At 48.7% G+C, this 288358-nt stretch overlaps 1 protein-coding gene and 1 long non-coding RNA gene across 2 annotated transcripts in view; one reads left to right on the top strand and one right to left on the bottom strand.

Annotated features, from left to right (window-relative positions):
* Positions 1–57504: 57504 nt before the first annotated feature.
* Positions 57505–220368, bottom strand: LOC144766805 (uncharacterized). Its single transcript, XR_013597936.1, has 3 exons — positions 220335–220368; positions 219923–220008; positions 57505–58557 (listed from the first exon to the last, which is right to left on the bottom strand). It is a non-coding gene; the product is annotated as an uncharacterized LOC144766805 (long non-coding RNA).
* A 64093-nt stretch (positions 220369–284461) lies between these two features.
* The window catches only part of EIF3C (eukaryotic translation initiation factor 3 subunit C), a 683261-nt gene continuing 679364 nt past the window's right edge, over positions 284462–288358 (top strand). Inside the window, exon 1 of the mRNA XM_078652326.1 lies at positions 284462–284634. The gene's annotated coding sequence lies outside the window, so the exon portion shown is untranslated. The remainder of the gene's footprint in view (positions 284635–288358) is intronic.

Raw genomic sequence — 288358 nt, 5'->3', positions numbered from 1 at the left:
CCCTCTTCAGCCAGGCTTGCTTGAATCCAGTGGTAAAGTGAGTAAGGGACTCACGTCTGAGCATACCCTGCCAACTTATGGTGAACAAAGTGGTACAAGAGGGGGGGTGATGGACGGAGCATCTGAACCAATCAAACACTCACACCCAGTCAACAGATCTGAGTTTAATCCATCATCGTTCTTTAGCCCATTCTGCCACCCCAGTTCAGACATGGCCATATGCAAATCAGTCTGACCCTGTGCTTCATGGAAACAGTCCAGGCCGAACTGCCAAGCCATGCCTTCCCTGGACCAGAATCAAGGTTCCTAGGACCGGTTTCTGGCATTTCAGCCCTCTTCAGCCAGGCTTGCTTGAATCCAGTGGCAAAGTGAGTAAGGGACTCACGTCTGAGCATACCCTGCCAACTTATGGCGAACAAAGCTGTACAAAAGGCGGTGGTGTTGGACGGAGCATCTGAACCAATCAAACACTCACACCTAGTCAACTGATCTGGGATTAATCCATCACCATTCTTTAGCCCACTCTGCAACCCCAGTTCAGACATGGCCATATGAAAATCAGTCAGACCCTGTGCCTCATGGGAACAGTCCAGCCCGAACTGCCAAGCCATGCCTTCCCTGGACCGGAATCAAGCTTCCTAGGACCGGTTTCTGGCATTTCAGCCGTCTTCAGCCAGGCTTGCTTGAAACCAGTGGCAAAGTGAGCAAGGGACTCACGTCTGAGCATACCCTGCCAACTTATGGTAAACAAAGCGGTACAAAAGGGGGTGTTGATGGACGGAGCATCTGAACCAATCAAACACTCAGACCCAGTCAACAGATCTGGGTTTAATCCATCACCGTTCTTTAGCCCACTCTGCCACCCCGGTTCAGACATGGCCTTATGCAAATCAGTCTGACCCTGTGCCTCATGGGAACAGTCAAGCCCGCACTGCCAAGCCATGCCTTCCCTGGACCGGAATCAAGCTTCCTAGGACCGGTTTATGGTACTTCCGCCGTCTTCAGCCAGGCTTGCTTGAATCCAGTGGCAAAGTGAGCAAGGGACTCACGTCTGAGCATACCCTGCCAACTTATGGCAAACAAAGCGGTACAAAAGGGGGTGGTGATGGACGGAGCATCTGAACCAATCAAACACTCACACCCAGTCAACAGATCTGGGTTTTATCCATCACCGTTCTTTAGCCCACTCTGCCACCCCAGTTCAGACATGGCCATATGCAAATCAGTCTGACCCTGTGCCTCATGGGAACAGTCCAGCCCGCACTGCCAAGCCATGCCTTCCCTAGACCGGAATCAAGCTTCCTAGGACCGGTTTCTGGAATTTCAGCCCTCTTCAGCCAGGCTTGCTTGAATCCAGTGGCAAAGTGAGTAAGGGACTCACGTCTGAGCATACCCTGCCAACTTATGGTGAACAAAGTGGTACAAGAGGGGGGGTGATGGACGGAGCATCTGAACCAATCAAACACTCACACCCAGTCAACAGATCTGAGTTTAATCCATCATCGTTCTTTAGCCCATTCTGCCACCCCAGTTCAGACATGGCCATATGCAAATCAGTCTGACCCTGTGCTTCATGGAAACAGTCCAGGCCGAACTGCCAAGCCATGCCTTCCCTGGACCGGAATCAAGGTTCCTAGGACCGGTTTCTGGCATTTCAGCCCTCTTCAGCCAGGCTTGCTTGAATCCAGTGGCAAAGTGAGTAAGGGACTCACGTCTGAGCATACCCTGCCAACTTATGGCGAACAAAGCTGTACAAAAGGCGGTGGTGTTGGACGGAGCATCTGAACCAATCAAACACTCACACCTAGTCAACTGATCTGGGTTTAATCCATCACCGTTCTGTAGCCCACTGTGCCACCCCAGTTCAGACATGGCCATATGCAAATCAGTCTGACCCTGTGTCTCATGGGAACAGTCCAGCCCGAACTGCCAAGCCATGCCTTCCCTGGACCGGAATCAAGCTTCCTAGGACCGGTTTCTGGCATTTCAGCTGTCTTCAGCCAGGCTTGCTTGTATCCAGTGGCCAAGTGAGCAAGGGACTCGCGTCTGAGCATACCCTGCCAACTTATGGCGAACAAAGCGGTACAAAAGGGGGTGGTGATGGACAGAGCATCTGAACCAATCAAACACTCACACCCAGTCAACGGATCTGGGTTTAATCCATCACCGTTCTTTAGCCCACTCTGCCATCCCAGTTCAGACATGGCCATGTGCAAAATAAGACTGACCATGTGCCTCATGGGAACAGTCCAGCCCGAACTGCCAAGCCATGCTTTCCCTGGACCGCAATCAAGCTTCCTAGGACCGGTTTCTGGTATTTCAGCCGTCTTCAGCCAGGCTTGCTTGAATCCAATGGCAAAGTGAGCAAGGGACTCACGTCTGAGCTTACCCTGCCAACTTATGGCGCTCAAAGCGGTACAAAAGCGGGTGGTGATGGACGGAGCATCTGAACCAATGAAACACTCACACCCAGTCAACAGATCTGGGTTTTATCCATCACCGTTATTTAGCCCACTCTGCCACCCCAGTTCAGACATGGCCATATGCAAATCAGTCTGACCATGTGCCTCATGGGAACAGTCCAGCCCGCACTGCCAAGCCATGCCTTCCCTAGACCGGAATCAAGCTTCCTAGGACCGGTTTCTGGAATTTCAGCTGTCTTCAGCCAGGCTTGCTTGAATCCAGTGGCAAAGTGAGTAAGGGACTAACGTCCGAGCATACCCTGCCAACTTATGGCGAACAAAGTGGTACAAAAGGGGGCGGGTGATGGACGAGCATCTGAACCAATCAAACACTCACACCCAGTCAACAGATCTGGGTTTAGTCCATCACCGTTCTTTAGCCCATTCTGCCACCCCAGTTCAGACATGGCCATATGCAAATCAGTCAGACCCTGTGCCTCATGGGAACAGTCCAGCCCGAACTGCCAAGCCCTGCCTTCCCTGGACCAGAATCAAGCTTCCTAGGACCGGTTTCTGGCATTTCAGCCGTCTTCAGCCAGGCTTGCTTGAAACCAGTGGCAAAGTTAGCAAGGGACTCACGTCTGAGCATACCCTGCCAACTTATGTCAACAAAGTGGTACAAAAGGGGGTGTTGATGGACGGAGCATCTGAACCAATCAAACACTCACACCCAGTCAACAGATCTGGGTTTAATCCATCACCGTTCTTTAGCCCACGCTGCCACCCCGGTTCAGACATGGCCATATGCAAATCAGTCTGACCCTGTGCCTCATGGGAACAGTCCAGGCCGAACTGCCAAGCCATGCCTTCCCTGGACCGGAATCAAGCTTCCTAGGACAGGTTTCTGGCATTTCAGCCGTCTTCAGCCAGGCTTGCTTGAATCCAGTGGCAAAGTGAGCAAGGGACTCACGTCTGAGCATACCCTGCCAACTTATGGCGAACAAAGCGGTGCAAAAGGGGGTGGGATGGATGGAGCATCTGAACCAATCAAACACTCACACCCAGTCAACAGATCTGGGTTTAATCCATCACCGTTCTTTAGCCCACTCTGCAACCCCAGTTCAGACATGGCCATATGAAAATCAGTCTGACCCTGTGCCTCATGGGAACAGTCCAGCCCGAACTGCCAAGCCATGCCTTCCCTGGACCGGAATCAAGCTTCCTAGGACCGGTTTCTGGCATTTTAACCGTCTTCAGCCAGGCTTGCTTGAATCCAGTGGCAAAGTGAGCAAGGGACTCACGTCTGAGCATAGCCTGCCAACTAATGGCGAACAAAGCGGTACAAAAGGGGGTGGTGATGGACCGAGCATTTGAACCAATCAAACACTCACACCCAGTCAACAGATCTGGGTTAAACCCATCACCGTTCTTTAGCCCATTCTGCCACCCCAGTTCAGACATGGCAATATGCAAATCAGTCTGACCCTGTGCCTCATGGGAACAGTCCAGCCCGAACTGCCAAGCCATGTGTTCCCTGGACCGGAATCAAGCTTCCTAGGACCGGTTTCTGGCATTTCAGCCGTCTTCAGCCAGGCTTGCTTGAATCCAGTGGCAAAGTGAGCAAGGGACTCATGTCTGAGCATACCCTGCCAGCTTATGGCGAACAAAGCGGTACAAAAGGGGGTGGTGATGGACAGAGCATGTGAACCAATCAAACACTCACACCCAGTTAACAGATCTGGGTTTAATCCATCACCGTTCTTTAGCCCACTCTGCAACCCCAGTTCAGACATGGCCATATGCAAATGAGTCTGACCCTGTGCCTCATGGGAACAGTCCAGCCCGAACTGCCAAGCCATGCCTTCCCTGGACCGGAATCAAGTTTCCTAGGGCTGGTTTCTGGCATTTCAGCCGTCTTCAGCCAGGCTTGCTTGAAACCACTGGCAAAGTGAGCAAGGAACTCACGTCTGAGCATAGCCTGCCAACTTATGGCGAACAAAGCGGTACAAAAGGGGGTAGTGATGGACGGAGCATCTGTACCAATCAAACACTCACACCCAGTCAACAGATCTGGGTTTAATCCATCACCGTTCTTTAGCCCACTCTGCCATCCCAGTTCAGACATGGTCATATGCAAATCAGTGTGACCCTGTGCCTCATGAGAACAGTCCAGCCCGAACTGCCAAGCCATGCCTTCCCTGGAATGGAATCAAGCTTCCTAGGACCAGTTTCTGGCATTTCAGCCGTCTTCAGCCAGGCTTGCTTGAATCCAGTGGCAAAGTGAGCAAGGGACTCATGTCTGAGCATACCCTGCCAGCTTATGGCGAACAAAGCGGGACAAAAGAGGGTGGTGATAGACGGACCATGTGAACCAATCAAACACTCACACCCAGTTAACAGATCTGGGTTTAATCCATCACCGTTCTTTAGCCCACTCTGCAACCCCAGTTCAGACATGGCCATATGCAAATGAGTCTGACCCTGTGCCTCATGGGAACAGTCCAGGCAGAACTGCCAAGCCATGCCTTCCCTGGACCGGAATCAACTTTCCTAGGACTAGTTTTCTGAAATTTCAGCCGTCTTCAGCCAGGCTTGCTTGAATCCAGTCGCAAAGTGAGCAAGGGAATCACGTCTGAGCATACCCTGCCAACTTATGGCGAACAAAGCGGTACAAAAGGGGTGGTGATGGACAGAGCATCTGAACCAATCAAACACTCACACCCAGACAACAGATCTGGGTTTAATCCATCACCGTTCTTTAGCCCACTCTGCCACCCCAGTTCAGACATGGCCATATGCAAAGCAGTCTGACACTGTGCCTCATGGGAACAGTCCAGCCCGAACTGCCAAGCCATGCCTTCCCTGGACCGGAATCAAGCTTCCTAGGACCAGTTTCTGGGATTTCAACCGTCTTCAGCCAGGCTTGCTTGAATCCAGTGGCAAAGTGAGCAAGGGACTCACGTCTGAGCATAGCCTGCCAACTAATGGCGAACAAAGCGGTACAAAAGGGGGTGGTGATGGACGGAGCATCTGAACCAATCAAACACTCACACCCAGTCAACAGATCTGGGTTAAACCCATCACCGTTCTTTAGCCCATTCTGCCACCCCAGTTCAGACATGGCAATATGCAAATCAGTCTGACCCTGTGCCTCATGGGAACAGTCCAGCCCGAACTGCCAAGCCATGTCTTCCCTGGACCGGAATCAAGCTTCCTAGGACCGGTTTCTGGCATTTCAGCCTTATTCAGCCAGGCTTGCTTGAATCCAGTAGCAAAGTGAGCAAGGGACTCATGTCTGAGCATACCCTGACAGCTTATGGCGAAGAAAGCAGTACAAAAGGGGGTGGTGATGGACGGAGCATGTGAACCAATCAAACACTCACACCCAGTTAACAGATCTGGGTTTAATCCATCACCCTTCTTTAGCCCACTCTGCAACCCCAGTTCAGACATGGCCATATGCAAATGAGTCTGACCCTGTGCCTCATGGGAACAGTCCAGCCCGAAATGCCAAGCCATGCCTTCCCTGGACTGGAATCAAGCTTCATAGGACCAGTTTCTGGCATTTCAGCCGTCTTCAGCCAGGCTTGCTTGAATCCAGTGGCAAAGTAAGCAAGGGACTCATGTCTGAGCATACCCTGCCAGCTTATGGCGAACAAAGCGGGACAAAAGAGGGTGGTGATAGACGGACCATGTGAACCAATCAAACACTCACACCCAGTTAACAGATCTGGGTTTAATCCATCACCGTTCTTTAGCCCACTCTGCAACCCCAGTTCAGACATGGCCATATGCAAATGAGTCTGACCCTGTGCCTCATGGGAACAGTCCAGGCAGAACTGCCAAGCCATGCCTGCCCTGGACCAGAATCAAGCTTCCTAGGACCGCTTTCTGGCACTTCAGCCGTCTTCAGCCAGGCTTGCTTGAATCCAGTTGCAAAGTGAGCAAGGGACTCACCTCTAAGCATACCCTGCCAACTTATGGCGAACAAAGCGCTACAAAAGGGTGTGGTGATTGACGGAGCATCTGAACCAATCAAACACTCACACCCAGACAACAGATCTGGGTTTAATCCATCACCGTTCTTTAGCCCACTCTGCCACCCCAGTTCAGACATGGCCATATGCAAATCAGTCTGACCCAGTGCCTCATGGGAACAGTCCAGCCCGAACTGCCAAGCCATGTCTTCCCTGGACCGGAATCAAGCTTCCTAGGACCGGTTTCTGGCATATCAGCCGTCTTCAGCCAGGCTTGCTTGAATCCAGTGGCAAAGTGAGCAAGGGACTCATGTCTGAGCATACCCTGACAGCTTATGGCGAACAAAGCGGTACAAAAGGGGGTGGTGATGGACGGAGCATGTGAACCAATCAAACACTCACACCCAGTTAACAGATCTGGGTTTAATCCATCACCGTTCTTTAGCCCACTCTGCAACCCCAGTTCAGACATAGCCATATGCAAATGAGTCTGACCCTGTGCCTCATGGGAACAGTCCAGCCCGAACTGCCAAGCCATGCCTTCCCTGGACCGGAATCAAGCTTCCTAGGACCGGTTTCTGGCATTTGAGCCGTCTTCGGCCAGGCTTGCTTGAATCCAGTGGCAAAGTGAGCAAGGGACTCACGTCTAAGCATACCCTGCCAACTTATGGTAAACAAAGCGGGACAAAAGGGGGTGGTGATGGACGGAGCATCTGAATCAATCAAACACTCACACCCAGTCAACAGATCTGGGTTTAATCCATCACCGTTCTTTAGCCCACTCTGCCACCCCAGTTCAGACATGGCCATATGCAAATCAGTCTGACCCTGTGCCTCATGGGAACAGTCCAGCCCGAACTGCCAAGCCATGCCTTCCCGGGACCGGAATCAAGCTTCCTAGGACCGGTTTCTGGCATTTCAGCCGTCTTCGGCCAGGCTTGCTTGAATCCAGTGGCAAAGTGAGCAAGGGACTCACGTCTAAGCATACCCTGCCAACTTATGGTAAACAAAGCGGGACAAAAGGGGGTGGTGATGGACGGAGCATGTGAACCAATAAAACACTCACACCCAGTTAACAGATCTGGGTTTAATCCATCACCGTTCTTTAGCCCACTCTGCAACCCCAGTTCAGACATGGCCATATGCAAATGAGTCTGACCTGAACTGCCAAGCCATGCCTTCCCTGGACCGGAATCAAGCTTCCTAGGACCGGTTTCTGGCATTTCAACCGTCTTCAGCCAGGCTTGCTTGAATCCAGTGGCAAAATGAGCAAGGGACTCACGTCTGAGCATAGCCTGCCAACTAATGGCGAACAAAGCGGTACAAAAGGGGGTAGTGATGGACGGAGCATCTGAACCAATCAAACACTCACACCCAGTCAACAGATCTGGGTTTAATCCATCACCGTTCTTTAGCCCACTCTGCCATCCCAGTTCAGACATGGTCATATGCAAATCAGTGTGACCCTGTGCCTCATGGGAACAGTCCAGCTCGAACTGCCAAGCCATGCCTTCCCTGGACCGGAATCAAGCTTCCTAGGACCGGTTTCTGGCATTTCAGCCGTCTTCAGCCAGGCTTGCTTGAAACCAGTGGCAAAGTGAGCAAGGGAATCACGTCTGAGCATACCCTGCCAACTTATGGCGAACAAAGCGGTACAAAAGGGGGGGTGATGGACGGAGCATCTGAACCAATCAAACACTCACACCCAGACAACAGATCTGGGTTTAATCCATCACCGTTCTTTAGCCCACTCTGCCACCCCAGTTCAGACATGGCCATATGCAAATCAGTCTGACACTGTGCCTCATGGGAACAGTCCAGCCCGAACTGCTAAGCCATGCCTTCGCTGGACCGGAATCAAGCTTCCTAGGACCGGTTTCTGGCATTTCAGCCGTCTTCTGCCAGGCTTGCTTGAATCCAGTGGCAAAGTGAGCAAAGGACTCACGTTTGAGCATACCCTGCCAACTTATGGCAAACGAAGCGGTACAAAAGTGGGTGGTGATGGACGGAGCATCTGAATCAATCAAACACTCACACCCAGTCAACAGATCTGGGTTTAATTCATCACCGTTCTTTAGCCCACTCTGCCACCCCAGTTCAGACATGGCCATATGCAAATATGTCTGACCCTGTGCCTCATGGGAACAGTCCAGCCCGAACTGCCAAGCCATGCCTTCCCTGGACCGGAATCAAGCTTCCTAGGACCGGTTTCTGGCATTTCAGCCGTCTTCGGCCAGGCTTGCTTGAATCCAGTGGCAAAGTGAGCAAGGGACTCACGTCTAAGCATACCCTGCCAACTTATGGCGAACAAAGCGGTACAAAAGGGGGTAGTGATGGACGGTGCATCTGAACCAATCAAACACTCACACCCAGTCAACAGATCTGGGTTTAATCCATCACCGTTCTTTAGCCCACTCTGCCATCCCAGTTCAGACATGGTCATATGCAAATCAGTGTGACCCTGTGCCTCATGGGAACAGTCCAGCCCGAACTGCCAAGCCATGCCTTCCCTGGAATGGAATCAAGCTTCCTAGGACCGGTTTCTGGCATTTCAGCCGTCTTCAGCCAGGCTTGCTTGAAACCAGTGGCAAAGTGAGCAAGGGAATCACGTCTGAGCATACCCTGCCAACTTATGGCGAACAAAGCGGTACAAAAGGGGGGGTGATGGACGGAGCATCTGAACCAATCAAACACTCACACCCAGACAACAGATCTGGGTTTAATCCATCGTCGTTCTTTAGCCCACTCTGCCACCCCAGTTCAGACATGGCCATATGCAAATCAGTCTGACACTGTGCCTCATGGGAACAGTCCAGCCCGAACTGCCAAGCCATGCCTTCGCTGGACCGGAATCAAGCTTCCTAGGACCAGTTTCTGGCATTTCAACCGTCTTCAGCCAGGCTTGCTTGAATCCAGTGGCAAAGTGAGCAAGGGACTCACGTCTGAGCATACCCTGCCAACTAATGGCAAACAAAGCGGTACAAAAGGGGGTGGTGATGGACGGAGCATCTGAACCAATCAAACACTCACACCCAGTCAACAGATCTGGGTTTAATCCATCACCGTTCTTTAGCCCACTCTGCCATCCCAGTTCAGACATGGTCATATGCAAATCAGTGTGACCCTGTGCCTCATGGGAACAGTCCAGCCCGAACTGCCAAGCCATGCCTTCCCTGGAATGGAATCAAGCTTCCTAGGACCGGTTTCTGGCATTTAAACCGTCTTCAGCCAGGCTTGCTTGAATCCAGTGGCAAAGTGAGCAAGGGACTCATGTCTGAGCATACCCTGCCAGCTTATGGCAAACAAAGCGGGACAAAAGGGGGTGGTGATGGACAGAGCATGTGAACCAATCAAACACTCACACCCAGTTAACAGATCTGGGTTTAATCCATCACCATTCTTTAGCCCACTCTGCAACCCCAGTTCAGACAAGGCCATATGCAAATGAGTCTGACCCTGTGCCTCATGGGAACAGTCCAGCCCGAACTGCCAAGCCATGCCTTCCCTGGACCAGAATCAAGCTTCCTAGGACCGGTTTCTGGCATTTCAACCGTCTTCAGCCAGGCTTGCTTGAATCCAGTGGCAAAGTGAGCAAGGGACTCACGTCTGAGCATAGCCTGCCAACTAATGGCGAACAAAGCGGTACAAAAGGGGGTGGTGATTGACCGAGCATTTGAACCAATCAAACACTCACAACCAGTCAACAGATCTGGGTTAAACCCATCACCGTTCTTTAGCCCATTCTGCCACCCCAGTTCAGACATGGCAATATGCAAATCAGTCTGACCCTGTGCCTCATGGGAACAGTCCAGCCCGAACTGCCAAGCCATGTCTTCCCTGGACCGGAATCAAGCTTCCTAGGACCGGTTTCTGGCATTTCAGCCGTCTTCAGCCAGGCTTGCTTGAATCCAGTGGCAGAGTGAGCAAGGGACTCATGTCTGAGCATACCCTGCCAGCTTATGGCGAACAAAGCGGTACAAAAGGGGGTGGTGATGGACGGAGCATGTGAACCAATCAAACACTCACACCCAGTTAACAGATCTGGGTTTAATCCATCACCGTTCTTTAGCCCACTCTGCAACCCCAGTTCAGACATGGCCATATGCAAATGAGTCTGACCCTGTGCCTCATGGGAACAGTCCAGCCCGAACTGCCAAGCCATGCCTTCCCTGGACCGTAATCAAGCTTCCTAGGACCGGTTTCTGGCATTTCAGCCGTCTTCAGCCAGGCTTGCTTGAATCCAGAGGCAAAGTGAGCAAGGGACTCATGTCTGAGCATACCCTGCCAGCCTATGGCGAACAAAGCGGGACAAAAGAGGGTGGTGATAGACGGACCATCTGAACCAATCAAACACTCACACCTAGTCAACTGATCTGGGATTAATCCATCACCATTCTTTAGCCCACTCTGCAACCCCAGTTCAGACATGGCCATATGAAAATCAGTCAGACCCTGTGCCTCATGGGAACAGTCCAGCCCGAACTGCCAAGCCATGCCTTCCCTGGACCGGAATCAAGCTTCCTAGGACCGGTTTCTGGCATTTCAGCCGTCTTCAGCCAGGCTTGCTTGAAACCAGTGGCAAAGTGAGCAAGGGACTCACGTCTGAGCATACCCTGCCAACTTATGGTAAACAAAGCGGTACAAAAGGGGGTGTTGATGGACGGAGCATCTGAACCAATCAAACACTCAGACCCAGTCAACAGATCTGGGTTTAATCCATCACCGTTCTTTAGCCCACTCTGCCACCCCGGTTCAGACATGGCCTTATGCAAATCAGTCTGACCCTGTGCCTCATGGGAACAGTCAAGCCCGCACTGCCAAGCCATGCCTTCCCTGGACCGGAATCAAGCTTCCTAGGACCGGTTTATGGTACTTCCGCCGTCTTCAGCCAGGCTTGCTTGAATCCAGTGGCAAAGTGAGCAAGGGACTCACGTCTGAGCATACCCTGCCAACTTATGGCAAACAAAGCGGTACAAAAGGGGGTGGTGATGGACGGAGCATCTGAACCAATCAAACACTCACACCCAGTCAACAGATCTGGGTTTTATCCATCACCGTTCTTTAGCCCACTCTGCCACCCCAGTTCAGACATGGCCATATGCAAATCAGTCTGACCCTGTGCCTCATGGGAACAGTCCAGCCCGCACTGCCAAGCCATGCCTTCCCTAGACCGGAATCAAGCTTCCTAGGACCGGTTTCTGGAATTTCAGCCCTCTTCAGCCAGGCTTGCTTGAATCCAGTGGCAAAGTGAGTAAGGGACTCACGTCTGAGCATACCCTGCCAACTTATGGTGAACAAAGTGGTACAAGAGGGGGGGTGATGGACGGAGCATCTGAACCAATCAAACACTCACACCCAGTCAACAGATCTGAGTTTAATCCATCATCGTTCTTTAGCCCATTCTGCCACCCCAGTTCAGACATGGCCATATGCAAATCAGTCTGACCCTGTGCTTCATGGAAACAGTCCAGGCCGAACTGCCAAGCCATGCCTTCCCTGGACCGGAATCAAGGTTCCTAGGACCGGTTTCTGGCATTTCAGCCCTCTTCAGCCAGGCTTGCTTGAATCCAGTGGCAAAGTGAGTAAGGGACTCACGTCTGAGCATACCCTGCCAACTTATGGCGAACAAAGCTGTACAAAAGGCGGTGGTGTTGGACGGAGCATCTGAACCAATCAAACACTCACACCTAGTCAACTGATCTGGGTTTAATCCATCACCGTTCTGTAGCCCACTGTGCCACCCCAGTTCAGACATGGCCATATGCAAATCAGTCTGACCCTGTGTCTCATGGGAACAGTCCAGCCCGAACTGCCAAGCCATGCCTTCCCTGGACCGGAATCAAGCTTCCTAGGACCGGTTTCTGGCATTTCAGCTGTCTTCAGCCAGGCTTGCTTGTATCCAGTGGCCAAGTGAGCAAGGGACTCGCGTCTGAGCATACCCTGCCAACTTATGGCGAACAAAGCGGTACAAAAGGGGGTGGTGATGGACAGAGCATCTGAACCAATCAAACACTCACACCCAGTCAACGGATCTGGGTTTAATCCATCACCGTTCTTTAGCCCACTCTGCCATCCCAGTTCAGACATGGCCATGTGCAAAATAAGACTGACCATGTGCCTCATGGGAACAGTCCAGCCCGAACTGCCAAGCCATGCTTTCCCTGGACCGCAATCAAGCTTCCTAGGACCGGTTTCTGGTATTTCAGCCGTCTTCAGCCAGGCTTGCTTGAATCCAATGGCAAAGTGAGCAAGGGACTCACGTCTGAGCTTACCCTGCCAACTTATGGCGCTCAAAGCGGTACAAAAGCGGGTGGTGATGGACGGAGCATCTGAACCAATGAAACACTCACACCCAGTCAACAGATCTGGGTTTTATCCATCACCGTTCTTTAGCCCACTCTGCCACCCCAGTTCAGACATGGCCATATGCAAATCAGTCTGACCATGTGCCTCATGGGAACAGTCCAGCCCGCACTGCCAAGCCATGCCTTCCCTAGACCGGAATCAAGCTTCCTAGGACCGGTTTCTGGAATTTCAGCTGTCTTCAGCCAGGCTTGCTTGAATCCAGTGGCAAAGTGAGTAAGGGACTAACGTCCGAGCATACCCTGCCAACTTATGGCGAACAAAGTGGTACAAAAGGGGGCGGGTGATGGACGAGCATCTGAACCAATCAAACACTCACACCCAGTCAACAGATCTGGGTTTAGTCCATCACCGTTCTTTAGCCCATTCTGCCACCCCAGTTCAGACATGGCCATATGCAAATCAGTCAGACCCTGTGCCTCATGGGAACAGTCCAGCCCGAACTGCCAAGCCCTGCCTTCCCTGGACCAGAATCAAGCTTCCTAGGACCGGTTTCTGGCATTTCAGCCGTCTTCAGCCAGGCTTGCTTGAAACCAGTGGCAAAGTTAGCAAGGGACTCACGTCTGAGCATACCCTGCCAACTTATGTCAACAAAGTGGTACAAAAGGGGGTGTTGATGGACGGAGCATCTGAACCAATCAAACACTCACACCCAGTCAACAGATCTGGGTTTAATCCATCACCGTTCTTTAGCCCACGCTGCCACCCCGGTTCAGACATGGCCATATGCAAATCAGTCTGACCCTGTGCCTCATGGGAACAGTCCAGGCCGAACTGCCAAGCCATGCCTTCCCTGGACCGGAATCAAGCTTCCTAGGACAGGTTTCTGGCATTTCAGCCGTCTTCAGCCAGGCTTGCTTGAATCCAGTGGCAAAGTGAGCAAGGGACTCACGTCTGAGCATACCCTGCCAACTTATGGCGAACAAAGCGGTGCAAAAGGGGGTGGGATGGATGGAGCATCTGAACCAATCAAACACTCACACCCAGTCAACAGATCTGGGTTTAATCCATCACCGTTCTTTAGCCCACTCTGCAACCCCAGTTCAGACATGGCCATATGAAAATCAGTCTGACCCTGTGCCTCATGGGAACAGTCCAGCCCGAACTGCCAAGCCATGCCTTCCCTGGACCGGAATCAAGCTTCCTAGGACCGGTTTCTGGCATTTTAACCGTCTTCAGCCAGGCTTGCTTGAATCCAGTGGCAAAGTGAGCAAGGGACTCACGTCTGAGCATAGCCTGCCAACTAATGGCGAACAAAGCGGTACAAAAGGGGGTGGTGATGGACCGAGCATTTGAACCAATCAAACACTCACACCCAGTCAACAGATCTGGGTTAAACCCATCACCGTTCTTTAGCCCATTCTGCCACCCCAGTTCAGACATGGCAATATGCAAATCAGTCTGACCCTGTGCCTCATGGGAACAGTCCAGCCCGAACTGCCAAGCCATGTGTTCACTGGACCGGAATCAAGCTTCCTAGGACCGGTTTCTGGCATTTCAGCCGTCTTCAGCCAGGCTTGCTTGAATCCAGTGGCAAAGTGAGCAAGGGACTCATGTCTGAGCATACCCTGCCAGCTTATGGCGAACAAAGCGGTACAAAAGGGGGTGGTGATGGACAGAGCATGTGAACCAATCAAACACTCACACCCAGTTAACAGATCTGGGTTTAATCCATCGCCGTTCTTTAGCCCACTCTGCAACCCCAGTTCAGACATGGCCATATGCAAATGAGTCTGACCCTGTGCCTCATGGGAACAGTCCAGCCCGAACTGCCAAGCCATGCCTTCCCTGGACCGGAATCAAGTTTCCTAGGGCTGGTTTCTGGCATTTCAGCCGTCTTCAGCCAGGCTTGCTTGAAACCACTGGCAAAGTGAGCAAGGAACTCACGTCTGAGCATAGCCTGCCAACTTATGGCGAACAAAGCGGTACAAAAGGGGGTAGTGATGGACGGAGCATCTGTACCAATCAAACACTCACACCCAGTCAACAGATCTGGGTTTAATCCATCACCGTTCTTTAGCCCACTCTGCCATCCCAGTTCAGACATGGTCATATGCAAATCAGTGTGACCCTGTGCCTCATGAGAACAGTCCAGCCCGAACTGCCAAGCCATGCCTTCCCTGGAATGGAATCAAGCTTCCTAGGACCAGTTTCTGGCATTTCAGCCGTCTTCAGCCAGGCTTGCTTGAATCCAGTGGCAAAGTGAGCAAGGGACTCATGTCTGAGCATACCCTGCCAGCTTATGGCGAACAAAGCGGGACAAAAGAGGGTGGTGATAGACGGACCATGTGAACCAATCAAACACTCACACCCAGTTAACAGATCTGGGTTTAATCCATCACCGTTCTTTAGCCCACTCTGCAACCCCAGTTCAGACATGGCCATATGCAAATGAGTCTGACCCTGTGCCTCATGGGAACAGTCCAGGCAGAACTGCCAAGCCATGCCTTCCCTGGACCGGAATCAACTTTCCTAGGACTAGTTTTCTGAAATTTCAGCCGTCTTCAGCCAGGCTTGCTTGAATCCAGTCGCAAAGTGAGCAAGGGAATCACGTCTGAGCATACCCTGCCAACTTATGGCGAACAAAGCGGTACAAAAGGGGTGGTGATGGACAGAGCATCTGAACCAATCAAACACTCACACCCAGACAACAGATCTGGGTTTAATCCATCACCGTTCTTTAGCCCACTCTGCCACCCCAGTTCAGACATGGCCATATGCAAAGCAGTCTGACACTGTGCCTCATGGGAACAGTCCAGCCCGAACTGCCAAGCCATGCCTTCCCTGGACCGGAATCAAGCTTCCTAGGACCAGTTTCTGGGATTTCAACCGTCTTCAGCCAGGCTTGCTTGAATCCAGTGGCAAAGTGAGCAAGGGACTCACGTCTGAGCATAGCCTGCCAACTAATGGCGAACAAAGCGGTACAAAAGGGGGTGGTGATGGACGGAGCATCTGAACCAATCAAACACTCACACCCAGTCAACAGATCTGGGTTAAACCCATCACCGTTCTTTAGCCCATTCTGCCACCCCAGTTCAGACATGGCAATATGCAAATCAGTCTGACCCTGTGCCTCATGGGAACAGTCCAGCCCGAACTGCCAAGCCATGTCTTCCCTGGACCGGAATCAAGCTTCCTAGGACCGGTTTCTGGCATTTCAGCCTTATTCAGCCAGGCTTGCTTGAATCCAGTAGCAAAGTGAGCAAGGGACTCATGTCTGAGCATACCCTGACAGCTTATGGCGAAGAAAGCAGTACAAAAGGGGGTGGTGATGGACGGAGCATGTGAACCAATCAAACACTCACACCCAGTTAACAGATCTGGGTTTAATCCATCACCCTTCTTTAGCCCACTCTGCAACCCCAGTTCAGACATGGCCATATGCAAATGAGTCTGACCCTGTGCCTCATGGGAACAGTCCAGCCCGAAATGCCAAGCCATGCCTTCCCTGGACTGGAATCAAGCTTCATAGGACCAGTTTCTGGCATTTCAGCCGTCTTCAGCCAGGCTTGCTTGAATTCAGTGGCAAAGTAAGCAAGGGACTCATGTCTGAGCATACCCTGCCAGCTTATGGCGAACAAAGCGGGACAAAAGAGGGTGGTGATAGACGGACCATGTGAACCAATCGAACACTCACACCCAGTTAACAGATCTGGGTTTAATCCATCACCGTTCTTTAGCCCACTCTGCAACCCCAGTTCAGACATGGCCATATGCAAATGAGTCTGACCCTGTGCCTCATGGGAACAGTCCAGGCAGAACTGCCAAGCCATGCCTGCCCTGGACCAGAATCAAGCTTCCTAGGACCGCTTTCTGGCACTTCAGCCGTCTTCAGCCAGGCTTGCTTGAATCCAGTTGCAAAGTGAGCAAGGGACTCACCTCTAAGCATACCCTGCCAACTTATGGCGAACAAAGCGCTACAAAAGGGTGTGGTGATTGACGGAGCATCTGAACCAATCAAACACTCACACCCAGACAACAGATCTGGGTTTAATCCATCACCGTTCTTTAGACCACTCTGCCACCCCAGTTCAGACATGGCCATATGCAAATCAGTCTGACCCAGTGCCTCATGGGAACAGTCCAGCCCGAACTGCCAAGCCATGTCTTCCCTGGACCGGAATCAAGCTTCCTAGGACCGGTTTCTGGCATATCAGCCGTCTTCAGCCAGGCTTGCTTGAATCCAGTGGCAAAGTGAGCAAGGGACTCATGTCTGAGCATACCCTGACAGCTTATGGCGAACAAAGCGGTACAAAAGGGGGTGGTGATGGACGGAGCATGTGAACCAATCAAACACTCACACCCAGTTAACAGATCTGGGTTTAATCCATCACCGTTCTTTAGCCCACTCTGCAACCCCAGTTCAGACATAGCCATATGCAAATGAGTCTGACCCTGTGCCTCATGGGAACAGTCCAGCCCGAACTGCCAAGCCATGCCTTCCCTGGACCGGAATCAAGCTTCCTAGGACCGGTTTCTGGCATTTGAGCCGTCTTCGGCCAGGCTTGCTTGAATCCAGTGGCAAAGTGAGCAAGGGACTCACGTCTAAGCATACCCTGCCAACTTATGGTAAACAAAGCGGGACAAAAGGGGGTGGTGATGGACGGAGCATCTGAATCAATCAAACACTCACACCCAGTCAACAGATCTGGGTTTAATCCATCACCGTTCTTTAGCCCACTCTGCCACCCCAGTTCAGACATGGCCATATGCAAATCAGTCTGACCCTGTGCCTCATGGGAACAGTCCAGCCCGAACTGCCAAGCCATGCCTTCCCGGGACCGGAATCAAGCTTCCTAGGACCGGTTTCTGGCATTTCAGCCGTCTTCGGCCAGGCTTGCTTGAATCCAGTGGCAAAGTGAGCAAGGGACTCACGTCTAAGCATACCCTGCCAACTTATGGTAAACAAAGCGGGACAAAAGGGGGTGGTGATGGACGGAGCATGTGAACCAATAAAACACTCACACCCAGTTAACAGATCTGGGTTTAATCCATCACCGTTCTTTAGCCCACTCTGCAACCCCAGTTCAGACATGGCCATATGCAAATGAGTCTGACCTGAACTGCCAAGCCATGCCTTCCCTGGACCGGAATCAAGCTTCCTAGGACCGGTTTCTGGCATTTCAACCGTCTTCAGCCAGGCTTGCTTGAATCCAGTGGCAAAATGAGCAAGGGACTCACGTCTGAGCATAGCCTGCCAACTAATGGCGAACAAAGCGGTACAAAAGGGGGTAGTGATGGACGGAGCATCTGAACCAATCAAACACTCACACCCAGTCAACAGATCTGGGTTTAATCCATCACCGTTCTTTAGCCCACTCTGCCATCCCAGTTCAGACATGGTCATATGCAAATCAGTGTGACCCTGTGCCTCATGGGAACAGTCCAGCTCGAACTGCCAAGCCATGCCTTCCCTGGACCGGAATCAAGCTTCCTAGGACCGGTTTCTGGCATTTCAGCCGTCTTCAGCCAGGCTTGCTTGAAACCAGTGGCAAAGTGAGCAAGGGAATCACGTCTGAGCATACCCTGCCAACTTATGGCGAACAAAGCGGTACAAAAGGGGGGGTGATGGACGGAGCATCTGAACCAATCAAACACTCACACCCAGACAACAGATCTGGGTTTAATTCATCACCGTTCTTTAGCCCACTCTGCCACCCCAGTTCAGACATGGCCATATGCAAATATTTCTGACCCTGTGCCTCATGGGAACAGTCCAGCCCGAACTGCCAAGCCATGCCTTCCCTGGACCGGAATCAAGCTTCCTAGGACCGGTTTCTGGCATTTCAGCCGTCTTCGGCCAGGCTTGCTTGAATCCAGTGGCAAAGTGAGCAAGGGACTCACGTCTAAGCATACCCTGCCAACTTATGGCGAACAAAGCGGTACAAAAGGGGGTAGTGATGGACGGTGCATCTGAACCAATCAAACACTCACACCCAGTCAACAGATCTGGGTTTAATCCATCACCGTTCTTTAGCCCACTCTGCCATCCCAGTTCAGACATGGTCATATGCAAATCAGTGTGACCCTGTGCCTCATGGGAACAGTCCAGCCCGAACTGCCAAGCCATGCCTTCCCTGGAATGGAATCAAGCTTCCTAGGACCGGTTTCTGGCATTTCAGCCGTCTTCAGCCAGGCTTGCTTGAAACCAGTGGCAAAGTGAGCAAGGGAATCACGTCTGAGCATACCCTGCCAACTTATGGCGAACAAAGCGGTACAAAAGGGGGGGTGATGGACGGAGCATCTGAACCAATCAAACACTCACACCCAGACAACAGATCTGGGTTTAATCCATCGTCGTTCTTTAGCCCACTCTGCCACCCCAGTTCAGACATGGCCATATGCAAATCAGTCTGACACTGTGCCTCATGGGAACAGTCCAGCCCGAACTGCCAAGCCATGCCTTCGCTGGACCGGAATCAAGCTTCCTAGGACCAGTTTCTGGCATTTCAACCGTCTTCAGCCAGGCTTGCTTGAATCCAGTGGCAAAGTGAGCAAGGGACTCACGTCTGAGCATACCCTGCCAACTAATGGCAAACAAAGCGGTACAAAAGGGGGTGGTGATGGACGGAGCATCTGAACCAATCAAACACTCACACCCAGTCAACAGATCTGGGTTTAATCCATCACCGTTCTTTAGCCCACTCTGCCATCCCAGTTCAGACATGGTCATATGCAAATCAGTGTGACCCTGTGCCTCATGGGAACAGTCCAGCCCGAACTGCCAAGCCATGCCTTCCCTGGAATGGAATCAAGCTTCCTAGGACCGGTTTCTGGCATTTAAACCGTCTTCAGCCAGGCTTGCTTGAATCCAGTGGCAAAGTGAGCAAGGGACTCATGTCTGAGCATACCCTGCCAGCTTATGGCAAACAAAGCGGGACAAAAGGGGGTGGTGATGGACAGAGCATGTGAACCAATCAAACACTCACACCCAGTTAACAGATCTGGGTTTAATCCATCACCATTCTTTAGCCCACTCTGCAACCCCAGTTCAGACAAGGCCATATGCAAATGAGTCTGACCCTGTGCCTCATGGGAACAGTCCAGCCCGAACTGCCAAGCCATGCCTTCCCTGGACCAGAATCAAGCTTCCTAGGACCGGTTTCTGGCATTTCAACCGTCTTCAGCCAGGCTTGCTTGAATCCAGTGGCAAAGTGAGCAAGGGACTCACGTCTGAGCATAGCCTGCCAACTAATGGCGAACAAAGCGGTACAAAAGGGGGTGGTGATTGACCGAGCATTTGAACCAATCAAACACTCACAACCAGTCAACAGATCTGGGTTAAACCCATCACCGTTCTTTAGCCCATTCTGCCACCCCAGTTCAGACATGGCAATATGCAAATCAGTCTGACCCTGTGCCTCATGGGAACAGTCCAGCCCGAACTGCCAAGCCATGTCTTCCCTGGACCGGAATCAAGCTTCCTAGGACCGGTTTCTGGCATTTCAGCCGTCTTCAGCCAGGCTTGCTTGAATCCAGTGGCAAAGTGAGCAAGGGACTCATGTCTGAGCATACCCTGCCAGCTTATGGCGAACAAAGCGGTACAAAAGGGGGTGGTGATGGACGGAGCATGTGAACCAATCAAACACTCACACCCAGTTAACAGATCTGGGTTTAATCCATCACCGTTCTTTAGCCCACTCTGCAACCCCAGTTCAGACATGGCCATATGCAAATGAGTCTGACCCTGTGCCTCATGGGAACAGTCCAGCCCGAACTGCCAAGCCATGCCTTCCCTGGACCGTAATCAAGCTTCCTAGGACCGGTTTCTGGCATTTCAGCCGTCTTCAGCCAGGCTTGCTTGAATCCAGAGGCAAAGTGAGCAAGGGACTCATGTCTGAGCATACCCTGCCAGCCTATGGCGAACAAAGCGGGACAAAAGAGGGTGGTGATAGACGGACCATGTGAACCAATCAAACACTCACACCCAGTTAACAGATCTGGGTTTAATCCATCACCGTTCTTTAGCGCACTCTGCAACCCCAGTTCAGACATGGCCATATGCAAATCAGTGTGACCCTGTGCCTCATGGGAACAGTCCAGCCCGAACTGCCAAGCCATGCCTTCCCTGGAATGGAATCAAGCTTCCTAGGACCGGTTTCTGGCATTTCAGCCGTCTTCAGCCAGGCTTGCTTGAAACCAGTGGCAAAGTGAGCAAGGGAATCACGTCTGAGCATACCCTGCCAACTTATGGCGAACAAAGCGGTACAAAAGGGGGGGTGATGGACGGAGCATCTGAACCAATCAAACACTCACACCCAGACAACAGATCTGGGTTTAATCCATCACCGTTCTTTAGCCCACTCTGCCACCCCAGTTCAGACATGGCCATATGCAAATCAGTCTGACACTGTGCCTCATGGGAACAGTCCAGCCCGAACTGCCAAGCCATGCCTTCGCTGGACCGGAATCAAGCTTCCTAGGACCGGTTTCTGGCATTTCAACCGTCTTCAGCCAGGCTTGCTTGAATCCAGTGGCAAAGTGAGCAAGGGACTCACGTCTGAGCATACCCTGCCAACTAATGGCAAACAAAGCGGTACAAAAGGGGGTGGTGATGGACGGAGCATCTGAACCAATCAAACACTCACACCCAGTCAACAGATCTGGGTTTAATCCATCACCGTTCTTTAGCCCACTCTGCCATCCCATTTCAGACATGGTCATATGCAAATCAGTGTGACCCTGTGCCTCATGGGAACAGTCCAGCCCGAACTGCCAAGCCATGCCTTCCCTGGAATGGAATCAAGCTTCCTAGGACCGATTTCTGGCATTTAAACCGTCTTCAGCCAGGCTTGCTTGAATCCAGTGGCAAAGTGAGCAAGGGACTCATGTCTGAGCATACCCTGCCAGCTTATGGCAAACAAAGCGGTACAAAAGGGGGTGGTGATGGACCGAGCATTTGAACCAATCAAACACTCACAACCAGTCAACAGATCTGGGTTAAACCCATCACCGTTCTTTAGCCCATTCGGCCACCCCAGTTCAGACATGGCAATATGCAAATCAGTCTGACCCTGTGCCTCATGGGAACAGTCCAGCCCGAACTGCCAAGCCATGTCTTCCCTGGACCGGAATCAAGCTTCCTAGGACCGGTTTCTGGCATTTCAGCCGTCTTCAGCCAGGCTTGCTTGAATCCAGTGGCAAAGTGAGCAAGGGACTCATGTCTGAGCATACCCTGCCAGCTTATGGCGAACAAAGCGGTACAAAACGGGGTGGTGATGGACGGAGCATGTGAACCAATCAAACACTCACACCCAGTTAACAGATCTGGGTTTAATCCATCACCGTTCTTTAGCCAACTCTGCAACCCCAGTTCAGACATGGCCATATGCAAATGAGTCTGACCCTGTGCCTCATGGGAACAGTCCAGCCCGAACTGCCAAGCCATGCCTTCCCTGGACCGGAATCAAGCTTCCTAGGACCGGTTTCTGGCATTTCAGCCGTCTTCAGCCAGGCTTGCTTGAATCCAGTGGCAAAGTGAGCAAGGGACTCATGTCTGAGCATACCCTGCCAGCCTATGGCGAACAAAGCGGGACAAAAGAGGGTGGTGATAGACGGACCATGTGAACCAATCAAACACTCACACCCAGTTAACAGATCTGGGTTTAATCCATCACCGTTCTTTAGCGCACTCTGCAACCCCAGTTCAGACATGGCCATATGCAAATGAGTCTGACCCTGTGCCTCATGGGAACAGTCCAGGCAGAACTGCCAAGCCATGCCTGCCCTGGACCGGAATCAAGCTTCCTAGGACCGGTTTCTGGCACTTCAGCCGTCTTCAGCCAGGCTTGCTTGAATCCAGTTGCAAAGTGAGCAAGGGACTCACCTCTAAGCATACCCTGCCAACTTATGGCGAACAAAGCAGTACAAAAGGGGGTGGTGATTGACGGAGCATCTGAACCAATCAAACACTCACACCCAGACAACAGATCTGGGTTTAATCCATCACCGTTCTTTAGCCCACTCTGCCACCCCAGTTCAGACATGGCCATATGCAATGCAGTCTGACCCTGTGCCTCATGGGAACAGTCCAGCCCGAACTGCCAAGCCACGCCTTCCCTGGACCGGAATCAAGCTTCCTAGGACCGGTTTCTGGGATTTCAACCATCTTCAGCCAGGCTTGCTTGAATCCAGTGGCAAAGTGAGTAAGGGACTCACGTCTGAGCATAGCCTGCCAACTAATGGCGAACAAAGCGGTACAAAAGGGGGTGGTGATGGACGGAGTATGTGAACCAATCAAATACTCACACCCAGTTAACAGATCTGGGTTTAATCCATCACCGTTCTTTAGCCCACTCTGCAACCCCAGTTCAGACATGGCCATATGCAAATGAGTCTGACCCTGTGCCTCATGGGAACAGTCCAGCCCGAACTGCCAAGCCATGCCTTCCCTGGACTGGAATCAAGCTTCCTAGGACCGGTTCTGGCATTTCAGCTGTCTTCAGCCAGGCTTGCTTGAAACCAGTGGCAAAGTGAGCAAGGGACTCACATCTGAGCATACCCTGCCAACTAATGGCGAACAAAGCGGTACAAAAGGGGAGGTGATGGACGGAGCATCTGAATTAATCAAACACTCACACCCAGTTAACAGATCTGGGTTTAATCCATCACCGTTCTTTAGCTCACTCTGCCACCCCAGTTCAGACATGGCCATATGCAAATCAGTCTGACCCTGTGCCTCATGGGAACAGTCCAGCCCGAACTGCCAAGCCATGCCTTCCCTGGACCGGAATCAAGCTTCCTAGGACCGGTTTCTGGCATTTCAGCTGTCTTCAGCCAGGCTTGCTTGAAACCAGTGGCAAAGTGAGCAAGGAACTCACGTCTGAGCATACCCTGCCAACTTATGGCGAACAAAGCGGTACAAAAGGGGAGGTGATGGACGGAGCAACTGAACCAATCAAACACTCACACCCAGTTAACAGATTTGGGATTAATCCATCACCGTTCTTTAGCCCACTCTGCAACCCCAGTTCAGACATGGCCATATGCAAATCAGTCTGACCCTGTGCCTCATGGGAACAGTCCAGCTCAAACTGCCAAGCCATGCCTTCCCTGGACCGGAATCAAGCTTCCTAGGACCGGTTTCTGGCATTTCAGCCGTCTTCAGCCAGGCTTGCTTGAAACCAGTGGCAAAGTGAGCAAGGGACTCACGTCTGAGCATACCCTGCCAACTAATGGCGAACAAAGCGGTACAAAAGGGGAGGCGATGGACGGAGCATCTGAATTAATCAAACACTCACACCCAGTTAACAGATCTGGGTTTAATCCATCACCGTTCTTTAGCCCACTCTGCCACCCCAGTTCAGACATGGCCATATGCAAATCAGTCTGACCCTGTGCCTCATGGGAACAGTCCAGCCCGAACTGCCAAGCCATGTCTTCCCTGGACCGGAATCAAGCTTCCTAGGACCGGTTTCTGGGATTTCAACCGTCTTCAGCCAGGCTTGCTTGAATCCAGTGGCAAAGTGAGCAAGGGACTCACGTCTGAGCATAGCCTGCCAACTAATGGCGAACAAAGCGGTACAAAAGGGGGTGGTGATGGACGGAGCATCTGAACCAATCAAACACTCACACCCAGTCAACAGATCTGGGTTAAACCCATCACCGTTCTTTAGCCCATTCTGCCACCCCAGTTCAGACATGGCAATATGCAAATCAGTCTGACCCTGTGCCTCATGGGAACAGTCCAGCCCGAACTGCCAAGCCATGTCTTCCCTGGACCGGAATCAAGCTTCCTAGGACCGGTTTCTGGCATTTCAGCCGTCTTCAGCCAGGCTTGCTTGAATCCAGTAGCAAAGTGAGCAAGGGACTCATGTCTGAGCATACCCTGCCAGCTTATGGCGAACAAAGCAGTACAAAAGGGGGTGGTGATTGACGGAGCATGTGAACCAATCAAACACTCACACCCAGTTAACAGATCTGGGTTTAATCCATCACCGTTCTTTAGCCCACTCTGTAACCCCAGTTCAGACATGGCCATATGCAAATGAGTCTGACCCTGTGCCTCATGGGAACAGTCCAGCCCGAACTGCCAAGCCATGCCTTCCCTGGACCGGAATCAAGCTTCCTAGGACCGGTTTCTGGCATTTCAGCTGTCTTCAGCCAGGCTTGCTTGAAACCAGTGGCAAAGTGAGCAAGGAACTCACGTCTGAGCATACCCTGCCAACTTATGGTGAACAAAGCGGTACAAAAGGGGAGGTGATGGACGGAGCAACTGAACCAATCAAACACTCACACCCAGTTAACAGATCTGGGATTAATCCATCACCGTTCTTTAGCCCACTCTGCAACCCCAGTTCAGACATGGCCATATGCAAATCAGTCTGACCCTGTGCCTCATGGGAACAGTCCAGCTCAAACTGCCAAGCCATGCCATCCCTGGACCAGAATCAAGCTTCCTAGGACCGGTTTCTGGCATTTCAGCCGTCTTCAGCCAGGCTTGCTTGAAACCAGTGGCAAAGTGAGCAAGGGACTCACGTCTGAGCATACCCTGCCAACTAATGGCGAACAAAGCGGTACAAAAGGGGAGGTGATGGACGGAGCATCTGAATTAATCAAACACTCACACCCAGTTAACAGATCTGGGTTTAATCCATCACCGTTCTTTAGCCCACTCTGCCACCCCAGTTCAGACATGGCCATATGCAAATCAGTCTGACCCTGTGCCTCATGGGAACAGTCCAGCCCGAACTGCCAAGCCATGCCTTCCCTGGACCAGAATCAAGCTTCCTAAGACCGGTTTCTGGCATTTCAGCCGTCTTCAGCCAGGCTTGCTTGAATCCAGTGGAGGGATCCCACAGGGCTTTTAGTCAGAAACGGTACAAAAGGGGGTGGTGATGGACGGAGCATCTGAATCAATCAAACACTCACACCCAGTCAAAAGATCTGGGTCCATTTCCACCCCCTTTTGTAACGCTTTTAGTCAGAAAAGCAACTAGGTGCACAGCCTAAGTGAGCGCACTGTTTACAAATAAGCTATAAATAGGTGGTGCAGATGGGTGAGTGGAAAGCCTTTTGAACCACTCGGTTTTAAGTAGACTGAGCTACCAAAGTGGAGATTGCGGGTTTACCCAAATGCACTCAGACAACAGTAAAACATATATTATGTAAACATGTATACAAATAGTACAAAGAACAAAGCGACAGAAGTATCTCGGAAGCTCCAGAGGAAGAGTAGTCCGTTTGAGTCCTTTATTATGTCAAACAGCCAGCCGACACGTGTTTCATCGCTATTGCGAATCCTCAGGTCTGAAACAAACAAATAAGTAACAATGGAGCATTCTCTATGTGTAGGTACAGTTACACAAGAGTCATAATGCAAAGTCTCAAGCGTAGTTTACAAAACTTCCACTAGTGTATACCAACACTATTACATCTGGTGACTTTTCAGTGCAACCACAAGACATACGTGTCGAAAGTGCGTTTACTCCGTTATCTTGTGGCCGTGCTGGTGACCATTTGACCCAGTGAATAAACCTGGAGGGTATTCCAATATATCTTAACTGAAAAGACGGTGCATTTTCTAATTCAAAAGCGCGAGTGTTATTTTTAGTGCACGGTTCATTCACACTCCATGCCATGTGATATGTGAGAAAGTCACATGGAATTGTGACTTGTAAACAAGGAGACCACATACCTATAATAGCTGTAGTTCAGGGCAGTGGCAGCGCCTGGAGCTTTGCTTAGTGGCGAGCAGATTGCGAGGGACTCTCCTCTGCTTTTCTAACCCAGTGCTGTGTTGCTACATTTTTAAAAAAACGCTGCGTTTTAATTGTGATTTTACCTGTATCTTGACTGCATTTTTATTCATTTGCTCAGACGCCTCCTGCCCCGTTCCACCGCGGCTCTTCTGTGCCGATTGTTGTGGAGGGCAGGTGTGGTCGCCATCTTCTCCGAAGTCCCGGTACCCCGCCTGACCGTAGGCAGCGGTCTAGCCAGGGGAGGGGCTTGGGCTTCAAATAGATCGGTTGCCTGGGTGGCCGGGCGATAGTTCAGGGCGGTGGCAGCGCCTGGAGCTTTGCTTAGTGGCGAGCAGATTGCGAGGGACTCTCCTCTGCTTTTCTAACCCAGTGCTGTGTTGCTACACTTTTTAAAAAACGCTGCGTTTTAATTGTGATTTTACCTGTATCTTGACTGCATTTTTATTCATTTGCTCAGACGCCTCCTGCCCCGTCCCACCGCGGCTCTTCTGTGCCGATTGTTGTGGAGGGCAGGTGTGGTCGCCATCTTCTCCGAAGTCCCGGTACCCCGCCTGACCGTAGGCAGCGGTCTAGCCGGGGGAGGGGCTTTGGCTTCAAATAGCAATGCTTTTTTGGACGCGCAGCGGGCGCGCCGACTGCGCGCCGGAGGAGCGCCAAAGGAGGGCCCGTCTGTGCCCGTCCATGTCCCGGACGTGCCCTGTGCTAGGTCCCCTGTCTGTCCACCCCGAAAGCAAGGGCCTGCTCGTCTAAGGTACTCACGGGATGAACCTATTGCTTTTAATGTTCTCAGGTGTGGAAAAGAAGCCCCCTGGGGAGTGGCTGACAGTCTATCCCGCCTGTACTCGGCGTGTAACTTTCACTTCTGCCCTACGCTTAGCTGCTCTGAGCAAGCTAGCGCTGACCCTATATTGATTAGAGCAGGGCTAATCAATGCCAGGTCTATGGTGAAGCATGCCGCCGATGCTTTTGAAATCTTGGCAGAGAACCAACTTGATCTGTTTTTTATCACTGAGACCTGACTAAATGACTCGTGCGCCCCGGTGGTGGAGCTAGCCATCCCGCGGGGCTTTAAGATCACGAGGGCGGACCGCCCGCTCGGTAGAGGGGGCAGAGTCGCAGTGATCTACAGGGATAAGTGGGTATCTCCTGTGAACCCCAGGTCAGATTGGGAGATGCGGAGTTGCTCCACTTCTCGCTTGTACTTAACCCACATTTTACTCTTGGTGGCACATTGGTGTACCTGCCCCCCGGGAATGCTGGGCCATTTATTGAGGCCTTAGAGCTGGTTATTGTACCGCGAGCCCTGAGATTCTCAAAGTTTTTGCTCCTAGGAGACTTCAACATTCATGTCGATGTATCGGGCTCTACAGAGTCTAAACTTCTAGGTGAAGTCTTAACTATGTCCCACCTCACTCAATGGGTCAACGCCCCGACTCATGTGGGTAGCCACCTCTTGGATCTGGTTTGTTCCAACTTTGATATTGTGATTGGAAGGCCCTGAGGGGGTGACTTGGACGGACCATAAGCTGATTAGGTTCTCCTGGTTCTTGGATAGAATGGTAGGGACGAGGGGTACTCCCTCACTTGCGCATTCTCAGAGGATCAATTTAGTGTCCCTGGCTGAATCCTTATCCCAAAACCGTCCTACTTTGACCTCGGAGATTGATGAGGCAGTCAGTGTCTTTAACGCATGGGTTGAACAGGGATCGGTTGCCTCTATCAACCAGGGTTGTATTCGTAGGATGCGGTCCTCCCCCTCTAAACCATGGTTTTCCCACACCCTTCAGTAATTGAAGCTTGGCTGTAAGAAACTCGAACGAGTGTGGAGACAAGCCTATTCTCCTGCGGCTAAGCGTGACCTACGTGCCGCACAAAAAGAGTACTATGCGGCGATTAGGGCTGCCAAGAGCAGCTATAACGCAGGAAGAATTGAAAAGGCAAACAACAATAATAAGGAAATCTTCTCCATTGTTCAGAGCTTCTTATCACCATGTGCATCGCAGCCTACGCTGCCCTCATCCAAACATTGGTGCGAAGAGCTCTCTTCCTTCTTCGTAAATAAAATTGTTAAAATCCAAGAGGAATTACGAGTTACCTGTGACAGCTTTAAGCCCTTACCAGCTCTACCACCTCTCCTTATGCTCAAGCCAGTTGAGAAGTTTGATGTCTTCTCTTCCCCTACTGAGTCTGACATCCTGGCGGTACTGAAGGCTTTGAAATCAGGGTCTCCTTCGGACCCCTGTCCTGCTAGGGCCCTTGGCGGGGTGGCTGAGGTTGTGTGCAGTGAGGTTACTCAGATTGTTAACCTCTCTTTCTCTTCAGCCACTGTCCCGTCTTGCTGGAAGCAAGCCAAACTCCTTCCTCTCTTAAAAAAGACTGGGTTGGATCCGGCTGTCCCTTCCAGCTTCCGGCCTATCTCACTATTGCCAACTCTGGCTAAAGTTTGTGAGAAATCTCCTTCCGCCAGCTAGACCATTTTATTGAGTCATCTCGGGCGCTGCATCCGGCCCAGTCAGGGTTCAGGGCCACCTATAGCACCGAAACAGCCCTGGGGAGATGTCTGAGGCGATTTGGGAGTGCCTGGATGGAGGTGGCAGAGCGGTTCTGATTTTACTAGACCTCTCTTCCGCCTTCGATACGGTTGCCCCACAGCCTACTTCTCACCAGATTGGCGGCAGTAGGCATTTCCGGATTTGGCACTTGACTGGGTAACATCATTTTTGGACAATAGGACTCAACAGGTCTGGATGCCTCCTCACGCTTCTATGCCTAGGAACCTCACCACTGGTGTCCCACAGGGGTCCACTCTTAGCCCCATGCTTTTTAATGTTTATCTGACGCCTCTGATTTACCTGGCAGAACAGTTGGGGGCTAAAATAATGTCCTACGCCGATGATACCCAACTTTTGTTCACTTGGCCTAAGGACAATTTGGATACATCGGCAGTTAGACTTTGCCTCTCATCTGTCTTTCGCTGGTTAGCACTTGCCCAGCTCAAGTGCAATGAAGACAAGTCCGAGGTTCTTCTCTTTGGTTCCTTTCCCGAAAATGTTGGTGTTCTCCTATGGCCACCTGACCTGCCTCGCCCCAATTCTATGGGGGGCCCAGCTAAGAACCTGGGGGGTTGGTTTGGGAGCAATCTGAAATTTGAGGACCACATCAGGAAACTCACCGGCACATGCTTTGGCACTCTCAAAACCTTACGTAGGTTTTTCCCACTTCTTCCAAGAAAGGCCAAAGAGACTGTGTCGCGCGCCTTAATCCTCTCCAGGCTTGACTATGCGAATGCCCTGTTTAGTGGTCTACCTGCTTACCTCATCCAACGGTTGCAGGTGATCCAAAATGCGGCTGTTCGCCTCCTGTTCACACTGCCTGGAAGGGTTAGCGCCCGCTCTCATCTTCGTAGCCTCCACTGGCTTCCGGTGGCCCACCGGATTATGTTTAAATCACTGGTCCTCTCCTTCCGAGCTATCCATCAGCTCGGGCAGGTGTACCTGAGGAAACGGTTTACTTTATATGTTCCGAATCGTTGCCTCCGATCAGCCAATTAATCTCAAATGGTGGTGCCCAGATTTAGGTACTCTAGACTGCGTGGCCAGTCCATTTCTGTCAGGGCCGCCAGGGCCTGGAATGCGCTTCCCCTGTGTCTCAGGACTGCTCAGTCCATTACTGTTTTTAAAAAGGAACTGAAAACCCATCTGTTTAATAAGCCCATATAAATGCCCCTATTCCTTTCCCTCTTGATGCCCCACTCTGTTTGCCACTTCTCCTTCCGCGCCAGGATACTAGTTTAGTAACAGAGCGCGTTATAAAATCTTTTATAACATAACATAACATAACATAAACCAGAAGGGGAGGAAAAACTCATCACTCTTAAATTGTATGATTCAATTACGGGGAAAATGAGGAACGAAAATTTGTGGAAGTGGAACAAAACAAAAGTATAGTAGGCTCACCGCGCAGCTGGTGATAATTCCGACCCAGCCGGGCCCGTGACCGTTGGTTTCGAGATGAGGAAGAATCAGGGGACTGGTATCCAAACTAAGGTAGGGCCAAAAAGTGTGAAAAGTGTGAGGTGAGAGCAGCACTAAAACGAGGGAGACAAGTTTGTTCTAAAAAGTACCAGAAAACACTGTCTTTTCTGTCCAGTGGCAAAGTGAGCAAGGGACTCACGTCTGAGCATACCCTGCCAACTTATGACTAACAAAGCAGTACAAACGGGAGGGGTGATGGACGGAGTCCCTTGCTCACTTTGCCACTGGATTCAAGCAAGCCTGGCTGAAGACGGCTGTAATGCCAGAAACCGGTCCTATAAAGCTTGAATCCGGTCCAGGGAAGGCATGGTTCGGCAGTTTGGACTGGACTGTTCACATGAGGCACAGGGTCAGACTGATTTGCATATGGCCATGCATGAACTGGGGTGGCAGAGTGGGCTAAAGAACGGTGATGGATTAAACCCAGATCTGTTGACTGGGTGTGAGTGTTTGATTGGTTCAGATGCTCTGTCCATCACCACCCCCTTTTGTACCGCTTTGTTCGCCATAAGTTGGCAGGGTATGCTCAGACGTGAGTCCCTTGCTCACTTTGCCACTGGATTCAAGCAAGCCTGGCTGAAGACGGCTGTAATGCCATAAACCGGTCCTAGGAAGCTTGAATCCGGTCCAGGGAAGGCATGGCTTGGCAGTTCGGGCTGGACTGTTCCCATGAGGCACAGGGTCAGACTGATTTGCATATGGCCATGTCTGAACTGGGGTGGCAGAGTGGGCTAGAGAACGGTAATGGATTAAACCCAGATCTGTTGACTGGCTGTGAGTGTTTGATTGGTTCAGATGCTCCCCTTTTTGTACCGCTTCGTTCGCCATAAGTTGGAAGGGTATGCTCAGACATGAGTCCCATGCTCACTTTGCCACTGGATTCAAGCAAGCCTGGCTGAAGACGGCTGTAATGCCAGAAACCGGTCCTATAAAGCTTGAATCCAGTCCAGGGAAGGCATGGCTTGGCAGTTCGGGCTGGACTGTTCACATGAGGCACAGGGTCAGACTGATTTGCATATGGCCATGCATGAACTGGGGTGGCAGAGTGGGCTAAAGAACGGTGATGGATTAAACCCAGATCTGTTGACTGGGTGTGAGTGTTTGATTGGTTCAGATGCTCTGTCCATCACCACCCCCTTTTGTACCGCTTTGTTTGCCATAAGTTGGCAGGGTATGCTCAGACGTGAGTCCCTTGCTCACTTTGCCACTGGATTCAAGCAAGCCTGGCTGAAGATGGCTGAAATGCCAGAAACCGGTCCTAGGAAGCTTGATTCCGGTCCAGGGAAGGCATGGCCATGTCTGAACTAGGGTGGCAGTGTGGGCTAAAGAACGGTGATGGTTTAAACCCAGATCTGTTGACTGGGTGTGAGTGTTTTATTGGTTCAGATGCTCCGTACATCACCACCCCCTTTTGTACCAGTCTTTATAATGAACAGGAAAACAAAACACCCACTACCCTTACAAGGTAGTGGGTACTTTGCACGTCTGCAGCCTTTCTTAATTTTTCACCTTCCACTCAATCAACACATCATCTACACATACACACACCTACTTCTTGCTTTTTTTCCCTGGGTTATTAATTATTCTTCAATTTCATAATCTGATTCAAAGTTAAGACCCTTTAATGAGCCTTTTTGTAGAGCTACTACCGAAGGCAGTGGAAAATTTGCACACTTGATGCATTTCTTGGCTCAGATTACCAATTCAGCACTCAATAGAGCTGACAACTAGATACCAACAGTACCAGCACTACAGAAAACGTTCAATACAATCTTCATTTATTTAAAACAGAGACTATTTCACCATCTACTCAGATTTTCTTAAAGTTTGAACAGTAGGAAATTGAGCCTTCATTTCTTTAATTTAGAGATGATTCTACTGTATCTCTTCAGATTTTGTTTAAATAAGTGACAGCAACCATTTGTCTGTCTGTTAACAACTGCCTTCAATCTACACTGACAGGGAACGTACAAGCTCAGCGCCAAAGATACTACTTACTCAGTGGACAATAAATCATCACAAAGAAGAGTGAACAGTTTTATGTCACAGTGAGACATACTGTCCCTTTTACATATAATTGATGCAGAATTCAATCGACTATAGACATTACTTCAATTCCTGTACCCCCCCCCCACAACCACACATCATCACTGGGTACGTTCAAGCTCAGCGCCAAAGATTACTAACTCAGTGCACCAGAAATCTTCACCACGTGACCGTATTGAATGAGATGACTTACTTAGAAAAAAATATATCATACTTTTTGGAGATATACTTCAACTTACTTCTGTGAATGCACAACCAATATTTATTAGAAAACTAGATTATAAAGACTTTGCTACCAATGCGTCCTGCTTCGACCACACATCATCACAAACTCCACAGAACTTTGTTGCTTTAGATACACACTTCCTGCCTTTCTTGGCTGCGATTATCAATTATTCTTCAATTTCATATTCTGATTCAACGTCAAGGCCCTTTATCAAACCTTTTTGTCATAGCTACTACCCCAGCCGAAGGTTAATACTCCAAAAGTAATCTGTAAAATTTGCCAAACAACTCTTTCAAAGGCTGATCCATACAAAAAATACTTCTTTAGCACAGCCAATATAGTGCGACACATGAATTTGCACCCCAACAACTTTGGTTGAGCTACAACACAAAGATTGAAGGGCAACACACTTGCTGCTGCACCAAGCACATCAACTGCTGCAACAGCATCTTCAGCAAGCAGTCCAAACTCACATATTAATCTTGATTTTGGTAAACGTACATTTCAATGCATGTATTGCGATGAACTTTTGTATTACGTGAAACAGTGTATCAACCTCATAAAAAACAGGAAACAGGAGCATCGATTTTGTAAAAGAATGTCACAAATAGCATTCATCTATACCTGTGCTCACTAGAGCCTTCAATCTACACTACGCACAGCTACATTTATAACTTGAATTCAGCTTTCCTTCTACATTAAGGACAGCATTGTATTCAGCCTTGCTTTCCTTAACGCAGAAACAATTATACTATGTCCTCAGATTCTGTTAACTGTAACAAAATAGCATTCATCGATCTTTGTGTCAACAACTGCCTTAAATCTACACTGTGGACACCTCAGTTCACAACTTCAAATCAGCTGTCCTTCTACATTAAGGACAGCATTGTATTCAGCCTTTTTTCCCATTAAGGCAGAGACAATTATACTGTGTCCTCAGGTTCTGTTATCTGTGACTAAATAGCATTCTTCAATCTTTGTGTGAACAACTGCCTTCAATCTACACTACGGACAGCTGGGTTCAGAACTTGAATTCAACTTTCCTTCTACATTAAGGACAGCATTGAATCCAGCCTTGCTTTATTTAAGGCAGAGACAATTGTACTGTGTCCTCAGATTCTGTTTACTGTGACAAAATAGCATTCATCGATCTTTGTGTTAACAACTGCCTTCAATCTACACTGCGGACAGAAGGGTTCACAACTTCAATTCAGCTTTAGAACTAAATTTATCTTCACTATCTGTCTCTCATTGCTGTGTGACACAATGAATATTTGCTTATTGACTTGTATAATGTGTTACCTAAGTCCTCATCCAGAATTTTGTTTAGAAATTGTTAATTGAGTTCGTCTAGACCCACTGTATTTTTAGTGTATAGCTGATTTGTGCTGTTTGGAATTGGGTCAGTGGAATACAAGTAAATGTTTGCCTTTCACCATGAACACACGAGGTGGTGAATACACTGACACTGCGCCTTGGTTATTTAATTTAAGGTCACCGCATTCTATCTCTAATACTGTCTTTTCTCTTTTTGTCATCTTCGATTAATCTTTTGAATTCCGGATGGAATATCCTTTTGCACAATATTATGCGTGATTACCCCTGTTAGGTTACATTATTATCGTTATATGCACTGCATAAACATGGAGACTATGAGTTTGTCTTATCGGTTTTATAATGGATTGAATTACACCGTATTGCACATCAATAGTCTATTTTTAGTTTGGGGTTACGGAGCCACCATAGAGTCTTTCTTCATATTTGACGACTATAGCAATAGGGCATAGGAGTTGGCGCTCCAGTTCTTGCTGCACTACAGCAGTCAGGGAAGTCGTCTCACCGGTTAAATTAATTTCCGGTATGACGCTCACCCGTCTGCTACCTGGAACAGAGTCATCCGCCGTGGGGGCTCCGGGACATTTCAGAATCTAGGTAAGAGTGCTCTTGGCTCTCTCCAACAGACCTCTTAACTATGGAAACAGGTTTGTAAACGGGTTTATAGTGCGGATACACATCACTTTGTTTTTAGATTTGAGAGCTTCTGAACTAGGTCAATAGAAGTACTGGTTACATCTTCGAATTACTGAACTCCCCCACGATGTACAGCCCTTCTGGCCTGATGTCTCAAGGTAGATTTTGGTTATTTGCGGTGACGGTTACTTTTTCGCTTTAAATCCTCTCTTTTTGTGATCACTAAGTCCTTGACTTTATTCCTCAATGTATGTCTTCTTTCAGTTTATTGATTGATCAAACCCGATTGACACTTGCGGGATGCATTTGGTTTTACCGTATTACTGGTAAGCGACTGATACACTATGCACGTTCTTTTTGGCTTACGCTTTAAGTTCTTTAAGAAACTGATTGTGTCTGTTCTTGTCCATAAGCAGGTATTGAGCGTTACAGGCATACCTCTCCTACATTTTTACTAGACAAACTAGGACATCCCGATTGCCCTGACTGGAAAGAGCCCGGCCAGGTTGGAATTATCACCGGCTGAGCGGTGAGCTCTAGATGATTTCTGGGTTCTCAGCTTTTCTTCCTGCTATTCAGGATACTATCTTGTACGCTTTATCCTCTTGTTTCCCCTTTCTTCCTAACTTTTCTCTTCTCATTTTCCGTCTTAACATATCTCTCACTGCTCCTCATTATTCTTTTTTTTCTAAATCTTTTCATTGAATAAAAACCAGCTCCAAAACATAGCACATCAATTAGCAGCGGAAGTCCATTGCCAATAATTGACAAATGTAAATACAGTCACAGTAAGATAATCAACCTACCCACCCGGGCCCACCCTCCCTCCAGACCTAGACCCTACCCCTTAACCACCCCAAGGCACCCCTCAAGGCACATCTGCAAATACCGCACCCCCCGCAACCCCCCCCCCCAGAAGAAGACGTCCTGGTCAGTAGGGCATCCAAGGCCCCGGGAAAAGACTGCGCAGGGATGGAGCCGCCAATCCGCAGAGTTATCAAGGCATATCCCTCAACTAAAAGGCTCCAACCCGTGCTCCTCTCACATCGGCTCCGCAGTCGGCTGCGAGTCCATCCACTCCCCTCTATAGCGCCTCCAGGCTGCCTACACACTTTCCCATTTCTTAGGGCAACCTCGACTTTTGTAAACAACCTTCTCCGCCCGCTGGCACCAATCCAGATCTCTTTCCCATTCTTCCACCGTTGGCGTTAGCTCACTGCCCCACAATCGCGCGATGTTCCATTTTGCTACCATGCTCGCCAGGGCTAACCATATCTTGTCCCCCCTCGGCCAGGTGATATCACTGGTAACTCCCAACACATGCCACCTAGCCTCCAGCAGCACCTCCGCCCCCACCACTTCCGCCATGATGCTCGTTACACTCGACCAGTATGCCTGGATCTTTGCGCAATCCCAAAGGGTATGGAAGAAGGTCCCTTCCTCCCCGCACCCCCTGAGACAGAAACGGGAGTCCACATAGCCTATTCGGTACTGTGTTGTGCGTGGAGTGTACGATCTGTGTAGGATGCGAAGTTGGACCAGCCGGAACCTCGCGCGAATCGCCACCTCCCTGGGGCACTGCAGAGCCTCTCCCCAGTCATCGTCCTCCAGCAGTCCCAGGTCCGACTCCCACCGTTCCCGCAGGGGCCGCAGCATGTCCGGGACGTTGTTACTGAGTTTTTTGTAAGTGAGGGAGATTGCTTTATCGATCATAGGGTCCAATAACAATCTGTCCTCCAGTGGTGCATATTCCGGCAGCTTCTCCCCTGGGGTCAAATATCCGTGCAGAGCGAACCTGAGCTGCTGATAGTGAAGAAATTCTCCGTTCTCCATCTGATATTCTGCTTGCAGATCAGTAAATTTCACCATCTCACCCCGTTTCCAAATGTCCCCCAACACGTCAATACCTATTAGGCCCCATCTGCGCAAGTCTCTCAGCTTCTCCACTGCCGGCAGGAAGGAACCCACCCACAAAGGAGTCTGTTCCGTGAGCCGTGCCTCTCACCCGAGCACTTTCGTCGCCCGTTTCCAGATGGCGACCACCGCTGCCGTTTGTGGGGGAAGAGGACGGCCCGCCTACCCCTCGCATATAGAGCAGCTAAGTAGGTGTCGCTGCCAAAAGCCAGCCTGTCCACCCGGTAGGCCGGCTCCACCAGTGGGGAGAACACCCATCCGTTCACATTAATGAACTGTGTCGCCCAGTAATAGAGGCGTATGTCTGGGTCCGCCAACCCTCCCTCATACGGGCCCCTCTGCAGTTTCTTGAGTGCTATCCGAGGACGTCCGCCACTCCACAGCAAGGAGCGCTGTTCAGATTCAATTGCCCTAAACACCTGGTCCGGGACCAGGAAGGGAGCGCATTGTAATGCATAAAGCAAGCGGGGGAGGGCCATCATTTTAAATAGGACGGCCCGCCCCATCAGCGAGAGCGGGAGGGACCTCCAGTGCTCCACGTCTCCGCGCAGCCGCTCCAGCTGCGCCGAAACATTCAGCCGCAGGAATTCCGAATCAGAGTGCGTGATCCAAATACCCAGGTATTTTTAAAACGTCCATCCAGGCAATTACGCCACAATCCGCCGGCAACTGGGGTTGCTGCCCCGCCAACACATGCCCCAGGGACTTTCTCCAGTTTATACGGTATCCAGAGTACATACCGAACTCTCCTATTATGCACATCAGTCTCTGGATGGAATCCGCCGGCCTCTGCATGTACAGGAGGATGTCGTCCGCGTATAAAGAAATACGCTCCTCCCAGCCCCCTCCCAGATCGATGCCCCACACAAGTGGATCCGTGCGAATCCACTGCGCCAATGTTTCCAGCGCCAGTGTGAACAAGGTGGGCGAGAGGGGGCAGCCCTGACGGTGCCCCGACCAAGGCGGAACTCTCGCGACAGGACTCCATTCGCCCGGACTCTCGCCAGCGGCGCAGTGTACAGCAGCCGCACCCATGCTCGGAAGCGTTCGCCGAACCCAAATTTCTCCAAAACGGTGTAGAGATACTGCGACTCTATGCTATCAAACGCCATATGCGCGTTGAGTGACAGAAAGGCTGCCGGCACCTCTTGTCTCACAGAGATCCCCTGCACCACCCCAAACAGACGCCAGAGATTGAGACGAGTGCTTCTGTGAGGCATAAAGCCCGACTGGTCTGGGTGTATCAAGTGCTGCACAACCGCCCCCAGTCTCGTGGCCAGAATTTTACCGAGGACCTAGGTCTCGAAATTCAGCAAGGAGATGGGCCTGTAGGAGCTACATAGCTCCTGTGGCTTATCGGCCTTATGTATCACTACGATCGTTGCCAACCGCAGGTCTTTTGGAAGTGCTCCCACTTGTTCGGCTTCATTGAACATGCTAAGCATGTGAGGCGCCAGGCGGCTGGATACGCAGCCAAACGCTTCCGCCGGGAACCCATTGGGCCCCGGCACCTTACCCACCTGCAAGTCTCCCATGGCATCCTCCACCTCCCGGACTGTCAAGGGAGAGTCTAGGATATCTCTATCAGCTTGTTCCAAGGCAGGCAGCTGCAAAGGAGCCAGGAAGTCGTGATATTCTTGTTCCTGTCGTACAGCGTGAGACCGGTAAACCTCCTCATAATATTGTGCGAATTCCGCCGCGTTCTCCCGCCCCGTCACTTGCACGGATCGATCCGGCCTTTAAATTCCCGGGATCCAGTTACGATCTTGGTCCCGCGTCTCCAGCCAGGCTATCATCTTGTTCACTTTGTCTCCCAGGTCGTACACCCGTCTCTGAATTGTCTGGGCATGAGATCTCGCCTGGCCAGTGAGGGCTCCCTAATCTCCTTCGTAAGGAGCCGCTGCCTATGCAGCCTGTCTTGCAGCTGCTCCGGGGATTCATCCGACGCAATCTCCAGGGCCTGGATGTCTTGCTCTAACGAGTCAATCTGCGCGATTTCTCCTTGCGACGTTTCCCCACCTCCGCCTGTACAAAGTCCCTAGCCACCGTTTTGTACGCCTCCCACACTACCCCAGGAGAGCTGACAGACCCTACATTTTCTGCAAAGTAGAGGTCTACCCTTTCTCTAAAGGCTTCCTGAAACTCCTGGTCTTTAAATAGAAAGGAGTCCAGGCGGGGGGGGGCCAGTGCGGTCCTTGTCCGGGCCGCGCAGACGGACCTCCACTGGTGAGTGGTCCGATATCCCTCTCGCTCTGTGGCACCCACCCTGAAACAGCTCCATGCTTCCAACCTGTGTGAAATTGTGGTCAATCCTGGACCCAGAGCCGTGAGCAGCCGAAATGTGGGTATATTGTCGAATCGTGGGGTTATGTGCCCGCCAGAGATCGACCAGTCCCATGGCCCGCACAAAGTCCCGGAAGTTGTTAGTCCCACCCCAGGCAGGGAGTGTTCGCGACCTGTCCAGATCTCTCGCCATGACCGCATTCATGTCCCCTCCCAGGACCAAAATCCCGGGAGGCATGTCCAACAGCAATTTCCCAACGTCGGGGAGAGTGGTACCGTGGAGCCCGGGCGGGACATACAAGGAGCAGATATTAAGTGCCCTACCCTCCCATTGAGCAGTGAACGCTGCATACCTCCCTAGGGGGTCTAGCCATTGTTTCCCCAACACCAGCGGTAAGGTGTTCCTGATGAGGATTCCCGCTCCCCTCGAACCAGTGGTGAAGCCAGTATGTGCCCGCATCATGTAGCCAAATCTATTGAGGGCCTTGCAGTAGTTCCCCAGTAGGTGCGTCTCCTGCAGTAAGACTATGTCTGGAGCATGTCTTTGTAAATACTGGAGTACCATGGTGCGCTTAATCTTGTTGTGTAGGCCATTAACGTTCCAGGAGAGTATACTAATGTGACTGGAGTGTGGTGTATGCATTACGGTTAATTACCACTAACAGCCAGGGAGGCAAGCGCCCACCCTCCCCTCCCCCCACTTCCCACTCGCTCGCCAAGTGCGCCAAAGGAGCCAAATCAAAAACAGTAAAAACACAGCAACACATAAGAAACATTTCCTCACCCAACATTCCCCAACCCTCAGAACAATCCCCCCTCCCTGCTACCCTGCCACGCCCGCCAACCTGGTCAGGCATCCCCCAACAAGCAGAGCGCCTGTAGCCCTTGGAAACGAAAACTACGGGGGTGAGAGCTGCTGCCAAAGTCTGCAACTTGAGGACCACCTTCAACCCCGCTTCGTGATCTGTAACTAGCCTCGGCATGCCCAGTTGTGTCCAGAGTATCATAGATGTGGGCGAGTCAGTCCCCGACCTCGCTTTTCCCCCCCAAGCCACCAGCCATACCAAGCAACCCAAAATTAGGCGATCATATAGAAAACCCCTCCTGGTTCACCAGGGCCTCCCTCTCAAACGGGTCCCTCCATTCAGTTATTCAATGTCTATTAAGCAAACCCCTGAGCATTATCTAGGACCTCCTCCAATATCAGGGCATTCCAGAATAATAGGAAATGGCAGTATACATCACGTGTGCACCAGCTGTCCTTCGTAGTGCAACCCAGTCCAGGCCCCTTCACCCCATATCTGGTGAGGCCGACAGGCTCCGGGCCCGATTCCCACCAGAGGGCAATGATGTCTGCCGGCGCCGACTACCACCGCTCGGAGAGCCAGCCGATGATGCTGGCGACCGAGGCGCTGAGCTCCTCCAGTTGCCTCCCTGCCCGGAGTTCGCCTCGCCCACCCGCGCTTCCAGCCAGGAATGAACATCTTCCGGAGAGGTAAAGAACCAGGATTTGCCATCCACCAGGAGTTTGAGTTTTGCCGGGAAGAACATCATGTACTTGATGCCCTTTTCTCGAAGGATTTTTTTGACTCCATCGAACGACCGGTGCTCCTGCTGCACCTTCAGCGTGAAGTCGGGGAAGAACCTAATGTCTGCATTGTCCAGGTGATGATCCCCATGCTGGCGGGCTGCCTGCAAAATGGCGTCACGGTCCCTGTAATTGAGGATCCTTGCGATTATCGTTCGCGGCTGGGCTCCTGGGTGCGGCGGGGGGACCGGAGCCCTATGGGATCGCTCGACGGCGAAAAACTTCGAGAGGTGTCTGGGCTTCAGATGCTTCAGTATGAGGTCCTCCAAAAATAAGTCTACGCTCGGCCCCTCCATCTTCTCCGGCACCCCCACCACGCGTATATTGTTGCGGCGGGCCCTCCCTTCCTGGTCTTCCAGGCGGGCCACCACCACCTTCTGCTCGTGCGAGAGCCGTTGAACCTGTTGCTGCAGTTGTTTCGTGGTGGTTTGGAGTTCCGCAATGTCCGCTGCATTGTGGGTGGCCTTCTCAGATGTTTTATTTAAGTCTGCCCTTAACTGTGTAATTTCTATGGAAACCTTGTCTATCTTTGACTCCAGCGTAGTACCCAGCGACTGTATGGCCTGCAGTATTGATTGTAACGATGGTTCTGGCGTGCCCGTCAGGGAGCCGGCCTGTGCCTCAGTTCCTCTGCCCGTCACAGCCGTGTAGTTGTCAATGGTGTTAGTCTGAGCCGGTGTGGGTTTTTTGGGTTTCATGGCAGCGTGCACCGGTCCCTGAGCTTCCCGCAGACAAAGGGGAGAGGGTGCCCCTAAAGCTGCACCTCCGCCCAGCCGTCCGGATCCGCCCGACGGGGAGGTAGTATAGCCCGCTCCAAATTCTCGCTCTTCAACCCACTGAACGGATGGCACTGCGTCCACACTCCCTATCCGAGGGGCTGCTCCACGCCGATGGTCCCAGCACCTGCGCACTCACTGGCCAGATTCACGCCACTGGCCCAGCGCCCTCCGCTGCCAGCGGACAGCCACCGCACCCAGGGTCCCAGCAAAGTCACCGATCAGTGGGAGGGGGGGACCCCTCCTCGCCCAGTAGGGACTCCTCTGTTACTGCCACCCCGCAGCTCCCACGGTGCCCCTGTAGTTGCAGTCAGGCCCGTGCTCCGTCCACGCACCCGCACACTCACTGACACGTCCAGCGCCCTCTGCAGTGACCGATCAACACCTGCCCGTGGGGTCCCTCCAACTTCCAGGACCAGAGCCCCGGCCAGGCGGGCTCTCAAGGGGGTCCTTTCGTCTTGCAGTCCCAGCGGAGCACAGTTGCGTGTCCAGAATGATGTCCTATGTTGGCCCCCAGGTCTCAGGTCACGCCAGCTCAGCCACCGTCTACCCGCTACAGCCTGTGGGGGGGGGCTCCCCACCACTGGCGTCAACCACGCCGCACTGGGCATCCAATGGTGGTTGCAGGGCCCAACTTCTGACCGACCTCTTGCACCAACTCCGCTCACGTCCGGCCGGTCTCAGGGACACTCGAGGCCGGCGTCTCCCCTCGCGGTGCAGGCCACACCAGGCCCCGAACTGCCAATGCGGGACTCACCAGGGTCTGCTGTGCCGCACCGGGTGCCCAAGGATGTCCGCAGGGCCCGGCACCCGGCAGCCGTCATGCACCAGCACAGCTCCCCCGCGGCCAGTCTCTGGAACACTCGTCCACGATGCGGGCCGCCACAGGCCCCGAACTGCTACCAGCCGTTGTGGTGCATCCGCCCCCCTGCTAGCGCCGATTGCGCCGGACGCCCAAGGATGGTCGCAGGGCCCGTCACAGCGACAGGCGTCTCTCACCAGCGCCCCTCCCGCACTGCCGGCCTCAGGATCACTCGAGGCCGGCGCCTTCCAGCGTCATGCGGGCCGCAAGCAGGCCCCGATCTGCCGCCACTCAATGCGAGGCTTCAGCGCCGAGGAGAGAGCCCGGGAAACCACCTCCCGGCACCGGAGCCCTTGCTGCACCCGAACCGAGAGGCTAAAGGATTATGAGCGGATTTTAGGGGGATTAGGTAGATCCTCGCAGGAGCCGCACTAGAATGCGGCCATCTTAGGTGTCGCTCGGCCACGCCCCCGCTCCTCATTATTCTTATGCCAGTCTACACACAGAACACTGCGTTTCAAAATCTCTCTTCTTATTTTCTTCCTTATATGTGTTTTTCATCTCTTTCCCTCACAGACTATCCAGACCCACTTCGTGTTTGTACAGGTACCATTGGAACCTTACACTTTGTCCTTTAATGTTTTAAGAAAACTAAATTCTTTTTTAGGTTCTGCATGCTCTAAACCTTCACTAACGCATGACCTAGACCCGCTCACTTCTTATGGATGAAGGCTTATCTCTATTGAGCACGCATCCTCTCCCCCCCTTTTGTTTTTGACACTTGCCGTCACCATATGGGTAACCCATGTCCTACACATGCGATTTTTCTTTCTCCATCACGTGGTGGTGTGGGTTTCCATGTGTCCGTAAGTCACCGAACTAACGTTGAATAGGTTCAATTAAGAGCCTTTTCTTACTGTAATACGACTGTGTTTGCATCACCTGTTTTCCTTGTATCTATTCCCAGCCCTGAAGAAGTAACGTTGCAATTCTCCTTAACGCGACAAAACACGTGTTGGCTGGTTTGTTCGCCGTTCATTGTAACTTGCAAGGAATTAAAAGAATGAACTTCATACTAACAGCATTTGAGGACTGTTCTTTCCGTCTGAAGAACACCTTATTGTAGTATTTACACATGTGTTTATATCATACTGATTTGCCTTTTATGTGTGCCTAGGTGCTTGGTCTTTTTTGTTCGGTGTAGGTTTTTGCCCACACTTAAATGAGGGGTTATAGGGCTTATCCCCTTGCCTAGTTGCACCATACAGACTGTTTCGTATAAGTCACATTTTTGCGTATATTAAGCAGAGTGGCTGGCGAAATCCCTTACGAAAAACCCCTCCTTTTAAGTACATTTCCACTAGGAATTGGACTACCTAATAAAAGTCTTTCCTACCTGTGCGGCATTTTTCAACACGAGGTTCCCAAAGTTTTGACATAGAGCCTCATCGAGTGTTCAGGATTGCTAGTAACGGGTAAGCCTATCTGCTACGTACCTAGGGCCACTGCCACTGAGTTCTTTGTGAACTTGTTCTTTTACACGGGTGTGTCTTTTTCTTTCTTTTAAAATATTGAATTAATTATTTTAGCTGAAAATGTTTAAATATGTATGTACATTGTGTATACTGGGATATCTTTTGGTTTCACAATCTTGTACTTACCTTGTTCATATTTGTGTATATATTAAATATATGTTTTTTTTAAAGAAAAGTCTGCCCCGTGTTACCCAATTCATATTTTTGAGACATATGTCCGCCTAAAAAAATTACTTCTCTTCCCTCTTAATGTTTGATTAATCATTAGTTCACCACTAATCAGGGTTGAACAGTAAATAATCTTTCCAGATATAACCACTGAACTAAGTTTTCAAACAAAATCCTTTGCAGCCACCTTTCAGCTAATTTCTTGTCAACAATGCAGCTGATTTTAAATTTGATCTGCTCGTTTATTGTAAACCAGTGTAATCCTTGAAGTAGGGGCAAAGATGCGGTCCTAGTGCGAGAGTTGGAGACAAAGCGTGCCCCTGTGTTTTGAACCGCCTTTACTCTATCTAGGGAGGACTCGTTAGCTGAAATCAGACCACCATTGCAATAGTCTAGGCAGCTAATTAATAATGTTTTGAGGAGTGTTTTACGCACATTCAGAGTTAGAAGAGGGAAAATCCTCAGTAAAAGTCTTAGCATATACAAGCATGCGACTGTGGTGGTACTGTTGTGCTCCTTCATATTAATTTTTTTTGTCCATTATTACGCCTTATTTTTTTACCATAGTTTTATGAGCCATTGCAGCACATATTTCAGTTGTCCACCATGCTGGGGAGCACAGCAGAGGGGCATCTCTGAATAAAATAATCTTACTTTTCCCTGCATTTAACTTCATGAATTTGTTCATCATCCAAGCATCAAAGGCTGTCATGCCTTCTGAAAATGTCACCTGGATGTTGGGAGAGTTTTTGTCAAAACCCATTAAAAGATGTGTGGCATCATGGTATGAGATTGGAATCAAGCCTCGTTCCTTGACTTTATCTGCCAGAGTAGGTACGTACGTAAAAATGTTGGACTAATACAAGATCCCTGTGGTTCTCCTTTGGTCATCTCCGCGGTTTGAGATCTATAGGCGCCCACCTTGATGGTTTGCGTGCTGTGAGTTAGAAAACCTGATAACCACTTAAAGGCTAGACAGTGGATTCCTATCTCCCTCAGTCTTTTGAGCAGAATGGAATGGGATATTGTGTCAAAGTCCACTGAGAATTCCAGCAGCACCAGTAGTGCTGCTTGTTTGTTGTCCAGGGAATGTCTTAAGTTGTCAATAACGGCAAACAGTGCTGTCTCTGTACTAAACCTAGGCCAAAGCCCATACTGGGAAGGGTTGAGGCTATCCGTTACTTCAATGTACTCGCTGAGGTGTTTATTAATGTGTTTTTTCATGATTTTATACAAATGCAGTAACAAAGACATGGTGCGTTAATAAGATAGATCATCCTGCGAGGCATTGGGTTTCTTCGATATAGGGATTATTTGTGCGGCTATCCATTCGGTTGGTAAATGGCCCTTGCTCAATTTGAGATTAAGGATTGAGTAGACAGCCGGGGACAATTGTTTATTCAGTCATGAATCTAGTTTAGCCGCAAGAACGTCCTGATGGTAACTTGACTTTATCTTTTCCTTTAAAGTTTCCACAGTATCAGATGTAAGAGGGGGTGAAGCGTTCCAGAGAATTCACATTTGATGAAAGTGAGGGACGGTGGATAGAAATATCAATCAACAGTTCCCTCCCTTTCATGAATTTGTCATAATTAATCACAATTTTCTGAAAAAAGTAATTGTCTATCTTATTACTGAGTTCTTGTGATGGGGTAACTTCATTGTGACATGCTTTAGGATTTGTGAAGGAGTAGCGGATGCAATTCAGTTCTTTAGAGGAATTCCCCACCTGACTAAGTTGTGACTCAATGTGTGCTCTATGTTCATTTATTAATTCCTTATTATATTTTCCGAGACCTGTCTTGTACCTATTTTTGTTATTTGGGTCATGGTAGAGACGCCAGCGCCTTTCCATCTTCATCCAAAGTTTTTTTTCCTTCCTTTCATTTCGTGACAACCATGCTGCATGCATGTTTCTGGTCAAATAGGAGTCTGCTTTTAAAGGGGCCAATCGATACAAATTTGCTTCTACTATGGTCTTGTAATTATCCAAACCTTCCTCAAACTTTTCGAATGTTTCTTTGACATTGGCCATTAATGCGTCTGCGAAGCGATCTTGCGTGATTTTATGCCATTGTCTTCGAAGGCTGCATGAGGTTTTGGTGGAAGCAGGAGCGGCTTTAGAACCTTTTATTTTGCAAATAAGTAGAAAATGATCAGACCATCTAATAGGGCAGGGGGCCTCTTAAGTGATGTTGAAATGAAATGAAAATGAAATGAAAATGTGACTTGTAGAGCGCTGCAGCTGCCCTGAGGCGTCCAGGCGCTAATGTTAGCTAAGTTGTTCTTAATTAGATCAAAGGGTAAATGGACATAATATCGAATTTGAAATGTCGAATAAAAGTAATATTGAAGTCAAAATATCGATATTACCATAATATCGAAATATAGAATATCAATTTAATAAATATAATTTTTTTTAAATATTTAAAATGTTGAAGTATGAAATATTGATTCAGTAATATCGTTTGTAGTTAATATCGATGTATTAGTGTTGTTAAAAGTAACAAAAAATAATATATAGAATGTGTAAAATATCGATTTTGTAAATATTGAATTAGTAATTTTTGTTTTTTAATTTATTATTACTTTAATTGTATTAATATTTGTATTAATTTAAAAAAAATATTGTAAGATATGTTTTAGGAGCTGGATTTTGGGTTATTATTATAAAATCACACATTAAATTAAAAAAAAACAATTTCAAATTCTTTAAAATGTTTACATTTTATTGTAATTTCGAAATTATATAATTACAAATTTTATTTTAATTTCGATTTTATATTTCTGTTTTAGGAGCTGGATGTTGGGTTATTAGGGGATAAGGGCGGAGAGTGGTTTAAAAATATTAGTATTTAATCACACAATAAATTAACATTTTATAATTTCAAATTGTTTACAATGCCGCTCGTAGCCGTGGTTGTGAGAAACTGCTGCCTGATTACTGTGGAGTGTCCCCTGAGTTGCTGAACCTGGACATCACTTGGCTGGAAACTATTGGGAGACCTGAGCCTGCGTGGGCAGTGGGCGCGGGACTGCGAGTCCCAGCAGGCTGAGCGCTCGTTCATCAGCGCACCTGCGACTCTTCCCGCCCCACCCCTCCCTTGCTACTGAAAACGGCTCGCGGCCCACGCTCCGCGGGAGCCGCTCGTAGCCGTGGTTGGGAGAAACTGCTGCCTGATTACTGTGGAGTGTCCCCTGAGTTGCTGAACCTGGACATCACTTGGCTGGAAACTATTGGGAGACCTGAGCCTGCGTGGGCAGTGGGCGCGGGACTGCGAGTCCCAGCAGGCTGAGCGCTCGTTCATCAGCGCACCTGCGACTCTTCCCGCCCCACCCCCTCCCCTGTATATACGTCATCTTAAAACCGCGCACGCGGGACGCGCGCGGGACGGCGCCGTGCAAAGCCCGGGCCAAGGGCGGGCCCGTTTGTGCCCGTTAGAGACCGTTATAGACTGGGCTGGGCCACCCCCCTAAAAAAGTATGTTTATTTAGTTCTTTCTCAAAAACCTTAGTTATTCTCCCCTTACTGCTTCTCACCAGCCGCAAGACCCTGCCTATATATTTATACGTCCATCTTTAAATCTACAAGTTAGGCATTACCTTAACGTCTATCATGTCTACACGAGGAAGTAGAAGCAAAACTGCAGCTAAGGGTGGGCAAATTACAGGTCCTATTGATAATTTTATCACCAGAGCGAATACTTTTATAGATCAGAGTATCTCCCTGATAGAACGTAGAGTTTCCCAAGATTTAGCAAATGCAAAAAGATCATCTTTGGGACACCTGGCGGATGCAAGAACGCCAGACCAACTTAGGGCCCCTAGACTGAGCGAACCCTGTGGCCAAAGGTACAGCCTACCAATCACGGTTGACCTATCGGTCTCACAGCTCTCCGATTCGCAACTATCCTTGGAATTAGAAAAGACCCCAGATCTACTGATTCAACCTACCCCAGAAGAAATAAGACAGTCAAGAGGGAGGAGGGAGGGTGCAATAAGAAAGAAAAAAGCTACAGCCCCAAACAATCAAAAATCTAAAAAACTACACAAGGTTCCTAATAAGACAGGAGACACCCGAATCCTTACCCCACCGAGAGGAGACCAAGAACTCCATAACGTGATTATTCACCAAGTAACACATGACACCCCAGCTTCTAATACTGGGGAAATCGTAACTGACCTCCCATCAGGCAAGGAGGCAGACGACAACTACGATCCCAATGCCCAACTATTAATTAAAATTGGAAACCTACTTAAGCAACTATTTACACCACTAGAAACGAGATTGGGACTAATAGAAAAAGCACTAGGTGATTTGACAACTTCTGTAAAAACTAAGCCAAATCAGGGGGCACAAAAGACAGGGGGAGGTAAGCAGCCACCTACAATTTCAACTGATCAAAAAAAAAAAAAACGATCCCCCCAGTAGCCAAACCAGCCCAACCTATAGTGTCGAAAAAAAAGACTTTAGGAAACACATTAACTAACACCCCGATTAATAGTAACAACATTAACTCGGAACATAACAACATGGGCCCAAAAACACCAGCTACACAGCCAAACAGAGGGTGGGATAGAGGACCCCCTGATGGAAGATTTCCTGTTAATCTTCCACCGGAGGCCACCCCCTTCATAGTTGTAATGACCGGCGTACCAGAATTGGCAGACCAAACTAATGAAGCAACCTGGTCGCTAAAGAACAAGGTCCAACATTGGCTAAGTGCAAATGCCCACCTCCCCCCTATTGCTCAATAAGATCTTAATGGTAAGAAGAGCCCCTTGGGTAGGGCATGGTAAAAAAACAATACAGGGTGATTGTGTTCTTGTTACTTTCGATGACCCTAGACTGGTTGACCACATTTGTTCTTGGGATCACCCAACCTCTAATGGCGCTATAGGAACAAAGCGCCTTTCCTTCTTCTACCCCCCGAGACATCGTAATGGTTACTATCACGAAGGACCCTGGTACACAGTCGGTCCGTGACATCGGGGTAGAGAAAGGGACGACTGGGGAGGACCATATTATAGGGAACCCCACAGAGAACCACAATCCTGAGAGGGTTGGAGCGGTATCCCAATGACGAATAGATATAGTGGCCTCGAGTTAGTGGATTGACCATCACAGGCTGAAAATCCTCCTAGCCCCAAAAAAGGAGAACCAGAGCGTAAAACTGGACCACAAATAACTCAAATTCCAACTAGGGACCCTCAAACTCTGAGTGTCGTGTCTTGGAACATTGCGGGTCTCCGTCCAAAGATTGAGGACGGCTCCGCCATAAGTTTCCTAGACAGACACCAAATTGTATGTCTCCAGGAGACATGGTCACCAAGGGAACTACACCTTCTGGGTTTCAGGACGTTCTTTTCTCCAGCCCTGGCGGGGACCATGGGCAGAGCTAAGGGGGGATTAACTATTTACGTAGCGAATACTATTCAACAAATAACCATAACCACTCTTGAACTGGATGCAAATTTCAAGCTTCTCTCCCTTTCCCTACCCAAAAACGAGACTGTCCTCCTTATTAACTTCTACAACAACCTGGAAGAAGGAGAATTCTTGAGAGTAATACTAAACCTAAATGAAAAACTCTCTAACTGTAGACAGACGAAAGGAGGGAAAGGTGTTGTCTTCTTTCTGTGGGGAGGGGACTTTAACTTGCATCCTTGTCCACACTCTAGTAAAAATTGCGGTGCAATGGTTAATGAGCTGGATACCCCCTTTACTCATTTTTGTCATACCAAACGGGCATAGCCATGAATGACCTTTTGTCAGACTTGGGCCTCATAATAGGCAACAATTTGAATTCAAAAACAAAAAAGCTATAACCAACATATGTAGGGAGGGGTTACCAGTCTACTGTCGATTACATTCTTATTTCAGATGGGCTGTTAAATAGGACTAAGCATTTTGAGGTTCTACCAAATACACTAAGCGATCATTCCGCTATTAGGATAGAACTCAACTTACTACATCAACAATCCCTTGCGTTAACGATAGCTAAAGCTCTGAACCAGAACAATTTATATCTGGCACAGCTAAATGGTTACACTTTAAAATGGGGGAAGATAAATCCCGGGCAAACTACCGAAGAGGCAATTAAACTTGCCTACCCTTATATCATAAAATGCCTTGATCTAAATACGACAGAGGAGGAAGTCTTAAGTAACTTCTCCAAAATTCTAACTGTCATCAAGGGTCTCCTAACAAAAAAATCAAAGGGAGAAACAGCAAATAAGAGAGGTTGGTTTAATCATAGTTGCACTTCGGCACATTCCAAGCTTAAAGTGGCCCTGAATAACGAACATAGAGATCCACAGCTAATTGCCAGACTCAGAAAAGAATATTTGTCTGCTCGAAACCAGAGAAAGGCCGAATTAAAACAGGCCTTGTGGGAGGAACTACACAAAAGTGCCCTAAATAAAAACAGTGAAGCATTTTGGAGAGTAGTAAAATCCCCCTTTTTAGCTGACGACATCCTCCTAAAAATAGAAGTGGCCATAGAAGAAGGAGCTTGGGTTTCTCACTTCTCAAAATTTTTTAGGAAGCAAACGCCTCTAGGAAGCGAGGAAATAACTGACCCAGCTGTCGTTTACCCAATTCAAATAGAATTCGACATATCCGAAGTCCTCATGGCTCTAAATCTAAGTCAAAAAGGAAAAGCTCCGGGTCCTGTCGGAGTCCCGGTGGACATTTTCAAACATAATACGGACCTCTGGGCCCCCATACTGACCAGGGTGTGTGTGGCATCAGGAAAAAAGGGGCTTTTGGAATCTTGGACCAAGTCTGTTATGGTCCCGATTTTTAAAAAAGGAGACCGCCAGGACCCTACCTGCTACCGCCCCATTTCATTGTTGGACTCATTGGGTAAGGTAGCCGGTAGGGTTATCCTTGAGCGTCTCCAACAGTGGGCAGAGGACAGAGGGGTACTGTCCGACTTACAATTTGGCTTCCGGGAAGGTTTCGGCACAATGGAGCAGGCCTTAAATCTGTCAATAATTGTGGGAAAATATATACATGCAAAAAAAGGACAAGCTCTATATGGTATACGTGGACTTGTCCGCAGCCTTTGACTGCGTGTCCCATTCAAAATTTTGGCTAGTCTTGTCACAAATGGGTGTAGACCCCCCACTTTTAGATTTCCTGAAGGAACTATACTCCAAGGCATCAGCAAGAGTACGTTACGGTGTTAGGGGCGAGTTGACCGCATCCTTTGGAGTAGAGCGTGGAGTCAGGCAGGGTTGTGTCTTGGCCCCCTTCCTATTCTCCCTATATACGAACAGCTTGGGGATGGAGCTTCTGAGGGGGACTCAAGACCTCCCCAAATAAAACAACGCCTGATCCCCGCTCTGCTCTATGCAGATGACGCTGTCATCGTAGCCCGCACTCCACGCGAGCTACAAAAGGCATTGACCAGGTATGCAGACTTCATGGGCACCCTTGACCTCCACATCAACATCAAGAAGACCTTTGTAATGGTGGCAGGCAAAGGGAAAAAAGGCCTTAGAGACATATCCCTCAATAACCATAAGCTCGAACTGACGGCCCAGTATTCCTAACTGGGCATCACAATAGATGAAAAACTAAATTGGAAAGCGGCAGTCTAGTCAAGGAAACATTTGTTTAAGTGGGCAATAGCAGCTCTGATGTCCTTTTCACAAAAATTGGGCAAACGGTCCCCTGTGGAACTACTGAAAATTTATAATGCAAAATGCCAGACAGTAGCTCTGTATGGGGCTGGGGTCTGGGGGCATGTGGACGTTAGTGCTCTACAAGTGGCAGAAAACTCCTTTTTAAGATTTCTTCTGGTGGCACCAAGGCGAATCTCCACTTATGCATCCCACATCGAACTAGGCATACCGCACATTGAGGACCTGGCAAAACTTCAACCTTTGCTATTGTGGTGGCGTATATGGACCTCAGATAAAAACATGCTAACTAAAGGGATTTTGGCAAATTCAATGGCACTAGAACGTTCAGGAAAAATAAAATGGCTCACCTACATCAGAAATTTTCTTACGGACTTAGGCCTGGAGGCATACTATATCACACCAGAAAAGATTTGTGAGATATCCAAGAAGGAGTTGAAAGAAATGGCTTTGACCCACTTGGCTGGACTAAGACTCACAAGTGAAATAGGGAAACCTTCTGTCCATCATGCAATCACGGTCCATCTTGTTCCCACAATTCAGCCCTACCTAACGCTTGAAATTGGCATTTTTGATCGTTTTTTACTAACCAGATTCAGACTAAACCTTTTCCACCTGTTAGTAGCCTTTCCCATCAGAAACTCCTGGGAACAAACGTTAGGACTTTGTCCATGCGATGATACATCTGTACAGACCACCATACATACAGTATTGTTCTGCAAGTTCTATCATGTCCATCGCAAAATTTGGTTGGTACCATTGCTGAAATCGTGGAACTTAAGACAGTGTCGCCCTGCCATGTTGCGCCTTCAATTTTTGGTTTCTGAAGTTACTTGTTACCACATGGTTAACTTCTTAAAATGTATTTTTAAACAGAGAAATAATCTCTGAGAAAACTGCTTATAACTCAATGAAATGTATTCAATGTAAAGAAAACTGAATCATCTTCTAAGCACTTTTTCTCCAAAATTTTAACTGCAAACTTTTATTGTAATACTGTTTTCTCTTTTTATTTTATGACATAATGTGTACAAAATGCTTTTATGGATTTCTATTATGAAATACCGAATAAAGGAATTTATATATAACTTCATTGTGACATGCTTTAGGATTTGTGAAGGAGTAGCGGATGCAATTCAGTTCTTTAGAGGAATTCCCCACCTGACTAAGTTGTGACTCAATGTGTGCTCGATGTTCATTTATTAATTCCTTATTATATTTTCCGAGACTTGTCTTGTACCTATTTTTGTTATTTGGGTCATGGTAGGGACGCCAGCGCCTTTCCATCTTCATCTTCATCTTTTTTTCCTTCCTTTCATTTCGTGACAACCATGCTGCATGCATGTTTCTGGTCAAATTGGAGTCTGCTTTTAAAGGGGCCAATCGATCTAAATTTGCTTCTACTATGGTCTTGTAATTATCCAAACCTTCCTCAAACTTTTCGAATGTTACTTTGACATTGGCCATTAATGCGTCTGCGAAGCGATCTTGCGTGATTTTATGCCATTGTCTTCGAAGGCTGCATGAGGTTTTGGTGGAAGCAGGAGCGTCTTTAGAACCTTTTATTTTGCAAATAAGTAGAAAATGATCAGACCATCTAATAGGGCAGGGGGCCTCTTAAGTGATGTTAGCTAAGTTGTTCTTAATTAGATCAAAGGGTAAATGGACATAATATCGAATTTGAAATGTCGAATAAAAGTAATATTGAAGTCAAAATATCGATATTACCATAATATCGAAATATAGAATATCAATGTAATAAATATAATTTTTTTAAAATATTTAAAATGTTGAAGTATAAAATATTGATTCAGTAATATTGTTTGTAGTTAATATCGATGTATTAGTGTTGTTAAAAATATCAAAAAATAATATATAGAATGTGTAAAATATTGATTTTGTAAATATTGAATTAGTAATTTTTGTTTTTTAATTTATTATTACTTTAATTGTATTAATATTTGTATTAATTAAAAAAAAAAATATTGTAAGATATGTTTTAGGAGCTGGATTTTGGGTTATTAGGGGATAAGGGTGCGGAGTCTTTTAAAAATATTAGTATAAAATCACACATTAAATTTTAAAAAAAAGAACAATTTCAAATTCTTTAAAATTTTTACATTTTATTGTAATTTCGAAATTATATAATTACAAATTTTATTTCAATTTTGATTTTATATTTCTGTTTTAGGAGCTGGATGTTGGGTTATTAGGGGATAAGGGTGGAGAGTGGTTTAAAAATATTAGTATTTAATCACACAATAAATTAAAATTTTATAATTTCAAATTGTTTACAATTTTGAAATTTTATTGTAATTTCGAAATTATATAATTACAAATTTTATTTTAATTTCGAATTTATATTTCTGTTTTTTGGAGCGGGCTGTTGGGTTATTAGGGGATAAGGGTGGTGAGTGTTTTCAAAATATTAGTATTTAATCACACATTAAATTAAATGTTATACTTTTTAAATTATTTAAAATTTAGAAATTTCTTATTTTTGTTTTCGGAGTGGGATGTTGGGTTATTAGGGGATAAGGGTGGGGAGTGTTTTAAAAATATTAGTATTTAATCACACATTAAGGGGCCGATTCCGATTCGGTAAAATCCCTTACAAATAGCCATACGGAGCATATTTCCTGTACAAATCGTACCCGTAAACTTTCCCATACGTACGATGAAGTACGATTCGTATCCAAAGCAGGTCTCCGTACGAATCGTACCAAACACCATACGACAAAAAAATCCATGCAAATTGTATCCGGAACACGCATTACGCTACATCCGTACATAATCAAGCAGCAGTTTCCGGCCCAGCAAGTACGATTCGTCCCTGCGACACTCCATACGACACTTTTCCTACTGGATCCGAAAACGTCCGTAAAAGCAGAGTCCAAGCCGAACCGCATCCCCAGTAAGTGACATAAACACCATGAACCCCATCGTCCGTGTCATCCCAGTCCTGTACGCCTACGACCTGGTGCACAGAAAGCGACAATGGCGCATACGGTGAGAACAACGTACCGCAACAACGGAAGTGTACTTGTACGGTGCGTCTTACACGCTCGCGTATAGCACCATTGCATTAGTAATACGAGGCGCACACACACACCATGAATGTTGGGGTACGAGGCGTTTCACGCGCTTGCGTACAGAACCATCACAATAGTGATACGAGGTGCACACACATGCCATGAATGTTGGTGAACGGTGCGTTCACGTGCTCGAGTATTGCACAATTGCAATAGTGATAAGATGCGCACACATGCCATGAATGTTGGGGTACGGTGCGTTTCACGCACTCTCGTACGGCACCTTTGCAATAGTGATACGATGCGCACACACGCCATGAATGTTGGGGTACTGTGCGTCTCATGTGCTCGCGAACGGCACCATCACAATAGTGATACGAGGCGCACACACACCAGGAATGTTGGGGTACGGTGCGTCTCACACACTCGCTTACGGCACCATCACAATAGTGATACCAGGCACACACACGCCATCAACCCCATGTGGCCAACAGTATGGGGTGGGTGCAGAGGAATCCCAGCAGTGGCCACCAATATGGGGGTGGGTGCAGAGGACTCCCAGCAGAAGCCAACAGTATGGGGGTGGGTGGATATGACTCCTAGCAGAGGCCAGACATATGAGGGGTAGGTGGATATGACTCCCAGCAGTGCCCAGACATAGGAGGGGTGGGTGGATATTACTCCCAGCAGTGCCCAGACATATGAGGGGTGGGTGGATATGACTACCAGCAGTGGCCAACAGTATGGGGGTGGGTGCAGATGACTCCCGGCAGAGGCCAACAGTATGGGGGTGGGTGGATATGACTCCCAGCAGTGGCCAACAGTATGGGGGTGGGTGCACAGGACTCCCGGCAGAGGCCAGACAGATGAGGGATGGGTGGATATGACTCCCAGCATTGCTCAGACATATGAGGGGTGGGTGGATATGACTCCCAGCAGTGCACAGACATATGAGGGGTGGGTGGATATGACTCCCAGCAGTGGCCAAAAGTATGGGGATGGGTGCAGAGGACTTCCAGCAGAGAGAAGACATAGGAGGGGTGGGTGGAATTGACTCACAGCAGTGCCCAGACATATGAGGGGTGGGTGGATATGACTCCCAGCAGTGCCCAGACATATGAGGGGTGGGTGGATATGACTCCCTGCAGTGGCCAACAGTATGGGGGTGGGGTGGGTGCAGAGGACTCCCAGCAAAGGCCAACAGTATGGGGGTGGGTGCAGAGGACTCCCAGCAGAGGCCAGACAGTTGAGGGGTGGGTGGTTATGACTCCCAGTAGTGCCCAGACATAAGAGGGGTGGGTAGATATGACTCCCAGCAGTGCCCAGACATATGAGGGGGGTGGATATGACTTCCAGCAGTGGCCAACAGTATGGGGTGGGTGCAGAAGACTCCCAGCAGAGGCCAGACATATGAGGGGTGGGTGGATATGAATCCCAGCATTGCCCAGACATGTGAGGGGTGAGTGGATATGACTCCCAGCAGTGCACAGACATAGGAGGAGTGGGTGGATATGACTTCCAGCAGTGTTCAGACATATGAGGGGTGAGTGAATATGACTCCCGGAAGTGCCCAGACATATCAGGGGTGGGTGGATATGACTCCCAGCAGTGTCCAGACATATGAGGGGTGGGTGGATATGACCCCCAGCAAGGCCCAGACGTATGAGGGTTGGGTGGATATGACTCCCAGTAGTGGCCAACAGTATGGGGGTGGGTGCAGAGGATTCCCAGCAAAGGCCAGACATATGAGGGGTGGGTGGATATGACTCCCAGCAGTGGCCAGACATATGAGGGGTGGGTGGATATGACTCCCAGCAGTGCCCAGACATATGAGGGGTGAGTGGATATGACTCCCAGCAGTAGCCAACAGTATGGGGGTAGGTGCAGAGGACTCCCAGCAGAGGCTAGACATATAAGGGGTGGGTGCAGAGGACTCCCAGCAGAGGCCAGACATATGAGGGGTGGGTGGATATGATTCCCAGCAGTGCCCAGACATATGAGGGGTGGGTGGATATGACTCCCAGCAGTGCTCAGATATTTGGGGGGTACATCATCATCAGCATACCACAACTACATGGGGTATGTGCACATCCCTAACTTGTGACTATAATGATAGTGCCATAGCAACACATCACTTATAGCAGTGTCCCACTCCCTGGAGGATAGATTACTTTCACACACTGCGTGACACACCACATGTAGGAGTGATGTCAAATTCCACATGCATACCCACCCATGGAGGCTGCAGGCGTAACACACACCCTACCATCATGACACAATAGGGAATAGTGATGTAACAGCCTATCAAACAAAGGGAGCGAAAGGGAACACACACTGTCACGCACATCCCAGGACTGATATGAATGTCCACGTGGTGGACAGACCACCAAGGTGTAGTCTCTCATGGAAGGAATAGGGTTGAAACCCCTTAGATACAATGCACAAAATTGTGAGTCATGTGCCCAAATAACCTGCATAACAATTCCCAACATAGGGTTAGGCTGTGATTACACACATGCATAGTGGTGAAAAGGGTGAATGTGTCCATGAAAGCATTTGTACATACTCAAAACACAAGTACAGTGAGTTGCAAGCATGGCACAGACGAATGTGCGGTAGACATCTGTGAGCAGGCATGGCCATTGTTGAAGGGAACCATCACCAAAAAAGGAAAAGTGCACACATGTCAGCACAACAATTGTGCAACTGTCTGCAGTGAAGATGTCAGGTGCCACAGAGGAAGGAACACTCCTTGGGACAATGTCTTTAGCCAAACTGAACACACACAACCAAAGATTAATTGCAGAGACATTGTGATGGCACACAGATACCATGGTCCACCTCATGACCATCAACAAAAAACATCTTTCAGAACCCCAAAACATTACCATGACACCAACTCCAGGCCCCTCATCACCAACATCAAGTACCTGAAATGCAATAGTGTTGAAAGTAAAATAAAAGGCTTTATTCGGCAGGGAAAAAAAGATGTGCAAAAATGAGTCAGTGCTCAAATAAGGCCAATGGCCAGTCCACACAAATATCCTTGTAGGGGGACGTTGGGTAGGCCGTCTACCCCTAACTTGTCTGCACATGGAGTAGCTAATGGGATGTTGACCCTTGGGGTGCATAATCCCGGGCAGGACCAGGCACCGCAGGGACAGGAGTGGGAAGGGTAGGTGTGGTGGGAGCAGGGGTGGACGTATCCTCCTCAGTGGCTTGTACAGCGCCAAAGGTGGAAAGATACTCTGCGCTGCACACTGCTGCCAGTTCGTCCAGACCAACCCCTGCACCAGAGGACACTATGGGAGTGGAGGGAGAGGGCTGTGAGGGTTGCGGACTGTGACTCTGGCTGCGTGTATGCGGTCTAACCCCAGTCCCTGTGTGTGTGCCTGCAGCCCCCTGAGTGTGCGTGCCAGGAGGTGTGCGCTTCACCTTTTGTGGGGGTGTGCTGCCTGTGTCTGTTGGGGTACGTGATGGTGTCTTCTGGAGTATGCGTAGGACAGGTATGGGAGAGGGGAGTGTGGATGGGTCCGAAGGAAGGAGGGGGACGGACCGCTGCAGGAGGGAAACTGCTGCCGTCAGTGATGAGTCCATGGACGTTGGTCAGACATCGTTGCTGACATGCCCTCCATGAAAGCCAACAACTGTGTCAGGATTTGTGTGTGGGCATGGAGAACATTCAGCATCAATGTCTGACCAACCTGTAACTGGCGGAGTAAGTCCACAGACTCCGCACTGAGGGCAGCAGGGATGACAGGGGCAGGGGCTGCAGTGCCGAGGCTGAAGGAGACATGGGGGGCTGCACTGACAGAAGGGACAGGTGCAACTGGGAGGGTGGAAATGGTGCTGGATGGGGCGGGGACAGACTCGGTGCTGCTGCCCGGTGTTGCTGCAAATTCCCCTTCCTCCTGGGAGTCAGATCGGATCCATCGGCGTGGTAAGATGTGTTGCCTTCGAACATGTCTGCAGACTGACTACCCTCACCCTCCTGCACTGGCTTCCTCTGACTCCTCCACGCTGGTGGCACCGTAGCTGGGTCGCTCCTCCTGGCCCGTGCAGCTGTCTCCTCCAGTTTCGGGTGATGATGCTGTGGGCATGGAGAAGAAACAGAAATGCATCCGTCACCTGTACACATCTGACACATGATCACAAAATCAATAGGTCACACTGCAAATCATGCCATGCATCATGAGTAACAGCCACATAGCTCTGCACATATTTGAGACTTGTACTGCCCAGTTGGCATAGACACAATGCTACTTGGACACAATGATCCAAAGAACACACCAGGCCACAACTTGAATGAGAAATACACAGAGAGGCTAGTGTTTGTTTACAGGAGAGCAGATCAATACAATAAAGTGATGCCACCGCTTGTTCACCAAGAAAGAAACAGTAGTGGTGCCCCTCCAGGCAAACTAAACAACCTCACGCCCCAAGGTGTCACCACACTCAGAGCCCTGTAAGTACATTGGTCAAAAATTAAATTTAAATAAATGTTGGTACCTTGGGACTCACGAATGTGGCAAAAATGTATGAGTTTGAATCAGGTCTGGAACAAAACAGCATAGGCTGCAAAGCTCCAAATAAAATCACTGGCAACCACCACAGGGGCAGTGCATGGTGAATCATTGTTCAGCTAATTCTCACCCATGGGTCAGACCTGGCAAGGCTAAATCAGGCGGGCCCATGTAGACCTCTCACGCACAACACCCCCATACCTCAGTCAATGTGATTGATACAGCTCTAGAAGTGAGACCTCTGAATTGGGGTTACAACAACTGTGCAGCAACAATTCCAAAAGTAACCCAACATCACCTCGTGGGGCTGGCAATACTAATTTGTGACAAAGAACCATCAACAGATTGTTGTGAATAGGCACACAGGCACTGCCCAGTGTGAATACGCACAAGCCAAATGTTGTATCCCTGTCCAGTGGACACATGTAGCAGACACAGGAAAAATACAAAAAATGACAGGGACCAATGCCACAGAGGTTGATGCCAATGCAGGGGTACGGTGCATTTCACACGCTGATGCGAATGCAGGGGTAAGGTGCATTTCACACTCTGTTGCAAATGCAGGGGTACGGTACGTATCACTATTACATGGTGCTTTTTACACGCTTTTGCGAATGCAGGGGTACGGTGCGTATCATGTGGTGCTCTTCACATGCTTTTGCGAATGCAGGGGTACGGTTCGCACAAGGATGTCTATCAAGTACTTGTCAATGCATACTTTCATGTGAATGCCCTAGGTGTGGTAGCCAGTGACATAACACAGGACATCTAATCTTGTTTCACAATCGATGTGTGATGACCTGTGGGCACATGTCATCTGTGATGGGCACTATGTGGCACACATCACCTTGATACTTGTCACATGGGTATCATTAGTCCGATGTTGTCATACACAGCAACACTGGGATGGCACAGTCATCACTACCGGCACCTGTCTCCTGATGCCAGGGACTGCAACTGGCCTCACTGCCACCACCAACGACATTTTGGACCCTGCTCAACAATGGTGAGACCGCCACCCTCACCCCTCCACCTCTCAACGGCATTTTATACCATGTGCTACCACACTGTCAAATTACACATCTCCAACACTGGGATCCAGAGGAGGGCCCCGGATTAAATCGCCAAGTACCTCACCAGCAAGGCCCAGGGAGTCCGCCTCCTCCCTTCAGCACGTAGTACAATGGGGTCATATGGCCCCTGTCCCAGGGCTCATCTCTCAGCGTGACGATCTTTAATGTCTCCATGACCCCCTCTCCACCATCACATGCGCACACGACCTCATCCTCATGTCCTCATTGACACCAGCTGCTCCTCACCCTCAGCAAAGACCCAGCCACTCCCAGATCCAACCTTCAAGAATGCATGAGGTCCGTTGACGAATGGATGAACATCAGCCACCTGAGGCTGGACTTGGACAAGACTGAGGTCATCATCTGAGGATTGTCCCCTCATGGCTGGGACAACTCCTTGTGTCCCACTGGCCTCGGCAGCGCACCAGCACCCAGTGACCACGCACGCAAGCTGGTGTTCATCGTAGACTCCTCACTCACAATTACCATGCAACTCAATACCATCTGTACCTCATGCTGCAACACCCTCCGCATGCTGCAAATGATCCTCTGATAGAGCCACTCCTAGGCAAGACAGACAGTCACCCAGGTCCACGACACCAGCCGGGTCAACGACGGTAGCGCCCTCTATGTAGGAACAACAACCAGACTCCAGGACGACTTGTACACATCCAGGGTGCATCCGCACACCTCATCCTCAACATCCCCTGCCACAGCCACATGACTGTCCCCCTGAGATACCTACAATAGGCTCACTGTCAACTGCAGGATCGCCTTCAGACTCCTCAGCCACACTCAGGAGGCACTCCACAACCCAGACCCAAAAACGACCATGGACGTCTCTCATCCCACAACTCATTGCCCCAACTCCGTCCAGTCAACGTTGCCCTGGCCACCATTCATCACATCCACAGAACAACTGCATGCAGGAGATAGTTCTTCCACCTCACCAAACAGACCTGTGACTCCCTCCCCGGGTACCTCCACATGAACCATGACCTCTATGCCTTCATGATACTTTTCAAAACCTGTCTGTCTGAGCAGTATTGCAAGCCCCCCCCAGCAGCTTGAAACCATCATGGGTGAGTTTTGCGCTCCATGTATGTATTTGATGATACAATGTGACCTATATGTGTCCTCGACCGGACTCAGATCCCAGTGTATGGATGGCTTGAGTTTGTTCAACACTCAGGCATACTTTGACATGTCCCCACACGTATGTTGTTGACTCATGCAAAATGACTGCAACATCAATTTTCCTTGTGATTGTTTTGTTTATTTATCTGTCAGGTGCATGAATCGTGAGTACGTGATAGGTGCTGTACAAAAATGGCGGGAATCCAAAGTTCACAGAGGGAGATGTGATGCCTTGCAGTTGGAGTTACCAGAGTCCAGACGACAGTGCTTGGCATCATTGTTCAGACTGCAACCAGCAAGTCCATGTGGCAGAGTAGAAAGTCCAGGTGCCAGACTAGGTGACCTGGGAGATGCGCATGGCCCGCTGCCTCTCACTGTCTTTTCCGTGGATGACCCACCTTCCTAGGGGGACCCTCATATGCAGGCCTTGACGATGCATGGGATGCTCCATCGGACGATTCCTCCTCCTCCTCCCCCCTGTATCTTAGTGGCGGTCTTCGCCTAGAAGTGTCTTGCCTTGTGACACAGGGAGGGTGTTCCATGTTTTCTGCGATCCGACTAAGTGAATGGCTTATGTCCCTTTGCACCGCCAGGAGCTCAGCCAGTCTTGCCTCCATCTGTCCTTAGTGTTCTTGTTGGCTGGTGTGTTGCTCGGCCTGCAGGTTTTTGATCTCTGTGAGGGTCCCCACTACCTGGCTGATCTTCCTGGTGTCCCGCCGGTATGCCTCCATGATGTTGCGTAGCTGAGACATGCCGGACCCAACAGCTGGCTGGTCAGGTTCTCGCCTCCGCCTGGTGCCACTCCCACCACCCCTGCCCACACGAGCCTGGCCTGCCATGTGGGAACATCGTGTCGACGGGACCACTGAGGGATGGCAGTGGTGGTGTTGTCTGCCACCTCCTGGGTGCCCGGTGAACCTTGTCCCTCATTGTCAGACTAGCTCAGTTGTTGACTGTGGGCAGGGCTTCGAGATGTCTGCTGGGATGTGGCAGGAATGGTTGTGGTGGTTGGCGCAGATATTCCTGATCCAGCCGCTGCACGGGTTTGGGCACCAGAGGTGCCAGGTTGGTCGGTGTCATCCTTGGAGTGGTGAGAGGCATCGCTGTCAGTGGGATCAGGGTCCTGCGTAGCCTGGGACTGTGATTCATCTCCCCCATTGTTGGTGGTAGATTCTGCACATTGCCCTGTGGGTGTGAGAGACAGACAATGTTAATGTCATTTAATGCAACATCCATTTTTAATACACATTGTAGATGGCACTGTTCCACCTGGTAGTTGTCTATGCTTTGGATTGTCCTCAATGTTCACTTGTGGATGGGTATGTTGTGGGGTCAGATTGATCTGTGCTCAGGAGTCATTGACATGTGGGGGCATATTTATAATCACTGGCACAACCCTGCATATCAGCAGGGATTCACCAGTCATTGTGCACCACAGCTATGCCTGCGTGGATGCGACACATTTACAATGCGGAGCACATGGGGGAAAGACGGCACAACTGTGTCACGCATCTGTGCCTTAGAAGTGGCGCATTGCTGGAGTTGCATCACCAGCGCAACGCAGCTACAGCAATGCCCTGTGGGGCCCTATGTGCACAATGCTGCATCAATCCTTACGCCTGCTTCAAGTATGCACAGGGTTTTGACGCAGCATGTGCTTAAAAGTGACTGAGTGAAATCTTGTAGATTTCACTCAGCCACTTTTGGGAGGCATTGCTGTGCCGGAACGCAAGAGCCCCCTTGCCCCCCTTGTGGACGCCCATGCAATTGGGTCAGATTTGGAGTCCCACAATGCATTTTGTGACACCCACCCTCCCAGCATACTGGACGTCCATTTTTGGGTCTGTGCTTCCTGTAGCATGGGACATAGCATGGCCTTGCTTTCTCAATGGGGCATACGCATGTTAGTGGCATTAGCATTGTTTTGGATGTGTTTGTGGGCAGTGGGCGCTTGGGGGTTGGTGTGGGCATTTTTTGTACTTGGGGTGTGATTGCCATTACCTTCATGGTGCATGAGTTGTTTGTGTACTCACCAGGCTCTACGACTCCTTCAATTCCATGTACTCCCACCGGTGGTAGCAGGGCCATCACTTTCTCCTCCCAGGGCTGGTACTGTACTGGTCTGCGGGGACCACCACCTGAGTGTGCTGACTCTGTAGGTACTCTTCATCCATTTTCCACTTGATCATCCTCCGCAGATTGTACCACCTGGCCTGGCACTCCTTCCTTGTGTGTCTGATGGGTGGAACAACATTCACCCTATTGACTATGCTCTCCCACAGGTGTGTTTTATCAGCTATGCTGGTCTGTCTGACCAATGCGCCAAACAGCTGTGGCTCGACTCTGATGACTTCATCTACAAGGATCTCCATCTCCTCCTTTGTGAACTTTGGATCCTTCTGTGCGGACATGGTGTGGGGTGACGGTGTGTATGGATGTGGGTGTGTGGGTCTAACTGTGAATGGGGGGTGTGTGGGTCTGAATGTGATTGGGGTATGTGCGAAGGTGGATGTGTGCAGTTGGTAGTGTGTTGTCAGTGTCTCTTGCAAATTGGGTGTGTTGCAAAGGATCATGGTTCGTGTGTGTGGGCCCTTTTTATTGGTCCATTTGTGGGTGGGGCTTAGTTTGAATTTTTGTTGGGTGTGTTATAAGGGGTGGTTCTGAGTTAGCCCCTCTGTTTGCCTGTTTGGATCTGCCCAGGACATTCATTTCCATGGTTTGTACTGTGGTAAATAAATAAATAATACCCTATTTTTGACTAGACATATATCATAACAGATAGCTCAATAAATAAGAGTCAAGATTCGAGGTAGTAGGAGTTTTGCAGGTTTAATACAGCGTAAGGACAGGAACAGGACAACCTGCATAGGAATAGGATGGCAGGGCCCAGCAGCTGCTGGGGCTGGATCTGGGATGAGCGCGCTGACTTCTAATAACAATACATGAGCATATATACATAACGCAAACACATAGCATTACATTGCAGTAGGCGTAGCAGTGGGTGGAACAGAAGGCGTGACGCGTAGCAGTCGCGAAAGATAAGGGTAAAAAGAGGTGTAACAGGGCGTATACATAGACATGTGATGCAAACGTAACAGAATATGTCATGAATGGGGCGGAAACCATGGAGGGGGCTACCTAAGGAGCCGGGACCTCTAACCTGATGGTGCGCGCAAACTGGCAATGACGTATCACTAGGAGAAGCTGGGGGCTATGAACTCTGTGCTAGGAGCAGAGACTGAAGTCTGGAGAGTCAGGGCGACATGTACCTAAACAGTATCTAGTATCTGATGTTTAGAGAACATGTTGATATAAACTATAAGTCAGGAGAGGAAAGGCTAACTTGATTCTAAGACTGGACCATGCATTATTCTACATGTAGTGCGTGATGAAGAATATTAAATGACCATTGAATGCAGTATTTCTCTAACGTGGAGACGTGAAGGCTAGACAATGACGGAAACTATTGATGCAGTTCAGTAGTTTTAGGAATGCAGAGAAGGAGGACTGAACTGATAACTGGAACTATAACATACTTTTGGCAGACTCAGAGGCTGAGCCAGGCTGGGCCAGGCACTGCAAGGCAGGAAGTAAGTGAAGGGTCGAGGATACAGGTGGGGGCTGTATCGCTCTTCAGCGAGGCTTCAGGAGACAGGAGCTGAATCTGGTGTCCAGGCCCTTTTGAGGCCTAGAAACGGGGACTTTATAATAGAATAACGTGCACACTGAGAAACGTGGCAACGTAGCTTTACATAGGCCTGATATTCGTATTATTCACGAGGACTGGAAACTGGCATACTAGAGGGGGACACAACTGTAATTGCGTCATTAATCAGACATGGGGAGTACATATGCATATTTAATCATGCACACATAACATATGATGGATGACACGTAGGGACACAGAACATGGCAAAAATTACTTTTCCACATTCCCTCCTTGTCACTACGTTTCCATAAGGAAACATCAATATTCATGATACCATCTATCATTTCATACAGTATCATTTGCTCGTCTCGAATTATCCTGGAACGGGATTTAGAACGGGGCTTGGGACTAGGAATACAAGAGGTAGCACAAATGCCGCAAATCGCAGGGCCACATTGTATACAGAGGCAGCAGCTGAATATGATCGCTACTGCTATACCTAGAAAGGACAAGACTTTCCATCCCCAGGCGGAAATTATACCCCAGAACCAACCGGACCATGTCCAGGTGCCTGGATCTTGGTGTATCAGATGGGCAATTTTATGGAGTCTGGTTATAGCTGAATAAACAGACGGCGCGTTATTTGGAATGAAAATGCAGCAACTAGATCCGATGACTCTACAAGCCCCGCCCCTATCGGCCAGTATGACGTCAAGAACGAGACGATTTTGCAAAACGACAAATCTCATAGCAGATTGCTCTTCAGTTAAGTTACCTAGAGCAGAGGCAGTCTCATTTATTACAGCTTCAAGGGTTCTGGTTAACCTACGGATTAGCTTACTGTTCTGGATAGGTCCTATAAAGAAGAAGAAACCTTTATTGAAATCTGTATACTGTTCTAGAGTAGTTTCAGTATAATCGACAATTGGGGACTCCCTTCTATGTCTAATGTGTACTAGATGTGTATTTCTATGATAATCAGGTGGGGCTAGGAAAACTGGTGGCAGTAGGAAGGCAATGTAACAGGTTCCCTCCCAATCGAGGGGCAGACGAACATATGCAGTTTGACCACAAATAAAATATGAATGACGTGAAGCTTTAAAAATAGATTTCCCACTGTCACTATACTTGACAATAGTAGTACAATCACTATGTCCTACATGTACGGAACCATTATTTCGGACACATAATTCGCCTTTGACTGGTAGTACTGAAATAGCAGGTAAGTCTGGAGTAGTATCAGACTGAACATTCAAGACCATGAAATTCGAAGAATAATTACCTAAATTATACACTTCATTTTCTAGATCTAAACCTGTTCGGTGAGGGAGACCTTGCTTGTCTGGGAAACATGTACTGTTAAGAAAAGACATATCTGTTGAGGATGACGTTAACGTGGACCATGCTCCACACGAACCATTATGTGAAAAAGGATAAGGAAAGAGTGGCAGAACTCCCTTCGGTGTCTGGAAAGGGGGGAGTCGACCACACACCCAACAATTAGTGGCATTGCTGGTCTGGTGTGAGTAATGTAACATGCGGATAAAGGAATTATTTCGCATGGCGAGGCGGTAGGAGAGTTCATGAGGAGGCAGATCACTAAACGTGTGCTCTACTGTAGCATTAGCAGACTTATTTACATGTGAAACTGGGAAACATAGGTAAAATGCATAACTGGTGCAGGAAATCATAATGCTGAGAAATAATATGAAACATAGAAAAACGATACATCGGATTGAGTTTTGACTAACTCTCTCACTATGGGGGTCTATTTTATACATGTCAGAAACAGTCTAACCGTTTCACCTAGGGGAGGACTTAGACAATCAAACTGACTGACTTATTTTACTAGACCGTAGTTTCTGTTTATACTCCTGCTGCGGAGTTTTCTCTAACAGGGGAGGGGTTGTAGCAATGTCTTTTGCGGGACAGTCCTTGAGAACAATGCTTTGGCAATCCTTCAAATCCTGGGAAATGTTCTTTAAGACGGGTTTCAGTCCATTAAAAAGTTTGACATGAGAAAGGTGCACCCAGCCTTTGCGTCCTTCCAACTTCACGGCTGTACGGGTGGTGAGGAGGACCTGTCGGGGCTCTTTCCAACGAGGCTCCAGCGGACTTGATCTGTCAAAGTTGCGGACCATCACCATGGATCCTGGAACGATTTCGTGCGGTGCCACCTCGGTATTGTCTGGAAATGCGGCAGCAACCTGTGAACGACATGAGTTGAGGGCAGACATCAAGGAAGCTAGGTAATCTGTCAGCATATTACTTGAAACATCGGTAATACTTCGGGGTCTAGGAGTACCCCACATATTAGGGGGGCGGCCGAAAACGACCTCATACGGGGACAGACCTGATCTGGAATGTGCGACCATGCGCATATAAAATAAAGCGACTGGCAGAGCTACTAGCCAGTCCACACCCTTCTCTTTACACACTTTGGCAATTCGGATTTTCAGGGTCTGGTTATGTCTCTCAACGAGACCGGCTGCTTCAGGATGGCGTACACAATGGAACTTCCACTGGTACCCTAGCAAAAGGGAAACATGCTTCATGAGTTCAGATGAGAATGGCTGGCCGTTATCAGAATATACGACTCTAGGGAGTCCATAACGAGGGAAGAACTCACGAACCAACTGCTTGGCAGTGGTCGCGGCTGTGTAATCTGGGACTGGATATGCTTCTGTCCATCTGGACAAAGCGCATACAACTACAAGGACATACTTGAAACCTCGACATCGCTCCATCTGAATATAATCCATCTGGAGGACTTCAAAAGGGTGGTCAGGGGGCTGGAATCCACCTTGTTCCACCGGGACACTTTTACCTGGATTAAACTGACAACATATCATACAGGTACGGACTTTCTGCTTGGCTGCAGCTCGTAAATGCTTGTTGAACCAAATGTTCTGGATACTGTCTAACATAGCTTTTTCTCCTAAATGTGCTGGACTATGTGCGGTATTAATAATGACTTGAACCATAGAGTCGGGGAGAAACCATGTGGCTCTACCCTTCGTTACCCATCCTTGATCTGTCTGGACCCCTCCTTGTTCGGACCATTTCTTGATTTCTTCGGGAGTAGCATGTAACTGGATATCTATGACATCTTGTGTAGGGTCCTTAACTGTCATACATGTAGTCGGATCTGGAGTATGTGTCTGATTAACTGGAATGTCTGGAGTCTGTGCTGTAAGCTTGGCTGTGCGGTCTGCTAGATCATTACCTTGGGAAATAATGTCAGTAACTTTCGTATGTGCTTTGCACTTCATGATAGCAATAGATGTCGGTAAATGTATGGCATCTAACAGAGCTTGAATAAGGAGACCATGCTGAATCTTGGTTCCATGAGAAGTCATGAAACCTCTCTCCTGCCAGAGCACTCCGAAGTCGTGTACAACTCCAAATGCGTAACGTGAATCTGTGTAAACATTAACTTTCAAGTTCTTGGCGTGTATACAGGCTTGTGTCAGAGCAACTAGCTCTGCTGCTTGAGCGGACAGAGTGTCAATACGGTGTGTCTCAATAACTTTGGTGTCAGTAGTCACTGCATACGCGGCGACTAGTTCTCCTGTACTTGTTCTCATACATGAACCATCCACATAAAGTGTCAGGTCGGGATCTGATAACGGAATATCTGTCAGATCTTGTCTTGGCTTTGTCGTAATGTTAACTACTTCCACACAGTCATGTGTGGCAGAATTCGAATTAACTGATGGTAACAGTGTAGCAGGGTTCAGGATGTTGCAGCGTCTGATTTCTATGTGTGGCTGGAACAGTGTCAATTCATAACCTGTTAAACGTGCAATTGTCAAGTGCTGAGTTTGTGTTCGGTTTAAAAGAACTTCCACAGAATGTGGAACTTGTACTGTCAAGGTATGTCCTAAGACTATGGAATCACTTTGTCTGATAGCTAGGGCTGTGGCTGCAACTGACTTGAGGCACGCAGGCAAAGCCTGGGCTACAGGATCTAATGTGCTCGAAAAATAAGCACATGGCTTGTATTGTCCTGCTTGATCTTGTGTGAGAACAGATAATGCTGTACCTTCACGTTCAGTGACGAAAAGTGTAAAAGGCTTACTGTAGTTCGGTGTCGCTAGAACTGGAGCTTGGCATAAAGCTTTCTTTAACTCGTTGAAACTAAGTGTATGTTCAGATGTCCAAGGGAGGACAGTCGATACGGCTGCCTCCTGTGTCGTTAACTGTATCAGTGGTTTGGCTAGAAATGCATACTGAGGAATCCATTGTCTGCAGTAAGAAGTGAGGCCGATAAAAGCACGTACCTCCTTCTGTGTCTTGGGTTGAGGAAGACTCGCTATTAACTGGATACGGTCTGGTGTCAACTGCCTACCCCTCTTGGACAGCAAGTGTCCTAAGTATACCACTTGCTGGACACAGAATTGAAGCTTAGAAGGGGACACCTTGTGCCCCATCTCGGCTAGGAAATACAAAACTGTAAGGGATGCTCGCTCGCAAGCACGTTCAGAACGGGCTGTGATCAGTAGATCATCGACATACTGGAGCAGGGCAGTGTCAGTCGGCATGTGAATGTTGTCTAGTTGTCTCTTGAGTGCTTGACTGTAAATACTAGGACTTTCTGTGAAACCTTGAGGAGCGCGTGTGAACATATAGCTCCTTCCATTTAAACAAAATCCGAAAAGGAACTGGCTGTCTGGATGAATAGGAACACTGAAAAATGCGTTCTTGAGGTCTATGACAGTGAAGAACGTGGCTTCGGAATCAATGGCTGTCAATAGGGAAGAGATGTCTGGGACAACTGGGTACTGAGGAATAATACATTTATTAAGCTCTCGTAGGTCGATCACTAATCGATATACTGGGGGTGCATTTGGATCAGTACGTTTCATGACTGGAATGATCGGAGAATTGCATACGTTGGAGTCAGTTTCTACAACTACTCCCTGAGCCATGAGCTCGTCAATAATTTTGGATAAGGCTGCTACAGCCTCAGGTGGCAATCTGTACTGTCTGATTCGTGGTAACACTACACCTGGTTTGAGAGTCACACGATAGGGTGTGATTTGCATGTAACCTACATCAGTTGGACCTTGCGCCCATAAATGCTGCGGAACATTAGACAATCTTGGATCAAAATCTCGTAATACATAGTGACCCTTAAAGTCACGTAGGAACAATCGTATTCCCTCTGGGGAACAACATATAACTGCACCTAACTCTTTCAGTGTCTTAATGCCTAATAGGTTTTCTGGACATGATTTAGTAAGTAACAGATCAGTAGTGCGGGACAATGGACCTACTTCTAGAGTAACTGGCTTTGAAATCTCATTTACGATAGGTTTTCCTGAAAATCCAAGGGAAACATTTCTTGAGCCTGAGAGCGGAGCCCCTGGAACTTCGGCATGACTAATTGTGGTCCTACTTGCCCCTGTATCAATCAAAAACTTTCTGTCTTTCCCTAATACTTGACTGCGAACATAGGGACCTTCTTGATCTACAGGTATCTCGATGAGAGGCAAGCCTACCTCCCTCTCTAGGCTGTTTCATGAATACTGCTGGTACTCTGGATACTCAGACTGTGCATACTGGTACATCTGCGATGTAACATGCTGTGTTGCAGCAATAGGCTGCGGTGCTGTAACTGTCTGTTGTGCATTCTGTGGCTGAGGAATCTGTGAAACTTGCTCTTGTCTAGGCGGACGTGGTCTTTCTTTAGTCTTACCAGTAGCTATGTTGTGTTTCAGGACTGCACACTCGTTTATAAAATGACCTGGCTGTTTACAATAGTTGCAGTTCCCTTTAACGGGAGCTGCAGGATGACTGGCTTGATTCGGACCCCTCTTCTGACTGTCTTGAGGAACAGATTGTGCCACTAGTACTTTCATTTTCGTGTCTTTCATACGTTTTCTCTCGTGTTCTTGCTCTTCCCTGATTCTATTCTGGTGGTACTGGAGCATCTGGAGCATTTGGGACGGGGTATTAGCTTGCCAGGTACTTTCGACTTTCAAGACTCGATTTTTAATTTGTGGACTTGAATTCTCGACTAATTTAGTAACAAAAAGGTGAGGGTATGACTCGCTACTTGTCTTGAGACCACTATTGATGCTAAAGCATTTTTCAAACCTAGAATAAAAATCACTGATATCTTCGTCTTGCTTCTGTTTACAGGCTGAGATTGCATCCCAGTCTTCTTTTCTAGTTGTCAATAATCTGGGTAAAACTTGAATTAATAATTCTGGTAATTCTTTACATTTATCTCCAAGACCGGTACCTGGTACTCGTGCCTTGTCTTCAGCTTCTAGAACTGCCCAATCGATCTTTTTCTCTCCCACCTCCCATTCTTTTTCCTTTAGCTTTTCATACACCCCTGCGGGCAACAGGACCTTTAACATTTTAATTATATCTGGGTACGTGTATTCTCCCATACGGAGCATGTCTTTTAATTCTCTATGGAACCCTGCTGGATCTTTGTCATGACAGGGAATTAATTTCTTCATCTCGAGGAGTTCCATCTTTGTAATTGGAGTGTATACAAACACTCGCTGCATTTCGCCACCCGTTCCTTTAACTGGGTGGACTTCTCGTAACGGATTCTGTCTCTCTATGTAAAAGGGTTTACTTTCTGGGGGTGAGACATGAACAAAATGCGGGTTCAGAAACGTTCTATATTTGTGACGCTGTTCTAGAATGACACTAATTAAATCGGTACCTAGACCTCTCCATCTATACTGGAGTAACTCGTTCAGGATATCGTGTAACGGACCTGGATCAGAGTGCTGACCCTCATACAGAGTAATGAGGTGCTGGATCATATACATACCCACCAGTCGTTGCTCGGCTGGGGGCAATTTCAGAAACATCTGTGCCACTATTTCGTCTGGAAAAGTGGTAGAATCAGTAATCCATCGGACTGCTGATCGGGCTAGTTCCTGTTCATGCATGGTACTTAACTCACTGTAACCGATTCGTGATTTTAGAATGTGATCGGTAGCTTGGAACACTTGTTCTAGGGAACCTTGTTCTGGTGCTGAATGATGGAAAATTGACTTGTGTTCTAGGCGTAAATGGCGATCTGGAAATCTAGATTTTCCTACATACGCTATTCTGGCGGGATTCTCGTCCTCTACCTCTTCAGTATCAGAGTTACTTTCTTTCTCGCTTACTTGTGCTGCTTTACGTTGTTCGTGTATCTTTATTATTTCTCTACGGATTTTCTTGTACATACTCTCCATGGCACTAATGGTATTGTGCTTACCCTCGGCTATATTATCACTCCACTTTGTCAGGGTTTTCATTTCGGCCGGATCTTTAGACGGGTAATCTTGTTCTCTTATTAGACAATTAATTAAAAACTTTAATATCATACACTGGATCTCAGCTTTCCTTTGAGACATGGCATCACTAATACTTTCTGGATCCTCCCCTGTACGGATGAAACGATATATTCTGTCTAGATCTTCTTTCATATTGGGTAGGGTGACTAGATACTCGGTCACCCTCCTTACGCGTACTGAATATAAAACCATATTATTCTCGCCTGGGACTGGGTCATAGGCACATTCGCCAAGGGCTTGCCTGATTTCTGCAACAGACTTATTACTCTTGGGAGTACGCTGTGATGCTTGAGCATGTAATTCGAGTGCTGATAAACGCTTGCGTGGCGGCGGGGTTTGAGGAGGACCTCCTCCTGCGGCCCCTAGACTAGAATCGTCGACTGATATTCTTCGTGGCGGAGCGGGACTTTGAAATGCTGGCTGGACCGGGGGTACCGTAGCAGGTACTGCATGGGGTGCCCCGGTGTCTGGAGGAGCAGGATGTGCCTGATTTACAGGGACTGGCGGAGCGCGAACAGGATCTGCATATTCAGGGACTGTGTCGTCCAGATAGGACGAAATAAAAATATCAGCTGCGGTCGGTTTGTGACGTAGCTTGGTCGGAACTAATGGTGGCGGGAAATTACTGGATGCCTCCGGGGTCGCTTTTGGCAAGCCCTCGGCAAGAAGAGGATACATACCCTTAATAAGGGCATGCCTCTGTCTGTCTGACTGTTCGGCTTTGACTTGTTCACCTATCTCGATTAATTCTTTTTCTTGGGCTCGCTCTAAGGATTCTCTACTTAATTCTGACTTTCTGATTTCTTTTTCAGTTCTTTTATGAGCTTCTTTGCGCCATAACTCAATGGCATCTTTCTGTGACTGTCTGGCTTTCTTTTTCCATAATGCTTCTTCTACTCGCATGATGCACTCGGCATCCCATGTACCCGATACGGGCCATCTATACTTTTCTTCTAACTGTTTGGTATACTCTACCCATAAATCTAGATACAATATGGCGCTTATGCCATGCTTCTGATACATAAAGTGACCTGGACTGTCCCTCGGCGGAACAGGAACTGCTTCTTCTAACAAACCCTTTCTAGTTTTTAGCTGACGTAATCTCGAAAAGAGAGACATTGTAAACTTGAATCGGAACACAATACAATACACGAGAAACAATAACAATTTGGAAAACAATTCAGGCATACCACGACATTGGAAATACATTGAACAACATCATAACATAACAGTTCGGACAGAATATTACCTGGAATACTGAGAACAGAAACACAAGAATTTCTCGAGAACGGAACAGACTAGAGTTACTGGATGCACTGCTGAAACAGTACGGAACATACCGGTCCCATAAAGGGACGCATCAAGACCCGTATCCACCTAGATGAACACTTCGTTTGTGAGTCTGTGTACCACCAACCCACGGACCAGAGTCAATTTAGATTGACCCTGTCTAGATACTACCCCAGTAATGGTACTCACCGGGCAGCAAGAACGGAAAGCCTCGGACTGGACTGCTACGACGACGGACGACGAACTTCGGACTTCAGTTACGGGTGGGCCTCCGGATACCTCGGACCTTGGACTCTTGGCTTGGGCTCTGGTCGGGACTCGCCGCGTTCCTCCACCGTCTCGTTTGGATGCTGGACCGCCTCCTCCGTCTCCTCCGTGGGCCTGAGGGATACTTGAAGCAGAAATATCTGCCGGTGCACAGAAGAGTTCCGTCACGACTGCAGAGGGTCAGGGGGTCGGCGTGGCTTCACCGACGCGTGGGGAAAGGGCAAGTCCCTGTTCGGGCGCCATTATGTGGTAAATAAATAAATAATACCCTATTTTTGACTAGACATATATCATAACAGATAGCTCAATAAATAAGAGTCAAGATTCGAGGTAGTAGGAGTTTTGCAGGTTTAATACAGCGTAAGGACAGGAACAGGACAACCTGCATAGGAATAGGATGGCAGGGCCCAGCAGCTGCTGGGGCTGGATCTGGGATGAGCGCGCTGACTTCTAATAACAATACATGAGCATATATACATAACGCAAACACATAGCATTACATTGCAGTAGGCGTAGCAGTGGGTGGAACAGAAGGCGTGACGCGTAGCAGTCGCAAAAGATAAGGGTAAAAAGAGGTGTAACAGGGCGTATACATAGACATGTGATGCAAACGTAACAGAATATGTCATGAATGGGGCGGAAACCATGGAGGGGGCTACCTAAGGAGCCGGGACCTCTAACCTGATGGTGCGCGCAAACTGGCAATGACGTATCACTAGGAGAAGCTGGGGGCTATGAACTCTGTGCTAGGAGCAGAGACTGAAGTCTGGAGAGTCAGGGCGACATGTACCTAAACAGTATCTAGTATCTGATGTTTAGAGAACATGTTGATATAAACTATAAGTCAGGAGAGGAAAGGCTAACTTGATTCTAAGACTGGACCATGCATTATTCTACATGTAGTGCGTGATGAAGAATATTAAATGACCATTGAATGCAGTATTTCTCTAACGTGGAGACGTGAAGGCTAGACAATGACGGAAACTATTGATGCAGTTCAGTAGTTTTAGGAATGCAGAGAAGGAGGACTGAACTGATAACTGGAACTATAACATACTTTTGGCAGACTCAGAGGCTGAGCCAGGCTGGGCCAGGCACTGCAAGGCAGGAAGTAAGTGAAGGGTCGAGGATACAGGTGGGGGCTGTATCGCTCCTCAGCGAGGCTTCAGGAGACAGGAGCTGAATCTGGTGTCCAGGCCCTTTTGAGGCCTAGAAACGGGGACTTTATAATAGAATAACGTGCACACTGAGAAACGTGGCAACGTAGCTTTACATAGGCCTGATATTCGTATTATTCACGAGGACTGGAAACTGGCATACTAGAGGGGGACACAACTGTAATTGCGTCATTAATCAGACATGGGGAGTACATATGCATATTTAATCATGCACACATAACATATGATGGATGACACGTAGGGACACAGAACATGGCAAAAATTACTTTTCCACAGTACACTGGAGACGTGTTGTGTGGTGTTGTGTGAGTCGTTTTCACCCTCCTTGTGCTGTTTTACAGTGTCCGCGTGGTTCAGTACGGCTCGTTTACTTTTATTTGCTTCTGTTAATTTGTATGTCCAACGCGACGTTCTCGCGGTAAAGGTTGTTTTCTACCTCCTTGTGCTGTTTTACGGGGTTCGCGTGCGCTTCGTTCAGTGTGGGTTTGTCTCATATTTGATTTTGTGGCTCGCTCATATGTGACGTTTTTACGGGGTTTGCGTGCGCTTCGTTCAGTGTGGGTTCATCTCGTATTTGATTTTGTGGCTCGCTCATACGCGACGTTTTTACGGGGTTCGCGTGCGCTTTGTTCAGTGTGAGTTCGTCTCGTATTTCATTTTGTGGCTCGCGCATACGTGATGTTTTTACGGGGGGCGCGTGCGCTTCGTTCAGTGTGGGTTCGTCTCGTATTTGATTTTGTGGCTCGCTCATACGCGAAGTTTACCGTATAAATCGCAGCTCATACGCGGCGTTTTCTGTACGAATCGCATTCTGATTCCCCGGTCTGGATCGTACTTGTCGGGTCGTACAGCATGTTTATGATTCGTACGGTTCACTTTCAGGGTCTGTATCATACGGATTTTCCTTTGCTTTTTATACGGTTCGTAAAGATTCGGACGTATTTATTTCCTACGGATCGTACTAAGCGATTCGGGCAGATTTGTACGATTCGTACGGAAAGGAATACGAATTCGAAAAGTCTACAGATTTGTTTCCCGAATCGGAATCGACCCCTAAATTACAATTTTATCATTTCAAATTATTTAAAAATTATTTAAAAAAATGTAAATTCCAAATTATATAAGTATACATTTTATTTTATTTTGAATTTATATTTTTCCTTTAGGAGTGGGATGTTGGGTTATTAGGGGATATGGGTGGGGAGTGTTTTAAAACTAATAGTATAAAATCACACATTATTTTTAAATATTAGTACATTTAAATCATTTAAAATTTAAATGTTTAATTTAATTTTAAATATATATGTTGGTTAGTGTCCAGCACCTTCCCTGACTTTAACCTAACTGGAGTGGGAATAGTAAATTATATATGGTTACTATCCAGCACCTTCACTGACTTTAACCTAAGTGGAGTGGGAATAGTACATTATATATGGTTACCGTCCAGCACCTTTCCTGACTTTAACCTAACTGGAGTGGAAATAGTAAATTATATATGGTTAGTGCCCAGCATCTTCCCTGAATTTAACCTAACTGGAGTGGGAATAGTAAATTATATATGATTACTATCCAGCACCTTCCCTGACTTTAACCTAAGTGGAGTGGGAATAGTAAATTATATATGGTTACAGTCCAGCACCTTTCCTGACTTTAACCTAACTGGAGTGGAAATAGTAAATTATATATGGTTAGTGTCCAGGACCTTCCCTGAATTTAACCTAACTGGAGTGGGAATAGTAAATTATATATGATTACTGTCCAGCACCTTCCCTGACTTTAACCTAACTGGAGTGGGAATAGTAAATTATATAGGGTTAGTGTCCAGCACCTTCCCTGACTTTAACCTAACTGGAGTGGGAATAGTACATTATATATGTTTACTATCCAGCACCTTCCCTGACTTTAACCTAACTGGAGCGGGAATAGTAAATTATATATGGTTACTGTCCAGCACCTTCCTTGACTTTAACCTAACTGTAGTGGAAATAGTAAATTATAAATGGTTAGTGTCCAGCACCTTCCCTGAACTTAACGTAACGGGAGTGGGAATAGTAAATTATATATGGTTAGTGTCCAGCACCTTCCGTGACTTTAACCTCACTGGAGTGGAAATCTTAAATTGTATATGGTTATTGTCCAGCATCTTCCCTGACTTTATTTAAATTGGAGTGGGAATAGAAAATTATATATGGTTAGCGTCCAGCACCTTCCCTGACTTTAACCTCACTGGAGTGGTAATAGTAAATTATATATGGTTACTGTCCGGCACCTTCCCTGACTTTATTTAAATTGGAGTGGGAATAGTAAATTGTATATGGTTAGTGTCCAGCACCATCCCTGACTTTAACCTCACTGGAGTGGGAATATTAAATTATTTATGGTTACTGTCCAGCACCTTCCCTGACTTTATTTAAATTGGAGTGGAATGCTAAATGATATATGGTTACTGTCCAGCACCTTCCCTGACTTTATTTAAATTGGAGTGGGAATAGTAAATTATATATGATTAGTGTCCAGCACCTTTCCTGACTTTAACCTCACTGGAGTAGAAATAGTAAATTATACATTGTTACTGTACAGCACCTTCCCTGACTTTATTTAAATTGGAGTAGGAATAGTAAATTATATATGGTTAGTGTCCAGCACCTTCTCTGACTATTATTTAAGGGTATTGGGAAAACAAAATGATATATGTTTATGTACAACATATTTTACAAGTTATTAGTAACTTTACTAATATTTTAATATTATGTCTTTGTTATTTGTTTTGTATTTAATGCATTCATATTATTAATTGTACAAATAATATAATAGTTGTAAATACAATTTAATGAATATAAGAAATGTATATTATGTGCAGTGATTATGAATTTGTATTGTGTCAATGAAATATATTTTATAATTTACTAATAAAAAAAATGTTTAACCTATTTTAAAAAAATACAATTATCAAAAAAATACATGTAAGTGAAATATTATATACTAATAAATATATATAAAAATAATGAGACATTTATAATTTTTAAACAAGCTTTATTTTTGTAGAAGCAAGTAGAAAGAAAGATTTTTTTTTTTTTATTTCCAGCATGGAGTATGCATTAGTAAAAATACTGAAAATATGAATATATTCATTTATTCATGTTAAATTTTAAAGAAAACAGCGTCTTCAAGGTACGGCGCTGGCGGTGGCGAAACGGGACATCGCAGCTAAGTGGTCTCAGAGGGAGCCACCAAACTTGTTGAAATGGAGGAGAGGGGTGGACTGGTGTGGGACTCAAGAGGAATCAGTTTTTGAGGCGAGGGGTTGCCTGGAACTTTTTAAAAGGATATGGGGCAAATGGTTTGGTGTACTACCGCCGTGAGGTCTCTGATATTATGTTGTGATCGCTGGGAAACAATGACTCGTTCTATCCATATTAATCTGCTTTGTGATGTCATGTGGGGGAATCAGGGGTGTTTTAAGGGAATATGTGACTTGTTGCGAATTAATTTTCTTGTGTTCAAAACTTTAATAAAACTTGATTATCAATTTTTTTTTAAAGAAAGCAATATTTGATGATATAACCACATTTAGGGACCGATTCCGATTATATAAAATCCCCTACGATTCGCTGTACAGATCGTTTTTCCCGTACGATTCGTACACCTTCAACGTCCCTGTACGTACGATCAAGTACAATCCTAACCCAAAGCAGATCTACGTACGATTCGTACCAAACACCGTACGACACAAAAATACATACGATTTGCATCCGGTTCGCGCAGTATGCTATGTCCGTACGTAAACAAGCAGCAGTTTTCGGCCCAGCAGGTACGATTCGTCTCTGCGACACTCCGTACGATCCTTTTTCTATGGGACCCGAAAACAGCCGTAAAAGTAGAGTCCGGCTCGAACCGCACCCTGGTACGTGACATACACGCCTTGAACCCCATCGTTCGTGTCATCCCAGTCCTGTACGCCTACGACCTGGTGCATAGAAACCGACAGCGGCGCAGACAGTGAGTACAACGTACCTCAACAACGAAGTGAACCTGTCCTGTGCATCATACACGCTCGCATATACCACCATTGCAATAGTGATACGACCCGCACACACACGCCATGAATGTTGGGGTACGGTGCGTCACAAACGCTCGCATATACCACCATTGCAATAGTGATACGAGCCGCACACATGCCATGAATGTTGGGGTACGGTGTGTCACATATGAGAGGTGGGTGGATATGACTCCCAGCAGTGCCAATACATAAGAGGGGTGGGTGGATATGACTCCCAGCAGTGCCCAAACATAAGAGGGGTGGGTGGACATGACTCCCAGCAGTGCCCAGACATAAGAGGGGTGGGTGCAGAGGACTCCCAGCAATGCCCAACAGTATGGGGGTGGGTGGATATGACTCCCAGCAGTGCCCAGACATAAGAGGGGTGGGTGGACATGACTCCCAGCAGTGCCCAGACATAAGAGGGGTGGGTGCAGAGAACTCCCAGCAGTGCCCAACAGTATGGGGGTGGGTGGATATGACTCCCATCAGTGCCCAGACATAAGAGGGGTGGGTGGGCATGACTCCCAGCAGTGCCCAGGCATAAGAGGGGTGGGTGCAGAGGACTCCCAGCAGTGCCCAGACATAAGAGGGGTGGGTGCAGAGGACTCTCAGCAGTGCCCAGACATAAGAGGGGTGGGTGGATATGACTCCCAGCAGTGCCCAGACATAAGAGGGGTGGGTGCAGAGGACTCCCAGAGTGCCCAGGCATAAGAGGGGTGGGTGCAGAGGACTCCCAGCAGTGCCCAACAGGATGGGGGTGGGTGGATATGACTCCCAGCAGTGCCCAGACATAAGAGGGGTGGGTGGACATGACTCCCAGCAGTGCCCAGACATAAGCGGGGTGGGTGCAAAGGACTCCCAGCAGTGCCCAACAGTATGGGGGTGGGTGGATATGACTCCCAGCAGTGCCAAACAGTATGGGGGTGGGTGGATATGACTCCCAGCAGTGCCCAGACATAAGAGGGGTGAGTGGACATGACTCCCAGCAGTGCCCAGACAAAAGAGGGGAGGGTGCAGAGGACTCCCAGCAGTGCCCAGACATAAGAGGGGTGGGTGCAGAGGACTCCCAGCAGTGTCCAACAGTATGGGGATGTGTGGATATGACTCCCAGCAGTGCCCAGACATAGGAGGGGTGGATGGACATGACTCCCAGCAGTGCCCAGACATAAGAGGGGTGGGTGCAGAGGACTCCCAGCAGTGCCCAACAGTATGGAGGTGGGTGGATATGACTCCCAGCAGTGCCAAACAGTATGGGGGTGGGTGGATATGACTCCCATCAGTGCCCAGACATAAGAGGGGTGGGTGGACATGACTCCCAGCAGTGCCCAGGCATAAGAGGGGTGGGTGCAGAGGACTCCCAGCAGTGCCCAGACATAAGAGGGGTGGGCGGACATGACTCCCAGCAGTGCCAAACAGTATGGGGGTGGGTGGATATGACTCCCAGCAGTGCCCAGACATAAGAGGGGTGAGTGGACATGACTCCCAGCAGTGCCCAGACAAAAGAGGGGAGGGTGCAGAGGACTCCCAGCAGTGCCCAGACATAAGAGGGGTGGGTGCAGAGGACTCCCAGCAGTGTCCAACAGTATGGGGATGTGTGGATATGACTCCCAGCAGTGCCCAGACATAGGAGGGGTGGATGGACATGACTCCCAGCAGTGTCCAGACATAAGAGGGGTGGGTGGACATGACTCCCAGCAGTGCCCAGACATAAGAGGGGTGGGTGCAGAGGACTCCCAGCAGTGCCCAACAGTATGGAGGTGGGTGGATATGACTCCCAGGAGTGCCCAGACATAAGAGGGGTGAGTGGACATGACTCCCAGCAGTGCCCTGACATAAGAGGGGAGGGTGCAGAGGACTCCCAGCAGTGCCCAGACATAAGAGGGGTGGGTGGATATGACTCCCAGCAGTGCCAATACATAAGAGGGGTGGGTGGATATGACTCCCAGCAGTGCCCAGACATAAGAGGGGTGGGTGGACATGACTCCTAGCAGTGCCCAGACATAAGAGGAGTGGGTGCAGAGGACTGCCAGCAATGCCCAACAGTATGGGGGTGGGTGGATATGACTCCCAGCAGTGCCCAGACATAAGAGGGGTGGGTGGACATGACTCCCAGCAGTGCCCAGACATAAGAGGGGTGGGTGCAGAGGATTCCCAGCAGTGCCCAACAGTATGGGGGTGGGTGGATATGACTCCCATCAGTGCCCAGACATAAGAGGGGTGGGTGGACATGACTCGCAGCAGTGTCCAGGCATAAGAGGGGTGGGTGCAGAGGACTCCCAGCAGTGCCCAGACATAAGAGGGGTGGGTGCAGAGGACTCTCGGCAGTGCCCAGACATAAGAGGGGTGGGTGGATATGACTCCCAGCAGTGCCCAGACATAAGAGGGGTGGGTGCAGAGGACTCCCAGAGTGCCCAGGCATAAGAGGGGTGGGTGCAGAGGACTCCCAGCAGTGCCCAACAGGATGGGGGTGGGTGGATATGACTCCCAGCAGTGCCCAGACATAAGAGGGGTGGGTGGACATGACTCCCAGCAGTGCCCAGAAATAAGCGGGTGGGTGCAAAGGACTCCCAGCAGTGCCCAACAGTATGGTGGTGGGTGGATATGACTCCCAGCAGTGCCCAGACATAAGAGGGGTGGGCGGACATGACTCCCAGCAGTGCCAAACAGTATGGGGGTGGGTGGATATGACTCCCAGCAGTGCCCAGACATAAGAGGGGTGAGTGGACATGACTCCCAGCAGTGCCCAGACATAAGAGGGGAGGGTGCAGAGGACTCCCAGCAGTGCCCAGACATAAGAGGGGTGGGTGCAGAGGACTCCCAGCAGTGTCCAACAGTATGGGGATGTGTGGATATGACTCCCAGCAGTGCCCAGACATAGGAGGGGTGGATGGACATGACTCCCAGCAGTGCCCAGACATAGGAGGGGTGGGTGGATATGACTCCCAGGAGTGCCCAGACATAAGAGGGGTGAGTGGACATGACTCCCAGCAGTGCCCTGACATAAGAGGGGAGGGTGCAGAGGACTCCCAGCAGTGCCAAGACATAAGAGGGGTGGGTGGATATGACTCCCAGCAGTGCCCAGGCATAACGGGAGTGGGTGCAGAGGACTCTCAGCAATGCCCAGACACATGAGGGGTGGGTGCAGAGGGCTCCCAGCAGTGCCCAGACATAAGAGGGGTGGGTGCAGAGGACTCCCAGCAGTGTCCAACAGTATGGGGATGTGTGGATATGACTCCCAGCAGTGCCCAGACATAAGAGGGATGGATGGACATGACTCCCAGCAGTGCCCAGACATAAGAGGGCTGGATGGATATGACTCCCAGCAGTGCCCAGACATAAGAGGGGTGGGTGCAGAGGACTCCCAGTGCCCAGACATAAGAGGAGTGGGTGCAGAGGACTCCCAGCAGTGCCAAACAGTATGGAGGTGGGTGAATATGACTCCTAGCAGTGCCCAGACATAACAGGGGTGGGTGGACATGACTCCCAGCAGTGCCCAGACATTAGAGGGGTGGGTGCAGAGGACTCCCAGCAGTGCCCATCAGTATGGGGGTGGGTGGATATGACTCCCAGCAGTGCCCAGACATAAGAGGGGTGGGTGGACATGACTCCCAGCAGTGCCCAGACATAATAGGAGTGGGTGCAGAGGACTCTCAGCATTGCCCAGACATAAGAGGGGTGGGTGGATATGACTCCCAGCAGTGCCCAGGCATAATAGGAGTGGGTGCAGAGGACTTTCAGCATTGCCCAGACATAAGAGGGGTGGGTGGACATGACTCCCAGCAGTGCGCAGACATAAGAGGGGTGGGTGCAGAGGACTCCCAGCAATGCCCAACAGTATGGGGGTGGGTGGATATGACTCCCAGCAGTGCCCAGACATAAGAGGGGTGGGTGGACATGACTCCCAGCAGTGCCCAGACATAAGAGGGGTGGGTGCAGAGGACTCCCAGCAGTGCCCAACAGTATGGGGGTGGTGGATATGACTCCCATCAGTGCCCAGACATAAGAGGGGTGAGTGGACATGACTCCCAGCAGTGCCCTGACATAAGAGGGGAGGGTGCAGAGGACTCCCAGCAGTGCCAAGACATAAGAGGGGTGGGTGGACATGACTTCCAGCAGTGCCCAGGCATAAGAGGGGTGGGTGCAGAGGACTCCCAGCAGTGCCCAGACATAAGAGGGGTGGGTGCAGAGGACTCTCAGCAGTGCCCAGACATAAGAGGGGTGGGTGGATATGACTCCCAGCAGTGCCCAGACATAAGAGGGGTGGGTGCAGAGAACTCCCAGAGTGCCCAGGCATAAGAGGGGTGGGTGCAGAGGACTCCCAGCAGTGCCCAACAGGATGGGGGTGGGTGGATATGACTCCCAGCAGTGCCCAGACATAAGAGGGGTGGGTGGACATGACTCCCAGCAGTGCCCAGACATAAGCGGGGTGGGTGCAAAGGACTCCCAGCAGTGCCCAACAGTATGGGGGTGGGTGGATATGACTCCCAGCAGTGCCCAGACATAAGAGGGGTGGGCGGACATGACTCCCAGCAGTGCCAAACAGTATGGGGGTGGGTGGATATGACTCCCAGCAGTGCCCAGACATAAGAGGGGTGAGTGGACATGACTCCCAGCAGTGCCCAGACATAAGAGGGGAGGGTGCAGAGGACTCCCAGCAGTGCCCAGACATAAGAGTGATGGGTGGATATGACTCCCAGCAATGCCCAGACATAATAGGAGTGGGTGCATACGACTCTCAGCCGTGCCCAGACATATGAGGGGTGGGTGCAGAGGACTCCCAGCAGTGCCCAGACATAAGAGGGGTGGGTGCAGAGGACTCCCAGCAGTGTCCAACAGTATGGGGATGTGTGGATATGACTCCCAGAAGTGCCCAGACATAAGAGGGGTGGATGGACATGACTCCCAGCAGTGCCCAGACATTAGAGGGGTGGGTGGACATGACTCCCAGCAGTGCCCAGACATAGGAGGGGTGGGTGCAGAGGACTCCCAGCAGTGCCCAACAGTGTGGAGGTGGGTGGATATGACTCCCAGGAGTGCCCAGACATAGGAGGGGTGAGTGGACATGACTCCCAGCAGTGCCCTGACATAAGAGGGGAGGGTGCAGAGGACTCCCAGCAGTGCCCAGACATAAGAGGGGTGGGTGGATATGACTCCCATCAGTGCCCAGGCATAATAGGAGTGGGTGCAGAGGACTCTCAGCATTGCCCAGACACATGAGGGGTGGGTGCAGAGGACTCCCAGCAGTGCCCAGACATAAGAGGGGTGGGTGCAGAGGACTCCCAGCAGTGTCCAACAGTATGGGGATGTGTGGATATGACTCCCAGCAGTGCCCAGACATAAGAGGGGTGGATGGACATGACTCCCAGCAGTGCCCAGACATAAGAGGGCTGGATGGATATGACTCCCAGCAGTGCCCAGACATAAGAGGGGTGGGTGCAGAGGACTCCCAGAGTGCCCAGACATAAGAGGGGTGGGTGCAGAGGACTCCCAGCAGTGCCCAACAGTATGGGGGTGGGTGAATATGACTCCCAGCAGTGCCCAGACATAACAGGGGTGGGTGGACATGACTCCCAGCAGTGCCCAGACATAAGAGGGGTGGGTGCAGAGGACTCCCAGCAGTGCCCAACAGTATGGGGGTGGGTGGATATGACTCCCAGCAGTGCCCAGACATAAGAGGGGTGGGTGGACATGACTCCCAGCAGTGCCCAGACATAAGCGGGTGGGTGCAAAGGACTCCCAGCAGTGCCCAACAGTATGGGGGTCGGTGGATATGACTCCCAGCAGTGCCCAGACATAAGAGGGGTGGGCTGACATGACTCCCAGCAGTGCCCAACAGTATGGGGGTGGGTGGACATGACTCCCAGCAGTGCCCAGACATAAGAGGAGTGGGTGCAGAGGACTGCCAGCAATGCCCAACAGTATGGGGGTGGGTGGATATGACTCCCAGCAGTGCCCAGACATAAGAGGGGTGGGTGGACATGACTCCCAGCAGTGCCCAGACATAAGAGGGGTGGGTGCAGAGGATTCCCAGCAGTGCCCAACAGTATGGGGGTGGGTGGATATGACTCCCATCAATGCCCAGACATAAGAGGGGTGGGTGGACATGACTCACAGCAGTGTCCAGGCATAAGAGGGGTGGGTGCAGAGGACTCCCAGCAGTGCCCAGACATAAGAGGGGTGGGTGCAGAGGACTCTCGGCAGTGCCCAGACATAAGAGGGGTGGGTGGATATGACTCCCAGCAGTGCCCAGACATAAGAGGGGTGGGTGCAGAGGACTCCCAGAGTGCCCAGGCATAAGAGGGGTGGGTGCAGAGGACTCCCAGCAGTGCCCAACAGGATGGGGGTGGGTGGATATGACTCCCAGCAGTGCCCAGACATAAGAGGGGTGGGTGGACATGACTCCCAGCAGTGCCCAGAAATAAGCGGGTGGGTGCAAAGGACTCCCAGCAGTGCCCAACAGTATGGTGGTGGGTGGATATGACTCCCAGCAGTGCCCAGACATAAGAGGGGTGGGCGGACATGACTCCCAGCAGTGCCAAACAGTATGGGGGTGGGTGGATATGACTCCCAGCAGTGCCCAGACATAAGAGGGGTGAGTGGACATGACTCCCAGCAGTGCCCAGACATAAGAGGGGAGGGTGCAGAGGACTCCCAGCAGTGCCCAGACATAAGAGGGGTGGGTGCAGAGGACTCCCAGCAGTGTCCAACAGTATGGGGATGTGTGGATATGACTCCCAGCAGTGCCCAGACATAGATGGGGTGGATGGACATGACTCCCAGCAGTGCCCAGACATAGGAGGGGTGTGTGGACATGACTCCGAGCAGTGCCCAGACATAAGAGGGGTGGGTGCAGAGGACTCCCAGCAGTGCCCAACAGTATGGAGGTGGGTGGATATGACTCCCAGGAGTGCCCAGACATAAGAGGGGTGAGTGGACATGACTCCCAGCAGTGCCCTGACATAAGAGGGGAGGGTGCAGAGGACTCCCAGCAGTGCCAAGACATAAGAGGGGTGGGTGGATATGACTCCCAGTAGTGCCCAGGCATAACAGGAGTGGGTGCAGAGGACTCTCAGCATTGCCCAGACACATGAGGGGTGGGTGCAGAGGGCTCCCAGCAGTGCCCAGACATAAGAGGGGTGGGTGCAGAGGACTCCCAGCAGTGTCCAACAGTATGGGGATGTGTGGATATGACTCCCAGCAGTGCCCAGACATAAGAGGGGTGGATGGACATGACTCCCAGCAGTGCCCAGACATAAGAGGGCTGGATGGATATGACTCCCAGCAGTGCCCAGACATAAGAGGGGTGGGTGCAGAGGACTCCCAGTGCCCAGACATAAGAGGAGTGGGTGCAGAGGACTCCCAGCAGTGCCAAACAGTATGGAGGTGGGTGAATATGACTCCTAGCAGTGCCCAGACATAACAGGGGTGGGTGGACATGACTCCCAGCAGTGCCCAGACATTAGAGGGGTGGGTGCAGAGGACTCCCAGCAGTGCCCATCAGTATGGGGGTGGGTGGATATGACTCCCAGCAGTGCCCAGACATAAGAGGGGTGGGTGGACATGACTCCCAGCAGTGCCCAGACATAATAGGAGTGGGTGCAGAGGACTCTCAGCATTGCCCAGACATAAGAGGGGTGGGTGGATATGACTCCCAGCAGTGCCCAGGCATAATAGGAGTGGGTGCAGAGGACTTTCAGCATTGCCCAGACATAAGAGGGGTGGGTGGACATGACTCCCAGCAGTGCACAGACATAAGAGGGGTGGGTGCAGAGGACTCCCAGCAATGCCCAACAGTATGGGGGTGGGTGGATATGACTCCCAGCAATGCCCAGACATAAGAGGGGTGGGTGGACATGACTCCCAGCAGTGCCCAGACATAAGAGGGGTGGGTGCAGAGGACTCCCAGCAGTGCCCAACAGTATGGGGGTGGGTGGATATGACTCCCATCAGTGCCCAGACATAAGAGGGGTGGGTGGACATGACTTCCAGCAGTGCCCAGGCATAAGAGGGGTGGGTGCAGAGGACTCCCAGCAGTGCCCAGACATAAGAGGGGTGGGTGCAGAGGACTCTCAGCAGTGCCCAGACATAAGAGGGGTGGGTGGATATGACTCCCAGCAGTGCCCAGACATAAGAGGGGTGGGTGCAGAGAACTCCCAGAGTGCCCAGGCATAAGAGGGGTGGGTGCAGAGGACTCCCAGCAGTGCCCAACAGGATGGGGGTGGGTGGATATGACTCCCAGCAGTGCCCAGACATAGGAGGGGTGGGTGGACATGACTCCCAGCAGTGCCCAGACATAAGCGGGGTGGGTGCAAAGGACTCCCAGCAGTGCCCAACAGTATGGGGGTGGGTGGATATGACTCCCAGCAGTGCCCAGACATAAGAGGGGTGAGTGGACATGACTCCCAGCAGTGCCCAGACATAAGAGGGGAGGGTGCAGAGGACTCCCAGCAGTGCCCAGACATAAGAGTGATGGGTGGATATGACTCCCAGCAATGCCCAGACATAATAGGAGTGGGTGCATACGACTCTCAGCCGTGCCCAGACATATGAGGGGTGGGTGCAGAGGACTCCCAGCAGTGCCCAGACATAAGAGGGGTGGGTGCAGAGGACTCCCAGCAGTGTCCAACAGTATGGGGATGTGTGGATATGACTCCCAGAAGTGCCCAGACATAAGAGGGGTGGATGGACATGACTCCCAGCAGTGCCCAGACATTAGAGGGGTGGGTGGACATGACTCCCAGCAGTGCCCAGATGTTAGACGGACCGGGAGGGTCGGCCGAGGATAAGGGGAGAGGTCTCCGGGGAGATCCGTCTCCAGCAATCGTACAGACAAATAACTTCCCCCCCACTGACGTACACCACACAAGGATAAGGTTCAACGTTACTTTATAAGCAATTCTTTAAGTACGGTGAGGTGGTACAAGGAGGTCTGGACTCCGGGGTCCCCTCTATTCTAGTCTCTTGGTTGGGTAAGGGGGGTAGCGGGACAGTCTCGTTACCACTCTGGGGGATGTGGTGGTAGATGAATTAGCTCACAATCCTCGAGCTCGGCGTTCTAGATGATCGGGCCGCGGCGGAGCCAGCAGGTCCCGGGATGGTTGAAGGTAGTGACGGTCCGCGGCGGAGCCAGCAGGTCCCGATGAAGATGGGTGCAGAGAGCCGCGGCAGCGCCAGCAGGCAGATCGGTAGTTCGCAAGGCAGGGCTACGGCAGCGCCAGTAGTCCGTCAAGGATGAGTTCTTCACTGCGTCTCTCGACTCCAGGATACAACTCCCTTCCTGCTCTGGAGCTGCGCCAGTTATAGGTCTGGCGCCCTTTGATGTCCGGACCCTCGCACTGGGAGGTCGGGAGGTCCGGGATGAGGGAGTCCAGACACCCAGCAGGGGGGTGGAGCCAGCGCCTGGGGGAGCTGGGGGCGATCGGCACCTGGCGGGGGAGAGCCATCGACCCCTCTTTCTCCCATTGACCTGCCAAGTAGTCCGCTCACCTCCTGGGTGGATGGTGGTGCCGGGATGTCGGGGCCTGGCCAGGCCCTGGGTTAGGGTTGATCGGAGGCCACGCGGCCTCGTGGTGCCGTGTCCAAGATGGCGCCCAGGCCGGGCGAGAGGGCCGGTAGGGAATCGGGCCCACGATGTGGAGATGTTCAGGGGCAGGGGCCCTATAGGAGACGGGAAACGGGTTGTTGTTGCGTGTAACGCCTGAGGAGCGGGGCTCGGGCCTGGTCGTGCGGGGAGGGAGCAAGCCTTACACGTGGCCTGTCCAACATGCGTCCCCCCCAGCTGAAGGCGGGGAGAGTCACCCATCCTCTTGGGGACTCTCCTCGTCGAGGCGGAAAAAGCGTGACAGGCCATCTGCGTTGGCGTGGTCTTGCCCGGGTCGATGTTCCACAGTGAAGTCCATCCCCTGCAGGGAGATGGACCAACGTAGTAGTTTCGGGTTTTCCCCCCGCATCTGCATTAGCCATTGCAGGGGTCGATGATCGGTCTGGACCCGGAAGTGGGTGCCGAAGAGATAAGGCCGGAGCTTTTTGAGGGCCCACACCACGGCGAAGGCCTCCCTCTCGATGGTGCTCCAGCGTTGTTCTCGGGCCAGGAGCCGTCTGCTGATGAAAGCCACTGGCTGGTCAAGTCCTTCGGGGTTCAGCTGGGAAAGGACTGCCCCAACGCCATGGTCGGAGGCATCTGTTTGGACGATAAATTCCCGACTGTAGTCGGGGGCCTGGAGCACCGGGGCGGAGCACATGGCGGCCTTCAGCTTCTCGAAGGCCGCTTGACAGTCTGGGGTCCAGTTGACCTTCTTGGGTTGGTTTTTGGATGTGAGTTCCGTGAGGGGCCCTACAATGCTGCCATAGTCCCTCACGAACCGCCGGTAGTAGCCTGTGAGTCCCAAGAAGGCGCGGACCTCGGTCTGGGTAATGGGGGGCTGCCACGACTGGATGGCAGCGATCTTGAGTTGCAAAGGGGCCACCAGACCGCTTCCCACCTAGTGCCCGAGATAGGTCACGGACCCCTGGCCAATTTGGCATTTGCTGGCCTTGATCGTGAGGCCAGCTCGTTGGAGGGCCTGTAGCACCTCTCGGAGGTGGTGGAGGTGGTCGGACCAGTGGCGGCTGTACATAGCGATATCGTCCAGGTAGGCGGCGCTGAATTCTTCGAGTCCTGCCAGGACCTGGTTCACTAGCCGCTGAAATGTTGCTGGGGCATTCTTCATGCCGAATGGCATGACCTTGAAGTGATAGTGGCCATCAGGAGTGGAGAATGCAGATCGTTCTTGGGCCCGGGGTGTGAGACCGATCTGCCAGTAGCCCGCTGTCAGGTCGAAGATGCTGAGGTAGCGGGCAGCTCCCATGCGGTCGATTAGTTCATCTGCTCGGGGGATGGGGTGTGCGTCTGTTCTGGTGACCGCATTCAAGCCCCGGTAGTCGACGCAGAACCGAAGCTCCGGCGTGGCGCCGGGGGCGGCCGCTTTGGGGACCAGTACCACTGGGCTGGCCCAGGGGCTGTCTGAGGGCTCGATGACCCCGAGCGTGAGCATCTTGGCCACCTCCTCTTGGATGCAGGCCCGTACCCGATCTGGTACGCGGTAGGCCCGATGGCGGACAGGGGGACTGTCTCCAGTGTCCACGTCGTGTAAGCACCAGGGGGTGACCCCTGGGGTGAGGGAGAACAGGGTGGCGAACTGCAGCAGGAGGTCTCGGCAGCCTTGGCGCTGTTCCAGGGTGAGGGCCTCCGAGAGTCGGACCCCGTCCACGGAGCCGTCCTTCTCCCGAGACCGTAGGAGGTCAGGGAGGGGTTCGGAGTCCTCCTCGGTTCCATTGTCGGTTGCCATCAAGAGGCTGAGCTCTGAGCGTACAAAGTGGGGTTTAAGTCTATTAGCGTGGAGGACCCGGAGAGGGTTTCGTGAAGATTCCATATCGATGAGATAGGTGACAGGGCTCTTGCGCTCGATTACTTTGAAGGGCCCCGTCCATTTGTCTTGCAGGGCGCATGGTTCGGTGGGAGACATTACCCACACTTGTTGGCCGGGTTCAAATTCGATGGAGGATGCATTCTGATCGTACCACCTTTTCATGTCCTCCTGACTGGCCTCCAGGTTTGCTTTTGCCATCTCTCTGAACCGTCTGGTCTGGTTGCGGAGGGTTAGGAGGTACTTGAAAACATCTGGAGGGTTCTTTAGAGGGGGCATTTCCCAGCCCTCTTTGACTAGGCTGAGCGGCCCCCGCACCGGGTGCCCATACAAGAGTTCGAACGGGCTGAAGCCGAGGGACTTCTGGGGGACTTCTCGGTAGGCAAAGAGAAGGCACGGTAGTAGCACATCCCACTGGCGACGGAGGGGCTCTTCCAACCCCCCAATCATCCCTTTGAGCGTGCGGTTGAACCGCTCAACCAGTCCGTTTCCTTGAGGGTGATAGGGGGTCGTGAATCGGTAGGTGACCCCACACTGTTGCCAGAGGGACTTCATGTATTTTGAAATAAAGTTTGTGCCCCGGTCGCTGACGACTTCTCGGGGGAAGCCCACCCGGGAGAAGATCCCCATCAAGGCCCGGCCGACTACCGGGGCTGTCACAGTTCGCAGGGGAACCGCCTCGGGGTAGCGGGTGGCGTGGTCCACCAGTACTAGGATGAACCGATGTCCTTGTGCTGTACGGGGGTCCAGGGGTCCCACAATGTCTATCCCCACCCTCTCGAACGGGGTGGTGACCACTGGAAAAGGTTGCAGAGGTGCTTTAAGCTTGCGGCCGCTCTTCCCGCTGGCCTGGCACGTGGGGCAAGATCGGCAGTGTTGGAGTACGTCGTTCCTCATCTTGGGCCAGAAAAAGTGGGTCACCAGGCGACTGTAGGTTTTATCCTGACCCAGGTGGCCAGCCAGGGGGACATCGTGGGCCAGGTTTAGCAAGAAGTCTCTAAAGCGGAGGGGCACCACTAGTACTCGACTGGCCCCTAACTCTGCGATTCTCTGTTCGCTGTACAACAGGTCATTGTCCCAATAGACCCAATGGGTTCCGGAGGTATCCCCTGCACTCTGGGCGAGGGCTTGTTGGCGGAGTCCCTCGAGGGAGGGACAGGTCTTCTGCTCGTGGCGAAACTGTTCTTGGGTGGGCCCCCCCTCCTGACGCCACTGATCCAGGCCGGGAAGGTCCTGAGGCTGAACGAGCCCCTCGGGAGTTTGTTCTGGGGTGACGGCACGGTCGGTGTCTGGAGCGACCGGGGGAGGAGGTGCCGGCCATTCAGGTTCTTCGGGTCGGGGGATGGCACGGGCAGCCATGGACCGGGTGGTTACGCACGCCCAATCCGGGATGCCCAACATCCCTAGGTGCTCTCTCCTCTCTACGGCGGCCCACGGGGAACTCTCAAGATCATTTCCCAGGAGACAGTCTACGGGGGCATCATCTCGGACCGTCACTTCCAACATGCCGGAGACTCCTCCCCACTCGAAGGGGACGCAAGCCATCCGACATAGACTCTCCGAATTGTCGGCTGAACGGACAGGGCAGAGGACGTTCGGCAGAATCTGTTCTGGGGTCACCAGGTGACATTGGACGGCCGTTACACTGGCCCCGGTGTCACGTAGGGCTTCGGCCCGGCGTCCATTAATGTTCACCCATTGACTGTACTTCCGGGTGTTGGCGGGTAGGGGGACCCGCGGGACCATGTCTCTTCCCCCTAGGCACGCTAGAACCATGGCGGCTGGTTCCCATTCCTGGTGTTCTTGCTCACATTCCTCATGTTCTTCGTAGATTTGTTCTTCCCCCAGGGCGGCGGCAGCCATCTGGCGGGGTCTCGGAGTCTGGCTCTGTGGACAATTCGGGTCGTTGGCGTAGTGGCCGACTCGCTGGCATCGGTGACACGTGACATTGGCTCTGTATCCCGGCCGCGCCGGGGTGTTGCCCCGGTTGGCCGGGGGTGGGGTGCTGGTAGCGGGAGCGGCCGGGGCGTTGTCTCTCCCTCGTCCCTGGCCCCCTCCTCCTCCTCGGGGACGGTGCTGACCGTGGTTGTTCCGGTTCTGTTCATGGGGCCCAGTTCGGCCCACTCGGGTAATTTCCCACCGGTCAGCCTCGGCGGCAAGCTGTCGTGGATCAGTTAATTTACTGTCGAGGAGGTGCTGCCTGAGCTCGACGAAGCAGTTGTTCGATAGATGCTCCCATACCATGAGATTGAAGAGTTGCTCGTAAGTCGTTACGTTGCTTCCCTTGATCCACCCCTCGAAGGCCCGGCTGAAATAGTTCACGTATTCCACCCAAGTTGTGCCCGGGATTCGAGTGCAGTTTCGGAACCTCTGGCGGTACATTTCGGGTGTGAGCCCATAGCGGGTGAGGAGGGTAGCTTTCATGTGGTCATAGGAGGTCATCAGATGGTCTGGGAGCTGTAGCAGGGCATCGCGGCCCTCATTGACGAACCTCCCCCATAGACCGGCTCCCCAGTCGCTTCGATCGATCCGGTGGGAGGTCATAGCGATCTCGTAGGCCTTGAACCATTGCTGTATGTCGTCCTCTCGGAAATATTCTCGAACGACATCCTTGGGGATGTGTACCTTCCTTTCTGTCACCCCCGGGGGGCGCGGTTGCTCGGGCACTCCTAATTCTTTGTTCTGCTTGCGTAAGTCTATCTCAGCTAGTTTGCGTTCGTGTTCGTACGCCAGTCTCTTCTCTTCAAGCTCTCTTTGTCTCTGTTTCTCTTCCCGTTCTTCTCGGAGCCGCAGATGTTCCAGATTTAGTTTTTGTTCGGCTAATTTGAGTTCGCCATCCATTTTGAGCCGGGCCATCTCTAGCTCATGTAGTCGGTTTCTTTCTCGTTCTTGGATCTCATCTTGCGAGAGACCCGTTCTTCGCTCCTCGGGAGCCGTGGTGTCTTTCTCTGCTGTTGCGAGATTTTGGTCCGGGGGTCTGACGGCCCCGGTTTCTGCCCATGACTCAATGGCGTGCTTGAAATCGTCTTTAGTATTCAGACCGGTGGTAGCGATACCTAGTTCAATGCAGAATTGTTTCAACTCACGATGGCTGTATTCTTCCAATTTCTCCATCTGGAATTTTTCGGTGGATCCGCTTTCTTTGGTTGACATTGTGGTTTTGTCGTGGGGTGAGCTACTCTCTGTACGATTACGCGTTGATTCGGATCCCGTCGCTGGCCACCAATGTTAGACGGACCGGGAGGGTCGGCCGAGGATAAGGGGAGAGGTCTCCGGGGAGATCCGTCTCCAGCAATCGTACAGACAAATAACTTCCCCCCCACTGACGTACACCACACAAGGATAAGGTTCAACGTTACTTTATAAGCAATTCTTTAAGTACGGTGAGGTGGTACAAGGAGGTCTGGACTCCGGGGTCCCCTCTATTCTAGTCTCTTGGTTGGGTAAGGGGGGTAGCGGGACAGTCTCGTTACCACTCTGGGGGATGTGGTGGTAGATGAATTAGCTCACAATCCTCGAGCTCGGCGTTCTAGATGATCGGGCCGCGGCGGAGCCAGCAGGTCCCGGGATGGTTGAAGGTAGTGACGGTCCGCGGCGGAGCCAGCAGGTCCCGATGAAGATGGGTGCAGAGAGCCGCGGCAGCGCCAGCAGGCAGATCGGTAGTTCGCAAGGCAGGGCTACGGCAGCGCCAGTAGTCCGTCAAGGATGAGTTCTTCACTGCGTCTCTCGACTCCAGGATACAACTCCCTTCCTGCTCTGGAGCTGCGCCAGTTATAGGTCTGGCGCCCTTTGATGTCCGTACCCTCGCACTGGGAGGTCGGGAGGTCCGGGATGAGGGAGTCCAGACACCCAGCAGGGGGGTGGAGCCAGCGCCTGGGGGAGCTGGGGGCGATCGGCACCTGGCGGGGTAGAGCCATCGACCCCTCTTTCTCCCATTGACCTGCCAAGTAGTCCGCTCACCTCCTGGGTGGATGGTGGTGCCGGGATGTCGGGGCCTGGCCAGGCCCAGGGTTAGGGTTGATCGGAGGCCACGCGGCCTCGTGGTGCCGTGTCCAAGATGGCGCCCAGGCCGGGCGAGAGGGCCGGTAGGGAATCGGGCCCACGATGTGGAGATGTTCAGGGGCAGGGGCCCTATAGGAGACGGGAAACGGGTTGTTGTTGCGTGTAACGCCTGAGGAGCGGGGCTCGGGCCTGGTCGTGCGGGGAGGGAGCAAGCCTTACACGTGGCCTGTCCAACACCAGACATAGGAGGGGTGGGTGCAGAGGACTCCCAGCAGTGCCCAACAGTGTGGAGGTGGGTGGATATGACTCCCAGGAGTGCCCAGACATAGGAGGGGTGAGTGGACATGACTCCCAGCAGTGCCCTGACATAAGAGGGGAGGGTGCAGAGGACTCCCAGCAGTGCCCAGACATAAGAGGGGTGGGTGGATATGACTCCCATCAGTGCCCAGGCATAATAGGAGTGGGTGCAGAGGACTCTCAGCATTGCCCAGATACATGAGGGGTGGGTGCAGAGGACTCCCAGCAGTGCCCAGACATAAGAGGGGTGGGTACAGAGGACTCCCAGCAGTGTCCAACAGTATGGGGATGTGTGGATATGACTCCCAGCAGTGCCCAGACATAAGAGGGGTGGATGGACATGACTCCCAGCAGTGCCCAGACATAAGAGGACTGGATGGATATGACTCCCAGCAGTGCCCAGACATAAGAGGGGTGGGTGCAGAGGACTCCCAGAGTGCCCAGACATAAGAGGGGTGGGTGCAGAGGACTCCCAGCAGTGCCCAACAGTATGGGGGTGGGTGAATATGACTCCCAGCAGTGCCCAGACATAACAGGGGTGGGTGGACATGACTCCCAGCAGTGCCCAGACATAAGAGGGGTGGGTGCAGAGGACTCCCAGCAGTGCCCAACAGTATGGGGGTGGGTGGATATGACTCCCAGCAGTGCCCAGACATAAGAGGGGTGGGTGGACATGATTCCCAGCAGTGCCCAGACATAAGCGGGTGGGTGCAAAGGACTCCCAGCAGTGCCCAACAGTATGGGGGTGGGTGGATATGACTCCCAGCAGTGCCCAGACATAAGAGGGGTGGGCTGACATGACTCCCAGCAGTGCCCAACAGTATGGGGGTGGGTGGATATGACTCCCAGCAGTGCCCAGACATAAGAGGGGTGAGTGGACATGACTCCCAGCAGTGCCCAGACATAAGAGGGGAGGATGCAGAGGACTCCCAGCAGTGCCCAGACATAAGAGGGGTGGATGGACATGACTCCCAGCAGTGCCCAGACATAAGAGGGGTGGGTGGACATGACTCCCAGCAGTGCCCAGACATAAGAGGGGTGGGTGCAGAGGACTCCCAGCAGTGCCCAACAGTATGGGGGTGGGTGGATATGACTCCCATCAGTGCCCAGACATAGGAGGGGTGAGTGGACATGACTCCCAGCAGTGCCCAGACATAAGAGGGGAGGGTGCAGAGGACTCCCAGCAGTGCCCAGACATAAGAGGGGTGGGTGGATATGACTCCCAGCAGTGCCCAGACATAATATGAGTGGGTGCAGAGGACTCTCAGCATTGCCCAGGCATATGAGGGGTGGGTGAGCAGGACTCCCAGCAGTGCCCAGACATAAGAGGGATGGGTGCAGAGGACTCCTAGCAGTGTCCAACGGTATGGGGATGTGTGGATATGGCCCCCAGCAGTGCCCAGACATAAGAGGGGTGGATGGACATGACTCCCAGCAGTGCCCAGACATAAGAGGGCTGGATGGATATGACTCCCAGCAGTGCCCAGACATAAGAGGGGTGGGTGCAGAGGACTCCCAGAGTGCCCAAACATAAGAGGGGTGGGTGCAGAGGACTCCCAGCAGTGCCCAACAGTATGGGGGTGGGTGAATATGACTCTCAGCAGTGCCCAGACATAACAGGGGTGGGTGGACATGACTCCCAGCAGTGCCCAGACATAACAGGGGTGGGTGCAGAGGACTCCCAGCAGTGCCCAACAGTATGGGTGTGGGTGGATATGACTCCCAGCAGTGCCCAGACATAAGAGGGGTGGGTGGACATGACTCCCAGCAGTCCCCAGACATAAGCGGGTGGGTGCAAAGGACTCCCAGCAGTGCCCAACAGTATGGGGGTGGGTGGATATGACTCCCAGCAGTGCCCAGACATAAGAGGAGTGGGTGCAGAGGACTCTCAGCAGTGCCCAGACATATGATGGGTGGGTGCAGAGGACTCCCAGCAGTGCCCAGACATAAGAGGGGTGGGTGCAGAGGACTCCCAGCAGTGTCCAACGGTATGGGGATGTGTGGATATGACTCCCAGCAGTGCCCAGACATAAGAGGGGTGGATGGACATGACTCCCAGCAGTGCCCAGACATAAGAGGGGTGGGTGGACATGACTCCCAGCAGTGCCCAAACATAAGAGGGGTGGGTGTATATGACTCCCAGCAGTGCCCAGACATAATAGGAGTGGGTGCAGAGGACTCTCAGCAGTGCCCAGACATATGAGGGGTGGGTGCAGAGGACTACCAGCAGTGGCCAGACATAAGAGGGGTGGGTGCAGAGGACTTCCAGCAGTGCCCAACAGTATTGGGCTGGGTGGATATGACTCCCAGCAGTACCCAGACATAAGAGGGGTGGGTGGACACGACTCCCAGCAGTGCCCAGATAGAGGGGGTTCACTAGAAGAGGGCAACCCAATAATCCCCAAGAAACTGGGTAACATAAGTTTTATAGAAAAATGCGCCTTGAGGAATTATTTCATATTATTACTCATTTTACATCAAGTCATATATATGTACATTGATTGAAAGGAACATAAGAAACGTGGTATCCTTTGTTAGGCTTTATATCATACCTGGAACAAATATATTTCATCAATTGTTACAAAAATTAATACAAAGACTAGGCAACACAAAAAACACTACCATATTCAATACATTTTCAGTAGTGCATTACACCGTTGGTACAATATGTATTAAACATATATATACATAAAGTGCTTCTGAGACATCAGTCAGCTTAATCCATCAGTTCATTTAACAAATCCTGTTGCTGGTGATTGTAAACTAAACGGTGTATAGGCGTCGACGTTTCGGTCTTTATCGTACAACTCACACCAAGACCATCATCAGGACTAAATGTTGCACAAGATATCTACAAAAATATACAATATATACACAATCAGTATAGGTACAACCTACTCCTTATGTCCAATATAATCGATTGTCTGCTAACATTAAACTAACCGTCACCACACCCAGTGTGACAAACTAAACTCAATCAAGCCCCATCGGGGTGTCCAATACTCACTGAAGAGATATAAATCTCCCAAGTCTTCAAGATCGAATTCAGGCTTCTCAATAAAGACCAATCAAGTTTTAGTCGTGCTCCTATACAGGTACAGAATCACAGTGTAACCAATCAGTATGCCCTTAAACATGCTCATGACTATCCATATGATACCAACATGATATCAGGAGCTTACCTCCACACTGTTGTCAAGGTAGTATGGTTTAAACGGGTATAAGTCCGCTAAATAATTTCATGTGCATACCGTCTTACCTACAAAACAAAAACAAGGGAGTCCACTATCAGCTACCTGTCCAACCGAATCCAGGTTATTCAAAACACCTCTAATGCTAATATATGCCCAATATAGGTACTCACTCGTATGCTCCACTCACGACGGGAAACAATCCTCGTCTTTCTCAGTCCGCGTCTACACTCAACAGCTGCGTGAGGGTGATAGACATACTCGCGCAGAGTTCACACATGCGCATATGATAATTAACCTGGACGAAACTGCAGTGGCCATATTGGAATGGTAAGCGTGATGATCGTAAACCCCACTTGCGAATAGGAGCGGTGAAATTAAGGAATATACATCAGCCAGATTCACTGTACAAAAATCAAAAATCACACAAATGTCACATGAATAAATATATTTTACCTTTCTCTGATGCCTCTTTTAAAGCACCGTTCTGAAGCCAGTATATGTATGGGACACTAATTGGCTAATTGCATAGGGCGTACCCCCTCTAAAGGGGACCAGTCAAAGAATACCTCAATATTTACAATTTAAATTACAGGTTCATCATAGCCAGAATTCTCATCATACATGTTATCGCATGAAACAATCACAGGGTCGCTAAACTATGCCATTCCACGTATTGGTTTAATCCATATTCCACCGTCCCACTGGTCCATATCCATTTGTTTTCTTTTAATGTTACAGACGTTCTACATTGGTCCTCCTTCGAGAACCCTTAACAACCTCTAGTACAAACCATTTCATGTCTTTCGGACCATGTGATTTGTGGATGAAGTGTTCCACTAGAGGTGCTGTCAGTACCTTGCATCTAATTCGTGATTGGTGCTGAGCTATTCTCTTTTTCACTTCCTGTGTGGTCTTTCCAATGTATGTCAAACTACAGGGACATTGTATACAGTAAATGACGTTCTTCGTCAAACAGTTAGAATGATGTTTCAGCACCACTTGTTTCCCATTCAGAGCACAAGATTTTGTCACTGTAGTAGTATCACATGCTGCACATAGACTAGTGAAACGGGCTCTTAAACGTGCATGGTACTACAATCGGACAGCACTTTTAGATGAGAACAAGGTAAAGGACAAGGCTGAAAACACTATTGCCTATGTCACTACCTTTGGAACGGAGTCCAACCAGATCAAAAAGATCATATCGAGGAATTGGCATTTGATGCAGAAAGTCATACCACAGTTAAGTATCCCTCGTTTTGCTTTTAAGAGAGCTAGGAACCTACGCGACCATTTGGTGAAAACCTACAGGGAACCATGCGTTAACACCATACATAATCAATGAGGACTGGCACCGGTCGTGGGTCATTACCCATGTGGACAATGTGCAGCATGTGATACTACTACAGTGACAAAATGGTCCGAAAGACATGAAATGGTTTGTACTAGAGGTTGTTAAGGTTTCTAAAAGGAGGACCAATGTAGATCGTCTGCTAACATTAAAAGAAAACAAATGGTTATGGACCAGTGGGACGGTGGAATATGGATTAAACCAATACATGGAATGCCATAGTTTAGCGACCCTGTGATTGTTTCATGCGATAACATGTATGATGAGAATTCTGGCTATGATGAACCTGTAATTTAAATTGTAAATATTGAGGTATTCTTTGACTGGTCCCCTTTAGAGGGGGTACGCCCTATGCAATTAGCCAATTAGTGTCCCATACATATGCTGGCTTCAGAACCGTGCTTTAAAAGAGGCATCAGAGAAAGGTAAAATATATTTATTCATGTGACATTTGTGTGATTTTTGATTTTTGTACAGTGAATCTGGCTGATGTATATTCCTTAATTTCACCGCTCCTATTCGCAAGTGGGGTTTACAATCATCACGCTTACCATTCCAATATGGCCACTGCAGTTTCGTCCAGGTTAATTATCATATGCGCATGCGTGAACTCTGCGCAAGTATGTATATCACCCTCACGCAGCTGTTGAGTGTAGACGCGGACTGAGAAAGACGAGGATTGTTTCCCGTCGTGAGCGGAGCATACGAGTGAGTACCTATATTGGGCATATATTAGCATTAGAGGTGTTTTGAATAACCTGGATTCGGTTGGACAGGTATCTGATAGTGGACGCCCTTGTTTTTGTTTTGTAGGTAAGACGGTATGCACATGGAATTATTTAGCAGACTTATACCCGTTTAAACCGTACTACCTTGACAACAGTGTGGGGGTAAGCTCCCGATATCATGTTGGTATCATATGGATAGTCATGAGCATGTTTAAGGGCATACTGATTGGTTACACTGTGATTCTGTACCTGTATAGGAGCACGACTAAAACTTGATTGGTCTTTATTGAGAAGCCTGAATTCGATCTTGAAGACTTGGGAGATTTATATCTCTTCAGTGAGTATTGGACACCCCGATGGGGCTTGATTGAGTTTAGTTTGTCACACTGGGTGTGGTGACGGTTAGTTTAATGTTAACAGACAAACGATTATATTGGACATAAGGAGTAGGTTGTACCTATACTGATTGTGTATATATTGTATATTTTTGTAGATATCTTGTGCAACATTTAGTCCTGATGATGGTCTTGGTGTGAGTTGTACGATAAAGACCGAAACTTCGACGCCTATACACCGTTTGGTTTACAATCACCAGCAACAGGATTTGTTAAATGAACTGATGGATTAAGCTGACTGATGTCTCAGAAGCACTTTATGTATATATATGTTTAATACATATTGTACCAACGGTGTAATGCACTACTGAAAATGTATTGAATATGGTAGTGTTTTTTGTGTTGCCTAGTCTTTGTATTAATTTTTGTAACAATTGATGAAATATATTTGTTCCAGGTATGATATAAAGCCTAACAAAGGATACCACGTTTCTTATGTTCCTTTCAATCAATGTACATATATATGACTTGATGTAAAATGAGTAATGATATGAAATAATTCCTCAAGGCGCATTTTTCTATAAAACAGATAGAGGGGGGCATCAGCATCATCATACCACAATTACATGGGGGTATGTGCACATCCCTAATTTGTGACTTTCATGATAGTGCCATAGCAACACATCACTTACAGCAGTGTTCCACTCCACCGAGGATGGATTTCTGTCACACACTGCGTGACACACCACATGTGGGTGTGATGTCAAATCCCACATGCATACCCACCCATGGAGGTTGCTGCCAACATACACACCCTACCATCATGACACAATAGTGTATAGTCATGTAACATCCCTCCAAACAAAGAGAGCGAAAGGGAACACACACTGCCATGTACATCCCTGGGCTGATATGAATGTCCAGGTGGTGGTCAGACCATCAATATGTGGTATCTCATGGAGGGAATAGGGTTGAAACCCCTTAGATACAATGCACAAAATTGTGTGTCAAGTGCCCAAATACCCTGCATAACAATTTCCAACATAGGGGTAGGCTGTGATGACACACCTGCATAGTGGGAAAAAGGTTGAATGTGTCCATGAAGGCATTTGTACATACTCAAAACACAAGTACAGTGAGTAGCATGGATGGCACAGACTCATGAGCAGTTGACATCTGTGAGCAGCCATGGCCATTGCTGAAGGGAACCGTCACAAAAAAAGGAAATGTGGACACATGTCAACATAACAATTGTGCAACTGTCTGTTGTGAAGATCTCAGGTGTCACAGAGGAAGGAACACTCCTTGGGACAATGTCTCTAGCCAAACTGAACACATACAACCAATGATACTTTGCAGAGACATTGTGATGGCACATAGATACCATGGTCCACCTCATTATCATCATAAAAAAACATCTTTCAGAACCCCAAAACATTACCATGACACTAACTCCTGGGCCCTCAGCACCTAAAGCAAGTACCTGAAATGCAATAGTGTAGAATGAAAAATAAAATGCTTTATTCAGCTCCAAATGAAAATAAGTGAAAAAATGAGTCCCAGCTCTAACAAGGCCAATGGCTAGTCCGCATTAAAGTCTCTTAGGGGGACGTTGGTGAGGTTGTCGACCCCAAACTTGCCTGCACATGAATGGCCTAAAGGGTTGTTGACCCGTGGGGGGCATCATCTGGGTCAGGACCAGGCACCCCAGGGACAGTGGTGGGAAGGGTAAGTGTTGTGGATGCAGGGGGGGAGGTATCCTCCTCAGTGGCTTGTGCAGCGCCAAAGGTGGAAGGAAACTCAGCGCTACACACTGCTGCCAGTTCAGCCAGACCACCACCTGCACCCGGGGACACTATGGGAGTCGAGGTAGAGGGCTGTGAGTCTTGCGGACTTTGTCTTTGGCTGCGTGCCTGCTGTCTGACCCCAGTCCCTGTGGGTATGCCTGCATCTCTCTGAAATTGCATGCCAGGAGATGTGCGCTTACACTTCTGTGGTGGTGTGCTAGTTGTGTCCGTTGGTGTGCGTGATCGTGTTGGTCTGCGTGTGCTCTGGACAGGTATGGGAGAGGGGGGTGTGGATGGGTCCGAACAAGAGGGGGGACAGACTGTTGCAGGAGGGAAACTGCTGCCGTCAGTGAGGAGTCCATGGACGATAGAATCTGACATTGGTCAGATATCGTAGCTGACATGCACTCCATGGATGACAACAACTGTGTCAGTATTTGAGTATGGCCATGGAGGACAGTCAGCATTGATGGCTGACCAACCTGAAACTGGCAGAGTAGGTCCACAGACTCCGCACTGAGGGCAGCAGGGGAAACAGGGGCAGGGGCTGCAGTGCCGGGGCCGAAGGAGACATGGGGGGCTGCCCAGACAGAAGGGACCCTAGCTACTGGGAGGGTAGAGATGGGTCTGGAGGAGGCAGGGACAGACACAGTGATGTTAGATGCTGTCACAGCATATTCCCCCTCTTCCTGGGAGTCAGAAGCGGATCCGTCAGCATGGTAGGAAGTGTGACCTTCCAACAGTTCCGCCGCCTGACTCCCCTCACCCTCCGTGCCACTGGCTCCCTCCGACTCCTCAGCTGTGGTGGCACTGTGCCTGGGTCCCTCCTCTTGGTCCATGCTCATGTCTCCTCCTGTCTCTGTGGGTGATGCTGTGAGCAATGAGAAGAAACAAAAATGCATCAGTCACCTGTACACATCTGACACATGAGCACAAAATAAGTAGGTCACACTGCACATCATGGCATGCATCATGAGTAACAGCCACATAGCTCTGCACATATTTGAGACTTGTACTGCCCAGTTGGTATAGACACAATGCTACTTGGACACAAGGATCCAAATAACACACCAGGCCACAACTTGAATGAGAATTACACTGAGAAGCTTCTGTTTGTTTACAGGACAGCAGATCTATATAATGAAGTTATGCCACCTCAAGTTCACAAAGAAATAAACAGTAGTGGTGCCCCTCGGGGCAAACTAACCCTCCTCTCTCCCCAAGGTGACAAAACACTCAGAGCCCTGTAAGTACATTTGGCTTAAAAATAATGTAACAAATTGTTGGCATCTTGGGACTCACCATACTTCACACATTTGACATGTATTGAATGTGTTAATTCTCCATCTTGGTAGGAGAACACGTATGTGTCTGCATGACAGATGTCTCACAATGAAATGCACACAAAAAAGATTTACACATTCATTGAAAAAGCTGGCCCCCTTTAAGATGAAACACTGTTAGAAACAAATGGCGTTGCAGATGTGCCATATACATGGTCCAACTGTGGTTTTGATGGCTTGACAAACATTAGTCTGTACAATTGACAACAAAGGAGTTTCAAGACCACTGTGGGGACATGTATATGGAGATCAAGGCACAACATTAATCACTAACACTGGCCTCCTTCAAAAGCTGCCTGCTTCTTCCAAAACATTGCAAATGTCATTTTGTGTGCACTACCTTGTGAGACAACTATCATGCAGGCACATAAGTGTAACTTACACAATTCGTCATATTAACACATTCAAAACATGAACAACTTTTAACAAGTGTTGGGAGTGCCAAGGTACAATCATCAATGTGAGACAACTTGAAATATGTCAGTCCTCACAGGGGCATCCATTACCTGATCATACAGTTGCTAGCACATAAGACCTACTGGCTGCCATGTGAAGTGGCCCACATGTCCCAAATCAGGACAATCCTTAAGCTAATGGGCCTGCAATTGTGATGAACAAAATCATTGCTGCATTGTGGACATACCCTTATCCCCATGCAAAATGTCAACACAGTAGAATGCACACTAAGACAAAACAGCGTTGCACCAGAACTACATACATGTGGCAATAATGAATGAGGCACAAACATGTCTGGAAACAAATGAGATAGGCTGTCAAGCCCCAAATGAAAGCACTGGCCACCATCACAGGGGAAGTGAATAGTGAAAAATCGAACAGCCAATTCTCCCCTACAGGTCACAACTGCCAAGGCCATATCAGGCAGGCCCATTAGACCTCTCCTGCAAACACCCCCATCCCTCAGTCAATGTGATTGATACAGCTCAAAAAGTGAGAACTCAGAATCTGGGTAACAAAAACTGTGCAGCAACAATTCCAAAAGTAACCCAAGCTCACCTTGTGGGGCTGGCAATACATATTAGTCACAAACAACCAACAACAGATTGTTGTGAATAGGCACACAGGCACTGCCCAGTGTGAGTATGCACAAGCCAAATCTTGTATCCATTGGGCACATGTAGCAGACACAGGATAAATACAAACTATGCCAGGGACCAATGCCACAGAGGCAGACCCATGCTGAACACACATAGAATGGGCACAGTGGTGGATGACACACATGATTAGGAGGCCAGGGTGTCTCAGGGGACTGTAGTGGGCACACTGATCTGTTGGTCTGGAATGAGCTGTCTGTTCCATGATTAACCGTGATGGTACTATGCATATCTCCCAACTGATGTACATCATGTCTGAGAACACAACATGGGTCATGCATGCTGCAAGGGTGTGCAGTTGAAACCTCACACTCCTATGTTGAGACTCGTCATCAGTGCAAACAAATATGAAGCCCAAACACAGTGCACAGGTCATGGCCCAGGCAAGGTCCCAACACATGTCACAGACCACCCTCCCACATGATGCGCTAATCAATGTGCAGTCTAATTAGCTTGCACCCTAGATGAACATGTGCAAATGTGAATACACACAGACCAGGGGACACATGTGAAGGAGGGGAAGGGATGAAAAAGAGCACCAGTTAAATATGGGGAATTGAAACTACACTGCACATATAGCCTGTCTGACCAGACACCCCAACTGTAGGAGTGTTTCCAGGCTTCAGAGCACCTCAAGAAGCAGGTGACACACAACACAACAAACAGCCATGTACCTACCCCCTCCTAGCTGCTGTCTCTCCTGCAACTGCCTATCGAGGTCTAGAAAGACCACTGCCAGGACCCGGATCATGTGGGGGTGAGGTGACGGCTTCCACCATGCCAGCATGGAGGCTCCATCTTCAGCTGGACCCTGGCGATACGCTGGGTCCAGCACCGGATGTCCTGCCACCTTTTCTGAATGTTGCGCAGCCGCCGGCGATGTACCCCCACAGACCTGACAGCCCTGACAATATCCAACCATATCTCCCCCTACTGGTAGGCAGTTACCTGTCAGGAAGACAAAGTTAAGCAACATTACTACACCTGCTCCATGTGCCAGAGACACACACTTGCACTACATTGATAATGTGAAGAGGGCATACGATGCTGACAGGATTTGCATCATTGTCCATGTGAATTAGGCCTGTGGGCAAACCCCAATGCAATACATGGCATTGAAAGGCAACAGATGGCATAATGGGTGCAACACACTCACTGATCATGGCACACACTGGAAAACACATGCAACTGCAGGGTGTGGAACAGCACGTGGCAAGCAGTCACATATCCTACTCCACTTAAGAACCCTCAGCAGACCAGACAGACACACCCTGGAACAGATCACTCGCCTGTTACTGACAACAGTGGATACAACCCTCACTTTGCACATGTGCCACTTGACTAAGAGGTGTCACATGTGTTGTGCTAACTTTGCAAGTCAGGCACACAGCACTGCTTACTTGTCACATCAGATGGCTACAGCTGCTGCATACGCCATGCAGCTGTGGTGCAACACATCACATACACACTCACCCAGATGACAAGGAACATTCGTACACTTCAATGTCCATGAGGTTAAACACATCATTTGTACAATATCACCACAGGTCCCCACAAGTCATAAACATCTGTGAGAACATTCAGCTGTCACTCCGGGGGAACACTGTTACACCTCAGTAAATTTGGGAAATAAAGCCACCAAGGTGTGGCATGGCTGAATGTGTCATTCACTATGCATTGAATGTCACAGTAAGCATAATGCAAGTGAGGAGTGAACACACATGAACTACATCATGCTCTGCATGGGAGACACCACAATGTACACACCCGGGACTCACTCCAAACCACATTGCATGTCTGTCCCACCAATACACAATGCCTGTTGTGACACACACACAACAGGTGCACAGTCAAAGCTAGTGTAGTCAGCACTCACCTGCTCCCCTGGTCTCCCATACAGCTTTCTGTAATTTGGTAGGAGGGCATCCAGCAGGGCCTGGTTTTCCTCCTCAGTGAATGCTGGTGCCCTCCCCATAGCACACACGCACGTAATGTCGGGGTACGGTTCGCTCGCGTATGGCACGATTACAATAGTGAGACGATGCGCACACAGGCACGTAATGTCGGGGTACGGTTCGCTCGCGTATGGCACGATTACAATAGTGAGACAATGCGCACACATACACGTAATGTCGGGGTACGGTTCGCTCTTGTATGGTACGATTACAATAGTGAGACGATGCGCACACACGCACGTAATGTCGGGGTATGGTTCGCTCGCCTAAGGCACGATTACAATAGTGAGACGATGCGCACACACGCACGTAATGTCGGGGTACGGTTCGCTCGCGTATGGCACGATTACAATAGTGAGACGATGTGCATAAATGCACGTAATGTCAGGGTACAGTGCGTTTCACATGCATTTGTGAATGCAGGGGTACGGTGCGTTTCACACGGTGCGTTTCACACGCATTTGTGAATGCAGGGGTACGGTGCATTTCACATGGTGCGTTTCACACACATTTGTGAATGCAGGGGTACGGTGCATTTCACACGGTGTGTTTCACACACAGTTGTGAATGCAGGGGTACGGTGCATTTCACATGCTCACGCATGGCACCATTACAATAGTGATATGAGGCACACACAAGGCAGGGATGTAGGGGTACGGTTCAAACAAGGATGTGTATCAAGTTCTTTTCTTTTCATACTTACATGTGCAGGCCCTAGGTGTGGCAGTCAGTGATATAGCACAGGGCATCTGATCGTGTTGCCCAATTGATGTGTGCTGACCTGTTGACACATGTCATGTGTGCTGGGGCACTATGTGGCACACATCACGTTGACACTTGTCACATGTGTACCATTATGCAGATGTAGTCATGCACATCAACACTGGATGGCACAGTCATCACTACGGGCACCTGTATCATGATGCCAGGGACCGGGCACTTTGTCAATTGACATTTCACGCTCAGCATGACCCTATGTGACTATGTCCGGTGTGTGTCATGTCAAACCTTGAGCTTGTTGTTTGTGTTACATAAACTGCATCTGCTGTTGGTGCATCTAACATGGGTCTGTGTTGAGATGAGGAATGGTTTTACAAGCACGCATACCATGCCACATGTGCATTGCCACAGTTTTTGGGTCTGATGGCATCAGACATCATTTTTCCCAAGGCACACATGTCTGCATCCTAACAAGGGCTTAGTCGTTTTGTTGTCACATGCACACCTTTATCGCAATGTGTTTGATATGTACTTTTGCTATTCCAAGTGATCTGTGCATGTGCCTTGCAGTCAGCTGTCTGGATGGGTTGACAACCATCCACTGCAGGTTTGGTGACGTGTGTCACTCCAGTGATATCTTGGGTTGTTCGTTCCGACCGGACCAGCAGCTTGTTTCAAGGCATGTCATGTTTATTGAGGCAAACAACAGGTGTATCTGGGTTTTTGTATGAGTGCCAGCAAGCTGGCATATGTGTCCTGGATGTATTGCACACGCCAGACTCCATTGTGACATGATGTCTAGTAGCATTTTTGCATGTGCTATGTACCTTGCCATTGATGTTGTCTGACAGTTATTCTCCATTCTTCCCAAATATGTCCTGCAGGGCACCGCCTCTACCAAGGCCATTTCCAGACTTGGCTTCCACGAGGGAACGTGACTGCATCCGACGTTACAGATTCACTCGAAAGTTGATTCAGGACTTGACAAACGGGCTGGAACTACATCTCCAATCGCATCACAGGTATCCTACTGTGCTGACCCCCAAGGTAAAGGTGATGGCAGCCCTCCATTTTTTTACGACAGGTACGTTTCAATTCACCATAGCTGATGTAGGTGGAATGTCCCAAACGATGTTCAGCCGTGTCTTGCGTGATGTGTTAGCAGCCATGTTGGAGCACATTGATGAATTCATCAAATTTCCTACTCCTGAAGAGTTGAGAGATGTCAAGAGTGAATTCTATGCCCTGGGAGGGATGCCAAATGTCATTGGGTCCATTGATGGGACACATGTGGCTTTGGTGCCACCACAGGCTCAGGAACAGGCTTACTGCAGCAGGAAACATTATCACTCAATAAATGCCCTGGTGGTGTGTCTTGCTAACATGCTGATTTCCCATGTTTGTGCACGTTTTCCAGGATCGTGCCATGATGCATTCATCATGAGGCGTAGCAGGTTGCCAAGAATGATGCTGCAGCTGCGCAACGATCGGGCATGTCTTGTTGGTGGGTAAACTCTGTGTGTCCTGTGTGTTTCAGTATCTTTTGCTCTATCTGCATCTCATGAACCACTCATTTACATGGTGTATATTTGCAGGTGACTCGGGATATCCAAACATGCCATGACACTTCGCCGGAACCCAAGAACAGCTGCAGATCAGCGGTACAATAATGCACACGGGCAGACCAGGCGAGTGATAGAGCGGACGTTTGGCCTCCTGAAGAGCCGATTCCGGTGTCTCCATAAGACAGGCAGCTACCTCCCATATGCCCCGGCCAAGGTCTGTAATATCTTCATCGTGTGCTGCATGCTGCACAACATGGCAGTTGAGAAGGCAGTGCCACTCATCCTGGATCCTGAGGAGCAGGAACATCCACCCGTTGAGGATGAAGGGCTTGGTCACGATGCAAGTGATGAGGAGGAGGAGGATGATATCCGGAGTCAGCTCATACGCAACTTCTTCTCATAATGGTGAGTCACTGCGAATGGGTGTGCAAGCTTGTAGCATTGAGTGGCATGTGTTGCAATGTGTGTGTCCAGCTGACTGTATGCAAAGTCACTTTGATGTGGTACTGATGTGTCACGCAAGTGCTGATATCATGCCACACTGAAATGCACAATGACTTTACTTTAAATTTACATGTGTACTACATTGTTAATATTTTGTACCTGCCCATGTCTTTAGCAAAGATTTTTAATGGTGAGCCCTTGTGTGTCTGTCATTCCCAGGTTGCTGTTCCTGTTGTCTGTTTGTGTAATCTCAGTCCTCCTGCTATTCCTCATGATGATTGCTACGTGGGCCGAATCAGCGTTCCATGCACGGACATGTGTAAATATCAGTTCAGGTAAGAGATCCAAACAGGCTTTTTTGGGTTGGTATTGTTTTGGAATGTGTGGGAACTGTTTCTGTGCATGTTGAAGAACCATCCATACGTGTCTCATCACCATGGATCAAATTACATGTTGCACCACTCACATGACAGGAAAGTCACCCTTCTTGACAGTCATCTGTTGTGGAGTATTGACTCTGGTGAAGGCATACATGTGTGTCAACCTTGACCCTGACACATTGCGGATTCCACGTGTTGACATTGTGTGGGACATCATAACCACAGGCTCCATGGTGAATTGCAGCCTCACTGTGTGCAGCAGAATGTGTTTGGCTCATCCACTTAATCTTGTGTGCCAGTACAGTTTGGTTTGTAATCAACCATGTTGTGAAGGTGTGGGCCAGCGTATGTCCCACATGTTCTGTCAAGTGTCCTGTTAGACTGTTCATATGGATGCATTGCTCATTGTGCCAGTATGTCATGTCACTGTCACGTTGGTTCCTCAGGGCCGGTGGAGAACACTGCTTTGCAAGCCTTCTCGGTCAGTTGATGTTAACTTTCTATTCCCATGATGCCAGGAACATTGCGCTGATGACGTCACAACGTTGTGCTGTAGCAAATGTAAATGCTTCTGTTGCACCAATCGGGTAAAGTCAATCCCAGGATTCTCTTGTGGCGTGCTGCATATCCTGGAAATGGTAGAGCTGGTTTTGTGCCATTGCTCCTCATTACTCTCTGGTGATTTCAGGACCAGCAGCTTGTTATGTTAGGCATTTCATTAGGAAGAGGTGTGGCGCCACGGCTAGGGTGACTGACTCAGGAATCTGGGGATCAAGGATCGATCCACGGCACCCGCGGCAGATTAGCCCAGCACCATGTGACTCTGGGCAATAGCTTGCTTAATCTTCCCGACGGCCCCCAGTGCCTGGAGACCCTTACGGGTGATTGTGCGCTTTACAAATGTGGATTTATTATTATTATTTATTATTTCAAAGCCCCGTTGGACGAGACAATGACTTCCTTGTGTTTACATAATTCCCTCCCTTGTCGGATGAGCTTCGTAAGGCTCTTGCGGATGATGTATAATTTCCCTTCTTGACCCTCACTGATTACCAGGGGTAACTACGAATTGTTGCCTTTGTGTGAGTAGCACTGCAGCGCATTAGTATTTTTGAACATTAGAGAATTATTCATACACTGTGAGTACCTTCATTACTGCATGGCTCTAATTGCATTGAAGCAGCCTGCACAGCGTTATACACCCTTCATATTTGCAGAAAAACTCAGCTACCTTTTATGTGTCCGTGTTCAAACATCAGATCTTGTATAATTTTCATTACTGTAATGCCAAGTATGATACAGTGGCTGTTGTTTTCCTTTACGAGTGTAACGGTTGCAGTATAGGTCCTGAGGTATTCTGTGATTCAGTGGCAAGTTGTGTTGAATGCTTATGCTTGTTTACCTTTGTTTCTGATCTCCCTCCCTGCTGTTCCCTTCCTTTCCTTTCCTCGCCTGATCACCCTTTTGAGTCAGTAATTTATACTCAGACCAAGGGGCTATAGGGAGGTGGACCACTATGATCATTGCACCTTTATGAGGATTCAAGGAACCAACAGTCCCAGGCAGTCGAGTCTACATTGTCTCACCAGCATTACAGGTAAACTCCTTGCATGACTGTTATTTTCTTCTGAGCAATGGCACTGGACATGGACATTGGCTAAAGCAGCATGGCCTCCACACAAACTTAATCCATTTGTAAAGCAAATGTGTTCCACACAGTACAATGTGCATCATTACTGTCACCGCAGATCTATTGCCAGTTTGCATGCGTCATCTATGGCACAATTGATAAAGATTGTGCATATGGGAGTATGTGTACTGTGGCAACATGCATGGTGTTCATCATAGCTAATGATCCATATTGTGCATGAAATACATGGCTGTGTATGTATTGTTGTAGCTTGCTACATGATTGTTCTTCCATTTTAGTTCTGTGAACCATGAGTAACCAGACACTCCTTCCTTTCCATACACCGGTTACATTGTGCCTTTCAAACCTCCTTCTCTTTCTGTGCTAGTTTTTGCATGGTGTCTCACCCCTTCCACCATCATGTGTTCACTCATTCCTGCTGCTGCCTCCCTGTTAGAAATGGGATCCCCGGCTGGCCGAGGCTCGCGCCAAAACCAGTCAGAGACCATGTAGGATGGTGGATACCTGACTATGCTTACCCCAGATTATTTTGCCTAGTGTTTATCTGGTTTTTGACTTAGTTGGCCTGGGATCCTGCTAATAAGGGCCCCAGGCTATCTGCTCTCTCTTAAAATGGACTCCATGTACCCTAGGTGCATAACTAAATTGGTACTGGACACCTTATCAGACCCTGTACAGTGCACTATAGGTGCCCAGGGCATAGGTGCATCCAAGGCCTACCAGGGGCTGCAGCATATCTTTTGCCACCCCTGGCTGGTACTTAAATCGACACAACTGGCTGATCACTCAGCTGGGGCAAGGTGGTGTAATCTAAACCTATCTGGGCACATATATACCTATAAGTCACTCCTATGGCAGGCCTTAACAATCCTGGAGGCAGAGTGCTTGGTTTTATGTGAGATGGTGCTCTGGCATGAGATGAGCCTGTCTGCAGCTTTCGGAACCATTTCCTTTAAGCTGTTCCAGTGATACTGCCATACCATGTACTCTTAAGTGCATTATAATCCTCGCGGTTATTGCTAACTTTGGTTTGGCTTTATCAAAACATGTCGTGTTTGGTGTCATACACTTTGGAATACTACCCCCTCGCCAGTCCTGGCGACAGGGGTAGTAGTCCACCCTTCTAGAGGGAGAAGACATGTTACTTTACTTAAAACGCGGTTAATCCTAACCAGAGCCTCAGCATCACAAAATGGATGCTGCTGCCCTGACACAAGTCTGACCTCCTGCTGCTGACCGAAACTTGGCAGGGGAGGCCTGGATAAAGGGTTTCCTGTAACAGGGAGGTGCTACACCACCCCAGACAGGAGATAGTGGATTGGAGCAGGGAGGGTTGAAAGAAACTAGACACTGCCTGGGGCGCACAAGGTGTCCCAGGCAAAATCCAGTCAAACCAGTTCTGGGGCACTCCAGCCCCAGTCCTGGCGCGAAACTCGACAAAGGGAAAGGGGTGTAACCACCCCCACCCATAGGAGGGACCTAGCAGGTAATCCAGCCCCTTGATTTGGAATAAAGGTAGGAGCTGTGCAGATGCACGGCAGATTATCCTGACTGAAACTTATGAAACAAAACTCTGGACCCTTCGACATCCCACTCGACGTGGAAGACTGAAGAATCTCCCTTTTGGTCAAGGAGTGACCACCCTGTGCAAACAGGCACCATCCAGCACCTCACTGTTTGCTTTGTTGCAGTTCCCGCCAGAACTCGAGCAACAGAGATCAACAAGACCCAGTGTTCCTGCCTTCCAACAGCCCGATCCACAGTCTATGCAAAGCTGAGACCCGTTGAGGCGACCTGAATCATGGGGCCGGCCATCTTGGAAAAACTACGAAGCACTAACCGTGCAGCTCCCAAGGCTCCCTTGAAGCTGTGCATTGGAGTTTGAGAAGCTCCAGCCCCGAGCAGCTTTTGCACCAAAGCTCACCCCTCCACACTCATCGAGTGCTGCGTGGGGCCCTTTTGCATTTTCCTGCTTGACGCGTTGGTCCGGTCGCTTGCCCGTTGGCTAGTGGCCCCAGTACCAACGAACCTTTGAATTTGCTCTGCTAGTCTGGTTGTTCCAGACTGGCCCTCGCTCCCCTCAAAAGGAGCACCCGCTCTGACCTTGCTGCTCCGAGTAAGAAGCGATCTTTGAATCCTGCGTGGGTTGCACTTGCCAAGGCTTGTAAACTCCGATCCGGAAGCTGACACTGCCGACAGCGAGAGCCTTCGTGGGACAGCTCGTGATCCACTCCTGGACATCCTTGGTGCCCCAGAGTCCACGTGGCAGCGGAGACAAGCTTCATGACAACCACCTGATTGCGCCCGACATCGCCTGGGTCCTTCCCGGTCACTGGCTAGTGACCCAGACTCTGTCCCCTCTGCTTTCAGGTACTCTACATCTTCGATCCACCCTTGGATCGCACCGGACACTTCTCTTCTGGACGCCTGCAGCATCTTCATCTCCAGGCACCCTAGATCTTCGTGACGAAACCCGACACGCTTTTGCACCTGTGCACCCGCTTCCTGTGGGTGAGGTAACTCTTGAACGCTGGTGCTCCTGTAGTGGTTTACACCTCTAGTGTCTAAGTCTAAAGTGTTGTCCTTCTAGTCCAGTCGGAAGACTCTTAAAACTGTAACACGATAACTTTTACGCACCATTGACTTTGCAATGGTGCATGCGTGCGCTTTAAGCGCTGCACCCAAATCCCGCGGGCTACTCCCGTCCTAACTGCTGTTAGTCCAGTGTAGTCCCAGCGATTCCCAAGGCCCTAGGCCTTACCACTGATCGATTAGTGATACTTATACCACTTTTTTGATATATGGTTTGAGTGGCCACCGGCCTCATCCATAAACATGCAACTTTCATATGTTATATTGTGCTTTTGTTTAAATGCTTGTGCTTCTTTATTCATAAAGAGTATTGGGCATTATTCTGAGAATAAATACATATATTTTTTATAATATATAACTTGTGTGGTGTCCTTTCATTTGATATTACAGGATTGCATATGGTAAAACAGCTGGCTTCAAATGCCCTCTTGAGTTAAGCCTTTAAGGCTGCTTAGTCCATGCTACCCCTAGGATAGCTTGTCTATAAGGTTGACTTACAACAATCACCATAAGGGATTGTTTGGACTGATACAAGGTACCCACAGAATTGTGGACATCATACATCAGGCCAACTTCTCACAGACCACCACTCTAAGTCAGGGCAAGGGAGTTACACACCAAGATAACCCCTGCTCACCCTCTTGGTAACGTGACACGAGCAGTAAGGCTAAACTCGGAGGCAATGTGAGTTAAGTGTTTGCGCGTGCACCCAGCAACAACACCCAAGGCCCACCACAAAGGAAACTCCACACAAGGTTATGTATAAAAATAGACTTTGTATTACACCAAAACACATTAGATAAAAACACACACTTTACAATGTGCCAACAGGCACGGGCAGAATTTACAGGGGATATGTACAAGACAGGGCCACATGGACCACTGTCAGGAATATGCACTTTCAGGTTTGGAAATAGCACTTGTAGAACATAGAATAATCACTTTAGCACCAAATAGAGATTAGAGCACACAACCAGTAACTACTAGTAACAGTTAAGTACCACCTACGCAACCCTAACCACCTTAGGAGAATATTACACAGGGAACCAGGACCTCACTAGCAACACTTGTACTAGGAGAAAACAACCACCTAAGTATCACCATACATTTAGGGGTAAAGACATAGGAACATTATACATGATGCATCACAACATTCAGAGGTGTAGGGAAAAAAAACACATGATGCATAAACATACATTCAGCGGTGTAGGAGAAAGAGCACATGATGCATTAAAACACATTCAGAGGTGCAGCACAGAACAATTCGCAGAAATTATATAAGCCACAACCTGTGACTGTTCCCAGGCCAACTGGCCTCTCTGGGGCTAGGAACGCCCTGTGTCCCAATTGTCAGGGGGCCTAAACGGCGCAGATGCCCACTAAGTGCTGGGCAGCTGAAGGAGGGAGCCTGGCACCACGTGCCCCTGGCTCTTTTCTGGGCACTGACTGAACAATGGGGCCAACAGCGACGTGGGAGCCTGGCAGACTCTAAAACAATGGGGCCCTCACGAGCATCGTGGGCTCTTAACAATAATGTGCCACCGTTGTAGTCCCGCTCAGGGGACTCGAAACATGCGAATGCCCAGGAGCCTCTCAGGGCTCTTCCACCAAAACGCGGGTTGGGAGCCTCGTGGGCTCGAGAAATTAAGGCACCCTTGGAGCCTCGGGGGGTGTTTAGGAAAGGCTGCCCGGTTTGAGCCTTGTGGGCTCTAGAAACTGATTGCCCCCTGAGTCTCTTGTGGCTCGCTCACGTTATAGAGTCCCCCACCTGGGGACTCGAAGAAACAACTGCCCCCTAGAGCCCCGGGTCTCTAAAACAAAGCAATGCCCCTGGGATCGTTGGAGTCCCGCTCGGGGACTCAGAAGAAATGGATAAGGGAGGGGGGAGCCGTTACTCACCGGGCTCTCCTCACGCTCTTCTCGGCGAGGGCGGTGCCCTCCTTTTTACCCGGTCCTGCTCCTGGGGGCCGGGTGTTGACAATGGCGGCGGGCGAGGCTCTCTTCCTCGGGAGAGCCTCACCGGGGGACCAGCACGCCTCCTCTCTCAGCTCTGGGTTCTGCCCTGTTTCTCGGGGAAGCCCTGGAGCCGGGAGCCAATCCCAGTGAGGCCTTCGGGAGATTCAGGGGCGCTTGGGCCAATCCCAGCGCAGCCCTATTGACGAGCCTCCCACAGGGGAACCAATGGCGGCCGGGGCACTCTTCTTTGAGGCAGCCAATGGCAGCGCGGCCCTACTGACGAGCCCCCTGGCTCCGGTCACGCTGCTGAGGCCAATGCAGCGATTTCTTGGCCAAAGCACGGGGTGGGCTCCCGTTAAATAATTAAAATAGAGGAAAAATATGCGGCGTGGGCAGACGCTTGAGAGGTTTTAAATATCCAAAGCGGCCAAACCTGCAGGTTGGGTTCCTGCGAGGGTAACAAGAAAGCGCTACCAAGCGCTTAGTGGAAAAATAACGCTCTCCCAGGCGCCAGTGCAGAATAAAGCGCTCTCAAGCACTAGGGGCCAAATAAAGCACTCCCAGGCGCTAGTGGCCCAAAAGTCCAGCAACAAAGTCCTTCAAGAGGTGGGGGGACAAGGCTGGGCCCAGAGCTAGCGCACAGGGTCCTCCTAGGCAGGGAGGCAATCCCCAGTGGCGGTCCTCCTGGTGCCCAGCAGCAGCCCCCCTCAGCAACAGGATCCAAGAAGAGAACATTTTGTAAGGGGACACAGCCCCTTCTTATACTAGAAAATCCTTTGTCTCAGGGTTCAGGGTGGGGGAAAAACCAGTCGGAGCTGGTTTTGGAGCACTCTTGATGTGCTCAGCCACCCTTCCTATTCACTAGTTAGGCTAGGGTCGCACCACAGGGGGCGGAGCCAGCTTTGTGTGGGGAAAGCCCAGCCCTATTCAGGTCCCAGGTGAACCCCTCCCTCACATCAGCATGCTAATCTCTCCACTCACCACCGGGGCAGACCCATCCAGACTCCTGGAGCCAGGCTCACCAGCCAGCTCCAGCCAATCACACGCCAGCACACTCACTGCACACGCACACCCATGTGTAGAAGTGGCACTTCCCCACTAGACACATTCACGCCGCACACATTATTGCGCAGCCTTCAATCTCACGAGTTCGCACATACCAAACTCGGGCCTGCACACCCCACGCATCAGGAACTACCAGGGACACATACATTCCCCATGCATTCCTATGGGAGGGCAGGCCTATCTCACCACACGCACTCAGAGGGCGCAAGCACTTTTCACTGAGACACAGTGAAAGTGCGCAGAAACCAAAAATCACCATCCCCAGGTCACATATAAAAAGCAAAAAGTTCAGGGGTGAACCTGCCAGAAGGGCCAACTCCAACACTCCCCTGCGGCACCGCCCCACCGAGTGCCCTGATTCTGCAAAACACACACCTCCCAGATGCTCCTCCCTCCCTCCACCCATTGTTAATGCAGGCATCAGCTTGTCAGTGCCACTGTTGCGCCACCTCCATGCCAAAGGCAGGACCGTCTGCACCTGCAATGTGCACAGTGCAAGACCCTCTGGTCCTTCCATAACGCAGGTAACACAACAGACTCATGCTCCAGCCACCCTCCAAACAGTGAACACCAGACATTCATCCACCTGCTATCAGGCAACCCCTAAGCACAACCATTACAGCTTTGCTGGCTATGTGCGCAACTCCTACTGCCAACAACGCGCTGCCCCGCATGACAGACCATGTCCGTACAACCAGGTCATGTGCCTCCTACTGCACACCCGCTACATCCACCAGCACACCGTTGGACTCTGTCACCTCAGCCAACACAACAGCCCCACACATCGCCTTCATTACAGTGACCTGGTTGAACGCATCCTCAGCACACTACATCAACATTGCCATCACAGACGGATACGAGATCACCCACAGGGACCACACCAACACTTCAGGACGATGACTAGCAATTTTATCAGAAGTGCCCCCTCAGAGTCACATACAACACCAAGGACACACTCAGCATTGTCAAACTTCTGCACTTCAGGTTTCACACCAACTCCCAGACCACACTCAGTCTAACTATCATCTCCAGATCTCCAGGCCTATACCCACAATTCTGTTAAGCCAGCCACAATTATTATAATAGTCATGTATTGAGTGCACATCTAAGCCAACGGGGTTGTCCCAGCGCTGTAGTGTGCCGAAAATGAGGCAGCATACGGAAGAGCAACTAATCTAGCAGGCTAAATATCCAGGTCTTAAGGGCTAAGCGAGAATCACATTCATACAGAATCAGACGCAGCGGAAGGGGTAGCTTAGTCCAACATTGGGTGGTTCCTACCTAGGAGGTTTTACCTCCTGATCTAGGTTTAGCTAAGCAAGGACAAATGAGCAAGTGCTTGTCATTGGAACGTAGAGATCGTGATTGACAATAGGGACGCAGTCTCCTCCAAAGGTAGACCGGACCATGGCCTTGTCCTGCCCAGAATTGTAAGTGCCTTGAATTCTATTCATGTAGCCTTGGCAGTCAATGGAGTAGTCTAAGACGCGGGAGATATGTTGTCAAAGTGTGACTCCACATACCAGGCAGGCAGCAGCATTTTTGCCAGTCTGCAGTATACGGAGCAAACCTAATGTGAAACCTAGGTATGAGACTTTCGCGTAGTGTAAATGGGAGGTAATCAGTGCGTGTAGCACCGTTTTCCGGGTTACGATGTGCAGATAGTCTATAATTCTCTTGATGAGTTTAATATTGCCAAAACAAGCGGCACCCGCCTCTTGTACCTGTGTGGCAAGGGATAGCTGATTGTCCCATCTAACTCCCAGATTCCTGACCATGTCCTTGTGTGCCGTAACAATGGCCAATTCCTCTGGCCAACACAGATTGGAAGAGAGGGGAGAAGGTTGGTTAAATAAATAGGAACTCGGTGTTAACTGTATTAAGTTCTCAGAAATTGTGGTACATCCAGGCCACAATAATCTAGAGACTATTTTCTAGTGTGTCAAAATTAGCGGCACACACAGCATTCAAGGTGAATAGCAGCTGAGGCTCATCAGCATATGATATGATTTTGACTTCAGACATGGCAATCGATGCAGCCAGCGTGTTAAGTAAATATTACAAAACAGAGGGCTCAGAGCAGAGACCAGCGGCACGCCCCACTTCAGTGATTTGACTGGGGAGATGGATGGATAGGTCTGGACCTGCTGTGTGCAGTCAGATAGTAAGAATGATATCCAGTTCACCATGAAGCCCCCCACGCCTATGGCCTAAAGGAGGTACAGAAGAATGGGATGGGCGATGGTATCAAATGCTGTAGGTCTAACAGCACCAACACCGCCTTGGAACCTCCGTCAACCGCCCAGCGTATAGAGTTTTCCATTTAAATGAGGGCCGACTCCGTACTATATCCGGGGTTGTAGCTGGATTGAGAGTCGTGAAGGAGGCTATTATCTTCAGCAAAGGCCATCAGTTGCTGCAAGGAATTGTTCACTTACAGCTTGGCCAGAGCTGGTACGTAAGAGTTAGGTCTATAATTGCAAGGAGATACAGGATCTGCGTTGGCTTTCCTTAAGATGGGCAGGAAGAACGCGTGTCTCCACACATCCGGATTAGAGCCCAATTTGAGGGAAATGTTCCAGATGGAGTTTAAATGGTTATTGAGACTCTTAGCAAGGATGCTGTATAGCTTGGCGGGCAAGGGGTCAGTAGGGGAACCGGATTTACACATCTGCAATTATAGCAGAGAGGCTTCATATGAATTTTTTAAAAATATACTGAGACCACAGAGATGGGAAACGGCTTTACAGATTGGTACTCAGACATTGGACACCTACATCAGCACGCAGGCCCTCACCTACACAGACTACATGGGTCAGGGAGACAGCAACTCCTGTCTAGAGAACAACCACAGCACCATCCTGCATTGGTACATCAACATTTGCATCCAGTTGCCCAAAAAATAACACACTGTACCACACTCCGTTACAGATCCACCAAGAACGATTGACCAAAGTCAACACAAACGAGCTGTGTGGCACCCTCACACAGGACACTCCAACCACCGACACCGCCACACCCTGCAACCGCACACACTGGATCAGCGACTGACCCAACATTCTTCCCACATTGGCGGAATTTCCTGTGAAGCACAACAACAGTTAAGCCACCCGGAACAAGGCAGACCTACTGGACTCATACAGGTCTAGCCAGACTTATGTGCAAACCTTGTAAAACAAACAACCATCAGTTACCTTTCAGCCCTGAAATCCACAACACACAGACATCACCATATCATCAGCACAGACAAGAGGGCAACCTTCAGGTATGGCCTACGCACCAACACACACAATATGAATGACCTCATCGGCATTGTGAGAGAACTATCTGACCCCAGCTCTCCATCCAAATGTATCCGATACTAGCATACAAGTCCGCCCTTTGGGGTACTTTTATCCACCTTACAACCCTAATATCTTGGCTAATTTCGATAGGACAGGCTGGAGACAGGCGGAAATAGATTATTCAGTTGCTGTGTCAAACAGATTTGGCCCCCTTAGTTCGCTAGATGGGATTGATTGACATTTAACCACAAGGGATGGCCATATATCCGGGAATTCAGTAAAACTTCATAACGCGGGTGACAAGATCACGCAGGTAGGAGATAAAGAGGCAGCAGTTGAATGCAGCCTAGTTTATAGCAGCGGCTCTCAGTTTTCCAATGAGAACACGGCTAATAATACAGCGCAGCCAAGAGACAACGAGGCTGAAGCAGAAAACAACTTAAGTAATAGTAGTGGAGCCCAGCCTCATAAAGATAACCTGGAAGGTATACTTAGAATCCTGTTCTGGAATGTGGCGTGCCTAAAAAACAAGGCGTGGATCAGGCATGGCTAACCTACATTGATAAATTTGATGTTTTGTGTCTCCAAAAGACCTGGACAATTGAAACCATCCACTTAAATGGGTTTAAGACTTTTCATACACCTGCGATACAATCCCCTAGTGGTAGGCCAAAAGGTGAATTATGTATATATATATTCCGAATCGACTGGTTACATATAAGTGTGCGATGGTTAATTCAGAAATATTTTATCAAACGGTGTCTATCCAGATGGATAACAATAATGCCCTGTTCCTCGTAAATTTTTATAACAATATTGAACTAGTTCATTTAGGATTAGTCTTTGGGAAAACTAAGTGGAGATATGGCTAAGTCTGCTCTAAATGTTAATGTCGAGACTATACCCATTTGGGGGGACGACTTTAACACCAGCTTGTGCCCACTGGTAGGTGGCGGAAAGTGCGGGCTAACCTTGAACGCCGACGATCCTTCATTTCATTTTCAACATACCACTAAGGGCGACCAGTTCAAAGAGGTCATGTTTAAACATTACCTGGGATTCTCTAATTGCCTGTGTACCCCTACCGTAGAGTTCGGAAACACATTTATTGGGAGAGGAACTCAATCACTCATAGATTTTATTATCATCCCAAACCGCTATGCGAGTTATGTGAAGGCTTTTTTTACCCATCAAAATGTCATGAGTGATCACCGGGCTTTCAGTGTGAACATAAACACCCCATGTGGGGATTGCAGTAAGACCGGCAATAAGATAGCATGGGTACGGGATATAACGCTTGGGAAACAAAATGGATATACTATCCGTTGGAGAAGTCGGGATTGCTCAAAATTGGGCAACAAAATAATAGCCAAAGCCGCTGACCCAATTTCAAAATGCCTAAGCGATAGCTCGACCCACAATGACATTTAATAGCTTTTCAAAACTTCACTGAAGTGGTAAAAACTACCCTTTTTAAAGACACCAAGCATTCCCAAAATAGAAACAAAGGATGGTTTGATAAAAATTGCTCCAACAGTTACTGTAGATTGAAAAAGGCATTGCACAGCGAAGCAAGAGACATGGTTGTAATTAGGGAGTGCAGGAAACTATATCAGGCAGCCCGTAAAAACAGTTTAATAGAATTAAAAAAACAAAGCTTGCGAAGATCTTATTGAGGCTGCAGAGTCCAAAGATAGTATGAAATTCACGGCTACGGTAAATGCACCCTTTCTTGCTAACAAAACAGACAAACCTACTATTGAGCTGGCAATTGAAGAACAGGCATGGATCAACTTTTTCTCTACTGTCTACGCAAGACAAAATCCAGACGAGGGTGTACTTGAGAGACCAGGAATGGAGACCATTCAACAGCCCTTTTTACCCATTAAACTTGACTTCTCAATTGAAGATGTCATTATGGCAGGTAATGAAAGTAAGAGCCTCAAGGCCCTGGTCCTGACGGGATCCCTATCGATTTATATAAATCCAATCTCGAGGTATGGGGTCCGATTTTAACAAGAGTTTTAAAAGCTTGTTGGGAAAGAGGTTTTATTCCTACATGGTCGGAATCCATCATTGTACCTATTTTAAAAAGGGTGATCGAGAGAACCCAGCTTCTTATCGCCCGATATCTCTGTTGGACTCTCTAATGCACAGCTTTCCAAACTTTTCATGTTGGTGACACACTTTTTAGACATGCATCATTTTGCGACACAGTAATGCAGTGTAGCGAGTGATCGTAACGAGCGATCGCAACCCAACTAGGGTGGTTCGGGGGTTTTGAAAAAAAAAGTGGGCAAATGGTGCATTTTCAAGAACATTTGAGAAAGCAGGAAGGTTAACAAAGCAATTTTGAATCTGTTCTAACAAGATAGTGACTGGCAAAACTCATTATGGCAGAATATATACTGCCTACTACTGGGAAGTATTTCAGTTGTGCTAAGAAATACAGGCACGCCCCTTTTCCAATGCAAGTGTAGGTCTTTGAGAGTTTTTGTGTATGAGCAGGCACTTTCTGTTCAAGTGCCTGCTCATACAAAGGAGTGTATGAGATAGTGTGGAGCCTGAAAGGCACTATGAGACAGTCTGCCTGTGTGTACATTCAGTGTCCACGGAGCTCTGCCTTAGAACACTGGCTAAGTGTGTAGATATGCGTGTTCCTTTTTAAAAAATGTAAAAAATCGGTAGTAGTTCAAAAGTGTTTATGAAGCTGATAAAGGTCAGAGCATGCCTTAATGCAAACATCAACTATGCACATTCACACACACTGTCCGAACTAGCGATCAGCTTCTGACTAAAAACATTAAGTGCTTATGTATGGTTATTTTTAATTTAAGCATATCTTACTTTATTGATACATATAACAAGTACATTGGGGCAATACAACAGAGCTCAGGTAAATACTTGAAAATCCCGCTGTATGGCACTCCCCATTGAAGGCGAAGGGATGAGACCCAGGGTGGACAAGGCAGAAGGGGCAGAGCCAGCATAGGCAGCAGGGAGGAACAAGGGCCACGCAGGAGAAGCTGGCCCATGTAGGGTGCACACTAACAGGAGAAGTAGAGAAAAGAGTAGTAAGGTGAGTAGTACTCGTCCGTCTTAAAGGCTGTTCGGTGTATAATGACTCTTGATGTCACTCTTTCTAGGTTCACATAGTCCTCGAAGGGCCCTCTTGACTGGTTGACATCTACAGTCAATGGTGTTGGCAGGAATGACTGAGAGCCAACAACCATTCCACACATAGAGAGACCTTTAACTGAAGTACACTGCCATCTTGTGTGTTCATTGCCAAAGACTCCTCGTGTTCACTGCCAGTGTGAGTCCCTTTTGTTTAGAAAAACATGTTATAGTCAGGGCTACTGAAATTAAGTGACAGGGAAGGACCAAATTATGTGGCAAGGGTGACTAAATTAAGCAGCAAGAAAAGGCACATTTTTGTGGCAGTATTACTTCAATATTTTGTGATTTTCACCGATGTTAAGACTCCCTCTGTAGATACACATGGGTGCACCTGTTTATTACCCAAATAAAGCGATAAGTGACTGAAAGATGACCATTCAATGTTTGCGAGAGGTTTTCCAGTGTGTGGTAACATGAATAGTGAGATTTTCCGTAACTTTTGATCTATTTTAGCTAGGAACATATTTTTGGTAAAATCTTGAAATTATGCAGGAGATGATGGACAATGGGGCAAATGTGTCAACTCCATTATTATACGGACAACTTTGCAGAATCAATTAATTCTAGTGTTCCTGATTATAATTGACATCAGAGCAACAAATGTCAACGTTTGACTATCACCAGTGTAACCATATTTGTTCGCCCTACATTCCTTTATTTTCCTTTGTTGCATCCTTCGACCAGAGCAGCCCATACACATCTCAAAACTGCGTGGCTGTAAATGCTTTTTTAAAACAAGATTCTTGCAAAACATCCATTGAAAATAACTTAGAATGCACACTCTGGTGCGACGATATATAGAACTGACAAGGAAGCCACTCAGGTGTGATTGAAATTGGAAGTAGCACAACAGTTCCAAATAGTCGTTCACCACCAGAAACTATAAATGTGGGATTGTAAGCCTCTTTTATTGGATGACATTTTCTATCCTTCTCCACTTCTGCGCTGGAGCACTGCTCAATGATTGTTTTCTTTTACTTTCCTTTTCTATTCTTCATTTATTAAACTAAGAGTGCACACAAAAAACAAGCAAACGCCTTAAAAGAAACGTGACTTCACATAGGTTAAGAAGTGCGACTTGTGACAGGCACACCAGCTCGGTCCTTTCATGAAGGCTAGAAGACACTCACTGTTTCAGTAACTTCTCTCAGCTGGGAAAGCCCCCTGCTTGCCCTGTGTGGGGTTCATGGCGCTATGGAACTACCTGATTGAGAGATGGCTGTCCATTGGTCCATCCACAGTTTTGGTAAATACCGAGTCTAAGCTTCCGCCTTTGCTAGCAGCAGGACTCCTACTGTGTATCTAGCCATGGCACAAAGTACAGATGAAAGATGATGCAGTCTGATGGCCACATTCAGAAACCCCGCCTAAACTTCTCGTTCAGCTCGGTGTATTTTCTTTCTGGTGTATTAAATATTCAAAACCCATACTGGATAAGATAAGACTGGTATAGGTACAGAGCTAAATTATTTATGACCTTTAAAGCATTTCCATATTTGCAGAGCACATGGACTCAAAAGAAAAATGCTTAAATTTTTTTTTTGACTAAGGCTAGCAATTAATATACCGTCGGCATCATGAGAAGTCCTAGGAGTCCTGGGCAGGGTCAGAGAAAGGGGAATTCAACCATGTTTCAAGCTGATGACAGCTGCTGGCAAACTTAAACGGTGATGTGGCGTTGTGGGAACAAATGCAATGAGTAGCGCTCTCACGGTATGATTGGCAAGAACCTTGAAGCGGCGTACTGGAGCGGGCCCCTCAGCAGTCCAGGTATTCACACGTTACTTTCAGGCTCCAGGCGGGGGTGAAGCAGGATCAGCGAATATTGATACAGCACATGAGGCAGAAAGGCGCGGTGTACGGCCCTACCCTACTTGAACACCTATACCTGTGAGAAAGTCTCGAGTGTCCAGGCCTTAATTACAGTGTGAGAATGAAGGGTAAGGCAGGTGGTTCAGGCCAGCTCGAGACTCGATGCTCTTGGTGCGGGGGCTCTGACACACAACGGAGTTCGGATTGTTCTCCGGTCCTGCCATTTCCTCCTCCTCCTGGGCTAACGCTCCACCCGTGAATGGCTCTGTGGACTGAACTGCGCATGTGCACACGCTCGCCAAACGTCCCCCTCCGCTTTCTTCGCGTACGTCTGGTGTACAAACTGCGCAGTACCGGCATCATCCCGCGACACACCCACCATTCACAGGCGACACAGTACAGTGACTCGACACTGACTTTGGAAAGCTCTGCTCTAATGAAAGTATCGGGCAGAATTATTTTAGAAAAATTACAGAGATGGACCTAAGAAAACAATACTTTAAGTGAAGTCCAATATGGTTTTAGAGCTGGCTTAGGTACAAATGAACAGATTTTGAATTTAAGTATTTTAATTGATTAATATGTTAGAGTAAAGGGAGGTAATTTCTATCTGGCCTTTGTAGACCACTCAGCAGCCTTTGATTGTGTAGTCCACGAGAAAGTATGGGGGATTTTAAAAGATATGAAAGTTGACCCCGTTTTAATACAATATTTAAGACAATTATACACAGGAGCCACTGCAAAGGTTCGCTAAGGTATTGAGGGTGAGTGCACCGCTTCATTTAATGTCGAACGTGGTTTAAGGCAGGGCTGTGTACTGGCACCTCTCCTGTTCTCATTATATACCAACGCACTAGAACAGGAGTTGGTGTCAAACACCAGGGACCCGTCCTTAGTAAATTCCCGCCCAATTGCTTCTCTTTTGTATGTGGACGACGCCGACCTCATGTCCCGTACTCAGATAGGACTACAAAGGGCCCTTTGTTTCTATACAAGTTTTATGGCCAGTCTTGGATTAAAATTTAATGCAAAAAAAAGCTTTGTGATGTCATTTGGCTATAGCAGAAAGATGATCAGAAGCTTCCAGGCGGGGGGGGGGGGAAAGGTGGAGATCACCCCCGCATTCAGCTATCTGGGAGTGCTTTTTGATAAATCTGGTTCTTGATTACCAGCCGTTAAGGCCAGGTCCCTACTTTTTATGAAATCCATTGCACCACTTTTCAATTTCTCTAAAAAATTGGGGAGAAGGCCACCAGATATACTACTAAAAATATATCGTGCACGGTGTGTGAGTACTGCACCCCCTTTTGTACTGCAATTTATGGGGCAGGTATCTGGGGTTTTCAAGATTGCAGTATAATCCAACGTATTGAAAACACTTTTCTGAGATCTTTGTTAAGTGTCCCAAATAGCACCCCTGTTTTTAATTGCCACTCAGAAATGGGGGTCACACACATCTCAGATTTGATCAAGGCACAACCAGTATTGTTGTGGCACAGAATTTGGACCACTAAAAACGCAAGACTAAACAGAGAAATAATTAAGGATTCAATGGGATTGGATAAGTCTTGTAAAATACCATGGTTAAAATATGTGGGAAGTTTCATGCAGGATATTCGCCATCCAGAATACTATACCAAGCCTGACTGCATGAATCTTATAAAACGTAAAGATTTTTAAAAAAAGGTCATGTTGCACCTAGAAGACATTAGATTAGCATCTGAGCTGAACAAAACAATGGTGATTAGCCACCAATTGACCCTGACAACTGTTTTTATACAACCTTACTTGTTGTGTGTACAGGGCGGATATGACAGATACCTTTTGACAAGATTTAGGTACGGGATTTTCCACCATTTAACCTCATATCCAACTATAAATGACTGGTCAAGAGTATTATGTAAATGCCCATGTGACAATGCATCCAGACAAAGCACAATGCACGTAGTTTTGTTCTGTAAATTATATAACAAAGAGAGGAGAAGATGGCTAACACTCTTATTAAAGGAGGGCGGATGGAGACAATGTCGCCCTGCCTTTATTTATTTACAGATGCTTGAAAATTATTACTGCATTGGGTCTATGGTGGGATTCCTAAAGAATGTTATGAGGACTAGAAAAGCTGTCAACTATTGAATCATGGGACATATGCTCAGATTCACAAGTCAAATGGAAGAATGAAACTACCTCGATTTTAAGCCTGCCTTTTTAAATGATTCCTGCTTATATCTGTGTATTTTTATTTATAGAATGAAAATGTACTATTGGATTATGTGTATGCTTTTATGATTTAAAATTTTCAAAATCGAATAAAGCTCATTTTGATTTGATTTGATTTGAGTTTGGGACAAATGATAGATGGAAAATACAGTGCAAAGGATACAGCAAGTAAGAACATCAACTTGCTCCTGCAACCTTACAAGTCATCTTATGGTGAGCGAAGAGACCTGTCATCAGTGAACATCACAGCCGTTCCTATACCTGGTGGTATAGCATGGGACACAACTGATTATGACATTTATGGCCCGGTGGAACTGCTGAAAATTCTACACCAGTTCAAGGTTTCTTTAAGTGATTTTCTTTCATCAAGCGCCTTTTCTGATGATTGGGACTTTGAAACTGTTAATAATATGATGTCAGCCTTAGAAATGTCAGCAAAATTTCAAAAACATGAACACCTAGAAGGTTCAACAAGTTATGAAGAACTGTATTGTTATAATCATTTTGGTCACCATTATTTGCACAAATCTGTAAATCCTAGAAATGTTTTTACTTACAATCAATGGGAACATTGTCCAACGCCGCCAAAAGGCAGCTCTAAGACATTTTATGACAAATTTCCATACTTTACAGGTTTTAATGTCACAAACCCAGAAACGTTTTATTTAAAAAATGTGAATAGGACAGGAATGATAAACATGTTGACCAATACTAAACAAATTTATTCTGCAAACATTTATGCTCAGCTGTCTACATTAGGGTGCAACTTTTGGAAAGACAATATTGAGACAAAAACTGTCTGGGGCACAAAAGAATGGCAGGTGCAGGGTTTAGAAGCCTTGTTCAGAGCCTGCATTATACCAGAAAAAATCATATTTTTGAATGACACTGTTCAACAAACATCATGTCTTGGCTTAGCTAAGATAAAAGATTTAAACAAACCGTCCATACCTAAGGCCACACCTGACAGTAATGGCACTGCAGATGAGGAGGTAGATGTGAAACAGATTTTAAAACACAACAGAACCAATCCTGATTGGAAACTATGGTTAATCTGGCCCATAGACACGAATAAATGTCAGGATAGATTCTTGAACAAAACAGAAGGGTTCAAAATGAATAGGCCAGATCCAAGATACTCCCAGAGACAACATCCAGGGATAGTCACCACATACAGTGTAGGAAAACTATTCCTTGATTGGCTACAGAAATCCACACTTCCAGAACTGAAACAACACTTGACTTTACTTAAAGAAGACGTTGACTTATGAGACTTCTTACTTGGGCCTCGTAAACAACGTCAAAAACGTTTCATATACGCGGGTATATATTCTGCGTACAATGAAGCTTGGAAAATAACACAAATGGAAACTGCAGAAAAAATACAAGAAATGGATCGTATTAATTTAGAGAACGCACTCTCTGTAGCGGACAATGGGTTAACGACTCTGTCCTCCAGAATTTATTCTTTGGACGGCATTGTATCATCTGCCATTGACATAATTGAGCAGGACTTGCTAATGCTACAACATGACCAGTCTCAATTACGTTCTATAATGTTGTTAGGCTGGACGTTACAAAATCTGCATTCAGGCTACGTGCCATGGCGGCTAATCAATACCACGTCATTGTTTATTGTCTTTAACCTTACAGATAAACAAATCTCTCTGGCACAAAGAGGAGCAGACTATACGGTGCTGAGCATTGAAAAACTGGAAAGATAACCATTGACAGTTTCCGAGAAACCTGTCGTTGAATGGATGATACATGGCACCATCACAATACCAGTGACGATTTTCCAATTTCAGTATTGTCTACAGGATATACCAGCAGGCCTGTATGAAAGGTTGGGTAAAGGATACATGAAGTCAACTTGGAATTTACCATACACACACAAATGTTGGAGTGGGGAAAAGGAGGTACTTCTTAGTACAAAAAGTTGTAAAAACTCACTAAGGGGTACACTTTTATGTGAAGGTATTAATTTACATGGAGACTGCGAAGGTTCTTTAAATAACCTTTCTTGCCACTTGCACGGTACTCCAGCGGCCGTGATAGACCCGATTTTCAGGCAGCTTTCCAATGGGAGCTACGTTATGCTCAACGATCACAGCTGTTGTGGCATGTTGCCAGGAAAAGCCTATCTGGTTAGTGTGTCGGCCAGGGTCACTTGTTGTATGTAAGTATTGTATCCAAAAAGTAATACAGACAGGGAGACTGCGTTATGGCCTTCACTGAATATCTCTTCTATACGAATTGATACTTTAAGCAGAATGAAAGCCATTCTTTTACAAAAAACTGTGCCACTGACCTTGTCTAGAGAAACGTATGATCTGCAAGTTGCAAGGACTTCTGCAGAGATACATGCCTTATTATCAACAAACTGCCCAGTACATTTCGCAGAAATGTTGGGTCAAATCTTAAACATGTCTGATACCAGTGGCATCGCACATGTATTTAATACGATCTTTTCAGGACTGTTAACACAATTCGAAGCAGTCCTCTGCATTTTTCCAAATTTCGTGCACTCTGTGTTCGGTGGTCTGCCTCTACTTTTGGGACTCGTAGCAGGAATTCTATTTTTGTTTCTCCTGCTCTGATATGGCAAGTCCAGTCACCGACGATACCCAGATCACAATGGAACGGGCTCTCCTGGCCATGCGGTATCGTGACAGAATTACACAGATTCTTGACTTGGCTCGTTTAAGAGATCTGAACACCACTTGGTTCCTTTCATTCAGACCAATCTGGCAAGATTGCATCTTACCTGTTCTACGATGCCTGCTTTGCGGAGAAGAATGCGTGTTAGACATCTGTCTTACACTTCAATCAGCACTGCCAACGGATGTTGATGCCTTGCTAGGTCCGGTAACGACTCATGCATCGTGTTGCCCCCGACGGCTGCCAATCCTGATGACGGCATTCATTGAGATCTCACCAGCGAATCCAGCTATTGGTGAGGTACGTGGAACAACAGGCACACATGTACCATCTACATCGAACATTACTAATGCGACTGACGCTGACGGCGATGCTTCACATCTATGCACATTTGATCTACTTGATGAAGTAGTTCCACTTTCACCAACTGTGGTAGACGGTTTCTTTGCCAGCTTAGATGATTTGATGTTTTCTCCCGACACCGAGAATAACTTTTAAAAGTGCACACAGCGTTCCATGAACTCTGAAATTCGGCCTTCGGCTTTTCAAAAACAAACCCTCTAAACTTGGGAACTGTATGTTTCGGCAATCTACATTTGAATTTTTTTCTTCCTTTTTCAGAATAGAACTTTTCCGTTGGCACAAAGTAATCTGCTTAAAGTAGAACTATTCTTAGAGAACAAGAAATTCATTTGATAATTCCTATAGACATATATTTGGCATTATCTCATGAAAACGATAACAGTTTATATATTATGCTATGGAATGGTCTCGACCTTTTTTCTTTTGTAAATTTAGAGCCATTTCATAACTGTCATTTCATGTTTCATTTAGATAACATTTTTTAATGACAGCTATTGCTTGCAAAACGCGGGCGAGACAAATACTCATGTATGTGTATGTACCACGTTTGATGCATTTCATGTATTTTGGGTGGGATTATGAACACATGCTTTAGTTATGTTTTTTATGCTTATAGATTTAGTAATATTAGACATAATACGTGGAGTGGGTGTTGTATAGTGTTTTAGGACCCTAGTGTAATTTTCCCGATTCATGCCCTTATATAGGTATAAAATATTGTATTCTTTTTTTTTTTGTGTGTCCTCATTTGCCTGACCCTCGTTCCAGGAAACGCCAACCACCTTACATATCCTTAGCCAGAGTGGCGGGAGACGAATACCAGGAACACCTAGAGGGAGGAAAGATAGGGCGGATTGCGGACCCACAAATACTCCATCAAGGCATATTTCAGCCTGTCGGACCACATACGTTGTCGAGCCGAACCACCAGAGGTCCGTGGAGTGTAATAGGCATAATCATCGGACCCGGGGAAAAAAGAAAAAAAAAAAAAAAAGAAATCCTAACGGAAGTCCTAACTCCACTGAACCAAACAAGTTCCAGGAGGATAGATTACGTTTGCTGCAGGCTCTGGCCAAATCCATCTTTGATGTATCATATAGTGACGTTAGCCAGCCTGCATGCGATGGTGCCTTGGTGTCAACCCAGAATTTGCATATCTGCCGTCTCGCAAGAAGAATTGCGTAGAACAGGAAGATCTTTGCTGGACCGGTGACGCTGTTGTCTATCCCAAAAATTATTAACAGCAGCATAAAGGTTAATGATGTGTTAAGAATGGAGTCCAATGAAGCCTTTACTTCTTCCCAAAAAGGACCAATAAGGGGACATTCCATAAACATATGAACGTCAGAGGCTGCGGGGAAGTTACACTTATTACAGCATTTTCCTGGCTGGAATTTGGAAAGCCATAAAGGGGAGAGGTAGGCTCAATGTAACGTGAACAAGTGGTTTTGCCTCTACCAGACTGGTTTGACAGTTTTATACAAGAGAGTGAAAGAACTTATCCATAAGTCCTCGCATTGAAGGCCCATGTCACCTCCCCACTGCTCGTCGGGGAGAGTGAACTCCCCATCCACCTCCTCCAAACTGGTCCAGTACCAAATGGCTACCTCTTTACCCCCCCGCTTGCCTCTCTACCAGCTGTTGTTCTAAAATACTGATCTTCCCCAATTGGACCCTTTTCCTGATCATAGCCCTGGCCCAGCTAACAAGCTGTATATATTTGAATCTGGATAAAGCCGGACTTACCCTGTTATAAAGCTCCTCCCATTCTACCATTGACCCTCCTGCTAACAGCTCACCCCATCTTACAATCCCTACATCCTTCACGGGGGCTGCAAGACTGTCCTTAAGACAAGGAGGGAGCTCAGGGGAGTCCCAAATGGGGGCAAAATTTGAAAAATAGGCCAGGCCTATTCTTGTTTTTATCTGCACCCAGGCTCTTGCCAGTGATTGTAAAATCTTTAACTTCACCTTTTTGAAAACTTCTGGTCCTCAAACTTAAATAGAAATCCATCAATTGGCAGATCCGCCCAAATTAACATGGCCTTAAACATTATCCCATTAGATGAGCTCAATGGAGTTTTCAACAACATCCTGGAATATGACAACTGGAACGCTCATGTGTAGTATTGTAAGTCTGGCAATGCCAACCCTCCCTTTTCCCTCCTTCTTCTCAGTTTCTTCCAGGCCAGCCTGGTTGCCTTATAATTCCAGACAAAAGAGTTGATTTCCCGCTGACATTTTTCAAGTTGTTTAGACTCAAAGGCAAGTGGGATGGTGTTAAAAATGAACGTGAATTTGGGAAGGATGGACATTTTTACTAAGCTTATTCTCCCTAGTATGGTCAGTGGGGGAAAGGTCCAAGACTTTAATAGCTTCCGACATTCTTTAAAGACCCTGTCTAGATTAATCTGTGCAATATTGCAGATTTCCTGGTTGATCCGTATTCCCAAATAGCGCATAGAGGGGGTCACTACAAGCTGTGTATTGACGATGTTCCAAGTCATTATCTCGGTTTTCCCTGCGTTGTTTCCGTACCTCGAAATCCGCCCAAATTCCTCTGCCCTTTTGACAACTATGGGAAAAGATTGAACAGGATCAGTTGTATAAATAAGAATGTCGTCTGCATAAAGAGCTACCCGCTTTACCCACCCTCCAAACTCAAAGGAGGGGATGTTATGCTCCTCTCTCAAGATTTGTGCAAAAGGCTCAATATACAGATTGAATAACAGGGGGGGAAAGCGGGCAGCCCTGCCTAGTACCCCTTGTGATTTTAATGGGCTGTGTCAGGACGCCATTAACCAACAGTCTAGCCCTGGGGGTCGTATACAGGAGATCAATAACTCAACAGTAGTTGGCCCCAAAATTGAACCTTCTCATTACCGCGGCCAGATAGGGCCAATTGACCCTATCAAATGCTTTGGTAGCATCCAAAGTGAGAGTAGCCAGGGGAAGAGAAAAAGTGGAAGCGATGTCTATAGCTCCCACAAGGTCATGGGTAAGATCTGCCAACTGCCGCCCCCTTATAAATCCCTTCTGATCTTGATGGATAATTGAGCCAATCTCGCTCCCCAACCGAGCCGACATAATAGCTGCAAAGATCTTATAATCATTGTTGAGGAGCGAAATTTGCCGGCAGGACCCGCAGTCAGTCGGGTCCTTACTAACCTTGGGGATCAGGACAATGGTTGCATCATTCCACGACTCTGGTGGCGCCTCACCATTCAAGAAAATACAGTTAAGAAGGGCAGTCAATGTTGGAACTATAACTTGACCTAATACACGATACACCTCCCCCGGTAAACCATCAGGACCGGCCGCCTTCCCTCACTTTAAATTTCCAATAGCTTTACTAACTTCAGCTTCTGATATTTCCCTCTCCAGATGGTTATTCTGTGCTGTTGAAAGGGTTGGTAAAAGAACCTTGTTTAACCAAGACTCCCTAGCCGTGGGGTCGTTTATGATCTCCTCCTTATATATGGTCTGGAAGAACTCTTGAAATGCGCACCCGATTTTCGAGTTGGAGGTCCTAGATATAGCTTCCCCTTCCAATTTTATTTCTCGGATATATTTTTTTGCTTGATCTGATTTTATTTTCCAGGCCAGTACCTAGCCTGAGGCTTCCCCATACTCAAAGTGGGAGATCTTACTCGCCTCCCATCTCTTGGCAACCCTTTCCTGTAATATGCTTTCTAGATGTTATTTCAGCTCAGCCCACTTCTCTTGGTCTTCTACAGATCCTGTTGAGAGACCACACTTCTGGTCTAAAAGATGCATTTCCTGCTCTAGATTTTTGATTGCCTCTCTGTATACCTTCCCTCTGTGTAAGGCTCTGTTGGTTATACATCCTCTTAGATAGGCTTTAAAAGCTTCCCACACAGTCCCTATGGTAGCCGAGTTTAGATTGATTTCCAAAAATGAAGTAGACTCAGCTACCAAAAAGCTTATCTCCTCATCTTCTAGCAGAATCGTCCGGTCAAAAGACCAAGAGAAATGTTTAATCTGCTGACCCTGTTTTAAAGTAAAAAGGATGGCTGAGTGGTCGGACAGGTGAGAGGGGAGGTATACCAACTCCTTCAATGCATCTTTAAGGTTATAGCTGAAGAGTGCATAGTCGATTCTTGACTAATGTTTATACTTAAAATCCTGAAAGAAGACACCCAGTTTATTACCCGCCCTCTCCCTCCATAAGTCTGCTAAACCCAAGGTTGTCATTATCGAAATCAGTGTTTGCCTTGATTTAGATGGTGTCAGTGCTCTGGAGTTTGGTGACTTGTCAAGCTTGGGATTTAGAACTATATTGAAGTCTCCAACCCAGATAACGGGTCTTGAGATGTAATCAGATGGTTCTGGATCCTGTTCAAGTATGATGGATCGTCTTGATTCGGGCCATAATAGCCCACTAAAGAATAAATCCAGCCGTCTACCACAATTTTTGTCAAGAGCCATCTTCCACTAAGGTCCTCCTTATGCTCCAGAATCTGACCTTTAGCCTACTTTTTAAAAATAATAAGGATCCCTCTTATGTTGGCGTTATGGTCAATACATAAGAACTTATCCACCCACTTCTGTTTTTTCAGCATGTCATTCACTTAATTTTTGAGTAGGTGCGTCTCCTGGATGACGATGACCTGCGCGGGGGAGTCTCTTAAATATTGTAGAATTCTGACTCCTACCCCTCACACGCAGGCCATTGACATTCCAGGATAAGACCTGCAACAAAGTCATATAGGTATCCTACCCCCTAGCACCCACCCACCCAGAAGGCCAAAGACCCCTGAATGTAACTGCTGACATCTCTTAGCCTGAAAATAATCGCCAGTAGGGCGTTTAGAGAACTTACTGGACATAACAAACTTAACAAGAGCAGACTCGTGAGGACAGTTTATCTTCCCCCCCCCCAGAAAACCCTCCCTCACTCACACTGGCCAGATGGATAGCCAGGTTTGCGTCTTCAGACAGACCTCTCCCTCCTGCGCCGCTTAACCTATATAAGGATGCCAGCTGAACAAAACAGTTAAGGCTGAGTAGCACTTGAAAAAGCATGGGTGTTGTGGCAAATAAAATCCTATCCGGCTAATGTGGAAAATATGATTTCGTGGTGTGTTTGTGTTCCACCCCCCTTTTTTTTTCTAGTTTATTGTTTAATCAAATACCCCCTTTTTTTTTTTTAATCCTTCCAAAATCCTTTTTATTTTATAACTCTTTTCTTTTATTTTCTTATTTACTTTTAAATTGGTTAAACCTTTTTCAATAAACCCTAGGCACCTCCAAAGAGAGTTTAGGGTCCAAACATTGGGAGGTCTAGTTTCCATCGCGCCCCTCCATATCACCATGTCACAGCATCAGACTAGAGGCAAAAAACTGTTAGCTTCCCCCCCGCGAGCGCTCGCTGATGGATTCTATTAAGTCATCGGCCTCAAGAGGGGATCGCAGCTCTAAACTTCTCCATTTTCTGGTCGAGCTCCCACTGTCGATCTAAGGTGGATTTAGATAGATCAGACCGGACTTCAAAAGAAAAGTCTGGGGCCTTTAGCGACTTAGCCTTCAATGCGAGGTTCAGAATTTTTTCCTTCAAGGTGTATGTAAGGAAGTTGACCAAGATCTTTCTCGGTTTCACTCTCCCGGGTTTAAGGCGAAAGGGGTCTCTATGTATCCTCTGGATATCCCTCTCTAGCACTTCCATGGTTTCGTCCAGATTCAAGGCATTCTTTAGTAGTGACACCACAAACGCCTTAATATCTCCCCCCTCCTTCCCCTCTGGGATCTTCAAAAGTCAGAGATTATTCCTTCGTGAGTAGTTTTCCAAAGACTCAACCCTTTCCTTCATGACGTCCCCCTCTCTCCGTAGGGAATAAATCTTAGTCTCAGCTGACTCCAGACTTGCTTTTAGTGCCCCCACGAGCCCTCCAAGGTCTCTGTTCTTTCGTAAAGGCCATCCACCTTCTTCTCAAGGGTTTCACAAGCCGCCCTGATCTCATTCTGGTTAATTTTTGAAAGCATGAACCCGCTGCTTATCTCCTCCCTCATGGCTGTCAAAAGCGCCTCAATTGAGCCATCTCCCCCCTTCTCTCCTACCATTGACCCCCCACTGGCCAAATTGGTTTCCTCAGTAACCTGCCTCCCTGAGACCGACCACTGGCCGCGAGACCTCCATTGTGTCCGCCGAGTTAATGGTCTCCGTTTCCTGGGCAATGTTAGACTCGCTTGAGGGTGGGGGGGAAGACTCAGTCATGTTCCCTTTGGGGGTGCCACTGACAGCCGCTGTAACTGGAAAAATATCCAATACCTGGGGCAATGCTTTAAAATAGAATCGCAGAGAGGGTGTAATACAAACTACACTGCTTAGTGGGCACTTGTTTTTGCCTTTGTCCCCTTTCTGGGAACTGGTGCTAGCTTTAGAGAGCTTAGACCCTCCTCTTATTTTGGGCCCCTGGTTCACCCCACCTCTGTTCCTGACTCTGTCCACCTCAACCGCTCCCTCGTACCCCACCACAGAGTCTGCCTTAGCCTCAGCCCCCATTTCACTTTCTCTCTCTGGGGTGCGGTTCAGGTCCTCTTTCCCACCTTCCTCCCCTTGACTCTCCGTGAAAGTGCAACTTCTGGGGCCCTTCCCCCGCCTTCTACTTGTTGCCCCGCCTCTCAGAGGAACACTTATTGGACTTTTTGGGCTTCACAAACTCAGCACCCTTTGTGCGTCCAACTCGAGCCCCAACCTTACTTCCTCCTTCAGCTGTTTCACTTCCAGGTAGTGCGAGGGATCCACAGTTTACCCCTGCTGCCTCCTTCTCCTTTTTCTTTGCCGCCGCGCCTCCCTCGATGCCTCCCTCAGGCTCCATGGGATGGAAAATAGCAAATATTGGATGGGCCGTCGCCCCCCCCTCCTCCACTCTCTCCGCGTACACTCCCTCTAAGGAGCCCGCGAGCCGCCGCCCTGCGGCCGCGCCTCAGCTCCACGACTGCCTGTTTCCACTGCAGGAGAGAGGTGGGGGGAGGGGTCCCAAGCCCACTCTGATACACATCAGCGCCGGGACAAAGCAGGGTGAATCCGACCCTAAAACACAGCGGCAGAGCGCCGGGGGATTTTAAATCTTCACTTTCCTCTCCTACCGCATCCTGCACGACTCCAATGCTACCAGGAACGCCGGCAACAGAAAAAACCTACGGCGGGGCTGGGAGAGGTCTGCCACAGACGCGCACACCGCCCTAACCAGCGGCCGCCATGTTTTCCACCTGTCAAAATATTGTATTCTTATATAGGCATAGAAATCATAACCATATTAAGACATAGCTCAAGTAGTCCTAATACGGCTTGGCTACTTACACTAGTTCCGAAAATCTACGACGATTTCTTGGAAAAAACCCGCCTTCAGCAGTCAGGGACTTCCCCCTGCATGAATATTAATTTATCCAAGAATCTAATGGAGTTTTCAGAGAATTAAGTCTCTAATGACGTTATTATGTCCAATCTTACGTCAAACTCGGCACCTTCAAGGTATAAATATATCCACACTTGTCCAGACAACACACAGTGGTTTGGAGCAGTTTGACTATCTACTTGCCCGACGCGCCCTGCTGCAGCAAGTTCCGAAGGAAGCCGACCCTCCAGCTGATGCACTGAGAGACGCTGTACTTTCTCCTGCCGAGAAATCCAGCTCCAGTGTTTCCAGGCTACCTTTGCAGGTTGCTGGGAAATCGAGTCCTGAGCGAGAGATAGAAGACCTCCTTCATTCTAAACCAAGGTACGGAGCTGATTAGACCCTAAGAGAATTCTTGGATTAGATTCTTGACAAAGAATACTAAAACTAGGCTACACCTCACTTACATCTTCCCTTGTACTAGACCTAGGTTAGGTACACCGGGGTAGGCGTATTTTAGAAACACCAGTTGAGTACTTTTAGTCATTATTTACCACTGTATGTATTTTATGCATTTTAGGTATTTTATGGCTTAGAAACCATATCATGCTTTTACAATGTTATTTTATAACACTCTTCGTACTGTACACTTTGTACTTTACAGCAAGTATTACGATTGCAGCAGTTCATTTCTTATTCTTGAGAAAAAAGACTGTTCAATAAATATATTTTATTGCAAATGCCCGTCTCTCTATTTCTCTGCACTTCTGGTGAAACGAAGCATGACGATTGACTGAGTAAAATAACTATCTATTGTGTCCGCGACTCTAGAGATACATTTCTTATTCTTGGGAAACAAAGTTGTCATGTTTTAAGCGGTTGTCAGAAACTAATCCCTTCTTGTTCATTTGAGAAAGTTTCTAGTGACCTCTGAGCTAGCTGGCACACACACAATTAAGTTTAGTATATTCGGTAGAGACCTAGTCGACTTCAGTCCTACGTCTAAACTACAGGATACACTATTCTAATGCGCAGAGCCTATTGGGAATATAGGAACTACACTACACTTGGTGTACTCACCAGAGGTATGCCTTCTGGGCTTATTCCCGAGACCCAAACCCAAGAAAATGGGGCATAGGTTTATACATCTGGCTTTCCTCTTGGCTAAGAGAAGAATAGCCCTTAGGTGGAAGACAAAACAGAGTTCCTTGGTAGTAGATTGGGAAAACGATGTTTCCTGTTGGGCCATAGCAGAAGAGAAAGCCTTGCTCAGGGGGGAACAAATCCACCCCCTGTCAAACCCTCTCCCTCCAGTTTGTCAGATAAAGCCTCTCACTTTGAAGTCAGAGAAAGAAAAGTATACACCAAGATCCCTAGGAAAACAGAGCCTGACATTTGACTCATGTCTTTGAATGCACAGCAAATGTGACAAGATAAGATCATAATTTAAAGGCCTGTTTACAGGTAGCGAGCACTGTGGAAGGATACAGTGAACAGGGTATGCTCCATGAGGACTAACTCAAGGTGAATAGCCTAAAACAAATTCATCTAGCATATTAGTAAGCATGCAAATATCAGTTAGAAACCACACTGCCAATTGTAAACAAATGAATTCCTAGGTCAGCTTTCCGAGTGTCTCCAAAATGTCTTAAAAAAACAGATAGCTGCACTGTTTGGTAGGCTTCAAACTAAACAAGCATTTGCAATGCAATCGGACTCGCCTATGGAACCTTATATGTATTTAGCTGTGCAGCACATTAGCCTGGTTGCTGAAATATCTACTGTTATTTAACATGGAGGGAAAGTAAGCACTAAACTGCAGTACACGGTATGGGAACACATGGAGAGAAATATTGCCTTTCAGTGGGAAATGGTATAGTCCAAAGCTTTGTTTTTAATATAAAATCAGGGCCGTCGGTGGTCATATCACTGAAAATTCAAGATTTGAATAAAATGTTATGGTCTACGGGTGCTCGTGGAAAACAACTTCTATGGACTGGAATCTAGAGAATACTAAATTGATTCTGGTATTTTACTCACCTCTGCTGGCCGTTTTCTATCAAGAAAGTTAAATAGAGGCAGTTGCCAGAAATATTTAAAAAAAGAAAGTCCCTCAGCAGAAAGCAATTCTGATATTTTACTAACCTCTACTGGTAGTTTTCTATCAAGACAGTTAAATAGAGGCAGTTGAACAAGCAGAAAGCAATTCTGGTATTTCGCTGACCTCTACCGGTCGTTTTCTATCACGACAGTTAAATAGAGGCAGTTGAACAGAAAAAAAGTCCCTAGGTGGAAGCAGACAAGTCCTAGGGATGATCTCCAGAGCCCACTAAGTACATACACATATAAGTATATACTAAAGTATATACAAGAGGTCTCGAATGCTCAACCTAAAAACAGTATGTGATTATGGCCAGAGCACCCTTCAGAAGGGAAGGGAAGGACCTCTATTTAAAAACTGCATTACACATGCTAGACACATGCCCAGGGAGAATAAGCCTCAATTATCAGGACTGTAACTAGGAAATACTGATCATTTCAATGTTAATGTAAAGGTTAGAAGAAAGCAGACACCAATACTAATGACAATAAGAATTAACATTTTGTGGGCGTTATCTGTAGTCTGTTGAAGACAAGCCGTACACCTTCAAATGCTGATGCATATCTCTCAACTCACTCATGTGTGGGATATCTCCTTCTTTGGAGTCAATCAAAATATTTATGGTTAATTAAAACTATTACATTCAACAAAGCAAATATGAAGATCTGTAATATATACAAATATGAATTCGTAAGCAACATCCAAAATACTAAAATAAAAACATTTTACAACAGAGCAGACTAAGACCGTCAGCATTAAAAATGTGTTAAAAACTGCACGTAATTACTGTGTAGAAAACTGCAAATCTAAAATTTGCAAATCTAAAATCTGGTTCTCCTGTAGATCCCGCACCCCCAACTATATTGAACCTGGTGTCCGATACTGTGACCCCTGTGATCCAGGAGGTGATCAATTCCTCCTTAACAGCAGGCGTAGTGCCCCCTTCCTGGAAACAGGCAAGAGTTAGGGCCTTGTTAAAAAAGCCCAATCTTAATCCGGATGACTGGGCAAATTACCGTCCAACATCCCTTCTGCCAACTGTTAGCAAACTTGCTGAGAAGCATGTAAATTCCGTGCTCTCTTCCTTCTTGGAGGATAGTAACTCCCTGCACCCCACACAGACAGGCTTCAGAAGCAATCTGGGTACAGAAATAGCCTTGATTACAGTGGTGGAGGAAACAAGGAAGATCATGGACAGTGGAAGTTGTGCTGCCATATTACTTTTGGATCTCAGCGCGGCCTTTGACACCGTGAATCATTCCATTCTGATTCAGAGGCTAAGAGAAGCAGGTGTCACGGGCCAGGCGCTTAAGTGGCTGTGCTCCTTCCTGTCCGATAGGTCGTTTGCGGTGGTTGAGGACAATGTATCCTCCCCCCAAATGCGTCTACAGTGTGGTGTTCCCCAGGGTTCCTCCCTCAGCCCTACCTTATTTAATATATATATGAGGCCATTGGCTGAGGTGGTGTTGCCCTGGGGGGTACAGCTGGTGACGTATGCAGACGACACCCAGCTCATCATCTCCTTGACTACCCAAGCCGCCCCGTATGCAAATCTTTCCACCTGCCTTGACAAGATCCATGACTGGATGGATAAATCCTTTTTAAAGTTAAATGGCGCAAAAACGGAGGTGATGATGCTGGGATACAATCCACCCGCCACTGTGGAAAGTTGGTGGCCTACCAGTCTTGGCCAGCCACCTCTACCAAAGGAGAAAATTAAAAGCTTGGGGGTCTGGTTGGACCCTGCTCTGAATTTTGCGGTACAGGCCCGGAAGGTTGCAGGTACATGTTTTGCGTATATCAGGCTACTGAGAAAAATTGTCAGGCTTCTTCCTTTTGAAGCCAGGAAGATCATGGTGCAAGCGCTGATCCTTACACGTTTGGATTATGCTAATGCACTATACCTCGGTACTCCCCTAGGGACAGTTAGAATTCTACAGACAGTACAGAATTGTGCAGCACGAATGCTGTTGAATGTCCCGCGAAGGTCATCCGCTAAGCCTGGACTGCGCCAGCTTCACTGGCTACCAGTGCAACAGAGAGTGGAGTTCAAGGCCCTGACTATGGTACATAAGGCAGTTAATAAAATCGGACCTGTCCTTATTCAAGCCATGCTCTGCCCATATACCCCCAAGCGGACCCTGAGATCCAATAACAAAAATTTGTTAGCGGTCCCCAAGACAAGGAGAGTGCGTACCGGGGGGAGACGCTTTTCCTTACAAGCCACAAATCTTTGGAACAACCTTCCCGAATCAATCAGAATGGAAGCAAATCACCTAAGATTTAGAAAATTGTTAAAGACCTTCTTGTTTGCTTAAATCTTGGAGTGTGAATGAGTTTTGAAGCGCTGGGATGCCCTCGGGTAGTCATGCGCTATACAAATGCGTAATTCATTCATTCATTCATTCATTCACGAATTTATAATTAATCAGAGTGCAGATGTGATGTACAAATACCAATTGAGTTACTAGAATATTTTACTGCAACAACTCACCCTAATAAAATGACCTTGTACATAAAAAGATCCTTTATGTCATAAAAAAAACAAGCAACTACCAAGTTGGTTAAAGGGAATTAGTCAGGTTGCATGAAGACTGTGGAAATAAGCAACAGATTAGTAAATAATACATGGCAAAATTAGTGATGCTCCGTTTGCATAGGATTTCTGATCGGATTGTGAATGTAAAGTAACAAAGAGTCAAGGTGGCCGAGTACCGCCCAGCCCCCATATGCAACATGTAATGTTGTTGCAGATAATCACTGCAGACCAACATTAAAATGGGTGAATTTATAACCTGCACACACACACACACACAAAAAAAGTTCAGCTTAATTGATTTCAGTAGACTAAAAATCACTCTCTCACCCTGCTTGGAGACTTGAAACGTTGTACAGCTGACAGTTAAAACACGAATTCCTGCTTTTATTGATGACCTATGTACACAGAAAGACACTGGCAGGTAAGGAAGGCACCAATGATATCCCTAGCAATTACCAGCACTTCTCTATTAACAAATAGTCTACAAGCATGACGTGCAACGTGTGCTTTCAGAATCAACTGAAAGCGCACGTCATGCTTGTAGACGTGCTGCCTTCCATTTGTTAATAGGGCAAAGCTGCAGGGCAGATGTGTGCCTTTGTTAAAGTAATCATGTTAATTGCAGTGCATGATGGGCGCTGCGATTAACATGATTACTTTAACATAGGCGCACAATCTGACTGTTTTCACACCGCACACATTTTAAAAGTGGCGGAGTGACGGTCCTCAGCTGCCTGTGCGTGCTTTGTAATTTACAATGCTCGCACCAGGAGATATAGGTGCGTGCCCGTGCATGTACGTACCTTAGAGGTAACAGTGGTCAGAACACAGCCCTGGCGCACACCCCTCCTGACTGGAATCTCATCTGTAAGCTCCCCTCCTGTGCCCCAATGTACCTTGGCGAAATTGCCCTCATGTAGCCTCATAATTTGATTTAGGATCTCCTCTGGCACTCCCTGTCCACCTTCTTTAGGATTGCAAGCACCTACAGCAATATTGGTCTCAAATCATAGACGAGATTGACGAGCATCTTGAAACAGAACTCCCCAGATTTCCGATTTACTTTTGTTTGGGTGTCCCGAACACTCTCACATACCCCCTAAAGTCCAGAAAAGGGCGACAGATAGCGATCGCACTGGGCACAGCCACACAAAACATGCAACAACATTGGAAGACGCCTAGGCTCCCCATACATACAGGTTGACTTCAACGTCTGTGGCACATATTAGGGATGGAAAAGATTTCACTCACGCTGGCAGGGAAAGGCTCGAAGTTTAGCAAGCTCTGGCAACCATTCTTGACTCTCCCGGCCCAAGAATTCCGAGAACTAACCTGCCGCAGATATCTCAGTTTGCTAAGCCTTACCTCAACAGGCACGAAGGTCCAGCCGGACCTGCCATTGCTGAGACACCACGCAACGCAACACTGCTCCCAACAAGCAGTGGACGGGGCGGTGGGGGGATCGGGGGGTAGGGTATGTTATTGTTTACCTTATGTTTACATTTTCATAATAAGGCCAGCGCTATATGTCCATTTCTAGGCTCTGTGCAGCCCTCATGATGAACCTGTTTGCATAACATATAGCTTCTTTAGCAGCTGAGTCAATAAAAATATTTAAACCATAACACCATCCCAAGGTGGATCAGGTGATCCTGCCAGGTGGAGCTAAAGACAGAAATATCATCTAGATAAGCTGCACTACAGGATTCCAATCCAGCAAGGACTTGATTCACCAATCTCAGGAAGGTGGCAGGGGCATTCTTTAAACCAGAGGGCATAACAGTAAACTGATAATGCCCATCGGGTGTGGAGAGTACTGTCCTTTCTTTTGCTCTTGGTGCCATGCCAATATGCCAGTACACTGCAGTTAAGTCAAAGGTGCTTAGAAACTTGGCTGCACTTACTTTGTCTATCAACTCATCTGCTCTTGGGATAGGTTGAGCATCTGTCTTGGTGACAGAGTTGAGCACTCTATAGTCCACACAGAACCTCATTTCTCTCTTTCCACCCTGTGGATGAGGTTTGGAGACCAGAACCACTGGGCTGGCCCAGGGACTGTCAGAGGGTTCAATAACCTCCAACTCCAGCATCTTACTGACTTCCGCTCTGATGCTTTCCTTGACTTGATCAGACTGTCAATACATTTTGTGTTTGACAGGTCAACTGTCACCAGTGTCCACATCATGGGTACACCAGTTTGTCTGACCAGGGGTCAAGGAAAAGAGCTTTGCACACTGCTGCAAGAATTGCTTGTAATCAATCTGCTGTTGGGCAGTGAGGGTATTTGAAAAGACAACCCATCTTTGGGGCTGCATGAGAGGAGGTCAGGGAGAGGTTTACTCTGTCTCCTGATCAGCATGGTGATGTCAACCCTATCATGGAAAATCAGTTTTCTTCTCTAAGATGGGGTAAGGGCCACTCCATCTGTCCAGGAGAGCCCTTGGTGCCACTGACTCCAAAATCCACACCTTTTGCCCTAGTCAAAATTCTGCCAGTGTAGCTTTTTGGTCATACCAGTGCTTCAGAAGCTCCTGGCTGGCTTAAATATTCTTGAATGCCTTTTCCATTTACTCAGCCATTCTGGACCGTAGGCCTAGCACATAGTCCACAATATCTTGCTTCTCCCAACCCTCTTTTACATGACAGAGTGGTCCCCTCACAGGATGGCCAACCAGAAGTTTTTTGAGGCACCTTTCTGTAGGCAAAAGGCAAGCATGGTAAGAGGACATTCCATCTTCTTTTGAGCTTTTTAGGGAGCTCCATAATCATGCCTTTCAATGTCTTGTTGAATCTCTCAACAAGACCATTGGTTTGTGAGTGATAGGGTGTAGTAAACTTGTACTCCAATCCACACTCTTTCCACATGTGTTTTAGGTATGCAGACATGAAGTTGGAACCTCTGTCTGAAACCACCTTCTGAGGAAACCCTACCCTGGCGAAAACACCAATGAGGGCCTTGGCTACTGCAGTAGCTGTAGTAGTCCTAAGGAGAATTGCCTCGGGATACCTAGTGGCATGATCCACTACCACTAGAATTAATCTGGTTCCTGATGCTGTGGGAGAGTCAAGTGGGCCCACTATGTCCACACCTACCCTTTCAACACACCAGCTCAGGGATATCCAGCATTGTTGCATGGGTTTTCAATTCTACCTCAGCCCATGCTGAGGTTTCCAGTTCATTGTCAAGCAGACATACAGCTGGAAGCTTTGAAGAGACCACTACCTGTTTCAGGCCAGTAACCCCCCTCCCCCCCAAGTCTATAGTCACTATCGCCATTGAATGGTTAATGGTAACATTGTCAGCATTGGTGACTGGTTAAGTTCTCCCTATCAAGTATTGCTCTGGGTAAACCAGTGTATCTCTCACCATAGTGACACTGGCATCTGTATCCCTCAGGGCTTTTTATCCTAGTCCCATTGATCCAAGGGTATTGTAAGTATTTCTTTAACTTGGGTGGCCACACAGCTAAAGTGGCAAACTCAACTTCCCCTTCTGTGACTAGAACTGCTTCAGTGACCAACCCGATTTGCTCTTGGCACACTGTTGATCCCATCTGGAGACTGGCTACATCAGGAGTAGCTGTAGTAAGACTATGTGGCTTCTTGTTAGGACAGTTAGCATCTCCAGTTAAGTGTCCCTACTTTCTATAGTTATTACACCAGGACTTTGCAGGATTAAAGTTATTTCCCCTGTACTTAGTAGTAGTTTGGGAAGGGTTTTGGGACCTACCCCACTGTGCAGGTTTTTGGGGCCCTTTTGAAGTCTCAGGCTTTTTAACTTGAGTATGCTCACCACCTTTACCCTGGGGAGGTTTTGTAACCCCTTTCTTTTGGTGACCCCCAGTGGTTGTTTTTGTCACCCTTATTGTTCCCAGGGGTTTGTGGTAAACTGTTACAACGTGGCACGGGAGATCGAGATCGAGGACTCATGGAGACTGACGCGTTCGATTGATCAAGTCTGGATATCTGAGAACTCTATGTTCTAAGCCCTTGTTACGGCTGCGAGGAAGAGCCGCAGCAGTGGGGGGGGGGGGGGGGGGGGGGCGAGCGGCGACCATAGAGAAAGACGGAGGCGGTGAGCCCTTGAGATGCGGAGCTCTGGGGGGTCCGTCACTGAGCTGGGAGCCAGGAGTTCCTGAGCAGCCTAGGCATTGTTAGAGCCCCCGAGTGACTGGGAAAAGACCCTCACTCAGTTACAAGGCCTCCACCCCTCACCCCACATTTATACAAGCCATGTCCTGGCGGATCGAGTCGAACCTGCTAAGAGCAACAGAGCAATCGAGGGAAACGGAGGTGAGCTGTCTGCCCCTATTCAGTAGACTGTTGTGGACTGCTGTGTTAGGTGTAAGTTGTGTCAGTTATCCTACCCCTTCTCCACTTTTCTTCTGACTCGCTGTCTGGCACAGGTTACCTTAGCCCTTCTTGTAATTTCCACCGCTGTTGGAGGAGGAAGCAGGAGCGGGACAGGACTGCAAGTCCGAGGCTCTCTTGCAGCTGACATCACCGCCCGCATTACGCGTCTGGATGCCATTTAAATCCCCGCTGGGCTCCCGCAGCGCGGGAAGCCCTTCTTGTCATTTCCACCCCAGTTGGAGGGTAAAGCAGGAGCGGGACAGGACTGCAAGTCCCAGGCTCCCTTGCAGCTGACATCGCTGCTGACGTCTGCATTACGTGCCGGGAGGTGCTTTAAATCCCAGCTGAGCTCCCGCAGCATGGGTCGTGCCCGGGCAAAACCCCAGGCCAAGGGCGGGCCCGTCTGCGCCCATCAGTGGCAGGAAGAGGTGAGCCTTGGCTCTGGGACGCTGGACACTCGTTTACGAACATCGTTGGTTTGTTCCTCTCGCCCAAGTAATTTCATTCTATATGCACCTTAATTCCTATCAGTATGGCGACTATAACAAAAACTCAAGAGGGGGAGGTGGCCACGGCTAAAATCTTGCCTAACTCCACACTTGATTGCTTTCTTCTCCGTGACATGGAGATCCAAGTAGCGGCACAGCGGCTTTCTGTGGGGGGAGCGATCCATCTGTTGCGACCATCTCGCACGCAACTCCAATCCACAAAATTAATGACAGAAGTCAAACCAATCATGTATCTATTGGGACCTTAGAAATCTCTCCAACAGCCCTGCGGAATTGTACAACACCCCAAGATCCACCAGTAGGTGATTTGGCAGGTAAAATGAGAAATAAGACCAAACATTTAGAACCCACAAGAAGTATATGGACCAGATCCAGGAAAAAACCTCTGGCATCAAATCCAACAGCCCATGTTGAACTATTGCAAAGTCCCTCCCCCCGGATGGCTCTAACCCAATGCTGCCGCCCTACCTCGAGGTCAAGTCTCCACAAACCATGGTGGCACTCACATCCCTCATACAGGAAATGCTTGCCAAGAACCTTCTACCTATTATGGACAAATTAGAATCCACAGTGATTCTAAAGCATACTTTGCTCACCGATTTGACTACAGGGGATGGGCTAAAGGGAAAGAGTGGGATAGGGGTGTTATTCATGGGGGTAGAACTAATTCAGAAGAGGGAATTTGTAGTGATGAAGGTCCACACAGGAGGTTGTAATTCAGGATGTTTTATTCAAGTAGTTAACAGGTAGTAAAGTTCAGAACATTAAATAGTTAAGTTGTAAATCAGAGCCCCACCAGGAGCAGCCTGTCAGCTGCTCAGCCCATGTCCAACTGTCACTTTGCCTCTCTGTGTCCCAACATTCCAAGGCTCATCCAGACTCCAACATTCTATTGGGCACAGAGCACAGGCACTGGGCTGAGCAGGAGGAGAATAATACTAAACCTTACAAATGCAGGATACTACATATCCCCTTTCCTTCTAACAGAACCACAAATCCAATGCATGAATAAACTATAGCGAGAGAGAACCAAGGAAGAATCAACTAGTGTGAGAAGTTAGCCTGGCATATGATGTCCACTAGTTCTACTGGGTACCTTGCACCAGTCTAAATTGACCCTTATTGATGGTGGTTGTAAAGTCAACCTTATAGAAAGCTATCCTAGTGGTGGCATGGAGAGCAGCCTTCAGGCTAAAACTTAGAGGCGAGTTAAGCAAGTTGTTTTACCATTTATAATCTCTTGAGTACCAAATGAAAGCACACCACACAAGGTATATATCAAATATATATGTATTTATTCTAAACACATCCCCTCTGGACTCTTTATGAGGTCAGAGGTAAAAGTACAATACAAGTAACTTAATTGGCATAAGAGAAGTTGAACAGTGTACATTTTGCCCTAGGGACCTCACAAACCATATACTAAAATAGTATTATAAAAACCACGTGAGAACTAGAAAGCAGGCCTAGGGCCTGTGGAATCGCTAGGGCTACTCTAAACAACCAAAGGTTAGGATGCAGGAGGCCCACGGGAGACGCGTGCAGTGACTAAACACAGCTGCGGGTTACCATTGACTTTCTATGGAAAATGTACAAGTTACAAAGTTAAAGATTAAGGGCACAAAGGAGTGAACTACGATGGAGCCCTTTTAGACTAGGGCACTAGGAGAGTCAATACCCACAGGAGCACAGGAGTACTCAAGTTATCTCACCCACGGAAGCCGGATGCATAGGTGTCTTTTCATGTCGGGTTTCGTCGTCGATTCCAATGGAGAGCTGCGAAGAAGTGCTGCAGGCGACCAGAGGAAAAGTGTCCGGGTGGATCCAAGAGTGGATCGAAGATCTGAAGAACCTGAAAGCAGAAGGGACAGAGTCTGGGTCACAGGCCAGTGACCAGGAAGGAACCAGGAAGGAACCAGGCGATGTCGGGTGATTTCAGGTGAAGCTTGTCTCTTCAGCCACGAGGACCAGGAGGCGTCAATGATGAACAAGAGCTGGATTCGAGCTGTCCCACGAAGGATCTAGTTGATTGCAGTGTCGGTATCCGGATTGGACCCTACAAGCCCTGGAAAACGCAATCCACGCAAGATGTCGAGATTGGCTTCGGTGCAGACCAGCAAGGTCTGAGGAACTTCTCTTTTGGGGAAGTTGGAGGCCCAGGTCAACAAAACTGTGGCCACCTGCTGGGGTGTTATTAGGACTCTGAAGAAAATCCTTCACTATCTCCCCCCGCAGGCACGCAGGCAGGTTGTAATCACCCTTGTTGGCTCAAGCCTTGATTACTGTAACTCCCTGTATGCCGGAGCCAACAAGGGCCTTCTACAGCGCTTGCAGGTCGTACAGAATGCGGCGGCACGATTTGTTTTGGCCCTGCCCTGGCTGTCCTCAGCGACCATGGCAAGGAAGAGTCTTCATTGGCTCCCTATCATCTCGAGAGTATCTTTTAAACTCCTCTGTCTTACATATCGTGCCCTTATGGCCGGCCCAACTGATGCGCTTGGATCTCGGCTCACTCGATATGTTCCGAGTAGATGCCTATGCTCTTCAGAGCTTAATCAACTGGCAGTTCCTCGCTCCATGAAGGTTAGATGGGGGAGTAAGGCCTTTTCCATCTTGGCACCCCAACTATGGAACTCACTTCCCCTAGAGATTAAATCACAACCCTCACTGGATCTTTTTAGGAAGGCTCTGAAAACCTGGTGCTTTGTTAATACATATCAGTAAGCTCTATCCATCTTCTGCCTCAGCTAGTTTGGTGTTAGGCGCCTTGACGCCCATGGGGCTAAGTCGCGCATGTGTAAATCCCACTTCATTCATTCATTCAAGCCTGGAGCAGTCAGGAAAGCAAGTTAGATTTAAAAGAAAGTCTTCCAGGGGCTCACTAGCCAACAGGCAAGGAACCGGGAAGACGTGTCGAGCTGAAATCCAGGAGCGTGCCCCACGAGACACTCGTGGAGTGTGGGGACCTGGGCTTCAGTGCAAATGTTGCTTGGGGCTGCGGCTTCAAGCACCCCAAAGCACAACTTGCAAATACTTTGGGAAGTAGGTGCAGCTTGCAAAATGCAGGATGTCCAGGAGTTCCGATCCCACATCCCTCATGTCCGCCACGGGTCTCAGCTTTGCTGGGAACATCGAGCAGCGTCAGAGATGTCTGGAAGTCCATGCCCTGTGTCACAGAGTCTTTGAGATCCGGCGGGAGCCTCGATAATGCAGACAGGCAAAGTGCTTCAGGTGCCTATTTGAACAGGGTGGTCACTCCTTGACCACAAGGGAGATGTCTTCCATCTTCCAGTCGAAATGGAATGTCGAAGGTCCAGGATATATGTTTCAAAGTTTCGTCCAGGGTATCTAAAGTCCTAGGGACACAGCTCCGTTACTTATACTAAGTTTAGGGGTTAGACTACCTGTAAGGTCCCTCCTATGGGTGGAACTGGGGAGGGGGTGGTTACACCCCTTCCCCTATGTCCAGTTTTGCGCCAGAGCGGGGCTGAGTGCCCCAGCAACTGGTTTGAACCGGGCTATGCATGGAGCACCTTGTGTGCCACCGGCAGTGTCTGGAAATGCTTTCACTGAATGCTGCCCTCCCTGCCCGAATACACTAAAGCCCCTCTGGGGAGGTACTAGCACCTACTGTCCAAGCCTCCCCTGCCAGAGTTTCGTCCAGCAGCAGGAGGGCAGACTCGTACCTGTGGCAGCAGCATCCATTTTGTGATGCTGAGGATCTGTTTAACTTTAACCGGGTTTACCAGTAACTACATGTCTTCTCCCTCTACAAGGGTGGAATGCTACTCCCGCCGCAAGGACTGGCGGGGGGGGGGTAGTATTCCAAAGTGTTTGACACCTTACACGACATGTTTTGATAAAGCCAAACCAACGTAAGCTTTAACCGCAAGAGTTATAATGCACTTAAGAGTATATGGTATGGCTATATCATGGAACAGCTATAAGGAGATGGTTCTGAAAGCTGCAGAGGGGCTTAGCTAGGGCACCCTCTCACATAAAACCAAGTACTCTGCCTCCAGGATTGTTAAGGTCTGCTATAGGCGTGACTTATAGTTTACTATGTGTCGATATATAAGGTAGATATAGATATACTATATCTAAGTAAGGGGTGATTACACCACCTTATCCAGGCTGTGTGAACAGACCTGTGGTGTCATTTTGGAAGCCCAACCAGGGGTGGCACAATACATGCTGCAGCCCCTGGTAGGCCTTGGGTGCACCTATGCCCTGGGTACATATGGTACACTATACAGGGACTCACAAGGGTGACCCAGTAACCAATCTGGTATGTACCTAAAGTACATGGTATCAATTTAGAGAGAGAACATCTAGGCTGTGGGCCTGATTAGCAGGACCACAGCCATACTAAAGTCGAAAACCAGAAAATCACAGCAAAAAGTGGGGATGACCATAGGAAGCAGACCCTATTCTCCTACACAACCCCCCCCCCCAAACGTAGGGACATTAAACTAACCTTGACCAGTTGAGTCTTCATGTTCAAAGTGGAAATATCTGGAGAGTCCATCTGCATTTGCATGGTCACTCTCAGGTCTATGTTCCACTATAAAGTCCATCCCCTGTAGGGAAATGGACCACCTGACCAGTTTGGGATTTTCACCCTTCATCTGATTTAGCTACAAGAGGGGCTTATGGTCTGTCTGAATCTTGAAGTGAGTACCAAACAAGTATGGCCTCAACTTCTTCAGGGCCCAAACCACAGCAAAGACCTCCCTCTCAATAGCTGACCAACGTTTCTCTCTAGGGGTCAGTCTTCTGCTTATAAAAGCTACTGGCTGGTCTTGACCATCTTTATTCAATTGTGCAAGCACAGCCCCCACTCCCAACTCAGAAGCATCTGTTTGAACAATGAATTCTTTGGAGTAGTCTGGACTTTGCAGAATTGGTGCAGTACACATGGCCTGCTTCAGGTCATCAAATGCCTTTTGACAGCTTACTGTCCACTGAACTTTCTTGGGCATTTTCTTGAAAGTTAAGTCATTAAGGGGTGTCACAATGGAACCGGATGTATGACGTTACAACGCATACTTTTACAATGCATACCTTTACAACGCAACATCCATTACAACGCATTCCATTTCAACGCATGCCATTACAACAAATTTTTTAAAACTACCTTTACAACGCATTCCATTACAACGCATACTACCATTACAACGCATAACATTACATTGCATATATGGTAAGTATTGGATAGTGTAAGGGTAAAAATTACTATTCTAACTCCAGGGGGGCAACAGTAGGGTAAGTGTTGGATAGTGTAGGGGTAAAAATTACTATTCTAACTCCAGGGGGTGCAACAGTAAGGTAAGTGTTGGAAAGTGTAAGGTACTATGCGTTGTAATGTTATGCATTGTAATGGTATGCGTTGTAATGACATGCGCTGTAGTGGTATGCATTGTAGTGTCATGCGTTGTAATGGTTGCGTTGTAATGGCATGTGATGTAATGGATGTTGCGTTGTAAAAGTTTTGTTGCAATGGTAGTGCGTTGTAAAAGGTGCGTTGTAAAGGTTGTTTCCCAATGGAACCATACCCCTTGTCAAATTTCCTGTAGTACCCAGTCAGGCCCAAGAAAGCTCTGACCTGAGTCTGGGTGGTTGGAGCAGTCCAGTCCATTATGGTCTGGATTTTGCTCTGCAATGGTTGAACCTGGCCTCCACCTATAATGTGGCCAAGATATACAACCTGACTCTGCCCGATATGGCACTTAATAGCCTTGATAGTTAGGCCTTCCCTCTGCAGGGCTCCAAAACATTCTACAGGTGGATCAGGTGATCTTCCCAGGTGGAGCTAAAGACAGCAATATAATCTAGATAAGCTGCAAAGTAGTCATCCAGACCAGAGAGGACTTGGTTCACCAACCTTTGGAATGTGGCAGGTGCATTCTTCAGACTAAAGGACATTACCACAAATTGATAGTGCCCACCAGGAGTTGAAAATGCTGTCTTTGGCTTTGCATCATCAGCTAGTCTGATCTACCAGTAGCCAGCTGTCAGGTCAAATGTGCTCAAAAACTTGGCAGATGCGAATCTGTCTATGAGCTCATCTGCCCTGGGTATTGGATGGGCATCTGTCCTAGTGACTGCATTGAGACCTCTGTAATCCAAACACAACCTCATCTCTCTCTTACCATCTTGGATGTGAGGTTTAGGCACCAGGACTGCTGGACTGGCCCATGGGCTCTCTGAGGGTTCAATGACTCCCAATTCCAACATCTTTTGGACCTCTATCCTGATACAGTCCCTGACATGATCAGGTTGACTGTAAATCTTACTTTTAACAGGCAGATTGTCCCCAGTGTCCACTTCATGAGTGCACCAGGTAGTCTGACTTGGAGTCAGTGAAAACATATGTCTGTAGGCCTGCAGAACTTGTCTGCAGTCATTCTGCTGTTTGTCAGTGAGGCTGTCTGCCAAGACTACACCATCAAATGAACCATCATCAGGGTTCTGAGAGAGCAGGTCTGGGAGAGGGTCACTATCTTCCTCCTGTCCTTCATCAGTGGCCATGAGCGAGCACATGTCTGCCCTGTCAACATAAGGTTTCAGTCTGTTGACACAAAGCACCCTGTGGGGGCTCCTGGGAGTTCCAAGGTCAACCAAGTAGGTGGCTTCTCCCTTCTGTTCAACAATAGTGTGGGGTCCACTCCACTTGTCTTGGAGAGCTGCTGAGGCCACTGACTCCAACCCCCACACTTTCTGTCCGGGCTGGTAAACAGTCAGAACAGCCTTTGGTCATGCCAGGCTTTTTGTAATTCCTGGCTGGCCTCAAGGTTTTTGGATGCGTTTTTCATGTACTCAGCCATCCTGGAGCGGTGACCAAGTACATAGTCCACAATTTCTTGTTTGGGAAGTTTGAGAGGTAACTCCCATCCTTCCTTCACCAGACAAAGAGTTCCTCTTACAGGATGCCCAAACAAAAGTTCAAAAGGGCTGTAGCCAACTCCCTTTTGTGGGACCTCTCTATAAGCAAACAAAAGGCAGGGCAGTAGGATATCCCATCTCTGCCTGAGCATTTCAGGGAGCCCTTAATCATGCCCTTTAAGGTCTTGTTAAATCTTTCAACTAAACCATTGCACTGTGGATGATAGGGTGTGGTGAACTTATAGTTCAATCCACACTCCTTCCACATTGCAGTCAGGTAACTAGACATAAAGTTTGCACTTCTGTCTGATACAACCTCCTTAGGGAAGCCCACTCTTGGGAAAACTCCCAGGAGGGCTCTAGCCACACCGGGTGCTGTTGTGGTCCTAAGTGGAATAGCTTCTGGGTATCTGGTGGCATGATCCACTACCACCAGAATAAACCTGTACCCAGATGCTGTTTGGGGATCTATTGGTCTAACAATTTCAATACCTACGCGTTCAAAGGGAACCCCCACCACAGGTAGTGGTATAAGGGGGGCCTTTGTAGTGCCACCTGATTTGCCACTGGCTTGGTAGGTGACACAGGGGCGACAAAACTCCTTGGTGTCTTCTGACATGTGAGGCCAGTGAAAGTGAGGGACAAGTCTGTCCCAAGTCTTGTTCTGGCCAAGATGTCCTGCAAGGGGAATATCATGGGCTAGTGTTAAAAGGAAGCCCCTGAATGCCAAAGGTATGAGCAACCTCCTGGAAGCACCAGGCTTGGTGTCTCTACCCTCTGAATACAGGAACCCTTCATCCCAGTAAACCGTGTGGGTTCCACTAGCATTCCCTGCAGCCTCAGCAGCAGCTTGCTGTCTGAAGGGTTCAAGAGAAGGGCCGTCCAACTGCGTCTGCCTCAGATCTGACCTGGAAGGTCCCCCTGTCCCAGGAAACTCGACCTGATCAGATTCAAGCTCTTCTAGGACAGTTCCTTCTTTAGGCTCACAATCAGCTTCCTCAGAAGGCTTATCCTCCTCCTGAGGCAGGGGGGAAGGCAAAGACTTAACCCTACTACTCCTTGTCCTGGTAGGCATCTGGTCCATTATTCCAGAATCCAGTGCCTGTTCAGTGTTGCAATTTCTGACCTGTGACCTAGTCACAGCAAGCATATGTGCTGAGATGCCTAACATTTCTGCATGTGTCCTATACTCCACTTCAGCCCATGCTGAAGTCTCTAGGTCATTGCCAAGCAAACATTCTACAGCGAGGTCTGAGCTAACAACAACCTTATTTAGGCCAGTTACCCCTCCCCAAGAGAAATTAACAACTGCCATACTGTGTGTGATAGTGACATTGCTAGCATTAGTCACTAGGTAATTCTCAACTAGTATGATCTGTCCAGGGTCCACAAAGCTGAGTGTCACCATTGTGACACTAGCACAAGTGTCCCTGTAGGCCTGAGCCACTTTATCATTATTTAAAGGAGTTTGTCTGTACTTGCCCAAGTTATTGGGACTCACAGTAGAGGACAATGCTATGTCCCCATCACAGATCTAAACAGATTCAGTTGGTATTCGGACTAGGCCAGAATCCTTCTCAGTTTCCAGGGTTAACCCTACTACACCCTTCTGTTGAGAACTACCACTTGGAGCTGAACTAGGGGGAACAGTTGCCTTAGGGGCAATGGTGTCTGGAGCTGTCTCCTTCTTGGTGCACTCACTGGTCCAGTGAGAATTTACTTTACAAACTTTGCACCATGGTTTCTTTGGACCTTCTTTCTTTTTGGATTGTTGGGAACCCCCCCCCCCCCCCCCCATTAGAAGCTTTTTGGGGACCTTGAGAAGACTTCTGGTCTTTTGCTTTCTCTCTACCCTTTTGGTCTTGCTTCTTCTGGTCACCACCTTGGTTCTGTACCTTCTGCTTCACCCTGGCTCTGACCCATTTGTCTGCCCTCTTCCCCAATTCTTGGGGGAAGGTCAAATCAGAGTCAACCAAGTGCTGATGCAATAACTGGATCTGACAATTATTAAGAATCTGTTCTCTCATTATAAGGTTATACAATCCTGTATAGTCACATACTTTACTGCCCAGTAACCAGCCTTCCAGAGCCTTAGTAGCACAATCTACAAAGGCAGTCCAGTCCTGAGTCTGTGTCTTCCGGGTCTCTCTGAACAGCAACCTGTACTGTTCAGTGGTTAAGCCAAACCCATCTATCAGAGCACTCTTCAGGACATAGTAGTTGTCAGCATCCTCTTCTCTAACAGTGAGGAGCTTGTCTCTCCCTTTGTCTGCAAAGGAGAGCCACAAAATTGCTGCCCACTGACTCTGGGGTACCTGCTGTACTTTGCAAGCCCTCTCCAAAGCAGTTATCCACTTGTGGATGTCATCCCCAACCAGGTAGGGAGGGACACTTTTGTTCAGGTTTCTATGGTCATGAGACCTATCCCTACCACTAGGGATATTGCTACCACCAGTGGGCTGTAGCCCACACAATTTCCTCTCTCTTTCAAGAGATAGGGTCTCTTTGGCCAGGGAAACTTCTTGCCTTCTGATCCTAAGCTTGGCTACTGTCATCCTTGCTTCTTGTTCCCTTTTCTCTGTAGAAGTTCTCCTCCTTCTATCAGGGAAGTTTTTCCTTCTCCTATGAGCAGAGCCAGAGGACCCCATTGACGAACTGGAATGGCGAGATTCTCCTGATGAGGATCTCTCCCTTCTAGGTCCACCAGTAGGCCAACTTGAGTGAATGGAGGAAGGCCCATTGTGACCCTCTCCACCACCAGGTAGTCCTGTGTCTCCAAGGTGATGATTATCATCCTGGTCTACGTCCTCATCATCATCCTCCTGGTGAGGCAATCCACTAGGGTCTTCTTCTGATGAAGGATGGCCCCCTTTCCTACTACCTTGATTCCCTGGGTCTGATACTTTTGCCAAGTCATCTGCCACTAAAATCTCTATCAGGTGGTTGGACTCTGTCCTTGCCTTACCTTTCTGGCCACACACAAGCTTCTCAAGTCTTGAAAAGTGAATGTGTCATACTTAGTTGTCTGCAGATTGCTGACATCTGGCATGGAGCCACTAGCTCCTGCCTTTAAGGCCATGACTAGTGAGGTGTGATGTGTGCACCTACCTACACTACTTGTTTTCTTACTAGAACCTTACTAGGAGTTGTAGTCAGGGTGTGCTAAGCCCTTACCACCTACAACTGCTAAGTTCAGTACAACTTATGTATTATAAGTCTTGATTTATATGTACCTACAGGTATCTTAATGTGATTTTTCAAATGGTATTCTCAAGATTATTTGATAAAACAGTGCAAGCTCTAATCCCACACACTGCACACCAATGTGAGAAGTTAGCCTGGCATATGATGTCCACTAGTTCTAGTGGGCACCTTGCACCAGTCTAAATCGACACTTATTGAGGTGGTTGTGAAGTCAACCTTGTAGAAAGCTATCCTAGTGGTAGCATGGAGAGCAGCCTTCAGGCAAGGTATATATCAAATATATAGGTATTTATTCTAAACACAACCCCTCTGGACTCTTTATGAGGTCAGAGGTAAAAGTACAATACAAGGAACTTAATTGGCATACGATAAGTTGCACAGTGTACGTTTTGCCCTAGGGGCCTCACAAACCATATACTAAAATAGTGGTATAAGAACCACATGGGAACTAGAAAGCAGGCCTAGTGCCTGTGGAATCGCTGGGGCTACTCTAAACAACCAAAGGTTAGGATGCAGGAGGCCCACGGGAGATGTGTGCAGTGACTAAACACAGCCGCGGGTTACCATTGACTTTCTATGAGAAATGTACAAGTTACAAAGTTAAAGATTAAGGGCACAAAGGAGAGAACTACGATGGAGCCCTTTTAGACTAGGACACTAGGAGAGTCAATACCCACAGGAGCACCGGAGTACTCGAGTTACCTCACCCACGGAAGCTGGGTGCATAGGTGTCTTTTCGTGTCGGGTTTCGTCGTCGATTCCAATGGAGAGCTGCGAAGAAGTGCTGCAGGCGACCACAGGAAAAGTGTCCGGGTGGATCCAAGGATGGATCGAAGATCTGAAGAACCTGAAAGCCGAAGGAACAGAGTCTGGGTCACAGGCCAGTGACCAGTGACCAGGAAGGAACCAGGAAGGAACCAGGCGATGTCGGGTGATTTCAGGTGAACAGGTGAAGCTTGTCTCTTCAGCCACGAGGACCAGGAGGCGTTGACGATGACCAGAAGCTGAATTCGAGCTGTCCCACAAAGGATCTAGTTGACTGCGGTGTCAGTATCCGGATTGGACCCAACAAGCCTTGGCAAACACAATCCATGCAAGATGTCGAGATTGGCTTTGGTGCAGACCAGCAAGGTCTGAGGAACTTCTCTTTTGGGGAGAAGTTGGAGCAAGCCTGGAGCAACCAGGAAAGCAAGTTAGATTTAAAATAAAGTCTTCCAGGGTCTCACTAGCCAACGGGCAAGGAACCAGGAAGGCGCGTCGAGCTGAAATGCAGGAGCAGGCCCCACGGGACACTCGTGGAGTGTGGAGACCTAGGCTTCAGTGCAAATTTTGCTCGGGCTGGGGCTTCAAGCACCCCAAAGCACAAATTCCAACTACTTCGGGAAGTAGGTGCAGCTTGCAAAATGCAGGATGTCCAGGAGTTCTGGTCCCATGTCTCTCGTGTCCGCCACGGGTCTCAGCTCTGCTGGGAATGTCGAGCAGCATCAGAGATGTCGGGAAGTCTATGTCCTGTGTTGCAGAGTCTTCAGGATCTGGCGGGAGCCTCAACAATGCAGACCAGCAAAGTTGCTTCAGGTGCCTGTTTGAACAGGATGGTCACTCCTTGACCACAAGGTAGATATCTTCCGTCTTCCAGTCGAAATGGAATGTCGAAGGTCCAGGATATATGTTTCAAAGTTTCGTCCAGGGTAATCTAAAGTCCTAGGGACACAGCTCCTATACTTATACTAAGTTTAGGGGTTGGACTACCTGTAAGATCCCTCCTATGGGTGGACTTAGGGAGGGGGTGGTTACACCCCTTCCCCTTTGTCCAGTTTCGTGCCTGAGCGGGGCTGAGTGCCCCAGCAACTGGTTTGAACCGGGCTATGCATGGAGCACCTTGTGTGCCCCAGGCAGTGTCTGGAAATGCATTCACTGAATGCAGCCCTCCCTGCCCCAATACACAAACGCCTGTCTGGGGAGGTGCTAGCACCTCCCTGGGCAGGAAACCTACTGTCCTAGCCTCCCCAGCCAGAGGTTTGTCCAGCAGCAGGAGGGCAGACTCGTGTCTGTGGCAGCAGCATCCATTTTGTGATGCTGAGGCTCTGTTTAACTTTAACCGGGTTTACCAGTAACTACATGTCTTCTCCCTCTAGAACGGTGGAATGCTACCCCTGCTGCCAGGACTGGCAGGGCGGTAGTATTCGAAAGAGTTTGACACCTTACACAACATGTTTTGATAAAGCCAAACTAAAGTTAGCATTAACCGCGAGAGTTATAATGCACTTAAGAGTATATGGTATGGCTATATCATAGAACAGCTATAAGGAGATGGTTCCGAAAGCTGCAGAGGGGCTCAGCTCATGCTAGGGCACTCTCTCACATAAAACCAAGCACTTTGCCTCCAGGATTGTTAAGTCCTGCTATAGGAGTGACTTATAGGTGACTATGTGTCTATATATAAGGTAGATATAGATATACTATATCTAAGTAAGGGGTGATTACACCACCTTACCCAGGCTGTGTGAACAGACCTGTGGTGTCAGTTTGGAAGCCCAACCAGGGGTGACACAATACATGCTGCAGCCACTGGTAGGCCTTGGGTGCACCTATGCCCTGGGTACCTATGGTAGACTATACAGGGACTCACAATGGGTGACCCAGTAACCAATCTGGTATGTACCTAAAGTACATGGTATCAATTTAGAGAGAGAACAGCTAGGCTGTGGGCCTGATTAGCAGGACCACAGCCATACTAAAGTCGAAAAAACAGAAAATCACAGCAAAAAGTGGGGGTGACCATAGGAAGCAGACCCTACTCTCCTACAACTAGGAAGAACAACAGAGGAACAGCAACAACGTCAAGGACAAGAGTAAGCAAAACAGAGCGAAGAGACAGGTGGAAGAAGGCAAGGGGGAAGTAAAGAGCAAGTGTACACAAATGGGAAGGACCCAAACTCTCTAACAACGAATACAAAAAGGAAGCAAAGAAGTGACCAAACAGAAGAGAGCGAGAAGTCAGATGAAAGAAACAAAGAGAGAAAATGCACGAAAGGAAAAGACACATACCCTCCGGGAAGGAGAAATCATGCGAAGTAACACACCAGGAGAACAGCGAGACATAGACGCACCAAGGACTACCCCCGAACACACTCACTGGCCAGGCATGCAAGCAAGGAAGGAAGAAGAAGGCATGACACACACCAGACACCAGCGTACTCAAACACAAAGAAGAGAGAATAAAGGATCGCCTCCAGAATTGGGAAGAAATAGATTGAAAATACGAATGAGGGAAGGCTGGAGACATAGGACAACAACAAGCAATGTAAATCCAGAAGCCAAGGATGAGAATTAAGTATAACATCACGAGGAAAGCTGGACATAAGAGAAAACAGAGAAGAAGCAAAGTAAATACATACAGTATAACTAGTCCTCTCCCCATTTTCAAAAAGACAAAACAAATCAGAGTATGAGTGTAACATTGCATAAAGCAAAACAGCAATGTAACTCAATGTAGCAAGACAATATCAGCCAATTAGACTGAAACCCATGACCGTCCTCTACTCCTATGCAAGAGTGTGAGGAGCACTGTGAATGGGACTGTGACCCATATGACGCCCTATGTAGCGTGACTGTGTAAATGTAAATTGGTATAAGACCATTAAATTGTGCCCAGTGTAAGGGTGAATATATAAAAGTAAATGTGACCCATAAGACGGTCCCCTGTGTAAGGGAGAAAAAGGTTAGTAGCCGGTGTAGGCACGTATGTGAGCATATGGGGCATGGACCCATTGCCATCCCTGTGTAGGGAAGAATGAAGTGTACCGTAGGACATATGTAAAACAAACAATGAACCCATGGAGATGTGTACCCCGAGTCCATAAGCGTCAGGTGTAGCTCATGTAGGCAAGAGTGTAGTGAGCAAATGGGGATAGAACCCCTAGTCATCCCTATGTAGGGAATAATAAAGTGTAAGTAGTACACAAGGTAAATTCAAAAAGAACCTCTGAAGATGTGTACCCAGAGTCCAAAAGCATACAATGATGACCCATGGAGAACCAACATACAATCCCATTGCAGATGAATGTGGATAAACACAATTCCATTGTACAATGTACAGTAAGACAACACAAAGATGCAAATAGTGTAATCATAGCTAAGCATAAAATATGCATAAATAACGAATAGCATTGACATTCAACTTGCTGACTGTTAGAGTTGCTTGTGCGCGTGTCACAATGGTCCTGTGATACATTCTTGAGCTCGTAAGCAGACAGAGTTTGCAGGGATAGCAAATGCTGACAATGACTAGAAACTCCCAATGGGCACAGGCAACACATAAAAGCAGACAAACGTGTATTGTGCCACCCAAAGAGGATATGGAAATCAAAACACAGTAAGTCAGAAGTGGGACCAAGAAAACAGAGTCACTGAAAGTACTCACAAAATTCACTACATGTTCGTTTATATAGCTTTAAATAAGCACTTTGAAACTTCCAGCATTCTGAAACGAAAATGGAGAACACCCCCAGTAGTAGACAATACCCATGGATGTAATCAGATACAGCGCGACCACAGCGCTGCACCGAAAGGCATGGCACAAGAGAAAAACAGGGATCATCATATTGCGTGCAGACGCCAACCACAAGATGGCGGCATGCACTATGCACAGTGCAGAAAGCCTCCCGGCACGCTGCTGCGCCAAATGGTGTCCCTGAGAAAGAGCAAGGATGTCGTCATAGAGGCTTCTTGACGATGAGACGTCCTGCGAAGGTAAAATGTGAGGTGAGCAGCGCACGGAAAGGCTAACGACAAAAAAACGATTTAAACGGTGAGAAAGTCAAGCGATCCATGTCATTTATGAGGGGAAAAGTGCTGTAAGCAAACTCACCACAGGTAGTGTGATGCGCATAAGAAGTCCCATACATCCACTGCTTCCACTATAATTGCAATGCACGTAGAGACAGGGGAGTGGAAACACCAGTAAAGAAAGATTGTCACAAAAGCAGCATAACCACACCACTATGCGCCTCATTTACAGATTACATTTCATCAGGTTGAAGCTTCAATGAACTTTCCTCGCGCTCACCGGTAAACAAAATACCATATAATAAGCAGAGTAGTTTTCAGCCTCAAATTCCCTGAAACATAATCCTAGCGTTGTCAGACGAAACATGTTGTATGAACAGCTAAGATAAGCACTGAGTCGTGTTGAAAGGATGTATAGCCAAATTTCTACGATGTTTTAGGATGTCAGGGTCATAAGAATTAACAAACTGTAGGCTGAAGTCTTGATGCAAGAATCACAGCTTGTAAAAATTCAAAGATCCAAGTGAAGGTGGGGGCGTGGCACACTGCGCAGTGGAATAGCCGCTTTCTGAGCGCGCTCCGCCGGCCGGGATTAAATCCTTCATACATCCTGCACTCCGGGTGGGTGCTGACCTGCCAAAACCTACTGTATGCACAGCTAGACATGCTGCGGCTCTGATGTGAGCGATCCGACGAGCTACCTGGACGCTGATGCCATGTCGGGCGGAGTGAGGTCCAGAGGCCAGGACATCGCGTGATCCTTGTGGAGCTGCTGCAAATCGAGCCCGCGGCTGTCGGCGGGCCTTGGGCCATTGTCGGCTGCTGCGCTGCCGAGGGCGGATTTGCTGTGGACACCCGGCCCAGAGCGGCAGCACCGGCGGACGAGTCTGGGAATGACGGGCGTCGCCCACGCACCCCGGAATAGTGAGTAGAGGATGTATGACGGGCTGTAGCCCTACGAGTGGATCCCTAGCCACCATTTTGAGGTTAACACAAACAACACAGCAGGACACCACCTGGGCTGAAGACCTGCTGTTTGTGTTACCCGGGCTGTTGCAGAAGTGAAGTACAGCGGCTGGGTGCTGGCGATCGTTGGGACTGCGAAGGCCCGCGGGGGGCTATTGATGTGACTGTGACTGTGGATGATCAGCGGTATATTTGGGACGGGGGCTCCCTTATTTGATTCTCACTCACCGAGCTTTCTGGATGCCACTCCACCTGTGCCCCTTGACAGTGCGAACCCCGGTGCGAGCAGCGGCTGGAGGACCGGACTGTGTGGTGGCCCTGAGGGGCTTGGAGGTAGAGGTGGCCCTGCTGCAGATCACGGGTGGCGCCACAAGAACTGGGCTGCGTGCCTGGGTGAAAGTAGTGTAGCTCGCTTGGATAAGAGGCTTACCAACCAGGCCCGGGCGGTGTGGTGGACTTGCACAGTGCAGAGTGGGGTGTAGAGATCACGGATGTTAGCAGTGTGACATTGGGAAAAGTGGCGAGCACTGGCGACACGGGGACAGGACACCGTGATCTCCTGTTATACTGTTGTGTAAAGCTTGTTCTGAGTCCCATTGTCGCATCTACAGTGCCTCTATAACCATGGGCAAACAAGATGGTAAACAACCAAAACTGAACTTCGAAAATAAGCGCTCCACCCGACATGCTGAGTCGGAGCATGACTCACAGGCGGAGGGTCAACAAGACTCACAAGTGGAGGATCAAGGGGAGGATCTGAAATCGCTCATGCTGGAAATGCGTTCAAACCTCCGAAATTTAGACACTAAACTTGACACTTTAACGGCGCAGCTGGACTCAGTGAGGTCGCAGATGTCGACGCACCTTGATGTCTTGGAGAACCGCAACACGGAGTATCATGAGTTCCAGGTGGAGACGAAGGAGCAGCTGCTCCATATGGATAAACTGCTGGGAGTCATCAGAGCTAAGAACGATGATTTAGAAGCAAGAACGAGACGTAACAATCTCCGCATAACTGGAATTCTAGAGACGACGGCCATATCTAAAATGGAGGCCTACGCAGTGGAGTTGCTGCATGATCTATTTGACCCCCACCTATCCCTGGTTTTTGTGGTAAAGAGATCCCATAGATCGCTGGGACAGAAGCCCCCTGTCGGTGCACCGCCCCGGCCTCTCATAGCGAAGCTATTAAATTATCAGGATAGGGACCTTGTTCTCCGAATGGCTAGGGAGAAAGGAAAGGTCACGCATAAGGGGAACACCATCTCGTTTTATCCTGATTTCACCCCGACAGTGCAGGCGGCGCGACGAGAATTTCTCCAGGCCAAACGAATCCTATTACAGGCGCAGATCCCATACTCACTGTTATATCCGGCCAAGCTAAAGGTTTCATTTGATGGTACTTCCAATTTCTTCACAGACGCGAAATCTGGACTAAAATTTGCTAAGCACGTAGGAGGGATGAAGGCTAAGGGAGCTCATGAGGTTGCAGTGCCATCGGGAGACCATCTAAGTGACAATGATTAACCTGGGTATCGTATGGTCTATGTGCTGTCTGCTTGCACTATTAAGATATGAGGCCTGTGCATGGTCAATTGAGTCTTTACCAGATGTTTTGCTGTTCTCACTTAAGTTGCTGGTTATAGATATATTGGATTGTGGTTTTGGGTGGGTAGCATCACCCGCAGAACTCCTGGCCTCCTTGTACAAGCAAGGTAGTAGGCCAGTGTTGCTGCGCCCCCATGGGAAGAATCCCGGTTTTGATGTATACATATGTGTGTTTTCCTTTCCTTAGGGTGGGTATGCTACAACCTGATTGGGGGGTTGGAGTGGGTGTTGGTAGGGGGGTAGGGGCTGTTTCATCGTTTACTGCCAGTATGGAGTGCAATTTGATGGCAAAATTCTGTCATACATGGTTGGAGTACCAGAATCGTGGCTGCACACACAGAAGCTGTGAGTGAACGCCTTACCTATGTCTGCCAATACGCTAACTTGCCTTACTTGGAATGTTCGAGGGCTAAATGATGGTAGGAAATCAAGATTGGTTCATGCTTATTTATCCCGCCATAATGTTGATATATGCATACTGCAGGAGACTCCTCTTAAAATGGAACTTTGAAAAATGCACTTTAGTGCATTTTTCAAAGTTTTCGCAAATTACCATGAAGGTCAACTTCATGGTAATTTGCTCCCCTTATTTGCACATTTTTAAAGTTGGATGCATTGCATTTAAGGAATCTCAATTTGAGATTCCTTAAATGCAATCGCAATTTAAGAAATCGCAATTTTGCGATTTCTTAAATTGCGAAATTACAAAAATGTTAAGGCATCCCAAATATTGGAATTGCATTCGCAAACGGCCGAATTTTGCGATTCGCACCATTTGCGAATGCAATTTCCTTTGATGCATGTGCCCCTTAATTACAATACAGGAGTCGTTGAATGAATTGTTAATATAACCTAAAAAGGGCAATCGGGAAGAAATATGATTTTATGCACCTCTTGAAGACATTTTGAGATTTGGAAGTCCGTATTTATGTAGTAATGAATATTAATGTATATGCGACCCTTTTCCTATTTGGCTATGAATTAAGAGTTTTGGTTATAGAACGGTATCGCTCCAAATCTATATTTTATTAGGATTTTACTGTGCTTTATACCGTTTTTATGGTTTTATTATTTGTATAATTCTCATTTTTAACTGTACGCTGGACTGTGGCCTTTTTTATGGCTATATTTGCCAAATAAAAATATCAATAAACAAAAAAAAAACACTCTTGTCTTGACCCAATGGTCTGTCTTCATTCCCAATTTTTGGGGAGAAATTAGACCTAGGTCTACCAAATGCTGATGGATGTATGTTGTTACCACGTGATGTATTACATCGCGGTACATTACAACGCGTCTTTTACAACGCAAGTCGTCACCACAACTTGCGCTGTAGGGGTGCTGGACTTAGGAATAGTTAAATGTACTATTCCAACACCAGCCTACGTACAGTAGGGAAGGTGTTGGATAGTAAATCTACTATTCCTTATCCTCGAGCGCCCTCCAGCGCAAGTCATGGTTACGACTTGCGTTGTAAAAGACGCGTCGTAACTGCACTGCGGGGTAACATCCGCGTTGTAAAGGATGTTCCCCATGCTGATGTAACTTTTCATTAGTGCAATAACTTAAAATATGTTCATTCATAAACAAGTTGTAAAGTCCATTGAAATCATGCACATTGTGTCCAGTTAACCAACCATCTAGTGTTTTAACTGAGTAGTCAACTAAGTCAATCCAGGATGGTTTTGGGTTTTGTGAGCCCCCCCGAATCTAATTCTGTATTCTTCAGTTGTGAGTCCAAATCCCTCAATCAGAGTTCTCTTCATGAGATCATAAGACCCAGCATCTGCCCCTGAAAGAGTCAGTAGTCTGTCTCTGCAGTTACCAGAGAACAGTTCCCAAAGGAGTGCCCCGGTGTGACTTCTTCACTTTTCTCATTTCACAGGCCTTCTCAAAGGCTGTGAACCAATTTATGATATCGTCACTCTCTTAATATTTAGGGACAATCCCTTTGGGGATTTTAGGATCAAAATATTGTTCTTCATCCTTATTAAGTAAATTGCTGCCACCATTGATGGGTTATAGGCCCATATCTACTCTCTCTCTCTCTAGACCCAGGGGTCTGTGTAGGAGAGTAGGGTCTGCTTCCTATGGTCACCCCCACTTTTTGCTGTGATTCTCTGGTTTTTCGACTTTAGTGTGGCTGTGGGCCTGCTAATCAGACCCACAGCCCAGCTGTTCTCTCTCTAAATTGATACCATGTACTTTAGGTATATACCAGATTGGTTACTGGGTCACTCTTGTGAGCCCCTGTACAGTGTACCAAAGGTACCCAGGGCATAGGTGTACCCTAGGCCGACCAGGGGCTGCAGCATGTATTGTGCCACCCCTGGTTTGCCTTCCAAACTGACACCACAGGTCTGTTCACACAGCCTGGGTAAGGTGGTATAATCACCCCTTACTTAGATATAGTATACCTATTTCTATATTTATATATAGTCACATGTACACCTATAAGCCACTCCTATGGTAGGCCTCGACAATCCTGGAGGCAGAGTGCTTGGTTTTATGTGAGAGGGTGCTCTGGCATGAGCTGAGCCCCTCTGCAGCTTTCGGAACCATCTCCTTATAGCTGCTCTATGATATAGCCATACCATATACTCTTAAGTGCATTATAATCCTCGCGGTTAATGCTAACTTTGGTTTGGCTTTATCAAAACATGTCATGTAAGTTGTCAAACCCTTTGGAATACTACCCCCCCCCGCCAATTCTGGCGGCGGGGGTAGCATTCCACCCTTCTAGAGGGAAAAGACATGTAAGTTACTGCTTTACCCGGTTAAAGTTAAACAGAGCCTCAGGATCACGAAATGGATGCTGCTGCCACAGACATGAGTCGGACCTCCTGTTGCTGGACGAAACTCCGGCAGGGGAGACCTGGACAATAGGTTTCCTGTACAGGGAGATGCTGGCACCTCCCCATACAGGGGTTTTGTGTTTTCGGGCAGGGAGGGCTGCATTCAGTGAATGCATCTAGACACTGCCTGTGGCACACAAGGTGCTCCATGCATAGCCCGGTTCAAACCAGTTGCTGGGGCACTCCATCCTCAGCTCTGTCGTGAAACTGGACAAAGGGAAAGGGGTGTAACCACCCCCTTCTCAGGTCCACCCATAGGAGGGACCTAGTCAGGTAATCCAGCCCCCATCCTTAGTATAAGTATAGGAGCTGTGTCCCTGGGACATTAGATTATCCTGGACGAATCTTTGAAAAACATATCTTGGACCTTTGACATTCCATTCTGACTGGAAGACGGAAGACATCTCCCTTGTGGTCAAGGAGTGACCACCCTGTGCAAACAGGCACCAACAGCAACTTCGCTGGTCTGCAGTTTCAAGGCTCCCGTCGGAACCCGAAGACTCTGTGACTCAAGAACTGGACTACCAGACTTCTCTGACCCGATCCATACCCACAGCAAAGCTGAGACCCGTGGCGGACACGAGAGATGTGGGACCGGACATCTTGGACATCCTGCATTTTGCTACCTGCACTCCTTTCCTGAAGCCTCAGTAAGTTGTGCATTGGGGTATGAGAAGCCCCAGCCCCGAGCGCCATTTGAACTGAAGCTCGGGCCCCCGCAATCTGCGAGTTTCCCGGGGGCCCCGCCTTTACATTTGTGCTTGACGTGTCTTCCCGGTTCCTTGCCTGATGGCTAGTGAGCCCCCTGAAGATGCCATCTTGAATTTACTTTGCTGACCTGGTTGCTCCAGGCTTGCTCCAGCTTCCCTGAAAAGAAGAAGCAACACAGACCTTGCTGGTCTGCAACTGTGCCAATCTCGACATTCTGCTTGGGTTGCGGTTGCCAAGGCATGTTGGGTCCAGTCCGGATACCGACACCGCAGTCATCTAGATCCATCATGCAACAGCTCGAATCTAGCGCCTGGTCATCGTCGATGCCTCCTGGACCTCGTGGCTGAAGAGACAAACTCACCTTCTTCACCATCAAGCACCCGACATCGCCTGGTTCCTTCCTGGTACCTTCCTGGTCACTGGCTAGTGACCCAGACTCTGTCCCCTCTGCTTTCAGGTTCTTCACATCACCGATCCACCCTTGGATCCACCCGGACACTTTTCCTCTGATCGCCTGCAGCACTTCTTCGCAGCTCTCCATCCTTGGTTGTTTAGTGTAGCCCCAGCAATTCTACAGGCCCTAGGCCTGTTTCTAACTCTCGCGTGGTACTTATACCATTTTCTTAGTATATGGTTTGTGAGGCCCCTAGGGCATAACGTATACTGTGCAACTTATCGTATATTAACTGTTTGACTTGTATTGTATTTTTACCTCCGACCACATAAAGAGTGCAGAGGGGTTGTGTTTAGATTAAATACATATATATTTGATATATACCTTGTGTGGTGTCCTTTCATTTGGTATTCAAGGAATTATTTATGGTAAAACAACTTGCTTAACTCGCCTACTGAAGTCTTAGCCTGAAGACTGCTGGTTCATACTACCACTAGGATAGCTTTCTATAAGGTTGACTTTACAACCACCATCAATAAGGGTCGATTAGACTGGTACAAGGTGCCCTCTAGAACTCTTGGACATCATATGCCAGGCTAACTTCTCACAGTCTGGTCTCTAGGTCCAATCTTTTAGTCAACCTTGCTACCAGGTTGTCCTCCTCGTTGAGGCTTTCCTCAATGTCCTTAGTAGTATCTGATCCACCTGTGTGGGATCCAGGTACCTGAGAAATTGATTCTTGGAGTTAGGGCCACTAGGGCCCTTTGTTCCCTATGAAGTGGGGGATCGTCTACCTCCCCATTCCCTCCATCTTCTTACTCATCAGAGAGATGGTCCTTAGCATACCCAGCCAACAGCTCTTGGAGATTTTGTTTGGTGGGATGGGACCCAATGGTTATGTTTTTCATTTTGCATAGGGACCTTACCTCCTTGAAAGACAAGTGAAAGTAAGGGGTGAGGTCAAGCTCCTCAACCTAGTCCTCTGTGTCATTGTGGTTATATTCACTAACTGGGTTCTTGTTAAGAGACTAAGGGCCAGATGTAGGTAATTTTATTTTACCACTTCTTAAATACCGAATCATACAGATTCGGTATTTAAGAAGTGGTAATTTAGAGGGGGGGGGATGTAGGTATTTCAGAATCGGTAAATACTGAATCGTTAAGATTCGGTATTTACCGATTCTGTAAATACCGATTCGGTAATGCCCATTGATTCCTATGGCATTGAAGCCCATAGGAATCAATGGGCATTACCGAATCGGTATTTACAGATTCGGTAAATACCGATTCCAGCAAGGGTGCAGGGGGTGTCACTTTGACACCCTCTAGCACCCCCAATACAGGCATGTGTGCCATGTGGCACACAGACATGCCCTAAGGGCATGTCTGTGTGTCACATGGCACAGGTGTGCATGCACAGATGTGCATGCACACCTGAATTCGGTATTTTACCACCCAATTGGATTGGGTGGTAAAATACCGAATTCTGAAGGCCTGTAGCACTGTAAACAGTGCTACCTACATCTGGGTTTTACCGAATCGGTAAAATTACCGATTCGGTATTTTACAGATTCGGTAAATTTACCGTTTCGGTAAATTTACAGATTCTGTAAAATAATGGCCCCTACATCTTGAAAACCAATTACCGGTCGGTAACGGACGAAATCGGCCGTTACCGACCGGTAATTGGCGACCTACATCTGGCCCATAGTTAGTAAAAAAACTTCAACCCCGCTGTAGTGCTAGAGGCACTCTTATAGTCTTACACCACGTGATGACCTTTCACTACCTTCATTTTAATTGACTTTGGTGTGTTATTTTATCCTAGCCTGAGTGAACGACGTCCTGTATATGTCTTGTTTCTCTTGAAGGTTTCTTTCTTGTAATCTTGCAGTCTTACATTGGGAGCTGTCACAGAGTAGAACAGCCTTGCCAAGAACAGAACGTGTGGGGTGTGCATTTGAAAGCATGAAAGAGAGAGAGGTGTGGAATGTACTTTTTGGTCACAAAGTGCAGTGTTATGAGCAGTGGTGCACAAATGTGAACTGTGTTGTACATTGAGAGATGAAGTATGTGATGCTTTAAGCAGTGGTGCACAAATGTGCAATGTGTTGTATATTGAGAGATGAAGTATGTGATGCAATAGGCAGTGGTGCACAAATGTGCATTGTGTTTTACATTGGGAAGCATTATGAAGTTCTTACTATTGGCTCTGACATGGCCTCATGTCATCCTGAATTCTGACTATGCCTTGCTTGAGCTTTTCTGTGCGCAGACAGGCCCCCAGAAAGTTTGTAAGTTGTTGGGGTTAATCACGTTCAAGGCTGTTTTGTTTTGGAGAAGAGGTTGTTGAATGTACCCTGGAAGGCTTTTGTAAGCTTCGTTAAGATAAAGGCTGAAACGTGAGAATGTAGAGGGAACGTGGGAACTCCTTTTTCCCTGGAATGCTTGCATGGAAACTGTCCAGTTCCAGTACGTTTCCTTGGTGCAGAGGAAAAGACTCTCAAACCTTCTAGTGTGTTTTGAGACTATATTATATTCATTTTATTGCTTGAATATAAATATATATATCTCTATATACATTTGAATGGTATTCATTTGACATTTGGGAAAACCTTTCTTTTACAGAGCATTGCATACATAAAACCCCAAGCCTTATTCTAAGAAGAGAGTCTTTGCATTTTGTAAACTAAAACCCCTTTACTAGGTGTTGTTGTGTTTTATGTTTCCTGCCTCGTCGTGCTTGGGCCACCGTGTGAGAGTGTTTTTTGTGGAACTCTGTATTATCTTGAGGGCGAGGCCAGACACCCCTCTTATCCCTAGCTAAAGGGACTTTTTATTTTTCTAAAACTCTAAAGGGACTTAACCAAGGCCCTAACTCGACTTTTAGTAATTTTGCAAGAAGATTGCCAATTTGAAAAAATCTGAATTCTAAAGACAATTTAGGAGTTCTGCCGTGTAATCAGGTGGTAACCAAATTAGTCCAACAAATGCAAAGTTGTATATCCCATCACTAATCCACCAATGTAGGAAGCTGGCTCTGTATATACTATAACAAAGTGAGGTATAGTGTGCACAGAGTCCAGTGGAACCCCAAAGGTAGGCAGAGGTAAAAGTAGATAGCACCTTACTCTCTATTTGTGGTAGTGTGGTTGAGCAGTAAGGCTGTATAAGAGGGTAGTGTTAAGCATTTGTTGTACACACTCAATCAGAAAATAATATCACATACTCAAAGATTGAACTTCAGACCAATTGTTTTTGTATTAAAATATTCTTTTAGTTATTTTATTTTTTAGAACCAAGCAAGACTGGCACAAGTAAGCAATAAATACTTTACAGTAGTAATGCAGTTTGTAAACAGTTTGAATTGCAATTGTGTATGCACTTTGGTTACAGCAGCTACTAGTAATGCAATTCTTTTGATATACTGTACATATACTTTGTATTCGCTTTTTAGTAGAATGCCAAGTCGATTACTTTACAGATTACTTTTCTTACACAGTGCAGAATACCTGGATACTGCACTTGGACATTTCCTGTAAACAGGTAAGTAAAAGGGTTTTTGTTATTTAGTTACAGTTTTAAAGGGTTTCTTAGATTTTCCAACTCCACACTCAGAAACTTTCACAGAAAAACAGTCAATCTCATCCTATGGCGGAAAATAGGGTTATTGGTTGAAAGGTAAGTATTTGGTTGTGCGAGTTGGTATTTTGGGGTAGACTCAGGGGTCCCCCACGTTCAAGGATGCACTCTGGTTACACCCTCAAAGGCACTAGGGCGGCCGGGTGCAGAGTGCTGAGGCCCAATGTTATCCAATGGGGGCTAGGGGGGTCTCCGGTTGGTGGCTGCTGACTAACAGGCCACTGGGGGTGCACAGTCGAAATATCGATTTTTAATTATCGACCTACCTTAATATCGAGTTTTTAATATCGTAGGGACAGAATATCGAAGTCAAGAATATTGTTGACCAGAATATCGACCTTTACGTAGGTAATATCATTTTTTTTATATCGAAGTAAGTAATATCGTTAGCAAAAATATCGTTGTCAATAATATGTCATTTTTTAGAGTTATGTATTTTAGTATGTATTTTATATGTATATTTAACTTTTTTATGTATTTTCGTACATTTTTAAATAAATGTTTAGAAATTAGTAATTTTGTTAAAGTAAATTTAGCCTTTTAGTATCAGAGCGGGTTGTGGGTTTATAGGGGAATAGGGTGGGAAGTTTTTATTTATTGTTATTGATTATTAATTATTTGATCATTAATTATTAATCGGTAATACATTTGTATTAATTGGTTAATTTATACTTATATTAAATATAATTAATGTATTATTAATTTGTATGGATTCTTATTGTGAATTATTTTTTGTTAATTAATTATTAATTGGTAATTATTTTTATTAAGTGATTGATAATTAAATTAATTATGTGATTTTTTATGTGTAGTGGGTTGTGGGTTTATAGAGGAATAGAGTGGGAAGTAATTACATTAAATTAATGAATATTTATTTATTTATTGTTATTGATTATTAATTTATGGTTAGTTAATTATTAATTGGTAATTAATGTTTATGAATTGGTTAATTTATTATTATATTAATTATAATTAATGTATTGATTGTTATTAATTGATTAATTGATAATTAAATTAATTGTGTTTTTATGTGAAGTGTGTTGTGTGTTAAATGGAGAATAGTGTGGGAAGTAATTTAATGTTATTTAAGTAAATATTAATTTAATGTTATTGGTATTTATTAATATTTTTTGTTAATTAATTATTAATATGTTATTTATTTAAAAAAACATTATTTAATTGATACGTATGTTACTTCAACCCCTACGATATCCTACATTTTCCACACTGTTACACTCACTGGAGTTGGAATAGTATTTTAACCCCTACGCTATCCAACACTTTTCCTACTGTTGCACTCACTGGAGTGGGAATAGTAATTTTTACCCCTACGCTAACCAACGCTTTCCCTACTGTTGCACTCACTGGAGTGGGAATAGTAATTTTTCCCCCTACGCTATCCAAAACTTTCCCTACTGTTGCACTCACTGGAGTGCGATTAGTAGTTTTTTCCCCTACGCTATCCAACACTTTCCCTACTGTTGCACTCGCTAGAGTGGGAATAGTAATTTTTACCCCTACGGTAGCCAACACTTTTCCTACTGTTGCACTCATTGGAGTGGTAATAGTTACTTTAACCACTACACTATCCAACGCTTTCCCTACTGTTGCACTCAATGGAGTGGGAATAGTAATTTTTACCCCTACGCTATCCAGCTTTTTCCCTACTGCTGCACTCACAGAAGTGGAAATAGTAATTGTTACCCCTACGCTATCCAACACTTTTCCTACTGTTGAACACATTGGAGTGGGAATAGTAACTTCAACTGCTACACTATCCAACGCTTTCCCTACTGTTGCACTCGCTGGAGTGGGAATAGTAATTTTTACCCCTACACTATCCAACACTTTCTCTACTGTTGCACTCACTGGAGTTGGAATAGTAATTTTTACCCCTAAGCTATCCAGCGCTTTCCCTACTGTTGCACTCACTGGAGAGGGAATAGTAATTTTTACCCCTATGCTATCCAGCGCTTTCCCTACTGTTTCCCTCTCTGGAGTGGGAATAGTAATTTTTACACTGACGCTATCCAACGCTTTCCCTAATGTTGCAATATGTGGAGTAAGTATATATATATTAATTGATATGTATAAGTTTAATTAATTTTAACATTATATGTATTAGTTAATATTTTTAAATATGTTTTAATATTTTTAACTATATTTCTTTTCATTGTATTTATTATTTACTTAATTTTACATTATTAATAAAACATTAAAAAAAATTAGGGGGCCCATTAGGATAGCGGGCGGAAAACCACCCTGCCCTCCATGGAGGCGGGAAACAACCGCCCGCTGGGACCGCGGATTAAGCGGCGGCCATATTAGGAACAACCGCCCAAAAAGTCCGACCGCGGCGGAAGCGGGATAACAAAAACCGCCCAACGCGGGCGGTGACGTCCAAAAACCGATCGCCACGGTCGGAAACGCAGTGGAAAAGCTACAACCCGCCACAAGCAAAGCAGAGACACCGCAGGGGAAATTAGTATATACCCGATGGTCCCGCGGTACGATCTGCTGTTTCCGACCACCGCGGTCGCACACAGGAGTGAATGTGAGAGATAGCGGAAGAGCTGCAGCACAGCCACCGCAGCGGACGATACATGAAAAACATGGCAGACGATGCAAAAACACCGCAGCGAAGCCAAATTTTGCACAAATCAAAGTAGCCACGCCCCCCAAATACACAGAACACATAGCAATGAAAAAATAAATGGCAAACAAAAACATACAATTCCCAGGACAACTCCCACAACACACCTGACAGCAAAATCCCATTTGGACACACCCACACAGCTGTGTACAAAACCAGCCCCTTCACCGATCACAATCCTTTGCAACACTCCAGAAGAGTGACCGCTCAGCCCTCCACAGGGCTTGGTCGCCCCACTCACTGCTGCCGCTCCTGCCTGCCTTTGCCGCCTCCTGCCTGCAGATTCCTTCGCTCGCTGCCCGCTGCTCCTGGGAATTTCCCGCTGCTCCTGGGAATTTCCCGCTGCCCGCTGCTTCTTGGAATTTCCCGCCGCTGCCTCCCTGCGGCCCCGCCCCCCTGTGATTCCATTTGCCGCCCCGCTCCCGCCACCCAGCTGCTCCTCCCTCCCGGCTCCTTACTTAAGGGGACCGTAGGGGACCACAGAGTGTGACCGCTCAGCCCTCCACAGGGCTTGGTCGCCCCACTCACTGCTGCCGCTCCTTCCTGCCTTTGCCGCCTCCTGCCTGCAGATTCCTTCGCTCGCTGCCCGCTGCTCCTGGGAATTTCCCGCTGCTCCTGGGAATTTCCCGCTGCCCGCTGCTTCTTGGAATTTCCCGCCGCTGCCTCCCTGCGGCCCCGCCCCCCTGTGATTCCATTCGCCGCCCAGCTGCTCCTCCCTCCCGGCTCCTTACTTATGACGCCCCCAGAGCGACCGCGCAGCGGGAGCGCCGATTGAGCGCCGAAGGTGCGCCAAAGGTAAGCCCGTCTGCGCCCGTCCGCGCCTGGCCCGCGCCCAGCGCCAGGACCCCTGGCCCTCCACGCCGAGGCAAGACGACCCGACTGACCTACGACGCCGCCACTCTCAAGGCACTCAATGCCGGCCGGACCCACGCCTGCTGCCGAGCCACCCCGAGACGCACCCACGGACCCTTCACCTGCTGCACCTGCAAGTTCACCTGCCTCCGAACCTGCCCCGCACCCGCCAAGACAAACACCAGCAGCAACCGCCTCAAGTGCATCCTGATCAACACCCGCTCCGTCCACAGACACGCCGTGGAACCCTGGAACCTCCTCGACGCTACATCATCGGACGTCGCCTTCCTCACGGAAACCTGGATGAACGCCTCCTCTGCACCCGACATCGCCATCGCCATCCCGGACGGGTACAAGATCATCAGGAGGGACCGCATCAACCAGACCGGAGGTGGCATCGCCATCGTCCACAGGAACACCATCCGCATCACGACCGACGCCAACGACTCCTTCGCCGCAGCCGAACATCTCCACTTCCAGATTCACACCGACCCTAAGACGACCCTCAGAGGCACCCTCGTCTACAGACCCCCGGGACCACGCACACAATTCAGCGAAGACATCATAGACTTCATCAGCCCGCACGCCCTCCCCTCCACTGACTACATCCTCCTCGGGGACCTCAACTTCCACCTGGAGAACAACAAGGACCGCAACACCACCGCCCTGCTGGAAAACCTCGCCAACCTCGGACTCAAGCAACTGGTCAACACCCCCACCCACTACGCCGGCCACACGCTTGATCCCGTCTTCTCTTCCAGCAAGTACATCACCTTCAGCCACGCCACCGGACTCCACTGGACCGACCACAGCTGCGTCCACTTCAGCTTCAAAAGATCCACGACGCACCACCACCCGCAACAGGTACCTCACAGGAATTGGAGCAAGATCACCGCAGACCAGCTCACCACCTCCCTCAGCCACAGCCCACCCGCCAACACAACGGACCCCAACGAAGCAGCCCGCAACTTCACACAGTGGCTGACCGCCTGCGCCGACGACCTCGTGCCACTAAAGAACCCTCCCAGCAGACCCAAAAGCAAGAAGGCATCCTGGTTCACAGACGACCTCAAGGACTCCAAGAAGACCTGCCGCACCCTCGAGAAAGCCTGGCTCCTCGACCGGACCACCGACAACATGACCGCCCTCAAACACGCTACCCGCAAGCACCACCAGCTCATCCGCACCACCAAGAAGAAATCCCTGAAGGAACGACTGGACAACAACGCCCAGGACAGCAAAGAGCTCTTCACTATCGTCAAGGAGTTCTCCAACCCCAGCACCGGCACCAACGACATCACTCCGTCACAAGACCTCTGCGACTCCCTCGCCTCGTTCTTCCACCGCAAGATCGCCGACATCCACAACAGCTTCGGCGCCCCACCCACGCACCCAACCGTCGAACCAACGCCCCCCACCGCCACCCTTCGCACCTGGACCACGGTGACCACCGAAGACACAGCCCGCACGATGAACACCAGCCACTCCGGATCACCGACCGACCCCTGCCCACACCACGTCTTCAACAAGGCCGACTCCACCATCGCACCCCAACTCCGGAACATCATCAACGCCTCCTTCAACACCGCCACCTTCTCGGAGAGCTGGAAGCACGCCGAGATCAGCGCCCTCCTGAAGAAACCTACAGCGGACCCCACCGATCTCAAAAACTTCCGCCCCATCTCGCTCCTCCCTTTTCCTGCTAAAGTCATCGAGAAGATCGTCAACAGACAGCTGACCGCCTTCCTCGAGACGAACGGATCCCTCGACCCCTCGCAGTCCGGCTTCAGAGCCAACCACAGCACCGAGACCGCCCTCATCGCAGCCACCGACGACATCCGGACCCTGCTCGACAAGGGGGAAACAGTGGCCCTCATCCTCCTGGACCTCTCCGCTGCGTTCGACACGGTCTGCTACCGCACCCTAGTCCAGCGCCTCAGCAACATCGGTATCCAAGAGAAGGCACTGGAGTGGATCATCTCGTTCCTCGCCGGAAGAACACAAAGAGTCCGCCTCCCCCCGTTTCGCTCCGAGGCCACCGAAGTCATCTGCGGCGTCCCGCAAGGATCTTCACTCAGCCCCACCCTCTTCAACATCTACATGAAACCTCTCGCAGCCATCGCACGCCAGTACAACCTCAACATCATCTCTTACGCTGACGACACCCATCTGATCCTCTCCCTCACCAGAGACCCCGACACCGCCAGAACCTGCCTACACGAAGGGATGAAAGACGTCGCCGAGTGGATGAAGGACAGCCGCCTGAAACTGAACTCGGACAAGACGGAAGTCCTCATCCTGGGATCTTCGCCCTCCGCCTGGGATGACTCCTGGTGGCCCCCAGCCCTGGGCACCGCACCCAAGCCAACCGACCACGCACGCAACCTGGGCTTCATCCTGGACCCCTCCCTCTCGACCAGACAAGTCAACGCCGTCTCCTCATCGTGCTTCAACACCCTGCGTATGCTTCGCAAGATCTTCCGCTGGATCCCGACCGAGACCAGGAAGACTGTCACCCAGGCACTCGTCACCAGCCGACTGGACTACGGAAACGCCCTCTACGCCGGAACCACATCCAAGCTACAGAAAAGACTCCAGCGCATCCAGAACGCCTCCGCCCGACTCATCCTGGATGTCCCCCGACGCAGCCACATCCCCAGCCACCTGAGGAACCTGCACTGGCTCCCCGTCGACAAGAGGATCACGTTCCGGCTCCTCACCCACGCACACAAGTCTCTCCACGACCTGGGCCCCAAGTACCTCAACGACCGCCTGACCTTCTACACGCCCACCCACCAGCTACGGTCCACCAGCCTCGCCCTCGCAGCCGTACCACGCATCCGAAGAGCCACCGCCGGAGGAAGATCCTTCTCTTACCTGGCTGCCAAGACTTGGAACTCCCTCCCCATCCACCTTCGGCTGACCCAGGACCATCTCGCCTTCAGGAAACAACTCAAGACCTGGCTGTTCGAGCAGTAGCATACCCCTCCCCCCAAGCGCCTTGAGACCCTTCCGGGTGAGTAGTGCGCTATACAAATGGCATGATTGATTGATTGATTGATTGAAGAGAAGGGCATACACCAGATCTGACAGGAGAGGCAAAAGAACACAGCACACTCAACACCACCACCACCATCACACAAGCACCAACAAACCCCCAGCACACAACACACCTCACACACCAACATCACACCCACCACCCACACCCCTGCACCCACAAACACTTCAAACACCACACTCCATGGCATCACAGAAAATGCCCAAATTCACAGAGGGTGAGTTGACAGTCATGGTCGATGAGATAGTGAGAGTGGAACCACAAATGTTTGGTAACCTGTTCCAACAGACACCATTAGCCACAAGGACACAAATGTGGGAAAGGATTCTACAAAGGGTCAATGCAGTAGGGACCACCCCGCGATCCAAGAAGGAGATCATGAAGCGGTGGCATGATCTTACGAGGGTTGTCAAGGAGAGGAGAAGCAAGAACCAGGAGCTGGCTGACAGGACTGGCGGTGGCCCTCCCATTCCACCAAAAACATTCACACCATGGGAGGAGAAGGTGCTTGCCATACTGCATCCTGAGAGTCTCACAGGAGTATCTGGGGAAGTGGAGGCTGGTAAGTATAAACAAATGTTAACCAACACACTGATAAGTACTTCCTTGCACATCCCGAAAACCATTGTATTGTCCACCCTCACCTGACAGGTAGCCAGCCATCTTGCGTGGGAGGTCCTGTTTGGGGGTGGGAGGACTGTACCACGACTCCCACCATGCCCCCTGTCCCACACCCCAGCAGCATGGAGCACTCCCTCCCACCCAGGAGCACCTGGAAGACATTGCACTGTTCACCAAACAAACTCACAGGTAGGTAGCCATCTTTACAGTGAGGGTGTCTGGGGGAGGGATGCCTGCATTACTACTCCCACCATGCACCCTGTCCCACACCCCAGCAGCATGGATCACTCCCTCCCACCCTGGAGCACCTGGAAGCCACTGCACTGTTCACCAGACACATTTACAGGTAGGTAGCCATCTTGCTTGGGAGGCCTGTTTGGGAGTGGGAAGCCTGTACCACGACTCCCACCATGCCCCCGTCCCACACCCCAGCAGCATGGAACACTCCCTCCCACCCAGCAGCACCTGGAAGCCATTGCACTGTTCACCAGACAAATTTACAGGTAGGTAGCCATCTTGCTTGGGAGGCCTGTTGGGTGTGGGAGGCCTGTACCACTACTCCCACCACGCCCCCTGTCCCACAGCCTACCAAGATAGAGCCCTCCCCCAACACCATCCAGAAGCATTTGTCAGCCATTGCATTGTTCACCCTCACATAACAGGTAGGTGGCCATCTTGCTTGGGAGCCCTGTTTGGGTGTTGGAGGCCTGTACCACGACTCCCACCATGCCCCCTGTCCCACAGCCTACCAAGAAGGAGCCCTCCCCCAACACCACCCAGAAGCATGTGTCAGCCATTGCATTGTTCACCCTCACAAAACAGGTAGGTAGCCATCTTGTTTGGGAGGCCTGTTTGGGGGTGGGAGGCCTGTACCACAACTTTCACCATGCCCCTTGTCCCACACCCCAGCAGCATGGAGCACTCCCTCCCACCCAGGAGCACCTGGAAGCCATTGCACAGTTCACCAAACAAACTTACAGGTAGGTAGCCATCTTGCTTGGGAGGCCTGTTTGGGTGTGGGAGGCCTGTACCATGACTCCCACCATGCCCCCTTTACCACAGCCTACCAAGATGGAGCCCTCCCCCAACACCACCCAGAAGCATGTGTCAGCCATTGCATTGTTCACCCTCACATAACAGGTAGGTAGCCATCTTGCTTGGGAGGCCTTTTTTTGGGTGTGGGAGGCCTGTACCACGACTCCCACCATGCCCCCTGTCCCACAGCCTACCAAGATGGAGCCCTCCCCAAACACCACCCAGAAGCATGTGTCAGCCATTGCATTGTTCACCCTCACATAATAGGTAGGTAGCCATCTTGCTTGGGAGGCCTGTGTGGGGGTGGGAGGCCTGTACCACGACTCCCACCATGCCCCCTGTCCCACACCCTAGCAGCATGGAGCACTCCCTCCCACCCAGGAGCACCTGGAAGCCATTGCACTGTTCACCAAACAAACTCACAGGTAGGTTGCCATCTTCACAGTGAGGTCTGTTAGGGGGAGGGAGGCCTGCACTACTACTCCCACCATGCCCCTGTCCCACAGCTTACCAAGATGGAGCCCTCCCTCCCACCCAGAAGCATGTGCCAGCCATTGCACAGTTTACCAAACAACCTTACAGGTAGGTAGCCATCTTCACAGTGAGGGGGTGTGGGGGAGGGAGGGCTGCATCCCTAGACACAGCAACAATTGCATACATTGCATCGATACCTGACATTTACCAGTAACTGATGAACCTCTGCATCATGTAATGAGGCACAGTATTGCACTTAACAAAAACAGTGGAGATCACTCAATTGTGTAGTGTACAGACAGTGGATGACACGCAGCTGACAAAATAACTGCACAGTGCACAACACTGACCATTGCCCATCTATTGCACAGGTGACGAAGAACTCACTGCTGAGGACAACAACAACCAGCAGAGCCAGTCTCCACCCCCAGTACATGGACTCTCAGATGTAAACGCTCAGGATTCTCTGGACGATGAGCTCCAGGCCAGCCCATCTAGTGTGCCAGGGAGCAACAGGTCCCAGGACCCCATCCTCCCCACCACCATGTCTGCTGCAACAACAACTGCACAGCAGACCCCTGCAGTTATGGCCTGTGCCTCCGCCACCACTGCCACCACTGCCACCACTGCCACCACCACCACCACCAGTGCCACCTGCAGCACCCTCCCTGTCCCAGGGGATGCCCAGCCCTGACCAACAACTGTGGACGGCAGGGAGAGTGTGCGGGGACCCAAAGTGCCGAGACAACAGGTCCGTGGCAGCAGGGCAGATGGGAGGTCCAGTGTCACCCCCAGACCTCAGGAGGTTGGCACACCATCCCTGGACCACTTCACCAGAGTCAACGGGGCCTCCAAGCAGGTCCAGGGACAAAGTGGCCGGTCTGACGAACTATTACGTGAGCTCATTCTGCTGATGAGGTCCATCGACACCCGCATGGGACAAATGGTGGACCTCATGCCCCAGCAAGTGGCGTTACTGAGGGACAGGCCGGCGTCCCAAACAACACCTCCGCCCCCCTCTGTTGTGCTGCAGGATAACAGTGCACCATCCTCCCCTGCCGCCACAGAGAGGGGTAAGTCCTCAGACGCCGCTGGCCATGCAGCAGGATCCCCCCCGCCCAAGTGACCAAAGAAGAGCCTGGGAGTCTCTGGTGGCAAAGAACCAGCCAAACACCAGTCACGGAGCCGGCCCTGCCTCCTGTTTTCCCTTTCAAAACGCGGGAAATTTGATCTGATTCAGCAAACAGCTGAACCCACGTCCACGCCCGGAGGGACTGTTACCACGGCGAGATTTGAATCGGCTCTGATCAGGTATGCCGTTGGTTACCTCTTGGCTCCTGTATATTCCGCTAGGAATCCCTCCCTAGTCTAACAGGTTGCCGTTCACTTTGAAAAAATAGGGAACCGGATACTGTGAAGCTCTGGGGTTTTATTGAACTCTCCGGAGCCTGAGAGATTTCTGTTTCTTATGTATGTTGCTGGGGATGTTTATCGCAACATGCAAATTAGATGTAAAAAAAGCCTTAGTGACAGCCGCGAACTGTCCAAGCGGAGACTAACTTGTTTATATTTAAAAAAATGCTCAGAGCCAACCGTGAATGCCGCTAGCGCGCTGGTCTGTTCAAATACATCTTTTTTTTCGCTGAAAAAGTAATTCTGTCCCCTTTATCTATAGCGCCTGCTTACATCGTAATTTTGGATGGTTTGTCCCTCGAGCCGCCATTTTTCCCGATATTTCGAAAAACTGTGAAAAGCCTTCCCCAGAGCAGAAACCTTGGCCTGCATACGGTTACTTAAGGGTGAGTTATTGTTATAACAACAGCATCTGTTTGAGCTCTGTTGCATGTAGGCAACAACGTAATTTAAACAAACACAGCCTCAGTTTAGGATATGTGTATATATATTTAAATAAACTCTCCTGTCTCTTTAGGCTATCCTGCTGAAAGCACATTATAACACTTTGTATGAAAAAACGTCTAGGAAGCGGTTTCTCCATATCGGCCTTATTTCTAAAGCAAGTTAGATTTTGAGGATCGTTTGACTATCCCTCCAACTGTACCGTTCCCCGTTCCAAATTAGGGACTTTCACTCTATGCCTACAAGTAAGTGTTATTATTTGAATAGGCTTCACCACTCTTTGCAATTGTGTGTGTATGGTTAATATTCATATGGGTACCTTTGCTGTTGTTTCAGCTGAACCTCTTTAAATCCGGGTAGAGGAGTTTCTCTCATTAAGAAGAGATGCGGTTGTCTTTTATCCCGCACTTCTGACCATGCTCGAATCTCCTGTGCGATTTGGGTCTACATATAAGGTAAATGCCTAGAGGAAGTCCCTCGGCGAGTGTCGGATTGTATAATGTGGTCTAGTGGTTGGGGTGGAGTTAAGAGGGAGGAGCAGGAACGGGAGGAGCCAGAGACAGGAACCACGACAGTTAGAGTAGGGACGGGGAAAGAGATAGACGCATGAATAAAGAGCTGAGTATACACAAGCCTGTGTCCGTGTATAATTGTCGTGGGATATGACAACTGGCGACGAGGGTGGGATCGAGCACACAGTGTGACATGTGCTGATCCTGTGACGCTGCCCGACACTGTGACCCTGTCCCCGGCAGCGTGAGTGAAAAGCCGACCCTGAACCTCCATGACCGCGTGGAGCGGTAAATGAGCGTGGGAGCGCCGTCGCGCGTAGGAGGGTCGGAGCTCGCCCGTGTGTGGGGCTGGAGCACAAGAACAGAAGTGCCCACCGGAAGCTTACCCCGGCGGCAACTAGCCTGAAGCTCGCCCTGCGTGTGGGGCTGGAGCGTGGAGCTGAAAGCGCCTACCGAGTGCCCACCTCGGCGGCAGAAGCGCAAGTGGAAGCGCCCACCGAGTGCCCACCTCGGCGGCGAACAGAGCGGAGCTCTCCCCGTGCCTGGAGGCTTGAGCGTGCCCACCGGAGCCCACCCGGCGGCAGTAGCAGCGAAGAGCACCCCACGTGTGAGGAGTGGACAAGAGGCAACCAAAAGCCAACCGGGAGCCCACTCCGGCGGCCAGAGACGAAAGAAAGAAATCTCACCTGCAGCAGTGACTCTGGCGGTGGATCGCGGCTGAAAACGGCGAGTGGTGAGTGGGAAACTGCAGCCCCGAGTGAATGTGTGGCTCCGGTCGAAGGAACGAGCAGAAACGACCAAAATCTCGTTGAAAACGAGATTCCCGGCGGCCATCTTGAAGTCAGGCAGCATTGGCCAATCCCCTGCGAGGGATCATCGGTGGCCATTTTGAAGTCAGGCAGAGAGCCTGAAACCTCAATGAAGCATTGAGAAATACACTGAAAACAGCAAACAACCTTTGGCAAGTGTAAAGGCAAACAAGCACAGGCTGAAGCAAGAGGCAAAACACATAGACAAGCACAAGGACATGCAGGAACTGTCGGCTCTCCCCGGACCCCAACGAGGAGTGTCCAGTCCCTGGGCATCGTGCGAGGAGATTCGCAGTTGCGACACACGAGCCCCAAAAGAGATCAATAAGCACTGGCAAGTGCAAATTAAATGAGAAGAGATCTAAACAACAAGCAGCGGCAAATGGAAAGTGCCCGACTGAGGACACGAACACAAGGAAGACAGGCCAGACTGCCCCAAAGAGACAAACTAACACCGGCAGAGGTAAGAAGCAAGCATAGACGCATGCAAGAGATAGATGGAAGCAACACGTGGACACCAATAAACCCGAGCAAAGACAAGTACCAAAGTAAACCTCAGCACCACGGGAAGACAAATAGTTGCAGAAGTGGGAGAAGTTAAGAAAACAAATGATCCAGAAGCGGGAGCAGACAAGTATAACAGAAGTCGTCTCTCATCAACTGAGTGACTGGATAATCTGCATTAGCTTGGAACGAAACGCAAGAACACTGACAACAAACACAAACAAACACGTTTCGTATATAAACAAGCCCAAGCAACTGCAAGCCTCGACGCTAACAAGCTCAGGATCACGCAAATCTTGAACGAAACTGACACAAGCAAACACGGATCCTGCACGTAAGCAAACACGAGCAAAGGCGAATACCGAAGCATACCTCCGGCGCCATGCAACGATAAATGATCAACCTACCTGAGTCCAAAGAAGATAACCAAACAGAGACTAGAGACCGGGAGGGTCAGCAAAAGAAGACAAGAAGAAGAGGAAGGGAACGGTCCTGCGATATTGTCAAGCCAGCGCAGTCCACCATCATGTCGGTGAGAGAAGAAACTCATACTTCGAGCCCCTGCATTGGAGTGCCACCCCCGGTGACACAGACTAGCAACCAGAACCTGGGGCCAGAATGGAACCGGTGGCTGGAATCACTGGACGATTTTCTTGAGGCAATTGGTGAGCGAAGAGACAGGAAATGTCTGATGCTACTCCTTCAACTGGTCGGTCATGAGGGCCGACGCTTAATCAGAACATTTCCCAAAAGGGACACAGAGAGCTATGAAAGACTCCAAGTGAAGTTACGTGCCCATTTCCATGCACCGGTGGAAGTGGATCATGCTCGCATCGCTTTCAATACAGCACGGCAGGAACCAGGAGAACCATTGCCGAAATTCATCACCCGGTTGCTAAGTCTGGCACCCCACTGCTATTTCAATACATTTAAAAATGAAGAAGCAGTTCGGCTCCGGATAATCGAAGGCTGCTCAAGCGCAGACACAAAGCGCAAGATTCTTCAGGAACAGTGGTCGCTAAAGAGAATCGTCAGAGGGGCCGAGGTTGGAGTGCGGATGAAAGCAAAAGACTTATCGAAAGACATGCACTCGAATGCAAGACACATGGATGTCTGGAGAGAGACATCCCTCATGTCTGGGGGCAAGGCCCAGGAAACAAACAAAACTGAAAAGAAGGCGGGTGAATCAGAGCCAAGACGAAACAAGAGACACAGCGTCATGGAACACCCCAAGTCACCATCACAACAGACCAGGATGAATCAGGATTGCGAAAGCGACACTGATACAACCTCGCAGAGTTATTCAACCTCAAGGAGTCAGTCAACGGATGACTATACTGATACAACCTCACGGAGTTACTCAACCTCAAAGAGTCAGTCAACCGATGATGAAAATGGTTATGGAGCAGATGAAGTGTCAAGCGGGTCAGATCACACCCATGGACAATATGGCAGATTGCTCAACAGGAGGGCAAGCAAGACAAACTACAGTAGACAGGACCAGTCCCGTCAACGCCGGAAATCGGCACACGAACATCCCCGGGCATCCTCCCGCTATGCACCAAAGTCTATAGATGAGTCCGAGGAAGCATCAATCAGCGAGACATATCACCCCAATGGCACGGACGTCAGCACGTCTAACGAACGAGAAGAAGAAACCAACCACATGAGGAGTGGTAAGTCACTCAGACATCGAAAAGGGAGGGGCACGTGCACTCAAGACAGTTGTGTCAATGAGAAAACGGAGAAGGGACAAGTAATGTCCCGTGTAAAGGGTAAAGACCAAATGCGCCGAGATCAAACTAGAGAAGTAAATGTGTGGTTAACAAACAATCTCTCCATCACAACAACACAAAAGACACATAAAGAGACGTACCCAAAGGAATGCTCCATAGCTAGCTCCGACTTCAGGAGCATGTCATCCCAAACCACCGACTCAATAAACTTATCAGTCACGATGCCCTCAAAGGAACGTTCTCAAAAGAAATCCACGAACGACTCCTCCGAGTCAGAAAGTATGTCTGTCCAATCGTTCAGGTCAACAAAATCATGGTCCCGACCACGTCCATGGCATCAGTCACCCGACCGCACAACAGAACCAAAGGACACCATGTCTCATCAGTCATCGCCATTTCAAGACATGAGTAATATGCCGTCACCCCTGATGGGGTCAGCGAGGCTGACTAAAAGAACTGACGGAAGGAAAACAAAGAGATGGGACAGTATCTACCAAGTAGAAAAGGATTATCCTGTCACCCCGGGAGGAGGACCAAAAGTGGTGACAGAGATCGACTGTCACCGAATGAGAGAGAAACAGATACCTGACCGGATGGTCAGGGGTTTCGCCGGTCTCAAACATGAGCGGGAGAGAGAGAGACAAACAGAGGCAGCAAACGAGTCCAGGAATCAAGACAGGACACCCATTTCAGATAGTACATTAATGTCTGGCATGCCCGATGGTGAACAGAAGAACAGTGCTGCTCCCAACCCGACAAGACAAAGAGAAATAACCTTACAGGTGGGAGCTCGGAAGAAGACCGGAACATTGTCCACTCCCGAAGGAGATCAACCGTCAACAGAACAAGAGTCACCAAGGAAAGCAGACTGCCACTGCCGAGCTGAGCCAGCAGCAGTCACACAACATGAAAGAACCATGATAACTGCGGAACCGGATAATAAACAGCCCACACATAATGGGTTGCATTCTCAAAAGTGCACTCCCGTAGTCAAGGATGTCTTGGTTAAGGCACCGAAAAGATTGGTCAATGTCAGGACCACCACGGATTCGACACTACTGATGCTTGAAGAACAAGCCGTCCGCCAACCCGTGTGGTGGATTGAAGAATTGCGAACACTGTGGAAATTAAGTTCAGTTTGTTAAGAAGGGGGGAGATGTCGGATTGTATAATGTGGTCTAGTGGTTGGGGTGGAGTTAAGAGGGAGGAGCAGGAACGGGAGGAGCCAGAGACAGGAACCACGACAGTTAGAGTAGGGACGGGGAAAGAGATAGACGCATGAATAAAGAGCTGAGTATACACAAGCCTGTGTCCGTGTATAATTGTCGTGGGATACGACAGCGAGTAGGGATATCTATCCAGCATAATACCCTCTCCTGGAAACCTAATAACGGTCTACATGACGGTCTAGAAAAGGTAGCTGTGACACGCCTTAGTATTTCCAACCGTTAAAAGATACATGATGAAAGCACCATTCTTATTCTTATTCTTATTTTTCTTTTATTCTACAAATTAAATTGTTTTATTGTTTTATGTGTTTTTGGTCTCTATGAAGCGTCCCTTTGACTTTATGAATTCGATGAATGAATGGATGGGTTCCTGTACTGCGTGGGATTCCCATGCTGTTTGAGCCCACCTGGGCCTGTGCCTTAGATTATTCAAATTAGAAATAAGTCTGTCTACAACTCCTCTGAGCTCACTGGGCAAGAAAAAGTCTTGAAAAAAATAATAATTGTCTAAATCTTGAGACTAAGAACTTGAATTCGACACTATGTTATAAAATGTAATTGAATATTGCCAAAAACTATCGTTGTAAGAAATCATAAGCTATATGTGACACCTAAAACCACTTTCTTTATCTATCACAGAGTGATCATCGGTTTGATGTTACGTTGCCCAGATTTGTTTCCCATCGTATTCTTGCCCTGAAGAAGGTGCGGCCGTATATCAGGCCTTGCACTGAAACGCGCGTTGGCGTGGTTACGCTTTGTCCTGTTAGTGCCATCTTGTCTCCCCAGCAAGCTGCTGAGAGGACACCACAGGACAACTTCAGTGTATCCGTGTACGATGTGTACTGAAGTGTGTTGAAGTGTAAGAAAGGAATTTGAATGTAGGAGTGTGTGACGAGGGAAGAGTAGAGTGTTTGCGATGATGAATGGAAGATGAATGGGAAATTTGGGCGTCTTATTTAAAGTTCATGTGATTGAAGTATTGTTATTTATATTACATGTTTTATTCTTTTTTGTATACCTTGCGAAAAATAACTACCAAAAATAAAATGATATATCTTTTCACTCTGTTGTCTGAGTCACAGTTAGCTTTATGAATTGACAGTGAGCTCTGAGTTGTTGACCTAATAAATGTGTCTGGACTCTTTTTGAGCCTCTAAATTGAATATATAGGGCAGACATAACTCCTTTTGATTTATGGCAAAGCTCTTTCACACTGCATTGACTGTTTGGACTGTCCTTCCCCACACTGCCTTGTGAATGGCACCTGTCTGTTGGACTGGGTCACCACATCCGTGTGGTGTCTACTCTTACATCGCATTTACCATGACTGTCAACTCACTGCTCCATCCCCACCTTCATGTAAATCTGCCCGCACCCCTCACATGTCAACTTTGTAAATAAAATACCTCACACACTTCAATTGGTGCATCTTTGTCTTTAGTGCAATATATACAGTGTTCTAAATGTCCATGATGTATTCCAAAAGATGTACAGTACGTAGGCCTGGAAAATTTTTTTTTTTTTTTTTTTTTTTTTGGGTGTAAGTAGTTTATTCACACTGAGCATATATGAAAATACATTACAAGTGAGTCGCCTACAACCAGTGGTGGCCGGCTACAGTTGTTCTTGCCCAATCGGGCCCTCTCTGTTATGTACACAGCCCATCAGCCGACAACCATAGGCCCGGCGGCGTTTTACATCATCGTCATGTTCACTTTCCAATTCAGTGCTCCAGCTATGTATATTCTTGCCTGTGTTCACACATTTTTTGGTTACTTATTCTTCCAACTATAAACTGGATGGCGTCACTCCTAAATTAACCCGGAGTGTCCATCAACAACGTATACTCTGTGTCACAGCATCCTCCCTCCCTTCCCATACCACAGTATTCTCATACACCCGTTGACCACACTTCACGTAGCATTTCTAATCGTTCGCATTCATCCCCTCTTCATTGCCCCGTTCCAATAAGTAGGTTCTGAGGTATTCCCAATAGTCTTTGGGTCTCGATCTAGCTGGTAGTTCCTCCTCATAGGTGTTCAGAGTGTCGCGACAGTACACCATATCTTCTAACCAACTCTTAACCTCTGGTCCTTTTGTACTGTTCCAGTGTAGTGAAACCCTTCTTTTCGCCAGCAACAACGCCACTGCACAAAACTTTCGCCTCGTCGCCCTTAATGTTGGTTCAATACCCAAGAGACACATCCTGGCATCGCATATTAAAGCAGATTCTAACATGACATTCAGCGTTTGCACCACCCGTACCCAGTAGCCCGCCACCTTGCGACAATGCCATGCCAGGTGCATGAAATCTGCCCCCTCCTGCTTACACCTTTTACACTGCGAATCCTCTTGTAACCCATATCTCTGTAGTCTCTGCGGTGTGTAATACATTTGGTGGAGGTATTTGTAGTGTATGATTCGCAGGTTACCGCTGGGTGTCAGCATTTCTGTTAGCATGCATGCCGACGTCCATTCCTCCTCCGCGATGGGTGTCACTAGTCCCTCGCTCCACCTATCTCTAGCTTTGTCTGTGCTACCCCCTATCGCTCCCTGTAAGCTAGTGTATAATTTAGATACCAGGTGCGATGCCGCAGGCGTCGTGAGAAGGAGTTGTAGGGGTGCCAGCGGGGTCGGCTCCACCGGATGTGTCGGATAGTGCTCCCTAAGCGCTCTCTGGAGTCTATAATAGTTAAAGGTGAATAGTAGGGACGGGTTGCTGATGTATTGCATGTCGTTTAACGTTTGGAAGACCCCATTGAGATACAAGTCTCCCATTTTATCTATGCCCGCCCGCCGTAGCAGATCCATGCCCACCTGTTCTTGTGTCACTGAGATATGTGGGTTGTGTGCCAAAGGCAGAGCTGGAGCATACAGTGGCAGTGCCTTCGCCGCCTTGCCCATCAATCGCCATGCTTCCGTGGTGGTATCCACCGTGTTTATGTCTCTGTCATGCAGCCTGGGGCGTTTATGTAGCAGTATGTTCACCAGTGGTATCGGGTCTGTATCCCCCGCCTCTACCGCCACATGCGTCAGGAAGGGTACTTCGTGATGCCAATAATGTGCGAATTGCGCTTGGGCGCACAGATAATAGAGATAGAGGTCCGGTACCTTGAAACCCCCCTGGGTATATGGAAGTGTCATGGTGCGTAGTTCCAGTCGCGCGTGCTTTCCGGCCCACAGCAGACTAAGAACTAAGGAGTTGATATTGCGAAACACTGCCGCCGGCGGCTTTATTGGAATGTTGTTAAATAAATACAAAAATTTGGGCAGTATCACCATCTTCACGATTGCAGTCCTGTCCGCCAGGGATAACGGGAGTTTATTCCACCTTTTTATTTTATCCCCTAGGTCCGCTATCGCTCGCCCATAATTGGTGCGTATAACAAGTTCTGGGTCCCTGTGGAACCACACACCTAAATATTTCGTGGGTTCCTCCTGCCATTCAAGTGGGTAGTCCAGGGGTATAGGGTGTGTGCTATCCGTCAGGGCTAGTATGAGCGATTTATTCCAATTAATTTGTAAACCGGAGTGGCTCCCAAACCTGATGTACTCCCTCATTAGTGGATTTAGGTTTTGTGCCGGGTTTTTGACATAAAGCACCATGTCATCTGCGTATAACGATATGTGGATGGGGCGTGATGGCATCTGTATGGCTGAGTAGTGATGGTGCTGTCTTATTTTACATGCCAATGGCTCCAGGATCAATGCAAAGAGCATCGGCGAAAGCGGGCAGCCCTGCCTCGTCCCTCTGCATATCGGGATGGGTGCTGAGACATGTTTGTTTATTCGAATGCGTGCCGACAGATTGGTATACAGCATTGAAATCCAGCCCAGGAATATCGGGGGGAAACCCATGCGTACCAGGACCGCCTGTATGAAGGCCCATCCTATTGTGTCAAATGCCTTGGCAGCGTCAAGTAGCACTGCCACCGCTTTCGTGTCTGGGGATAGGTAATGGGCCAACGCAAAGAGTGTGCGGGTGTTATGTGTGGCGGCCCTGTCAGGTATGAACCCAGATTGGTCCGGCCTGATTAGTAGCGGCATGAGCGGTTTCAGTCTGTCCGCCAGTAGACTGGCTATTATTTTTGTGTCCACGTTCAAAAGGGACAATGGGCGGTACGAGTCACATTTGTCCTCCGCCTTACCCGGCTTTAGGAGCGCAATGAGCAAGGCTTCCCTCATGGAGCCTGGTAGGGCTTGGGCTGCGTGCGCCGCCCCGTATAGCCTCACCAAGTGAGGTGCAAGCAGATCTGCATATTCTTTGTAAAATTCAGCCACGTACCCGTCCGGCCCCGGGGCTTTGTTGTTCGGCAGTCGCTTGATTGTGTCCGTAACCTCCTCGATCGTGACAGGGCGCGCTAGGTACGCTCTGTGCCCGTCTGACAGCCAGGCTAACTCCACATCCTCCATGTATGCTAGCAATTCTGCCTGCGTGGGCGTAGGGCGTGCTTGGTAAAGGGCACCATAATGTGACATAAATTCTGTCATAACCCCCTTGATGTCGTTCACCGTTTCACCCGTGTCCTTACAGATGGCTGTTATATTCTGTGGGGCCCTCCCTGAGCATATCTTGTCTGCCAGTGCCCTACCCGGTCTACCTCCTTCCCCGTAGCGTCTGGCCGTCGCCCGTTTAGTGACGTATTTGAGTTCATCCGCGGCAAACTGCTTGTGTTCTGTTAGTAGGGCGTGTATGTCTCCTAGCACCTTAGTGTCCCCAGTTTGCGTGTATTTGTGTTCCAGTTCCTGTATCGCTGTTTCGCGCGTGCGCAGCTGCCGCCTGATGTCCTTCAGTATGCCTGAGGACGTGCTAATGCATGCCCCCCTGATTGTGGCCTTAAACGCTTCCCACAGGAGGCAGGGGTCATTCGTGGACGGGCCGTTTATTGCGAAGTAATCTACTATTGCCTCGTGTATCGTGGTGGCATACAGTGGGTCCTTCAGAGCTGTCGCGTTGAAACGCCAAGTGAAGGGCGGTGGTTCATATTGAGGGACCTCTATCTGTAGCAAAACTGGATTGTGATCTGACAGTGTCCTGGGCAGATGCGAGATGTGTCGAACCCATGTTAGTGTCTCTCGGGTACCAAGCCAATAATCTAGTCGCGCCCAGCTGTTGTTTGCTGCATTAATGTGTGTTGCAGCGGTGATCCCTACGTTACTCTTCCTCCATATGTCTGTCAGTTGGAGGTCCTCTATCGCATCCCGTAACATATGTCTGGCATTGCTATGATGTTCCGTGGTGTGTGCAGCCCGGTCTAACTGATCTTGTAGCGTGACATTGAAATCACCTCCCCATAGTATGTGGTCTATATGTGTATCTGCGAGTGTCTGCCAGATTTTCCTGTAAAACCCCGGGTCATCCACATTAGGGCCATACGTATTCAGTAACAGGAGTCTCTGTCCCCTGACCTTCCCCTCCACCATCACACTTCTGCCCTCTGAGTCCCTGTTCACATTTGTAATGTCAAAGTGCGTTCCCTTACGTATGAGGATGCTAACCCCTCTGGAGTACGTTGAGTAGTTAGAGCTTGTGACTGATTCAGCCCACCGTGCCCCCAGTGTAGATGTGCGTGCGGCATCTTGGTGTGTCTCCTGTAAATACACTATATCCGCATGCAATCTGTCGAAATAAGCAAACATCTGCCTGATCTTTCTCGGGTTCCCCAGTCCCCTTACATTCCACGTGAGCAGGGTTAATGTGTTAACTCTTGACATTGTTATTTATGTTCATCTTGGCGTCTATTTCGATGTGCGGCAGCCGTGTACGGCTCCAAACAGGCAGTAAACAGTGAAGTGCTTGATGCGTGATCCCCGCCGGGTCGGTGAGGCCGCTATTGCATCGTGCACGCTCATGTATGGTCTTGGAGTTTGCCATGCTTCTCAGACACAGAGTGAACGAATCAAACATACCCAGGTCCCCCGTTTCCCCCCCACCCACTTTAGCGCCCGAACTTTGCCAAAGCCATCCCTTAACTAACTTAATCTGAACTTGAAAACACATTTTGGGGCGCCCCCACTCGGGGGTATCGCCAGGTTCACACATCTCCATCCACGTAGTGGACGTGGACGGACGCCCATGTCGACATATTATGTCGTGTGTGAAGTTTTTCCACCCTCCACCCACCAAACACCAACAGAAAGTAGGCGTGCGCCATCGAACAATTCCTCCCATCAAGGATTCGATATACCCCAGGGACACTCGGTAGCTGTGGTTCATGCCAGTGCTAGCAACGAGGGCCGGTCCTAGGGCTAGCGTCTGTACCCCCCTTACTACACACTACTGCCATGGGAGCTAATCGGCCCCTTGTTTATGATGTCCCTTCGTGCAGCCATCGGTGGCCCCATGTTCCCCCATTACTCACTGCGAGGACAGACATCTCAGGTCCGCTGTTCCAGTGTTCAAAAAGAAAGGTCTGTGGTAGTGGACCTCCAGGCCAAGTGTTTCGGGGTGAGTCAATGAGCGCCACCCATAGGCCTCTGCATGGTTCCTGGGCCGCTTTCGTGTTCAACAAGGCTTCCTCGCCACCCTACCGTTCATTCCACATCGCTGGTCGGTTCCGCTCTGTTCTGTTCCTTCCGTCGCTTCCCCTGCTGCTTGACGAATTCGTGCGCCGCCTGCACTGATTGCAAGATGACCGGCTTCCCCAGGTTCGTGATTTTAAGTTTGGCCGGGTAAAGCATGGCATATTCAAGACCAAGGTCACGCAGTTTCTTCTTCACCGGCGCAAATTCCTTCCGTGCCTGCTGCACTGCCATGGTGTGATCAGGGTAGAATTCCAGCGTGTTACCCTGGTGTGTGATTTTTCCCATGTCTCTGGCGAGTCGGAGGACCGTGTCTCTGTCCCTATAGTTGAGCGTACGCGCTATGATCATTCGTGGAGCGGCCCCTGGTTTCGGAACTGGCGCCAAGGAGCGGTGCGCTCTCTCGATCAGGAACACTGAGGATAGTTTGTCGGCGCCAAAGATTTCTGTTAGGAGGGACTCTATGTACGTTTCCATCCTCCCTGTGTTGGTGGATTCCGGCAGGCCGGAAATTCGGATGTTGTTCCTCCTGGACCTCGCTTCCTGATCCTCCACCTTCGCTCGAAGGGTCTCCACCGTTTTCTCCAGTCCTCCGCATACCTTCGACGTGGTTGCATGGTCGTCTTCTACCCTGGATATCCGTTGTTCTGCTTCCTCCAGGCGCTCGTCGTGCTTCTCTATTTTAGCCGCCATACTGTCCACTCTCTGTACCACGCTGTCCAGTTTCCCATTCATTTCCTGCAGACTCTGCTGGATTGCGCGAAGCACCGCTTCCATGGCAGACCCCTCCGCCATTTCTACGTCACCGTCGGTTTCAGGTGTGGCCGACACTGTTTTGGGCTGCTTCCTCGTTTCAAAGGGGAGCTTAGACTGTTGTTTGTCCGGCTTTCCCATAGTCCGCAGTGGTAATGGCGAGGTTTGTTCGGCCGCTTTTGGGCTGCCGGCCGTTAGCGTGCTTTTTCCCGCTGGTGCCTGGGCCCCCCACCTCTGGGTGCGTCTGCTCATTGACCCCCGGTTGTGGCAGGAAGGGGATGTTGTAGGGTTTGCTGTGTTATATCGGTCTGGTGGCAGAGTTTATCGTGGGGAGTATCCAATGGCGCACTTCAGCTCAGAACTCTCTCTTTGTGAATGTGGGAGTTGGTGCCTACAGCTTCAAGGGAAGTTCCACGCACCTCCATGGAGCGCGCAGTGCAGTGAGCTCGCCGGTCTGGGGGGCCAGCTGGTCTGGTCAGGCGGTGCTTGGTGCTGGGTTGGCTCACCTCGTTATTCTCTATTCCCGCTCCCGATGGGGCTCCATGTCGCCTGTCTCGGGGGCCGCCGATACCGCCGTTCTCGTGCGTTCCAGCGCCGCCGCCATCTTAGATTCAGTGGAACGCACACCGGACTTCTCCGTTCCTTGCCACAGCTATCGGCCTCCGTTGTCCTGCCGTCTCGCTGCCCCTTCAGCCGCTGTTAAGGGGCTCGGGATCATGCCGCAGCTGCCCTCAACGCTCCGCTGGGCAGTTGGTCGCTTCAAAGCGGCAGCCGTCAGGCGCGGCCATCTTGCTAGCGCCCCGGTGGCGTCTCGGGTTTCCGCTGTTTCCTCGCCGTGCAGCTCACCAAACTCCGTCAAAAGCAGAGCATCTTGTTGGCTTTACCTTCCGACACCCGGAGCTGGCCGCAGTTTAGCTGGGTCGGTGGTCTAGAAGGGTGAAAGGGCCGTTATGGTGGCGTCCATCCGGCGGAGCCGACAGTTCAGCCAGCCATCCCGCAGTGCGCCCTCTAGCGCCCCTAGGCCTGGAAAATTTCGAGGCACCTAGGGAGACACAACAGAACAATAGTCACTGGTGTCAGTGTGGCATCACAGACATTACACTACACCAACCATCCACACAAGTCAACAGGCAGACAACACAATGTGCGACAGTTGTCAACAAACAGAGTTCTGTATACGATCACCAGTGAAATGTCACTGTCACATTTCCACACACAGGTGACTCCACATATGCCTGTCTGGGATCACTGAAATAATATCGAGGGACAGAATATTGACCAACAAAAATATCGTTGACAAAATATCTAGAGACAAAATATCGAGTTTCTATCTACAAACAGGTAAGTACAAAAATATCGAGTTAAAAATATCGTTTACAAAAATATAGTTGTAAAAAATATCGACTTTAATAAAAACAATGTTTAATTACATTAATATAAAAAATTAATTACTAAAATATACTTAACAATACTTAAAATAACTTTTAATAATTAAATAATTAATGAAAGTTAAAAAAGAATATTTTTTTAATCATATTTCTTAAAACATATATATATATAGTAACAAAATTTAATTAAATAATAGCCAATATTATTAACGTACAAATACAAAAGAGTAAAAATTACTATTCCCACTCCAGTGGGTGCAACAGTAGGGAAAGCGTTGGATAGCGTAGGGGTTAAAATTACTATTCCCACTCCAAAGAGTGCAACAGTGGATATATGACGTTACAACGCAACTTTTACAACGCACTACCATTACAACGTAAGTATTGGTAAGTATATAATAATTTTTTTTTTATTTAAATTATTTAAAATTATTTTAATATAATTTAATTTAATTTCATTTCATTAAATTAAATTAATGTAAATTTAATTTTACTTTATTTTTACACTGTACCCCTGTACCCCAAAAACTCAAAACTGACCCTGAACCCTAAAAATACCCCTTTAATTTAACATAATTAGCAATTAATCAATTAAATTAAATTAATTACCAATTACATTTTAATTAATTAACAAATATTTTTTAATTAACAATTAATTAAATATTACTACCAATTAATACATTTACAAATTTAATTAATTATAATTAAATTACTTCCCACCCTATTCCCAAATAAACCCACAACCCGCCACAGGAAATAAATTATTTTAATTTACATAATTAGCAATTAATCAATTAAATTAAATTAATTACCAATTAAATTTTAAATAATTAACAAATATTATTTAATTACCAATTAATTAATTATTACTACCAATTAATAAATTTACATATTTAATTAATTATAATTAAATTACTTCCCACCCTATTCCCCTATAAACCCACAACCCGCTACAGAATAAAATTACACAATAATTTAAAACAAATCATTAATTAAAAATAATTATAACATAAAATGACACTTTTCACACATATTATAACATAAAAACACTATAAATAATTAAATATTATTTAAAAAAGGATATTTTTTACTATCTAGATTATATACTTGGATATTTTCACTTTCTATATTATTTACAGTCGATATTACTTCACTTACCTTAAAAACGATATTTTGGCTGTCTATATTCTGTCCTGTCGATATTTTGTCCAAACGATATTTACAACTCGATATTCTGTCCAAACGATATTTTGGAGTCGATATTATGTCTGTGCACCGCCTGTCTGACCCATCCGCACATAGCCCTTCACGACAACAGCAATCACACCAGACAATGTACAAGTTGTACCTCGTCACACACATTCAAGGAAAGTAGCGGTTGATGAGCTGTTGACGCATGTCAACTCCTTCCTCCTCCCCACTGTCCTTATCACTGGACTCAGGTCCTTGAGCAGGTGGTGGCCTTGGGTCCTCACCATCGTCCAGGAGCAGGTGAATCCCCTTGTGAATGGCCATGTTGTGGAGCATACAGCATGCCACAACGATCTTGCAGACCTTCCCAGGCGAGTATGCCAGTGCACCTCCTGTCCGGTCAAGGCAGCGAAATCTTGATTTGAACAGCCCAAAAGTCCGCTCAATGACACGACGGGTCCTGCCATGGGCCTCATTGTACCTGATGTCAGCCGGGGTCCTGGGATTCCGTAGTGGGCTCTGCAGCCATGGACGGCTGGGATATGCAGAGTCACCTAGGAATGACAAACACACATTGCAATGTTGCACAGGCAGAGGGCAGCAGGTCACACACACAGCACATATCACTAGGCATACTCACCCACAATCCAAGCACGCTCAGGAAGCAGATTTGCCATCATCCGGGGCACAATGCTGTTCCTCAGGATGTATGAATCATGGGCTGAGCCGGGGAATCTTGCACACACATGCGATATGGTCATGTTCGCAAGCCACAGCACCTGCACATTGACAGAGTGATAATGTTTACGATATCTAAAAATGTGCTCACTCGCCTGTGGTGGCATCAGACCGACATGGGTGCAATCGATGGCACTAACGACATGGGGGATGTGCCCAAGGGGATAGAAGTCATCCTTCACACCAGCCAATTCTGCACCCCTGGGGAAATGTATGTATCGATCCTTGTATATCATCATGGTTGCAACATCCCTGCAGCGCTGGCCACAGTCTCCTGGAAGGAACCAGTTGCAAAAAAATGGAGGGCTGCTATCACCTTGTACGTGGGTGTGAATGCTGGTGGGTAGTGGCGACGAGGCTGCAGTAGGGGCTCCAACAGATCACAAAGGGTCTTCAGTGTCGGTCTGTCAAAGCGGAATTTGCGAATGATTACAATATTCTCCATGTCCTCCAGCAGTGTCAGGTGACGAATGAGATTCGGCCTCCTCCTAGTTGTGATGAAAATGGACACATGTCAATGACAACCATCATGAGATGACCACAGCACATCCCATTAAGGATGTCACGGAAAAACAAAGACTGACCTGAGAAATGTGTGGCACCTCAGGTTACATGGGTGGACATTTGAGCCACACAGAGGGCACACCTCTCCATTTACCATACACAAGTGCCGCAAACAACATGTAGCTCAATGTGAATGCACACATACTGAACCCCACATCTCACATGTGCACGCCTTGTAGCGTACCATCCACCAATGTGTGTAAGATGAACATGACAGTCTCATACTCATCTGCTGTACCTGTCACACCTCAATGCATCATGTAAACTTGGCACACATCCACAACACAATGATCACAGTAGTTGGAAAACTGTCAGTTGTGTGCTTGAGCAGATATAAAAGCACAAGTAATTAACAACACCTTACAGTGAGACAACCCTTGCCAAGGTCAGCACTGACCCACAACACATTGATTGTTGACACTTTGTTGACTCCAGCTTAACACTGTCAAGCATCATCAACCATCAAATCCATAAGTGACATGGCAGGGACCACAGACCAACATGTTTCACACATAACGTGCGTCCACCTGTGGATTACATGGAATAATGGCATTGTGTGCACAATGATGTGCCCTTAACCATGTTGCCGCTGTGAACTGATGCAGTGTTCACGATGGACATTGCCACTGCATGTGCCCCAAATCGCGGTAGCTACTGCCTGGCCACGGCGATGCCCCCAGCACCACCCCCTTCACAAGTGCGGTAGCCATTGCCATGGTGACATGTGTAGATGGTGGTGGGCATGCTCCGCCGCCCACATCATGGTAGCTACCGCCTGGCCACGGCCGTGTGCCCCCAGCACCACCCCCTTCACAAGTGCAGTAGCCATTGCCATGGTGACATGTGTAGATGGCGGTGAGCATACTCCACCGCCCACATCGCGGTAGCTACCGCCTGGCCATGGCGGTGTGCCCCCACCACCACCCCTTCACAAGTGCGGTGGCCATTGCCATGGTGACATGTGTAGATGGCGGTGGGCATGCTCCGCCGCCCACATCGTGGTAGCTACCGCCTGGCCACGGCCGTGTGCCCCCAGCACCACCCCCTTCACAAGTGCAGTAGCCATTGCCATGGTGACATGTGTAGATGGCGGTGAGCATACTCCACCGCCCACATCGCGGTAGCTACCGCCTGGCCATGGCGGTGTGCCCCCACCACCACCCCTTCACAAGTGCGGTGGCCATTGCCATGGTGACATGTGTAGATGGCGGTGGGCATGCTCCGCCGCCCACATCGTGGTAGCTACCGCCTGGCCACGGCGGTGTGCCCCAGCACCACCCCCTTCACAAGTGCGGTAGCCATTCCCATGGTGACATGTGTAGATGGCGGTGGGCATGCTCCGCCGCCCACATCGCGGTAGCTACCGACTGGCCACAGAGGTGCGACACCGCCATAGGGCATTGCCTACAGACAATGGGAGCGATGATTGCGGTGGCATGATGCAGTTTTGAAAATCCCAGATGGCGTGCTCCAACACTGGGGAGGAAGTCATTGGATGCTTTTGAATGATGCACCATCATGGTAGCGCACCCCGGGCCCCTGTGGTGCATCACCGCCATGGAGTATTGCCTACAGTCAATGGGAGCGATGATTGCGGTGGCATGATGCAGTTTTGAAAATTGCAGAAGGCGTGCTCCACCACCGCGGATGCGGTCTTTGGATGCTTTTGAATGATTCACCATCGCGGTAGCGCACCCCGGGCCCCTGCGGTGCATCACCGCCATGGGGCATTGCCTACAGCCAATGGGAGCGATGATTGCGGTGGCATGATGCAGTTTTGAAAACCGCGGAAGGCTTCTCCACCACCGCGGACAAAGCGATACAAAAGGGGATGATGGACGGAGCGTTTGAGCAAATCAAACACTCACCCCCAGTCAACTGATCTGGGTTTAATCCATCACCATTCTTTAGCCCACTCAGCCACCCCATTTCAGACATGGCTATATGCAAATCAGTCTGACCCTGTGCCTCATGGGAACAGTCCATCCCGAACTGCCAAGCCATGTCTTCCATGGATCGGAAACAAGCATCCTGGGATCGGTTTCGGATTCATAATCCTTATCAGCCAGGCTATCTTGAATCCAGTGGCCAAGTGAGCAAGGGACTCACGTCTGAGCATACCCTGCCACACTTAGGGCGAACAAAGCGATACAAAAGGGGATGATGGACGGAGCGTTTGAGCAAATCAAACACTCACCCCCAGTCAACTGATCTGGGTTTAATCCATCACCATTCTTTAGCCCACTCAGCCACCCCATTTCAGACATGGCTATATGCAAATCAGTCTGACCCTGTGCCTCATGGGAACAGTCCAGCCCGAACTGCCAAGCCATGTCTTTCATGGACCGGAAACAAGCATCCAGGGACCGGTTTCGGATTCATAATCCTCATCAGCCAGGCTATCTAGAATCCAGTGGCCAAGTGAGCAAGGGACTCACGTCTGAGCATACCCTGCCACACTTAGGGCGAACAAAGCGATACAAAAGTGGATGATGGACGGAGCGTTTGAGCAAATCAAACACTCACCCCCAGTCAACTGATCTGGATTTAATCCATCACCATTCTTTAGCCCACTCAGCCACCCCATTTCAGACATGGCTATATGCAAATCAGTCTGACCCTGTGCCTCATGGGAACAGTCCAGCCCGAACTGCCAAGCCATGTCTTCCATGGACCGGAAACAAGCATCCTGGGACCAGTTTTGGATTCATAATCCTCATCAGCCAGGCTATCTTGAATCCAGTGGCCAAGTGAGCAAGGGACTCACGTCTGAGCATACCCTGCCACACTTAGGGCGAACAAAGCGATACAAAAGGGGATGATGGACGGAGCGTTTGAGCAAATCAAACACTCACCCCCAGTCAACTGATCTGGGTTTAATCCATCACCATTCTTTAGCCCACTCAGCCACCCCATTTCAGACATGGCTATATGCAAATCAGTCTGACCCTGTGCCTCATGGGAACAGTCCAGCCCGAACTGCCAAGCCATGTCTTCCATGGACCGGAAACAAGCATCCTGGGACCGGTTTCGGATTCATAATCCTCATCAGCCAGGCTATCTTGAATCCAGTGGCCAAGTGAGCAAGGGACTCACGTCTGAGCATACCCTGCCACACTTAGGGCGAACAAAGCGATACAAAAGGGGATGATGGATGGAGCGTTTGAGCAAATCAAACACTCACCCCCAGTCAACTGATCTGGGTTTAATCCATCACCATTCTTTAGCCCACTCAGCCACCCCATTTCAGACATGGCTATATGCAAATCAGTCTGACCCTGTGCCTCATGGGAACAGTCCAGCCCGAACTGCCAAGCCACCACCGCGGAAGCAGTCATTGGATGCTTTTGAATGAGGCAGACCTGGACAACCAATTGTTGCCATCCCAAAAGGCTACAAGATCTCCATCGCCGACCTCATGAGCACCCACGTCCTCGCCTCAACGACCTACATCCTCGTCGGGGACCTTAACTTCCACCTCGAGAACAACAACGATGCCAACACCACCGCCCTGATTGACAACCTCGCCAACCTCTGACTCAGACAGCACGTGACAACACCCACCCACGCCGCTGGACACACGCTTGATCCCATCCCCACATCTCCTTAAACCACACCACCGAACCCCACTGGACCGACCACAGTTGCGTCCACTTCACCATCAAGAAACCCACCACGCTCCACCGCACCCAACAGATGCCACACCGCTGCTGGGGCAAGGTCATCGAAGACCAACTGACCACCCCCCTCGCCCTGAGACCACCCTCCGACCCCACCGACCCCGACACCGCCTCTCTCAACCTCAAACAGTGGATCAACAACTGCGCCGCGACCCTCGCCCCACTAAGAACCCCCGCTGCCAACCATTCCAGCAAGAAAGATACATGGTTCACTGAAGACCTCCAGGCCTCTAAGTGCACCTGTCGGAAACTGGAGAAGAACTGGCTCTGCGAACGAACACCAGACAGCTACACAGCCCACAAGAACGCCAACCGCAGACACCACCAACTTATCAGGACTGCCAAGAGAACCGCTTTCAAGGACCGCCTGGACAACAACGCACACAACAGCAAAGAGCTCTTCAGCATCGTGAAAGAACTCTCCAACTCCAGCTTCAACACTAACCAAATTCAACCTTCTCAAGTCCTGTGTGACTCACTGGGCACCTTCACCCACCACAAGATCGCCGACATCCACAACAGCTTCAACGCCACGACCCCCACGTCCACCGCCGAGCCCACCACCCCTGCGACCACCATCCGAACCAGCCGCCTGATCGCATGGTCCAACGTCAGTGACGAAGACACCATCAAGACCATGAACCCCATCCACTCCGGATCCCCGTCTGACCCATGCCCACACCACGTCTTCAGCAAAGCCAGCACAGCCATCGCCCCCCATCTCCGGAAAGCGATCAACATCTCCTTCGAGACAGCAACCTTCGCGGAGAGCTGGAAGCACGCCGAGTACAACGCCTTACTGAAGAAACCCAAGGCAGACCTCAAGAATTTCCGCCCCATCTCCCTGCTCCCGTTCCCGGCAAAAGTCAAAGAGAAAATCGACAACAGCCAACTGAACCGATACCTCGAAGATAACAACATCCTGGACCCATCCCAGTCCGGCTTCCGCAGCAACCACAGCACCGAAACCGCCCTCATCGCCGCCACCGACAACATCAGGATCCTGATGGACAAAGGAGAAACAGCTGCCCTCATCCTTCTGGATCTTTCAGCCGCCTTCGACACGGTCTGCCACCGCACCCTAACAGCACGCCTCCACGACGCCAGAATCCAAGAGGAGGCCCTGGCCTGGACCACATCCTTCCTCTCCGGCAGAACCCGGGGCGTCCGCCTCCCACCCTTCCGCTCCAAGACCACCGAGATCATCTGCGGCGTACCACAAGAATCCTCTCTCAGCCCAACGCTGTTCAATATCTACATGGCACCACTCGCCCACGTAGCCCGACCGCACAACCTCAACATCATCTCCTACGCTGACGACACCCAGCTGATCATCTCCCTCACCAAAGACCCTCCAACCGCCAAAGCCAACCTCCACAGGGGAATGAAGCCCGTCACCGAATGGATGAAGGACAGCAGGCTGAAGCTGAATTCTGAAAAGACGGAGGTCCTCATCCTCGGCTCCACCCCCTCAGCCTGGGACGACTCCTGGTGACCTACCTCACTGGGAACAGTCCCATCACCCACCGACCACGCACGCAACCTGGGGGTCATCCTCGACGCTACCCTCTCCATGACCAAGCAGGTCAACGCCGTCTCCGCATCCTGCTTCAACACCCTCTGAATGCTCCGCAGGATCTACAAGTGGATCCCCTCCAAAACGAGAAAAACCGTCACCCAGGCCCTCGTCACCAACAGGCTGGACTACGGAAACGCCCTCTACGCATGAACAATAACCAAGCTCCTAAGACGGCTGCAACGCATCCAGAACGCCTCGGCACGTCTGGTCCTCGACATCCCCAGATGCAGCCACATCACCCCCCACCTGAGAGACCTACACTGGCTCCCCGTCAACAAGAGGATAACCTTCAAACTCCTCATCCACATACAGAAAGCCCTACACAACGCCGGACCAGCATACCTCAACGGACGACTCAGCTTCTACACCCCCACCCGCAGCCTCCGCTCAGCTAGCCTCGCCCTCGCCATGATCCCATGCATCAGGAAAACAACCGCCGGCTGCAGATCCTTCTCCCACCTCGCCGCCAAAACATGGAACACCCTCCCCACCAACCTACGACAGACCCAAGACCTGCTGGCCTTCAGAAGACTACTCAAGACCTGGCTTTTCGATCAGTAGCAGCCCCCCCCCACAGCGCCTTGAGACCCTCACGGGTATGTAGTGCGCTTTACAAATTCCTTGATTGATGGCTTGATTGAGCTTGGCACCTTACAAACGATCCCAGGGGGCTATAAATCTGTGTGAGTGAGCCTCACATTTCCACTGCTCACAGAGCCTGCTGCCTGGGACCCTCTCCTGCTGCTGCCTCAAGTGCCTGCTGCCTGGGACCCTCTCCTGCTGCTGCCTCAAGTGTCTGCTGCCTGGGACTGATTCAGATGCTCCGTCCATCACCACCCCCTTTTGTACCACTTTTGGCCGCCATAAGTGTGGCAGGGTATGCTCAGACGTGAGTCCCTTGCTCACTTTGCCACTGGATTCAAGCAAGCCGGACTGAAGACGGCTGGAATGCCAGAAACCGGTCCTCGGAAGCTTGTTTCCGGTCCAGGGAAGGCATGGCTTGGCAGTTCGGGCTGGACTGTTCCCATGAGGCACAGGGTCAGACTGATTTGCATATAGCCATGTCTGAACTGGGGTGGCAGAGTGGGCTAAAGAACGGTGATGGATTAAACCCAGATCTTTTGACTGTGTGTGAGTGTTTGATTGATTCAGATGCTCCGTCCATCACCACCCCCTTTTGTACCGCTTTTGGCCGCCATAAGTGTGGCAGGGTATGCTCAGACGTGAGTCCCTTGCTCACTTTGCCACTGGATTCAAGCAAGCCGGGCTGAAGTCGGCTGGAATGCCAGAAACCGGTCCTCGGAAGCTTGTTTCCGGTCCAGGGAAAGCATGGCTTGGCATTTCGGGCTGGACTGTTCCCATGAGGCACAGGGTCAGACTGATTTGCATATAGCCATGTCTGAACTAGGGTGGCAGAGTGGGTTAAAGAACGGTGATGGATTAAACCCAGATCTTTTGACTGGGTGTGAGTGTTTGATTGATTCAGATGCTCCGTCCATCACTACCCCCTTTTGTACCACTTTTGGCCGCCATAAGTGTGGCAGGGTATGCTCAGACGTGAGTCCCTTGCTCACTTTGCCACTGGATTCAAGCAAGCCGGGCTGAAGACGGCTGGAATGCCAGAAACTGGTCCTCGGAAGCTTGTTTCCGGTCCAGGGAAGGCATGGCTTGGCAGTTCGGGCTGGACTGTTCCCATGAGGGACAGGGTCAGACTGATTTGCATATAGCCATGTCTGAACTGGGGTGGCAGAGTGGGCTAAAGAATGGTGATGGATTAAACCCAGATCTTTTGACTGGGTGTGAGTTTTGATTGATTCAGATGCTCCGTCCATCACCACCCCCTTTTGTACCGCTTTTGTCCGCCATTAGTGTGGCAGGGTATGCTCAGACGTGAGTCCCTTGCTCACTTTGCCACTGGATTCAAGCAAGCCGGGCAGAAGACGGCTGGAATGCCAGAAACCGGTCCTCGGAAGCTTGTTTCCCGCCAGGAAAGGCATGGCTTGGCAGTTCGGGCTGGACTGTTCCCATGAGGCACAGGGTCAGACTGATTTGCATATAGCCATGTCTGAACTGGGGTGGCAGAGTGGGCTAAAGAACGGTGATGGATTAAACCCAGATCTTTTGACTGGGTATGAGTGTTTGATTAATTCAGATGCTCCGTCCATCACCACCCCCTTTTGTACCGCTTTTGGCCGCCATACGTGTGGCAGGGTATGCTCAGATGTGAGTCCCTTGCTCACTTTGCCACTGGATTCAAGCAAGCCAGGCTGAAGACGGCTGGAATGCCAGAAACCGGTCCTCGGAAGCTTGTTTCCGGTACAGGGAAGGCATGGCTTGGCAGTTCGGGCTGGACTGTTCCCATGAGGCACAGGGTCAGACTGATATGCATATAGCCATGTCTGAACTGGGGTGGCTGAGTGGGCTAAAGAACGGTGATGGATTAAACCCAGATCTTTTGACTGGGTGTGAGTGTTTGATTTATTCAGGCGCTCCGTCCATCACCACCCCCTTTTGTACCGCACACCACGTCTTCAGCAAAGCCAGCACAGCCATCGCCCCCCATCTCCGGAAAGCGATCAACATATCCTTCGAGACAGCAATCTTCGCGGAGAGCTGGAAGCACGCCGAGTACAACGCCTTACTGAAGAAACCCAAGGCAGACCTCAAGAATTTCCGTCCCATCTCCCTGCTCCCGTTCCCGGCAAAAGTCACAGAGAAAATCGTCAACAGACTACTGAACCGATACCTCGAAGATAACAACATCCTGGACCCATCCCAGTCCGGCTTCCGCAGCAACCACAGCACCGAAACCGCCCTCATCGCCGCCACCGACGACATCAGGATCCTGATGGACAAAGGAGAAACAGCTGCCCTCATCCTTCTGGACCTTTCAGCCGCCTTCGACACGGTCTGCCACCGCACCCTAACAGCACGCCTCCACGATGCCGGAATCCAAGAGGAGGCCCTGGCCTGGACCACATCCTTCCTCTCCGGCAGAACCCAGAGCGTCCGCCTCCCACCCTTCCGCTCCAAGACCACCGAGATCATCTGCGGCGTACAACAAGAATCCTCTCTCAGCCCAACGCTGTTCAATATCTACATGGCACCACTCGCCCACGTCGCCCGACCGCACAACCTCAACATCATCTCCTACGCTGACGACACCCAGCTGATCATCTCCCTCACCAAAGACCCTCTCACCGCCAAAGCCAACCTCCACAGGGGAATGAAGCCCGTCACCGAAGCTGAATTCTGACAAGACGGAGGTCCTCATCCTCGGCTCCACCCCCTCAGCCTGGGACGACTCCTGGTGGCCTACCTCACTGGGAACAGTCCCATCACCCACCGACCACGCACGCAACCTGGGGGTCATCCTCGACGCCACCCTCTCCATGACCAAGCAGGTCAACGCCGTCTCCGCATCCTGCTTCAACACCCTCCGAATGCTCCGCAGGATCTACAAGTGGATCCCTTCCAAAACGAGAAAAAACATCACCCAGGCCCTCGTCACCAACAGGCTGGACTACGGAAACGCCCTCTACAACAACCAAGCTCCTAAGACGGCTGCAACGCATCCAGAACGCCTCTGCACGTCTGGTCCTCGACATCCCCAGACGTAGCCACATCACCCCCCACCTGAGAGACCTACATTGGCTCCCCGTCAACAAGAGGATAACCTTCAAACTCCTCATCCACATACACAAAGCCCTACACAACGCCGGACCAGCATACCTCAACGGACGACTCAGCTTCTACACCCCCACCCGCAGCCTCCGCTCAGCCAGCCTCGCCCTCGCCATGGTCCCATGCATCAGGAAAACAACCGCCCGCAGCAGATCCTTCTCCCACCTCGCAGCCAAAACATGGAACACCCTCACCACCAACCTACGACAGACCCAAGACCTGCTGGGCTTCAGAAGACTACTCAAGACCTGGCTTTTTGATCAGTAGCAGCCCCCCCCCCCCAGCGCCTTGAGACCCTCACGGGTATGTAGTGCGCTTTACAAATTCCTTGATTGATGACTTGATTGAGCTTGGCACCTTACAAACCACCCCAGGGGGCTATAAATCTGTGTGAGTGAGCCTCACATTTCCACTGCTCACAGAGCCTGCTGCCTGGGACCCTCTCCTGCTGCTGCCTCAAGTGCCTGCTGCCTGGGACCCTCTCCTGCTGCTGCCTCAAAGTGTCTGCTGCCTGGGACCCTCTCCTGCTGCTGCCTCAAGTGCCTGCTGCCTGGGACCCCTCACCACTCATTTCCCCCACAAGTGTTCCATGTCCACAGGGATAGCAAGGACAGAGAAGATACGTGCCAGTCCATTTCACAAGCGAGGAGCTGGAGGTCCTTGTGGGCGAGGTGCTAGCACAGTACCCAAGGCTATGGTGGCCCCAATGTAGTGGTAAGTCATCGTAAAGGGAGGTGTAGTGCGGGGGGCAGACGTGTAGTTGTGCTGCTGCAGTATATGCCTGAGGACGTGGGGTTGTGTCATATACTGACAAACAAGCTGTCTCTAGGGCGAGGGAGTGTGTGTCCCAATGTCACTGTTTCCCTGCTTGCAGTTGTATGTGAGAGTGGAGTGTGTTACATTGTCAGCCATACAGAGCCACAGGATGTTGGACATGCAGGTGCCAGGACAGTAATTGCTCAGGTGATTGTCTATGTGTGCCCCTGTTGTCCGACTCAGTGTGAACCCAGAGACTAGGCCCAGTGCCTGTCCACCCAAATGAGATCACATCACTGAACTTACTGGGTCTTTACTCCTGTTCATTCACACTGAAATGAAGATATGCACCATCTCTCAGCCCTATATAATTGCACACTACCACACTTGTGTAGATGGATATTTTGTTGGTGAGTCCATGTGCCCCGATGCCACACACATTACATACACATATGTTCACAAGACATGCTCATTGAATGCTGCCCAGTCATGCACACAGTGATCCTACACACAGACACAGGTAAATGTAGTGGCCAGACATGCATAAGTCTGGAGAGGTGTGCAAGCCACTGAGGGGGTTCAGTGCAGTCATCCTGCAAGTGTGTGAGATTATCTGGGACCCTGCATGCCCTCATGAATGCATGCAATCACATCTGTTTGGCCCATGCAGAGTGCCCTTGTAAATGTATTGCGACTTATATAGCGCACGTATCACCCAAAGGTATCAAGGCGCTTGCTTAGGGAACCCGTACTGGTATTCCCCTGTGAGATACCCCGGCAGGGTATCCACAAGGTGAAAGCCAGGCATCCCGCCGCGAGGGGCCGTAGTGGAGATTAAGCAAGCTATTGCCCAGAGTCGCAGAGTGTGACCCCGTGAGTCGAGTAGGCACCGGAGCGAGAATTGTCGAGTCCGTGGAATTTTTGAGCCCGAGACCCGCCGAGGCGGGGAATCGAACCCTGGTCCACGGCCGATCTCAGCTTCCGGGTCTGCCGCCTCTAACCACTGAGCCACGCTTCTCCACTCTTGTGAGGTGTCCCCCAGTTTGTGATGGAGGGAAATTCCAATTGGTCATGAGTCTGTGTCTTGCTACTGTATTGATAGATGTTGGTACATGACACTGTGTCACTGATCATTTCCCCTTCTTTTCTCCCATACCTGCAGCACCAGGTACACCAGCGTAAGGCCGTGTGGAGGGCCATTGCAGCAAAGGTGCGAGCCCTGGGGGTATCCAACCAACGACACACCCACTGCCACAAGAGGTGGGACAAACAGAACAGGGTGGCTGGACAGGATTATTCGTGAAACAATTCACCAGACACACAGTCAATCTGTACCGTGTGACCACTGGATTTAATTTTCCAAACAAGTTTATTTTTTCTTTTTTACATTTATCAGCAATTTTTTGAAACACAAGCACAAACAAAACCACTGTCAATTCAAAAGGTTCATATAGGTTCAAGAGGTGGGACGACATCAGCCGGCTGGCAAAAATCGTGTCAGAGATGACATTGGGTCTGCTACCGCGCACTGGGCATTTGCGACGGCGTAACATGACACCACTGATGGGCCACATATTGGCAGTGACTCATCCTGAGCTGGATGCACGTCTGAAGGAGCATCGGCAGCAAGGCAGGGGTGAGTATTTGGGGAGGGTGACTTTGGCTGGGAGCGGATGCATGTGTAAAGGACCTGTGGCAGCGGTGGCCCCTGTGATGTTCGTGTGGTGGTGCTGTGCTGATATATGTGAGTGGCTGCTGGGATGTGTGCCAGTGTAAGGCATTGGGCCAAACTGGCTTTACAAAGGTGATCCTCCCTGCTGTGCTTTCTCATAGCCAGATGTGTTGGGATCCACATGGTCATTCAGCATTGGGATGGCGTGGGGAATCTATTAGGGGTGAAAAGCAGGGTCCACTATGCGCGTGACTTCATGTATGCCTACTTTGCATGCACCATGATTGTTGAGGCCCACACATCTCACAACAAGGTGCCCCAGAGTACCACATGGTGCTTGGTATGTCCTACTTGGCATTGTGTACTGTCATGTCCTAATAGGTGTGTGTGTTGTCCCCTCCTGTTCCCTGAAGGTATGTCAGTGGTAATGAGTGATGTCCCCACATCATGTCCCTAGGTGTGGGCAGGGCAAGTTGTGTGTCTGGTACACTTCATCCACGTGAAGGGTGTTGTGCTATGTGGCCTCAACATGGCTCAGTCATGGCAGAGATTCAGTATTACAGGCACTGTTGTGGTCCATGTAGTCAGTCAAAGAAACTTTATTCGGTTATTTAAAACCATAAAAGCAAGACATGGTATACAAAACAAGTTTAAAATTCAATTAAACTTATATAAAAAGACATTACTACACTTTCATAAAAATCACAAAAAACCGAATATTATTAAAAATAGATGACTGTAAGAGCAAATTTACATGGTGTCCAACAAAAGTTATACAAGTGTCAAAATTTGGTTGTTAGAAATAGCAGCCATTCTTAGTTTATTTTGTCTGGCAGCTGCTGCCAGAAAACAAGCTACCCCATATGTTGTCTGTACCGAGTTCAGCATCTGTAAATGTAATAATGCTGGCCGTACCTGGACAAAGTTCAATTTTTTCAGAATAGGTACCAGGAATTTTTTGCGAGCCACCAAATAATGTTCACAAAGCATAACTAAGTGGAGGGTGTCCTGTATGGAAAAACAGTCGCAGGTACAGGGGGGTAAGTTCTCTGGTGAGCCCCACTTTGATTGTGAGCCAAGCACAAGGTGTATTAGATTAAACCTGAACCTTATGAGTAAAAAGCGATGGTAAGGCTTAGTAACATATTTCAAGTAAGGTTCCATGGCTAAAGTTGAGGAGAGTTGAAAAAGTGATCGTACCATTGGTTTACCTAATTCTACCGTTTCCCTTTCAGCCTCCAACAGGTTTTGGAAATGCAGCTTGACCCACTTTACATCCTCTTTTTTTAAATTGTGGGGTAAAGAGTACATTTCTGGACGCCCAAGTCTCGCGCATGCCGCTCTAACATACGCCAGCCACGGGATGTTATTGGCTTTATCCAGAGACAGACAATCTTTGAGGATGCAATGATTTAAACTGATTTCCTCATTTGTCCACGTTTTAACCCAATATATCACTGGGGCCATTTTTAAGAGGTCAGTAACGTGGCCCAAGCCTAATTCGTTATGAATTGTGTGTATAGGGGAAGATTTAGGTAGTGATAATAAGGCTCGCAAAAAATTATTTTCTGCGATCTGAATGCCTGGGCATGAAACATAGCCCCATATGGCAGCCCCATAAGAGGCAATTGCCAAACATTTAGCTTTATAGATGCGGGTCATAGCTTCCATAGGTTTTGATCCCAGTTTTTTAGAGAAGTGCAGGAGGGCTGTAATGGATCTAGTAACTCCATTCTGTTTTAATCTCATTTGTGCACCCCATGTTCCTTTCTCATCGAAGGTGACGCCCAGATAGCAAAAGAAAGGGACCCTGGAAATTGGTGAACTATTACAGCTAAAAGATCTGATCTTCGTGTGTTTTTTCCGTGAGCCTGAAACCATAACATGGGATTTGGTCGAGTTGATTTTAAGATCGAGAGCTTCCATGAAGAGGCCAAAGTGATCTAAGAGTTTTTGAAGGCCTGTGCCAGTCCGAGCTAAGAGGACGGCGTCGTCCGCGTATAGGAGGACCGGAATGGGAACCCCCCCCATACGCGGAATATCTGGGGTGACTGAGTTCAAAGAATTACCTAGGGAGTTGATGTACAGTGTGAAAAGGAGAGGTGCCAGAATGCAGCCTTGTCTGACACCTCTTCCAGACTTAAACTTTGCTGTGCACCTTCCCTCCCTGTTCACCCTAACAGATGCAAATAAATTTAAATGAAGGTCGTGCAGAAAATTAACCAAAGTTATGTCCAAACCCATATTACCCATGTAGTCTGTTGCTGCAATGTGATTGCAGGGTGTGGTGGTCGCCATGTTGATTTGGGCATCTCCTGTACTGCATTGAATGGATTGCTTTGTCCTGATGATGACAGTAACACAACCCTGTATCTGTCTCTCATGCAGAATCACCAGTGGACACGGAGGAACGGGAGCCGGAAACCAGTGGTGGCGAGAGTAGCACCACAGCTGCACTGGAGGCCAGTGACACAGAGCTCACCAGCGCATCTGAGGGGGACCGTAGTATGCAGGAGGAATCCGTGCCTGAGACGCAGAGTACTACATCATCTGATGTCAGCGGTGATGCATCCATGTTGTTAGGCACAGGGGATGGTGAGTCTGCATCATCATCTACCACACAGCGGCCAGTGGCCAGCCTCCCATCCACTTCCTCTGGTGCTGCCCGTGTCTGTGTCACTAAGAGGGGATGAGTTACATTCACACCTGGCACCGCTGAGCCTGCACCTGTCCCCCATGCTGCCCTCAGTGCTGAGTCTGTACAGCTCCTGCGCCAGCTTTGTGTGGGCCAGACCAGTGGCGTAACCATAATTGAGGAGGCCCCCCAGCCAGGTACAAGGAGGGCCCCCATCCGAACTCTACTAGGAGCTCTCAGGCTGAAGTGCAGTGCTGAGGTGGCCCCCTTGAGCTTGAGGGCCCCCCCCGCACTGCGGGGGATGCGTGGGCCTGTGTTATGCCCCTTGGCCAGACCGCCCTGCTCAATGCCTTCAGTGACCATGACAAAAAATTAGGCCAGGTGGTTGCATACATGGAGGGTATACACTCTGATGTGGGTGGGCTACACCGTACCGTCCAGGCTTTGTCATCCGCAGTGACTTCTGCCCTTCAACAGGCACATGCTCCCATTCCTGCTCATGTGCCTTTGTTCACCCCAAGTCGGTGGCCACATCAGATGAGTCACCATGGTTCGCATGCGTCACAAACACGGTACAACACAAGGAGCACACAGCAGACACAACCCAAGTGGTCCCGCCTACAGACACCATCCCCACAGAAGAGCAGAGCCACCCCAGAATGCAAATACAAGAGCCCGTCAGGGAAGAGCAAGGCCGAAAAAGCAATGAGGCTGACATCAGGCTCACATGCCTCAGAGGCATCACCTACGAAGGACTCTACTAAAACTTCACGCAGAGCTAGGCGTGCAGTGTCTATGCCCACTGAGGAGGTGTTGTATGGCAATGGCAAGGGTACACCTAGGAAGGGCACATGGCCATATCCCCCCACCACATCAACTCCAATTCTAAGCCCAGTGAAGCAGGTGGAGGAGAGCACTGTAGGGGATGGGCCTGTAGGGGCCAGCCCTGGCAAACAGGCAAAGGAGGGCACTGTAGGTGGGACACATGGCAAACAGGCAAAATGAGGGCACTGTAGGGGCCACCCCTGGCAAACAGGCAAAGGAGGGCACGGTAGGTGGGACACCTGGCAAACAGGCAAAGGAGGGCACTGTAGGGGCCACACCTGGCAAAGAGGCAAAGGAGGGCATTGTAGGTGGGACACCTGGCAAACAGGGGAAGGTGGTCCAGAGGCGTAGCCAGACAAAGCGTTCCGCAGGAACCAGCATGTCACCAGAGGGAGTGCCAGTGTCTGCACCTGATGCGGGACAGTTGGTGTGTGTGCCTGTTGTGTCATCACCAGTTCCCATTAACCCCAAGACAGGGAAGCCATTTCGTATTCCCAAAAAGTGGAAAGGCACCCCTCAAACCTCTCCTATCCCACTGTGTCACAGATCTGCATGACTCCACCTCCACGTGCCACTATACCACTATGCCACCTGTTCCAAACAGCCCTCCAGCTTGCCAAGCCACTGATAGCCCTACATCACCTGGGCCTCTGTCTCCCCAGTCAAGTGGTCCTGCTGTCCCCGACACACAGTCAGCTCCAAGTCCGCCTGACAGCCAAATGTGAGTGGCAGTCCCCCTCATACACCTGTCTCTCATACAGGTGCGCTAGTCCTGCCCATTGTTTGCCACCTGGGTGTGTTGGTGGCCATGGAAGGGTACAGTCAAATACACTCACTATGCAGCTTCCCATGTCCTGACTCCACAATCCTCCCTGGCCACTGGCATTGTCATTCACTGCTGTGTTAGAATATTCCCAGTACAGCCTCTCATGTACTTGCCATGACCACCAGCCCTGTTGCTCTGCTGTGTTGGACTCTCCCCTGTGCCATGGACACTGGCCCTGTTGCTCTGCTGTGTTGTGCTCTCCCCTGTGCCATGGACACTGGCCCTGTTGCTCTGCTGTGTTGTGCTCTCCCCTGTGCCATGGACACTGGCCCTGTTGCTCTGCTGTGTTGGGCTCTCCCCTGTGTCATGGACACTGGCCCTGTTGCTCTGCTGTGTTGGACTATCCCCTGTCCTATGGATACTGGTACTGTTGCTCGGTGTGTTGGACTCTCCCCTGTGCCATGGACACTGGTCCTGTTGCTCTGCTGTGTTGGCCTATTCCCTGTGCAGCCTCTCATGTGCTTGCTGTGCCACCTGCCATGGACACCGACCCTGTTGCTCTGCTGTGTTGTGCGCTCCCCTGTGCCATGGGCACTGGCCCTGTTGCTCTGCTGTGTTGTGCTCTTCCCTGTGCCATGGACACCGGCCCTGTTACTCTGCTGTCTTGTGCTCTCCCCTGTGCCATGGACACTGGCCCTGTTGTTCTGCTGTGTTTTGCTCTCCCCTGTGCCATGGACACTGGCCCTGTTGCTCTGCTGTGTTGGACTCTCCCATGTGCCATGGACACTGGCCCTGTTGCACTGCTGTGTTGGACTCTCCCCTGTGCCATGGAGACTGGCCCTGTTGCTCTGCTGTGTTGGCCTATTCCCTGTGCAGCCTCTCATGTACTTGCTGTGCCACCTGCCATGGACACCGGCCCTGTTGCTCTGCTGTGTTGGACTCTCCCCTGTGCCATGGACACTGGCCCTGTTGCTCTGCTGTGTTGTGCTCTCCCCTGTGCCATGGACACTGGCCCTGTTGTTCTGCTGTGTTGTGCTCTCCCCTGTGCCATGGACACTGGCCCTGTTGCTCTGCTGTGTTGTGCTCTCCCCTGTGCCATGGACACTGACCCTGTTGCTCTGCTGTGTTGTGTTCTCACCTGTGCCATGGACACTGGCCCTGTTGCTCTGCTGTGTTGGACTCTCCCCTGTGCCATGGACCCTGGGCCTGTTATTCTGCTGTGTTGGCCTATTCCCTGTGCAGCCTCTCATGTACTTGCGGTGGCACCTGCCATGGACACCGGCCCTGTTGCTCTCCTGTGTTGGACTCTCCCCTGTGCCATGGACACTGGCCCTGTTGCTCTGCTGTGTTGTGCTCTCCCCTGTGCCATGGACACTGACCCTGTTGCTCTGCAGTGTTGGACTCTCCCCTGTGCCATGGACACTGGCCCTGTTGCTCTGCTGTGTTGGCCTATTCCCATTGCAGCCTCTCATGTACTTGCTGTGCCACCTACCATGGACACTGGCCCTGTTGCTCTGCAGTGTTGGACTCCCCCCTGTGCCATGGACACTGGCCTTCCTGTTTGTAGTTAGCCTGTGCAGATTAGCTTGCATTTGATCAGCATTTTGTGCCTTGCTCTTGTCTACTGTTGTTCTACTGTCACATCTGTGCAATATGTGAATAAAGACAGTTACTCCTGTTGTCTGTTTTGTCAGTGTCCTTGCTGATTAAAGTTATTTCGAAGTGTGCATTTGGTTGCCTGTGCACAATGCTCTATGTGTCACTTCAACATTGCCAAGATCTTTGCCCGCATCACATTTTTATACAGGGGTGACAGGGTCTTCAGTCCATTCAGACACAGAAACTACTGTTATCTGTGATGGCTATTGTTCCTGTCATGCAGTTCTCTTTTCATTGTTTTGCTATTGTTGGCTACATTGTTGCCATGTCAGGTTGGGCGTCACTGCCAGCACAGGGTGTGATGCTGTGCACAGGTTTGCATGCAGGCTGGGCAATGTCATGATGTATGTGTGTTATTCCTTTATGTGTGGCCAGCTGTGTATGTGTCTGTTCATCTTGTGTTGGCCCTTAGTCCTGGTCCCATGGTCTACATGGGATGTGCGGTCTTGGGTAGTCAAGAGGTGTGCAGTGTGAAGAGTGTGACTTTGTAGTGGGTGTGGATGTGTGTGTGCCCCTGGATTGTGATAGCCACACATGTGTCACCCAGGAGTTGTGTGCCTGTTGTTTGGATTGTCCTGCCCTGTGTAAATGATTGTATGCACATGTGTGAGTTGTCTGTTGTGCACTGTGCAGTGTGTTGGTGTCTCCGTGCATTTCTGTCTGACTCCTTGTAGTTTTGGTCACTTAGAAGTGTGCAAAGTGTGTGAGTTGCACATCAGTGTTGTGTTTGATTGATCATCAATGTGTCCTGGGTGTGTTTGTGTAGACTGTGTGGCCCTGCTGCTCCACACTGCCATTGTGGTTGTGTTTGTCATGCATTGCAGGCACATGGTGCCTTTTATCCTCCTGTATGGCATGGTGTGAGTGGTGTAAGGCCATCCCCTATGTGTGCCACTTGTGCCTAGCAATTGTGGGTCTGCACTCCCTCTATTTGTGTATGGTACACCCCTTACATGTCTACTACTGACATGCAAGTCAGTTCACTTTGATGTCAGCTTTCCCCTTGGTTTACATGTGTGTGTGCCTCCCCATCACTTCATTTGTGACACTGTGCTTTGTGGTGCAGTTCTTGGGCCAAGAGTGATGGTCCACTCTGGACATTGCCCCAATGGTTTATGTGTGCTGTTCTTGTGCTATTAGTCATTCAGTGTTGGTCATGTGCACTTCAGCTGTGTGTGCTGCCCAGTGCTCTGGTGAAGATGGTTGTGCTCTTGTGTCCCAGAGTGGTGCGCCTGTTGTTGTTGTGTTGGATGTATGTGTGTTGTCTGTGGTATTACTTCACTTCCTGGGTGTGCTGTTGTATTTGTGTTGTGCTGATTTGTAGTGTGTGTGTTTAGGTTGTGTCAGTCGTGTCTGTGTGTAGCTGTTGTGCTTGGGGTGCACATACTGCTTGTTGTGCATACAGTGCTGTGTGTATGTGGGCTTGGCATTGCCTGATGTGCATCCCCTGATGTCCTGGGGTGATTGCCGATTTCAATTTCATGTGCATCTGTGGTTGGTTTGATGTGGCAGTGTAGTTCTGTGCTGGTGCACTTCTTGTGTGATTTGTGTTATGTTGTGTGTGTTTTGTTCCTGAGTGATGAGGTTGTGCACTCATGTTGTGTTTGTGCTCCCATTGCCTTTTCACAATTTGACTGACAGGGTATGTCTGTTTCTGTTGGGGTTCTGTGTGTGTTCCTGTAGTGTTTATGTGGTTTTTTGGGGCAGGCATCTGTTCAGGCTTCCCTGTGTGTGTGTTATGGTTGTGGTTACACCCAGGGTGTGTGTTTATATGTGTGTGTATGTGCTGGCAAGGATTGTCAGACTTCAGTGTGTGTGGCACTGGTGTTGTGTGTTCCTTGTCAGCCACTCCTGCAGTGGCTGTCTCCCTGGTTGTGTGTTGTGTGGTGCAGTATGTGTATTGGGCTTGCTTGTTGCAGTTCTTGTTGCTTGTTGCTGTGCATGGGGGTGCACAGGATGGGCACCTGGCCTGTGACTTGATGGGATGTGTTGATGTGTGGTTGGGGAGTGTGTCCATGTGGTCTTTGTGCCCTGCCCATGCCTTGGACTGGCCCAGCCTTCTGCATTGTGCATTGGCTGCTACGGTGACGTGACCGGGACATTGCTGCAAGTTCACGGTCGATGTTTGTCCGGGATGCAGTGGGGTGACTTCTTGGCAGGTGGGTCATGTGTGGGTGTCCTTGTGGATGTGTTGTACCCCCCAGCAGGGTGTCTGTGGTGGAATTGTACCCTGTGTCAGCCCCTGAGTTTTGTGTTGTATTTGTGTAGTTGCGTACCTGCGGCGGCGTCCGCAGCAGGCCATCCGATGATAGTGGTATAGCAGGTACAGCACCGGAAACACATGTAAAGCTGGGTCCATGGCGGTCGTGACCGGGTGGTGTGGACCGGGTCTCTGGTATCGCGCTCTGCTGTCGAGTTTCCGCCGTGTCAGGTTGGGCGGTGTCTCCGCTGCGGTGCGCTGCTTGTTTGGGCCTTCCTAATTTGTGGAGTGAGGCGGACGTCATTCCCCACGGCGGTGAGTCTCCATTGGCTTCCACCGCCGCGGTGGCAAGTGCACGTTGATGGCGGTGCGCGTCGCTCCGGGGCGGACGGGTATTGACCCATGTTTTGCTATACTAATATGGCGACGTGATTCCGGCTGCTCGCGGGCGGAAAAATACTTTTTTCCGGCCCGCCAGCACCGCGGTGGTACCACCACCCGACATCCTAATGGACCCCTATATTTTTAACATCGATATTTTTGACAACAATATTTTTTTCTCAATATTTTTGTACTTACCTTTATGTAGATTGGACTTCGATATTTTTGACTTCGATATTTCTGTGTCGATAAATTTGTAGGTCGATTTTCTGTCCGTCTATATTTTGTCAGACATTTGCCACTGGGTTGTGGGAGCAAAGCTCCTGGACTTAAGCGCAGGGCAAATGGGGGCTCAAGCCAGCACAAAAGATACACCCTCATTGTCACTGGGGTGGCTGGGTGCAGAGTGCTGTTTTCGCATCAGGGCACCCTGTAGCTTACAATGGAGAGTCTCCGGTTTGCAAACACATTGCAGGCTCGGAGACAAAGGTTTTCTGGTGCGACCACCACATGGAGAGGCATATTGGGATGCTGGGGGTTGGTGAGGCACCGTCGGTTGGGCCACCAAAGGCTGTGGGTCGTCTAGTGCAGGGGTGCCTTTTAGGGTCGGATCTTCTGACCAGCTCCTGTTTGCGGTTGGGGGGACCTTCTGGTTTGAGGCTGCAGGCCTCGGCTGGAGGCTTGAGGCAGGTCAGGGGTCACCAGATCTCGGGTCAGGATCACCGGGGAGACCTCCTCTTGGTGTTGGGCCACTCAAACTCTGGCCGGGGTCGTTGGGTGCAGAGTGGTGCAGACTTTGCCGGACTTGGAGTCTGTTGGTGAAATAATCCAGTGTACACAGGTGTCATGATGCCCTCTGCATCACCACATGACATGGTATGGTGCTCCTAAAATAGCTCATCCCATTATGAAACCCACCCCTGTCCCGTGCATCCTGCACACCAAATTTGTATATTGTGATAGTCATATAGTGATTGAAATACAATTTGATTAGTGCCATGAACATATGTGAAATTCCATTGACCAATGGGTAGAGAAATGTTTTTAACGATGCATGATTTTATTAATAATTTGTATTAGTTTAGGAATTGGAAAAGTGCAATATGTAAGTAATTTGATATCAAAACATAGGTTTACAGTTCAGATCGCAAAAGTGGGAGAACCTCCTTTGTGTACCATGATTACTGGCATAATGAAAGCTCAGACGCAAGGCGCACGTACTGGAAATGTGCATGATGCGTCAGCGACCGTCTGGGTGTGGAAAAGGTATAAATAGCCACACGCAACAATGCAGAGACGCTTTGCCTTCCACTGCGCACCCTGAAGACTTACCTGAGTTTCTGATTCCTGTCGGAGGATCCGTTTATCATTTAGACGACGCTGGATTTTGCCGAAGCTGCTGAATTTTCTTCATGAAGCTGCAAGAAAAAGAAAAGAAAGCGAAGTGAAAATTTTTCCTTGTTCAAAGTCAGGCGCCAACCGCAAGCAAGTTGCAATGAAGTATTAGGATACTTATTAGGGGGAGAGGAGTTGGCCTAACGGCTAGGGCGCTCGACCTCGGACCTGGGGATCTGGGTTCGAGTCTCGGTAACGACGCCAAAACCTCCTGTGATTCTGGGCAAATCACTTAATCTCCCCATGCCTAAAATGAACGTAACTGGTGATATGTAAAGCGCTCTGATACCTTATTCGGTTCGGGTCTAGTTCGCGCTATATAAAACTCTGAAAAAAAAAAAAAACTTACATGAAAAGACGGCAGTCATTTGGAACTGAATCTGAAAGACAAAAGACATTTAAAAGATTTGAGAATATAGGCTTGCAAGATTTTTGACAGATAACATTTCTTGCAAGTATAGAGAAGTTTAACATTCTTGATATTCTTTGGTGTATGTTTTATTATTATTATTTTATAAAAAAATACAGTTTGTGAAGATAAGAAAGCTGGAGATTGAAAGGAGTAAGTGAAACAGGAGTTAGAATGTAAAAGTTATCTAGCACAGAAAAAAACATAGGAAAAATCAGTAACTTATTCTAATGTTTAATTCTTCACATAGGTGAACACAACTTCTTCTACAAACTGTTCTCCTCTGATCACCAAGAAGACAGGCTTCACTTCACAACGACAACACGGACGCAACGCCAGACATTCCTAGATCGCATGTAGGGTACGCTTTGAGTGAATACAAAGTAATAACTGTATAGAACTTGGTGTAGGAAGTTAGCTAGATAGGAAGTTTTGTTATTATAATCTTCTTTTCTTGTTGGCTCGCAGGTCAACAACCAGGAACAGGTAGCGTCCCCGATCCGGCCCTCCTCCCTAAATTCTACCTACTAACCTTAGTGTTTAAAGTACATCACAGGGTGTTAGTTAGAGTAAAGGGAAGTCGGTCCATAATGTCTCTGCGAAATCTATCAATAAGCAACTAACAGGTAAGATTGCTTGTAATACTGACAGAAAGTAAAGCCCACGTACATACATTTTGCCCAGGTGTTATGGATCAGACAATCCCAGTTTCCTTGCAGGATATAGCGACTATTTTGGCTGACATAAAATCTGAAAATACAGCCCTTCGGAGAGATATTACGGCCCTAAAAACTAGCATACAAAATCCTAATGTTCCAAGTCCAAGCGCCTGGAGTTTCTCAGCCACACAAAAACCTGTGTTAAAACCACCTACGTTTCAGCCAGGGTTTCAAACTTTACACAGTAGTTCTACAACTTCATCCGCCCAAATTCAGGTTTTGACTCCCGTTAAAGTTCCTTTGGCAAAACCAGAAAGGTTTTATGGGGATAGTAGTAAGTTCTCTATCTTTTTGAACCAATGTAATTTACACTTTATAGCCAAACCTGCAACCTTTCCAGATGACTCATCTAAGATTGCCTTTATACTATCATATTTAGGAGGTGATGCAGCTCTTTGGTCTGTACCAATTGTTGAACGAGACGATGCAATTTTGTATGATCTCAGACGATTTAAAGGTACAATGAAAAAATGACTCGCTAAACATGTATTTGTACAATCTGCAGATCATGAACTATTACATCTTAAACAAGGTTTGTTAGATTTACTGCATTATATTTCTCAGTTCAACATATTAGTGATAGAAGCAGAATGGCCAGAAGAAAAGAGGGTTTCTCTTTTTTATAAAGGGCTAAGAGAAGAGGTAAAAGATATGATTACACAGATTCTAGATCCCCCTGAAGATATTAAAGAATTAATTCAACTAGTAGTAAAACTTAATCACTGTTTATCTGAGCGTAAGGGTGAAAAGGAAAATCCGACCATAAAGTGGTTTCATTCAAGGAAAGGACTAGTTTTAAATAAAACCTACATCAAAGTTAGATTTAGGAGAACCTATGCAGATAGGTACGATTAAAGGGCCTCTCTCTAAGGAAGAGAAAGAAAAAAGAAGAAAGTTCAATCAATGCCTTTACTGCGGTAAAGCTGGACATTTCGTAAAAGAATGCCCAACCTGTCCCAATAAACCTAAAGGTAAATCTAATGACACAGGTTTAATTCAACAGTCGGAAAACTGATGTGCTCGACAAAACAAGAGGTCAGTTTGTCGGGTGAATTAACTAGTTTGGCCTCCATGACTCCTGACATAGTATTTCAACATCTCAGTATAAAAGTGACATTACAGTCTAAATTTAAAGAAGGAAAAAGCGGGTCAGTTGACGCTCTAATAGATTCAGGAGCCACATGTAACTTTATTTACACACATTTTTACAGGAATTAGGTTTAAAGACAGAACCCAAACTTCATCCTGAGGTTGTTAGAGCAGTTGACGGTAAGGAATTATCTTCCGGACTGATACAACACCATACTGAAAACCTTGTTATGCCATGCTCTACAATACATACAGAAAATATCACATTTAACATTATAGATGCTCCACAATTTCGCCTTATTTTAGGAGTCCCTTGGCTTGTGAAGCATAATCCAAAGATCGATTGGGTGCAAAAGACAATTTTATTCAATACTGATTTTTGTCACTCTACTTGTCTACAACATCAAGTGTCTGAACTTTTAGTTCAAGGATATGATTTCCCAAAAGGCTCTAACAGCGTTTTATTGTTGGAAGGAGTCACGCTAGAATATTCAGATCTCATTAATGTATTTGATTTAAAAAAAGGCAAATACACTACCTCCGCACAGAGATTTTGATTGTCGGATAGACTTAATGCCAGGAGCTAATTTACCATGTAGCAGAATATATACTCTCACAGAGAAGGAAAACAAGGTATTGTGAGATTTTTTAGACGTTTGTTGTGTTGTTTACATAGATGATATTCTAATCTATTCAAAGAGTACAACAGAGCATGTAAAACAAGTAAGAGAGATTCTTCAACAGCTTCTAAAAACCTCTCTATTCATTAAGTTAGAAATAAGTACTTTTCAGACCCCCCAGGATATAGCGGCATGGATTGGCAAATTTAGCGGCACAAAAATGAAAATTTAGCGGCACAAAAATGGAAATTTAGCGGCATTTAGCGGCATTTTATTTTGTGGTTTTTGCAACACCAAACACAGATATCTTACTGTTTGAGTTATTTGACAACATGGAGCTATGTACGTTGTCAGTCTGTGCTCCTCTTACACCTACCTCCTCCCCAAGAAGCCTTAAACTGCTGTACCTGAGCTGCCACTGAGACCCAGATGTTTAAGGGTACTTGGCCCAGTTGCTCAAACCCCATAACAGGCTGGGCCCAGCGACATTGGGAGTTAAAGCCCTCAGCCACTATGGTTGTTCCAAATAAATCTTTCTTGCCCTGTAAAAACACCATGCACAAACTTCTAAGGGGAAACTCCTGTAACAGGCAGGTGTCACTCACACCTGGTTATAAACGTGGCACCCTCAGTACCCTCTTCACAACACCTCTGGAACTGATGAAGGCAGAAGAAGGACCGCGCCTGCTGGTAAACCTGTAAGACAGAAGTTATTTTCTATAAATAACTACTAGTATTTCATTTCACCACAAATAGCCACACTTATGTAATACGCAAAGTGTGTAAGCCAGCTCCTCTTTGCCAAGTATGCCAATGTCAAAGAACGTATGCATAACTAATTAGAGATTGCATTTTCCACTCTTCGGAGCGGTTTATAATCACTTTTAGAACTGTTCCCCCATTACTGGACCGTAGGAAGAAATCACGCGCTGTCAGTGCTCTGACAAAGGCATTGCCGGAGAAACAAAATAAATCATAGAAGCCGGCTGTTGCCACAGTGCTGAAAGAAACAATTCAATTCACTCATTGCGCTTTCCCAAGCAGACACCGCTCCCTCGCGAGCCAGACGTGGCTGGCTGATGCTGTAAACAGTTTACTTAAGTCCCGGTCAAACCCCAGCGCACCGAGCCTTACAGCCTGGCCGGGGGCCAGTCGGCCACATCTCCACTGCCCCCCTCCCACCCGGGCAGCGCTCTTCCCTATGTGTGCGGCGGGCCCCCACCAGCGTGGAGGACGGACTTACCTGTGTTCTGAGGAAGAGTCTTCGTGTGGGCCGCTGCCGCTTCGTGCTCTCTCCCCCTCTTGCTGCTGTGGTGCTGGTCTCGCTCGGCCGCCGTCCTCGACCTCCTGGCTCCTTCTCTTCTCTCGGAATGGGAAAATGGGTGCCTCGCGCTCCTTCTTTTAAGGCGGAAACGGGCGGAAAGACGCGATCGGGCGGAAACGGCAAATTTCGTGGGCTTTTTTGCAAATATCGCGGCATTTCCCGAGATCGGCCGATTTCGCGATTTTGTTGCAAATCGCGAAATCGCGATAAGCTGGAGGGTCTGACTTTTCACACCACAAAAGTGGAATTCCTGGATATGTCCTCAGTCCTGAAGGAATAGAAATGGATCCGAAAAAGATTCAGGAGTTCTTGATTGGCCCAGTCCATCCACTGTGAAACAAATCCAACGTTTTTTGGGATTCGCCAATTTCTATAGGCGGTTAATTTGTCATTTCTCCCAGATAATTACACCTATTACCCGAATTTTACGAAAAAAAATTAACATTTGAATGGACAAAAGAAGCAGAATCAGCTTTTCAAAATCTAAAAGATCAATTTACTTCTGCTCCAATCCTAATGCATCCTGATCCTTCCGTTCCCTTCATAGTAGAAGCTGATGCTTCTCAATTTGCTATTGGAGGAATTTTGTCTCAAAGACATAAAGATACTGGTCAGATGCTTCCAATAGCATATTACTCAAGAAAATTACCCTCAACAGAACACAATTACGCCATTGCAGATAGAGAGTTATTAGCTATCAAAGCTGTGTTTGAAGAATGGCGTCATTACTTGTTAGGAGCTAGACATCCTGTAACAATGTATACAGACCATCGAAATTTACAGAGTTTACAATCTGTTAAAGCTCTTACTCCATGGCAATTGCGTTGGACACTCTTTTTTAATGACTACAATTTTGTTATTACTTATCGTCCAAGAAAAGAAAATCAAAAGGCTGATGCTTTGTCAAGCAAAAGAAACCCAAAAACGTATTTCTGATTCACATCAATCAACACAACCTGAGTACTCGGTTGGGGACAAGGTGTGGTTATCCACAAAGCATCTAAAAATGAAAGCTTGTAAAAAATTCCGACGAGGCTGAAATGCCAGAAACCGGTCCCCGGTAGCTTGTCTCCTTTCTGGTGAAGAATTGGCTTGGTAGTTTGGTCTGCCCTGTTCCCATGATGCACTGGGCCAGGGACAGACTAATTTGCATATAGCCAGGTTCTGAGCTGGGATGGGGCAGTGAGCTAAATAACGGTGATGGATCAAGCCCTGATCTTTGGACTGGGTAAGAGTGGTCTGCTTAATTCAGACACTCTGTTCATCACCACCCCCTTTTCTGAATCGTTTTTGGCCACTATAGGTGTGGCAGGGTATACTCAGACATGAGTCCCTTGCTCACTGCTCCATCAGGATTCAAGCAAGCCGGGCCGACGAGGCTGAAATGCCAGAAACCGGTCCCCGGTAGCTTGTCTCCTTTCTGGTGCAGAGTTGGCTTGGTAGTTTGATCTGCCCTGTTCCCATGATGCACTGGGCCAGGGACAGACTAATTTGCATATAGCCAGGTTCTGAGCTGGGATGGGGCAGTGAGCTAAATAACGGTGATGGATCAAGCCCTGATCTTTGGACTGGGTAAGAGTGGTCTGCTTAATTCAGACACTCTGTTCATCACCACCCCCTTTTCTGAATCGTTTTTGGCCACTATAGGTGTGGCAGGGTATACTCAGACATGAGTCCCTTGCTCACTGCTCCATCAGGATTCAAGCAAGCCGGGCCGATGAGGCTGAAATGTCAGAAACCGGTCCCCGGTAGCTTGTCTCCTTTCTGGTGAAGAATTGGCTTGGTAGTTTGGTCTGCCCTGTTCCCATGATGCACTGGGCCAGGGACAGACTAATTTGCATATAGCCAGGTTCTGAGCTGGGATGGGGCAGTGAGCTAAATAACGGTGATGGATCAAGCCCTGATCTTTGAACTGGGTAAGAGTGGTCTGCTTAATTCAGACACTCAGTTCATCACCACCCCCTTTTCTGAATCTTGTTTCTTTGGGCCATTTGTCATAGAAAATGTTATAAATCCGGCCAGTGTGAAACTGTCTCTACCTTGCAAATATCGATGTCATCCAGTTTTCCATGTTTCATTGATTAAACCCTTTAACCCCAAGACTCGGTCAAAACAAACTCCCTCAGCAATAAATGTTGATGGGACTCCGGAGTTCGAAATACAGAAAATTGTAGACTCAAAGAGAATTTGTGGGAAATTATTTTATTTGATACACTGGAAGGGCTACGGTCCAGAGGAAGCTCTTGGGAACCTCTTGCCAATTTACAGCATGCTCCACGATTGGTTAAACAATTTCACTCCAGATATCCCAACAAACCAAAACCAGTTCCCCACATCTTAGGGGGGATTTTAAGGGGGGAGTACTGTCATGACGCCCTCTGCATCACCACATGACATGGTAAGGTGCTCTTAAAAGAGCTTATCCCATCATGAAACCCACCCTGTCCCGTGCGTCCTGCACACCAAATTTGTATAATGTGATAGTCATATAGTGATTGAAATGCAATTTGATTTGTGCCTTGAACATATGCGAAATTCCATTGACCAAGTGTAGAGAAACGTTTTTATCGATGCATGACTTTATTAATAATTTGTATTAGTTTAGGAATTGGAAAAGTGCAATATGTAAGTAATTTAGTATCAAAACATAGGTTTACAGTTCAGATCGCAAAAGCGGGAGAACCTCCTTTGTGTACCATGATTACCGGCATAATGAAAGCTCAGAAGCAAGGCGCACGTTCTGGAAATGTGCATGATGCGTCAGCGACCGTTTGGGTGTGGCAAAGGTATAAATAGCCACACACAACAATGCAGAGACGCTTTGCCTTCCACCGCGCACCCTGAAGATTTACCTGAGTTCCTGATTACTGTTGGAGGATCCGTTCATCATTTCAACTATGCTGGATTCTGCCGAAGCAGCTGAATTTTCTTAATGAAGCTGCAAGAAAAAGAAAAGAAAGCTAATACAAAGTAATAACTGTACAGAACTTAGTGTAGGAAGTTAGCTAGATAGGGAGTTTTGTTAATATATTCTTCTTTCCTTGTTGCCTCGTGGGTCGACAACCAGGAACAGGTAGCGTCCCCGATTCGGCCCTCCTCCCTAAATTCTACGTACTAACCTTAGAGTTTAAAGTAGGGGGGGCAGAGCTAGCCAAGCTAGGAAATGGGCGCACTGTAGGCGAGCTCTCCCGGCTGAGACCACATCCTTCATGAATCCTGTGTCACAGAACTGCCCATATGCTACTAAACATTTAAAACTGCTTACCGGAGACATCCTGCAGCAGACTGACGCACCGGTCTTGCCCAAAAACCGACTGGAGAACTGCGCACAAGAAAATCTGGAGGCCCCAAGAGCTGGAGGCGTGTGTGTCGCTCCTGGCGGCGCGCTACTGAACCTACGCAAGCCCGAGGCGTGATAGGCTCATTACAGGCCTGTAGCCGTGGACATCGCCAAGGGGCCTGGTGAGTGGTGAGGACCTGTGGGGTTGATGTGTGGCCCGGGACCCTCTGGCTGCAACTGCCGCGTCCCCGGATTGTCTCGCAGCCTGGGGGCGGGGGAGACGGGGCGCGACCATTAATAGCCGCTCCGTTTGAGAGGTGTCCCGCTGTGCGGCCGTGACTGGCGCTGTGCCCCTGAGGTGTGCGGGGTTGAAGTGCCATCACTATCGAGCGCTATTTGGGGACGGGCACCCGCGGCGCATATTGGAGGCTGCATCGGACCGACGCGATAGGCGGGATGGACCCGCAGTCTGAGCAGCGTGGTGCTCCTTTGGCCCCCAGGCGAACACTGCAAAACAGCCACAGCGACCGTTGCCAGTTCTCTGGAACATACGTAGCCCTGCATGGGATTTCTCCACCTACCCCTATTACTGCCCTATAGCCTAAACTGGCAGAGTGACACAGTGAGGCTGCACGTGTTGTGGAGGCCTGATATCAAAACGGAGAAAAAGGTGCTGTACGTTAGCTATTATCTACTGGCTATAAAGATGGACTATGGGGTGCTCAATGTGCCAGGATTGAGGCAGCTGTGCCTTCCTACTTTGAAACCTATCTGCACACATCGCACTACCGGGGTACTGACTGACCCGACTGCCACTGCACTATAACTACAGGACCCCCAAGGCTGCTCTGCCCGGGTCTGCTCTAACACCAAACGTTATCTACACATTAGCAGCGGAGGTAATTGCAGGGGAGCGGTGCTTGACTGCTTGAGTGACATCACTGGTGCTGTTCCATTGGTCCCCCTCCAAAAAAGGGGTCGACGAGCGATGGGGAAACCAGACAAACATCAGCCAAAACTGAACTTTGAACAGCAGCAGAAGGCGCCAGAAATGAACCCTGAAGCACCTGAAGGGAGCCAAACAAACACTGCGGCCACTATGGGATCGGACGTGATGGTGGACTTCCACTCAATGTTTACGACGATACAATCACCTTTATCCAACATAGACAGGAAAATAGACTCCCTAACATATCGTGTAGACCGTATGTCCGAACGTCTAGATAAACATACTGAACGTATTGACATGGCTGAACGTCGTATATCAGACATGGAAGACTCCTATCAGCAATTGGATCTGAAACAAACCAGGGTAGACAAGACTCTGCAGACTCTGCTAACCAAAACAGAAGATTTAGAAGCCAGATCGCGAAGATGCAACCTACGCATCATGGGAGTGGCAGAAACAACACGCAAAGGGTACATGGAACGGTACATTGAGTCACTATTAACCACAATACTAGGCAGAGACACCTTCACTGAGGTGTTCATAGTGGAGCGGGCCCACAGGTCCCTGGTGCCGACACCTGCGCCTGGTGCGCAACCTCGCCCAATAATCGCCAACATTTTTAACTACAGAGACAGGGATGCCGCGCTTCGTAAGGCCCGGGAGCTGGGGAACCTCACCCACGAGGGGATGGCGATATCTCTGTACCCAGATTTCACGTCACAAGTTCAAGAGGCACGAAAGAAATTTATGGATGTAAAAAAGAAACTAAGAGAGCACAATATCTCCTACGCTATGATATATCCTGCTCGTTTGAAAATAACCGTCGATGGCAAATGCACCATTTGCAATGATCCTAAAGAAGTAATCAAATTCTTACAATTGCACCATCCGCATGTTCTACGTCGCAAATCTCCATGAGGCCAGGCCGCTGAACAAGATCGCCCCTCGGATGTCGAATGAAGTCCAGGCTGATCAGCAGGACGCTGGAAGTAGCAGAGACTCAAATAAAGCCAAATGGCAGGACTCCTAACAATTCCTATCTGTGTTAAAAACATTACCTAGAGCTGCTAAGAAACGCTTTGGATATGTAAGTAATGTTAAGAATGTAGCTGATGCAGACTGTCATGATATGGATAAATTTGAGGTCTGAAGAACCTTGGGATGCAGGTAACTAGAATTCTGTGAGTAGGATGTGATACGTAACTATTATGTTTCGTAAACACATGGGATGTTGGATCGGCCCCTCAGCCATGTTGTTGCTGAGGTTGTTAGCTGGTGGCTACCGCCTCCCTGTGTATCCCACAACCTTTGTACTTGTTTAGGGGTTTTTAATAATTGAGGGGGGGGTTCTAGGAGGTTTTTTTTGCCCTTAGTAACAGTTAATTGGACTTGTCTTTGCCAGGGTTGGGTTGGCGAAGTGGGTGGAGGGGGGGGATGGGTGGTTTGGAAAATTGGTGAAAGACTGCTTATTGAATGTTAAAATCTATACATTTGAGTGCATACCATTGTTATGTAATATACACACAAGTGACACAGAGCAATACCAAAACTATGCAACACCAGGCCAATTATGCATGATTGTAGATACAGGCATCACATAGTGCGTCCATAATTACACCAATAAGATTTATAACCTGGAATGTTAGAGGCCTAAATAGTCCCAAAAAGATCAGACAAGTACTATCTTACCTTGATAGACAGCATGTTGACATAGAACTACTCCAAGAGACACACCTGTTACCACGTAACGCTGACAGACTGGGCTTCAGATGGGCAGAACACACAGCATCGGCAATTTATTCCTCATATGCACGAGGTGTGTCGATCCTTATACGCAAGGGCACCCATTTTATATTAGACCAAACACTCACTGACCCGCAGGGACGGTTTGTTATTATTACAGGCACACTGCGGGGCACTATGGTCGGTATCATTAATGTATATGGACCGAATACGGACGATCCTGACTTTTTTCAGAAACTCTTCACTACCATTCGCGCATTACCGCCACTGGAGCTGATATGGGGGGGGGGGCGACTTCAATCTTACACTAGACGCTGGGAAAGACAGATCCCAAAATACCACGCAGTACCACAAACGTGCAGTTTCGGTACTAATAAATGGCATGACGGAGTTTTGCCTGCGTGATATATAGCGTATATGGCATCCTACTACACTAGAGAGCACACACTCGTCAACAGTTCATAACAGTTGGTCCAGATTGGACTATTGGCTTCTCACTGAACACGCTTTAACATGCACTACAGACGTGAGGCATTTTCCCAAGACCCTATCGGATCACAAGCCGGTTCTCCTGGCCATATTGATCCCGATGTACATACCTCCACCATTTGTATGGCGCTTCAATGCGACAGCACTGTTAGATCCTATTTACAAAGAGGCAATACACCAGGCGATAGAAGACTATTTTGCAGATAACAAACACTCAGTCGACAGCGCCGGGTTGCTATGGGAGGCATTCAAGGCGACGCTGCGAGGCATATGTATCAGCACACATGCTGGTATTTTAAAAGATATAAGAACCCAATTGAAAACCTGCGAATATAGGATAAAGGCACTGGAGGCAGATTATAAGGCCACCCACTGTGCATTCCCACTGGGTGACCTAGGGGACGAGATCAGCAAATACAATGAACTTGCAGAAGATGAAATAAAATATATCAGTCACCGCTCTACAGCGCATAAACTAGGGGAAGGAGGTAGGCCGGGCCGAATATTAGCGTAAAAAATACGTATTGAGCATAAACAGCACACTGTTACAAAACTAATGGTCGGCAGTGGACAGATACACTACGACACTCATGGTATATTATCAACGTTTGTGGACACATATAGTGAATTTTACAGCACGCAGTATACGATACCAGAATCTGAAATACTACAATATGTTGAAGACATCGCGCTAGTATGGTTATCTGACTCACACCGTGAATACCTAGCCCAACCAGTCACAGAGGAGGAAGTACAGCTAGCTATAAAATCATTGCCCAATGGAAAGTCACCTGGCCCTGACGGCTACACTGGAGAGTTTTATAAGGCATATTCGGATCTATTAATCCCCCACATGCTTGAGATGTACTATGAGGCCTATAACAATAAGATCCTTCCACCCACGTTGCGAGAAACGCTCATAGTAGCCCTGTTGAAACCAGATAAAACTCCGGACAAAGCGGAGTCTTATAGGCCCCTCTCTCTAATAAACACGGACGTTAAGATACTAGCAAAAATTATTGCTACGAGATTACAGCCACTTATGTCCACAATAGTCTTACCGGATCAATTATGATTTATCCTTGAAAGATCAACCGCACATAACCTACGAACCATATTTGCCTTACTACATCAGCTGAATCCAGATTTGCAGGCGGTAGCGGTCCAACTGGACGCAGCTAAAGCTTTTGATTCCGTTGAATGGCCCTATATGTTTGCAATTCTAAAATGAATAGTGCTACCACTAATGCTTATTAACTGGATCGCCCTCCTATACACTAAGCCCACTGCTCGTGTAAAGGTAAATAGACACGTTTCAGATGTCATACCCATACAACGCAGCATCAGACAAGGTTGCCCCCTATCCCCACTGCTTTTTTTCCATAGCTTTGGAGCCATTAGCCTGCAAAAAACGACAGAACTATGCACACACGGCGCTCCGGTTCCATCTTCGGCCAATTAGCATATCATTATATGTGGATGAAATGGTATTATACTTAAGAGACCCCGAAGACAATCTATCCCCACTTCTGCGAGAATATATAAAATTCGGATGTCACCCAGGATTGCAAATTAATTGGGACAAGTCAGCAATAATACCACTGACAGTAAAAACAAAAGCACCGACTTTGGAATTTCCCCTAATATGGCAGGAAGATCCAATTAAATATCTCGGAATATGGGTGCACCGTGAGGCTGACATAGTTACTCGATATAATTAAGGTGTTGTAGTGGATGGCATGGAAGCGCAAATAAATAGATGGATTACCCTCCCTCTTTCGTTAGCAGATACAATATCATTAATAAAAATGGCTGCTCTATTTATTTATTAATATACCAATACCGCCACCAACTCCAATCTTTAATAGAATACGTGCGGCCTTCGTCAAACTGATATAGGCTGGTAAACAGGCCCGAATTAGTCTAAAAACCATGACACTTCCATATGCTGCAGGTGGCTTCGCTGTCCCTGATATCTACTTATATTACTTGTGCGCACAGGCACAGTTTGCCTACTATTGGTATCATCCCGTAAAATACCTACCACACCTTGCAGTGGAAGATGGCGACGCGGATCCGATTCCACTAGCCCATATCCTTCCTCATACGCGACCTCACCTATCCACGCGGGAAATCAACACAATATGTACAACATTGCAGTCATGGCAGAGCATAGGTCACTTAGCAAACAAAACTCCCCTATACACTCCAAATCTACCACTAGCAAACCACCCTGACATATCGGTCACACAAGAACACAATAGTATGCTGTTGCTGGAACAAGTAGGTATAACAAAGATGGGCGATCTATATACCGACGGGACTTTTATTACCCCTGACGATCTATCATATATTAGAAACCAATCGCTACTATTTCGATTTAATTATCATAGACTGAGAGGGACCGTAAGGGAATTATACCCCTCATTCCCCATGGAACCCCCTAGCCTTCAACCACTGCAGACACTAATAGCTGCTACCACGGACTCCCACCTTGTCTCACAACTGTATAAAACGATACAAATTTAAATTGGCGCTGATAGATATAAAGCACGCAACAACTGGAATAAAGTACTAGATAACCGACTGACAGACGAAGACTGGGTTTCCTGCTGCACACTTATAATATTGCTCACGCCTAACAGAAATCTCCGCATCATACATTTTAAATACTTACGTCAAACGTACTACACCCCAAACAAATTGTGTAAGTATGGGCTGCGAGATAATGCACACTGTAAAAGATGCAGTATTGACCAAGCAGACTTTATTCATCTCACATGGCACTGTGAGGGGGTACAGAAGTTCTGGGAAGATGTGATTTGCCATTTGGGTGTACTGGTGTCAAATACATTACCGTGCACACCCCAGCTCTGTTTATTGGGACTTGGCATACCTGCTAGAGCTGTGAAAAGGAAACTGATAGCCATAATGTTGTTACTTGCAAAACGCAGGATTGCGATGCACTGGGACAGCAAAATGCCCCCACTCTTCAACGCTGGCTATTAGATGGTGTCTTCTGTAGAGATAACTTCCTGATATATGCAGAAGAACTGCCAACTACCTCTAAGCCATCGGATATTTGGGATCCCCATATAAACTATCTTCGTGAACATCCGGACTTACTTCAATCTGATTGATAAGCCCAATGCTTCATTGTTAAAAATGACATTGAGCTAGTGTGTGCATCGCTCCACTATGTCTTATAGGATGCTGTGTACTGTTGATTTACTCACTGTGCTGTAACCCAAGATAACGATATAGCTGTGTTCAACAATGTGTAGAATTGCTGAAATGTTCAATAAAAATCTTTATAAACAATTTTTTTTTTTTTAAATAAACCTTTGAGTTTAAAGTACATCACAGGCAAGATGGCGGAGTGAGAGGACGCTTCTCCTTGCGGCTCCCCGTCCTGAACTGGCCCAAGCCCTAATTCATAGCGTTTTCTCCCCCCGCTGGCACCCAGCGGTGCCGGAAACAGTGGAGGCACCTTGAGCGACTCCTGACCCGTGAGAATCGACCGCGGAGAGGCCTTGGCGCACCCGGACGGCTGACGCCGGTGACCGGCCCCTGTGACGAAGGTAGCGGAGGCCGGCCGCGGTAGCTTGGGAGGAGGCGAGCCGACAGCCCGCGCAGCGCGCTGTTCCCAGTCACGGAGTGCAGCGTGGAAAGGAAAGAGACTCTGAAGCGCCGGAACTATCCGGGACCCAGCCTGTGCCCGCTGGGAGGGACGGCGCTGGAGGAATTGCTCGAAGCACTACCCGGAGCCGCGGCTGCGGCCTCGCGGACTGAACGCTTGCCTGCAACGCCCGGAGACCGACGGAGGTGGAGACTGGGGTCCGCCGCTGGTCCGAGGACTTGGGCCCCTCACCGGACTGCTCCTGGGCGGAGAAGCAACGAAGAGCCAGGCGGGGTCCCGTGCGGCCCGTCGCACACCGGAGGTGAGGCCTGCCCCACGTAGTCGTACAGGGGGCCGCCACGAGAGGCCACGGACTGCCTACCTACCCAGGAGCCGCTGGGAATAAACCGCCTTAAGCTCCAATTGAGGCCGCGGCGGCGGCCTGGTGGACTGTGCACTCGTCTGCAGCGGCTGGGGTCCGGCGGGAGCGTGGCCTGGGGACTGACCTTGAGCCGGAGACCGGAGACCCCCCAGACTCGAAAGCAACGAGGTGGCGGATTGGGTCCCGTGAGGCCCATCACGCACCGGAGGTGAGGCCTGCTCCGTGCAGCCACGACGGAGTCCGCCTCGAGGGGTTGCTGACTGCCTGCCTCCCCGGGGAGCTCCAGAACCTGTGATCGCACCCGGTGCCTGGAGGGGCCCGATCAAATTGCCGCGTCGGGCGACTGCAGCGGCGACTGCGACCTACCGACGGGGCATCCGCAGAGGGCCCTTCAGTGGGGAGCACACCCGCAGATCTAGGGGTCCATTGCCTCGGGGACCGGCGGGGCCCAGCTGCTGGGACTGCTGGAGCACCTGGCCTCGGGGTCCCGATTGAGGCCCAGCAGCGGTGCTCCCGGAGCCTGTTGAGCACCTGCCGGATATCGGAGGTAGGATCGCGGGGCGGGGCTGAGTGGACACTGTGTGATTGCGAGGGGAGCCCCTACTGCCCTGGCCTAGAGAGGACACGCTGCCACACGGGGTCTGCTCTGAGTGCGATGTGAAGGAGACCCTCAGTGCGACACCCCACGGACCGTGCCAGACTGGAGAAGCCACTGAACGCAGGATCGTGGCCTGCTTGAGAGGTGACTGCTGAACCCACGAGGTGTGTTGGGAGGCCCCGAACGACTGACTCTTCGCCCTGTCGCGGTAAACGTCGTGCTCGGTGGTGATTGGGGGAGCCTCCTCAGTGGCTCCCGGGTGACGTCTGGAGAATCACCAGGACATTGTGGACGTAACGCAAGATTTGACCCCTATCCTAGCTACGATGGCGAGCAACAGAGGCGTCAAGAAGGGTGATCGCACTCTCCCAGAGATGCTCAGCAGGACCCAGAACAGGGGGGACAGGGGACACGTATCGCCGAACTCAGCTGGAGGCTCTCAGAGCATGCACGAGGGAGAAGCCGGCGGACTTTCCCATCCGAATCGATAGTGCGCACAGGGTGAGTCCGCCGAGACGCGCGTCGGCACCGCCTCCGGACATCTTGGCCTTCTTCCCGGACTTCCCGCTGAAAGAACGCATCCTAGCGGAAGCACTCAAGAGACCATCCTTTGCCTTTCGCAGCCACACTATTGCTCTATACCAGGACTTGTCCGCAATTACCCTTCAGAGACGCAAAACTTTTAAAATAGTGACTGACTTTTTGAGAGAGCATGAAACGTCTTATACCTGGGGCCACCCGTTCCGCCTTATCTTTAGGTGGAATGGCACGATGCACCAACTGCGCTAACTGCGGGAGACCTGCGAGGTCCTGGGGATCACTACGGAGGAGGACGATTATACCACGCCACGCCCGAGGCGTAACTCCAGGGATGGCTGGCGCAGAGTGAGAAGAACACCTGCCACCCCGCTACGACCTGACTCACCCACCATTAGAGCTGGCAGGGTGGATGCAGTATCCGAGGTGGCCAGAGACACAGCTCCTGTCGTAGAAGTTGCACTGACGGCGTAGAGAAGCTCCTGGGGGAGAACTTCAAAGCCTTACTGACCTTGCAGGTTTGGGTCCGGGTTGGGGGGCTGAGGGAAGAAAGCGGTGGCTGGACGTCCATATAGGTAATTCATCACAGACTTGTCCACCGGGACAGGCCTGGGACTACAAATTGCCCGGGTTTCAGGGGTGTCATGGGGGGGGGAGGGGGTGGGGGGTTTGGGAGAACCGGTTGTTTGCATGAGGGGAATGTTGGCTGGGGAGCGGGAGAGGGGGGGGGAGACGTGGGGGAGGGCAATCTAGAAACAGTTCACGGGGTGTGTTGGTGGGAAGTTCGAGGGGAGTTGGGGGGGAGGGACGGGGACCGTACTGTATTGTTGCTGCACTTTCTCTAACCGTACACTATTTCTACACACTACTTGCACTGGCACTGCCCCTCCCGGACCGTGCCTTGCTGATTGAGCTATGCTGTTACCCGCACCGATGACAACCCTTAAGGTCATCACACTTAATGTGAAAGGGTTGAATAATCCTGTCAAAAGGAGGGCCGTATTGTCCCTGCTAGAAAACACTCAGGCTGATATCTGTCTCCTACAGGAGACGCACCTTTTAGCCAGGGACTGCCAGAGGTTGCGGTCCCCGAAATTCCCAACGCAGCTTTTCTCCTCCACCACCACCAAGACCGCAGGGGTGGCGATCCTGATGTCCAGAACATTTAAAGGGGAGGTCCTACATAAAGTGGCAGAACAGAAAGGGAGGCTTCTTGCATACAGAGTTAAACAGGGGGGTCTGGTGTTTACCATCGGCTCAATATATAGTCCCAACGAACATCAGGAGAGGTTCCTTCACTTGGCCTTGTTAGATATCGCGACCACCCCAGACAGACATGTGATCATAGGTGGGGACCTGAATATGGTCTTTGATTCGTCCATGGACAGATCTGCGCAGCGATACCCTCAGACGGGAGAGATCTCGCAGTCGGGCAAGGCCCAACTGGCCGACCTGGATCTGCGCGATCTCTGGCGCCACCTCCACCCTACTACCCGGGACTACTCCTATTACTCACACGCACATAAGACATACGCGAGACTGGATTACCTTCTGGTCACGGGGTCGGCCTGTGACCTGGCCATAGCCTCGGACATAGGGGTTCTCTCGCTGTCGGATCAGGCCCCCGTCACAGGCAGTTTCCGGCTACCGCCGACGTCCCCCTCGTGTGTGGTGTGGCGCCTGAGAGACACTCTATTGCACAGGAGGGAGGTGGTAAAACACATACAGGAGGCGATACGCGATTACCAGAGGCACAATGATAACGCCGACACCACCCGGGCGACACAATGGGCTGCGCTGAAGGCGGTGCTTCGCGGTGAGTTCATCGCTATCTCCTCGGCGGAGAACAGGGCCCGGCAGCAGAAGAGGGACGACCTCACCAGTAAGGTGCGTGAGTTAGAACAAGCACATCAAAGAACCGGGGCTCCCAGAGTCTGGAAGCAACTTAAAGCCGCAAGGAAACTCCTCTCGGCGTTAGATATGGACAGAGCGGAATACGCTGCGCTGCGCCTGAAGCATGCGTACTACACGGGCGGGGATAGATGCGGCCGACTACTGGCAAAAAAACTTCGAGTGGCGCATCAAAAACACTTGTTGAAGGAGCTATCGATCTCCGCTGGGGTCACGGTCACAGAGGATACCCAGATAGCGGAAGGCTTCCGTTGATTCTATGCCGAACTATATACAGGTGAGCCCCCTTCGGCACAGGCGGAAGCAGAGTATCTAGACTCGGTTGACCTCCCCTCCCTCGCCCCAGAACAGGCGGAACATCTAGAACGGGACATTCGAATTGAGAAGGTGATCACAGCCATCTCCAGGCTCAAACACGGGAAGGCACCGGGCCCCGACGGTTACACTTCCCTTTTTTATAAAACGTTCTGCCCTGAGTTAGCGCCGCTCCTTACGCGCCTCTTTAACTCGTTCTCCGCGCCTGGTGCTATCCCCCCGGATTTGCTTCAGGCAACGGTGTCAGTTATCCCCAAGCCTGGGAAGGATCGGACTCAGTGCGGCTCCTACAGGCCGATTTCCCTTTTGAACGTCGACCTTAAATTGTACACTGGGATTCTGGTGGCCCGCCTGGCACCTCATCTGCCGGGGCTGATAGATCCGGACCAGGCGGGGTTTATCCCCAGAAGGCAAACAGTGGACAATACTAAGAGAGTGGTTCATATTTTGGAGAAGGCCTCTCGAACCCCCGGGGAGAGGATGCTATTGGCAATCGACGTGGAGAAGGCCTTCGACAGTGTGCACTGGCCCTATTTGGAGAACGTTTTGTCAAAGGTGGGCATAGGGGAGAAATTTCGCACCCTAGTATTCAACTGCTATAGATTTCCGTATGCGGTGGTGCGGGTGACCGGCTGTAGCTCTCAGAAGTTTGCGATAGAGCGGGGCACCAGACAGGGGTGCCCACTATCACCACTGCTCTTTGCTCTCTATATGGAGCCCTTTGCCCAAAGGATACGCCAGAACCCGAACGCGACTGGCATACGGATGGGGAGATATACGCATACCATTACCCTCTATGCGGACGACATTATATTAACGCTGGCCGAGCCGAAAAGGACACTCCCTGCTTGTATCGCCGAGCTGGACGATTTCGCCGCTGTGGCTGGCTTCCGGGTGAACATGGGGAAATCAGCGGCTCTTGATGTTTCGCTGACTGCCGCCACGAGAACCGAATTGCAGGGCCTCTTCCCCATGCACTGGTCCAGGGACCTAGTGCCATACCTGGGTATACTACTGGCGCCCTCCCTGCCTACTATGGTGACCGCCAACTATGCGGCCTTAAGTAAAAAAATCAAAGAGGAGTTAGCCCGATGGAACAAAGGAACACTGTCTTGGCTGGGCAGAATAGCCACAGTGAAGATGACACTTCTACCGCAGGTGCTTTATCTATTCTGCGCTCTGCCGCTCCAACCCCCGAAAGGATGGATCCGACAGACACAAGCGGACCTTGCACGCTTTGTCTGGCAGGGCCGCAGGCCCCGACTTAAGAGAGCCTTATCCACACTAGCCCCTGAGGCGGGAGGACTGGGCATACCGGATCTTCATAAGTATTTCCAGGCGGCACAGTTACGGTACCTGGTGGAGTGGAGGAGGTGGGAGTCAGATAAGCACTGGCTTTTTCAGGACCAGGCGGTTGCGGGCCGGACCTTGCAAGAGGTACCCTTCCTCCATAGGTCTCACCGTCCCCCCAATCTGTATGCGTCCTTCGTCACGCAGGTTCCGATGAGAGTGTGGGACGCCACCAATGTTGCGCACGGTCTCACTACCTTCCCCTCGCCATTCACGCCATTGATTGGGAATCCGGACTTCCATCCCGGGATGGAGCCCGGAGCTTTCGCGCACTGGCGAACTGCAAGATGCAGTGCACTGTTCCACGTGTATGGCCCGGATGGTGTCATCTCGTTTCCAGATCTCAGGCGAGAACACCTCCTACCCGAGACCGAAAGGATGCGGTATATGCAAGTACGTCATTGGGCGCTTCAGCCGCAGGTGCGCGACTTGGCAGACAGAAAACTCACGCACTATGAGAAATGGCTCTTGACGCGCACCTCGGACTCGAAACTCATCTCGGACCTGTATAAGCTCCTGCAGCCTCCCTACTTTCATATTTATAACCCGGGACGGGAACGCTGGGAACGAGAACTGGGGAGGGCCCTAAGTCATACAGAATGGGACCACATTTCCTACAGGGCACGACATTCTGCGTATCACACTGGACTCACCGAAACATTCACTAAGATATCCACGTACTGCTATTATACACCGGAGAGACTGCATGAAATGAACCATAACATTGTGAACACTTGTTGGCGGGAATGTGGGCAGGTAGGCACACTCACACATGTTCTGTGGGACTGTCCACTACTGTGCCCCTATTGGAAGGAGGTCCTGGACGAGATCGATTCACGCTTTGACATTGAACTGCCTCGCTTCCCAGCGTATGTCCTACTGGGCCTGCCCAACGGGCTGATGTACCCACTAAAATCTCGCAGGGGTCGGCAGATAGCGATCGCACTGGGCTCTGCGGTTCAGAACATACTAATTCACTGGCGCACTACCAGGCTCCCCTCTACTACTGGTTGGTTACACGGGTTGTGGCATGTGCTGGGGATGGAGAAGATGTCGCTTATGGTGGCGGGGGAGGTAGAGAAGTTTCATGACCTGTGGCAGCCGTTCCACTCCTTACTAGTAACAGAATTTAAAGAACTCACGTGCCCCCGATATCTCCGATTGTTGAGATTGACGTCACCTGCGACTTCACCTGATCAATGAGTCTGGGATGGTAGTCGGGAGGGAGGGAAGGGCGAACCGAGTGGGGTGGCACGGGAAAGTGTTTTTCTTGGCACAGTACGAGGGGAGGGTAGGGGGGGTTTGGAGGGAGGGGGATGGGGGGAGTTTGGGATGGGGATGTTTGTTTTGTAAGATGTTGTGCCGTATATGCACCCAGCGCCATGCTCTGATGGACATCACAATGACAGGACCCTGCACGCTGGTTGCGTTTCTGTATAGCGATATTATGGCACTGATCCTTTTGAGACACTGTTTTCATTTGTTTGTATTGTCTTGAAATAAAATACTTTAAACATAAAGTACATCACAGGGCGTTAGTTAGAGTAAAGGGAAGTCGGTCCATAACGTCTCTGCGAAATCTATCAACAAGCAACCAACAGGTAAGATTGCTTGTAATACTGACAACGGGAGACAGAGTCTTTTCTTTTGAAGGCAGGGCAAGTCCTTGGGGTTCTTGAGGCTGCAGGCTGCAGGGCACACCAGAGTTTCTCTTCTGCAGGTACGAAGTGGGGACAGGCCGGTAGGGCTGGGGCAAAGTCAGTGGGCGTTCTCCTCTTGTTAGATTTGGCACGGATGTTGGGTCCTTCTTCTTCTTTTCTTCTTCTGGTTTCTTGTCTGAGGAAGCAAGGCTAAGGGTTGCCCCTACTAGATTTGGATTTAGGGGCTTTACAGGTAGGTGAAAGGTTGGGACCAATGAGTCCCTTCCCTGTGGTAGGTACACAACCTATTATGCCACCCTCCAGTGGGAGGGAGGCATATGCCTCACCATGGTTGGTTGGGGCCCCCAATCTGCAAGATGGCGGGGACTGAGAGTTGTGCTTCACCTTTCCTCCCCACCTTGGGGGTGGAGTTGGCAGAGGTGGACACACCTCCCTTCCTCACTTTGTTTTCCCGCCGATTCTCCCGCCCAAAGTTGGGGTCAGAACCGGTGGGAACCAGTTGCTGACGGCAGAAAAAGGTTTGGGGAAGCTCACAAGCCTTTGAAGATCCCCCTTCGTGTACCCTGCCTATCCTGGGGGAGTAGGCTTGGCACCTCGTCCCAGGATGTGCATTGTTTCAGGCCTTCGAGAGCAGCAGTCTCTTGACCCAGGGGTCGAGATACATGTCTGGTGGTGGCAGCTGAAAGCAGCCACTCAACCTGGACACTAGTGGTTGGTAATTTTTCAGGGGGCATCTCAAAGATGCCCTCTGTGTGCATGTTTCATTAAATCGCACACTGGCATCAGTGTGGGTTTAATTTGCTGAGAAGTTTGATACCATGCTTCTCAGCTTTCAGTGCTGCCCTTATGGTACTGTGGAGTTCGTAATGACAAACTCCCAGCACCACATACTCTTAATGGCAGCACTGCACTTACAATGTCTAAGAAAAGGCTCATGCACCTGTACCCTCACCACTTGTATATTGCATCCAGCTAGTGGGGGGGCTGATCTATGCCAGGGCAGTGGGTTGTAGGCATGGCACACTGGGATGTGTGCCATGCCAACTCTTCACTTTGTTCTGCACCAAAACACGCAATCTGCAAAGGCAGCATGAAAGTGTAAAGGTACAGGGCTTCTAAGGGTGGCACAATAAGATCTGCAGCCCTTTGAGGCCTTCCCTGGTCACAGTGCCCTGGATACCAGTGGTACCATTTACCAGGGACTGACCTGTGGCCAGAGATGCCAATTGGGTTTTGTTTTCAATGCAGTTTTAGGGAAAGAACATAGGCCCTGGGTACCTGACTGGTAGGATCCCTGGGCACACTCAGTCAAAGCACATCAACCGTTCAGCAAAAAGTGGGGGCAACCATGCAGAAAGAGGGCACTTTCTCACAGACCCGACTAGGGCTTATTTTCATGTTGGCGATCTCACTGTCGCGTGCAGTTGCTACTGAGCTCGTGGGGGCGAATGCCTAGGAATGGAACGGGCAGTTAAGAATGTTTGGTGAGATGACAGTTGTACTGCTGCTGACTCAGTTGAGCCTTTGCCACTCTCCCTTATCCTGAAAAAACTGGGTTTATCACTACACTAAATCATTGGAGTCATACTTGCTGCACTTTGGCGACATCTGGTCCTGTGAGCCATGCATGCAGTTTTGATGGTTTTCGGCTACACAGTGTCGGAGGGCCACGTACTCTGCAGGGAAACTCCCTTCATTACCACGGCTTTGTTGCAGTAAGTGGATCCTATTGACGTCCAACCCCACATTTCGCTTTGGTGTCACCGCTGCGCAAGAGGGAGAGTGGAGAACTTTAGAGGTACTTTCTGAAATTTTTGGGCACCGAGCTGAGGGAAGTTACAGAGGATGTGCTCGTCAGTACCTGATACTCCAGTCATATTCTTCAAGCTGTGGTTCGGCTGTTGTGGGTCTGCGTGTGCACTTACCTTCCAGCACCAGTGTGGGTAGCAGCTGAAAAGAGCAGGCACCACATCATCACCAGTACAACTGCGGCCTGGTGGAAGTCCGTTACTTCAGGCCTTGGGTGTCACGGTGAAACGCACACCTTGATAGGAATTTTCCTTCTCCGCAACGTGCTGAGGATTCAGTGACGTGCACATTTGGGGGCGCATTTTGACATTTCCTATACGTGGAAGGCTCCCAGTGACGCGCACAACGTAGTGCGTATCTGGTAGTCGCTCACTTGTGGGAAGTTAATGGTGACGAACACACCCATTGCATATTTAGGAAATTTGCAGAGGTGCGCACATTTCAACATTATTAAGAAGTTTACATTCAGGCACGCTCCTCAGATAACTTTCTATTGCACAAGCGGAATATTGTGTTCTTGTTCCCGGCTTATTCTTGTGCAGTCAGTGACGCACACATATCTTCGTGGAGTATATATACACTGTGTGTCTGGGTCAACTATGTGCACCCAAATATGCTCACTTACCCCTTCCTTACCATTTTTACCTGTCCAGGGGAACCACAAATGAAATGGGCAGAATGGAAGGACTATTTCATGAACTATTTATCGGCAATTGAAGAGGAGGGTTCTGAGGAGTTTACTCCTTTGTGCAAAAAGAAAGTTTTACTGCATAATTTAGGTCCTGAGGGGATACGTATCTACCTTCAAATGGAGAAGAAGGCCTGGGCAGTAGAAGAAGAGGATATTTTCGTGAATGCTCTAGACGACTTGATCACTATTATCAACACACAGTTTGTGTAGCCATTGACAGGTTAAATATCTTCCAGAGGAAGAAAGACAAATCTTAGCCAGTGGAAGACTATGTGTCGGCCTTAAAAAAGTTAGCGGTTACATGTAAATTTGGCAATTTACACAGAATCTAATTAGGGATCAGGTCATCATGCATACTAATGACTCCAATGTGCAAGAATGACTTTGAGTGAGTGGAGACTCATTACTCAAGGATGTTATAGCCCTAGTAAAAAAGAGTGATCTATCTAAAAGGTGTGCCAAAGCAGCTCATTCCTCGTCCACCACTTATGTGGGGGAGTTTAAAGGGGGTGCGTAAGTATGTAAAGTTTCTAAAGAAATTCTTTTTAAAAACACTGGCATTTCTGAGACCAAAAGGAAACCTGAAAGTGGTTGGAGAGGCAAAATTCTGAATTTCTATAGGTGTGGTAGAAAAGAGCACCTACCCAGAGACAAGAGCTTCCCTGCTGTTAAAGTGAAGTGTTTGTTCTGTGGAGTATGGTAGTTATGCTAAGGTGTACAGGAGAAAAAACAAAGGTGTGCAGTCTGTTAAATTGGTGGATGATAAGTCAGGCTCTGAACAGTCTGATGCCGGCCAAGAAGAGGAAGATCTGGGGCTGCTGTGCATCAAGTGCCCCGTTCTGAACCCAGGCAATTTAGCAAGGAACAAACCGATGTGTGATGTAGATATTGGAGGTGTGACGATAAGCATTATGGCAGACTCGGGTCTATCGTTTACCACTGTGAACAAAGCTGTATGGAAAGTAAATTTGTGAACGTTGTGGGGATGCAACTAATTGATTCAGACATCCACCCTGTCACCTTCACGGGTGAGAAAATACCAATGTGTGGCTATTGTGTGTTACGTTTTAAATTCAAAAGTAGAGTGACAGGGGAAAAACTTTATGTATCTGAGGTTGGTCCTTCGGTGTTGGGGTGAAAAGATCAAAAAGCCTTGAACGGTATATTAAACCCCAACAGTGTGGACCAAGTACTAGGAGTAGAGGACACCGAGTTGTGTTTTAAAGACAAGCTTAAGAGACAGTATCCAGAAGTGTTTTCAGGCAGAATTGGGAATCTTAAGAACTTTGTTCATAAGATTGTCATAAAGAAGGATGCTGTACCCATTACTCATTTGGTGAGGAATTTTCCTTGCAGTGTGAGGGAATAGGTAACGAAGGAACTGGAGAACTTAGAACGTAAAGGGATTATAGAGGTAGTGGAATGTGAAGAGTGGATGGCACCACTTGTGGTGACCTGAAAGAGGAACGGTAAATTGAGGTTATGTATAGATTTGAGGGACCTCAATAAAAATATTGTAGTGGACAAGTTCCCGCTGCCCAAGATACATGAATTGCTGGTTCTCTACAATCGATTTAGCACCAGCGTACCACCAGGTGACCTTACATCCTGACAGCAGAGATTTAACTGTGTTTATAAAGCCAGTAGGGTGTTTCAGATTTATTTGCATGCCATTCGGTCTGGCCACAGCAGCTACAGACTTCCAAAGACTTATGCATAGACTTTTTAAAGACCTCCCATGGGTAGCCTACTTCCAGGTGTATCTTGGCTGGTTGAATTTGAAGTAAAAAAGTTTTTTACAGCATCGCTGTTTTCATTTAACCTGAACAGGTCTGGCGCAATATTGTTGTCAACATGTGAGAGGCATATGCATGGCTAGTGTGGCCATGTGATTATGTCTCCTTTTGGTCATGTGTGGTATACACGTTGGTGAGGAAGCCTTGACTGTCACATACCTGACCATCAAGAAAGCTCAGTGGGCCTCACAAGAGGTAAGACTTACTCAGATAGCAGTAAAACACAATGCATCTATCCTGGACTGCAACGTGGCATTAACCCAATGTACATGAAGTTTTCTAACTTGCCATTGGGCTCAGCAGCAAGCACTGTTGCTTGTAGCACTTGGCTTGGCACTCCCAGCTCTGTCACTACAACCTCATGAAGTGTGTCTACACAGGCTGCCAGCAAGTGCTCAACCTGAAGCAAACAGAATGGCACATGTATAAGAACTGTGTGCAGAGATCGCTAAAATCTGCAGCCATGGCTGCTACTTAGTACTGCAACAGAGGGACCCGCTGTAATTTGACAGCCAATGCATGCGTGTGGGCATGGCCCTGTAGTGAAGAAGCTGAGCCCTGTAGCTGGTGTTTAGGAGAGACTGTACCAGGCTGGCATAAGTCTCAGCTCTACAGAGTGAGGTGAGTTTAAACATTGGGTAGGAAAATCAGCTGTCATATGGCTCGTCTCTAAACAGCCACCAAGAACCTAACCAGCAGGAGCACCCCTGTGAGGTAAGTGAAAAAATAGCTTTCTTTGTTTGGAATTTTCTATCCTTTTAAATGTTACTGTTGCCTGTTTTGTTATTAGCCCAAACTGCTGACTAAGCATCACTCTTACAGTATGCCAGTATGCCTGGCATTTGTTTTTTACTTTCTCAGCACATCATACAACTTTATAGTAACATGAACGTTGATGGGATGAGATCCAGACCCAAATCCATGTTAGATCATTCATTCTTTCTTAGGTGTTTCTGTTTCAAAAAGTAGTGTCATTATACTGATCTCCAGCAATGCATAAATACATAAGTACAGTATTAACTCTATAAAATCTCTTTTGATATAGTCAACATTTTTATATCCCGAAGAGTGGGAGAGATGTGATCTGTAGGTTATTTACAGTATAAGAACGAGTCCAGTTTAGCGTAGTGATTAAACTGTGTGATCCCGGCCAAATCACTTTATTTCCCTGTTTCTCTCTTCTATAGCTGCATAACTGGCCCTGCCTTAAGGTGGTTCCAGTGCTTAACACCTTCAATGCTAAGGCAATTCCCGCTGGGTGCTGAACATCTTGAAGTCCCATTGTTCATGACAAGGTCAGCTCGTCATAAGCACAGCTCCAGTGTACTGCATGACGAGCTGGCCTTGTCATTAGCATGGAAGGTGTTAATTGTTCCAACAAAAAACGGACCCACTGACACTCATTCCTGAGAACCAGGACACTTTCACTTTCATAGCAAGTGGGTTTTACTGGAAAATGCATCATATAGGCATTTAATTTCATTTAGCTATATTTTTTCCTCAACTACTCTTGATGTTGTTACACTAGCCAGAAGCTAGTCCTACATCCATTGCTCATCCAGCTGGGAAAGCAATGCTGTGTGAGGTTGTTCTGCTGACACCTGAGCCTCCCTCCATTGGCTGGGCAGACTCAGCTGGGGTGGGCCAGGCATTGTCAGCGTAGCACAATTCTTTGTGCCATATAAGTTCCCTCATTTTAAGCTGTCTTTCCCCATGTGACGAAGTAAAAATGTTGCCCCCCACCTCCCCCGGAAAAATTTCTGCGGCCGGCTGTCCGCTCTCCACTTCTGGTCTAGCTGCTATCCCCGTTAGTTCTCCTAAACTTTTAACCACAAAAAAACTATTCAGTGAAAGAAGCTTCAGCCCCATTTGTCTCTCCTGAAGTCTCATCCCGCCGTGCTGTCCCCATTCTGAAGGAGGGGGAGTGAGACAATGTGTTATGTTCTCTTGTATCTTCTCCCTCTGCTCCCCCCCTCTTCCCCGCGCACCTCCCTTCCCCTGCGAGCGACGGTGAGGTCACCAGCTGGAATGTTGACAGCTCGGTGTTCTACTGTGACAGTTTACATGACAGTTGCATCTTACAGTTATTCAGTCTTATCGCTTCCCTTGCTGAGCACACCTGCTTATGGTGTGTTGTCCTAATAACCTAATAAATGACTTATTCTTATTAACTGGTTCGAGTATTACTACTTTACAACCCAATGGAACAAACAATTGCAATGCAATAGGTCTCGCATTTACGCCAGTTTGAGCTATTGGCATTATAAATAACAATGCCTTTTACTTATGTTTTTAAAAACGGAAAAAAGACATTGTCATTTACAATGCCAATAGCTCAAACTAGCGGAAATGCGACACCTATTGCATTGCAAATGCTTGTTGTTTTGAGAATCTGGTCACCCTATACTCCTACCTAATCTGCCATTGAGGACGGTGGAATGTGCCAGTTAGACCTTTTGTGTCCGTGGTTGTTGTCATTGTTGTCACATGCAAGTCGTAGGTCAATAAAAGCACTAGAGGGGGTAGTGGCTGCACCGCCCAGTAAGAAAAGGAAAGGTCGTTGCCTAACTAAGCAAGCTGCACCCGCAGCCGCAACTGGTACTAAAGGGATATATGTCTTTGGGAACTCTGTTGTCAATGCTCCTACATGTAAATCATCTGCGAGTACCAATGTGCAGCCCAACATAGATAATCTGTGCTTATTATTAAAGGACCAGCTAGCTGCCCTTATCGAACCGATCCTCAAAAGGCTTGATTCAGTTGATGAGAGGCTTAACCAAATTGAAAAATGTTTTTCCTGTAGCAAGCAAAGGAACTCTGTTACCCCTAGATTACAGGATCATGGGGGTGTTTCACGTAACCTTACAGAGGTGGATGCTTATGAGCAACCAGATGATACTTCACATGCGCACGTAGGTATTGCCCGGCCCACTCATGTGCCGGGCGCTGTACTGCCAGTCAGGACGAACCCAATTAATGACACCAGGGCCCAACCACAGCAGTTGAAGGAGGTAGTAGGTAATGGGCCAAGGGTAGATGAAGGGTTAGTAGGGAGACCGGATTTGTTACCTAGTCTCCATCTCCCCCCTGAAGCTACACCATATACTATCATCCTAGCGAATGTACCCCCACTTCCAGAAGGTTCTCGCGAACATTGGTCTAATCTAAAAAATAAAGCTCTTCACTGTCTAGGGAAAAAGACCGGTAATAGTAAGGCACTGTTTAATGAATTTAAAATGGTAAGGCGCATTAATTGGATTGCTCATTCACAGAAGACCCTGGCGGGAGACTGTGTGGTATTGAGTTTCAGGTCACCGTCTTTCGTAGTTGACTGCCCCCCCCCCCCTTCAATTGATGAGATAAAAATGTTACCGCTGGGTTATTTCTATAAGCCAGGTAGGACCCCGCGATTTAAGGAAACTTGGGTCCCTCCTTTTAGCTTGGTTGACCATCCCATTCAGATCAGTAATCGTTTTGAGTTATTATCCACTCTAGAGGATAACGACTGACTGAGAGGAGGTGTTATTGCTCCACGGGCTGAAGAATACGGGGTTTTGACGATGACGGGTGGGCACTCACCCGGCTCTCCTATTGAGCTGGGTGGTGGTAGTAAATCTACACAGGTTATTGTTACTGGTACTGCAGGTATTACCTGTCAGAACAAGGCTCAGCAAGGGATCCCTGCTGATTATGAGGCTAGCCCGTTAGCAAGCCCCCGTCCTATAAGTTCTTCTGCAACCCTATCCTCGTGGAATATTGCTGGCTTGGAGTCTTACCGGACTGGGGAAGTTTTATAGAGAAAACGGACATATGAGCCTTTCAAGAAACTTGGGCAGTGGAAGGAACTTTTCGCCTGGATTATTTAAATTTTTTTAAGCCAGCAGCTAAGGGACCAAGGGGAAGACCAGTTAGTGGACTGACTATCTGGGTTCGCCAATGTGAGGGGGTTAAGGGTGAACGAGGTTCTAATCAATAGCCCTGACATTATGGCTATTTGGGTTAGATCACTGAAGGGCCTTAATGCGATTATATATAACGTCTATGCAAGGGGACTTCCGGGTGGTAGGAGCTCCCATATTGTTTCAATCCTGGAAGACCATCTTAATCTGGAGGAGGGAGCTAGTTATCGGATTATTGCAGGGGACTTCAATACATGTTTTGAGCCCCTGGATTCAGATGATGGTAAGCTCACCGAAGCTGAGGATGCATTGTGGGGAATACCACAGCTGGACTTAAAGCCCATAAGAAAATGGCCCATGGCAGCTCTACAACTGAAGGGGTTGTGTCTGGATAAGGGTATGAGGGCAGTCAATGACAGGACACAGTCTGATAGGCTGGGAGAGCAAACGTTTAATAATGGTAGATCTGGTAGCCGTATTGACTACATCATAGTTAATGTGGAGATGTGGCTGAATATCTTAGATATGGTGGTTGTGAGTAGGCCGGAAAGCGATCACAACCCCTTGATTTTGTCAGTTATTGATAGTAGTTTTAGTAGTTCCCCTGCATGTGAGGCTGAAATAGCCCAGGAGAGGGTAATCATTACCATTGATCAAAGAAGGGTCCGGTGGCCTAAGATAGCCACTAATGAAAGGATCCGGGCCGATATCCGGGACATGGTCTCAAGCTCCATGTGCAAACTTAATAGCTGTGAATCACAAGAGGTTCTCAACGACAAAATGTTGAGCATCCACAGCGATCTTTTTTTGGGTCTCAAAAAGTATTTTATTAAAAATCTACCATGCACCAAAGATAAGGTGCTGAAGCCTAACACATGGTATAATAATAAATGTAGGCAGGCCCAACAAGCCCTGGTGGTAGCTATTAAATCTAGATCATCTGATAATATCAAGAGATGCAGGGCTATCTATAAAGCAGCGCAGATTGATGCCAAGAAAACGTGGGATGAAGATCGTTGGAGGGAGTTGCTACAGGCATATGAAGGGCGTAACATGACCAACTTCTTGCACTTACTTAAGTGGGGGAAGTGCCCGCAACTATTGACACCCACCAACCACGTTGAGCCTCAGCAGTGGGTAACTTATTTTGAAAACCAATTTAAGATCCTGGATGGGAATGCCAAGATTGTTTTGCCCCCCAGATGTGATGCCCTGTTGGTATTTGCACATAGTGAGGTGGAGACTGTGCTAAAAATGATTCCGTGTGGGAAAGCCCCCGGGCCTGACTGCATTCCTGCAGATCTATTTAAGTACGAGCATGCAATATGGGTCCCATATATAACTGTACTGGCAAATGCCCTAGCTAGTGGTGCATCGGTTCTGGATTCTTGGTTCGGAGCAGAGATTTTACCGATCTTTAAGAAAGGCGATCGATTCTGCTCCGGCCAATTATCGACCAATAAGTTTAATCGATGCGGTGCAGAAAATAAGGTCCTCAGAAGAGGGGCTAAAGAACGGTGATGGATTAAACCCAGATCTTTTGACTGGGTGTGAGTGTTTGATTGGTTCAGATGCTCCGTCCATCACCACCCACTTTTGTACCGCTTCGTTTGCCATAAGTTGGCAGGGTATGCTCAGACGTGAGTCCCTTGCTCACTTTGCCACTGGATTCAAGCAAGCCGGGCTGAAGACGGCTGGAATGCCAGAAACCGGTCCTCGGAAGCTTGTTTCCGGTCCAGGGAAGACATGACTTGGCAGTTCGGGCTGGACTGTTCCCATGAGGCACAGGGTCAGACTGATTTGCATATAGCCATGTCTGAACTGGGGTGGCTGAGTGGGCTAAAGAACGGTGATGGATTAAACCCAGATCTTTTGACTAGGTGTGAGTGTTTGATTGATTCAGATGCTCCGTCCATCACCACCCCCTTTTGTACCGCTTTTGGCCGCCATACGTGTGGCAGGGTATGCTCAGACGTGAGTCCCTTGCTCACTTTGCCACTGGATTCAAGCAAGCCGGGCTGAAGACGGCTGGAATGCCAGAAACCGGTCCTCGGAAGCTTGTTTCCGTTCCAGGGAAGACATGGCTTGGCAGTTCGGGCTGGACTGTTCCCATGAGGCACAGGGTCAGACTGATTTGCATATAGCCATGTCTGAACTGGGGTGGCAGAGTGGGCTAAAGAACGGTGATGGATTAAACCCAGATCTTTTGACTGGGTGTGAGTGTTTGATTGATTCAGATGCTCCGTCCATCACCACCCCCTTTTGTACCGCTTTTGGCCGCCATAAGTGTGGCAGGGTATGCTCAGACGTGAGTCCCTTGCTCACTTTGCCACTGGATTCAAGCAAGCCGGGCTGAAGATGGCTGGAATGCCAGAAACTGGTCCTCAGAAGCTTGTTTCCAGTCCAGGGAAGACATGGCTTGGCAGTTCGGGCTGGACTGTTCCCATGAGGCACAGGGTCAGACTGATTTGCATATAACCATGTCTGAACTGGGGTGGCAGAGTGGGCTAAAGAACGGTGATGGATTAAACCCAGATCTTTTGACTGGGTGTGAGTGTTTGATTGATTCAGATGCTCCGTCCATCACCACCCCCTTTTGTACCGCTTTTGGCCGCCATAAGTGTGGCAGGGTATGCTCAGACGTGAGTCCCTTGCTCACTTTGCCACTGGATTCAAGCAAGCCGGGCTGAAGACGGCTGGAATGCCAGAAACCGGTCCTCGGAAGCTTGTTTCCGGTCCAGGGAAGACATGGCATGGCAGTTCGGGCTGGACTGTTCCCATGAGGCACAGGGTCAGACTGATTTGCATATAGCCATGTCTGAACTGGGGTGGCAGAGTGGGCTAAAGAACGGTGATGGATTAAACCCAGATCTTTTGACTGGGTGTGAGTGTTTGATTGATTCAGATGCTCCGTCCATCACCACCCCCTTTTGTGCAGAAACTAATAGCACGCCTAGTACTGGGGAGAATACAGTGCTGGATGACCGAAGCTGATATCTTAACTCCTCTTCAGGCGGGGTTTCGGTCGCATATAGGGACCCTGTCTCAGGCATTTAGATTTGTGCTTTTGTATTGGAAGAAGGTGTTTCTAGGAGGGGGAATGCTTTTTTGCGGCCTTTGTGGATCTAAGATCTGCTTTTGATCTTGTGCCAAGGGCAAAACTTTGGGAAGTACTTTTGGAGCAGGGGATGGCCAAGGAATTGGGTGCAATCATGGTCAAACTCCACGAACGTACCTATGCTCAGGTTCGCTGGGGTAAACCAGGGGAGGTAACCGATAGGTTTGAGGTGTGCAATGGAGTCAGACAGGGGTGTGTGCTGGCTCCCACCCTGTTTTCGTTATATATTAACAGGGTGGTCCAGTACTTTGCTAACTACCCGACTGACACACCAACACTTGCTGGCATGAAAGTCCCACTGCTCATGTTCGCGGATGACACCCTGCTTATATCCAAGACGAGACAGGGATTACAACTAGCACTGTCTTGTTTTGAGGTGTCTTGCCGCGAACATGAGCTGGAGGTCAACATGGGGAAAACTAAGTTCATGGTGCTCCATGGGTCAAGGCCGGTTAGAGCTAGTGTCCATATGGGAGGTGACCCTCTGGAGCAGACACCTGTTTTTACGTATTTGGGTGTCACTTATAGTGAGCTGGAAGCCACAAATTGACATGCTAGCTTTAAAACACACCCAACTAGGTGGTGCTATGATCAAAGAGCATAAGCAATCTCTAACCAATCCAATTGCTTCACTCGTTAAAATCTATGGCTCTAAAATTTTGCCCGCAATTTTGTATGGTGCTGAATTGTGGGGCTTCAGTAATCTGTCCCCACTTACTGCGGCACAGAATACAATTTTGAGGTCAGCTTTAGGCTTGCCCCCAATCTTCCCCGCGCTTTCCCCTACTGTTAGATCTTGGTTGTCAGGCAGTCGAGGATGTGGCACGCTACAGACCTTTGGCATTTTGGCGACGTCTTTTGACCACACCGGAACTTTCTTTATATGCTAAAGCCATGGAAGTTAAAGGGCTGGGTGGTTTCCATAAGATCTCCTGGTTCGCCGAAATTAAGTCATTATTGACAGATATGGGGATGGGGGAACTTTGGGCTCAAAAGAATACAGCTGTGTTTCCATCTAAAAAGATCTATAGTGCTGTGTACTGGGACATGATTAAAACCAAGAGGTACTCCTCCCAGGTAGGTAGTTCCTTGACTTCAATCTTTCTTGATATTAAGGCGAACCCTGCATGGAGGAGTACTGGGATATCATTACGAAGCCTCTAGATCGCAAATTGTACCATCAGTTCAGAGTAGGCACTCTACCATTAAGCTGGTTATCCAGTAGATGGAATCCTATTGGCAGTGATAAATGTGTATTCTGCTTAGATCACATTGAAACAATCGACCATTTTTTATTTGTTTGCCCCACGTACCAACAACCCAGGCGCGCATGGTTAAAACCTGTTTGTATGCTAATGGGAAAAAGATCAGCACAGGTTGCAAGCAGAATACTGAAAAATGATACCGCCAACCCAGTTGTAATTGGTGTAGCAACATTTTTGAGCTGGGCATGGGTTCTTCGGATCAAAATGGGTGGGGCTTAGTTGTAGGATTGAATGACTCTATGCCTACCTGAAGTAGGAACTATAGTTGGGCATTACTACAGGTCTTGTGACCCACACTGAGATTTTAAATCAGAGATATTTTAGCTCTGTCTAAGTCTATTGCCATTTGCACATTTAATTCAATTTTAGCATATTTTAAATATTTAAGTACCGGTGTATCACTGGATTTTAAGTACAATCTAATTTCATAGTTTCTATATGATGAATTTTATCCTGTATGGATTTTATATTACCGTTTTAGAATGTCTTTTATGATGAAGAATCGCAATAAAGACTTATTGACTTGACTTGACTTGACTTATTCTTATTACTGGTTCGAGTATTACTACTTTACAACAATGGCGACGACAACAATGGCGACGAGGTACATGGATAACACACCGAAGAACACACGAGGATAATTTAGAGAAATTACATATGAAAATAATTTGAAGAAAAAAGAAAAGAGAAGAATATTGCAGACATTCGCAGAAGTAAGAATCATCTGAACACATCATAACGAGGAAGGAATAAGTAAGGGCGAGTCGTTTGAATGTGGAGATGATAGTGAAAAAATAAAAAGAAGAATGAAGGCTGTGCAGAAGTGTGAGCGAGAAGCGTAAACAAGCGCTAACCAAAAAATTAATATAGTAAGTATCTGTTTAAAGTACTCATTGACATCGCAGATACATTTCATTAAGAGCACATCACGACGAGTGTGAGGCTTCACCAGAGGTTGGTTGTGCGAGTTTGAAGACGCGATGTGCGGATGGTGAAGAATACTGCAGTAATCCTTGGAGCTGTGTGGAGCCTGCAAATCCAACGGCGAGGTATTAAAAGTGGCAGTGGATGTTTCCGAAGCGGAAAGCTGGTTGAGGTAATCAGTAACTGTGGAAAAAAATCTCCTCAGGAGTGTGGCGCATTCGCGAAGGAGCATATGTGACGTCAGACGCCGAGTTGGAAGGTAAGGTCGATGGACTCGTTTTTATTTTAGTCTCATGCATAGGAAGCGTGCGTGCCGCCATTTTAAGGAAATCAAAACAAAGTATTGAGACTACCGGAAAGCTAACTGGAGTACAAAACTTAATCGATGTTATCACACGCTACTTAGCAGAATGAACTGGCAGGCATTCACATTAAGCAAGTATAATGGAAGCATTTTGAAACAAAGAGGTGAGCAGTTTGAATAAGTGTTCAGCACATAAAATTAAAAAAAATAAAAAAAATTCAAGAAGGAATAATTTATAAGTACAGTTACACCAACTTAATATTGTAGTACTGTAAATCTGAGGAGTGTATAACACTTCTAGTGGATTATTTGACTATGGCTTCAGGAAATATATATAATTTGCAGCCACCTGAAGCATTTTTGAAGGGAGTAGGTGTACCTCTGGTCAAATGGGAGGAATGGAAGGTGTACTTTTGCAACTACATTTCTAAATTTGATAAGGAAGACGAACCACTAAAACCAGAGGAGAAAAAGAAAATACTTTTACACTGTTTGGAAGCAGGTAGGTTAAACGTGTACAACAATATCACAAAATAAGTGAGAGAAGGAGGTGAAAGAAATGTATTTAATGAAGCCATAGACGACTTAGATGGCTATTATAAACCTGCCGTCTGTGTTGCTGTACACAGATATACATTTTACAGAAGGAAACAAGGTAAGGAGGAAAGCATAAAAGACTATGTGTCAGCCTTGAAGAACTTAGCGCTCACGTGCAAATTTGATACCATGCATGATGATTTGATTAGGGATCAGATAGTAATGTGTTCTGCCAACCCTAATATACAGGACGCACTATGGGCCAAGGGGGAGAAACCCCTTCAACAAGTTATTGATATTGTTAAGAAGGCAGAATTAACTGGCCGATGCGCTAAAGAGGTTATAAACGAGAATACAAAATAAAAATGAGGGAGAAAGTGTAGTGGCTAAAATAAGCGGAACCAAAAAGAAAGTTGTGAATTACAAGAAGAAAGAGAAGGAAGAGTAAAGAGTGAAAACGTATGAGAAATTAAGATGTTACCAATGTTGTAGTGTAAAACATCTGGCTAATGACTGGAAATGTCCGGCTAGGAATAACAAATGCACTCAGTGTGGTCGTATAGGGCATTTTCAAAAGGCTTGTTATAGGAAAATAAAAGCAAATGTAAAATATGTTGAGAATGAGGAAGAGGAGGAGCAAAACTCATTAGATGACTCTGACTACAACTTGTGTGTACTGAATGTGACTGAAGTAAAAGATAATGAAGAAAAAGAGAAAGACAAAATTAAGAAACTCATGTGCATGGTAGAAATAGGAGGCATGAATATAGAGATTGTGGCTGTGCATGATAATCAACCGGAGGTGTGGAGAGATAAATTTAAAAAAAAGTTTGGGATGCAAATGGAAAAACCAGATATCACACTTAAAACATTCACGGGCGAACCTATTGAACTCATGGGTTTCAGAAAATTAACTTTTACATTCAAAGAGAGAGAAACTAGCAGCAAGTTGTATGTTGCTATCACGGACCCCTCTGTGCTTGGACGGAAGGACCAAGGTAAATAGGCATTACTCTTAACCCGAACAGCTCAGAACCATGTGTCATTGAAATAGAAAGGGCTGTAAAGAACTGCATTCAATGTGAGCATTCAGACAAGACTTAGGCAACTTTCAGTCCCCCACTGCAACCGTTGAAATGCAAGAACATGCCATGGGAGAGAGTAGATATCGATATAATGGGACCCATAAGATGGAAGGAGGAACGGGTACACTTGGTGGTATTTAATTGATCAATTCTCAGAGTGGCCTGAAATAAGGGTTTGCAGGAAGGTGGATGCAACTGACCTAGTCACATTCGTGGATGGCATATTCACGAGAGAAGGTATACCAAAGACTATAGTTAGTGGTAATGGGAGTCAGTTCACATCGGATATTTTTAAGCAATTCATTGACAGGAATGGTATTACCCACAAAACCACTTCTGTTAACCACCCGACTGGAAACAGGGCAGTGGAAAGATTTATTAAGGTAATAAAAAGAACAATTCAACTAGCTAACAACAATGGCAAATGTTGGAGGAAGGAAGTTAACGAGATGATTTGGGGTACAAAATAATAATGGGAGAGAAAAAATTAGTAAGCCCTTTCGAAATCATGAGAGGAAGGACACCAAATGCCAAGGAAAATATTGGAGGGATCAAGACAGCTGGAAAAAGTGAACGGTTGGCGGAAACGGACAGGAAAAGAATCCAAGAGACATAAGCACTGTACAAAGAGAAGCTTGACAGTAAACTTAACTGCAAAGAAATCAACATAAAAGAAGGAGATATAGTGAGAGTGAGAAAGAGTGGACACTTTGTCAAGGGACAGAACAGGTTTAAAGCACCAAAGTCGGATGTTATAAAAAAAAATACTACAGAGCCTAAGCCCAGGGACGAAGGAAAGGATGTGGCAGAACAGGACAACTATAGATGTTTGCATCAAGGAACATATGAATCGAAGGGAGACGGCGATAGTATAATTACTCCAATAGGCAACAATGGCACCTGTGATGTTCAGGAGAACAAACTTAATGAGTCTAATGATGAATACAGAAACCCAAGTACAGGTGCCTCAGAATTATCACCTGGCGCAAGTAGTTTTGCCACATCTGGGGAGGATCAAGATGCATTGAAACTCACATGCGAGAAGAGAGACCTCATCACCAGAGAGACAAGTGTCTCATCAGGTTCGGAAGCTAGCCCTTCACTTGAACCTGAGCAGATAGACGCTATGTTAGAAGAGGCCAGCACTAGCAGGGTTGGTCACAGCTTGATTAAACCAAGCAAATACAAAGACTTTGTTTACGACTAGTTAATCTTGTGGAGGTCTCAAATAAGTAGACCACACGCAGTATTTGGGGTAACTTCTTTATTAAGCCCGGAGCGCCGGGAAACACCGCTTCACTTAGCTGCGGTCGGCGCCTTCTCACAATGGCCGCCTTCCGCTTCCGCTGGCGCCCTTCCGGTTCCGGTCTGTAAAAGACTAGACCGTCACCACATATCTCCCCCCTTTATGCAACGTTAACTATAACAACATCTTACTGTTAGTCCATCTCAAAGTCCTTGAACCTCTCCAGCATCCTCACGCTCCTTCCAGCTCTCGTCGTTTTCATTCCACACGCTTGATCCCGTCTTCTCTTCCAGCAAGTATATCACCTTCAGCCACGCCACCGGACTCCACTGGACGGACCACAGCTGCGTCCACTTCAGCTTCAAAAGATCCACGACCCACCACCACCCGCAACAGGTACCTCACAGGAATTGGAGCAAGATCACCGCAGACCAGCTCACCACCTCCCTCAGCCAGAGCCCACCCGCCAACACAACGGACCCCAACGAAGCAGCCCGCAACTTCACACAGTGGCTGACCGCCTGAGCCGACGACCTCGCGCCACTAAAGAACCCTCCCAGCAGACCCAGAAGCAAGAAGGCATCCTGGTTCACCGACGACCTCAAGGACTCCAAGAAGACCTGCCGCACCCTCGAGAAAGCCTGGCTCCTCGACCGGACCACCGACAACATGACCGCCCTCAAACACGCTACCCGCAAGCACCACCAGCTCATCCGCACCACCAAGAAGAAATCCCTGAAGGAACGACTGGACAACAACGCCCACAACAGCAAAGAGCTCTTCACTATCGTCAAGGAGTTCTCCAATCCCAGCACCGGCACCAACGACATCACTCCGTCACAAGACCTCTGCGACTCCCTCGCCTCGTTCTTCCACCGCAAGATCGCCGACATCCACAACAGCTTCGGCGCCCCACCCACGCACCCAACCGTCGACCCAAAGCCCCCCACCGCCACCCTTCGCACCTGGACCACGGTGACCACCGAAGACACAGCCCGCACGATGAACACCATCCACTCCGGATCACCGACCGACCCCTGCCCACACTACGTCTTCAACAAGGCCGACTCCACCATCGCACCCCAACTCCGGAACATCATCAACGCCTCCTTCAACACCGCCACCTTCCCGGAGAGCTGGAAGCACGCCGAGATCAGCGCCCTCCTGAAGAAACCTACAGCGGACCCCACCGATCTCAAAAACTTCCGCCCCATCTCGCTCCTCCATTTTCCTGCTAAAGTCATCGAGAAGATCGTCAACAGACAGCTGACCGCCTTCCTCGAGACGAACGGATCCCTCGACCCCTCGCAGTCCGGCTTCAGAGCCAACCACAGCACCGAGACCGCCCTCATCGCAGCCACCGACGACATCCGGACCCTGCTCGACAAGGGGGAAACAGTGGCCCTCATCCTCCTGGACCTCTCCGCTGCGTTCGACACGGTCTGCCACCGCACCCTAGTCCAGCGCCTCAGACACATCGGTATCCAAGAGAAGGCACTGGAGTGGATCATCTCGTTCCTCGCCGGAAGAACACAAAGAGTCCGCCTCCCCCCGTTTCGCTCCGAGGCCACCGAAGTCATCTGCGGCGTCCCGCAAGGATCTTCACTCAGCCCCACCCTCTTCAACATCTACATGAAACCTCTCGCAGCCATCGCACGCCAGCACAACCTCAACATCATCTCTTACGCCGACGACACCCAGCTGATCCTCTCCCTCACCAGAGACCCCGACACCGCCAGAACCTGCCTATACGAAGGGATGAAAGACGTCGCCGAGTGGATGAAGGACAGCCGCTTGAAACTGAACTCGGACAAGACGGAAGTCCTCATCTTGGGATCTTCGCCCTCCGCCTGGGACGACTCCTGGTGGCCCCCAGCCCTGGGCACCGCACCCAAGCCAACCGACCACGCACGCAACCTGGGCTTCATCCTGGACACCTCCCTCTCGATGACCAGACAAGTCAACGCCGTCTCCTCATCGTGCTTCAACACCCTGCGTATGCTTCGCAAGATCTTCCGCTGGATCCCGACTGAGACCAGGAAGACTGTCACCCAGGCACTCGTCACCAGCCGACTGGACTACGGAAACGCCCTCTACGCCGGAACCACAGCCAAGCTACAGAAAAGACTCCAGCGCATCCAGAACGCCTCCGCCCGACTCATCCTGGATGTCCCCCGACGCAGCCACATCTCCAGCCACCTGAGGAACCTGCACTGGCTCCCCGTCGACAAGAGGATCACGTTCCGGCTCCTCACCCACGCACACAAGTCTCTCCACGACCTGGGCCCCAAGTACCTCAACGACCGCCTGACCTTCTACACGCCCACCCGCCAGCTACGGTCCACCAGCCTCGCCCTCGCAGCCGTACCACGCATCCGAAGAGCCACCGCCGGAGGAAGATCCTTCTCTTACCTGGCTGCCAAGACTTGGAACTCCCTCCCCATCCACCTTCGGCTGACCCAGGACCATCTCGCCTTCAGGAAACAACTCAAGACCTGGCTGTTCGAGCAGTAGCATACCCCTCCCCCCAAGCGCCTTGAGACCCTCCCGGGTGAGTAGTGCGCTATACAAATGGCATGATTGATTGATTGATTGATTCCCTCACTCTGTGCTCTGCTTTGCCCTTCTGTTGTCCGTTCCATGGTCCTTGCCATCACATTGATCTTCACAGTTCCTTTATCTCCTCTAACTTCACCCTTCTCTTCCTTAGGTCCTCTGACCTCCTCATGCTCACTTCCCATTCCGCTTACCACTTGCTGCATGCCTTCTTCTACTTGATCGTATTGCTGTCCATTACATCCTTCATCATTCCTCTCCACGTTCTCTATCTTCTCGTCTCCATCATTTCCCCAGTTCAAAATCTTGCTGCACTTGGCCATCCTGTCCTGCGACCACACTTTGCCATCGCTGAGCACTGCAGATCTGGCGTATGGTACTAGTACCTGTAGGGGTGGGGTGAACTTGCTTTACCCCTTTCTTCTGAGTGTAGCTACTTTCACTCTCACCCAATCACCTCTGTCTAATGTCACTCCTTGGACACCATGCCGTTTGTTGAAGTGTTCAGTGTATGTTTCCTGCGCTCTTTCCAGGTTTCTCTTGACCACCGCTGGAGACCATTTGCTCTGCACAACCATCTTCCTCCACACCGCATTGTCCTTTGTGAAGGGTTCTCTTCCCCGTAGCACTTTGAATGGGCTGTAACCAGTGCTCCCAGGTGTGATCCTGTAGGCCCATAACATCTTTGGTAACTCCTTCTCCCAGTCCAATCCATCACTAATTGTCGCCTGAATGGTGCCCATGATCACCCTGTTGAAACATTCAACTTGCCCGTTCCCTGAGGGATGATATATTGGCGTGTGTTTGACCTCTATGCCGTTTCTTGACACAAACGCTTCCCATTTCCCAGACGTAAATTGTGGTCCATTGTCACAAATTATCACTCTCGGAATTCCTTCCTTGATAAACGCATTTCTTAAGAATGATATCACGGCCTCCGTGTCCATAGTTTCCTGCACATCAATTCCGGCCATTTGGAGTATTTGTCAATCATCACTACCACGTATTTTTGTAGTGCTTCTGTGTTTAGAATGGGTCCCATGATGTCGACGGACACCATCTCCCATGGTCCTTCTGGTATGGGGAATCGTCCCAATGGAGGTCTCATCACACTCTGGGATTTGTCTGCCTTGGCACATGATTCACATTGTCTTACATACTGTGGTTCTGAAAATTCTGGACTCACATAAATAATTCTGGGCTCGAGAATTAAACTTCGTCGAAACATGACGAATTTGGTGTCAAAAGACCTAGAATGACGAGTACACCATGTACAAGCATTTTCAGCATGTTCGAGTAACGATTTCACCTCGAAATCACCATTTGCGTTCAGAACCCTCGGCTTCCATTTTATGTATGACAGCCATTTTGTAAGTTGCCCTCTACATAGGCTTATAATCCAGCTAAATTCGATCCCAGAGGGACACGTACACCTTAATCGACTTTTCCATGACCTATGCAAGTTGGAACCATTGCCCCAGGCCGAACTCGTTAGGTCAGTTCCCCTCCCAGTGGCCGAACAAGATAACATCAAGGCTCAACAAGCCATAAAACCATTTCAGCGCACACACCTGCTGTATCTTGCTCGCATCTGTCTCTGCTCTTTTTGCTTCACTTGCTTTATGGTGGGGAGGTGCCCGTTTCATTGGGGGTCCACCGATATCTGATGAAATGTTGGGCCTTACCGGATGATTTGTTGTAGGCAGCACGAAGTGAAATATGGACATGTCATCATGACTCTGCTTTTTCTTTTGTATTTGAAGTATGTCAATGATCTACTGTAAAACCAAGAATGTTTGCCTGAAGCTTAAAATTCTGTATAAGAAGAGAAGCCTGACTTTGTAAATTTGAGCAGTCTCCTGAGAATATACTCCCGTGTGTTGTACTTCTAGGACACTTGTTACCTTGGTTGCAGCCAATAAAATCGATCCTTGACTTCACCTAGAAGACTCTGAGTTTCTGTGGTCTAAATCAGGAAGGACTCGAGGTCTCTGGGTGTACCCTGACACCGCTGGGTTACCGGTTCTGTGCCGGTTCTTAAAAACCCAGTACCTCAGCTGGCGCCCAACGTTTGGGGCGATTCCAGTGGTAATAAACAACAAACTTAGGGGTCTAATTAGAAATCCAATTGTGATTCTATGCTTATGTAGTCATGTCAATTGTACATGAGGACAAACACAGCAAATCTAACAAACCATACCAAAAGATGTGAAGCACCAGTAAGCGTAAGTCACCCCTAGTTAAGGATTCCCATCAAAAGTCTTGTATGAATCATCATCATTAAATCTTTATTTCGGCCATGCGGCCATCAAAGATACACAACAAGATAAAACATATACACCATAAAACATCATCAATAACAATAAGACATACTTGTACATTATAAAATCGTACATATCTGTAGGTTAAAACTATAAAGGCTTACATATAGGAGACTGAAGCTAACTCAATGTCCGTGACTTCAGTAAACTGGTGCGAATATGCCAGACATTGGTAAGAAATTTAGCCAATGCAAACACAATTGGACTCGAAAGATCAGTTTTTAAAATTCTATACATTGGGAGATACTCTCTGCCACCAAGGTTTCTAATGAGTGGGAGAAGCCAGTATCTCCTCGCTTTCGAGTACGTGGGGCAAAACAAAACTACATGCAAGTCACTTTCCTCAGCATAAGAGCATGTTGGACACTGCTTAGGGGAGGGCGGGTTTGTCCAAGAGCTCGTAAAAGCCCGTAAGGGCAGGATGCCGTATCTCCATTGCAGAAACAGCTTCCTGGCCAGCACGGGGGACATAGCGTCCAACACCCTTTCCATCTTGTATGTTTCTTTGCCTAGCATAAATACAGAGGTCAGTGATCCCTCTCGCTGGTTTTCCAGAGCCGAGGATAGTTTATGAGCGTGATAGGCATCGACCAAATTTCTGCGGGAGATGCTCAATGAGGCCTCAGCAGGATCGGACCAAAGATCAGGAAACCCCAGTGACGTACATAAATTCTGGATATATTTTAGCCAAGGGATCTGTAACGCTTTTGGGTGGGATATCAGCTCCCCTAATTCGGCCCTATAGGCTAGAAGTGCTTCACTGCTCCATAGTCTTCACCAGAAGACTATGGGTCTCAGTCCTATTTCATCGGCTATTGGTCTCAATCCCAGATCCAACCTCAGGGGAAGGAGCGGGGTACTTGGCGGGAGTGCAGTTATCTGCCTGATAAAATTATTCTCAGTTACCGACAGACTGCAGGTTGGTGTATGTCCCCACAGTTCCGCCCCATACATTGTAGCGCCCCTGGCCTGCGCTTTGTAGATCTGGATGAGCGGCCCCAAAGGCCGATAAGTCGAGTTTTTCAACATCCGTGTAATGCCCCCAGTGGTCTGTACCAGTTTAAGGTTGGCCCTGGTCCGGTGTGCCCCCCACGACATAGACTCATTCAAGGTTACACCTAAGTAATCAAAGGTGGAGACTCTTTCCAACCGTGCCTCTCCCAGCAGTGGATTCGGGCGCAATTTTTTACTTGGGTTCAGGACCATGAATTTTGTTTTTCCAGCATTAATTTCTAGGCCCCTATCCATACAAAAGGCCACGAAAGAATCAAGGATCCGCTGGATCCCCATTGGGGTTTTGGACAGCAGCAGGGTGTCATCTGCAAACATAATTGCAGGCACCCTGCTGCCGTTCAATTTCGGAGCATCAGTGTGTTCAATGCCGTTCAAATGGGCGATTACCCCATTGACAAAGAGGCAGAACAGGGTCGGTGCGAGCACACAGCCCTGCCTAACCCCCCTGTCAACGGGGAATCTGTCCGTCAGCTCCCCCGACTTTCCACACCGCACCCTGGCATAGTTGTTGTGGTGTAACCTCTGCAAGATTATTAGAATGTCCGCAGGTACGCCCATCTCGGCCAGGACCCTCCAAAGTTTGCCTCTGGGCACCAGATCGAAGGCGGCTCTTAAATCCACAAATATTGTGTATAAGCTACCACCATCAAAAACCACTGTCCTCCAGTGGATGATGTTCAATCGGAAGACCTGGTCCACCGTTGATACTTCTTTCCTAAATCCAGCCTGGTAAGGACTAAGGACTTCCGTTTCTTCTGCCCAGTCCTGGAGCCGATTGAGCAGTACCCTCCCAAGGAGCTTCTGGGGCACATCAATCAGACTAATTGGTCTGTAATTGGCTGGAAGCAGGGGCGAGCCCTTCTTAAATATGGGAACCACCTCCGCCCCCAGCCAAGTACTTGGGACTTCCATGCCGCATAAGACTCCATTAAACAAAACGGCTAGATATGGGGCCCACACATCTGGTTCCTGCTTAAAAAGATCTCCAGGCAGGCCGTCAAGACCTGGCGCCTTACCCGAGGCCAAACCAGCTATTGCTGCCCTAACCTCTCCCACTGTTACTAGTTCCCCCTCATATGCCCCCTGGGGACTGCAAGTATCACCCATGCTATCCCCCCCCATCGAGCTATAAAGGGTTTGGAAATGAGCCTGCCAGACCCCAGCTGCAATGTTGGGCTCAATAGCAGAAAGGAGGTTCCCCGACCCCCCATTCACTATTCTCCAGAACATTCTGTGGTCTCCCGTTACAAGGGATTTGTTGAGCTCCTCCCACTGGCTCTCCTCCCATTCAATTTTAGCATGGGCAAGTACTTTTTTATATGCCCGTCTGCTATCTCTTAGCGTCTCCCCACCTGAGCCCTCCTTAATGTTTCTTAGAAGTTCTTGTTTTGCTTTTTTACAGGCCGCATTATACCACATGGTTTTTGGCGCTTGCCCCCTACTTGCATTATGTGCATTGCTATACAGGAAAGGACTCATACCCTTTATAAGATCTTCATGGGCCTGGTATAATTTACCAAGTGTTTCCGTATTGCCCCTCTCAATGTCCAGCCCTCCTACACTCTCTAGGATAGGGATTAGCCCCGCATAAAGCTTCGGGAGTTTCTCCTGGCTTGCCACTATTTTTTCCCACCTGATCCTTCTTTTGTTGTTGGCCAGAAGCAGTTCAGGTAGGTTTCCCTCACTCGCTAATATATGTTGTTGGAGGCCAGGATGTGTGAAATCCAGTTCTAATGCGTTGTGATTACTTTCCAGCCGTTCGGTAACCCTAAAATCCCTAATGGTAGACCAGTTGGTTATCTGTACCAGAATATAGTCCAAGCGGGATTTTCCTCCCGCTCTGTTAAAGGTTGTTCTACTAGGTACATCTGATTTAACTCGCCCATTACAGGCTCTAATTCCAAACTTTAGGGTTAGGGCTGTGATCTGCAACGCCAAGGGTGTCCAAGCCTTCGGGGGAGGAGCTTCTACCGATGGTACTGACCACCTGGCCTCTTCCTCCATCTGGAAGCCCTCTAAGAGGCCAGGCAGCGGCTCAAATTGGGAATTTAGGTCCCCCCCTACTATATAGGGTACATCCCCGGGTATTTCAGCTAGATAGGTTGCAAGCTCAGCAATCGTAGGTGACTCCCTGGCTACACCCACTGGCCTAGAATAGACATTAATAAAGGCAAGTTTTACTTGATTCGGCCAAGATAATAAGACCACAAGGATATCGTCAGAAGGTACCACTAAGCGTGAAGCCTCACAGCCCAGGTGGGAAGCTACCCATGTTGTTAATCCACCAGAAGGACGGCCTTTGCCCTCCCACCTAGCCGGGATAGAAAAGGACTGGTATCCCTGATGGGTATGTTCCTCCCTAGCCCAGGTCTCCTGAAACATACACACATCCCCTGTCTCAATGTATGCAACCCAGTCCGGGGTAGACAACTTGTTGACAATTCCAGCCACATTCCAGCAGATAAGTCTCAGATGCTCTGTATCTGGCGTCACGGAAAGGGGAATATTGGATTGAGCCGGCTCAGTTTGTTCAGAGTTAGTTACAGCGGGTACAATTTCTGTAATGGCTCCAACTTGCTGGGGAGAATCAGTAAAGCCATTTTCCGTGGTTGTAGTTTGCGGGGCTTTATTTGTAAACAGTCAATCAACCCCTTCCAACCCCCCCAAACAGTTAAACCGATTGTAGTGGAAGAAGGGAGTATCCGGCAGTTGGTTAACTGGACGTATGGCATGTTCCCGATATCTAGGTCTCCGCTCTACCCTTGTCCAGTTGCCTTGTTCTGGCTCATGGTACATACGGGTGGGGGGGAAGAAAAAGGAGACTGGCAGGGACTGAATAGTGGAGTCCAGTGATCTATTCGTCCCTGCACAAATGTGTAGAACTGTGCCTGGGTCACGGAAGGAGACCATAATACAATCCCCCATGATTGATTTCCTCGTCCTCCCCAGCCAAGGTACCCTTCTGACCATGGTGATCTCATTATTAAAATGAGGAGGTAGGGGCCTATTCCAGTTAAGCCACTTGATGACTTTCCTCTTGAGTGTTATAAAATTTTCTTTTTCACCACTTTCCAGAGGAGGGGCACCCGCCAGTACTACCATAAAGCTATTGGCTTCCGGGGGCAAATCCGGTCTCCGAATTCTAGGTGCAAGCCTCCCTTCCTGAGGTGGGGGAGAACTGGCATTGGGTTGGGCTCTATGGGTTATGCCAAGGGATGGTCCATGTGTGGCTGCTACTGCTAGCTCAGGAGGGGCAGTATTAGGACTGCTCAATGGGGGTGGTAGTTGAATAGACATAAGTGGTGGCAAGGGAGCGACTACGGGGGAGCCCTGCATAGGGCCCACATTGGGGTTAGATGGTATTGAACGGGGAGGGAACCTTGCAGAGGGATTTTGCCCTACCGCTTTATTCTGTTTGCTAGTCGCAGCATTTAGACTCACTAGGGTAGCTTCTAGGGTAGTAAGCCTGGTATCTAATTTTTTTAGGCTCTCGCTGATAGGCGTCAAAAGTGATTTTAGTAAAAATTCTATGCTCCCAAGAGATACAGCAGGGGATGATGTATTAGATTGGATGTTCCCTACGTCACTGGTAGCAACGGCAGTAGATGTATTGTTACTCTTAGGGGGAGCGACTACTTGTACCATCACTTTGGGCCTATCAGGGGAGTGCACTGGTTTATGATTTTTCCCAAAATCAGAGTGAGGAGTTTTGATTTTCCCCTGCCCACCCCTTGTCTTTCTTCTACGCTTGTTGGGTGGAGGGCCGTGTATCTCTGCCACCACGGACTGCTTAGGCTTGGTTTTCTTAATTTTGGCTACCGGGGATGTTAAAATAATCAGATCAACCGTGGTATTACTGTCGGTTGATGGAGGGGTAACTTCCATGGACTGATCAAAAAGTGTGGCAGAATTAGGAACAGAATCCCGTAAAAGTAAAGAAACGTCCTCTTGGTATGATATAAGCGGTGTGCCCTGGCAGGGACTTTCCTCTTGGGAGATAGGGTAGGGGATTATTTCGCTAATAGGTCGGTTTTTCATAGACTCAATGGAGCGACGGCGCTCGCCCCTACGCTTCTCTAGGGAGCTTTCTTTTCCCCCTTCCCCCTTCGCTGGTTTAAAGAAATTATCCAGGGGCCCATTACTGCTACCCCCTGCCCTTGATGGAGTTCCTCCTTGGGCCGTTGTAGACATAGCGGGGTCCTGTAGCACAATTCGGCTGGGTTAGGGGGGTGAAGGCGAAAAAGAGTGGGCCCAGCCCGGCCTCCTTCGGCCCCGGACGGCCACAGACGGTCCCGCCCTTGTCCCGGGCTTAACCCGGGCGCTCCCGCGCGCTCCCGCGCAGCGTATAGATCTCGTTCTTATAGATGTATTAAGAGGCAGGTGGAGCTGGGCGGGGCGGTCAGGGAGAGCGGGCCAGCTGGAACGGCCTGTGCAACCCGGGACTCCTGGGAGATTGAGTCCGGGTTGCTGCTCGCAGCCCTGTCACACACTCACCGCCCAGCGAAGCACAGCCTCCGGTCACCCCCTTCTGCGGAGCGGGTTCCGCTAGCTGTGGTCACAAAGGTCCAAAGTCCGAGGTCAGCGGCTGGAGTGCAGGCGTCCTTGAGAGAATCCCACTGGAAGGTGCAGTCAGGGCGAAATATGAGGCAGGTGGAGCTGGGCGGGGCGGTCAGGGAGAGCGGGCCAGCTGGAACGGCCTGTGCAACCCGGGACTCCTGGGAGATTGAGTCCGGGTTGCTGCTCGCAGCCCTGTCACACACTCACCGCCCAGCGAAGCACAGCCTCCGGTCACCCCCTTCTGCGACGCGGGACCCGCGGAGCGGGTTCCGCTAGCTGTGGTCACAAAGGTCCAAAGTCCGAGGTCAGCGGCTGGAGTGCAGGCGTCCTTGAGAGAATCCCACTGGAAGGTGCAGTCAGGGCGAAATATGAGGCAGGTGGAGCTGGGCGGGGCGGTCAGGGAGAGCGGGCCAGCTGGAACGGCCTGTGCAACCCGGGACTCCTGGGAGATTGAGTCCGGGTTGCTGCTCGCAGCCCTGTCACACACTCACCGCCCAGCGAAGCACAGCCTCCGGTCACCCCCTTCTGCGACGCGGGACCCGCGGAGCGGGTTCCGCTAGCTGTGGTCACAAAGGTCCAAAGTCCGAGGTCAGCGGCTGGAGTGCAGGCGTCCTTGAGAGAATCCCACTGGAAGGTGCAGTCAGGGCGAAATATGAGGCAGGTGGAGCTGGGCGGGGCGGTCAGGGAGAGCGGGCCAGCTGGAACGGCCTGTGCAACCCGGGACTCCTGGGAGATTGAGTCCGGGTTGCTGCTCGCAGCCCTGTCACACACTCACCGCCCAGCGAAGCACAGCCTCCGGTCACCCCCTTCTGCGACGCGGGACCCGCGGAGCGGGTTCCGCTAGCTGTGGTCACAAAGGTCCAAAGTCCGAGGTCAGCGGCTGGAGTGCAGGCGTCCTTGAGAGAATCCCCTACTGCTTATGAGTGAATAAGGTGTGAAAAAACTATACAAAAAACACACAAGTGAAAACCAGTAAAGGATATAATGTTCCTTCAACTGTATCAACTCCTATCTTCGGCACCTGGTCAACTTAGTACCAGGGTGTCCGGGGAGTGGACCTCACCTCTTCCTGGACCTGGCTCAGGATATGTGAGACCCCGCTCTGTCCGTCGTTGTCTCAGGGTATGAGACTGAGTCAGGGGGAGGCCTCCCTTATTCACTCATAAGCAGTAGCATACTATAGAACAGAGACCCTGACGAAAGCCTGGGGAATCATCCCGCTGTGGCTGAAACATGTTGGTCTCCTCGCAGCTATTTGTGTGAACTGCGATGACGATGTTAGACTGTTCTTGTTTTTAAAGGGGAAGGGGCTAACGTCTATTAAAACTGGTTTTTGTTAAGTTCCCTATCCTTTTTTAAATCACCACTTATTTGCTTTTGCACTGCACTTCCCATCGTATCAACATCATGTGGTAGTACCAAGTGATTGTGGGTCGCTACCCCGAACTGGCTATCTGGGTATGCTGGTCTCAATGATCAAGAGACACAATACCCGATAAGGATTACCAAATGAGAATATTGATTCATACAAGACTTTTGATGGGAATCCTTAACTAGGGGTGACTTACGCTTACTGGTGCTTCACATCTTTTGGTATGGTTTGTTAGATTTGCTGTGTTTGTCCTCAAGTACAATTGACATGACTACATAAGCATAGAATCACAATTGGATTTCTAATTAGACCCCTAAGTTTGTTGTTTATTAGCTTTTCCAGTGGAGGATAGTACTTAGGCTTGGTCTCTAAACATCCCTCGAGCCCTTCAATACTGTGTGGTTTTTTTGCGATTCCAGTGGTACCAGCCCAGCCAGAGGTTCGTGAGGAGCTTCGTGTGAAAATTCCAGAGGACGGCCAACCACTTCATCGACCCCTGCATGTCGACGTGGTCCGAAGGTCTTTGCTGCGAGGTTCCCCGCTTCCCAACGGCTACGAAGGACTGCTGCCCTGGCTATCGCCCTGATTTGGACCCTTGAAGTTTTGTAGAGCGAAACACTAAGACGAGTCTTCTGGTGACGTCATCGATATCTCAGTTAAGTATAAGTGGAGCGTCTCCCAGTCCTTAGTTGGTTTTAGTCTTGGGTATCCTTTGGGATAATTGTTGGTACTTGCAAGCACCAAAACCAAGGGACTCGTGTATTCACGAGAAATATCGTAATCGATAATCCTTTGAAGTTTGGAACTAGACTAGAGTGCGAAGATGCCTAGTCTTAGACTTGGAAATTTGTTTTGTCTTGGTGGTAATAATAGGGACTCCCGACTGGAGGACTCATGTCCGGTTCCTCCGGTTGGAACTCCAACTTACGAGTTATATGTGAAACATGGGGTAGGCCCCATCACATACAATGAAGTGTGGATCAAATACACCAGAAAAGATGGTGTTTTAAAATGGCCCCAATGTGGTAGCTTTGATACCGAAATCTTAGATAACCTTGAAGTTAAACTGTTCAAAAAGAAAGCCCGGCCGGCGATGTTTGACTCTTTCCGCCTATGGCGTAAAGAAGCCAAACAGAAGGAAATTAAATTAGAGAAGAAAAATAAGAGAGAAAGGGGTATTTCCGTAATGCAAGCTGCTATGCAGTTTAGAGACAATGAAGAAGAACAGATAAGTGAGCAGTTGCAAAGGCAACGTGGAATGGCAATAGATAAATGCTATCCAGTTTTGCCGCCTCTTAAACAGGATGCAGCGAAAAATATTGAAAAAGATCCATTAATTACAAATTTATTAAGTTCACCACCTCCCTATGCGCAGAATCCCACAGCACCTCCGCAACCCTTAGTTGCACCATCTATGATTACCTTGCCTCTTGCTCCTTCGGTGCAGCCTTCTCAAGGCCCACCAATTACATCTACTTCACCTGTGCTTTCTACGACTTTGCCTAGTGCTCCTTCTATTTCTCCTGATGCCTCCTCTGCTATTGCCTCTACTTCTGCCCTATCTCACCCCGTTTTTCCACCCGTTCTTCCTTCAGTTTCACCTTCCGTTCGGCAGAAAATGGCCAGCACTGTTACTAACCTTTTCTCACCTCTTTTCGGGTCGCCTACTACGACCCCTAACATGGGACGCAGACAGTTGCGAAGTCGACTGCCTGACTATCAAGAGAGAGATTCACTAAATCGTTTAGCACGTAAATGGGTTATGGATACTGTAAAGTATGATGTAGAATCTGTCATGGAAGTCTTCCATCAGTGGGAAGCACCGACGCAGAGATATGTTTTTGAACAGATGTGTGTTTTCCTTTGTGAGGATTTGGAAGACAATGATCTGGAATGCAACCCGCAAGAATTGTGTCGTGTACGGTTCAAGTTTGGAGAGGGCATGATCGTAGGTCCCGATGTTGAGAAAGCGGTTGAACTATTGTTATCATATCGGAGTAAGGGGAGCAGTTCTGGGTCACAGTCTGAGCCTGGTGCATTTAGTAGGAAAAAGGCGCGACAATACCCCATGAGAGAAGTTCCCCCACAATGGAGGGAGGGTGACACATCTGTTGACCCCCCTATTCTGCCACGCTTTCAGCGTGTATGGGTACATGTCCCATTGAAGCGAGCTGAAGTTTTAGCACTCAAACAGACATTACCTGATCCGCGTAAAAATCCTGCAGGGTATTACAAAGAGTTGTCACAGACTGCTGGATCATGTATAATGAATTTAGCCGATATCGATATGCTATTTGGGAATGTTGTTCCACAACCTTTATGGGGTAAAATTCGTCATACAGATCATGATCAGGAGTTAGGTGACTCATGGGCCAATATTACTGCCGCAGATGCCCGACAAGTTGGTGGTGCTAAGCCTGAGCCTTTGATAGCAGAACTCCCTGGTAAAATAGTTGATTACATGAAAACGATAATGCCTGCAATACGTGTAAATTGGGATAAGTTGTCTGCATGCAAGCAGAAGAAAGAAGAAACTGTCTCAGATTTCTTCACCAGGTTTGAAGAAACATTTGTCGACCACAGCGGTCAAGATATGACCACAGAAGGGGGTCAGAGATTATTCGTCGATAAATTCGTGCACAACCTGCTTCCAGAGTTGTGTAAAAAGTTAAAAGATTCGGAAAGTTCTTGGGCAGTTTTGTCTTCAGCACAGATATTAGCCACAGCCCAGTATTACGAAAATAGAGACAAAGACGATAGAGCAGAAAAGAAAACTAAGGAGTTGAAAACAAAGGTTTTGTTACAGCAAGCATATCCACCACGCGGTGGTGGTAATCAAAATAATAGTGGCCAGAATCACTACCAGAATAATTTTCAGCAGCCTCAACAGTATCAGAGGAACTCGCAAAGAGTCGAGTACACTCAGCCACGTGTCCTCGTAGGCCCCAACCAGTGTTCATATTGCAAGGAAGAAGGTCACTTCAAGTATAGTTGTCCTATTTTGCTACAACGTGCAATTGGTGCTTCTGGTGTAAGAGGTCGTGGTGTTCCGCAAGCGCCTAGAGGTAGAGGACGTGGAAACGTCCCCCAGAACACACGTCCCCTTCCACCCCAAAATTCTCTGAATAGGTTCGATCAACAGAATAATGCATCCGACAGGACAGCTCAATTCTATGTTGATGATTACTATACAGAAAATGAACATTGGGAAGGTAACGATTGCTAGGACAGCCATAGACAAAGAGAGGGAGTTGTTTCAGTTCCAGTAGATCAGAGTGGACCATACGTTGAGGTGATTACATCAGGTGTGTCAGAACCTTTTCTGTTGGATACTGGTGCTACAAAGAGTTCTATTATGCACTCCAAACTCCCTGGTGCACCTTTGTCTGGCAAAATTAACGTTTCTGTAGGTTTTTCTGGCGCCCCAGTTAGAAATCCGATTTCTGACCCTTTGTCTCTTTCTGTTGGTCCTTGTGAATTAGAAGCACCCCTTATTCTGACAACAGGTTGTGGTGAAAACTTGCTAGGATTGGATTTGTTAAAAAGATTGTATGCGACTTTGTACTGTTCTCCTTCAGGAGTACAACTTACTTTAGGTAAGAAAGTGGTTTCTCCCATGTATCTGTCTAGGGATAAACTTCCAGCAGAATTATCGTTTCTTCCAGATATCCTTTGGGCCGCTGGTCCTAATGATGTGGGTCTTTTAAAAATACCACCATATGTTGTAACATTGAAAGCCAATGTTCAAATGCCACGTATCCCCCAATATAGGATATCTAGTGAGGGTGAAAAAGCTTTGCTAGCGATTGTTTACGAATTGATTGAGAAGGATGTGATTGAAGAAACACGAGGCAACGTTTGCAATAGTCCTGTTCTGCCTGTTTTAAAACGAACTGATCCCTCTCAGCCCCCTGTGTACAGATTCGTGATTGATCTTCGAGAGGTGAATAAAATAGTTGTGCCACAATTCCCAGCTGTCCCCGACATTACTACATTATTGACTATGATCCCAGCTTCTGCCACGTGGTTCTCGGTGATTGACCTGAAGAATGCTTTCTTCAGCATCCCGATTGCTGAGGAGAGCAAGGATATTTTTTCCTTCAGTTTAGGAGGTCGCAGCTTCCGCTTTAAACGCGCTCCTCAGGGCTGCTGTGAAAGTCCATCAATATACAGTCAAGCTCTAAAAACACAGCTTGATACGATTGTTTTACTTAAAGGTGCTACTCTTGTACAGTACGTCGATGGTTTGCTTATTGCTGCAGATACTGAGGAAGTTTGTAAGAAAGCAACAATGTCATTGTTGCGCCATCTGTGTGATTTACATCACAAAGTGTCACTTTCCAAACTGCAATATTGCCGACAAGAAGTGACCTACTTAGGTCACCTCTTATCGAAGGAGGGAAGGAAACTGACCCCAGAAAGAATTCAGGCAATAGAGAAATTGAGTGTGCCAAGAACACAACGAGAAGTGCGTGCTTTCTTGGGCATTACATCGTACTGTAGACAGTGGATTCAAAATTTTTCATTATTGGCCAAACCTTTGGTGGCATTAACATGTAAAGACACACCCAATCCCATTCCTTGGACTGAAGAGTGTCAGAAAAGTTTTTCTGAACTGCGCACAGCATTATGTTCGGCTCCTGTGTTAGGTACCCCCAACTACAGTAAGCCTTTCACATTGTATGTCCACGAGAAAGAGGGCTGTGCATTGTCTGTGTTGACTCAGTTGTTTGGAGGTAGGCAGCGTCCATGTGCCTATTTTTCGTCGACTTTGGATCTGGTAGCTAAAGCATTGCCAAGTTGTTTAAGAGCCACAGCAGCAGCAGCTGTTTCTATTCGACAGTCTGCTGGTCTAGTAATGAATAATACACTAGTCGTGATGGTCCCACATGCAGTAGACACGTTGCTAAATAGAACCAAGACACAACACTTAACTAGTGCTCGGTTGTCAGGTTACGAATTGACATTATTGGCGGGTCATGTGCACATAAAAAGGTGCAATACCTTAAACCCAGCCACATTACTGCCAATTATAGAGGAATCAGGTGTTTCAGAACAGCACGATTGTTTTCTTAGAACAGAGGAAGAGACGAAAGGGAGAGTAGATCTATCCGATACTCCCCTTGCTGAATGTGATGGTACATTATGGGTGGATGGTTCGTGCTTCAAGCTTCCGAATGGTGACACTACTGCAGCATATGCCGTCACGACTTTACACACAGTTGTTGAAACTGCACGTATCCCACATAATTCGGCTCAAGCAGCAGAATTAATTGCACTCACGAGAGCATGTGTGTTGTCTAAAGGAATGAAAGTGACTATCTACACTGATAGTCAGTATGCATTTGGAGTGGCTCACAGCTTTGGACGATTGTGGAGAGAACGTGGGTTCCTGACTTCGCATGGAGCTAAGATTCAGCATGGTCAGTTGGTGAATGAGCTTCTTGAATCACTGACCTTGCCTCTGCAAATGGCGATTGTGAAATGTAGTGCTCACAAGAAGGTGACTGATGATGTTGGTTGTGGAAATGCATTTGCTGATGAGATCGCGAAAGGAACGGCAAGGAATGTAATGAGCCGAATGTATGTTGCAGGCCCTGCAAGATGGACTGGCGATGTTGGAATGTGTGAAGACACGATAGAGAGTGTGAAGTCCATCCAAGCTGAGGCCACAGAGAAAGAGTTGAGCACGTGGAGAGAAAGTACGGGTAGAATGGATACAAATGGTTGCTGGATTGAATTATCAGAGAATCAGAGATGGTTATTACCCGATGCATATGTGCTTGCGGTAGTTACAATGGCTCATGGAATGGCCCATATCAGCGTGAAAGGGATTTGCAAGTTGTTGGCCCAGGTATGGCAGAATTCAGGGATTCCCAAGTGTGCAGAGAATGTGGTCAAGAATTGCATGGTATGTCTGAAACACAATCCAGGTAGGGGAACCCCAACTCCAGCTGGTCATTTTGTACCTCCTACGTATCTGTTCGAGGTTTTGCAGCTAGATTTCATCCACATGGAGAGGTGCAACAATTTAAAGTACGTACTCGTTGTCGTGTGTGCCTTCTCGAGATGGGTAGAAGCATATCCCTTAAAAGACAACACTGCCTTATCCACAGCAAAAGCCCTTGTGAAAGAGTACTTCCCTAGATTCGGAATGCCTAAAATGGTCTGGTCTGATAATGGAAGTGAATTTGTGGGTCGTGTAATGAAGAATGTATGTGAAGGGCTAGGTATTAGGCAGAAGTTTCACGCTGCAAATCACCCCCAATCAGCTGGATTAGTAGAATGTTACAATGGCACGCTTAAACTTAAATTGGCCAAAATCCAAGCGAGCACAGGTCTTAAATGGCCCGACGCTCTCCCTTTAGCACTCCTATCCACCAGAATGACTGTGCATTCACGAGTGAAACTCAGCCCTTATGAGATCGTTTTTGGCCGGCCAGCCAACATATGGGGAGTGCCTAGACCCACTAAGTTCCGCGAGCTAGAACACCCTGTTTTGCTTGATTACCTGTATGAATTGACGGCTAAATTACGTGTTTTGCATCAACAGGTTCATGACACCCTGCCTCCGGTCTCTGAGACTCCAGGTCACTCCATCGACCCTGGCTCCTGGGTCTTGGTTAAAAATTTTCAGAGAACAAAAAACGACCAGCCCAGGTGGACCGGACCGCACCTCGTCCTTCTTTCCACAAGGTCAGCCGTTCGAGTGGAGGGGAAGGCCAACTGGATCCACGGGGTCCACTGCAAAAGAATCCCTTCACCTCCGCCACATGACCAGTGGGTCCAGAAGGGTGTCACTGACCCAGAACTTAAAAACGTGCCACGTGTCATACCTTTCAGCGATGCACGTGTAAAAGGAACTAACCCTGAACGTGAAAGCAAAAACATTTTGCACAAGGCTGTGCCACCATCCAAACCATTGAACACTACAGAGTCTGAACTCCTGTTCCAGGATCAAACAGTACCCGGAAGAGAACGTTACAATTTGAGGCCGAGACCTATGGACAAATAAAAGATATTTTTTCTTCCCCCAGGTACTATTTTTGAAAGTGCAACGCTCCCATCTAAGAAACTTGCTTATTTTTGTTTTTCGAACCGCCATCCGGGTTCCGCTGCTAGGGCCGCGGTTGATTAAAGTCTTTGGGGTGCAGCTGACGACGTTAGGTCGGTAGTTCTGGTTGGTCCAAGGGAGCTGCCCTAGACTGACAGAAGCATCCCTTAGCAGAGGCAACCTCCCACCGCGGGCAGCACTTTAGAGAGGATGGAGTTTCCCGATGTGGAGAGACCTGCCAAACCAACGAACTTTAAACACAAATTATGTAAAGTGATGACAAAGAAGAGTTTTATAATATTGTGTATTTGTATGTTATTTAGTATGATGATATTCTTAATAAGTTATGTTTTATTCTCTTTTCGTGTAACATTTACACCCACTGCATCGCCCATACCTCCTCCTACTGTTCCCTCTCATTCTTTCCACCCTCTTCCTGACCATGAATCCAATAGAAGGTTAGAGTTCATTAATAACTCCTTTGTTCAGCTGTTGCACCAACACCAACTAGTAATGAACACGACTAACTGTTGGGTGTGTGGTCTTATGCCTCACACAACAGATAAAGGTATCCCTTATCTAGTTCTGCCTTTCAGCCATAATGGTTCTGTATGGGCATACAGAACAATGTTCATATATGCTCGTGAAATCCACCCCCTACGTTCTGCAAAAGACAATCCCAAGAATAGTGCTTTGGTTAAGGGTATAGTCGACATGATTAAGGGAGAAATCTCTTATGAACATACCCCGGACGATGAGATATTTCCATATATAAATTGGAACGTGACCGAATATGAAGCTACTCTGAGTGAGAGACAGCAAGCTAAGGGATCGTCCCCGATCTGGATTGTACCCCATCAGGGTCACCTGTGTCTGCAAGGTACTGGCAAGAATCCCAGAGCTCAGTTAGGGAAAAGTATCTGTACAGAAACATATGTTTTTGGGTCTCAGACTTCCCCTGCATTTTTAGCCGCTAAGGGTACTTATTTCATCTGCCATGATAGAGCCTATACATGGTTGCCCCCTGACTTTTCGGGCTCATGTTTTGTTTCCTTCCTGTTGCCTCCCACCTACAGAGCAGCGGCAGACTACCACAGGACAAGGGTAGTTAGAGGTGTCTTGAGCAAAGAAGACACTGCAGGTCAAGAATTTGGGGACTTTGCAAAGGGTTTTCTGCCGTTCTGGGGATCCATGGCAAACAGCAGGAACATAAGGCAATTGACAAGGGTAGTCGAGTCCACCGTGATTGAAACTGCTGGTGCCCTTAGTAACTTGACTGCTGAGCTCCAGTCGGATCGTCTTATGACCCTTCAGAACAGGGTCGCTTTAGATGTCATACTTGCAGACCGAGGTGGGGTATGTAGATTGATCCAATCGAGTTGCTGCGTTTTCATCCCAGATAACGCTCCAACAGTGTACCAGGCCATCTCCAAACTACATAAGATTTCCTAATCTATTCATGTAGATAAAGGAGATTGGTCGTTAATGGGATGGTTCTGGGAACTGATATCGACCTGGGGATGGAAGATTCTGATGGTCATTGGGATGGTCTTAGCCATTCTTTTCCTGTTCTGTCTGTGCGTACAGTGTGCTCCTGCAATATGTGGCCTCTGTGTTACATCATGTGTAAGGAAGCCTGTATCAAGAGATGAACTAAGGACTAGAATGATGTTACAGCAACATCTCAATGACTTTAGGAATATAGATCTGGACTCAGATTAACATGAGGATAGATTAATTGCCTATGTAAGGGCAAAAGGAGGGTTTGTGGTTCTGAAAATTCTGGACTCACATAAATAATTCTGGACTCGAGAATTAAACTTCGTCGAAACATGACGAATTTGGTGTCAAAAGACCGAGAATGACGAGTACACCATGTACAAGCATTTTCAGCATGTTCGAGTAACGATTTCACCTCGAAATCACCATTTGCGTTCAGAACCCTTGGCTTCCATTTTATGTATGACAGCCATTTTGTAAGTTTATAATCCAGCTAAATTCGATCCCAGAAGGACACGTACACCTTAATCGACTTTTCCATGACCTATGCAAGTTGGAACCATTGCCCCAGGTCGAACTCGTTAGGTCAGTTCCCCTCCCAGTGGCCGAACAAGATAACATCAAGGCTCAACAAGCCATAAAACCATTTCAGCGCACACACCTGCCGTATCTTGCTTGCATCTGTCTCTGCTCTTTTTGCTTCACTTGCTTTATGGTGGGGAGGTGCCCGTTTCATTGGGGGTCCACCGATATCTGATGAAATGTTGGGCCTTACCGGGTGATTTGTTGTAGGCAGCACGAAGTAAAATATGGACATGTCATCATGACTCTGCTTTTTCTTTTGTATTTGAAGTATGTCAATGATCTACTGTAAAACCAAGAATGTTTGCCTGAAGCTTAAAATTCTGTATAAGAAGAGAAGCCTGACTTTGTAAATTTGAGCAGTCTCCTGAGAATATACTCCCGTGTGTTATACTTCTAGGACACTTGTTACCTTGGTTGCAGCCAATAAAATCGATCCTTGACTTCACCTAGAAGACTCTGAGTTTCTGTGGTCTAAATCAGGAAGGACTCGAGGTCTCTGGGTGTACCCTGACACCGCTGGGTTACCGGTTCTGTGCCGGTTCTTAAAAACCCAGTACCTCAGCACCTCTCCACCTGGGAGTCGATGGCTGGCCACCAGTACAGTCTCTAGCCCGGGCCTTGGTCTTTGTGATTCCCTGATGTCCTTCGTGCAGTAATGCTAGTAAATGGTCTATCACCCCTTGGGGGGGCACCACCTTGTCGCCTCTTAGCAGGAACACAGGGTTCTCTCCCAGTGACATCTCGTCCCGTACTTCCCAGTACCTCCGTAACGTTTCTCTGAGATGTCTCTTCTCAGGCCATCCATGGACGACATACCCTTTTATTGCTTCCAGGTCTTCGTCCAATTTGTACGCCTCTTCCCATTCCTGGGCACTTATCACTCCTTCCATGTCCTGAATGGTGGCCACCACGTAACCATCCCAGTTCGGGGTCCCTTGATCGTCGGCCCCTTCCTTTGCTGCTGCCCGACTTAAGAAGTCAGCCACCTTGTTTTGTGGCCCTGGTATGTGCTCCACCTCATACACGAAGTCCAAAAGTCTCAGTGTCATTTTGGCGATTCTGGGAGTGGCGTGGGCATGCCCACATGATGTTAGAACTTTTACTAAAGGCTTGTGGTCCGTTCTCACCAGGAATTTAGCTCCCCACAAATACTGCCGAAATCTCTCCATTCCCCATACCACCGCCAGCATCTCCTTTTCAATGACGCTGAACTTTTCCTCGTTCGGCGCCAAGGACCTTGAAGCGAAACTGATGGTAGACATCTCTCCCTTCTCCGATTTCTGCATCAGCACCGCCCCCAAGCCTTTCTCACTGGCGTCAGTGGTGAGGACGGAGACCGCATCAGGATCAAACCCTGTCAAAGGTATCGTCTTGCTGAGTTCTTGCTTCAGCTTGGCGAATTCTTCCTGTTCTTCCTCGTTCCATTGGAAGCCATTCCTCTCCTTCAGTAGTTGGCGCATGCAGTGGGTTTTTGTGGCAAAATTGGGAACAAATTTGCTATAGTACTCTGCCATCCCCAGGAACGATCTGATGTCCTCCTTCTTCTCTGGGGCAGGCGCGTCCAAAATTGCTTGCATGTTGGACCTCTTTGGCTCTATACCTCTCTCACTCACCTCATGTCCGAGGTACGTTACCGATGGCACCCCGAGTTTGCACTTGGACCATTCTGCTGTCAATCCGTTTGCCTGCAGCGTGCGTAGTACCTGATGCAACTTTTCGTTGTGTTCCTGTTTGGACGCTCCCATGATCAAGATGTCATCTTGAAAGAACTGGACACTACCAATTTTCCTGAAAAGCCTGTGCGTGAGGTTCTGGAACACGGCTGCTGCAGATGCCAAGCCAAACGGCATTCGAACGAATTTGTAGCAGCCAAAGGGGGTAATGAAAGACGTGAGGAGGCTACAAGAGGGATGGAGCTTCACCTGGTGATAGGCCGATGATAAGTCCAGCGTGGAGAACCACTTGATGCCTTTTGTTTTAGCTAACATCTCGTTGATGCGGGGAAGAGGGAATTTGTCGACCAAGATGTTTTTGTTCAATTCCCTCAGATCGATGCATAGCCTCACCTTCCCATTTGGTTTCTGGGCCACCACCAAGGGCGAGAGCCACTCCGAGCTCTCAATGGCCTGTATCACCCTGCTTTTCTCCAGTCTGTCCAGTTCTGCCTGGACCGCTTCTCGACACCTGAGCGGAATGTTCCTTACTATGTGCACTACAGGCTTTGCTCCCTCCTTCAACTTGATGAGGTGTTGGTATTTGACCAGTTCACCTATTTTCCCCCCCGAATACCTTGGGGTACTCCCTGCGCCATGCTTCGGTGTCACAGTTCCGTTCCATGTCCATCAACAGAATCTTCTCAACTCCCCCAGGGTTAAGTTGTATCCCTAACGCCCCCTGGTCCTTCCAACTGAGCACCGACGGTCCTTTCTCCGCAACATACAGCTTGCACATGGCTTGTCGACCTATGAACTCAAATAGCAAAGGACAGTATCCAAGCATGGGTATCTTCTGCCCTGTATACGTGACTGGTCGCAGATCCATTGGACGCAGTTCCTCCTGCACCTTCGCCACGAATTCTCTGTCCCACACTTGCCTTTGTATTATGGTGATGGGCGCTCCGCTGTCCGCAATCATTTCTATGGGCACTCCTCCTATCCGCATGTCCAACTTGGGTTTGTCCGATTCTGCTCCACCCACATCCAATATTTGTGCGTCGATGTACAGGAACTCTTGCTGGTCTTCCTCATCCGTTCGGCTCGTCTCTTCCTCCTGTTGTTCCTGGTCCACATATTTGATTGTGGTCCCTCTAGGCTTACGACGACACACTTTTTCATAGTGGCCGAAAGTACTGCAGTATGCACATTTCACCCTGAACGCAGGGCACACCTTGTCGTTCCCCAAATGCGCTGGGCTCCCGCACCGGTAACAACTTGGCTTACCACCTCTGCCTGCTTTCTGGGCTGTTCCTCCGGACGGTTGCTGACCTCTCTTGTTGTCTTGACTCTTCGTTGTGTCTTTCAGTTTGGCCTTCTCTCCTCTATAGTTCGTCATGATTCTGCAAACCGTCTGCGCACCCCCAGTTTCTTTTCTTGCCGCTTGCGCGCACCTCTTTGACATCTCCGCTTTCTTCACCATGGCCCAAACTTCCTTCAAGGGGGCATCGCCATTCACCCACAACTTCTCTTGGACGTGTGTGCTCGTCGTGTGCATGATGATTTGATCACGGATGAGCTCATCGTGGAGAGGACCAAATTTGCATGTGAGGGCCAGTTTCTGAAGAGCTGCCACATATTCATCCACCGTCTCACCTCCTCCCTGCTTCCTGTGGAAGAAACTGTGCCTGTCGATGGCCACGCACACCACGGGTCTGTAGTGCGCATCCAGGTCTGAAATAGCGTGGCTGAAAACATCATCATCGTCAGCGGCTCTCTGCCCTTTCACAATGGTGTCGAACACTCTGATGCCTTCCGGCCCCAAGTTGTGCAACAGGATTTTCAATCTCCGCTTACTCGAATACGCTGCCCCGCTTTCCTCTTCTAGTGCCTCCAAATAGTTCTGGAAGTACCTTTTCCAGTCTTCCCAGGGCATCGCAGGCTCGCCTCTGGAAGGAAGGAACGGTACCATCTGCGTTAGTGATGTGGATTGCGCCGCCATTTTCTTGGTCGAGTTGGGGTTTGCCGGGGCTGGGGTGTCTCGGTTGGGAGGACTGCCCGGGGCTTGTCTCGTGTCAGCGACCGCCCCACTGCTTCCACTGGTCGTCGCACTCCCTGATGCTGCAGCTGTAGCTTGCTGGGTACGTGGCCCTGCTCCGTTGTCACTCCCCGACCGTCCTCTCTGGACTAGTTGCTCCGCCAGCTTTGCGTGGAGCGCTATGCCACGAGGTAGCGTGCCCCTTCCAACCAACCTGCGAGGAGCTGTGCGTCCACGCTCCCCACTAGCTCGATAGCGCCAGGTGCAGACTGTGTGGCACTTTGGGAGCGGTCGTGCAGGCCGAGTGTGGCGTTTCTGGCGCGTCTGGCCTCACTGTCGACTCTGTACTCGCTTGTTCAGAGAGGAAGCAGCTCAGGTGTCCAGCAGCATGCCCCTCTTCGGAACCCCTGTCCGATTTCAGCAAGTCTCCCTGTGCCAACAGTTCGAAATTTTCCTTTTCTTTTTCTTATTTTCCCGTTATTATTGCAATGCCCTCGTGCTCCAATGCCCAGCGCGGGGCTGGGTTTATTCCTCAGGCGCAATGCGCCGTCCTCTGCCGCGCTCCGGGTCTCAGGGACGCCCTGTGCATAGGCGGGAACGTCCGGTGCGTGTACCACGATGCCGCGGCGGGCTCCGATCGAACCAAGGGCCGCCGTGGCGTGCACGCCTCGTCGCCACTGTGGAGGTCTCAAATAAGTAGACCACACGCAGTATTTGGGGTAACTTCTTTATTAAGCCCGGAGCGCCGGGAAACACCGCTTCACTTAGCTGCGGTCGGCGCCTTCTCACAATTGCCACCTTCCGCTTCCGCTGGCGCCCTTCCGGTTCCGGTCTGTAAAAGACTAGACCGTCACCACAAATCTGTTTAGTATACTGTACTTCCCCCACTTTAGGTTCCTTTCCCAGGGACTTGTGGGAGGGAGATGTGTTGTGTTCCTGTTTATATTTCAGAACTTCTTCAATTATGGTTTCCTCCTTTGGGGTCCTTAACCCCTTCACAGCTGGGCAAATTCCCCTGCTGTGCTGGGGGCGAGCCCAGCGCCCCCGTGCTCATGATGAGGTCAGCTCGTCATGAGCCACGGTGGTCGTGGAGCTGAGCTCGTCATGACCACACCCGTTTCTTTAAAACGCTCGCACAGCAGGGGAATTTGCTCAGCATGCGAGCGTTCTAACGGTCATGACGAGCTCGTCGTGAGCACACAAGCACCGTGGCTCATGTCGTCATGAGACTCGAAGGTGTTAAAGGAAGGAGATGTGTTATGTTCTCTTGTACCTTCTCCCTCTGCTCCCCCCCCTTCACCGCCCGCCTCCCTTCCCCTGCGCGCGACGGTGATGTCACCAGCTGGAATATTGACAGCTCGGTGTTCTACTGTGACAGTTTACATGACAGTTGCATCTTACAGTTATTCAGTTTTATCGTTTCCCTTGCTGTGCACACCTGCTTATGGTGTGTTGTCCTAATAACCTAATAAATAACTCATTCTTATGAACTGGTTCGAATATTACTACTTTACAACACAATGGAACAAACAATTGTTATAGGTCTCGCATTTACGCCAGTTTGAGCTATTGGCATTATAAATAACAATGCCTTTTTTATTTATGTTTTACAAAACGGAAAAAAGGCATTGTCATTTACAATGCCAATAGCTCAAACTAGCGGAAATGCGACACCTATTGCATTGCAAATGCTTGTTGTTTTGAAAATCTGGTCACCCTATACTCCTACCTAATCTGCCTTTGAGGGCGGTGGAATGTGGCAGTTAGACTTTCTGTGTCCGTGGTTGTTGTCATTGTAGTCACATGCTAGTCGTGGGTCACCAGTCCTACTTCTATGTTGGTGGCTCTCGGTTTTTAAGTCAAACTTATCTTCAACACATTATACATGCGTTTGATATTTTTCAAATATGTTCCTTTACAAATAACACATTCAACACCACCAGCTGTGCTCGTACTATGATTGACAACCATCAAGAATTCTCAGCAACTCAGATGCCACCCGAACCGCAAAGTCTCACGCAATTTTCTTAAACCATATGCATCTCATACTCAGCACACACTACTTCTCCCAGAGGTGTCTGTGAGTTGTCGTAAACGACAGACAAACGCGTGTAGATTACAGCTGGGTTTTATAGTCCACTTGCTGCTCCATCTCAGCCCACTCACGTGTTTCCTTTCTGCTAATGGACTTCAACTACCGACATGCCGCGAGGTGGTTTCTGCTGCCATTTTATGTAGGAAGCAGGGCGCATGCGCGTCGTGAGTCGTGTCCCTCCGTTTACGATTCTTTTCTCGCTCGTGGTCACCGGCTTCGGAAGGAGAGCACATTAGGTGAGAGGGGGATTGATCCAGGGGTATAGGGAGTGCTTTTTAAGAGTCGCTTGGGTAGGGTAGGGTAGGGGTATGAGGGGGGGGGGAATGTAAAAGGCAGCTGATCCGCAAAAAGGGGAATATGGTGAGGGTGGCGGTTCCTTCGGCGAAAAGAGCGCATTTCCTGTTACAATTCCTCATTTCAACAGTAAAATAGCATGTTGCTCACTCAGGCATGCTGTGGTTCAGTTCCCTTCAGTTTATAGAATGATTCGCGTTTGTTTTATTTTTCTAGCTTTCCTCTCTGTGCAGCTTTTTTTTTTTAAAAAAAGACTATAAATTCTTGTCTGAACTCTTACACAGATGTGTGAAGAGAGTTCATCCAGACCACCAGGTACAACTATCAAAGTAGAATGCTGCAACGTTCTATGTAAGTCGCGAGGGATGAAAGAGAGAGGATGTGGCCTAACGGCCAGAGCCGACAGCTTTTGGGCTGGGGCTCAGCGTCCCGTGAATCTTGAAACATCATTTAATCTACCCCTGCTTACCTAAAATGAACGTGTTCTTGTGTAACGTAACCGGTGCTCATGTTCAGCTCTCCAATTCCCGCTATATGAATCTGCAAAAAAAAAAAAAATCGGAAAGAAAAGGGCAACTGATGAATGGTACGGTGTAAACAATTATGAAACATAAGCATAACCAACCAACCATTCACCTTGTCCAATTTGTTATATCTATACCGTTTCCAAATCACAGGTACTTACTGTAAGGGCATTGGGTATGTTGTTTTTTTATTTTTTTATTGTGAACTCGTTTTTGCTCGTATTTCAGCTGTGATCCTTGTCTTTGCGTAGAAACTGCCAAAGAGATTCCATAGTAGTTGCAACATCTTGCCTGGACCTTGAGTAATATTTGTGCAGCCCCCAAAATGACAGCAAGTGTTCTTTTATCTATTTTTTATTTTACTAGTTTTATATAGTGCTGGCTAGACCCGGAGGTATCAGAGCGCTTTACATGAGGATCAGAGTTACAAGTTACATTTGTTCCAAGAGCAAAATCAAACATAGGATAAAAAGCAGAGTTACGGAACTTTTGTCAGGGGAAGGGGAGAAAACAGGGAGACCGGGAGAAACTGTGCCCAATGTCCTGCTGGGTAGGTGATGGCCGATTGGATGAACCAGGGCCGATCTCTTCTATAGCTGAACAAGGCAGCTCCACTGGGCATCGGTCATAATGTTCGGACTCTGCGGGCGGGATAATGATCAGGAGCAATCTGAGAATGTCATATAATAAAGCAGGGGAGTTGGAAAGATGAGAAACTGCAGTCCGAACAAAATCCAGACGTCATCTTGAGGTCAGGCACAGTCCTGAGGGGGCTCTGCAAAGAGTATTTCGGCTTTGAACAAAGTCCCCAGGCCAGATCGTTAAGTCAGGAGGGGATTCTCAGAGATACCTCCACTGCTATCACATAAACAAGCATTTGCAATGCAATAGGTCTCGCATTAGGAAAGTTTGAACTATTGGTATTGTAAATGACAATTTTTTTATTTATGTGTTGGTTTTGAAAATAGCGAAATTAATAGCTTTGTCATTTACAATGCCAATAGTTTTAACTTTCGCAAATGTGACACCTATAGCATTTTATTGCTATCCGACACAATGATGTGGACCCTGAGAGGATGAATAGACCTAATGGGACTAGAGCCTGTGACCCTGGCACTAAACACACACCCATGGATCTGATGCATAAGCCCACTAAACCACGGGACCCTGGCTTCCTTAAATCAATCCGTCTGAATTGGCAGATACATTTCATTAATGTTGTTTCAAAGCCTACTGCGTAAAATTGACGTAAAAAAATGACATGTATGTTATGTTATGTTAAATTGTATTTCTATAGCGCACGGCTACTCGATAGGAGTGTCCCAGCGCTTTACTTAGGCAGCTCAGTGTAAAAAAACATAACACCATAAAACCAGAAACAAACAGGGGAAAGAAAGACCTACTAAAGGTTAAAAAGCCAGGTCTTAAGGCTCTTCCTGAACAGGAGCAGATTAGGTGTATGTCCATATAACACACTTGTTTATTCTTAAGTTACGTTTCCCTTGCTAACCAACTTTTAATAACGGTTGTTGCCTTTTGCAAAAGTGTGAGGAGATGGGATGGGGGAGACGGGGTTTGAAGTACAGCCCTAAATAATAAATGTACTGAAATGAGTTTGTGCGGTTTGTGTCCGCGTGTGCAAATGTCGCCTGCTATGTCCTGTTTGCTTGTGGACGCTATTATACTGAGAATGCCTCTCTCTGCAATTCTGACAACCTCGACAGCGCTGCAGAATGGAACCCGAGTTCACCCCGCCCAGACGGTGCTTGGTTAACTCTGTTTACACAGTTGTCGCCATTTATAGCTGAAACAAATCACTGCCCGGCTGCTGCTGATAAGGGGTCTGCAGCTCGTTACAACAGCAGGGGTGAATAATTAGGGGGGAGGAGAAATGCGAGACACGTCCTGGAGGCCGTGAAAAGTTGTGTAAAGTCATGTTATTAAATACGGAATGAGGGCTTCTTTTCTTGAAGTTTGCAAGTAAATCAGTAAGGGAGCCCAATAGTTTGAAACTCGTTGAGTGTGGGACATGCAGTGGGATTGAAGCGATCTGCTTCCTTACGATAAACCTTTAAGCCTCCTGCTCCCCTGTGCGATCCTTTCCAGCTCTACAAGTACCTTTACTTACAGAGAAGCAGCAGATATAATTTGTTGAATAGAGCTTTTGTGTCCCGAACTCGATGTAGAGAATTATTTCAAACTACACAAATCTTACAAGTATGTCGATATGACTAATCGCTGTAATACATTTGTTCAGCTCTGCTGTGGGGAGGGGGGAGGAGGAAATGCGAGCCACGGCCTGGCGGCCGTGAAGTGTGAAGCAGTGGGCGGGGGAGCGGATCCCTTTGAAGTGGGAGGCAGGTGGCTCGGGAGCAAATGATAAAAAGCGCGTGCATGAGCACATACACTCGACGAAATCCGCGATGGTTTCAAAGCTTATTTGGCCCACAATACTCTTGTCTATTTATTCCTTGCGGAATAGAATACTCGAGACCTAAAAAATTAGAGAAGAGTTGTTGAAAACCCTTAAAACATACTCAAAAGGCATTCTAACCCTTGAACTGTTGCTTACCGCTACGTTCAGCCTCCGTATGTAGATCTAATGAATGTGGCATCATAAAGGAATTGCAAGTATTCAAACACTACTATGGTATGATCCCTGGCATAACCAGAGAGGCTATATCAGTGCTCTTCTATAATGAGATTGCTGCCATAATTTGTCGCTGCACTACATGGCACCAAAGAGACAAGTGGATTTTGTTACAGGACAAGTAGATTTGCAATGCACCCTGCCACATTGACAAGTAGATATTTTATTGAGTTACTGTATCTGGGGCCAGTCTTTTCTTGTGGTCTGACCTAGGTACTAACCTGTGAAGACATCATTTTGCAAAGTTGCATGCTCAAAACCTCACAAATCCTACTTTTTTTGGTAACGGAATGTGGCAAGTACACAAAACTGAAGGTTCTAACAAAGATTTCATGTGGCCAGGCTCTCTCCAGTTCCTAATGCCGTACATTTTGCTTTGGGAGTTTTATACTGGAAATTTAAGAGGATCCAGTATAGGAGCTTTATACAAGTACCCCATAAAAGGTACGAAGCTGTATCTAGGGGCTCACAAGAGCTTCTCCTATACAACTT

The sequence above is a fragment of the Lissotriton helveticus genome, chromosome 7 (genome assembly GCF_964261635.1).
Source record: "Lissotriton helveticus chromosome 7, aLisHel1.1, whole genome shotgun sequence".
NCBI classification, from domain to species: Eukaryota; Metazoa; Chordata; class Amphibia; order Caudata; family Salamandridae; genus Lissotriton; species Lissotriton helveticus.
The sequence above is the reverse complement of the archived record's forward strand: the minus strand, read 5'-3'. Positions and strand labels throughout refer to the sequence as shown.